The 235,383-nt window shown below is 42.5% G+C and overlaps 8 protein-coding genes, 3 long non-coding RNA genes and 1 other non-coding gene across 28 annotated transcripts; 8 read left to right on the top strand and 4 right to left on the bottom strand.

Annotated features, from left to right (window-relative positions):
- Positions 1–15,341: 15,341 nt before the first annotated feature.
- Positions 15,342–45,853, bottom strand: LOC125184427 (uncharacterized). 4 transcript variants are annotated; one of them, XR_010830347.1, is made up of 5 exons: positions 44,335–44,495; positions 41,625–41,684; positions 41,103–41,208; positions 40,390–40,474; positions 39,712–40,254 (listed from the first exon to the last, which is right to left on the bottom strand). It is a non-coding gene; the product is annotated as an uncharacterized lncRNA (long non-coding RNA). The 4 variants fall into 4 exon arrangements; XR_010830348.1 differs by lacking the exons at positions 39,712–40,254; positions 40,390–40,474; positions 41,103–41,208; positions 41,625–41,684; positions 44,335–44,495 and adding exons at positions 15,342–16,181; positions 18,843–18,948; positions 25,238–25,300; positions 45,670–45,853; XR_007168395.2 differs by lacking the exons at positions 39,712–40,254; positions 40,390–40,474; positions 41,103–41,208; positions 41,625–41,684 and adding exons at positions 15,342–16,181; positions 18,843–18,948; positions 25,238–25,300.
- LRP11 (LDL receptor related protein 11) lies at positions 44,576–62,963 on the top strand. The gene is made up of 7 exons (XM_066994188.1): positions 44,576–45,198; positions 50,386–50,549; positions 53,237–53,378; positions 55,479–55,604; positions 56,364–56,573; positions 61,067–61,168; positions 61,448–62,963. The coding sequence occupies exons 1-7, from the start codon at positions 44,682–44,684 to the stop codon at positions 61,600–61,602; spliced, it is 1,416 nt and encodes a 471-aa protein (XP_066850289.1). The 5' UTR covers positions 44,576–44,681; the 3' UTR covers positions 61,603–62,963.
- Positions 62,964–67,498: 4,535 nt separating this feature from the next.
- PCMT1 (protein-L-isoaspartate (D-aspartate) O-methyltransferase) lies at positions 67,499–102,052 on the bottom strand. Of its 2 annotated transcripts, none has more exons than XM_066994187.1 (8): positions 101,779–102,052; positions 90,325–90,429; positions 89,212–89,243; positions 87,048–87,152; positions 83,510–83,630; positions 78,187–78,272; positions 77,072–77,288; positions 67,499–69,719 (listed from the first exon to the last, which is right to left on the bottom strand). In XM_066994187.1, the coding sequence occupies exons 1-7, from the start codon at positions 102,035–102,037 to the stop codon at positions 77,109–77,111; spliced, it is 888 nt and encodes a 295-aa protein (XP_066850288.1). In that variant the 5' UTR covers positions 102,038–102,052; the 3' UTR covers positions 67,499–69,719; positions 77,072–77,108. The 2 variants fall into 2 exon arrangements, with proteins under 2 accessions (XP_066850288.1, XP_066850287.1); XM_066994186.1 differs by having other exon boundaries at positions 77,119–77,288.
- A 3,959-nt stretch (positions 102,053–106,011) lies between these two features.
- NUP43 (nucleoporin 43) lies at positions 106,012–114,767 on the top strand. The gene is made up of 8 exons (XM_048076980.2): positions 106,012–106,211; positions 106,354–106,464; positions 106,689–106,766; positions 107,674–107,851; positions 109,587–109,722; positions 110,562–110,713; positions 112,328–112,450; positions 113,680–114,767. The coding sequence occupies exons 1-8, from the start codon at positions 106,092–106,094 to the stop codon at positions 113,892–113,894; spliced, it is 1,113 nt and encodes a 370-aa protein (XP_047932937.1). The 5' UTR covers positions 106,012–106,091; the 3' UTR covers positions 113,895–114,767.
- Positions 114,678–115,450, bottom strand: LOC136790436 (uncharacterized). Its single transcript, XR_010830345.1, has 2 exons — positions 115,339–115,450; positions 114,678–115,173 (listed from the first exon to the last, which is right to left on the bottom strand). It is a non-coding gene; the product is annotated as an uncharacterized lncRNA (long non-coding RNA).
- An 84-nt stretch (positions 115,451–115,534) lies between these two features.
- Positions 115,535–137,306, top strand: LATS1 (large tumor suppressor kinase 1). 4 transcript variants are annotated; one of them, XM_048076970.2, is made up of 8 exons: positions 115,535–115,678; positions 119,043–119,552; positions 122,845–122,980; positions 124,789–126,314; positions 131,162–131,744; positions 132,873–133,055; positions 133,309–133,415; positions 134,416–137,306. In XM_048076970.2, the coding sequence occupies exons 2-8, from the start codon at positions 119,202–119,204 to the stop codon at positions 134,929–134,931; spliced, it is 3,402 nt and encodes a 1,133-aa protein (XP_047932927.1). In that variant the 5' UTR covers positions 115,535–115,678; positions 119,043–119,201; the 3' UTR covers positions 134,932–137,306. The 4 variants fall into 4 exon arrangements, with proteins under 4 accessions (XP_047932927.1, XP_047932926.1, XP_047932925.1 ...); XM_048076969.2 differs by having other exon boundaries at positions 124,786–126,314; XM_048076968.2 differs by having other exon boundaries at positions 122,845–122,995.
- A 1,818-nt stretch (positions 137,307–139,124) lies between these two features.
- KATNA1 (katanin catalytic subunit A1) lies at positions 139,125–160,927 on the top strand. Of its 3 annotated transcripts, none has more exons than XM_048076978.2 (11): positions 139,125–139,264; positions 146,124–146,298; positions 147,006–147,163; positions 150,293–150,476; positions 152,020–152,141; positions 153,388–153,493; positions 153,720–153,878; positions 155,002–155,128; positions 156,630–156,764; positions 157,036–157,162; positions 160,592–160,927. In XM_048076978.2, the coding sequence occupies exons 2-11, from the start codon at positions 146,128–146,130 to the stop codon at positions 160,788–160,790; spliced, it is 1,488 nt and encodes a 495-aa protein (XP_047932935.1). In that variant the 5' UTR covers positions 139,125–139,264; positions 146,124–146,127; the 3' UTR covers positions 160,791–160,927. The 3 variants fall into 3 exon arrangements, with proteins under 3 accessions (XP_047932935.1, XP_066850284.1, XP_047932934.1); XM_066994183.1 differs by lacking the exon at positions 139,125–139,264 and adding an exon at positions 140,621–140,750; XM_048076977.2 differs by lacking the exon at positions 139,125–139,264 and adding an exon at positions 141,458–141,653.
- On the top strand, positions 141,211–141,281 carry TRNAG-GCC (transfer RNA glycine (anticodon GCC)). The gene has a single exon. It is a non-coding gene; the product is annotated as a tRNA-Gly (tRNA).
- Positions 160,928–163,126: 2,199 nt separating the features above from the next.
- Positions 163,127–182,120, bottom strand: GINM1 (glycosylated integral membrane protein 1). 4 transcript variants are annotated; one of them, XM_066994184.1, is made up of 8 exons: positions 181,965–182,120; positions 173,522–173,581; positions 173,233–173,329; positions 170,041–170,192; positions 167,906–168,062; positions 167,017–167,147; positions 165,455–165,618; positions 163,127–164,042 (listed from the first exon to the last, which is right to left on the bottom strand). In XM_066994184.1, exons 1-8 carry the CDS (start codon positions 182,073–182,075, stop codon positions 163,934–163,936), a joined length of 981 nt encoding a protein of 326 aa, XP_066850285.1. In that variant the 5' UTR covers positions 182,076–182,120; the 3' UTR covers positions 163,127–163,933. The 4 variants fall into 4 exon arrangements, with proteins under 4 accessions (XP_066850285.1, XP_047932939.1, XP_047932940.1 ...); XM_048076982.2 differs by lacking the exon at positions 181,965–182,120 and adding an exon at positions 179,306–179,484; XM_048076983.2 differs by lacking the exon at positions 181,965–182,120 and adding an exon at positions 177,735–177,791.
- LOC125184429 (uncharacterized) lies at positions 178,234–183,918 on the top strand. 2 transcript variants are annotated; one of them, XR_010830344.1, is made up of 4 exons: positions 178,234–178,634; positions 179,927–182,100; positions 182,356–182,440; positions 183,486–183,918. It is a non-coding gene; the product is annotated as an uncharacterized lncRNA (long non-coding RNA). The 2 variants fall into 2 exon arrangements; XR_010830343.1 differs by lacking the exon at positions 183,486–183,918 and having other exon boundaries at positions 182,356–183,469.
- Positions 183,919–185,915: 1,997 nt separating this feature from the next.
- Positions 185,916–202,476, top strand: PPIL4 (peptidylprolyl isomerase like 4). Its single transcript, XM_048076979.2, has 13 exons — positions 185,916–186,071; positions 186,473–186,540; positions 186,631–186,695; positions 188,381–188,498; positions 189,546–189,688; positions 190,450–190,546; positions 190,786–190,902; positions 191,820–191,944; positions 194,037–194,103; positions 194,957–195,068; positions 196,143–196,239; positions 196,850–196,988; positions 202,043–202,476. Exons 1-13 carry the CDS (start codon positions 186,002–186,004, stop codon positions 202,265–202,267), a joined length of 1,443 nt encoding a protein of 480 aa, XP_047932936.1. The 5' UTR covers positions 185,916–186,001; the 3' UTR covers positions 202,268–202,476.
- A 151-nt stretch (positions 202,477–202,627) lies between these two features.
- On the top strand, positions 202,628–229,372 carry ZC3H12D (zinc finger CCCH-type containing 12D). 4 transcript variants are annotated; one of them, XM_048076976.2, is made up of 8 exons: positions 202,628–204,527; positions 205,752–205,893; positions 209,488–209,608; positions 212,927–213,361; positions 217,399–217,538; positions 218,545–218,779; positions 220,054–220,160; positions 220,657–229,372. In XM_048076976.2, the coding sequence occupies exons 4-8, from the start codon at positions 212,985–212,987 to the stop codon at positions 221,622–221,624; spliced, it is 1,827 nt and encodes a 608-aa protein (XP_047932933.2). In that variant the 5' UTR covers positions 202,628–204,527; positions 205,752–205,893; positions 209,488–209,608; positions 212,927–212,984; the 3' UTR covers positions 221,625–229,372. The 4 variants fall into 4 exon arrangements, with proteins under 4 accessions (XP_047932933.2, XP_047932930.2, XP_047932932.2 ...); XM_048076973.2 differs by having other exon boundaries at positions 210,791–213,361; XM_048076975.2 differs by having other exon boundaries at positions 209,488–210,922.
- The last annotated feature ends 6,011 nt before the right edge of the window (positions 229,373–235,383 follow it).

Below are 235,383 nucleotides of genomic sequence, written 5' to 3'. Positions count from 1 at the left end.
CACGACCACCACTTCTGCATCAGCCAGATCCCTGTAGCCACTTGGCCTGCCCGCGTGCTGCCTGCCGCGTTTCAGCCTCCTCAGCTCTCCACATCAGGCAACACCGCTGAGCACGAGGCTAGCGTGAGGCATCTGAGCCTCATCAGGCTGCTTAGGTGAAACCCAGCTTGCACTGCTAAAGAGATCATAATCTAATATGATCAAGAGATAAAATCTCATTATTGGGCTTAAATGCTATGATAGCTTTCAGATTGTCATCTAAAAAAAAGCCAGTTCTTCAAAGCAAAGCATATAAAGTTAAGCTCCTTACGTGTATTTAGGCAACACATGATTTTCAGGGATACTGAGCAACTGCAGCTGGGCATCAAGAGATGATGGTTGGAGCTTGGGCTGCAGGCAGAGCTTGAGAGAGTGCCACATCCCACAGGTCTGACTCGGTGCGGGATGTCTGCCCTGTCCTCTGCCATGACCCAAGCAAACCCAGACTTCAGCTGCGGCTGCGTGGTGCTGCCTGGCTTTTATAAATCTGGGCTTGGGTAAACACAGTAAGAAAATACCATTTTCAACAGCTTGTTCTTAGAGAAACCAAAAAGATGCAGAGGACTTTTTGAAAGAGGGGAGCGGCTGCCTTTTAAGCTTGTGTGTTTGGAGTGGCCTGTAATTTGGGCCTTCGGCTCTGCGTATCATCTTGGAAGCCTGGTCCTGAGGTTCTGAACCACAAAACTTGAAACTTTCCTCTTTAGAGCAGAAACTCTTTCATCTTTATGGACTGACTTTGTTCTCAGCTGCTGGAATTCACTATAGTTCAGTAGTTTTCTGAGAAAAAAACGGATTTGTGCAAAAGGTGGTAAAGACTGCATTTGAGATATTTTAAAGCCATAGTAAGGGTCCTATTTGCTTTTCCATGGGATATAAAGCAAGAATACCCAAATCGTTGCCATAATAGAGTATTTTCTGCAGCCAGAAGAACTCTGTGGTGTTCCACACTGGACCTAAATCTCCAGGCATTAGACCTGGTTGGAAAATACCGAGATTTTTTGTTCCCTGGTGCAGCAAATATCAGGTGTACAGGTGGTAGAGTCGTGAATACCGGGTGTATAGATGGCTAGCACACTCTTCTTGACTCTGAGCGTGAGAATCAGCTTAGCTGAAGGACTTTTTCAATACTATTATTAATAGGATATTATGATCACTGAAGACAGTTAAAAGCTGTCACCCGCTATTCAAATAGCACTTCCACAGCACTCTTAAAGTAGAAAATGAGGTAGTGGGGATGCAAAAGCATGTCCTTAGAGGTTATCATTTCAAAATTACAGTTCTAGCATAATGCGTAGTGGTTGGTAAATGTGGGTGGATGAGAAGCTGGTAGAACTGCCAGCATTGTCATAAGGCAGTTTTATGTGCCACTGGTTTTTCATTCAGTTTGTAAAGAAAGTGCATTCCTCAGGAAGCCAGGGCAAAAAGCACTGCCAAGAATCTTTCCTGAAACAATTTTGTTTCATTTGGAAAGAAAGATCTAGTTGTTTAAAAGTCAAAGTTGAACAAAAATGGTTAGATCTGTTAACATCCTGGGAATGAGCAATGCAACCCTGTGTGGGCACAATCTCTTCTGCTGAGTGTCTGGAGGTGTATGAGAGCATTTGTTGGAGTAAGAAGCTACGGAAGTTTCCTAGCAAATTCTTCTCAGTACCCTGATGGGACTGTAAGTGGTTATGCCCTTAAGAAAGACAAGAGTTAATGTGGCAGAGGAAGGAAGAATCCTTCCCAACCCTTCAGCCCCAGTTTCAGAGCTACCTCGAGAAATGGATTCAGGACATAAGAGATGAGGCTTCACAAATGAGCATCTTCCCGCAGCTAAATCATAATCGTGATGCTGCATTTCATCTGAAGCTAATGGTCAATCAATAAAACTGAAGGGAAGCTAAAATACAGTGCCACTGAAATACTGTGCTTTTTCAGTGTGATCACGTCCAGGTCTCTCACACAAGAACATTGCATCGGGTGAAATACGGTGAGTATTGCAGTGAGTGAGAGGCCCGAGGTCAGTAAAGCACAGACAACGTGAATTAGGAAACACCAAAGGCAGAGGAACAGTTGCCTCACCTGCACTTCCCTGTTTCTTTCCCAAATGGCGGATGTGGGAATCTCTGTAAAAACGTAAGCTGCGTGACGCTGTATCCACTTCCCAGTTGTGTGGTCCCAACCTGTTTACAGTCAAAGGAAATGTTTAAGAATAGCCAGATTAACCTTTCAGGAGGCTTATGCAGTGATCTTTCAGGGTTCAAGACTGTGACCATTAACTGTCTCTTCACCTACAGTAACCCTGTTCGATAGCAGGTGTGTTCCCTTCCTAACCAGTTGACACTTCTGTCAGCGCTGGCCACCAATGCCATTATTGACCCATTCCTGTGGCTAAAGGTTCTTCTCTAGGTAAGCTTGCTATTTAGGAAGCAAAATTTAGGCTTGCTATCCTCAGTGATATTGTGAATTCACATTTTTCCTATGCTGTCAAATACTACACCCCATCTTTCCTGTGCCTCTCTCCACAAGTTTTCCTTCCTGGGAGACTGCCCAAAGGAAGGACCCTTGCCCTTTGCCTCCTTTCTAAGAAAATTCGAAGAAACTAAAATTCTAGGAAATCAGAATTGAGCAAAAGACTCACAGTCTGGCCATTAGCTGGAGATTTTTAGCAACCCAGAACTGTTTATACTGCAAAATACAGACCAGTCGCTGATTCTATTTCCTTCTTGATATGCACATTAGCTTTTGTATGTTCTCAGAGCACGGGAATTGTTTCATGCTTGTACTCCTTGGCTTGCTAACAAAATATTTGAGTTAGGAGTTGCCAGGGAATCTCCTGCGTATGTAATGATAGACTCCGTTATCTGTGCAGTGCTAGACTGCCTTTGTCTACCAGGTACCCTACCATTTAAGAGCTCTATGTGCCATTTTTGCTGGTGAGCTCTGACACTTCGCTCCAGACACACTAGCCTTGTCCCAGGGCTTCTCTTTTTCATAATAATTGTAAATTTCCATCAAACAGATAGTCAGTCTTCTCCCCGCTGACTTCCTCTAAGTCTGAAGGTACTTTCCCAAGCTATTTGATGGTATTCCCATGCAAGAAAAATGTTGCCTCGATGATGAGCCTCGACACCCCACTTAGCTCAGAGGAGCCTTCACCCCTCAGGTGCAAGTACGGGGATCACACTCGTGCGTCACCCTTCGGGGACCTGTGTAGCCATCTTCCCCATCAATAAGCAAAACCGTTTTGGGGGAACCCTGAGTTGGTCACAAACAATGCAGAACTGAGCGCTGATTTCAGCGCAGTGGCAGCCCATCTATGTCCCTCAGTTTTATAACTACCATTTCTGTGTCTCCCACTTGAATTTAGCTTGGGGCTATGAGCTCTTAATGGGCTCTGTGTCTCTAAGTGATTTTCTACTTTCCATGTCCTAATTAATGCCCCTCCCTCTGACTGGTAACTTCCTCGGCTCCCCAGACAGGCTGTGATGTTGTTTTCATTTTCGATCGTTTTTCATCAGTTTGTGATGTTGCATACTCCAAAGACACGGTGTTTGCATTCATCTATCCTTCTCAGCACCGGACCTCTTGTTCTTGCAGCCGTCCTTTTATTGCTTTAAAACACTACTTTTTTAGTTTGTTTTGCCTTTATGAAAAAGCTCCTCAGAGTCTGCCTCTTACCAAAGCTGTCACAAAGGGCTGCCTTCTCCTCTTTATCTTTTCTTTCAAGGGAGAGATCACTGGCTCATTGCTCACCCCCCAGCTGCAATACCTGCGGTCAAAGCAGTAATTCTGACACTCGTTGCTGACAAGCAAATGACACACAGCAAACATTTGTTACATTGGGGTGTTTGCTGTGGTCCCCCTTGGTTATGATGTAATATGTTTATAGGCTGGGACTCTGAAATGAAACTTCGGAAGAGTGCTGTATTTCAGGAGGAGATGGGTGGGCACTCGCGAGATACATTCGCGAGATGGAGGTAAATGCTACATGAAGAGAGAGAAGGAAACACAAATTTTTACCCTTCCACACATTATTTCCTAGAAAGTAAGCGGGTGCAGTGACAACCTCTTCTTGTCTCAGAGGAGAGATCCAAGCAGGGCGTGTGAGTGCAGCCTCCCTTTTCCACTGCACCACTAGCACTCATCTCAGCAGTTTGCATGGGACCCACGTGCCATTCGGCTCCTGCTGCCCAAGCTGCCCTTGCACTGGTGGTGGGGAGACAGGATGCCCTGTAGAGCAGGAGGTCTCTCTGGAAGGGCTGCAGTTAGCAGAGGTAGGCAGTCTACTTACTGCTGGGACTCCAAAAGCAGCCAGAAATTCAGAGCACTCACAAGGATCAGGTGCAACATCTCTGGGCATCTCTGGTGCATGCTGTTCGGTCACATTAGGATACGCAGGCTGTGCTGTGTCAGTAGAAAGATGTATTTCATGCTGAGGATGGGTGGCAACTAAACAAGAAGTAGGTAACCTCTGTTTACTTTCACTTGCCCTCAATAATATCTGCAATTCCTGGTACAAATAATCCATGATTGTTCATCTGAGCGCTACCACCCAATCTGTCACTTTCATTTAGAACGATGTGGACAGCCTTCCTTTTTTCTGGAAGGGATTAGTGGGGAGCTAGGGGATCAATAAAGGAAAACGTTTCGAAAAAAAAAAAAAAAAAAAACCAACAGCAAAATAAGCCACGAAGCAGGGCTGGACAATTAACATCCCGTAGCCTCTAGTAATATTGATTGTTGTTCTGCCCTCGAGTCCTGCTGTGCTTACATGGAAGTATTAACCCTTTGGTAAAATACAAAGGGAGAAAATGAGTGACACAGATAAAGTGTTTGCATTAGTCCATGAAAAGAGACAACAAAAACATTAACAGAAAGCATGGGTTAGAGACCGAGACACTCACAATGTCTAGAGTAAAGTTATTCTGGATCAGCAGTCTCCCAGACCAGTACCTGTCACCTGTGCTCCACAGTCTGTTTCACTTGCACTCAAGAAATAGTGAGGAATGATGATAATTTACTCTGCATAACTTGACCAACCTGTAGAAGAGGGATGTAGCACGTCTTACCATTTTGTTTGTCAATTAGTGTTGAGCGATGGCACTTAGGTGGTTGGATCTGGAAAAAACATGACTGCAAGCTGAGCAGAAAGTAATTATTTAGAAATTTGGGTGCCAACAGTCCCACTCTGCCCAATGTCCCCTCATACATGCACCCCAAAGCATTCTGCAGAAGAACATATGCAGAGTGAGCCCCAAGACTGTCCAAAAACTGGGATGGATGTGTAGCTAAAACCTGGCACTGTTCTTGGTCGTTGTGCAAGAATGATATGCTGACCTTCACAAGTCCTTGGTTACCTCATTTGGGGAAGCAGGAATGATACTGGGCTGTTCAGCCTGGGAAGAGTCTGTGGTCTCTCTGGCTATAACGAGAGACATCGATAGCACAGAATTGTTAAAAGCAGTAAGTAATTGATGCCATCCTCGTGCATGCTCTTTCAAGCTAAAAGCTGTTTCGATGGAGGAAGCATAAACAATCAAGTGGGCTAGTTGGTGAAAGCTATCAGCTATAGTCTGAGCAGAGAGCAAAATGAAGAGCCAGGCAGAACAAGCCTTGCTGCTCACGTGTCTTTTTGGATGATTTTTACAAGAGGACTGAACGCACTTTTCTAACCTTGAGGGTATTCCAAGTCGCCACTCAGAATCCAGTAAATGAAGAACATGGGGGATGCAGGCATTAAAGAAAGGAGCTCAGCAGAATGTAGAGCAGCAACAGAACTAATAAATCTTTTTGGCAGTATATAGCATACAACAGGATGCAATTCAATAAAAGAAATCCAAACACTCCACATTTGTCTGGAGTAATCAGCTGTGGAAATGCATGATTGGAAAAGGCAAATTTGACAGCACTTCTACCAACAAGGACCAAGGGGATCTGGATCACAGACTGAACGTGAGTTAGAAACACGCTGTGGTGAAAAAAATCTACATCACATTGGGATGTATAAAGAGAAATGTAAGTTATATGAGCCATGAAGTAACTTTGCTGTGCTAGATTCTGTTGGTAAGGCCTCTGTTAAGGAGTGTTAGACTCCAGGTGAGATTGGACCAATGTGGCAGAAACTGGAGAAACGCATCTGGAATGGTAAGATATCTAAAACATATGTTCTTTCTTGAATAACCTACAGGGAAAAACTAACAGAACTAGAAATAAGTAGTTTAAAAAATGCAGAAGTGTCGATAAAGATGAGGGAAATACTGTGCTCTCGATCTCATGGGGTGAGCACAGGGAATAATGAGTTTAAACTGAAGCAAAGGAGATTTTGATTATACATGATGAACAATTTTCCAACAGCAATGATAGAGAAATGACAAAATACGCTGCCTAGGGAGGCTGTAGAATCCACATTTTCAGAGTTTTTCTCAGGAAGGAAAAGGCAAGTATTTGTTTTTTCTTTATTTCTCTGCAGGGAGAGTTTATCCAGCCCAGCAGCAGGGAGATGAACCAGGAGCCTTTCAGGCTACTCCTATCCTCACAAGCTCCGCAGGGCCAGGAGCAGGCTCGAGCGCTGGTACCCAGCCACTGCCCCAGCTGCCAGTGGTGTCCTCAACAGCTCAGCCACGTCCTGGGCACTGTCCCGGGGACCAAAGCTCCAAAGTTTGTCCCCAGCAGCCCCTATGGACAAGGCCATCATGTTCAGGGGAAAAACTATTCAACTGCACCGTCACACTGGCCCTCAGGGCCAAAGCACAGGCCAAGGCCCTGTTGCTTGTATAGACGTAGCCTAAAAGTGCCCACCGGTCCTAATTTCTGTGGGTATTTCTGTACCAAGCTATTTTTAACAAGGAGAATCCACAAGCTCTCTCAAAACATGTGCAATTTAAATGAATAAGCTTTTGTGTGTACAACAACCATCCAGCTCTGGGCCATTCATGCAATTTTGCTGCACTTAGCAGCTCTGTATAAATAACATATGAAAAGAAATATTCCACATGTAAGCAGAAGATGTTCATAACTACAAAACAGTTATAATAATTCATTGCAGTATTACCAAGGTGAAAGTCCCATTATCCTAAGTATTTTTTACAAATCAGCAGCAAGAGGCAGTCCCTGTCCCAAACATTGCACAGTGAGATCTGAGACAACTGAGCGGAGGGTGGAAAGACACGATTGTGTAAGCCATTTGGTTCCAAAAAAGATTTTTCTTAAATAGTAAAAATGAGATTGTCTGTAGCCATTTTCAATATGAGGCACAATTTAGCATTTCCTCCCCCACTTACTTTTAAGTCAATTTTCAGGAGGTTTAGCTCAGTAAGGTTTAAAAAATGGCATGACTGCTTCAGAATTGGATCTTGTTGTACAAATATACATATTGGTTAATCTGTTAAATGCTTGTCTAGGTTGTTTCCATTTATGAAGCTTCAAAGAACTGGGTAGTATGGAGATGATTTAGTAGCTTTTACCTACAGATAATGACTATATTTTTATTTCTCATTGTAATGGGAGGAGAGTGAAACACTGTCTGGTTCAACAAACACAAATTATCCTTTGTCAAGCTGTAGTTAAGTTCAAGTTCAAGTTCCAGCCTTCTGGCCTTGCACTTTTCTAAGCACCACTGCGACTTTGCGTATCAGCACTTCATAAAACTGTTTCCTAAAGCGACATTCAGAGAAGTGTTGCAAAATGGTCCCACATATTTCCTGCAATAGTGACAATACCATCTACATCAGTGTTAGTTTCTTTTACTTTCAAATCACCATAAGAAGAGCACCATAGGCATGAGCTAGTTAGTAACCTCTTAGTGCACTGACCTGTTTGCTATTCACAGGAGGGGTAATCAATGTATTAGCTTTAGATAGGGCACCATTAGTAATCTATATGTGAATTTTGTTGCATAGCTAATCTCCATCTGTCCCACAAACTGCAAATGCCCCTCCATCACACACTACTACATAAAAAGGTGAGTTATGGAAAAATAAAGACAACAATTCTATTTATATATCCCATGCGGTGTGAAAGGCGTGGTATTGAGGTATGTTTATAATATTGTACAATTAAAAACTAGCAGTACTGTGTTAATAGTTCCAAATATGGCATTCTAGCTAATGTCAAATTAACTGTTCTGTTTGTTTTTTTAGGGCATTTCTAATGATTCCTACCATATGATCCTAAACCCCTCTGTACAGAGTCTCAAAACTCAGTAAATTGACTTCAGAAAGAAGTCTTGGCATTTGAAGAAATCAAATCTAGATATATGCTAGCTTCTGTGTGTAAGTACTTTAGTAATTCATCTTTAAAGAACAGACAATGAAATGTCCCTGCTATGTTGTAAACGAGAAAAGATTGCAATCTGCCATGGATCATCTTGAGAACGGGAGAAGGAGCTTAATGAATCAACGAAAAACTGCAGAAATTGAATTTGATACAGTTTTCCTGCTAAATTATGTGCTTTCTGATGATGAGGCCAAATCTAAAGCAGCTGGTCTAGAAAATGTAAGGTGACTGAAAACAATAGAGAGAGGTCCCATGGAAAAGATTGAACCAAAGCTTGGTGCTACGTGAAATGGTCCTTCAAATCAGGCATACTACCTGTCTATCCCTATTTTTTGTTATATAAATGCACTTTGCACTCTCATTTTTCCTAGCAACCGTGTGTTTATATTCATCCTCTTATATTATTATTCCTGAAATGATACATAATGCAGCTGTATAGCACTAGGAAATGAGGCAATTATAGGTAGAGTTAATAAATCTCATTTGACTGCCTTCTCCTTTCAGAGCCGCATCCCAAGCCCATAGTTAGGAAGCTGCATTTTCTACAAAGTGCTGTAGGCACCTCAGAAGAGCAATCCAAAAAAACTCAGTTGCAGAAAGTGGTGGAAATGAGTGGGACGTGGTGAGCCTTTGCAGCATAACCCACTGCTCGAGCAGTGGTTTGGGTGCACCAGATGGCCTCCAGAGGTCCATCCCTACCTCAACCATTCTGCGATTCTGTGATAACGCAGTGCCGCACTGTTGCCTGGGCTGAGCCTGAGCAAGTGCTAGAAGCAGCGTAGCAGCATTACTGCAGCACTCAGTTTGGGTTTATTCATTCTGCTTCTCACAGCGGGACTTCAGCAGGGGCTGTGGAGGCTGGATTAGCAAACACTCTCCTGGGAGGAGGCATTTTTTAGGCTGACTCTGAAATGATCCTAGAACCAACCTCTCCTGTTTTCTAAGTGAATCTTCCAACTACGAGGTGCTATTTACATGGCAAAAATAAAAATTGTCTCATTACATCTCCTTAGCAGTTAGTCTCTCAGGAATCTGCCAACAATTGTCTTGAAAAATGTTAATATACAGCCTTCCTACAGACTTTTAAGTGAATAAAAGTATAGCATTCTTTCATGGTTGAAGATAGTGTCTCCAACCATATGGTCTGGTGGTGAAACAAATAACACTTCCTTGAAAAGATGCACGCGTGACTTCATCCCCAGTCTGACGTACCTGGTAGCAAAAGCACATCCCTGCATCATTCAGAAGAAGGCAGGAAAGTCCCTTCAAAAAAGGGCACCAAAAAAAAAAATATCTTGAAAGGAGGTAGAGAAATTCATTCTGAATTTATTCTGAACTGATAGTACTCTATATTGCACCACATCTGCGTTAATAGAATGCAGACATTAGATGCAGATAATAGAATGCAAATATTAGAATGTACAATATTATTATTATAACAGGATGTTAATGGCAGTAACTGTTTTACCTTAAAGTAACTCAGCAATAACCAACTGTTTAATAGTGCTTTTACCCAGCTGATCTCCATCTTTCCTACATTACTGTGGAATTTGTGAAACCTCTAGATTCACAGATAAACATGATATGAGAGAATGATAGTTTCTTCTTATGTGAAAGCATTTATAGTATTTTGATCAAAATTAACAGAAGGTATTAAATAAGCCCCTCTGCTCACAGCATGGTGAGATTGTTTATTTCTCATTTTCCTAGGAGTACTGTCATTAAATCTTGTTCCTCGTAACTGGGGTCCACTATATTATCAGTAAAGTCAGCTGAAGTGCTTTCTCCATTAGCCTTCCTATTAGCCGTGACAAATCTTTCTCTTGCTGCCCGTGCATGCTCTGACGGCCATTTCATCACTGACTCATGACTGAGAAGAGATTAAGACTTTGACTTGACAGGTTATAATCCTCTGCCTGCAATGGCAATGCCTGCTGCCTACAGAGCGAAGCAGCGCTCCGATACCTCACAACTGCCAGTCCGTGCCTAAGGAGGCATGATGGCCCCATCTGATGTAATTCAGCTTGTCCTGATTAGATATGGGAAAATATACACATATCTAACTGAAGCATGGGAATTAATTTATTGGATTACTAATGCACTTGGAAAATCCATGGCAGTATTTATTAAATAAGTGTTTGGTCACATGTGTAACTGGGCTTACTTCATTACACAGGATGAAGGTTGGAAACTGCATCTCGTGAAGTGGCTGGAGCTCTTCTTGGTTGCTGAACTTGCAGCATTTTCCATGCTCTTTCCAGATCATCCTTATGATTCACAACTATCTTCGCTCTCTTTCTGAAGCTGGCTTTATGTCATTACACAAATGCTGAGAATGACACCTGTTCTACTAAGCTTTGCCAGCACTTTAGTATGTGTTACAGTATATTGTATTCATTAAAAAAAAAAAAAAAACTTACCTTAAATAAAATGTAGCAATAGTTACACCAAACATGCCTGTTTTGTATTTTTTTGTGCTTAGCTTCCTACCATCTGCTTTGCACGCAGTACTCATGCTTGTGGGGTAGCTTCCAGGATTTTGGCATTTCTATTGCAGATGCTATGCTTCTTCTCTGATGCAATGCCAGGCTTTTCTTTAATTTGAAAAACAAGATACACAGGTTACACGCTGGCTGACAAAGTTGACATGGTATAAATGAAAAATAATGATTTCTACAGGAATCTGCCTAAAATATCTGCTAGAGCTACATCGGATCAAGTTGGCAGGTATTAATTCTCAATTTATACTTTGTCATTAATTGCCACACTGAGGTGATGTACCCATCCAATACAGAAAAATGCCAGATGAAGTTCACCTGGTGTCTAGAGCCACACAGTGGGACTCCTCTTTCTGAAAGCAGCGTCCCAGCCCTAACGCCTGTGCAAAAAAGACTACGCAAATACACAGCATTTTGAGCAGTCAACCAGAAGGCGAATGAGAAAAACATCTTTCTTTTTGATGTGATGTTTCATAGGGGGAACCAGATCTGTATGGTGATATCTTGGCAGTACCTAAGGTCCACTTTCACAATGGGTCGAAGCTAATCCAAATCTGTGCTGTCCAAAAAGGGCAATCACCCCCTACACCTCCCAGCCCTTGGCTGCATATTCCCGATGATGAAGATGGCAATGTGAGCACTCCTGCAGCTACACAGCCATCCAAACCAGGGAGCTGACCCACCATAAAACATCCCTTCTTTGGGTCAGGTAGGGAGGGAGAGAAGGATGTGACCCCAGTACTGGCTGCATGAATATCCAGCAGGCGGCAAAGTAAAAATATCTGGGGAGGAGGCAGGAGAAGGTGGGATAGCCCATTTTGGAAGAATCCAGTACTTAAGTCAGCTTAAATCAATGGTTAAGTCATATACGCAGATAGCTAAGTGTGCGTTTTCAGAGCATAGTGCTGAACCTCACCAAAACGCGGTTATAGATCAGACTGTGATGTATCATTAGCCAGCACAGTATCAGTTCCAGCATTACATACAAGATGCACTACGTAATTCATAAGGGTGATGAGGCACTCAAAGAGATTGCCCCAAGGAAGCGGGACATCTCCCTTTAAGGCTGCATAAGACTGGGACAAACATGGACCGGGTGCCTCCTCCCTGCAGCCTTCCCTTATCCCCTTTTCTGTGATTCCACAACAGGAAAAACACTGTCAAGGTAGTCAATTCCAAAAACAAAAGCATCTAAATATATCAACATGTGTCTCAGCCAAAGAAAGCCTCAAAACCATCCACACGCTCAGCCAGCCACTCGCACCACAACCTCTAACAACCAATGGAAACAGAAGTTTGGATTTTCACAACGCTTTTCCACTTCTCAGGTCCACCTCATCTGATCTCTTTAATAAAAAAACAGATTAAATTAGGAGCAAATTTGGCCTTTATAGCCAGCTAGGTCCTTCCCTTCTGCCAGCACAATGTATCGGGTCTTTATCTATCGTCCATTTCAGATTTTTTTCCCATTTATTCAGTTGGGAACCACGCACATGTGAGGGCTTTTCTTCCATTTACAGGGCACCAGAAAACAATCAGAGCACGGGAAACAAAAATCTTGATGGTTCATCAATATTTCAGGCCTCGCAAACAATGCATTCAAGTTTTTTCAGAAAGGGAGTGGAAACTTTGCTCCTTTTGTGGGTTTGGAGTGGAGCCAGTCCTGCCCTAAGACTTACCTTCTCTGCAAATTTTAATTTCCTAAAATTAAGCTCTCCAGTTTCACTCTGAATTTGCTGTGACTGTTTCCTTTGAGACTCAACAGTCTCCTGCCAGTGCAAAGTGCGCCGGATTGACTCACGGGATCAGCATCGTGACTCTGGGGCAGTATTTCCAAAGCGTGTATGTGCTTGCTCGGCTCGGCGCACAGCGCTCCTCGCAGAGGGAGAGTTACCACGCTTAGACAAACGTGGTATGTACCAGCTAGGCAGGTACCCTGGTGATTACATGTAGCTTTTTAAAGGAACACCATGCCTTTTTGTGCAGTTTTGACTTGCTTTTATGTACTTTTTTGGCAGCTTTCCCTTTCTACTTTTTTTTTTCCAAACTGTGCTGTTGTTTTCCAGAGTCTTAGAAAATTAGATATGGATGTTTTGATTTTGTTCTTCCTGTTCAATCATTATGCACTTCCCTCCCTATTTTCGCTTTCCTCCCATTCCTCTGTGATTCATGTTCGGCATCACAAAAACGAATCTTGCAATTACTGAAAACGCAGTTCAGGGCTACCGTTTCCTGAAATTAAAAAAACAAACAAACAAAAAAAAAAAACAGGAGTAACCCCGCAAAGACATGGAAGTCTGATTTTTCACATTCTGGCAGGCAAGGAAACATGCAGAGTCAAACATATAGTTAGGAGACAGCGAAGATGGTAAGCCACAGCCTTCAGTGGGCTCAGACCACGCAGCACAGCCCAGGCAGGGATGGTTCCTGAGATGGCCGCAGGGATGCTGCTGTGCTGCCGAGGGGAGGACACGCCACGTCCTTCCCCACTGGGTCTGCTTTACAGGGGTGGCCTCTGTCCCCCCATTTTCTGCATACCTCTTGTGGTTTCCTCCCTCTGCAGCTATCTGGGGACCCCTCTGCCAGTTGCAGGAGGTGCCCACCGTCCCCTCGCTCAGGCACAGCCTGGCCTCTGATGCCTGGGCAGCCGCGGATGTTAGAAAAGCCTTCTGCACTTCTCTGCCCTCCTTGGGTTAAACAGGGATCCTGAGCTGCGGGCAGGCTGCCCAGAAAGGGAGGCAGGCTTGGAAAGGCAGGCTAAGGCTTTGTTTTTAACACTTCCCAAGGAAAAAAAAAAAAAAAGATGTTTTCTTTTCTTTGGAGCAAATAATAGACGTGATAAATTTGCAGGAAAGATTGGGCTAGGCAGTTTTACTGCAAGAAAAACTCAGTGAGGTAAAGCACTAAACTCTGCCTCTTCCTCTTCTCTCCAAACATCCTTTCAGGCTAAACTCATTTATTTTATCCTAAACCCCACACACTGTGGTTTTTTCATTTGTTTGTTTACATCAGGAGACTTTATTGCTGGGAAGTAACTCAGGGTGCAAAAGACAGCAGTTTTAAGCAAAAAAAAGACAAGTCCCGTGTTGGACTGGATGTTATTCATTCTGAACTCTTTTATCACAGATTACTCGTGTTTTCTATGAGCCCAGACTGCCAAAAAGCAATCCTTTGGAGTAAGTGGTATACAGCTGCTGTGGATATAAGTCAGGGTAGGGGAAGAGAGAGCATTTAGCCAGGAACATCCCAGGACAAGAGTAGCAAGAAGATGCTGAAGGAGAGCTGGGGATTCCTGCTGGTCACAGCTTCTCAATGCCAGGGAAAAGCCTGGGGATGTGGAGAGCCTAAACTTCTCCATTTGTGATAGCATGGCGGAGAGCACTACTGGATCAAGGCAATTAAAGGAGAAGACAAAGATAAAGCCTTACCAGGGAACGCTGCATGTATTTTTACATGGCATATGTTACGTGACATATGCTGCTACTGACACAGACTTTTGAGGGTTAACTCCACACCCTGAAATTCCCTAATAATAACATTAAGTATCATACGCAGATAAAATCTGTTATGCTACATCATTCTTTCCATCTGCCTGGGAGGAGAGCAGGGAAGCTGTCAGGGCTGGCACCCACACAGTCCGAAGGCTGACTCCCCCTTCTGCATCCCCAGGCTCACCGAGCACACACCTTCCTAATAGACTACAATTGGCTTAATTTGATTTTTACAAAAGAAAATTAAGTAAGCGCAAAAAACACCGAAAGTATTGTAGAGAACGTCTCTCTGAATCACATTTAGCTTCGTGTCATGCCAGGAGATAATGTGTAGTAAAATCCAGCCTCAGCTGGAAGGAAAAATGGAGCTAATTCAGCTCCGTATATTTTAGATATCAGTGGCACAATTGCTACAACTACCAGTTGACTCAATACTTTTTAGGCTCCTCCTTTTCCAGGCCATTTTAGGAAGCTAATCTGGATGATGACCCTCAAAACTTCACCTTCCATGTGCAGTTGACTCATTAAATTTAAAAAAAAAAAAAAAAGTTTTTTCAGAGGTCTCTCACCTACCACAGGTTTAGACTGTCTAAACATGGCTATCTTGGGCTCAGTTTTATGATTGTTGCACAACAGCTGTATATAGGGACATTCAACTGACAGCAGTTGTGATTACATTGTGATTAAAATAAATTCACATAGTTGTGATTAAGCTGAGATTAAAATAAATTCATACTCAGATGTCAGATCAAATCCTGTGTAAGTGTAAAATCATTTAAACTTTGTTGAATTCATTGAATTCCTGCCCGTTTTCATCAGCTGAGGCTCTGACTGGAGCTGGACTCTCCTGAGTAATCTTCTATAACTAACAAGTGAGCTTGCCCAAGCACCTTGCAGTGTTTCTGTCCATTCATTTATGTAGAGGTCCTCTTCGATGTTTTTCATGGCTTGAACATGAAGCAGGGATCCTGCACCAATTCTTGCTGAATCAGGGCTCACTGCATATACTACCAATCACTTTTCTCACAAGGGTGCTTAAAATAGCAGCTTCAGCTCATCCTAGCGCACTGGGGAATCTGTCAGCGAATTTCATGTTTCTATTATTACAAGACCAATTTTAGAACCAGAAAAAAAAATAATCCTAGTAGCAATAAAGCTCCAGAGCGTCTTAAAAGAATCCAGGTGGAGATGGGTCAGCACTGCAAATATATTCACAACACAGCGCCAGAATTTCAGGATGACTTCGCTCTAACATGTTCATATCATCTTGAATTGGCTTTCCACAAACATTTGAGCAATTAAAATGTTGATTGACAGCAGTGTTTACACTTCATTTCTTATGCAGCTGCATATGGAGGTAATTCGTGGTAAATGAGTTTTGCATTAGCAATAGCAGTCACTCTTGTCAGAAAAACTTGCTCATTTCTGAGTTTAGGAGAGCAGGAAGGTGTCCAACAAGACTCATCCCTATTCTGGACAGTGTTGTAATGTGTGCTTATCTCCCAAAGACGTCCTTCAGGCCCGGTTCTAAATTCATCTATTGACATGAAGCTGCAAGGAGACTGGGGGAGGTGGGGACTGGGTACCGTATGACTTACCAACTAGTAACCTTAAATAGCTGACACCCTGCTGGTTACCCAGAAACTTTAAAATAAGCACGAGTGGTTGAAAATTTTCTAATAATACATCTTGATAGAAATCACAAATGCTTGAAGTTGTCCTATAATTAAGGAGCATCAATTCGTTAGTCATTTCTGATGAACATCACCTTAAAATCAGACCAGTCTAGCACTTCTGTTTTTGTGTCTTTCTTTTTTCATGTGATCAAGCCCTTATACACCAGACTGCAGGAACCCTGGTTAATACCAGAAGATAAAGGAGTTCCAACATGTTCCTAAAAGAGAAAAGCGGAGAAAATTCCTCAACATCCATGAGCCCTATGTAATAGTATAAAGCTGGGTAATTTTTAATGCCTTGGTTAGTTATTGAAGGGAAAATCTGATTTAAATGCATATCCTTGCCTCCTGGAATACGCTTCTGGGCTCTATAGTCCTATTTCAGCCATGTTCTGGAGGGTGTCTGAGTCCCTCCCAGCGCAGCACAACGCCGAGCAGGGCACAGTGCTGTTGCTGAGCAGGAAACCAGCCAGAGTCTGAAGAAATGTAAAATAATGTGGAGAAATGGCTGATTTCACTTGGGAACTGAAGCAAAAATAGAATTAAACTCCAATAACTTGTCATCTCTGTGAACTTTGAAGGCTGAGCCATGCCTCTCAGATATGCCGTATGAAATATGATTCATGGTTCTTCATGGATGTGTCCCTCGGGGTCCACATGCAGCTCTACACGGATTGTTTCACATTTGGTTGACTTTGAGCAAACCTATAAAATCTATTACTGATGCCATAGTCAGTGTAAGCAATACAGATCATGAAGGATGTATAAAAATCTTTATTATCACCCTCTTTTTTGGGGGGCTATCAAGGAGGAAGATGATAAAGAGCAGGGTGATTTACATTTACAGGCACGTGTTTGGTGCAATTTTGAGTTCCTATCCTAAAGACAGGCATCAGGACACAGATTCATACATCTTAATTTTGGAGCACTGCTAATAAAGTATGCATAAATTATTTTTAAAACGCAACAGTAATTAGAAACCTGAACACTGCATGATTTTAGAAAACAAACAGCCTGTCCTCGGCCATAAAAAAGTTCTCTTACCCATATGCTTGTTCAAAGAAAATAGAATTTATAGTCCCTGGGTATTGCTTTGAAAAATTGATGTCAGTAGAGGAGTAAGACCTGAAGACAGGAAGGATTCAGAAGAAAAGAAAAAAAACAGAACAACAAACAACCTAAGGATTTTGGCTGGAATCTGAATGTTCTGCGAGTAATCAAAAGCACTGCGAGCTGGTGCTGCTGACTTGTGCTGTTCCTGCCGCATCTGCCACCATATTACTACTATTTTGCCTCAAGCATTGCTGTGGAGCTCACTTTAGCTAATGATCATGCAACTAACAGTCTGTCAGCCTTAATATCTGTGGGAAACAAAATGGAATTTGTCCCTACACTATTAGCCATGCTTTCTAAACACACCTCCTTTGGCCATATGTATCGAACATTACATTTAATGGCTGCTGTGCTACATGTCTACTGGATATGTGCAATAAAGAATAATATTATAGGGCAGTAAATAGAAGCCTACACACTTTCCTTTGGCATAAACTTAAAACACAATACCACTTCGATCACTGTTCAGTTTGGGGAGTGCGTGCAAGAGATTAGAAGCGGCGAGTCAGTAGCCCAGTGGCCAGTAACTGTGCCAATTCAGGGAAAGACTCCACTTGTGCCTGAGGCCATCTACTTACGCGTGTGGTAACCACAATGAGATATAACACGAGGACAATTAACGCTTCCAGCCTGAGGAGGTGAAAAGGTCTAGTCACTCAAATGTGACTCAAAGGGGAGTACAGACGGGTTGGGGAGGGGGAAATCAGACAGGATTCTTGATCTGTGAGACATTTAAACACAGGGAGGGATTAATCTCTTCAGCAACAGCCACCCTAACCATCTCCATCCCCAAAGCGATGGGCACCAAGCCGTGTCAGATGAAAAGCCAGATGCTTGTTGGATGCAGCCGGAGAGGGCTGCGAAGACTCAGATGCCCGAGCCCTCTCTGATCTGGTATATATGCTACTGCGCTGCTGGGCTGACCCACTTCTCATGGCAGTGAGCTGATCTGTGAACTGTCAGGAAAGTGTGAGGGATGGGCACGGGTGAAAGCAAGCAGTGGATTCCTTTCAGTCAAGCTAGTGCTGTGGCAGAGTTGATCCCTGTAGACTGTGCTTCCCAGTCCCACAGATAGGTTTGCTTTAAAGAAATCAGGGAAAGCAAAATGAGTACATCTTGCTTTTAACGCTATTCTTCCCTCTGAGTGCACTCATCACTTTCCTTCTCTGGTCATTTTTTTCATTCTTCAAATTTCACTCCCTTGACTAAGAAGGGAAGTGCTTGTGATTTACTGGTTCCTTCCAAGTGTTCAGGGACAGAAACGGGAATCTGCCCTCCTGACTTGGACTCAGGAAAGCTTGAGTTTTCAGCCTCTCAGCATACATCCAAATGAAGTGCAAGGAAGCATTTCATCCTCTTTTTTCTAAATCAAGGAGCCAAGGAGTACATACTTGCTGCAAGGCAATGTAAGACTTATTCTCTGCACTGGAACTTGGTTATTTTCCGGAAACCAAGGTGGTGGTCCTGTGTCTTTATTCCTGCTTTGGAGAAGGGACTGAAAACACAACCAATGCACTAATATCTGCTTTAGTTTTGTTTAGAATTAAAGGATTTATTTCTTCATGCTATAGAGTGTAATCACCAGAAGTGCTCTGAAAGGGTACAGTACTAAATAGGTAGGTATACTAATTCTCCAAGTCCTTTAATTATTTTCCTTTCAGCTTCCACATCAAATTCTAGTTCCTAAATGCTTTTTAACTCTTCCCACGCACTGCCACATTTTGCTCAGAATCAGCTCTCTACCAAAGCCAGTTTGTAGCTCTCACCTTTTCTGTACATCTCATCCGTTCCCATACATCTCCTCAGTTCCTGACATTTTTGTTTAGTTGAGAGATCTCAGTTGTGTATCTACACTCCCTTAAAAGAAATCACCTAAAAAAAATAAAAAAAAGTTACTTTACCATCTGCATATTTTTGTTTTATATTCTATATTACGCCATGTAGTTATGTATTTTAATGATGATTTAGCTTCAGAGCTGAGCACCTCAGGAATAAAGACAGTCTTAAAGAGGCAGGGGTAGTGTATATAAGCACTCAAGCTGAGTACTCTATACAGCTGTGGATATCACACACTTTAGGAAAGATGGAGTGAGTCTAGGGGAAGAGGTGGAGTTATGAGAAAAATGAGGAAACGGAGTTGGTTAGACTAGAAAGGAGGATGTGAGAAGCCTTTCAATATGTAAAAACGTTATTGCAAAATTATCTGAAAGAATTCATTTCCATGTGACTGAGGATAGGGAGCAGGAGTGGGAATAATAGGTTTGTGCCGCAGCAGGACAGATTTAAGATGCCCTTTAGGAAAACCTTTCTAATGGTTAATGGCAGTTAAACACTGCAGTATCCACTGGGGAGGGAGTGCAGTACTTAACTGAAGTAATAGGGGATAGATCCATTGCTTTTGCAGTGGTCTTGACATAAGATTATTGCAAGTTTAAATGTGTTTCTCCAAAACATCCATCTCTTGCCACTCAAAAAGGCAACTGGTTGCAGACAGCAACTTCCAAGGGAGAAGCAGGAGAATATCTTCAGCACGGCAAAATGTTGCTGCTGCAGCCTGCTTTGCTGCAACACACGGGGCTTTCTTGTCATTTACTGGTTGCTGATAAATTCTGTGCAACAAAACCATGGACCCCTTGCACTTTCCCTTAAGTGGAAAAACAGTCATTGCAGTATTGAGGTGGCAAGTAACTTGTTCAGCTGGTTAGTAAACACTGCTAATTATGGTGTGGTTTTGAAGTCTTGAAACCATAAAATTGCACTGCTATGCTTGAGACACCACAACAGAGACTTGAGGAAATTAAAACAAAAATGAAAAGCAAGATTTTGCTTTATAAATCACACACAAAAATCATCAGAGCCTTCAGAAGTTCTTTAGGCTTTTCATAGAAGTTATCTCAAGCTAGATCTTCATCTTCAAGTGTTTCATAAAAATTGAAATGAGAAAAAAGTTTATTGTAATGAGGGATCTGGCAGAGCACCATGATGTACCCACCCAAGAGCTACGCTACCTGTACTCTCTCCTCGGTCCCAAACCACCTGCATCAACTTGACAGGTGCATGAAGTCTGATACACCATGACCTTGTATTCTTCGAGAAGGCCCTTTAGTTTAAGCAACACCTTAGGTTACAAGCGTTGCCTGGAGGTAAAAACATCCAGCTTCTCCATGTGAGAAATCTCAGAATAGCAAATGGCATAGGCCCCAGCCCTGCCACAGTGGGAACCAGGGGGAACATTTTGAGTCAAGGTCCTGGAGAAAGCCTAATTGTGTACAAGCTTTATGTAGCACGGAAGATACTCATTTTAAAGAGTAAATGGCAAACTACAACCAAAATTAAATATAAGACCTCATAAACAACTACATTTGCAACATTTTATTTAAAACACGGTATAAATAACATTATCGCTAAATTATGCCCATTTTTGTTACTCTGCGGATTTCAGTGAGGAATTTAATATCCTCATGGGTGGTTTGGCTCCTACACACACACCTTAATTCTAGCAAGAATTGTTGGTTTTCTTTCGAGCAATTGATAGGATTATAAATGTCCACGCTTATTGCATTCTTTTCTCCACAAAATTAGCTGGAAGTGGCAGACATACACATTCTGACACTGAATAAAATCTGCTTAAGCTTAGCAAGGCATCTCCATTGTACAGGAAACAATAATTATTTATGTAGGACTAATGTGGAAAATTCTATTTGCATTTTATAACAACTGTGTGTTTTGTTTAGGAAAAAGGGGAATTCTGAGTGTGGCCAATATTTTTGTTTTTATGGTAACTGCACTGTATGATTAGTTCTTACGAATGCAAAACAAATTGTGTTGGAACAGGGCACTTAGATCATGGAAGAGCATTGGAATCTTGTCCTCTATTTCAGATTTTAAAAATGAGGTATAAAGCAAAGAGTTCCTAGATGAAGTTTCAAATTTAAGGCAAAATGCACTTAAGAGTTAACCGTGGGTTACCTCTTAACCCTTGTGTTTGTATAAGAACATGGACTAATATTGCAAATGAAAGAGGTAAATCTTTTCCTGCTCAGACATAAGTAGGTGTATTCTCTCTGACATCCTCTAGCCATCTCACTGGTCTCTGCTATGCTCTGACTTACAATCAGTGTAGTTTATGAAGCAATCAATATTGCCATTTTTATGACAAAATGACATCTTGCGTCCAAATGAGAGATCTTGAAGCATCTGCATTAGCATGGCAGTAATCAAATTGCTTGGTTGCTCTGTATAACACAGCAGAGGACACACTGCAGAATAAAAGAGGGACGGTAGCTCACACAGGCATAGTCTACTAGCCAGGGAACAGCCATAGTAACAAGCCTGTACGAAATATATACTGATCAATTTTCAGCTTCCATGGAGCCAGTTAGTTTAGTATACTTAGATACTCGGCATCTCCACTTGTCAGTCAAGCTACCATCTGCTCTCACTCCCTGTAACCCCTTCCAGGTTGCCTATGTACTACAACGTACCTTCAAATCCCTTCTACTTCAAAGAATTTGAGACAACCTCTGATCCTTTCCCTCCTGCTTTCAGCATGCCCCAGCTCCATGTCACGCAGGCTGAGAAGTGCTGGCCTATTACACAGCTAAGCCTACATAATATTTGGAAGGCAGATGCAAGTTTGCTTCACGCTGGTAGGAAGCGAGCCAGTTGGGATGCAGGAGACACGTGACTGCATTATCAGCACAACGCTGAGCTTGATGCAATAAGCCTGACAGAGAAACAGAATACATTAACTGAGCTTCACTCAGCGCAGGGCATGGGCAAAGCGAGCTTACATCTGTCTGCAATCTGTCAGGCAGCTCCATATTGTGCCTGAATAGCACAATTCCCCCTTGAGTCTTATTAGCCCACACACAGACTGAAGCAGGGACAGAAAGCTATTCTGTTTGCTTCCTACAGACAAATTTGCTATACTGGACTTCCATCAAGGGCAGCACACCTGTGTGGGTGCAGTTTAGCTCTGCTCTGCTGTACTGCCGTTTCTAGCAGAGGTACCAGGTCTACATTTCCTAGAAACCCTTTATATTCCACTTCCACATTTACATTTGTTCAGTTTACCAAGAAGAGATAATTTTCTGCACTGCTACCTGCTTCTACCCACTGAGAACCAGCTTGCATATCCCTGACACTTTTATTTAAAAAAAAAAAAAAAATCATGCAATTCTCTTTTCATTTTTGGTCCATCCAAAAGAACAAGAGTGCTGATAATGCAAGACTTGCAAAAGAGCTCCTTGCTTTCTCTGGGATTCATGGTCTAGCATCACTTAGGATGAAACCCACAGTTAGTCATTTTGAAGCATGTAAACATTATTAGGCAATAAACAGGCTTGATTAATTCTTGGGACCATACACCCCTGGGAGTTTTTACATGCAAACTTTCTTTCCAAGGCCCATTTTCAATGCTACGTCTACTGAACATAAGGGTAGCATATCCCACATACACTATTTTTATGAGGCCAGTTGCCAGATGCCCTAGCCATTAAGGGCCTTTCTTTCATAAAACTTTGAGGACCCTTGGCTTGGAGTGCTCTGTCCACAGGAATTCTCCCCCTCCCAGTGATCCCTGATACACAAACGTGTTTTTCTCAAGGAGACACAGACTAAAGCACTGTGGATCAGCTCCCTGAAGCAGCTGCCTAATGCTCAGGCTGCAACACTGAGCACAACACAGCCTTGACCCCTTTTTGCGTGCGGTTCTCCAACAAAATTCGTCTCTCAAATCACACAGCTCATGCTAGAGAGATACTCACCACCCATGCTGCTTTCTTCTCCAGGAAGAGAAGGTGTTATTCAAGGTGCCCTAGCAGCTGCTTCACAACACCCTGCCCAGCCCCATGGGACTGCCCGCGGGTCCATCAGGGCAGGGCCCAGCAGCTCATCCTGTCCCACCGCCACCCCAGGGGCACTGGGGCAGCCCCAGCACCCTGATCCATGAGGACAGGCTGAGGCCAGGGACACGGGCCCACAGTGGGTCAGGGCTGTGGGCATCTGGAGCTTGGCCCTGCTGCAGCCTTGCTGGGGCTGGGGCTGGTGGCCCTGGTCTGACGTGGGGTCCTGGGGGCAGGCAGCGACAGGCAGGGCTGGCGGTGACCCCAGGGGCCCTGATGACAATTTTCTCTTTTCAAATTGCTCTCCTCAGATACGTTTCTCTTGTCTGAGTGTGTTGTTGGTCTTTTGCTGCATCTCCCTCAGGTAGGCTCCAATCACACTGGTTCTCTGTGGATCACGCTTGATCGGTACTAAAGCAGACACCTCTCTGAGATTTGCATATTTTGTTCCCTGATTTCCAAGTTACCCAGTCCTGCCTCGGGAGGTGCCAGTGTAGCAGTGAGAGGGTGCGCTGAGTCACGCCTACCTTCAGTTAGTCACAGGGATTCCCTGCCCCTCCCCACCTGGATTTCCAGGCTTCCTCTGACTAAATGCCCCGTCACCACAGCCTCCCTGAACCGAAAATCCCCTTTCCCTGGGCTCAGCAGGAGTCGTGTCTCTGTCTCCTAAAGCTGAACCCACGGGGCCATTTCCACGTTCACCTCCGCAGTCTCAGCTCTGGTTGCTCCCGTGCTGGCCCCAGCACTGGCAGTGTCCCCGCTCGAGGCTGCACCCTCCAGCAGCCCAGCTTTATGCGCAGCTTTCTACTAGAGGTGGCAAGGGCTCTTTGCCAGATGCTCACCATTAGAAAGCAATGGGTTAGTCTCCCCTGCCATATTCACTGTTAACCCTCACTGATTCATACCCCGGGTCAGAGAGTTCAGTCCTGTTGTGCTCCAGTGACATTTCGTTTTAATCACGTCGATATTTTGAGCAACCCTGGAACGAGTGGCCTACCTTAAGATAGGTGAAAGAGGGGTGGAACTGAGGTTCTTGGCTGCAAAAAGGCAAGCTTTAGCAAACCAAGGTAATGGGGAGGTGAAGTCAGTGGAACCGGGCACCTCAAATGACTCAATGCTCACAACACTGCACAGCTTTTCAAATAGAAGATGAAAACTTATCTAGAAGTGTTTTGTTTTTTGATTTTTTTTTCAAGAAAAGGAAAAAAAGCAGCAGGAAAGGCATACAGACTTTACCAAACGAACAGCTGTATCCAAAAGGATATAGCGAACAGGCAGGGAGACACCGGGGTCAGAAAGGAGCGATCACTAGAGAAAGCCATTTCGCAACGTCAGTAGCAGAGCTGTAAAGACAGACCTGTCACCAGGCAAGCTCATTTAGTCCACACTGCCTCTGAGCTCTGATGAAACCGTAGTTCCAGCAATCATTTCTAGCAATGAGTCCTGGGTGACAGTTACACGTTTACCCTTTGGTTTCGCAATTCAGTATTTTAAAATATCTTTTGTTGATATTAGTTTGACCGCCCCAACATTAAATCACTGCTTCTCTGACGTTCAGTGCAGAGCTGCCTTGTGCTTTGTCTCACTCTGTAATTGCCTCCACTGCCCTTCCTTCCCAGGGCAGCTGTTAGTGTTTTTCTCTCAGGTTCGCAAAGCTGCCAGTGGCACGCACAGTTGTCTCCCAGCCTCACATTGAGGTGACCTCCCCTCTACAGGCCACAGTCTTTCTCACTCAACATCAACTCAGATCAATAAATCCAGTCCCCAAAGCACAGCTAATTACACTCCTCCGCTGTCAGGTAGCTCCAGCATGTCCCAGTGACTCCCAAATTAAATGTGGACTAAACCTAGCTCTTTGCAAACAGTTACACTCTTCACTGCTGTAGGTGTCTGTGTGCATCTTCAGCGTGAGAATGGACATCCCTGGGGCATGCTTGCACAACAGCAGCTTGTCTCAGGCATCCCGTCATGTTCACTGGGAGAGAAAGCATTTTTTGAATTATAACAAAAGGGATTTAGTTTCTTCGCAAAGTCATGCCCAGGACTACATCTCATACACAACAGATGGACTACTAGTGCTTTGTTTTTCAGTAACGATCTCTGTTGGGTCCTATCTCCGTAGCGTTCTGCTCAGTTGCTTGCATATACAGACAGTGACCGAGCCCCTCACAAAGTCCTCAAGCTGTGTTTTCAGTGGGCTGAAGCCAAACTGATGCTAAAGAAGCCAAGCTGCAATGGCATAAAAAGAAGATACTCTCATGGAGAAATAAAAGGTTTAAAGATAGGACACAAAGGATAAAAGTCCATTTGCTCACCGGAGGAAGATCACCAATGGAGTCCCACAGGAATACATACTGATTGATCTTGTCCTAAGTGACCTGGAAAATAGGACACGATGAAGTAACAAAGTTTGCTGACAATATTGTTATTCAAAGAAGTACACTTGAAGCCAACTGCTAAGAGCTGCAGAAGGATGTCATAATACAGAATGACTTGCAAATAAAAAGGCAGCTGAATTCAATATTGATAAATGTGAAGTCATGCACAAGGGAGAAAAAAAAAAAAGCCCAATGCACAGGGGAGAAAAAAGCCCAACTATGCTTATGATAGCCTCCAAATATCTGCTACCTCTGTGGAAAGCAATCTTGAGGTTATTATAGATAGGTCTATGAAAATGTCAGCACAGTGCTCAGTAGCATTTAAAAAAGCAAATCAAACGTTAGGAAAGAAATGGAGACCAAAACAGAAAATATCATGATGCCACTGTAAAGATTCATAGCATGACTGCATCTGAATACTGTGTGCTATTCTGTCCCCATGCTCCCAGCTCAAAAATGTGGGTAAAAAAAAAGATGCTGAAAAGTCTGAAACTGTTTCTATGTCAGATATGATTAACCAGAGCAGAAGCCTTTGTCTGTGAGAACAGAATACCAGAGAGAGGACGCAATAAAAGTCTGAACAGTCTTAGGTGGCTAGAAAGATGCAAACAGTGAATAACTACTCGCCACCTTCCGATACAGGAATTTAAGATGAAATCAATAGTGAGAGGTTCAAAGAAAGCAAAATGAGGTAATTCTTCAATCAACTACGGTTCAGCTGTGTAACTCATTGTCACAAGAGGCTGAGGGCACAAAAGAAGTCTCTGTGGGCTTAGAAGGTTGATGGAAAGTGAACCCATTTGAGGGTTACTGGATAGAAAGACTCAGAGTTTCTGAAAAATGCAGATCTCAGACCTGTGGCAGATGCCCTCGCTCCATTCCTGCATCCTATTCATCCCATTTCCCACTGGGCATCCACTACTGCCCACTGCTGATGAGCTGCAGTGGGACCCACAACAATTCTGGTGAGGATCAGAGCCAACCCCAAAGCTTACCCTTTCCTCTCAGAAGTGAGGCAAACTTAGCTCTGATGTCTATTTTATGCTGGAATAAAATATAGTTTGGTCTAAGTCAGAAGGGAGGTGTAAGCTGTGTGACTTGGATTAATTTGGCATTCAGTGGGTGTGCGAAAGATGACATACCCATCAATGGAACAGATGGTCTGGGCAGCAGAAAAAATAACTAGATAGCTACAAAAGAAAGAAAGCTCTCCCCAGGCAAGTTCTGTTCTTCGCTTCATCGGGATAAACCTGAAGCAATTTCATTGAAGGGACTGAGCTGTTTACCTGTTTCACCTGAGGTGTAACGTAGGTCTTTGCCTCATTTGGCTTCTTGCTGGAATGTACTTGCTGGAAATTCTTCTCCTTCCTCCAGACTGAATTTGGCTCCTTATGATATTAACTCTGTCTTGTTGAATCTTTCATGTCTATGGAGCAACATTTAGACTGATCTACAGGAAGGGGAAATCAATCCCACACACAGCTCTCCTCGGCCCTGTGCATCCCTGGGAGGCAGCTGGGGTGAAGAGGTCCAGAGGCTGACAGGTAGCAGAGCAGCACAGCAGGAGTGATACACCCATCCTTGCAGGCTGCTCTCCATTGCTCAGCACCATGGGCATACAAAAACACCCTGAAATCTCCTTCACTTGGGCTAAAAGACAGCTTTGAAAGCTGTATCAATCCTTAAATAAAATCACAACCCCAGACTGCAGTAGACATACATCCCTATCAGATGCATTAACCATCTCTCCTTTTCTTCTCTTGCCCCTTCCACCCATCCCAGGTGGTTTTTTGTGCTGTGGCCACCTTGGCGTCAGGGACCTGACCCTCCTGCAGGACAGTGACACGGATCACACAGGTATCTCCCAGTGCTGCACAAGAAAAGTATCAGACAGGCCCCTAAGCAAAAAGCCTTCTACACGCCCTAAAGTGACATCAGGATAACAGATGACAATGTGCTAAATGAAAGTACTCAGATTTTAAACATAATATTAAATGGAGAGCTCAATGACTGAGCTTTATCCTAGCATAATGTTTTCTACATTGCAGAATGCAGTTTTCTCTATTTTTGTGTAATCTGTTAAACACAGTTTCTGTTATCCTAAGCATGAATGTTTGTCAATACCAACTTCAAATAATAAGAGGCTGATTTGCTTGCAGGAAAAAAAAAGAATGACTCATCTGGCTGCACAGAAAACACTGAATTCTTGTAAATGTATCCTGTGTATTCTGTGTACTTAAACAAGTCTATGATACGAGGATGCAATATTGTTTCCACGTAGAAACAGCATCCAGATCTCTGTGTGGGTGGATAGGCAGTGGGTGGATATAATAAAAACCTCTATGATGTATTGTACATATCCCTCTGTTGTTTTCAAATATAGTTCTGAATTATTAATACCTAAAAATGGAATTGTCCAGTTCTGCTCCTATGCATCATTGTTTACTTCAATAAACCTAAATTTAGCAGGAAATACTGAATATTTAATCGTGCAGCATAAGTAAAGAAGACTCCCAACCATTTTGTAAAAACTCTGTTTCAGAGATGGCTTGAAGTGCTTAATTTTTATTTTTTGTTGCTATATAATCTGCTGCTGAAGTCTGATGATATATGACTCAGTCACTTGACATTCTGTGATAAATTCCTCACTTTCACAAACCAGGGGGAGAAAACTGAGGGGTCTCTGTCTTCATCCTGCGCACCCAGGGCATCACTTACCAAGCAGATGTGAGCTAACACCCATCTACTTCAGGCATCTTAATTTAACTTTGGCTTAACTCTTCCTTTGGGACCCGCTAGTGGAAGATGCTGACTCTTCCGCTGTTTCCTCTGGTGGTTTTTGCAAACCCCCATCCCAAGTGTCCCTCCCCTTTTCCCCATGTGTAGGTTCTCTCCCAGCTGGGGGGCAGGTGGGGGCTCTCCCCACAGCACTTGGTGCCTCTTGTCACCCTGAGAGCCAGCCACAAAGTGCCTGAGGTGGTTTGCACAGCAGAATCTGCCCACTTCGTGGTGGCAGATCCAACACAAGGTGCACTGACAGAGGTGGGGTTGATCTACTTCAGTTTTTGTCCGTAATTCCTATGCAGGGTTTTTACCAGCTTAGTTTTGGTGCTGCCACATGTAGCAGCGCTGCCACCCCCTAATGGCAGGCTTTCTCCTTCTCTTCTGAGCGTGTTGGAGGCTTGAAGCCCATAAGCTCCTTGTGCTCCCCCCACGTCCACGGCACACCCCAAGGCAGCCCCTCTTGCTGCAGGTGCAGAGATGGCTGCACAGCCCCTGCCTGTCCCCGCGAGCACCCCCAAAACCATCAGGATCCCTCGCCACCTGCACACAGCCAAACACCCCTGCGCACACGCAGGACCTCTCCCCCTTCACAGACACATGGACGGAGTGACAGTGACACCCGGTCCCACAGTCACACGTTTAAATACAACGCAGGAGGTTCCCTCTGAGCATCAGGAAGCGCTCCCGTGCAGCCACTGACGGGGCACTGGCACAGGCTGCCCAGAGAGGCTGTGGGGTCTCACACCTTGGGGATCTCAGAAGCTGCCTGGACGTGGTGCTGGGCAGCCTCTGGGTGTCCCTGCTTGAGCAGGGGGTTGGACCCTCCAGAGGTCCCCGCCAACCTCAGCCAGCCTGTTGTTCTGTGACACAAGAGGAAGCTGAAATCATCCCAGGACCCCAGCCCATAATATTAAACAAAGTCTGAATGTTGAGGGCCTAAAGAGATTCATCCGTCTGTGTCGAAGGGCTTCAGAGCTCATCTGCTCCCTATTCTGTGCAAAACCTCACCTGGCTCCTTGGCTTTAGCCCTTCCTTATTCACTACCATACAGCAATGGATAGGTAGAGCCAAAGAAAACTGCACACTGAACAGTTTTTTACAAAATGACTGCTGTGTCATTTTAAGAGTTAGCTGGCAGGCTCTGGCTGCAACCTCCCCTGCCTAGAACTCACCAGAAAGGGATGAGCGCACGTTTTGGCAACACATTCGTGCGGAGCTTGTGAGTACAGCTTGGGGGTTCAGAGAGGTAGTTTCGAGAAAAGGCTTCTACAGAAGGATAAATAATGAGGCAAAGGCACACTGTGTGCTTCTTACGCACCAGATTGTATCTTAATTCCTACCAAGGCTGAGTATCTAGGCAATGGTAAAACTTCACCAAGTTAGCAGAGCTTTCTGCATATCATTTCTCTCCAGAACTTCAGAGATGTAGACGCTACCATTTAATATTCATTTACTTGTCCAAAACATGATATACACAATAGATTACCTAAAAATATATTCCTAAAATATAATTCTTAAGTATAAAGGAAAACCCCCTACTGGTCATTACTCATTATTCTTGCACCCACTTTATATGTTCCTCCAGCGTAATACAAATTAGGAATACTGTAATTTCATGTTTCCATTTGCAGATAATGAATGAGGTCAGAGGTTGGACTAGATGATCTTGGAGGTCTCTTTCAACCTAGATGATTCTGTGATTCTGTGATAAGCAATTTCATTTTTGTGCACGCAATCTGGGTCAGATCTTCAGCCCCATCTCCACTGAAGACGAGGTGCCAGATGTACATATCTGTATCACAGAATCATATGCACACAGTGTTAATTCCCAGAGGGAGTGGATGGAAAGCCGTGCCCACACCAGAAGTTGTGAAAAGGTCTCTGGGTGTGATTGTAAAGCTAGAGCCTGACAGAGAGAAAAATTGGGAATGAATAGGGCACATACATAATGCTGCAGAAATGGGGCCTACTGTACATTTTGGAAGGTGCTTTCTAGGACCTGTGCAGTCTTTTCATACAGGACAGGAGCAGGGAGCACTTGTTAACCTGGTAACAAGGCATATTACTGCCGTGAAGAAGTGTGAAGCAACAGTAAATGAAACTGGTCCGAATTATTCTTTTTGAGCCCACTGAGGAATGAGCAGTCACAAAGGCAATAGAGGGCACGGCAAAGATAGTTTAAGGCAGCACATTACAATTACTGACCTCGCAACCATTGTTTAAAAGGAAGGGCTTTAAAGTCTGTACTTGGAAATGCTGCACCAGGTGCCGCACGGCTGCTTGCAAAATAGATAGGGCCACAAATAGTTTGGATGCTTTCCACTCAGTTATATACACAGTTCTGGCTTCATACAGGCCAATTACAACGTCTGTGGGCAGACAAGAAACAATTCTTTTAACACACTGCAGCAACCTTTTCTTGCTATCAGGTAGCTTACATCTCATATACAAACCTGCTCTATTTTTCTTTAGGAACTCAACCAATACTGAAGTCAAAAGTCAGACTAGCAATGCAGCTAGCTGATAACACTTTGACCACTGCCAGCACCCAGATGATGATGGTTATCAAGGGCCCAGACTTTTTAACACAAACTTCAATTATTTTGTTGTTCTTTAACAGCAGTGGGGAGGGTTACCACAGTTTCTCATGCATTTGTACATGACACAAAGACTGTGGTTAACAGCACTATTCCTGAGACAAGGTGGCAACTTCCACTGCAAGGGTAAAGCCCACCAGCTTACACAATTTTCAGGGCAGAGCCTGAGGCTAAAGGATGATGAACTCTCACAGCCACCAAGAATCACCTTCAATAGTACCATCCTCCAAGACATTCATTTTGAGCCTTGCCTTCTCTGAAAAAAAATGTAAGTATATGTTTGTTTTATATAAATATAAAACAAAACCAATACCCTATTAAAGGAAAAACAAAACCCTATTAAAACAAAGCATTACTCCAAACACATAATATCCCCCAAGAGAGTGATGAGGATGAGCTGCTAATGGCAAACAGCAGATCCATTGCTTCCTATACTTGGCTTGTGCTTGGATATTACTGCAAAGAAAGTAAAATGAAAAGCCACATTGAGCATAATGGAGCATGCTCTGTGTGCCAGAACTACCGGCTGTGGAAGAGGACACCCTTGTACGAAGGAAAAGGTTGGCAAAGCTGTCAGTGAGACCTCCAGGCTGCCTGCAGGCAAGAGGAAACCATGCTTTGGAGTAACAGTTACGAGGCGCTTAACCCTCTCACAAAACACCGTTCCCCCATCCACCCTCTTCCACCTCCTCCCCCTGAGCAGCACAAAGGAACAGGGAACGGGGGCTGCGGCCAGTCCCTGATGATCTGCTCCCTGTGGGACCCATGGGCTGCAGGGGGACAGCCTGCTCCACCAGGGGCCTCTCCACAGCCCGCAGGGGAACTGCTGCTGCGTGCCTGGAGCACCTCCTGCCCTCCTCTGCACCTACCTTGGGGGCTGCAGGGCTGGTTCTCACTCCTCTCTCTCAGCTGCTGTTGTGCAGCAGGCTTTTTCCTCTTTCTTAAATCTGCTCTCACAGAGGCACAAACAACATCGCTTATTGGCTTGGCTCTGGGCAACAGCGGGTCTCTTTGGAGCCAGCAGAAACTGGCCCTTATCTAACATGGGGCAGCTGCTGGACTTTTCTCACAGAGGCCACCCCTGCAGCCCCCCTCTACCAAAACCTTGCCACAGAAACCCAGCACTGGGTGAACGTCAGGCACTTTTGTAGGGGACTGGTTTGTTCAGGCTAAGGGGCAGAGCTGGAGTTGCCTGTGTGGTATAAATGGGTTGGTGCAAAAAAAGTAAATGTGGAGCACAAGGGGGAGATTCAAGACCTGTATGGATGCTTCAGCTTCTTATCCCATTATTTTAATATAATTAAAGTCCAGAAAGACATAGGAACTTGTCTTAGCTAACAAGAAGTAGTACAAATCTCCTGGAACCCTGGAGGGAAATGAAGCTAAGAACATCCTTTTCATGACTTTGGTGAGTATGAAAAGGCACTCCCCTACCTAGCACTGTACTGTGTATAATAAAGGCTTTACATTCAGAAAGTCTCTCTCCTCTCTGCATAACCAGAAGAAATCAGGGAAGTTTTTGTTATTCTTTTAAATTGGAATAAAACCCAGATGGCGTTTACCTGGGAGAAAGGTATGGGCTTGAAAGCGTGTGCAGAGGCATTCAAGCATGGTGGTCAGTTTGGGAGAGATGATGCAAATGTACAGGGGCAGGCAGAGGAAAAGGGAGGCAAGGGCTCTGTCCTGTGTGGGAGAGGTGGGTCGTGCTGTGGGGGAGAGCAGAAAGAAGGGCAGGATGAAAAGGGAATAAAATGGTTGTGTCCTGTTTGGGAGAGGTGAGGTGTGATATTGCCTGGGGCAGGGAAGGAGAGAAGATGCAGAAGGGCTGTGTTCTGTTTAAGAGAGACAGGGTGTGCAGCTAGGCAGGGGTAGAAGAGCACAAGGATTGTGCAACATGTGGATTTGGGGCATGAGGATTGCGAATTTATTTCTAGCACAAATTAAAAGCCACGTTTCAAAGTGGAGGGCCAGATTCTTCCAACTGACCAGGCTCCACATACAGTGTCCTGATCTGGAACTGGGATGTCCTAGGAGAATATTGCAACAACTGTACCGAGGATTTGCCTCAAGATTTGTGAGGCAGCCAGGAATTCACTTAGAGAAAAAGTCACACCAATGCACTGTTGAACGTGGAACTCAGTTAAGCAGATGTTTCCTTTATGTTTGCTGCCTAATACATGCAAAATCCTGTAACTGCAGAGAAAAATAAATCAGATAGATAAACCACAACAAAAAATACGCTATTTCTCAAATTCTAAAGTGAAGGGGTTGTGCAGTTGTGTTCATGGCGTCTTGTGGTTTGGATTAGTGTGGCTGCATGGATGTTGAAAGGCCATGAGGTAGCTGGGGCCCTACAGGGTGATAGTTGGGCAATCGATTGCAAGGATTTGGTGGCTTTGTAACAGGAGAGAATTATACTGGATCTATCATGCACACTATTGCTAAGCTGTTCAGAGCAATAAATAGATTAATAAAAATTGAAATTAGCTTAAAGGAAAAGTGAAAATAAATTCACTGAAACCAAGAAACAAATGATGCGAAGTATGGCAGGATCCCAAACTCCATTAAGAATAGGTGTGTAACTAAGTGGTAACTTGACCAAATGCAACGCCAGCCTGTGAATAGGTGTGTTATTTTCACTGAGCAGCCTACAGATGCTTAAGCAATACTTAAACTTATGATACGTCTGCCATTCCTTATTTGACGGACCATGGGAGAGACGAAGGGCAAACATCTAGAAGCTCATAGGAGACTGTGGAAGACCCAGACACCATGGAAACAAATACAGGACTTTAAAATCTTTACCTTGAGACAATGTTCCACCTCAGGCCGTACTGAGTATCAACTAATACCAGTCAAATGATCCTCAGACTTAAAAGTTCAGCAACAGCTCATGAAGAATGAATAAGCAAAGCTGAAATGCCCTATTAATACCACAGCTAAAAAAACAACAGCAAAGTCCTTCTCTCTTTGTCATTTCTAAGGTGTAGTCGGGGCATATGCATGCTGTAACTAACACACGAAATGGTTAGTAGCATGGTTCTTTAAAAAACACGAATATAGATTTTCTTCAGGATGATATCCACTCATTAAGGTGGTATTTCCACAAAGGGGAGGATACTTTTGCTACAGGAGCTGAGATAATTTTTTGCCAAGTGTGGAAACTACCTTAAAGCATTATACATATTTTCTTCCTGGAAATCAGAGCTGAGTAACAGTTGTATAAATAAAATCTTGTTATAATATATATGAAATACTAATTCATATCAGCTTTAAATTACATGATTCTCCTGCCCCTTTTCCTGGAAAAAGAGAGGAAAAAACTCATTCTTTCCTCCTCTGGATTAAAAAAGTTGCTGGCAGAAACAAAAAATCTGAGGAATGAGAGGATGGGCTTTCTTAATGTTAAACAAAGCACATCAGCTTTACTGAGAGCTACTCAAAGACACCAGAAAACTCAACAGTACATAGCATTATCACTTTAATCTACCTCTCCACTGCCAATCCCACACACTATCCAAACTTTCCATACCATCTGGCAGGAAGTTTACACAGAAACTGAGAAAATTCCTCTGATTCCAGCCTGGATGGATGTAACAGTACAACTCGTGAGGTTAATCTAACCATGCAATACATCTAGACATTTGTCCTAAGCATAACTAAATCTCTTGACCCTCGAAGAAGACATTCAGTTTTTATTGAGAATGAAGGTGGAAAGAAAAAGAAAAAAAAGAAGAAAAAAAAAAAGCATGCATCCAAGTACTTACTTAAGTATAGAGAACCTAAACTTGTAGACTGCATATCAACAGAGAGCAAGAGGTTGAAGTCTGGCCCTGCTCAGAGATCCAGCAAGACCTCTTCTACATGACCTAATTTGATTAGAAGAACAAATTCAGTAGTTTCATCAAAATGAGCTATGAAGTGATCAGCCACACACATTTTACTCAGATTATTGCACCAGTGTTATGGTTTTGGGATTAGTGCTTTGGCTTCTGTGTAGCTGCTGGAGATAACTTTTAGCTCCAGAGTTTCCAAGTGTGTGGGTACTACACTCTACCCTGATCAGGCAGGGAAGTCTTTTAAAATGGTTTAATGCAAATAGAATAGTTTAATGCAAATAGAATACACATTCACTGTGAATTGCACTTCTTCTAGTCACAGTTTCCAAATTTCACATATAAATAACTTCTCTGCAATAGTAACAACAAGAAAACCTCCTGAATTAAAAGTATATTGCATAATGCATATAAACTGCATTCATTCACAATCCATATACTGACTGAAGCACAGTCTGGTTAAATAGGAGTATAGTATTTTGATCAAACATACAAAAGGTCAATGTTACTCAAATCCAATTATTTCCTTTTTCTCTCTCTCAAGAAATGCAAGAAGGGACAAACTGTTCTACCAAAATACAAACCTGCTGTAATCGTCATCTCTTTTGAGGACCGAATTCAGTTTATTCTGAGGATCTGAAATAATGTATTTTTCACTGCTGGATTCCAGATAAGCCCAGGTAAGAAGTGTAGAAACACCAGGAAAATGGTCATTATCACAGTATTTCCATGCCACATTTGAAGCAAAAAAGCAGTAATTCTCTTTTAAAAAGAATTCTTCAAAAATATTGCCAGTCATTTCTGAAAATTCAGAATAGGCAAATAGCACAGATATGTACTCAAGCTCTGGGTGCTTACTAAACGGTAACGCAACCCAGAGTGTTGGGAAAAGTTGGAAAATTACACTCTGTGTCTGTATCATATTTAGGACCTCTTTTTGGTTAATGCAACCAGTGCGTCTTCATTGCACAGTTACCCTGGGTAATCTGTATCGGAGTCTAACCAAAATTCAGGTATCTCCCACAGCGTATATACTGTGACAGTATTTAAATTATAGGTGACTGAGACACAACGGCTGTTTTTATTTTTTCATGCTGATAACCTCTATGGTATTTTTTTTTAGCCAAGTTAGTCACCTGTAATGAAACATATGCATTCCCCCAGGACACATACGGGAGAACGCTGGGAAGAACACTGGAGGATTATCTGCATTCAAGTCATTTTGCCTCTAGCTTCACTACAAAATGTGTGATTTGCAGCCCAATTTAAAGAAAATCCCACTCTCTCATCCATCGAAGTTAATTTAACAGCCCTCCTGCTTTGAAGTCCAGAAAGACTCTTAATGAGGACAGAAGTGAAATGCTTGGGATAAAACTCATATAAAAACTCCAATTAAGAGGCCAGTTACAACACAACTAAAATCCATTTCTCCACCATTACGAAATCAGGAACATTACTCAGTTATGCCACTGACTTCACCTGGAGAGATTTGTGTGTGTGACCTACAATGCAAAGTGAATAGAGACAGCAGTTCTAACATGACAGTGGTCAGAAATACAAGGGAACTGCTAGAATCGTAGTCAGAAAGCTTGGGGAAAAAAATAAAGCCAAATGCAAATATAGAGGGTAAACACAGTCAGTTCAATATTCAGAAGAAGAACTGGATTCTACTGAGTTAAAAAAAAAAAAAGGAAAAATATTTTTAATTGTATCCTTTAGTTATTCAATTGCAATGACCTCAAAGCGTGTTATTAACATGAATTAGTTTTTCGACTGCAGCTCTCCTTTTGTAGATACTTACTAATATTTCCAATTTGTAAATAAGAGATGCAGACTATGAATCTGGCCTGGAGCCTACTGAAGTCAGCAGAAGTCTGCTTAGAGCTGGGAGGGCAAGCTGTGTGATCTGCCTTGCAACAGAGAGAGAGGATCTCCTGACTTCAGACTAAGAAAAACATGTTGTCCTTCCAGCTTCCCTGAGCTCACTTTTTTTGCCTGTAACAGAAAAATACAGGCCCTACTTCTTTCACAAAATAATGGCCAGGCAAACAGATGTGGCAAGGCCACAAACTATCACTTTTATTATTAAAAATCAGAAGACCTAAAAATAGTCTTTGGCTATTTTTGAACATTAATGTTCAAAATTAAAACAATCCTTTACCTGAATTTGATTGTCTTACCATCTAATCATGGCTGCACTCCCTTAAGACAGTAGGATAACATGAAAACAGCAACTCAGGCTGTGGAACCGAACTGTTTACATTTTTACCATGCTAGATAACTTATTAAATCCTAGCTGATGCATTCTCAGCACTGAAGAGAATAAGCTTTTCCAAGAAATCGCTTGAGAAAAATTACTGGGAAAGCTATCAGCTGTAACACAGTGGGTTAAAATTATAAATAATGGTTGCAATACTCATTTCTGTTGTTTAACATCCACAGGGAAAAAAAAAAAAAAAAGGCAGAAGTGTTTGGGAAGAAAACTGAAGTAGATTTGAATTTAAAAATAGGGATTGTATTTTGTGATGGAGGTTAAAAGGAAGCCTTAATGGAGCAAGGAACACTGCCCTATTCCACAGCAGATCAAGCTGTCCAGTCAGCTTAGTACTTCTACTGCTGCTAGTAAGTTTAATGCTTTTGTAATTATATTTCTGTTTTTCTGTAGTATCAGTAAAGATGTGAAGGGTCTGCTGACCTTACAAACAGCCCTGAAGCCCTTTATTTTCTGAAGAGCTTGGAAACGGCCAAAAAGAAGCAAGAAGGGCTAAGAAGTTTAAAACTGTTCATTGCTCTATGCAACATTGCAGAGGCTGCACTCAGAGTACTGTGACCAGTTCTGGGCTTCCCAGTACAAGAGAGACATGGACATACTGGGAGAGTCCAACGGAGGGCTACTAAGATGATTAGGGGACTGGAGCACCTCTCCGAGCACTGGCACAGGTTGCCCAGAGTGAAGATCTCCCTCCTTGGAGATCTTCAAAAGCCACCTGGACGTGAAGGTGGGCAAGCTGCTCAGGGTGTCCCTGCTTAGACCAGGTGACCTCTAGAGGTCCCTTCCAACCTCACCCACTCTGTGGTTCTATGATTCTCTGAAGACAGCATGCTAAATTCAGAGTATAAACGAAAAACTCTTTATAAATCTGTCAACAAAGACCAACTAATTGGCTTCTTTTTGCCTTTTGTATGAAAAATCACAGGCGGTAACAAACAGAAAAAGGGGTGTTGGTGGTCATGTCCAGTTTATTTGCTATTTCAGCAACATCTGCAGAGCCTGCTATTGTTTTGTAAATGGTTAGAAAATCTTGTCATTATTGATCAACGTCAGAGCTGCCACCAGCTTCCATTGACTCACTATTCATGAGCTTATTACCCAATTGATTTTTATCAACACACCATACTGCACAGGAACGCATGGCTGAAATAGCAATGAGTCAATTTTTCAGCTAGGTATTTTCCTTCTGGGAAGTGATCTTTGTAGTTTTGTGCACAATATCAAAGCTTCGTATATTTCAAAAAAATCCGTGCATAAAGGACGTAGGCTGTCGGTTCTGTATGTTCAGCCAGTATATGAAATAGTTTTCTATGTTTTCAGTGTGCAGTGGGAAATTTTGCATTGACTGTTGGACACAGATTATACAAATCTTTGCTTAGCAAACAGCCTGGAGCACAAGTTGTTTTGCTTCAGCAAAATATAGGCAGTCTGTGTCTTCAAAGGTTAAAATACACTGACTGTAAAAATGCATAGTATTGACCCATCTTCATTCTCTCAGCCATTCCCATATTGATGGTGCTGTTTACAAGCAAAATGACTTCTTCCACTTACAGCTTAACCTGGTCTCTGGATGTTAAATTAGGTTTTTACTGTTTGTAAATCAGTGGTAACTTATCTCTCCAGAATTGGCTGAAATTCCAGGTACAGACCTACTGCTCACATCTCAGCTTTACCACAGAAATATTTTAAACATTTTTTTTAATAGAATCACAACTGTCCTTCACCTCTCAGACTGCAATTTTAAAGCCTTCTTGCCCAAAGAAACAGTTGTCAGTACCACTGCACTGACCATAAGGTTTCTAAAGGAATATTTGGCAGATTCCAAGTCGGAAAGAAATATTGCACTTTTCCAAGATGCAACCAAGAAATGTGGTAAATGCAGTTCCCAGCTGACTAGAAGCTCGCAAATGTTGTCCCAGTTTCCGAGAAGGGCAAGAAAGAAGACCCTGGTAATTACAGACCTGTCAGTCTCACTTCAGTGCCTGGTGATATTATGGAGAAGATTATTCTGGGAGTTACTGAAAAATACCTGAAAGACAATGCAGTCATAGGTCGCAGCCAACACAGGTTCACAAGGGGAAGGTCCTGTTTAATGAACTTAATTCCCTTTTACGATAAGGTCACCCCCCTAGTTGACCAAGGGAAGCCAGCTAATGTAATCTTTTCGGATTTCAGCAAAGCTTTTGATGCTGTTTCTCACAGTATCCTTCTGGACAAAATGTCCAGCATACAGCTAGATAAATACTTAATACTGTAAGTGAACAATTGGCTGAAGGTTTGGGCACAAAGGATTATAGTAAATGGGTTATATCGGGTTGGTGGGCAGATACTAGTGGGGTCTCCAAAGGCTCCACTTTAGGGCCAGTTCTCTTTAATGTTTTCATAAATGACTTGGATGCAGGACTAGAAGGTACGCTATTAAAGTTTGCAGGTGATACTAAATTAGGAGGAGCTGTCAACTACCTCAAGGGTAGAAAGGCATTGCCAAATCTTGACAAATTAAAGGGCTGGGCAATGACCAGCAATATGAAGCTTAACAAGAGCAAGTGCTGGATTCTGCACCTGGGACAAGGCAACCCTGGATGTATGTACAGAGTGGGGGCAAGAGATCCCCTGTGGAAAGGGATCTGAGGGTTCTTGATGGCAAGTTGAACATGAGCCAGCAGTGTGCCCTAGCAGCCAAAAGGGTCAACCATGTCCTGGGGTACATCAGACATGGCATTGCTAGCTGGCTGAGGGAAGCGACTGCCCTGCCCAGCTCTGTGCTGGCGTGGCCTCACCTCTGAGCATTGTATGCAGTTTTGGGCACCGCAGTACAAGAAGGCCGTGAAACTATTAGAGAGCGTCCAAAGGAGGGCTACAAAGATGGTGAAGGGTGTGGAGGCAAGACCTATAACGAGCAGCCAAGGTCACTTTGTTCAGCCCAGAGCAGAGCAGGCCGAGGGGAGGCCTCATGGCGGCCTGCAGCTCCCTCACGAGGGGAGCGGAGGGGCAGGCGCTGAGCTCTGCTCTCTGGGGACAGCGACAGGACCCGAGGGAACAGCATGGAGCTGGGACAGGGGAAGGTCAGGCTGGGTGTTAGGAAAAAGTGCTTCACCCAGAGGGTGGTCGGGCACTGGGACAGGCTCCCCAGTGGTCACTGCACTGAGCCTAACAGAGTTCAAGAAGTGTTTGGACAATGCTCTCAGATACAGTGTCCCATTTTGGGGTGGTCCTGTGTGGAGCCAGGAGTTGGATTTGATGATCCTTGTGTGTCCCTTCCAGCTCAAGATATCCTATGATTCTATGGTGCTATTCTGTCAGCAATATCAGGACTTGCTTGCTGGGCTTTACTCTGCCCCTTTTTTTACTCCTCACCTCCATGCTTGATTTTGTTGAAATAGTCCTTTCGCTACAGTAGTGCCCATACCTCAGCAGGGATGAGAACGATCTTTATGTGACCTCTCCTCCCACAGTGAATTTCACCTTAAAACAGGTAATAAATACAGTTAATAAATTCACTTTACAGAAATGGCTTCTCCTTTCTCTACCTCCCCCCCTTCTTTACAAGGAAGTGTGTGTGTTTTTTTTTTTAAAAAAAAAAAAGATCGATTTCAATACCAGAGCCTTGGTGCTTTTTCGTCAGAGTATGTGTTCCTACACCACGTGGTGCCTGGCTAATGCCGTGCAGTCAATTATGCAGTATCTGGGCAGAGAAGCAAGCACAGCACATAAGAATGTAATGTTAAACAAATCACCTGATGTCTCTTTCTTAGCCTAATCCTTACCACTGCTGCTACCGGGAAAGGTTCTCTAAGATAAGTCTCAAGCCTTTTTTTTTTCTGTCTCCTTCCCTGTTTTAGCAAAATACTTGCTTTATGTTAGGCACAATTATAGTCAGGCATAGAGAAAGGAGAGGTTTTTGCTAGTGCTACTCCACTTTATCAACTAGTAGAGCTCTCACTTTTTGTATGTTGATATTTAATATAGCAGTAAAAGGACAAGCAAAATTATACACACTCACACACACGGCCAGGATTGGGGTGGGTACTTTTTGGTTCTTAAAGAAGGTAAGGAAGATTATTTACCATACCCAGATTAAAATCGGCTTAGTTGTAACTGGACTTATCTTTTTAACTTGCATCACCATGGGATATACATATAGTCAATATGGTATGAAACATTTTCAAGATTACATTAATTTTTCAATTTAGGAGTTTGAAAAATGATTCCTCCTACTGTTTTCATAATAGCAGTACTCAGCATTACATGATTTTGCTTGTGAGGAATAGGAAAGATTAAAAATGACAAAACACAGAAGATGAGTTATATACCTGTAATTCCACTGCTCCCACTGCTAACATTTACCACCCTAGCCTCTGTAATTTCTGCTGAACGCCTCAGCTCTCACTCACACAGTCAGAAACCTGAACCTCCACGCTGCAAAGAAAAGGTTATCACGTCAATTCATTCGTGGGCAAATTGTTCAAATTCAGCTGTCAATCAGCAGTCCACTCCAGCATCCAAGCAGATTTGTATCTATCATGGATGTTTACCTGACAGATTCTCACAAGCAAGCTGAAATAGAGAAAATGTGTTTAATGGCAGCACCATGCCAATGACACATTTTCTGCAGATAACATTTGCATTAAGTGTTTTTTGTTTATGGCGCATCTGGAAGACATCACATAGAAATGAATACATATCTCATTTTTTTTTGAGCGCATATTCCAACAAAAGCGAAAAACCACCAGTCCATACAGAAGCAATTTAAATGGGGAAGCCTGGATGTAATTTTGCCTTTTCTTTTTGCACCCTCTCTACTTTCTCCATTTCTTTCTATCCTACTCCATTACCTTTCTGTCCCCTGACTTTTCTTCCTCCCTGTTCTTCTCTTACTTTGGAAAAAAATACATCTAAAGGAAGAAAAAAAAGAGATGCACTCGTATCTTACTCACATAGTTCCAGTGATTTATGAATTCTGAATATGAATAGAGATTAAAACTAATCAACAGATGGTTGGAAACATGAATATTCATGAATTATGAAATCCTGTATTACTCTATCAGGTATTGTTCAGATGTAAATAATATACGTGCTTATATCACCACTTTTGGAAAAGAAAGCTAGCATTCACTTTAATTATCCCGTGTTCTTATTATGTGCATGGACAATAAACTGTGGTTCAGGTGTGTACCCTTTGAAAAGGGAAAAAGAAATAAAACCTAACAAATATCCTCATAAATCTCTAATGCCCTCTGCTTGAAAACCAAATCACCCCAAATTTTCACTCCTGTGGTAGGCAGGAATAAAATACCTTAAGTACTACTAAATAAACTAAAAATTAATTTAGATTTGCAACCCCACAGCCTAATGAAAATGTAAGGCACTCGCAACAATGAACCAGTACAGAAATATGAAATTAAATGTAAGTATTTATTTACACTTAGGCAGACATTAAGGTCTAGAAGCAATCTGGTTTATATAAGTAATAAGCTGCTGCCACCTTCTGAAAAAAGCACAGAATAACTATGAATGTCATCTTTCTCACAAGGCAAAAGTAGTATCAGCCACACATTCTGATCCAAGAAAACTAGGCAACAAAACAAGTTCTGTTCTGGCATACCTACAGAAAACCTGATGCACTTGCACGTGGTTGTTCAAGGTTCTACTCTGAGGTTGGCCTCAACACTTCTAAGTACAAATTTGAGCATGCTATCCTTAGCCCAGCTACTAGAAGAGTCATAGAATCACAGAATCACAGAACATCCCGAGTTGGAAGGGACCCACAAGGATCATCGAGTCCAACTCCTGGCTCCACACAGGTCTACCCAAAAATTCAGACCACGTGACTAAGTGCACAGTCCAAACGCTTCTTGAAATCTGACAGGCTTGGTGCTGTGACTGCGTCCCTGGGGAGCCTGTTCCAGTGCACGACAGCCCTCTCAGTGTAGAACCTCTTCCTGATACCCAGCCTGAACCTCCCCTGTTGCAGCTTGACACCGTTCCCTCGGGTCCTATCGCTGCTCACTAAAGAGAATAGGTTGGTGCCTGCCCCTCCACTCCCCCTCGTGAGGAAGCTGTAGACCACGATGAGGTCTCCCCTCAGCCTCCTCTTTTCCAGGCTGAACAGGCCAAGAGTCCACTTGCTCCTTAGGGACACCTTCCAACCATGGCTTCCTCGTTATGAAGTGACAGAAAGCCAACATTTCCTTCAGTGTCTTCTGCAAGAAGGGTTGGCACACAGGAGCTCTGACCCCTCTGTAGAAGACAACCTGCCACTCCACAAGTGCTGCCACCATTGCTGACAGCTGGAAAGTACCTTTTTGGTACAACTGGACATGCTGAAGATGGTGGTATGAGCCACCTCCTATGCCCTGTAAACAGGTCCCTGCTAATCAACACCAGTTGTGTGCCAACGGAGAAGCAGGAGCTTCTGCTCCAACAGAGGAGCCCTTTGGTGACTACGAGAATGGGACAAGCAATGGCAACCTTGAGCATTTGGTTCTTTCTGCCAACTACAGACGTCATTTTGGTTGTACGAGTTTTAATTATGCTTTACATTCTGGCAGCACAAGCAGTATCGGAGAGTATAAGGACAGAGCAGTAGGAAAACAGTGCCACAGCTGGCAAACCAGTGTGTCACAGTCAGTATATCTGTTATGAACAGATTAATCGCCTCTCCAGAATTTTCCCATGCAAAAAATCATGATATTTTAGCCTCATTTTCAGATGAAATTATGTTATCATTATGTTATCAGATGCTATGGATTATGTTATCTTGTTGTCTAGCTGCTCCATCCTCCTTCCCCTGTAACCTTTGAATGCATTGACCAGTTTCAACTAAATCTGATAGGAAATTGAAGGTCTCAAAAATGTAATTTTTAGAAACTTGGAGAACCCACAGAGCTTATAGCTAGAGGAAAGCAATAGTGAAAAGCTGTGCTGTTGTCTGGCCAGCCTACTCCAGGTAATCGCTACGTTAAAATCTTGTGAATTGGGTGAAGGAGGGGGAAAATCATAATCAAAACCATACACTGCATATGAATTTCCTGGGCAACACCTAAGGGCCCATAATGGAAGAATATTAAAGAAGATTTGTCTTGGAGGTAATTCTGAATGATGCTGGGAACATGGCCTAGAACAACCTAAAAGTATGAAGGAGTAAAAAGATGTCTTAAAGTCATTCCTAATACACCTTTTTTTCCTCACCTCTCTCTCATACACTGCAAAAACGATCATTTGTAGCTGCAGCTATGAAGACTTTCCAAGACTTTTTCAGGAAACGTGTAAGTCTATGCTTAAAGATGGTATGAAAAACGAAAGAAATGAGTACGGAAACGCAGAGCTACCACTTGACCTGCTGTTACTACAGACAAACTACCTTTGCCACCCCCTTCTATGCGGTGCAAAGCCCATCACCACTGCGCATATGCCGGTGTTTGTACTCTAAATGCCAGCGGTGCTCACAGAGTGCCACCTCGCAGCTCTGCGACCCCATCCGCCTGACGAAGGCACGGCGAGGCAGCTGTTTTGGGGGGCCGCCGATTGTCAGGGCGCTCTTACCCGTTACTCGCTTTGGTCACACGCTCGGAGAAGCCGTCATTTGACGATAAAAGATTAAAAAAGAAAAAAAAAAAAAGAAAAGAAAACTCGTTTTTAACTCGAAGCACCTTCTTCCCCACCCAATGCCCTGGCTGGGTTTCAGCCACCCCCCGCCGCCCGGGGCTGGGGGCGGGCCGTGCTCCGTGCCGTGCCGTGCCGTGCCGAGCCGTGCTGCGGGCGGCCCCTCCCGGCGGAGCTGTTCGGGCCGGCGGGTGCTGAGCGCCGCCGCTCCGCGCCTGGCAGCCGGGCGGGGCCGGCGGGGGGAGCCGGGCCCTCCGCCGCTGCCGCCGCCGCCGCCGCCTGGGGCCATGTCGGCGCTGGTGCTGGTGCTGCTGGCGGCGCTGGGCGGGCGGGCCGTGCTGCCGGGCGGGCGGTGCGCGGCGCCGCTGGCCGACCTGCGCTCGCAGATCTCGGGCGTGGAGTCGCTGCTGGAGGAGTTCCGCCGGCAGCTGCAGCAGGAGGAGCCGGGCCCGCCGGCGGCGGCGGCGGCGGCGGTGGCAGGAGGCGGCGGCGAGCGGTGCGGCGGCAGCGGCGGCTTCTCCGCCAGGCCCGACTCCATCATCCGCACCAAGGACTCCATCGCGGCCGGCGCCACCTTCCTGCGGGCCCCCGGCGGGGCGGCGGGCTGGCGGCAGTGCCTGGACGCCTGCTGCGCCGAGCCGCGCTGCACGCTGGCCGTGGTGCAGGCGCCCGGGCGGCCGCGGGCTGCGGCGGCGGATCTGGGCTGCTACCTCTTCAACTGCACCCACCGCGGCCGGCCCGTCTGCCGCTTCGCCCCGCACCGCGGCTACAGCACCTACAGCCGCCGGCCCGCAGCCCCGACGGGTAAGGGGCGGCGGGGAGCCCGCCGGGGAGCCCGGGCCGCCCGGCCAAGATGGCTCCGCGCGGGGGGGAGCGGCCGCCATTTGCTGCCCCGCCGGGGGGGCGCCATTTGCTGCCCCGCCGCTGCGGCCGGGGGAAGCCCCGGAGAGGCCTCGGGGGAGAGGGGCGGCGGGGGGGGGGGTGAGGCGGCCCGGCAGGGACCGGGGGTATCGCGGAGCTGTCCGGCACGGAGCCGCACAGCAGCACAGGAGGCTCACGTCCTTCTGGAGCCGGGCCCGTGAAGAGAAGGGTGGCTCGCAGGTGGTCCTGAGGGAGCGTGGAGGCTCTGTAACCGCATCAAACGCTGCGGTTTGGTCAGCCCCCAGGCGTGTTTAAGTACAGCGTTGTCGAGGGCAAACAGCCATAAAGGTCTGTGCTTCAAAATATAGAGTCTGTTTCCTACAGATCCTACCAGATGTGATCCAACGAGCTTACCTCTCCCACCTCCTGCAAGTGCCTTCGGTTGTTAAACAATTGCATCCTAATTCGGGTCTCAGTTTCATTACTTCTGTTGACCATATGCCCTAGACGCCCATTTTTTTAAATGTCTTTGTCTTCAGCACTTCACGTTCTCCCCCAGTAAATTAATCTCCCGGCAACACAAGGAAAACCTGGTGGCGGTGAGAATGAGAACAGGGTGTCCAGGCGGCCTCTGCTGTTACTTGTTCCCTTGGCAGGGGAGAGAGACCTCAACCCTGATTCCCCTTCCAGTTCTGCCTAGGTTATGACAATGCCTGTGGGAAGCTCCTGGACATGAAAGAGAACAGGGGATCACTTTGTGGAAGAGTTTAGGTGCGTAACTATATTTTGCAAAGCGCCTGGATAGATGAACTAGAAAGTTAGAGGGAGGAATCTGTGGAAGTGAAGGTGAGGAAGGCTTAAGATGCCACAGAGACCCAAGGTACGACCTCAGCATTTGCAGCTGGGCGACTATTAGATCTGTCGTATTGTTAATGTACCAACTTCTGGGTAATTCTGTTTTATAACCCTTAATGTATGCACTTGCAAGATAGAAGGCATAAGACCAGCTTTTAAATCAAAGTCACAGAGAATTAGGGATCTTTGAAAACCTTTGAAAATATCTTTGGATGTCCTTCATTGTTTTGAACTGCCTCAGTTCCATTAAAATCTGATCCTCGCATAAGGTGCAGTTAGAGACACGATAAAGATCACACTATCGTTGAAGTGATAATCCACCTATTGAATATAATATATTCTTGAATTCCAAAGCTTTGCCTTTTTGGCAGCTTTCATGACTATCAGCACAGGGTTAGCAAGGCAATTTATGTTTCTAATCTGCAAATTGCTTTGTGTCCTGATGGGTTTATTTAAAAGTCTGCCTCGTGGGTAAGGGTGGTATCAGGAACAGGAGATTATGACTTCTTAATGCAATTAAACTGGAGATGAAGCAGAGCCACACAGGAGAATGAACTTTTATTCAAACATGTGTCAGCTTTGACATAAACCAGGAAAGATAAATCAGATTAAATTATTTTGCTGTCTGATGTCATGTTAGCTCTGCATTCTTGAATTACATTGAAAAATTAATCTGGACAACAATGCATAATAGGGCAGTGAGGATAGATCCTTTGTCCCTTATGTCGCCACATGATCAAATTTGGGAAATTTAGGAAATAGCTTTGCATTTCGAGATTTTATGTTATGAGGGCATCACATTTTGCCTGTTCTTTTGGTTTTTTTTTCAGAGGACTGTGGTGTTGTGTCTACTTGTGTTTACTCTTTGATAATCCCAAACCAACATCGACCCATAAAGATGGTGTCCTTGTAATTCCAAAATATTTCTGAGCATTAGTATACAGTGATCTCTAGGGCATTTTGTTTGTGTTTATGTTAAGGATCTTCAGTAAGCCAAAAACAATTACATACCTAGTTCTAGAAGCAGGTAATGAGAGAGACGTATTCTTTAGATCATGTTCATCTCTGTGTACTGGAAAAGTCAGTGGTGTGATGAATTTTTGAGGCTCACCTTTCCATGGTAAATCAGAGCCCTGATTTTTCCTTCTTTTTACACTCCATTTGTGTTGTCTCAACTGTTGATTCACTTCGCACGTTCAGGCAGTTTGTGCAGCTTTAACAGTGGAAACCCACGTGCCAGTACTGAAAGAAGAGGTAAATCCTTTTTGCCTTTGTTCAGCAAATTTTAAAATTCCTGACATAGAAAGAGAAAGGCTTTGAATGCCTCACGAGAGATGTGTAATGTCCCATCTGTGATACGCTCTACTGGTGAGCAGTGAGGATTCAACGTTAAGGTAAACTGATACCAAAGAAAATTAGGCATCGGTAGTGAAATAACCTTTCAGAACAAAGCCCTCATTCAAACAACTAGCTGGCAGCTTCATTGCTGGCGGGCCAGGTCTGTAGGAAGGAGGAAGTAGAACAAATGAAGCCTGTCGTGTTCCCCCCACTTAATAAGGAGTTGCTTATAAAGTTATGGCTCATTTTGTAGCAAGCAGCTGGCTCCAGCATCTCAGTGTTGCTCTGGTGTATCAGTTTCATATTACTTACATTCAGTCTAAATAAAAGCTAGGAACAGAAGTTAAAAGATGCTTTACGAGCTTGATTTTCCTACTAACCTGTGGCTGACAGCCCTTTATTCCTGTGAACTGTGGTTGTAGATTGCTCCCAAGTATGCTTCCTTTCTTTTTTACACTGACTTCTTTAGAAGCATGCATTGTCCAGACTTGGGGCTATTTCACCACGTGAAGATAATCCATTCCCTTGCTCAAAACTTTGCTGTGGAAAAAGTCTTTAGCTCGTTAGGCTGACTCTTCCCATGCCAGATGTCTCTCTCAGGCCAGTTTTTTCTTTACAAGAGTAAAAGACAAGTTGATTTGCCATCAATTTACCTTTCTGAAAACATTCTGGTAGGTTACAAAGACATCGTGCCTTCATCCTGCGTTTTGACAGGAAGGAATCTGTGCGTTGCCCCAGCACGAGCTGGCCCAGCACAGCTTCTGCCAGGATAGCTCCGGCTGCTGCAGCGTAACGTTAGTCCAGGAAGAGAAAGCATCTTTATCACTTGTGGTCCAGGGGAACTGGGGCTTGCCTCTGCCTTAGAGTTTGTGCAGGGAAGTGATCAAGTCATTTAAGGCAGATGGGTGACGTGCAACCACTTTCCAAGTTGGGAGGGGAAGAACGGGCTGTGTGGTTTCAGACCCAGGTCAGTGGAGTTCGTTAGCCTCTTTTTGACAGTGATGGGTAAAGTAAATGATCACGTAAAGACCGCACATAATTCATACCTACCCCGTAAGAGTTGTCCTGGCACCACAATGACAGTGTTTATTAACAGTATTTTTTTGCACCTAAATGGTGCTTTTTAAACATCCTGGGTTTTGAGAGCTGTGTATACACATTAGGCCAAGCTTCCTGTGCCAGCTGGATCAGTGGGAACTGTTTCATACTTTCTATTATTAGATGCTGTTTTCAGTTACTTGTATGTTTTCCTGCGTTAAGGCATTTGCGTTGGAATTTTCTGTGTTTGGTTTCATAGGAGTGTCTTAGAGAAAAGGAACAAAGAGCAGGTCTGTCCTTCAGTCAGTGGTGAAAATGTGTGCCACTGCTCTGTTGAGTTCTGTGCCTTCAAGCAGGCTCTGGAAATGGGACGGGAGTGCATGAAAGGAAGACTCCCTGTGCTGGTAGGAAGCACCTTGTCTTTCCTCATGAAGCTCTACCCAAACCAAGGGAAGTTACAGGCTGGGGCTGAGGAGATGCTTTTCAGAGCTGACAACCAATGCTCTGTGCATCTGCCATCTTGATTGAGCCTGCTGCATGCCCCGACCGCTGTGTGTGCTTCCTCCTGGAATAAGGAAGGAAGATGTCTCCTGCAAATACTTAAGCACAAAACCTGTATTTTCAGTACATCTCAGTGCAGTTTGGAGAAGAAGTAAGCTGTGTGGCATGTTTGCAGGGGGGCAGAAGGAAAGCAGAGATCAAGGAGCAGAAAGCACACTGCCACTTCAGAGTGCTAGGGATGTACCATGCCCAGAGAATGAATGATACCTGGGCGGGGAACTACAAAAAGATATATTCTTGTGGGTAAAACCGTCAGATGCTGACTTGCAGAACTGGATTTTATGCACTTCCTGAGTGATGCAGGGCAGATCATTTCTCACAGGTCATTTCACTTCAGCTACCATGCATTTTGTTAGCCTAACCTGAAAAACTTGTGCTCTGATAGGCAACAGTACTTAATACTCACAACGTTTTTCAATAAGAATTGTATTTTGAATAAAAGGAAATGCCACAAATCTTAAACAGTCTGAAAACAAAGTTTTGGATGTCTTAAATTAGGTACTTAGAATGGTACTTAAAAACTTGGTGCTCATTTCTCATCATTTATATCATGACATTGTTGAGCACCACTTCACCAGGACGTCAGCTTACGTTTAATAAGGTTTTCACTCCCATAAGGATGTATCATAACAAGAGACTAAGAGTGTGAAGTTATGCAGAGTGCTGCAAAAGGTGTGCAGTAACTGCCATATGAACATATATGTAATTTGTATTTAAATCAATTTTCCTTAATTCATATTAAAAAAAAAGAACACAACACTGATGCTAGCAGTCATGTTGCATTAGCGAAACATCCATGTACATAGGGAGGTTTCCTATGCAATAGGCTTGCAGTGTAGGAGTTATTTCCTGGAGACAGCTCTGAATATTGAACAGTTAACTGAGTTAAAACATAGGTAGATATTACTTCATTTAAATAATGCACTATTGAACATGGTGTTTCTGGCATTTTTGAGCCTTCAGACAAACAGAAACATTATATTCTTGTCTCCATTCATGTTGTAGTTAGTAACACAAGTTCTTTTGCCTAGTGGAAGCTTAACTTTTGAAGAGCTTTTGTTTTTCAGCATGTGGTATGAGTTTGGACAGCAGCAGCATCCCAGCAGCATCTGACAGCACGTTCAGTTAACAGCTACAGACATGCTAAAGTGGTTTAACTGAATGGTCCCTAACTGAGACTTAAGACTATAGCTACTGAGTGCTGAGTAGTGTTTGTTCTCTTTTTCAGGAAGTTGCCCAGCTGTGAATCAGTAACTTAACCAAGAAAAATGTGTTTTATATAAGTAACCACCCAATTCCCTCTGATAAATAACTGAGCCTCTCTTTTTTTTATTGAAGAAGAAGAATATGATGAGCCTCCCCTGTGCAAGGCAGGACAAGATGTTGTGCTGCAGTCACCTGTCGACTGGGTGCTTTTGGATGGTAGAGAAAGTTCAGATGACCACGGAATTGTGCAGTATGAATGGACGTTGCTCCAAGGTGACTCAGCTGTTGAAATGAAGGTACACATGGAACCCCACACGTAGCCAGTTATTTGCAGATTGTTGTATTCATTGTAGCATGGGTTTAAATGTAGAGCTAATAATATTAAATGTATTCAAGTGGCTAGGCTAGCAAGACCAAAATGAGGATGACTGTACCACCTGAGCTTTTATTTCTTGTGTTTTTTACAGTTCATATATATCCAGGATGGCGTGTAGCAGCCAGTAGCAAATACATAGATCCTAATATTCTACTGTATTTCAGCTCTGCTCTCTTTCCCTGTTGTTTGTGCTTACTGAACTCCGTTTTCAGCTTCTGTGATCCAGGCTAGAGACGCCTTAGTAATTCAATTACAGGAAATAATAATGTATTTTTACCAACAGCCTTCTGTCAATGCTTACAGAGAAACTCCAAAGAAATGCGTGATGTAGACCTTGTAAAACATCTCGAGATACTATTTTATTATACCTGTACAATTTCTGCTGTAGTTGGGTTTCAACTTAACCATCAAGAGATTCTCCATCATACCTTTCTTTGTGGCTGCTATAAGAGCAGCAGAAATGGAAAGGAAAAATGTCTCAAACCCATAGAGTCTGCTGACAGTCTGTTCGTAGCCCTGTATTCAGGGCACACTGGGGATTGTAACTAGAGCAGGAGGGACATGTTAAAGGGGAGAGAGTGTATACCATAGATCTTACTGTTGCTCAGATGCTGCCGATGGTTGGAAAGAGTTTAAGCAGGACAGGATAAGCAATAGGAACAGTTCCAAATCCAAAAGCCCTGGCATGCCATTGTCACCATGAGCAGTACCAGACAGTTGCTGCTTATGCCCACTCAGCTCAGTAACATCAAACACAAATTGGACAAACTGCCAGTATCAGCAAAGTTATTCAAAATTTGTAATGACGGAACAAACTAGAGTGCTGTGTAACACAGAGAGGTGGCTGAATGTGTTGCAACCTGAAATTCTTATCCAGGAGATGGAAAAAACTAGCTGAGCAACTGGTTATTCTTTAGCCACCTGCAGGGTATTGTAAGCGATGTTTTCTTACGGAAGATCACCATGTCATAGTTAGGAAACATGCTGCTGGATGAACTCTTAAGAAGACAGTTTGGTTTCTCTGGTGTACAGCTACTGAAATTGAGGCTCAAGTAGTTTTTATTAACATTCTCCTTGCAGAAAATACAACAGGGGTATTCAAAAATAGTATTTTAGCCAAATGCAGCATACTGTTCGTCTTCCACTGGAAGGTTCATGTCTTTGGAAGGCTTACTGCAGTCAGCCAACTCTGAATTACTTGAGATTGCATTGCAATTTGACACTGTTATATCAAAGACCACTGTGAGTTTATTCATTTAGTATTTTATCAACTTGAAAATCAGAAGGCCAAAAGGCTTTCATAAGGAGTGCGAACAGCATAATACATAGAAAAGTCTTGTGTGGTGCTTTAAGGATGGTCGCTAGATATTGTTAAAGTTCGTATGTTTACTTTTACTCAGATTCACTCAATAAGTTTGAGACCAGTTCTTAATTTAAACATGCAAAATTCACATTCGTGTTGGTGATATCTTTATATTTGATAAATGAAAACAATTTTGACACAGGCTTGTGCTTAAATAGATACTTTTTCCTTGTGTTCAAATGAGCAGGGATTTCTCCCACAAATATGTATGCTGATGGTTTTCCATGGTAGTTTAATTTTTAGTAGAGTTAATAATTATGATTATTTGTACAGTCTTCATTTGCTATCCTTAGTGCTTTTGTTGCTATCCTGAAGTTAGTGGATTTCTTGTAATCTATTCTTAATAAACTGTACATGAATCCATAGCTGCAAGGGAAAATGAGATTGTGTTTATTTAAGATAAAAGGCAGCTGTTGCATTGCACGTACGTATCAAAAATAAACAGAAAGCACAGGAGAGGAAAGACTGCTATAAAGATGTCTTATCATATCGTAGAGGGAAGCCAGTGGAAATTTTTTTTTCTGTTGTGACTGATTAGCTTAAGGATAATTTGCTTCTCGGATTTCTATCCACATGCTGTAGCTGCAAAGCTCTGGCCGTTGTAGGCAATTGTTGGTCTGGCTTGTTTATTTTTTTTTTAATGCTGATTATATGGAAAGTTACTATCTAGTCTGAGCCAAAGTTTGGAACAAAGGAGGTACACTAAGGGATCCTTAAGGGCAGAAGAGAGATAAAGAGGAAAGCACAGAGGTTGTCAGGAGGAATGCTGTGTTCTGAAGTCAGCAGTGCTTCTTTGGATGTGCACTGAGAAGAGAGTTGGACCCTGTGGTTCATGAGTTTTAAATTACATATTTGCTCTCCCAGTAGCCATGGTGAAGAAAGCACATGTTTCTTAGATCATATTTAGTTCTGTAATACAACAAAGAATAAAATTCTGAAGTGTCATAGTCGTTATCATGAGGTAATCAACAGAGTGATTAGATAACACTGCATTTGGGTAAATACAAAAGGAAAGAAATTTCAGGTTAGGAAATTAACTTCCTTCCCAGAAGAGAAAAATACAAGTGAATACGCTTAGTAATAAAGCTAGGTCTAGGACTCTAATTTATTGAAAATTCCAGTTCTCTTAAGAGAAGTATTTAATCTGTACAAAAAGCATTGTGCAGAAATGATCTACCTAGTCCTAGAAATTAGACAGATCCTTTATACCAGTCTGACTTTTTTCTCTCTTTTTCTTTTATCAGGTACCACAACCAGGAACGCTGAAGCTGTCTCACTTTCAGGAAGGCACATACGTTTTCCAGCTAACCGTGACCGACACTGCTGGTCAGCGGAGCTCGGATAACGTCTCTGTGACCGTTCTTCCTATGGCTCATTCTGCAGTAGGTGAGAAGCTGAGTGCAGTCGTTGGCCATGTCATGCCCAGGGTATGCTGCTCAGAGCAAGGGGCTCGATGGAGACAGAAGTCTTACTCCCATTTCTATCATATTATCTCGCTCATCTTCATTGTATAACAAAATCTCGTTCGGTTTTGATTTGCTGTTTCAAATTGAGGAAGCAAATATCATGTTTGTTAGGGCAATAATACCTAAAGTTTTTAAATGTTCATCCCTATGTTGCTAATAAGCAGGCAAGGTTGGGGAAATTAAATATTGCCATACGCATCAGACACGTCGTAATTGCTCATTGTATAGTCAGATGGCTCGTGGAACAGGACAGGGATTATGCTATAGGGAAGACCCAAGTAAAAGCAGTTAGTAGTATGTATGACTCACAGACTAATAAAATTATTGCCTGCATCTGCAGTCTGCAAGGTGGGATGGTTTCTTGTTTTCATGCATTTAAGCCTTTCTGTGTAACGTTTGTTAAACAGGGAAGCCTTATGTTACTGTGGCAACCAAAACTGGAACTGACCCATCATTTTTAAACTCTGAGCTTAAGAAACACGGAAAAAGCACAAAGGGTAGAAAGGAAGGTAGATGTCTGTGGCTGTTGGTTTGGGGCTCTTTAATGTAATAACTTTCAATTATGCTGTAATTAGCAAGCTGCTAATACAGGTCTGCTGTTTTGGCACAAAGTAAGGGGTAAACTGGCATCATTACTGTGTTCAGCAGACCCAGTGAAAACTTGCTCTGCAGCAGTGCAGTATCACTATGTGAAAGGTTTGTCCCAGTGGCAATAAATGGACATTATATAAATCCACTTATGAGTCTGTTAATAATATCTGTATTCTAGTGACAGATGGTAGAATTGTATTCATTAATGTTTAATTCAGCTAAAGCAGCCAGAGAGGTTTGTTTATTTGTTGCTGTGGGCATCTGTGGTATTTCTTGGGTGGAGCATGTAGAGGATTTGCTGCCTTTTTTCTTCTTCTCAATCCCCAAGTACCTTTGCAATTCAAGTGCTACTGCCATAGTTAAATGAGAGCACAGTGCCTTAATGCTTACAGGACCTGTGCTATTATTAGGACTGAAGTTAATGAGATATTTTCAAACTACAGTTTTGGGGGGGTTAAGCATACGCTTGTGTTCCTGACATACTTTCATTAGCGTTGTTCAGCTTTAAAAATTGTTGTTCTGGTGCTTAGCAGTGTGACAACCAAAGGCTGTGATTTGCTTATGGAAATCGATTTGCTTTTACAACTTTACCCAAACAGTGAATTTGATAGTGCCTTACAAGCAATGAAATACACTGCTGATGGAAGGAGAAAAGCGTGTATGTAAACACTTGGTAATTACATGGTCAGAATGGGTTTCAGGAAAGCTTTTAGAATATAACTGCAGTTGTGAAACATCCAGGGATATCCTCCATTTCCAGAGGAATCTCAGTACTAAAGCAGGCAGCAGTCAATTCTCTCTGGTGAAGGTCGCTTGTAGGACCTTGTGCTCAGTCCTGCCCTGGCAGGTGCTGTATCGGAGTCAATGGATTGTTCATGCAGACAAATGACAAGTACTCTTTTAGTATTTTAATTAGGTTACAGAAAACATGCGATAAGAGATTCCATATAGCCCATAGGTGTGTGTGTAAGATAACTTACTGTCAGAAACACAGAATGAGTATGTAGTAGGAATTACATGATGGAGAAAGGCAGTTCCAACTACAGAGATCTCATTGAAATATTTTTCAGGACTGTCCTAGGTCTTCTAACCCTGTAAAAATCTCTTTTCAGCGTAGGCTGGTGGAGATTAAAGCACTGCAGGGGTGCTGCATGGACTGTAGGGTGCTACAGCCTCCAGGTTGAGTGGTTTTGTAGTAAAGAGATTTCCAGAAGAGTGATAAGGGTGCAAGGAACAACGATTAGCTGTATTAGCTTCTCTGTCAATATAGCATCGTGTAGCTGGGCCTGGCCTTCCTTCAGCTTTGTCCATGGTCCTTCTTGCCATAGTGTGGTTTGGCATTTTCCCGGCTGCTGCAGATTTTAGTCATTGACTCAGTATTTACTGCTCCTATTTCTTTTTTGGTAATTTGGGAATTGTTTCTCAATAGCCTGTGTCGGGGTTTGCTCTCGCTACCAGTTTATCTGTGATGATGGCTGCTGCATCGACATCACATTTGCTTGCGATGGAGTGAAACAGTGCCCTGATGGCTCCGACGAAACTTTCTGCCAGAACCGTAAGTGCCCCGTGGGACAACATAGATTGTGACAGTAACTGCAGACTGTACAACCAGAGGGAAATGATGCCCCTTTTGTGGCCTCTCCTCCTGTCAACAAGCAGCTTGCTCCCGGCATAGAACCATTTGTTGGTGTGTGGGAATGTTTCATGTCAGCATTGAGGAGATGCTCAGAAATCAATTCCATTTTTTTCAAAGCGTATCGAAACTATCCAAAGTCCCTGAGTAACAGATTTTGAGTTACAGATCTCAACATCTACGAGATCAGTTCTTTACCTGCGTAGTGATTCTGGAGACAAGGACTCCTGTCTTGATCTGAAAGGGTGTCTCAGAGGTACACTTCAAAGTGCAGCTATGCACCTTACCGGAATCTGAAACACTGGAAATCTGGGGGTGTAGGGCAACCAGCTGATTCACCATTGCACTCTTAGTTTTCATTATTCGTCCTCAACGTGTGCCCATGCTCAGCAAAGTGAACAAAAATGATCAGAGGGTGAATTGGCATGGTGGCTAACCGCTCTGCCATTAACATTTCAGTTGCTGGATTTCATTTTAGGTATACTCTTGCTCAGTAGCTGAACAGTGGGCGATTGGTAACTTGCTATGTGTGTCGAACTCACATTTCATCATATGTCTGAACCGGGTAAACTTGGTCTCTACTTAGTCTACTTGAAGGCCCATGTTGCAGGGTTTTCTATCAGAATATTCTCATTCCTTTCAATCCTATATAAAAATTGATTTTTGTTTCTGTTAACATAGTCAGCCAAGGCCGGAAGACAGTGACTCATGCAGCCTTTGGCACTACTCAGCAAAGGACTGTAGGACTGACTGAAAATACAGATGAAAACTCTGCAGAAAACACCCTGAAAGCCACTGTCAGAAATCAGCCGCTCCTTCCACTGGATGCAGACATGTCTAACCAATCGCTTTCTCAGGGACCAAAGAAACAAAACAGCGGATTTGTGCCAGGTAAGAGCTGAAAAGCATCAGTTTGAGTAAGTCATCCTGTCTTAAGGAAGAAAAGGTCTTTCACCTTAAACTGTCTTTTGGTGTCTGGCTAAGAGTAAACTTTTGTAAATGTAAAAAAAACGCAAAAGAAGCTTGCAATAGGTAAGTTACAATTAGGTAACGCTTTATAATTGTCAAGTCTGGTTCTTAGCAGCTGCAAAGAGAAAGTTAAAATGTAAAAGCACTAGGAAAAAAATGCAGTCTAAGGAACAGAGCATGCAGTGAGCTAAATAGAAACAGGTTCATCTGTGTAAGCTGATACATGGAAATCTTTATATTTACAGGGTTTTACCTTCAGTAGAACATAACGTAGTGTTCAACTTGAGTGAAAGCAATTGCATCTCTTCTGGTGCTAATTGATGACTTTTTTTCTTCCTTGAAGTAGTATCTTGATTATTACGGGCACTTTTTTCTGAATTGTATATTCAGAGCAGGAGAAGTCTTACATTGCTATAGAGTAGGCTCAGTCTTTGGTAACAAACAATCCCGAGTCCCTAAGTCATGTTCTCTGTACTGGCTGCAAGCCTGTTGTGAGTCAGTGTGTAGGGATGTTACAGGCAGCAGTCACCAAACATTGCCTTGGTAGAACTCCAGAAGCTGCAGTGAAATTGGTGTGCCTTTTAAGGCAGCCAAAGGTGGTTCCTGCTAGTGAATTAAAATGACCTGAAATGGCAGTTGAATGGCAACTGAATGAAAGCAAAACTGTGTTCACAGAGCTTAAAATGAGTGCAAGACCTCCTACTTCTATTTCTTCAGAGTTCAGACTGATTCTTGCTCCCCAGGATGCAGCTAATTATAAACACAGTTTTGTTTTCTTCTTACAAGAAAGCAGTGCTCAGTGCCCACTATTGACTCTCATAAAGAATACTTCCCTAGTTCACACTTCGATGGTTCTTCAGATTCTTGTATGTCATCTGTGGAGACCGCAAAGGGAGTGAAACAATGATCTTCAAGAATTCCACTGCCTCGGTGAATAAGTGGAAACTTATGGTAAAATCTTGTCTCAAATGTTTCCCCCTTTTCTGTCAGTGTAAAAGAACTCAGTGCTCCTTATCGGAATGAGTTAGAACTCTGCAATCTGCCCCAAATCCACTCGGCTGTCATAGTTCTGAGTAACACCTGATACAGGGCTACCCAAACTACAGATCAGGTTGCCAAAAGCCATTGCAAACTCCAGTGGTAAGTCAGCTGCTGTGTCTTAAAAGCCATTGGGCTTGTGAATCCAGAAGTAAAACCAGAATTGAGGTCACCAAGCTTGGCCACCTATAATCAAAGATTATAATTGGAAGTGTAAGAGCGGCTCTTCTGTGTAGTCGTTTTCAGTGTTTACCCTTTTGCACAGTGACTTGCTTGCACAGTTTTTGCTCTTAAAGTAGGCTTTTACCCAGCAGGTAAACAATAAAAGAAAAAAATATTATGAAACTTAGAAAAAATGATGGGGCTTCAGTGATTAGTGCAGTACCAGAAGCAAAATACCAACAACTATAATTTTAAACAAGCAAGATTTCCAGCTGACCATGCCTGTCTTCAATGAGTTTGACAAGGCTCAGCCAGAATTTAATTTCAGTTGAATGATACGTAAGGATTTACTTGTAGAACAGAAGAAGCCAGTAGCCCAATAGTTTAACCAAAAAAGCAGCAAACAGTTCAAGTTTTTAAGTAGTCTATGGATCAGTTCCAAAGAGGTGCATGTGGTGGGACATGAAGAGACACTAGGTATCTGGGCCTGAAGGGCAACTGCCAAAATCTCCATGAGCTTCTGTCTTCTCATGGAGATATTTAAAATCCGTAGAGGTCACACACTGCACATTAATGATTCACAGAGATGCAAAGAAGTTCAAGTCCTGCCCCACTGGCAAGCATCACAGTTGTTAGGGACCTGAGCTGACAGACATCTAACCCATTCCTAAAAATGCACCCAGATGCAATGAATTAAGTTTCTGTCCATCAGTGTCATCTCAAGGAGATCACAGACCAAATTTAATAATTAGGTGTTACAAAAATGCAATGACTTTTACTCTGTAAAACCATGTGCACATGGTTTATCTTGGATAACTGGTCCAGACAAAGGGAGAAGTTGATGGAACTTGCCAGCTCCCTGCTAGGACGTTTGACTTGGTTTAGAACAATGAGAGGGGAAAGCAGAGGACAAAACCCTTTCTTAGTGGTGAGAACACTCCCCTGGGCATCCTGATTGCTGGTCCTTCCTCCAGGCATGTATGTGGGGTTTAGCCAGTGGTTACTGAAAGTAAGACAGCCACTGTGCTCACACACACTCTGAGGTTACCCTGCCTCACTTGGTAGCCTCGCCAGACCCATTGCTGGAAGGAGAATGACTTCGTTAGGAGAGACAGAAACAAGCAGCTCCGAGCAGTACACCCAGAAAAGTGTTCAGGAGAGCAGTAACTGCTGCACAAATTCCAGGGGCAGGTAAGCAGCACTGAACAGAAATCATAGCAGCAGCCTCAAAAGTTCAGCCATTCCAGTGGCTGAATCCTGTCCTGGGATGTATTCTTTCCTGTGACAGTACGCCAGACTTTGCACTGGTGCAGATTCAAAATAATAAGATACAAATTCAAGGTGCAGGCTGTTTGAAACTTCTACCTGGCCTAACAGGGAATCTATTAACAGTAAAGCAAAATAAAAAGTAACTGTTTGTGCACAATGGGTGAGCCTTGCTCTGCATGCACACCTTTCCAGTGGGGTTTCTCTACAGCAGCGTGACTCCAGGGGGACGCCAGGTCCAACTTACAGACTACCCTGGGGGCTCAGTGCACGGAGTCTTTCGTTACAGCCTCATGATTTGCTTTTGTCAAAGCTAGAAGACCAAACGTTTTCTTCCGTAGCTGGGAGTGGATGCAGGAAGAGGAATTCAATGTCAGTAAAGGAGTCCTTTCCCCTTGCAGACATAACGGCAGAGTGAGGTAACCCAGACTGCATCTCCTGCAAAGGCCAGCGCAGCAGCTCTGCGTGGCTGCCTCCAGTGTGCCCTGGCATCATTTCCAGGGGCGTTTGCCAGCCAAAATGCATACCCTGGCACTGCTGCCCTTGTAAATGAATACAACAAAAATACAGTGGCAGCAAAGCACACTGGAGTGAGCGATGGGCTAGTTCCTAAGCATCAGAAGCCATGTTAGCAACCACAGTGCTGTAGACAGGTGGCATTCATAAGCAGTCTGAAGATTTTCACTTCCCAGCGCAGCAAACTCGAATGTATAAATCACCGTAACAGCTTTGCATTCCCCTGGCACAGGGTCTGTGCCTCTCTCCGCACCAGCTGTTCTGCAGCACTGTTCGGGGATGGGATTACAACACTTGACTGAGTGCCCAAGCCTTAGTCATGTTCTCACTGTAGAGCCATCAACAGCAGTAGCTACTACTTAGAGCTGAAATCCAGGGTAACCGGAAAGGGCTATAAATTGCCATTTCCTAGGCACAGAATAGAAAATGAAGAGGGAGTCAAAATAAAACCAAGCCCACATAACATGCTTTAGTCTAATATTGTTAAAATTATTACCAGGCAGGCAAGAAGCCCAAATTTATCAAAGTTACATCTCCTCAGGGAAAAAGACCTCCTTTCTCCAACTTTCTAGAGTTACCTGACAAAATCTCACAGGTGAGCTTAGTACTCCGAGTCAAAGCAGCACCAGTGGGGTGAACTGATTTTTTGTGAAGGCATTGGATTAAGCTGTCAGTCTTGCATTAAGTGGCCCCATAGCTATCGGTGCAGGACTCCGGTGTGAGGGTAGGAGGAAGGAGTCCCAGCTGCATTACTCTTTGCTCTTGTGAAGCAAAACTGCAGTCGTCTGTGCTCACAGGGTGAACACTTCTGGGCAGCAAAGTGTGTGCGCTCTCCTCTTGTGTCATTACAAACAGTGCTCTGTTGCACCTTCTCTGCCACATGCAGCTAAAGTGCCTAAGTTACCTTTTTTCAAATGTTTTCCCCACGTACTTTCATGTCTTCCAAGTACTTAAGTTCTGCTCTTGTACGTGTCAGATAATGGGCAAAATTAAGGTAGCTTGGGCAGCCAACCTATGCATCTCCTGCTTTACAAACTATAAGGGTGTAGATAACATAACTTGAAATGGCCTCATTTTCAGCTATATATAACCACTTTAGTAATGTTTTAGCTCACATTGGTCTATATCCTGTCATGAAAGCTTTTAAGAGAGAAATTATATCAATTTTTTTTCAGTGGAAAGTGACCCCACGTGGGTTTAGTCCAGATGCACTGTGGTTTGTGATGCAAAAAATGAATTTACATTTTAGTATTGGTTTCATATTATTTAAAAAAAAAAATAAATTACACAATAAGAGTCAGCAGTTCTTAAACTGTTTTTTTTTTTTTTCTAAATTCAGGCGCTTTCATGTTATTTGATTTTAGTGTCCTGTGGATAAGACTTCCTGAGTTGCTGAACTGCAATATTCATTTGTCTTGCTTCATTTTATGCAGATAACAGTTCCTCAGGGAAAAAAACAGATGATAAAAATGGAAGTGGCGTAACTGTGCCGAAGAGAGATCAGCTTGGAGGTGGTCACCCAGTCCCAGAAACAGGTAAGACTGACTGTGTGAATTCATTTTGAATTATGCTGGAGTTTTTCAGTCAGGTAATACAGACCCAGATGCTGTCGTCGGGGATTGAACAGTGTGCTGCCGTATTCTGACCCGTTCGCAGCACATGTGATCACGCAGTTTAATTTCTCAGTGCGAGTTTCTCCAAATATGAGCACCTAGCTGATAGACCAGCTGTGTTTTTAAAGAAAATGTTGAGGTTTTCTCTACTGTTTTCCCACTGTATTAAATAAAGCATAACCTGTCTTAACCTCTCTGCAGGTGCTGTACTGCCTTTGGCCTTAGGCTTGGCCATCACTGCTCTACTGCTGCTTATGGTTGCTTGCAGACTGCGTTTAGTGAGACAGAAGCTTAAAAAAGCTCGACCCATTACATCTGAAGAGTCTGATTACCTCATCAACGGGATGTATCTCTGAAAATCAGATTTAGGTCTGTCGTTTTCTCCCCTGTCTCCTGTGTCCATGTACCTCTGCCTCTAAAAAAGGACCAAAGTCTTTAGTTAAGTTTCAAATGTAGAAGCCTCCAAGGTGAGGAACGCGTTCTCCCCCTTTGATGAAGAAGTAAAGATGTGGGTGGGTGCCCACGTTCACAAACTCAGAAGCCTTCAGGCTCCGGCGGGCGGCTCCGGCTGACCCTGTAGAAGACGCCGCCAGGTGGAGAACCCCCCGGGGACGTGGGGGTGCCCTCGCCCTCCCCGCAGCAGCTGGGCCCCAGGGCCCTGTGCCGGGGCAGCCAAGGCAGCAGGTCCCCGTGGCGCTGGCCGGGGTGTAGAGGGCAGCTCGTCACCGCCCTGCTGCCACCAGCGCGCTCCACGCTGGGTACGGGGACGCGCCAGACCAGCGTGACTGTGCTGTCCGGCAGAGACCGGTCTCTGCGCTTCCCACCCGACGCACAGGGAGCGTTTTCATGAAATAATTTTGTCTTGCTTTGTTAATTAAAAGCAATCGCCATCTAAGCACCAGCTTTTGTAACGGAATTTGGGATTTAAGGAACAGACCGTATTTTTCATTCGTAGTTTAAACCTCTGTGCAGCTAACAGAGCCACGCTTACTGAAGTGAAAACACAAGTAGAGGATGAGTTTGGACTTCAGTGTCCAGCGGCTGTTGTGTGAGATCCCAGAGCTGCATCTCCCCGGAGCTCGTGGCTTGTTCAGCCTTTTCCACCCCCAGCTCCACGCACTCCACCTTGCGAAACAGCAGCGGGCTGCAGCTTTTCTCTGACACCAGCCCCAGCTTAGCTAGCGGTGGCCGGATTTGTGGTGTTGGGAGTTCTGTCGGGGTGAAAACCAAAGTTAGTCGTAGCCAAACAGGCACGGTCAGCGTGACCGGTGCCTCTAGCGAGCGGTTGAACCCTGCCCCTGCTTCCCCGGAGCCTGGGAGCCGTGCTGGTTAAAACTCTTAGCTCCCTGCAAAGCTTGAAAGCTTCAGCGACGTGTCCCCACCCCAGCAAAATTCTCCTAGAATTAGAGCAAGTAATTGATATGTGTGAGTGAACTTCAGATGTGTTAACAGTAAACTGTGTACAGTACATGTTATATATACATACATATAGACGCCCTGCTGTCTATCTCGTTTGGCTGTCCGAGGATGTCGCATTCATCATGGGTCCCAATGAAGCCAGAGGCAGGTGAGGCATGCATCTTTTTGTATGTCGTCTTTTGTACTTCAGTAACTCCAAGTCAACAAGAATCTTGCCATGGTATACAGATAGCTCTTTGAGTTGCTTGGTCTTGTTTAATTTATGTAAAATAGCTCTAATAAACCTATTTTATTCTTACATCTCCTGCATTGCATTTATTTTCAGCTACCAGTGAAGTGCTGTGTAACATTCCTCTCAACAGGTAGGAAGGCCAGTGGCAGCGTATAAAACAGGCACCACAAAAGGGCCTTAGAAAAAGGTGGGATGTGTACGGTGGGGGGGAGTTGCAGAGACATTTATTTGCAGGAGGACTGAGAAGAAGAGGGCCAGAGCTCCCGTCTTCCGCCATCACCTGTCTCAAGAGCAGGACTCCAGCTGAGCACCAAGCAGGAGCGGAGGTGGCTGTGGCCCGGCTCCATGCTGGCAGTGCTGCTTGCCAGGGCCCTCCCGCCGCGTTGGGCAAAGCCTGGCTGGTTGTACTGCAGCGTTTCCTGGCGCACAGGAGCCTTCCCGCTGGTACTCGCCGGTTCCAACTCGAGAGCACAGCCTCTCGTCCGTCACAGCCTGCAGCAGGCGTGGCACGTAGCACAAGCCCCGAAAGACTGCTTCATAAAGCTACAGCTTCTACAGCCTTCTAGGGGGGATGCGCTGCCCATCTGCTAGGGGTATGTCCCCCATTATTGAAAAATCATTGCTTTTGCTTTATTTGGGGTTTAAACAGCTACTCCTTCACCATCTCCCCGTAGCAGCAAGACGAGCAGTTTTTCCTCGCCGTGCACGTACTGCTCCTGTTACCAAAATCCCCGAGAGCAGACATAGCGCAGGACAAAGCTATCAGTATGCTGCAGGTGTCGGTCTTCCCAGAGACTTTCCTTTCTACATGGTGACGTTTGCTGCCATGCAGACCAGCACACTAAAGGAACTGGGAACTCCACAGCTATAGACTGAAATTTAAACAAGGGTTGCACCTCGCCAGGAAGCGTGGGCACCCTCAGCTAGATTAAGAGCAAGACGAAGTTGGCAAAGCATGAGATTGCCTCAGCAGCTGCTGGAATTCATACGCACCTCAACAGCAATCACTTTCTACAAGCTGTGAGACTTCAAATGAGTGATGCTGAACCCCTGGGCTGGAGCATGCCCGAGCACCAGCAGAAAAAGCCGTGCCAAGACACCGCTGCCAAAGCACTGCAGGTGCTGCCCCTCTCCTGGGGCTGCTCCTGTAGCCCTTCCCCAGCAGCTCCCAGGGCTGAGTCTGTCCAGCTGTTTTAAATCACCAAAGTCCTTTAGCCAGAGGAGAAGATTGCTTTGATAGCATACACCTGTGGGCGTTACTCTGTGTGTTAGGAGAGGCCATTACAAGCTGTTTTGTCAGCGTGTTTTCATGTTGCTCAAGGTAGGTGCTTCAGTTAGAATGCTTTTTTTACATTTTAAATAGTTTCGCCTTTCAGACCAGCTTATATGCACTTAAGTGTACAAATGACTTCCAAGTCACAAGCAATACTTACCCGAGTTTTATTCATAATTAGGAACCCACTTTTTTTCACGCTGCTAGTTGCACGCTGCCCGGTTTTGCAGGGGTCTTAGTGTGAACACCCCCGAAACCTTTCCATAGCCCTGCAGGATCATGGCAGTTCCAGAAGCATATTTGCAGAACAAAAAGGCTGCAGCAGGTCAGCATGATGCTCCATTTACTGTTTTAAATCCTAAATAAAGCATAAAAGCTTCAGTCCCAAGCTGCAGCGCGAGTCAGAGGCGGTGACCAGCAGCAGCACAAACACGCTGCCCGAACAAAGCGGAGCCTTTCCAGTAGCCTCAGCGGGCTGACAGCCGCGCAGCACAAAGGTCCACACTAGTTGCTGCTGTCACGAGCATCAGGAACCCGATTTTTCAGTCTCTGTTGGCAAAAGCTAAAAGAGTAAAAAGCACAGGGGAAAAAAAAAAAAATTCAAAGAGCTGATGGATGTATGGGCCAAACACAGGCAATAAATACATTGCGATTACTATGGGGAAAAAAAAGCTCACAAAGCAATTAGCTTGACCAGGGTGGGGGAATGTGTAGAAGTACCTTTGCTAAATATTTTTCAACTAGTAGTTACTTAAATCAGGAAGGCTATGAATGTGCGTGCAATACAACAGAACCACTTGCAGAGCACTGACTGCTACACCGGACCTCTGAAACGCAAACACTGGGAGCACCGAACTGAATCAGCACAGAAAGCTAGCGCAGAAATGAGCTTTTTTATGTTTTAAAACACACAGTCCTATCGTAAAGATGACAGAACAAGAACTTTTATCATAGTTCTTCACAACCACCATCCCCTAACGCACAAAAGAGATACATTTATGGTATTTAAATTCAAAACAAATGCCTGAGCGATACAGATAGAGGGGGAGCAGGAGACCTGACTGTGCGTAGGACTGGAAAGAACAGGGAAGTAGGCAGTACAGTGGGAAATAGGGACCATGGGGAAAACATCCCCCCAAAGCTAACTTCAAGCCCAAGAAACTACTGTCCTTGGGGTGATGCCACGGCCGGGGTGATGAGCTTCTCCTGAGCTCTGCCAGGGCATTACAGCCACAAAGCAGATGCTCTGAACCACACATTTCCCTAACCAGAGGCCTTTGAGACCGCTCTTGTGGTCCATGAGGCACCTGAAACCAAAGTTACTAATTAACCTCAAGTGCCCTTTTTTCACTATAGAGAAAAAAAAAGGATTTGGCAGAACACACTAAACAAGTTACCTAATCTGTTAATAATAAAGAGGTAAGTTGCAAATATATGCCTAAACATGGCTGAAAATGGGACTTCAGCTTCTTGGAAACTTCAGGGAATGCTTTCAAGAATACGTAGCAGGTCAGTTCCTCAGAAGCGCGGGGTGAAAATGGTTGGACTACAAAGACACATTAAAAGATGAAAGTGAGATCTCAGAGAAACAGTCAACAATCTTCATGAAACTAATCTGTTGTTGCTAACACAGAGGGCTGTTTAAAAGGCAGGGGATTAAGTCATTCACGTTTCCACGCTTGGTGCGATGAGACAAGTGAGCTCCCTCCATTGCCCCCAGCAGAAGCTTTCAGGCAATTTGTAATGGGCACCTGGAGCTCCTCCGCACACATTTCAGCAGTAACCATGTCCTTTAGTTTCGTAACTTAAAGAAACGTGGTTTGTAACTCCTGAGCGCATTCTGAGGGGTGTCTCGGTAGCACCCTGCCAGGAGTGCGGGAGCACAACAGGAGCACCGCACAGGAGGACTCGGAGCGCAGGAGCTGCAGCGTTGGGCAGCGGTGCTGCACGGACAGCTTCCACCTGCCAGGGGTGAAATGCTGGAGGCAAACAGGACAGGGAGGAAAGGTTATAGTGTTTCTACCTATGTAGGGCCAAGTTTTAGCCCAGGCTGATTTCCTCACAGCTGGCTGAGGCATGGGAACCCAGAACTTGCTGGGGGCACTCAGGGCACAGAGGCGCGTGTCGGTAACAGAAAACGCAAAGGGGTGCAACAGGGCCTTACACCTGTCTGTGCACTTCCCACAGCTGTAAGGACATGGGTGAAGACTCAAACAGAGGTCACAAGGCAAATCATTGGAACCCACAAAACCACCTTAAATCCCACGTTTGAATCCATCCATTGCACGTCATGGTGTTTAAACTGGAATCGACGCTTTGTTGTGTAAAGCCTGGATGCTCTGAGGTCAGAACAGGTTAGCACCCCTCTTTCTGGAGTGAGGGTATTAGTTCAGAGAGTTCCTCTGGGCATTTTCATTTACCTCTTTGTGCTGATGTTTAATTCCACACTCGAAATCCCTGGAGCTTGTCACCCTGTCACAGGAACTGCTGCCAGCTTGCTCCGGAGCCTACCACACAGGGCCCGCTGCTGTCAGCCATCACGCCATTGTCTGCTTGAAACCCGCTGACCACAAAACATTTCAGGAACCATCCAGGTGGCCTCAGTCAGCAGGGCCGGCCCACACCCTGTGTGCATTAGCTTCCCTCCAAAAAATCATGCAGTGGTTTCTGTTCCCTAGTTAGCCAGCTGGTTTGAATGGAAGTCATACAGGCAGGTAATTCCCGACACTTAAACAGAAAACATCCCTAAGCCATGCTGCTCTTCTCCACCAAGCTCCCACAGCTGTTTGTGGGTTTAAGACAGGTGCCTGTGCTCCTGGTTCCCCTGCTTGGCCTCTGGAGGCTTTCTGCTGGTAAGTCCTGGATCCGGGACTGCCACCACCCCAGCCAAACTGTTCTCTCCCCAGTCCTTACACTCACCTCTAACCAAAAACAATCTAGTGAGGCATCCCTGCACCTCTAGAAGGGGAAAAAGGAAAAAACAAGAAGGCCTTTAACCCTACGACTGGCAGGCCCAGCTAGCTGTCCTCAGCCCCCGACGGCAGGCAGAATTAACACCACACACACGCACAGAACTCACTCAGGCTGCTCCCCAAAACACGCCGACATCCACCAGAGGAAACTCCAAAGAGCACAGTGAAACTCCACTTACATCCCAAACGGTATTACCAGGCTTGGTAATGGCTGTGATATGCTGACGTACATTAATTAACAGAAAATGGACACACAATTCTGATCATTCAGAATTTTTTTTTATACATGCTTGTTTTTTGGACATGTTAAGACCTGTAAAGGCAAAAAAATAGTAATAAATATCCAGACACCTAAATACAGCTTCCTCTCAATTCGTTTTATTTGGCAAAGTAGCAATTCAGACAGTTCACACAGCATTTATTCAAGCTCTTCAAATCTTCCGCATGTCAACTTGTCCTCCTCTCCAAGAAGCTTTTACTTCAGAACCATTGCTCCTTCACAGAGGGGTCTTCGTTTCCCGATTCCTAAATGCCCCTCCTGGATACTCCTCTCTGCCCGAGTACCTCGACCACCTCAACCCCTTCCGTGGAACGGGCGCCCCACTCCCGGCCACCTTGGTCCCTGAAGCCTTGCACCTCCTGAAGTGGTTCTCCCCGACAAAGTTGTTGCCAGGTCTCAGCTTTGTCACCTCTTCCAAGCTAGGCTAGCTTGTCACACTGTGCCCAGAGACGAGAATTTGGATACAGTTGAGCTCTTAATCTCTCGTTTGACTGATCAAATTAGTGAGAAGATGTAAATAAAGCTGAACTCAAACTGAATGAAACAGTGACCAAAAGGCTGAACATTAGCATGCATCGTTTAAGATATTTCACTTCAACACCAAGAACTAGATTCACAGTTGATTGTGGGTTAGTACAAATTTGTCAGACGCAGGTGGGTTTTTTTCTGAATCGTATTTCCTAGAATACACGCTATATTAATTCCTTTGTAAGATTAATCCTTGTGTGTGCGCTTCCAGGCTGCAGTCAGATCAGGAGGTGGTACGGTAACTTCCACACATCCAAATGAATCGATACGTAGCGTTCCCAGAGGAATGGGATTGAGCTGACCTTCAAAAGGAACTTATTTAAGATGTTTTATTTAGGATGTTACCTCTTTCATATTCAGAGGCCCTTGAATTTTAACCTTTCAGTGATTAAACCTGTCACAAAAATATTGCTGTTCCACCATGAACAGCCAAATGCATTTTGCAGGGATCACTATAGGTTGCTTTTATACAGTTATTTTATTTTCTAATCCTTTTTATCATTAAAAAAAATATCAACATGCTGTTTACCTTATTTTCTGGTTGTGCAGATCTGAGCAAGAAGGCTCAGACAGGCTTCCCCACTTTCCCAAAGCAGCTCAATTTACTGTACTGCTTTGCATTTGCCTGCTGTCATTTTACCATACCCAAACAGAAAACTTGGGGCAAAAAAAAAGTTTATAGCCTTCCAGCTATTCTTCTATATGAAAAAGGAAGAATTGCGTCTCTAGCTGTACTTTATAGTCCAGGATTCATTACTCCTCCTGCATGTACCACATTTGCATTGTATAACAGCAAAGAGTTCGCTTTCTAAGAACCCAGATTTCTTCCTGGGTGCCCACAGAAAAAGGAGAACGTAAATACAGCAGGTGGCTTTGTCAAAAGCAACTTCCACTTAGGACTAACTAAACATTCATTTTTTTATTTCCTATCTTTAAAGAACCTAAAGATCTGTATGTCTACCACATGCTGACCCTAATCCTCCACACAAGCACAACCTCCTTTCTGCTTTTACGTTAATTACCCCAGTGATTGGGATGGAGCTTGCATCATATTTATGGACTTGAATTTAGGTGTATTGTATCAGCAGCCAGCTACAAACCAAACCAGAGTTTCAAGACTCCATTAGTTAATGGAGAAGGGAAGGGAAAACAATGTCTTACGCCCAACAGCAATATTTAGTAAGAGTGGCCACCTCTGATGTCTTGAAGTTTAATATTTACAAATGCCTGGTTTTAAGGTAGTAAAGCAGCTGATTGTATCTACTACATGCTAGTCTATGACACCATGTCAAAAGCTTAAAAAGGAAGTTCATCTCCTTTTAGTAGCATCTAGCAGACATTGGAACACAGAAAACCTGATATTACCTATGTAGTGTCGTAAGGTGCACAGAAGCAGTTTTACCAAGGGACACAGGAGCCAAGAGAAGTGAGTGTTCAAGTACCCCCATCAAAATTAGAGTTCACAAGCTATACGTCTTCATCTGCAGCTCTGCAGAAATCCGCTTTCGACAGATGAAAGTAAAATAAAGGCATGTTAAATAAAACAGTGCCCACATAAAACTTTCCACCATGTCTTTTATCAGATTTGCCTTGAGCATCTAAGAAAATAAAACAAACACCACGCTTTTCCATGCTGATAACAACAGTATAACGAAGTCCAAAACAAGCTGCAATGCTGTTGGTTTTCAAAAAGCTTTTAGAACTGGAGATGAGCAGTCCACTGTAACACTATGTTTGGGTCAAGATGATGTAGCTTTTACAATTCATCCCTGCAGAAAGAAAACACATGCAGTTATGATTCTTCTCCCTCTGGAAAGCATATTTGATAAGCTTTGATACTGTATCAGAATATATTTAAGTGTTCAAACACATCAGCAAAACTTCAGAAATCTCATCAAGCATTTAATTAAAAAGGAAAAGCAACAGCAATCCCATATTGTCTCATACTATTATGTGATGCGTTGTGAAATATGGGTCCCTCCTCTCTTTCACATTTAATGGATCATTTACCTAAATGAACATCCCCACCACCACCAAAACCAGTAACTTTGTAAAGTTACACAGCTATTTGTCATCCAAACTCTGCCGGCTACCTGCTGGCAAGAAGCTGAGCCAGCTCACTAGACAGAGTATCGGCAAAAACACATGCTCGGTAGCTGTCAAAAAGGCAAGCTTAACCTCAGCTGCCGTCTCTCAAGAAAGCTAGGAACGCCTCACACCAACGCCATGAAGTCTGCACCAACTATTTCATTTATTTTGCAGAGGAACTCTATTAGCTCCTGAAGGACCTGTATGCTAAATCAGGGCTATGTTTTGGAAAGGGGGAGTGAGGGGCTGTTAGAGCCAAAGGAGGAGAAAGGATGCATCAAGAAGTCTCTAAATCACTGTGAGGACTCTAGAAAATGTAGGCTTTTTTTTCCTACACATCATCTAAAACACATTGAAACAGGAAATCTACAGAACCCATATTCCAACAGTGAAATCACCTTGTATTAGTGATTTGTTTAAATATTTCTAAAGTGTTAACTTTAACACCAAATGTCCATCAAATCTGAAAGCTGTGACACTATGAATGTTGGAAAACTCAAACAGAAGTGTTTGCTTTTTTTTCTCCCCCTTCCCCTCCTCCCGCAAGGCACAAGTGATCTATAAACCGACAAGGAGTTTGCTCCAATTTTTCTTTCGGTAGGTGCATCGCACTCATTAGCCAAAGCAAACACTGTCTGAATTAAGAAAAACTTCCTTAATGTGATTGCTGGCTCAATCCCCGCTAGTATTTCCAGCTGGTATATCATGCAAACTAACCACAAAGACACAGTGCCACATGCACACAGGCAAAAGCTTGAACTTTCCGAAGGCGTTATCCTTCCGGTTTCACGCAGCATGGGATGGCAGCATGCGCAAGGTTTTAAAAGCAACCAAAACGGTTGTTGCAAGTAGTGCTTGAATGACTAACTCTAGCTGCTACAGCTAGAACACAAACCTTAGGATTTGTTAGCCATAAATATTTGCATTCTTTGCACTTTGCACTGCCTTTTGGTAGAGAGGTACTAATAATAGAGATGCAGTGTTGCAGAAGTTAGAGAAAAAAGCAAAAGGGAAAAAAAATCTTGGCAAGGGTAAAGAAAAATCTGTTTGTAGCCAAACGTTTGGAAGTTCTCCGTATTTGCCTGGTTCAGGGAAGAGGTATTTGTTTACTTTAAACCGATGAAATTAAATTAATATCTGATACTCAGTTTAAAATGTAGTGCAGGTGAATTTGGCTACTTACTTCATTCTGCCTTAATGCTTCCAGGAGCTGCATCACCCGTTAGTGTATGTAAATAACAACTACTGTTACTGCTGGATCAGCCTCATATGCCTAATTGCTGATGTGGTTTGCATCCTGAATCCTACACCATATACTCTCACAGCTTTGTAAAAGCCTGGCCTTTTACTGTGACAAACAATTCTTAATCCTTTACACCCAAGCTAGACCCTTAATAAATTAAAAGCATAAGAAAAAAAAATCTATATTTACTCTGAAACTATTAAACATGGCAACTCTACCCATCAACAAATTTTGGCAAGGTTTTTACACATTGCTATCTCACTTAATGCATTTGAAGTTTTCCTTTTACAAAATGGTATTTGTACTTAGAACCCAAGTGAGTATACTAACACACCAGTGCTTTAACTGTTTGTATTTCGCATTGCTTAAGCTATTGCTGACAAAATAGTTAAGTATATCTCAGTTGTCACTTTCAAAATAGAGATTTTTTCACGTTGTTTATTCAAGCATCACTGCATTAGAGGGATCAGCTTCCCTCAAGAGACTTTTCACTCAGTCTTCACTGCTTCTGAATCTAACAGCATGTCAGCCCGAAACAATCCACGATGTGTGTGTTAAAATTATGTAGTGTTTATTTTCTACTGCCATGAGAAACTGCTCATATGTGTACTACTGAATTATATACATACATTTTAAGAAGTTTTAGATCTTCAGGCAGGTAACACATCTCAGCTTTCCACCTAATGTAAACAGCTAGCAGACTTGAATACACATTGCATCAATTGATCTTAACATCAGCTGTATGAATCAGAAGCTACCAAGGTACGAAATGTATCAGACTTCAGCAGCATTCTCACTGCTACAAGCCAAAATACTTCCTAGCCGACCCTCCCAGTGGCAAAAGACCTATGCTGCTATAAAACTTAGAGAGACTTAAAAGATAACTGCTGTTTCCTTGGTGGAAATAACCTGTTGTCTTCTAGAGCCATAGGAAAGATCTACTGATTAGTTTGTGGTTTTTCCTCCCCTCCCAATAGGCCAGGACTATTGGCTATGATTCTTACACAGCTCATGTAATTTCCCTCCACCTTCATTTATGCGCTCCCTCCAATCTGCTTACCAGCTCTTGCTTAGTAAGCTACATGTATATTTAGGTTTTAAGTCATCACAGTAGTCCTTCTTAGCCCCCTGGAACTCTAGCAAGAGAATCTCTCTCTTAGTACTGTAAATTCAGGCAAAGCTGTTTTCTAAACTCGATGCAAGATTTCAGAAGTCATCAGATCAAAAATGCTATTCTAAAAATAAATTTTAAAAAGCTTTAAAAAGTGACTTGCAGGTAGGGGGAAAATATACACAAGAGTATTTCAGGTTTCCCATTGGGAGTATCCAGTAGGAAACTAAGAAAGAGTCTCAGAAAAATCTAATATGTAGATATCAGGTAAATGCCAGAGTTCATTACGGAAAAAAAGATCAAAAATATCAACAATAAGTAGTAACAGAAGTTTTGGAAACGTGTAAATAGTTACATTTTGTGATACATCTCCAACCTCTGTGTTAGAAGGCATTCAAGCGTAGTATTTGAACAAATACATAAATTTACCTGAAGTCTGTAACTCATTCTCTTTGATCCACTTCATTTTTTCAATTGAACACCATCTGATTTTTTCCCTTTTTGACATATTTTTCATCTATTAAATATATGCTGTCATTAATACTATATTTCTAGTATCTATATTTGGCTACACTCTGAACCTCAGTATAGCACCAATGTTTCAGCAGCCAGTTATTTTTACATATTTAAATAGACCAATATTTACACCTGTAGCATTTTCATCTGGAAATATGCTGTTACAAAGTATTTATTATATGCTATGATCAATCTCAAACAGAGCAGGTTGAAATGACAACGAAAAGTAGTTTTCTCTGCAGCCTTTTATACCAGCGTCAACATACGCTTTTTTTTTTTGCATATCATTTTAAATAATCAGTTTTAAATGTATCCTATATTTATTTCAGGTTTCTCTTACAGAGATAAAATAAAAACTTTAGCCATAACCATTAGTCTACATAGTCTAAGGAACTACAGGCAATCAACTGCTTCTAATTTCAATTGAATTTAGAAAACTAGTTCATCAGGTTGAAACATTCAATAAGGGTTTCTAAGCAAAAACCTTTAAAAATATTTCCTATCAAATAACTTTTTCCAAAAAGGTGCTTAATGGTGTATGTGAAGAATGTGGCATTCAGTACCAGTCCCAATTTAGTCACTGTAGTTTTTGCTCAGAAAAGTTATCCTGTCATTTTGTATATGATTAAATATGAATTTAGCTTGACATTTCTAAATCATTTCTATTAATGAATATTTTAAGTTTAAAAAAATGTGAATAAAATTGCAATAAGTACTTCTTACTAAGCCTTTCCTACATTGTTATTCTCTATAAGATGTCTTTACATATAGGCAATAAGTTAACTCTCACAGAGAAGTAACACCAGAGAGATCCTAATTTAGGCAAGAACTGCCAATAAGGTAGCCAATAAGCTGTATTCTGAACTGTGAAGCCTGAGAGGTCGTCTCCATTTTATTTTATTTTTTTTTTAACTAACAATTAAGAATTGGGAAGTTCTATGTGAAAAGATAAACATCCTTACCTGCATAATCACATAAGCAGGCCCCTATTACCGTACCAGCAGTACAACAATGCATTTTCCGTTGTACCACACTCTAGAGATTGGGCTCCTGTGTGCAGTCCACTTCCACACGTCCCGTGGAGTCACATTTGAAAAGACTCCCACCTATATTTGGAGCTTAAAACTACTACTACAGTTGAATCAAAACCAGAGAACTATAGACTAAATTTAAAGAAACCCAACAATATTCACATAAAGTTATATATTAACACATGAATTACTCAAAATCCAGTGAGTCTTTTCCTTCCATCTAGTCCACATTTTCTTTTGCTATTAGCTCCATCTTTACATAATGAAGAACGATGCAAAGTATCTGAAGGTAGGTTTGACTTCAAATACCACTTAGAGATAAACACAGTATTATGAATATAGCAGGACTGAATAATTTGTTTATAGCTTCCTCAGAGTTAGAATTCTGTATTTTATTCCACTTACTAAACCAGATTCTGTTTTCGTATCATCTATATATAATTAACTTGAGTATAGTCCATTTGACCCAATTAATTGTTTTCAAAGGCTTTCAGAGAAAAGAAATGTAGAGTCTGAGAAATCATATTTAAGTTACCCTAAGCAGGAGAAAAAACACAAGAGTAATGACTTCTTATATCCCTGGTACTGGCTGGCAACAGTCTCAGATGCTGTTGTGCTGCTCTGTAAACAGCACCTGCAGACCTCTCTCCAAATTACTCCAATATGTGCACGGCCAGAGTTGCTTGCTTGCTTTAAGTGGTTTCTTTCTTGCCAAATGGAAGTTCTTCTAGCCTAGGAAAATGCTGGTCATTTTAGTGGCCAATTTTAGGCTATTTTGTGAAGGAACACCAAACATGATGTTCTGAACATGATGAAAGAGCTCCCCGTGTTAGGAGTGAGCTCACTTAATGTGATGTTAACTAAGAGAATGAAGATAAGCACAATGACCATTCAAATCCAATTAATTTTGTATTTACAGCCACTGAGCCTCTTGTATACTAACAGCTCTTTATTACAAAGAAACCTAAATAGGCTCTTTCAAAAGAGTCTCTCACTGAACTCCACTCACAGGTCTCCAACAGTTTAGGAAAGATAAAGTTAAATCTCAGAAGTCCAGAAAAGAATACCTCTATTACCTTTGATGGCAGCACACATAGCAAATGCTGAATGATAAATAGTTTCCTTAGCAGCTGTATGGCCAGCCAACTCTTTGGACACACCAATACAGAAAAATAACAAAAAAGAGACAGAGGTAACCACCTCCTGTAACGACCACAATACAGTGGCAGTTATCCTTAGGAAAGGAATGAGAGTTTTCTTCAGACAAAAGGACAATTTAACAACAAAACGACATTACAAGAAGTGGACTTCAGAGATGGCCTTTAACAGAGATTTCCAAGTCTGAAGCAAACTAAACGTATGTAGGAAGAAATGGTCTCTATGCCACCATAGTGATCAAGGTCATACTTCAGGCTAAGCTTATTCTTTCTGATAACACCAATATATATTCCTAATACTTAAAGAAAATAAAATTATAAAGTATTTCAGGACAGATCAGAAATTTGTAAGAAAATCTATGGGGAAGGAAAATGAAAGCCAACAACAAAAACAATACTCATGACTGAAGAAAGCCCGAAGAATATATTACCTCTTCCTCCACTGGTAGAGAAAAGAGTACAAAACTGCACAGGTGAAATGCAAAGACCTTAGAATTCTGCTCCCAAATACACTACACCACCATCACTAGCAGTATGGGATAATCACTCATTCCACTTCAATCAACACTATTTGTAAAAACACATATGGCTGCTATGGAAAAAACCTGCTACTATAATTAGGTCAGATAGAAAGGCAGAAAAACATTTTAGAACTCTAGAAAAAGAGAAGGCTCAAAAAGATTACTATTTTTTAAAGCATGGATTCTAGATCTGAATAAAGTCTACCACATTTGCCAGAGAACAAAAATGACCACAAAGCAAGACATCCAGAGCCTTACGCTGTGGCAGGAAGTCCCTGAGTAACCACGCTGAGAGAATACTGACAATATTCAAGGACAAAGTATTAATTTACATAACCTACAAAACATCTGAATAGCAAGCATGCTTCACAAGCTCTGAACTTAGCAGTAACTCAGTAAAGGTGTTCTAGAAGGAAATTGTACATGGTCACTATGCAGGAAGCCAACAACACTGAAGTGAGGTTTCAATAGGCAGCAGTAATATCAACTGCTTTATTTGTTCTTTTTATGGACTTTTTGATAACTTTAAGTGTTCACAGAACCAAATCACAAGCTACGCTCCAGAATACCAAGAAAAAGACAAGAAAAAAAATGTAAGGGATATAAAGCTCAAAAGCTGTTTTCAGAGCTCACCACAGATCTACGCACGCCATTAAAACAGCCAGTACATTCACAAGCATTTTCTGGCAGGAAGCAAAACAGGACTGCTGCTTTGTTCATTTCCATACCAATGCCTAGTATGGTTTAAGCTGACAGCTGTGCTACCTCTGTGTTAGTGGCCATTCAAGTCAGCAAACTGGATGGTTTACTACCTCTAGAAAGGCCTTCATAGTGTGCTGTGTTGTAGAACAGAAATATGTCCCCAAAGGCAGGCGACAGACTTGTTAACATGTTTGAGGAAATTTTCTAAACACTACTCAACCACATTTGTACTTTATGAAAGAAGGGATTAGCTTCTCCACTTTCTGCTACTTGGAGGCTGAAGGAAAAGTGCTAGGAAGATTATCTATATTGCCCCTTAAGGATTTTACACACAGTTTTCCTCATTTGTGACATCTCAGAAAAATAAAAAATGAACAGAAAATTAACACTAACTTATAGGACATGACAATACTTATTCTGAAGTAGTATTTTACACTTTAACCTAATTATTTGGCAAGCTACTTATACAAAGCTCACTAAAAGGGAAGTTTAAATTTAGAAAATACTGTGTTTAAAAAGAAAAAACACTTCAACACGCCAAGACTAAAGAAAACACGAGTCCAAAAGAGACAAAGTGCAACCCATGCAATATTTTCTTCTGCTTTTAATTTAACTCAAACTTAGCATAACCTCCTCTTGGTGATGTAGTAATGCAGACTGAGTCACTTGTCATGGTATGGAGGAGCAGAAAGCAATGACAGCAACAAAGGCAGGCCTTGCAGTCTATCTGCTTAAAATTCACACCCTTTCACCTTGCGTGTGTGTGGAAGAAGTAAGTGGAACAGAAAATCACTTCCACCTGGACCACTGCTTCTCTTTATCTGTTAAAGGCACATATATCACTCCCATCAGAGGCTTCATTTTGACACTGCCATCTTCTAGTTTGTCATACTGTTCAAGCATCTGGTTTCCCCCTGCAGGACCAACCGGTAATATCAATCTTCCGCCAGGTTTTAACTGATCTATAAGCTAGAACACAACACAGAAGTTAGAGTGTAATCATCTGCTTCAGAGAAACTGGATCCAAAGTTTGTTACATTACACGAACAGCTTTGCCGTGCTTTATCTATGTATTATTATGCAGTAGATAATTATTTCAATTAAGAAAAATAAAATACACACTGAAAATGAGAGTACCACAACAAGATAGTATAACAATTAGTATTACAGAAAAATTCACAATAATTTCATGTACTTCCAAAAGAAGGTAAAATAGCAGTTGGATTAACTGCGTTGGTTGCACTTTTAATTTCTACACCTCGAATCTCTAGTTCTTCACTATCCTCATTAAAATTACGATTTTTTAAAAATAGCTGGTACTTAGCATGCCAAGATCATGCCATATCAGATAGCATTTAAATATATTTCTTTTCCCATTCACTTGGTGAAAAAAAGAGAAAAAAAGCTTATCTGAAAGAATGGTAATTTACTTCATGCATACATACTCCAGAGTTCCTAGTTTCTCTTCAGTCTCTCTAGCAACAACTGCATTGCATTCACTCCGAAAGCTACAAAAATATAGCATTCTCTGCTTTTCCAGATGAGCACTTTTTTTTTTGTAATTCAATGTTCAATAAAAGCAAATGGATTTACTCAGGAAAATTCTCCAGCTCACAGTGGTAATACAAGTTGTACACAAGTCATTTTAAAGTATGTTTTCTGAAGTCATTAGAACAAGCAACTTTTGCAAGCCAACAGGAAGTCCAATACGGCAGAAACAAAAAGCCACACGCTATACTAACACCACCCTGCCCACTGACACTCCTAGCAGTGCAAGTCTGCAAAGTACCTTACACGTACATGCATATAAAATTTCTTTACAGCTAACAGATTACTGAATCACACACACAAAACATAAATTGCTTACTGCTTGGGGCACAACTGGTGCTGCAGCTCCTACATGAATCGCATCATAGGGAGCTTCTTCTGCATATCCCATTCTTCCATCTCCCACTGAAAAAAAAAACAGAAAACTTTTTAAACCTTTTCTAAGTGGAGAAAAAAAGATAACCTATCATAAATGAAAGGCTATGCTCAGATTTCAACTAAAATGTTGCTGAGCCTTAGTAACATGATAAAGTCAGTTCAAAAATATGAATGCAATTATAAAACAGATGCAACAAAAATATTTATACACACACACTTATAAAACACATAAAATATATCAGAAATACTACCAAAGCACCTGAAATCAGAAAGCATGGATTTATAATGAAAGTTGAGACACGTGGTCCACCCAGAAGAGATAACTAAGCATTTATGTGCCCTATCATTCCAATGCAGGTGAATTCCACCCATTCACCCTCCTAAAAAATTATGCCTTGCCTTGACTCACACCCTTCCTAAATATAATGCAAATCATAGGTCTATGGCATTAAATCTCAAAAGTACGTATCAGAACACTCCAAAGAAGTGAGGAAGAGAGGACACAGCAAGCATTCACACAGACTATACACTTAAAACTGCACAACAAGTTGGAATGAAGCCCACACTTCATTACCCTGATTTAGTATCAGTTGGTATTTGAAGATGACAGAAGCTTGCACCAACAAGAAGCAGAGAAAGGTGCATAGCTGCACTCTGCCTTAATATTAAAACCCCATTCTCTACCCAGAAGTCTCATGTAAATGGAAGAGGTAAAGTTATTGTGAGAGCTACTCATCATCTATGTTTTGAAATGGAACAAAGTAAGACTGGGGTGAGTCTGAAAGATGGCAGAGACCTTGGACTTCTCACTGGATGGTTTTAAAGGTAAAACCATTGAGATTATGCTATCAAGGATTTACACGGGTCAAGACACCAGGATAAGTAGAAAGGCAATCACACTGGCCGTTCTGACAAATGGAATTAAAAACAGAACAGAACAACTACACAAACATAACCTTTTGATTGATGGCAAAAAGTGAGGAAGACAAAAGTAATTTATTTCAGCAGGTACTGAGTGCCACAAAACCACTTCCAGAAAAGCGACCCAAGTTTTCTAGTCACAATCTGGGAAGGGCAAGACAACAACATAGCCATCAGCACGGAGGGTGAATGGGACACACATCACAGATTAAGTTGTTTTCAGTGCTAAAACCTTAAATATGTAGGACTACTTTCAACACGGGCCAAAGGAGTCATTCTCAATCTCTTTATTAGTCTGTAAACCAAAAATGGAAACAGGGAAGCTTTTTCACCCTATTTCAACTGCTTCAGCTGCCAACCTAATCAATCAAATGCAAAGATCTTCTGTATATGAAAACCGCAATTCTGAAAGTCGTGACATACAAACTTTTAGATTGTCTAGGTTAGAGTTGCACCTGAACTCAAACTGAAAAACTAAATGTTCAAAGTCCAGCATCCTCTTTTGGTCACATAAGTACCTGCCATAAAAATATAAAGCAGAAAACCATACAAATCTGCTCATGTGCTGCATGTCCTAAATCTCACAGTGAGCCTATTGCTTTTATTAGCATGTCCTCAGAAAAGGCCGACACGAGGAAAGAGATTGAGAGGCCTATTATGGGGTAGATGAAATATTAAACTCAATGGAACGAAACTAATCGTGACATTCAAAACTTAAATAAATTAAGTATCAGTAACTCATGCATGAGACAAATATTAGGACCTACATAAAGTAGCCAGTCTCATGCTCAACATTCCCAAAAAAAGCAGAATGGAGATTACACAAGGAAAAAAAATCCAGAACCCTGAGGTGTCCAAAACAATTGCAACCTCTGGCTACTCTTATGGAAATCTACTTGTCAAATACAAGCATGGGATAGATAGAATCAGGCAAAAGAAGTCACCTTGATTCTGCATCTGCAAATTTTTGACTGCAGAAACTGTAGGTTCCTTTGAAATACAGACAATAAAATTTCCAAAGATCTTAGTTTTGGTAACTTGGAATAAAACTGTGTATGGGGTTTATGTGGCAAGGTTTTGGTAGCAGATGTTGGGAGGGGAAAGGTGTTATAGTTTGTTTCCTACTGTCCTACCTTATTTTTAATTAGCAATAAATTAATTTTCCCCAAATACTTTGCCTTGCTTGTGACAGTAACTGATAAGTGATCTCCGTCTTTATCTTACCCCATGAGCTTTTCATCTTTTTTTCCCCTGTCCCGTTGAGGATGGGGAATGAAAGAGAGGCTGGGTGGGCGTCTGCCAGACAGCAACTGTGAACCCACCACAATCTGACACCCCAAACTATTACGGAATGCAAAGGAAAATAAAGTTTAATATTAAAATTCTCAACCACTGAAGTACATTACAAGAGAGACTAGACCCTGAGTTAAGTTTTGAAAGACTGTGATTGTGAATATGATGTCCACAGGATTTATAACAAACCAACAGGAAGCTCAGGACAAGTTAGGTTTTACACAAAGCTCTACCTAGAGTTCTTTAGGAACAAGAGATGTGCATGATATTAAGCCATCTATAAATTCATATTCAGTGAGTGCAGAAATCCCAGTTACCCGTCAGGAAGAAAGAGTAAAGAGGGTAATGAAGATACTCTTCTGCTCAACACACACAGTTGTTTGGGGTTTCCTGTCTTTGGACTGAGCTTTGACTTCTAAAGGGCAGCTGCTATTATTACAGATTAACTAAAAGGCTGAACAAGTCAAAAGAAATTCCGCACTCCTGCCAGAAGCGGAAACTTTATCAACTTTTTGCTTTCTATCAACTCACAAAGCAGAGAAAATACATGGTGTCCATGGCAGATTTAACTTTGACCTCAATGACAGGGAGGGCCACACTGACAGTAACAAGATATTTAAGTATCCAAGAGTATACAGGAAGATCTGGACAGATTTTTGAAATACTTTAAATCAGGGAGTTTGTTATCTTTCACAATAGGCCCTGAAAGAAGACCCCGCAAGGACCTTCTTACAGGCCTTAAGCTGGATGTGGAAGAGAACACATTTCCCCAGTAGGTGAGGAACCCCTTAAAGCACCTTCTTTCCTCACATTGCAAATTCTGACCAGCACAAGCTCCTCCTCCACAGCTTCGAGGCTGCCAAGCAAAAACCATCAATGATTCAAAAGAACCCATGGCTATGGGGCACCAACTCCACTAAGTCAATTTTTATTACTGTTGCCAGTAATGAAGATGGAGGTTCCAGTAATTTGAGGACCAAATCTCTCTGCCCCTGCCAAAGTGGGTTCCACTGGAACATCCACCTCGGTGCAGTCAAGTGTATCATTTATAGTCACTTACATCCTAGTCGCGCTGTATGCCTCCTCTAAAGAGTGAGTAGTGAGCGATGTGTTACCTTATTTCCCTCTGGCTATGTCAGCATCAGGAAAGTGCAGCACAACAGGAGCAGATCTGTACAATGGATGCACTGTTGTACAGACAAGTACAACATACATCTGCACAACATACACATTTCAGAATGATTTATGATCTAGCCCTAGTCTTACTGGCTTAATACCCATCAACACTTCAAACTTATTAGGTGGCTTCTCAGAGCACGTAACCCAGTCTAGTTTCATCCAGAAGGAATCAAACTGTGTACTCTCTAGAAATACTCTCACGGGAACCCAAGTGTGGCAAGTGGAAACATTTGAGAGATTTACCTCACAACCCTCTCGATCCAAAACAAAAACCAACCCACACGCCACAAACTAACATGGCCTAAGGATACCTATTGCCCAGTTCTGGGTGCAGTTGTGTTGCTCAGAAATTGAAAAAAAACACAACAAAATAAAAGCTGATGTTTCTGAAATGCGGTTATGACATATGCAAAGTCTAACAAAGCGAAGAAGAAAGCTTCAAGCATACTTGTCAAAAGCCAGCAACTAACTGACTTAGTCTTAATTTATACATTTCCCACCACCAAACAACCCTGGGTTTTCAAGGGTTTTATTTGTTTGTTTGAAACAGCTGTCTGAATTCTAATTCCACTTCAAAGAGCTCCCAGGAATCCAGCACAGTTGAAACATTATTCTACTCCATCTAGTTCACAGAACTGCTACTCCTCCCTCCATATTTTTTTTCAAATGTACCTCACAACAAAACTATTCAGAAGTCTTAGTCATCCTGCTACGCAGTCAAACATAATATAGATGATGACATTTGCTTAGAATACTAGACTACCAAGAGCAACAGAGTTTGTTTCAGGTGTAACCAGAAGTCCAAATTGCTCTTGTACAGTACCAACAGAATTCATTCCCCTATTTTTTCTCTCAATCCCCAACGGTCTCAGTTACGACTTCTTTTCCTAGAAATTTAAGGCACAAGTGTTCTTGATGACGGTCACTACACTTTATACATTTCTATAAGTACACATGTTAATCTGCTTATTTCAAAAGATTTAGAAAGTCCCTCCTTTAGGGGAAAAAAAAAAAAGACCAAGAACCAAAAAGGGAGTAACTAAAGTAAGAGCTGACTATCACAAACCATAATAGTATTTCCAAGTACATTTGTAAGAACAGCCCCAAAATAACCCAGACCTTCAACTTCTTTTTAAACTTAACCAAAGGAACGATAATGAAAGGAATGCTTTCCTCCTGCCAGCTCTGCATCTTCTGAAAAAAAAAGCCATCTTTTTTCCTTTAGTCATAGAGCAATATTTACAATTCACTGTCCTTGTATAATTTTAGCATTATTTCCTCCCAGTAATGCTGATTTAAACTAGTTTGATATCAATTAATCAATTGCCTAAAATACAAAGTGTTAATTTTAAAAAACAATTGAGAAACTTCAGAGATGCACATTGCCAATTAGTATTTTTTTCCACTTGACTTTTTGAGTGATGCTTTCTCAGTTACTATATCAGAAGTATGAAGGTATTGTTAAAGCGTTCAAATTTAGATGACAATACATTTACTCAAGAAACATTGTGCACTGAAGCCTAATTTTAAAAAGCAAACTTAACACGACAGAGCTTCAGCATGAGAAGTATTTTCACCAGAAAACACTTCCATGTTGAGCCTCCGTAATAGGAATGAGCACATATTCTTTAAGATTATCAGAAGCCATATTCTCAAAAGCGTGCAACGATAAAATTTTTCAAATGCTGAAGGAAGATTTGAATGTTTAGATTTTCAATTGGCTCTTCCTTCCTCGGTTAATTTACCCTTCTTTCTTTGGTTTAACTTCTTATATCAGAATTTTTACTCACATCCAAATTCCAGTCATTTTCAACAAGCTGCTAGAAAGAATATCAGTTTAACGAATAAGTATATCAGAGTCTGATGCTCACCAATCAGTTTCACTCTTCCTGAAGACAGCAATGTGGGATCATCTTTTTTGACATTATTTATTGAGTCATCTACTAGTTCTTTGATATGATCAATTCCTACAACTTGTCCTTTGGGACCAACCTGGAATAAAAATATACAGTTGAATAATTTCTGCTAGCTTTGCTTTGTTTATAGAATCAGTATTTCCATCTCCTGAGCCCGTTTCTCTAAAATAAAACAAAAGCAAAGAACTGGTAGTGTATCTTCCCAATGTAAATAAAACTAGTGCTTAGAATTACACATTCTGACTGCTAGAAGCAACCAGCAATTAAAGTTTGGCAGTACAGATTTATAAATGTTTGTTATACTCATCTTTTTTAAGAAGTGATTCAGTTAAGTTATACTGTTAGTAGAGACTTCTTGCTTTGAATTTTTAAAAATTAAATTCTATCATTTGCATTACCTCCAATAGGAAGCAAAAACTTCAAGGACAAACACTAGAACTAATCACCTTTCATTCTGAATAAACTTAAAAAGAAAAACAAAAGTTTAATCTTAAAGAGAAGACCTTACTTCAAAGAAAATAGTTAAGTCATGCATTTTGTTCAAAGATATGTCAAGATATTCTTTCAGAAGCATGTACTATAGTTAACAGTCAGCAACAAAATACCTTCCACCTCTCTCTCATATCAACGAATCTTTCAGATTTCACAGCTCTCTTCCACAGGAAGAATAGAACTTTTGAAAACTCATAACTCAAAAAAGGTCACAAAAGATTTGTGTATCTTGAGGAGAAAAAGGCCTACAAAACTGAATATACTTTTACAGACTATCACACTAACAGAAACTTCTCAATAATACATATTTCTTCTGGACTTGTCTCTTTTTTCCAGAAAAAAATAAAATCCAGTTTTTGAATGAGAAGAAAAAAGAACCTAGATGTTAAAATCTGACCATCTTTAGCAGGGTTCACTAAAAAGAAGAAAACAGTAAATGTCCTCCTGGCAATCCATGCTATCATATAACTCTGTCCTTTAATGGCCACATTTGAATGCATCAGTTATATTTCTGTATCTTACATTTTAATCTTGCTAAGACATGTAAAGTTAATAACTGGTTATTGGTATGATGGGGATTTTTTTCCATTTGATTATGGACAAGTCCTATGTTAAAAACATGGAAAAACCAGTACTACACCCTCCCCCACCCTCCCCAGTGGAACAAGACCGGCCTAGCTTTTGAAACAGAGCAAGACACAGGGCAAATTTTCACTACAACCACAGCTTTGCAGGAATGTCTGCCAGTCAACTGTACCAAAAGCTGGCAAAAAATCCAGTGCACTCCCTTCAGCCAAGGGCAATATCACAGAAATCAAAATTTAGCAAAATGATCAACAGCTTGAAGTAGCCTGATTTAAAATAACAGCACGTCCAGCAGCATGTCACAGTTTGTTATGCTCTTTCTGAATCCTCGTGGATCTAGATTACCCCTGTATATTGCCCTAGAACTTCAGAGTGTATGTCATCAAGGCAATAGCAAAGCAGCACAACTGTCGGGGTCTCCATGGTGTGTTTGGAATAGAAATATACCCCAACCTCCTCATAGTTCCAGTACTTACAATTTGTTTAGTTTGCCATCAACCTTTTAAAGCTAATAAAGTTTTCTACGAAGCATATAAACTTAAGTTTGTGACAGCAGTTTACCACAAAGAACAACCATGCTAGCGTAAGCAAATAAGGCCTTCCCAGAAGTACCACAAATGAGATTATCATCAGAGGAGTAAAGCTGCCACGGCATCAATGTGCAATCGAATACTTGTGCCACAAATCGAATACTTGTGCCACAAATGCCTGATGATCATTCTAGATCTCAAGTAGACTGAGAAGCATGTCCAGTAAGCATAGCCCCAGCTGGATTTTGGTAGCAAAGGACTAAAAAAAGCTTGAGAAAGGACATTATCTGGAATGATGGTACCGTTAGAAAGATCTTTACAGAGGAAGACAGTGTATATACTGCACTGACTCAGCTGTCTTATCCTCATTCAAGTGGATGCAGCAAGATCTGCATTATACAGTAATCATACTACCAAAGAGAACAAAAGCATTTATCCACCATGTTCCAGTAAACATGTGTCTGTAAGGCGTTTGGTGGCATACCACTAAGGAGGAAAATTGGGCAGGATTCAGAAGAGAAACTGGACATTCATACGGTGATAAAAGGACAGTGTGGTTAACCCTAGCAACAATAGAAAGAGGTTTCCTTTTTGTGATAATTCTGACTTCTCTGCACATTTTTTCAACTTTTCTTATATAATTTTAAAAGAAAAAAGCACACAACCACATCACACACCTTATCTAACATAGAAATTTTTCTATGCATTCGTAACTTTAATGACTTAACATGCAACTTTGACAAACATTTTATCACTTGTTTATCACTCCATAGATGGATGGAGTTCCTATGCATGCCACTAGCACTTGATCACTGACTACAAAGTTAGATCAAAAATATCAGGTGGAAAGTTCAAGAAGTAACTTTTAAGATTAACTCTGGACTGCAGTTCGGCGTACTTATTTCAACTTTTTTTTTTTTTTAAATATGGCAGTATTTTAAAATCCTTACAAGTGCATTGTCCTGTCAAAAACATTCTTATTTAAGTCTTAATACAGGAAATGCAGTCTCAATAGATCAATGCTTGAAAACAGTAAAATTTGAATAGCAAAAGAGAACATATGATAATTTATCATATGCACCACCATATTCCAAATTAACTTCTCAGAAAGAAAAAATCTAATATCAAGTTGGCAGTTTAATGAAGGCCTCTGCTAGTTATAAAGCAATGGTAAACACCTGGAACAGAGAAGGAAGAACTGATTATATTCCACTCCATAAACAAGTAGGAGAACACTGTAGTTAGAGCCATCACAGAACAATTTTAACCGTCTTTATTTCCTTGATGTAAGATGGGGTAGAACCACAGAATTCCTTATGCACAAACTGAACAACCCAAGATGAAGTTACTTGGAAAAGATGTAAAAGGAATATAAATTAATACTAACTTAGAAAAGATTAAATGGGTACTTGCACTGATACTGCCACAACATAGTAACAGGAAAAAAAACGCAATTTCAAAGACTATTTATATACATACAACTAACCTATGGAAATGGGATTCTTTTAGGTCTCATTAAGCACTCATCATAGAAGAAAAACAAGACAATTATCACAATGAGAACACTCAGCCACATAAGATAAGGTAAAAATTGCACTGGGAAGACAAACACATCCTTCCTTCAAGTTATACAGCAACCATTAAAACGTAATCAAGAAATACTTCCATCAAGTTTCGTCCCTACCAGATGATTTAGTGGACCCAAGCATCTAGTATTAACTATAATTAAAAATAGGTACTGGTCACACTCAGGAGAGTAGTTTATATTCTGTGTAATCTACTTCATCCCACTGTAAGAAGCCTGCATTCCTCTCCCCCCTCCTTAAAGCAATTATGTTGTAGTTCAAGCAGTTCTGATGGTTAAGTGGTTGAACTAAATTTCTCACCATTCGTGAAAAGCATGCTGTAAGGATTCCACTTCCAGAACCTACATCAAGTGCTTTGGCTCCTTCATGTAACTGATCAGACAGAAGTTCAAGAGCATATGCATGCTAAGGAAAGGAAAGAAAATGTCAAAATATTTTAAATATAACTTTACCCTACACATGTTCATTTCTTCAGTGGTTTTGGACAATGCACAGAAAAATGTAGTCTAAGAAACCTCAGAATTACTTTTTATTACCAAAAAAAGGCAGGGGAGAGTTAGCTATATAATTGCTGTTATTCCATTTACTTCAAGAAAGCATCTTTTTGTTTGTTATATATAGATACATGATCATCCGACCATTCAGGCTTCTAGCTCACGCTCAGTTTAGATACAATTACTGGGAGAGACACCATATATCAATTCAATTCTCTTCAAGTCTGGGGGTTCTCACTGTTCTGGTGGATGTGGGCCATAGAGAATTCAGCTTATCATCGTGCCATATACATTGGAATATGGTAGCTAGGAAGAAGACAGCTTTGGAGGACCAAGGAAAAAGGCTGTTGTAGTTAAACTACCTCTTGTACCACCTGCACGCTTGTTGGATCAAAGAGTAAGAAAAAAGTTGTGTATTAGAAAGGCAGAAGGACAAAAAGATTTGTATATGAAGATGTAGTAGCCTACAGAGACATCCTGAGCTGTTTTGTTTTCTTACGTGGCAGACCAGTATACAAACTAAGCTTACTTCGCATGCTAAAAAAAAAAACAACCTGTTATTGAGACTTGCCAGTTTAACCTCAATCCCTGGAGAAGTTATGGAGAAGACTATCCTGAGGGATATTTAATGGCAGTTAAAGAACAAAGTACTTATCAGGCACAGTCAACATGGATTTGGGAAGGGAAGATCCTGCCTCAGTAATTTAATTTCCTCCTATGATAAGGTCACCCTTACGTGTTGGATGAAGGGAAGACAGAGGACAATCTTTCTGGATTTCAGTAAGGCCTTTGATACCGTCCCTCACAGCATCCTTCTGGACGAATCATCCAACTGTGAGATAAACAGGATCACGCTGTGCTGGGTGCTGAACTGGCTCAATGGTGGAGCTCAGAGGGTCGTAGTAAATGGGGCTACAACTGGCAGGCAGCCAGTCACCAGCGGTATTCCCCAGGGCTCAGTTCTAGGGCCAGTCCTGTTCAACATTTCTAACAGTGAACTGGATGCAGGAGTGGAGTGCATCCTCAGAAAGTCTGCTAAACAAGGAGGTGCTGTTGACCCCCTGGAGGGGTGAGAGGCCTTGCAACTTATTTTCCTCACTTTGCCACAGTATTTCTCTCTTTATATCCTTGAATACAATTGTTAACATTTCTACAAAAAACATTGAGTTTTTAATATTGATGAGTAGGAACATTCTAGTCCACCTTGGTAGTTTTTAGTCAGGAGGAGCAAGCTTTTACTAACACTTTAAAACCATTCTTTACTCCGTATGTTTTGATACTCGCCAAACATTGCATGAACAAAATACACGCTTCTATTCATTCTTCTCAAACTGAAAAATTACATCTGTGCTGTATTTATGTACTCAAGTCCCCTCTTAATGTTCAGCCATGATTGCTCTGGTCTCCAATTACTTGGCCAAAAAAAATGACATCTCAGTCAATTGTATATTTTCTCCTGTCCAAAGAATTAAAGGCATTACAGCAACACCACACCATAGAAATCACTGTTATCCACTCCTGAACTCTTATTGTTCTTTAAGTTACAGAGTCAGAGTAATGTAGGTTGCAAAAGATCTCTGGCAATCCTGTGGTCCAACACTCAATTCAATGTTGAATTAGGCTGCCCAGGGCCCTGTCCAATCAGCTTGTTTGTATATCAAAGAGCAGAATTTCCACAATCTGGGAAACCTGTCCCAACATTTGATTACCCACAATGTGATTTTTCCCCCCTAAAATCTAATCAGAACTTCCCATGTCGCATTTTTCATCCACTACCCCTCATATCACAGTGCACCTCCAAGAAAAGAAAAGTCTGGCTCTATCTTCTCTACACCGTCCCATCAGGTAGTTCACAACCACATCACTGCAATCAACTGCTGGTTAAATTTGTTAGGATAAATATTTTACTTCAGGAGCATTTGGATCTTTATAAAATCATCTACCACCACTCACTTAAGTTTAAAGCTTACCATATGTGGAGCACTGATTGTTGCTTGGAAACCTGTAAAACAAGAAAATGGAAGAATTGATAATTGTTCAGACAGCAATCTCACTATCTTTATTGATCTTGACTGTGAAATGGCTGCGTAAGTACTTAACTCACTTCTGAAGTAGAGAACATCATCTGTAAGCTATGCCTTGTTAATTCTGGACAGGAAAATAAAAAAGGTTCTACGCTTGATCTCAGTTACAATCTCCACTTTGCCACTATAACTCTTTGATTTCATCAAGTAAGTTGAATTCAGAAGAGTTATGTTTCCCAGAATGACTTCTTTTTCCTCCCACTCTCTCTCTTGGACCCTATATAAAACCCAGGATTTGTAAGCGTGAGTTTGATGCGGTGGGGACCATAAAACCCCTGGAGACAATATTTCATCTGTTTTTCAAACAGCATATATACACCTAAGAAAAAACATGGAGGAACACTCACCTGTATTTATTTCTGTGCAGATATATAATTTTTGAGTATGTATCTTAAAAGATTTTTTTAAAGTTTCCTACAAAAATAATAAAATCCCATTACAATTCATAATGCTCACTGCCCACTACTAAAAGGGAATTGGGGAAAAAAGGAAATCAGTATATTCATTTCATTCATTCTTCTGCCTTGGAATGATAAAACCATGAACTGAATGGAAAATAAGTGTCCTAAACAACTATCCTTTAAGATCTTCCCATTTAATGCCTATTTTTCATATAAGAATATCTCATGTAGAAGTCTGAGAAACCCTGCAATGATCTCAGCTGAGCCATTTCTGTAAAGACAGACTGTTTCTGAAGTACATTGGATATGTGGTTTGGTTTTTTTTTCCAATATTTAAATATCAGCTGCACCTTCACAAATTGCTGTGGTTTAAGAAATACATTCATACCTACACATTACTATTGAAGAGCAATCTACTTGATGTATCCAAGTATGCCAATTGCATTCCGGAACAAGATGAAAACTTTGCAGTTAAAAGCTATTGAATGAACTGATCAAGATCTAAATTGCTTCCAAATATAAAAAAACACGTATATATCTGACAAAGGCAGTCACCGTTATACAAATTAGAATGATCATTTTTACAAAATGCTCTTACCTATAGACTGAGGAGAATCCATATACGGGTTGTATTTTGCATAATGGCAACGGTCCGTAGCCAGCATTACTTCAAATACCTTGTCTGATTTAATTATTCCATTTTCTATAAATAAAACAAATAAAATTCAAGGCATTGTTTCTCTTCTGCAGTCAAGACAACGTGAAATACACGAACATATTCCTAACACTGCGAGAGATCATGCTACTTCTAATAGGTCTCATCATACTAGAAATTAAACCATGATCAAATGCTGCTTAAGACAGTGAACGTGAAGCAAGACTCTCCCAGCAGTTACAGATGCTTTTCTGAAGCAACAGAGATCCTTTGCAAAGATCTATCCCCTAGAAAAGCTCAACTTCATGCATACCTTTGATAACCCTGAAAACATAGTTAGTAAGAAAATGATAGTACACTCTATAAAACAAACATGATATACTTCACATTTTTAGTTTAAGTAATTAATTATGGAAAAATCTACAAAAGCAGGTCAGAAGCATGAAGCTGCAGCTTCCTTGCTTGATATTTTATTTTCAAGCTCCATTTCTCTTTTGTGATGGCAAAAGGAAAAAAGTCCCTTTGTGAAGGAACTCCTACAGAATCAGAATTCTTATGCAGGGGCAGACCAAAGCCAAGGAGTTTTCACACCAAAACACTCTGAATCTTTGTTCATTCTTCAAAATAAAAGGGAAACGCAAAATGTCAGAAGCACTATGCAGTATTTTTTCTTTTAATTTTATAGATTTTTTTTTTTTAAAGATTTCTAGGTTTTGAAGCTCTGAAGAGGCATTTGTGAGTAAAAGAAACTGTTAGAAAACAAATGGAAGAAACTAATCACTTGCATTGAAAAATTCAGTATAAACTCAAAATAATAGAAAATGCAAAAATGTAATGCTTTACTAACTAGCTGGTAACTTTAACCAAGGGGGATTTATTTGGAAAGTTAAAAGAAAAAAAGATAACTTTAACACTTCCTAAAATCTAACCCCAAATGGAGTAGTATAAAAATCAGATTAGGGAGTTCTGAGATTGTCCTAATTGAAGTTACATCAGTTTTTTAAAGCCCCACCACCTGGAAAACCCCTGTGACCAGGCCTCAGCTAACTTCTGCAGTGGCGTTCTGACCGATTACAGTGTGCTCCCACAAACTACTCTTAGCAATCACAGTTGTGTTGGGATTTTTTCAATGCTCTCCCCCCCCCCCCCTTTCCAATCCGCTGCCTGTATCCAGGGTTTTGTGACCCTGTATAATAGAGGTTTTGATTCAGAGAGCAAATTACCACCACTGCCCCCCCCCAAAAAAAAAATTTTGCTTTTTGTTCTGAATGCAAAGTACCAACTAGAACTGTAATAGCAATATACAACCAAATTATTAAAGAAAACAGCGATGCTTTATATATATATATTTTTTTTTTTAAAAGAAGAATGATTTCTATATCTGGTAAGCCTCAGAAAAAGCACATGCTCCCCTCACAGATTACATAGGTTACACATATCTCATGCTTTGACTTCATAACTGTATAGTACAGTTTCAGTTAGAGAGAACTCCTTATTTCATATTTTTTCATCCAAGACACAGCAAGCATTTGCAGCAGTTCCTAAGTTAGCATACTGAGCAAAACAGTACCCCAAAACAAAATAAAAATCAAAAAAAATCAACCCATTAACACAATGGCATTGATAATGTAAAATAGTATAATAAAAAAAATAATTTTCCCCTAACCACTTTGAATTAGTTATGGATCCCTTCAGGGAACTAAGCATAAGAAAAAAATTCCCATTTTACTGTTAGCATCTCATTAGGTATCACCAAAAATTAATTTCTCTAAAATAATTGTACCTAAAAAAGAAAAAAGAGGGACAGGAGAATGTGCTAAGCTGATTAGGGGAGGAGTGAAAAGAAAAAGTTTCTGGGAGTTGAGAGGAATAAAAACAAGCAGCTGAGAAGCAGTCAGGAAAAATCCAAACTCGCGTTCATTTCTTTAGGCTCTATTGTTACCTATGCATCTATCTACACCATCTGCTCCTTCCTTTTGTGCCTTGGGGAAACAAACATGCAGAGAATAAACAGATCAAGCTTCCAGCTTGAAAGAGCAACCACTGAATGGCCAGAGCAAGGCTCTATGGTCAGGCAGACAGATTCCTCTAGTTTTCAGGGGACGGTCTCTATACTGCTGTGACTGCAGGCTTTTTCCACTCTACCCAATGATCTGTACCTTTAAAAAACAACAACAACCACCACCACCAACACACACACAGCCTCCGTGTCTGCTACTTCTCTCATCTACTCCTGTCATCTTTCTACTTGGAGTATCACTAAGTAAATTCTCAGCATTTACAAATCTTCCTCTGCCTCCATTACATTACATTACTTTGTTTATACATTTTACCCATTTTTCCCCTCTAATTTGATTACAAGAGCTCTACAGCAGAGCTCTGTGGATGTCTGTGCAAGACAAAACCTAAAATTCTGTTTCATTTTATTTCAGCCAAAGCAAGCGTAATTTCACCAACTGTGATGCTTACACCAACAGGAAAATGACCCAAAAAATTGGAAGTGGTAGTTACTTAAATTCTACAAATCCCCAGCGTTCAGGATGCTGTCATTCAGCAAATATTCCTGAGATTCGCTGACTGTAAGACTGCCTTTGATTAGTGCCATCTTTTTCATCAGTGAAGCAAGTTAACCAAACTTAGAGTCCCCAGCAGAACTGGGGAAGAACCTAGATCTCATGGCTCAGCCACTTACTTCGATTGTTAAATAATGCCCCTCTTCATAAAAAATAAACCCTCTTAGGCATGAACGTGGAATTACACAGCATCATATTATCCCCCATAGATAAATTCTGCTTTTCAGTTTTGTTTGGAGAACACCAGAATAGAAACAAACAAAACACAACCACCCTCTCAGAACACAAGTGCTATTTGGTCCTAGGCAGAAAAATAAAACAAAACAGTAAAATTTAGAAGGGAATTAAGAAAAGCAATCGAGACCTAAACAGTTTTTGTCCATGTTGACGACAAATAGACTTTTTCTTAGCCTCACGATTAAATATAGAGCAACACAGCAACTGGAAGGTACTGAACTCCAATGAATGTCTTCTTGCTGCAGAAGTCAGTCCCTAGACAACCAACTGTGAGTATCTTACTTCCATCTGGAATGAACCTCTTCCAGATTCTGAATTGCCAAGAAAACACATATACCCTCTAGAAAAGCCAATAATAGAAGTTTATATTGCAAAGGCAATATTTTAATTTCGTGCTCTCTCTAAATGTCAAGAAAGACAATCAGCAGTAAATTATTTATTAATAAAATGTCAATGCAAAACGTTTTCTATATCTTAAAAGGAAGTTATATCTCAGAGGAAAATCATTCCCAATTGAGCATATATAGGTTGATTTTGTTTCCAGCGATAACACGCACAGGAGACCTCTTCCTGCAAGTCGAGCAGACTGCTCGGTTCCAAGATTCTCGTAACCAGTACTGCAAACAAATCAGCTATTAAATTATACAGTGCTTATAAACAAAAGCTAATATGCAAACAAACTAGGTTAGAGCCTGAAATCAAATGTAAGCTCTGTTAGTTACATCGGCACAACCCCTAAGAGCGAAAGAGCTGGAGCCAAAAAGTAACCACTTAATAGTGAAGCACGGCCTGCAGAGTTCAAGAGTTATTCTGTGCGGAGGCTGCAGCACTGACAGCTTGACATAATTGGAGCATGTTTTGAGAACTCTGGTCTGCTTCTTTTCCACGAATAACACCGGGAAAACAGGAAAAGAGCTCACAGAAGAGCTCCCTGTGTTTGAAGGTGGAAATATACCACTGCTGAATGTAACCTGGGAAACCGGACGGCTGACTGTCAGAGAGCAAGGAAAGAGCTAAGCCTGACAAGACAGGATGGACTTGCACCAAGAAAACCACTTATCTCTTTATTGAGCAACAGATAAGTTGCAGAAGCGCCTATCTTTCAAAGAAACGCCTACTTCGCTGATGAGTCCTGACTGTTGATCAAGCAAGCTTCCAACCTACCCAGAAAATACCAGCAGTCAACACTTACGCTGATACTAGCTCCCGGATGACAAGAAGGATGTATACTGCTGCACAAGCTCACTACACAAGGCAGGGATGGTGCTGCTGCAATGGCCTGTCACAGCAGAGGAACACCTCAAACACCTCCTGTTGCTGGCTGTACATTAACAATATGCTCACGTAGATCCCCAAACCCTTTACCACGGGGCTATTTCAGCACACACCTAGTTCAGTTTCTCCCCAGATGACTTTCTCCATAACCACTGCAAAGTACTGCACTTACAGAGACAACCTGTCAATGAAGCAGTGACATTTCACAAACGTTCAGAGGTCTTAAAGCGTGATGCAAAGCACATACACTGCAGCGTGGCAAAAGATGAAATGAAGTAGATTACAGTTACTTCAGTGACAGCTAACAGTTTTCAGAGGGCTCCATCTGAACCATCCAAACCAGCCAGCAGTTTTCAAACGGAAAGCAGGCTGGGCTAGAACCACAGCTTGATTTTCAAGCAAGGTAAAGCTTGTTGGTTCTAAGCAGCTGTTCAACTGAGAGCTGCTTTTTAGGTTGGGGTCTTTTTGCTGGGGAGAAGAAAGAAAAAGATGAGAAAGAAACCACCTCAATTAACAGAGTTTTATTTAAGTATCAAGCATAATAAGCTTTCATCGTAAACCATGAACACAAAGAAAGCATTTTGAACAAGAAGTGATGGATCAGCACCCTGAGCTCCAATAAAGGACACTGGTCCCAAAACATGCAAAGATCTTTGTGCTAAAGAAACAAAGTAGGTGTTTGCAAAAGAGCATTTTTTAAACCACTCATACATACAAGTCTCTTGCGCTTTGCTTACACCTTACAGAGAAACTGCCTCAAATGTTCAGCTGCTGGTCTGTTATCACCGGGACAAGGCTCAGAAATAACACAATATTCAAACAGAATGCTGCATAGGGCTAATGGGACGGGATCGGATGAGACTGTGTAGTTCAGAAACAGAACGATGACAGAAAGGCTGAGGAAAGAAAGTAAGGGACCTTCACAGCTAACCTTGGAGTCCAGAAATTAAACTCAAAGACGGAATCTCAAGAAAATCCCAAAAAGGAAGTAATTAAGTAAATAAAGCTAAGCAGAACAGAGGTAAAACCACGTGGGAACCAACAGCTACAACATGCTAGTATAGATCTTCAATATCTAGTTAAAACTATACAAACTTACCCTCAAAAATTTCCCTTCTATTTTATGCGAATATTTGTTTTCTATTTAATAATGATTATCTTTGAAACCAACCCACCCATTTTGTTATCACAGACAACAGGTCTCTATCCAGGGATCTGAAAGTCTGCAAATGACTGACTAAGGCACATTTAACTACAGCTGTATCTTCCCCTCATACTTGAGGAAAATGTTGCAAAGTAGGTATTAAAATGTTTCTCCTGTGTGGATGGGGTGGAGGAAGGCAGGCTAGTTCTTGGCTTACACATCTACAGTGTATACCTCTACCACAAACACCATCTGTAATGCCATCGTGTTTATTGAAATGCTACGTCAGTCAATCTATATTGTCATCTATCCGAGTGAAGAAGCTTTTGAGAGCACATGAAAGAATGAAGTGCCGTTAAGTTTGGGTTCAGCCTGCAAGAACAGAACTGCATTTTCCAATAAACTGTAACAGACTGGGTGCAGATGGGGGAGACTTGACTTCTAGGCACATCTTGATCTCTCTGCATTTAAGAGGACTGCTCTCCACTTACAAGTCACATGGGTGTCAAAACTAAGTTCAACACAAAGCAGCAACAGCCATCGGTAGTAAAAAAAAATGTAAAAAACTGTTGCAGCAGTTAAGATAAACGTAGCTGGGTAGGACAAGCAGATAAGGAGCTCTCCTCACAGTAAGGCTGGAGGCAAGACTGCTTCAGGAGCTTTAGCAGGTCTTTAAAGAGCAGAGATGCTGCACGTCTCACACCTTCTGGAGCAGATTCCATGCAACAGATTTGCCTGCCTGTTTTCAGAAAAGGCAATGCTGTCAAAACCAGCAGCCAGACCACATCGGCTGTTGGTTACTTTGAAGGCGGTTTCATTAAATCTGGCACTAGTGCTATGCAATAGCTGAGGGAAGATCAAAAAAAGTAAAAACCATCAGCAAAACACGACCTGAACTCTCAGGGCATCCAAGCATGATTCCCTGTGCTGAACCAACTAGCTTCCCGGCAATGAAATCTGTCATAAATTTCTTGTGAAGGAACAGTAAAATGCAGTTCTGACTGCAGCCTGTTGCTCCACGGCCACTCCGTTAAAAAGGAGGACCACCGAGCTGAAGCACCTAAAAAGCATGAGAAAGACATGTCCCATAAATGTCCCACGCTAAATACAAAACTACATATATCAATATAACATTTACAAACTATAAAGTACTAAGATACTAAATGACACAGAGCTGTCATACTAGCAGAAACGAGGGAGAACTTCTGCAGTCCCATTTGTACACTCCTCTCTTCTAGTGTTTGACAGTGCAAGCATTTAAACCTATTTTGTGCCCAAGTCCAACATTGTAGTATTCAGGCTCTGAAGTCTCTAAACATAAGCCAACCAGTGCAGGAAAGATGTCATTAAAAAACAACACTGGTCTCAGTCTCTGAAAAAGTTTCCTCTGCTTTTGACAAAATTTGGTCATTCAAATCAAAAGCATAAGATGAACCTCAAGAAAAAATTTCACCTGAAGTGTTATTGTAACAAACATGACTTTGAGGTGTTTTATTCACAGAAACAATCAGTCAGAAGAATAAAAATGTTATACAGTTTCTTAGCAAGCTTACTAAAGCTCTTGGTGAGCTCTCTATACTACCTGGAGGTGAAATGAACAGTAGCATTGAAAGAAAAGCTTGGAGTTATATTGAAATTAAAACATACCAGATTCCTACTTCTAACATGCCTACAAGCAACAGTAATCACCTGCAAAGGACAGATTTGCAAGACTGATTTCCATTCTACTATGGGTTATTTGGCAGCTTCAGACTACCAGAAAAACAGTATTGTGCCATTAAACCCAACCGGAGGCAAAAATATACCTTCTATCAAGCAAAAGAACTACATATTTTTAAATTAAAATGACTGATTCTAAAATGTTATGATATAAAAAAGTAGCCAGAAACATACTTCTTTTTTTCCTTGTATGATTGAGGATTCAGACTTTGTTGCACTGAATTTTGGGGTTGTTGTGGAAAAGAATGAGGCATGTTTATAACGTTATATCAACACCTCATCTAACGTTTAGGGAAAAAAAAAAAGATATGCCAACACAGAACCAGTTAGGGACACAGTCCTAGTTCACACAAATAAAACAATGTTTTGTCAGTTATTTTCCCTTTCTGTTACCATTTCTTATTTTCTGTTTTTGTTTTGTTTTGCTTTTTACTTGAAGGCCTCCCTCTTAGAGCCACAGATTTCACACCTAAAACATTACCCAATTTGAAGATCTTTTTTTGCATCTTTGAAGTAGCGTATCAATGGATGCACTGAATTTTAATAAAAAAAATTTCCAACTGTTTCACTATCCTGCCATGAGTTACAATGCTTAGTCACTCAAGCCTCAACACTGCACGCATGTTGCGAGGAAGCCTGTTCACTGAATGCATACAACAGGCAACATAATTGCCCGTACAGTGTAGGTGTTAAATCTGGGGTAAGTGCTTTCTAATGGTTTTGTCTTCAATTGCTATTTCTCTTCTCCACATTCACCCAAGTTACTTTACTCTTCCACGACCAAAATTAGTCTGTTGTGGAAGAGCTTTGGCTGAACCAAGAGGAATGACACAGCAGGAAAGTAAAACCTTAAGAAGAACCATGGTCAGTTCTTGCAGAACCGGGCTTAGGCTTGGCAAGGCCACATGCAACACCTTCGTGTTCATGGCAGTTCACCCCGCTCTGCAAAGGAGGCTTGTTCTGAGCAGGCAGAAAACAAAATTCTGCAGCAAAGGCGTGGATTGTCTGTTGATAAGCCTTTACCATGATAAAGCTTGCTTTGAAAGATATGACTTTTAATTATTTAACGTATAAGAAAACACTCAGAAATATCTTTCACATGTCTAAGAATAGAAGTTTCAAAGCCCAACAATATTTGAATAAATGCTGCTTTGAAACATCATTCACGCTGCAAAATTAGGAATCTGTGCCTGAAGCCAGCCATCAAACTCTATGGAATCTGCAGTAGCTCGTAAATTACAGTTGCTAACTTTTGTGATCCAAGGCTATTAGATGAGGAAGAGAACAGAGCGTAGCAGGGAACAAGCACAGAGACGATTAACAACATCACACAGCACTTCGGTCACATTCAAGTTAATTCACCTTCACTTTCAAACCTGAAAATACGGATTCAAAAGTACATTTAACTGGTTGTAACACCAGTGGCACAACACGATCAGAGAAGCAAGAAAACAGATTGTCATATTGCAGCACACCGTGTTCATCGGAGGAGAGAAGGAAAGGTGTGATGAAGGAACCTAATTAACTCTGATGGACTGCAAGTTGGACAGGAACCAAATTTTTGGTTCTGCAGGTGGAAAAGACAAGCTGATTTCTGTGACGGTGCTGTGTAGAGCAACAGGACTTGGCAAGAGCCCAAATATGAGAAACAGAAGGAGATTAAAATGACCCAACAGTGACAGGAGAAAACAGTGGCTATCTGAAGATAAAGGGAGTGGGGGAGAGATACAGATTTAGGATCCAAAGATCCTCAGCCAAGCCATGTAATAGCAAGTAAGTCACCTGTTACTGAGTCTTTTCCTATTTTCTCAGCATCCACATATGCCAGGTTCACAACAGAAAGGAACTCCAGTCACAGCTATGTATTTAAACACAGCCAACTATTTCTGGATTTAGTACGATCTGTAACTCTCCAGCAATCTTCATTTAGATAGCTTCCTAGAAGTGCTGCTTCTTAAACGATTTTTGTTTCAATCTTTTTAGGAGTAAAGTCTGATCAATTTTGAAGATGTAGTCAGCTATTTCCAGTTGGGAAAAAGCAAAGGCTTAAATAATTATCCCATAAAGATGAAAAACATTTTTAACAATAACTCTCATGCTTGAAGCATCAAAACGTCAGGAATTATTTTTTTTTCCCCATGAGAAGTAGTTTGCAAACCACTTGAAAACAAAGTAGCTGAACACCTTGAGGAAGCAGCATACACAGGGACAGCACTCTGGTTGTGAAGAGCGCGTTTTAAGCAAGCTCATTTTGTATGTTGCACAAATTGTTCACCACGATGCCTCAAATTAATGGTGCAAGAAAACACAATAAACAGCTAAAAATCAAACAAACAAACCCAAAAGCCACACAAGATTCTTCAGTCACTTGTCTCCAAGTATGCACTGAAAAACATGCAGAGTTCCAGGGCCTTCTTCATTAGCTTACCCCTTTTAAGGCACGAAAACAAAGAGGAGGCTTGTAAAGAACGGTTGCCTGAATTTGCATGCAATATACACGGGCACTTAGCACTGCTCTCACACAACCCTTGTCACCATCAGAGAACAAGCCAATGCTATAATTAAGGCAACAGTGAAAGGAGGGTATGTTAATATAACTTCATGAAACTAGAGCTCTGTTGCCACAAAATAGACACACGAGGAGCTGTCAATAGCCCCCTGTAATAAAGCATAGTCTATACGGCTGCTTTAAAGGAGAAGAATGTGTAGCCTCCGGGAGTCTTCCATTGATGCCTTTGTACAGGAGCAGAACCAGTTTAAGAAGTTCCCATTCTCCCCAGCCCACTTACACCCACGGCCAAGTTCTCTGCCTCTCCAAACCTAACAGCACAGCAGCTTATGAATACCGAGGGGCTTACACCTCTGCTTTTTGCCAAGGGGACTGATAAGAAAGTGCCCCAGTCTCACAACATAGTCTCCCTCACGAGCATTTCTATAAGCCCACTGAAGAGAAAACGGGGCATAAAAGCAGGAGCAAGCACAACTCGACCAGCCTTTGCTGCAGAAGAAAACACGCTATGCCACTACAATGGCAGATATTGCCTTTATTTTAATTTATGCAAATTACATACTCAGTTACTAAGTTACACACACACAAGATACCTCACGCTCGGAGAACATCAAACTAACCCCTTCTGACTTGCGTTATTTCTAGTATAAAGATGCTAGAGATGCTATGCTGCTTAGCTGCTTTTAGAAGAAAAAGTTAAACACGTTGAGGCATCTACTATTCAAATGGAATCCTCCAGAACATTTCAGCCTTTCCGTAGCCAATGATTTTTTAAGTTTGTTGAAAAACACGTCTAAAAGAATTTTATGCCACACGAAACAGCACTTTCTACTAAACTCTTTCCAGCTTCAGCAACAAGTTATCCCCTTACCTGGAGAACTCCTATTTAAAATTTCTGGTCTTCACCCCGCAACTGCTCTGCCCTAGCAAAGCCCTACCCCGTCACTGCAGTCCTGCTCAAGTCAACAAAACAGCAGTCAGCAACACAACCTTGCTGCAAGATCAAAAGCATTTGTGCCTCTGCAATGTTTTACTCCCAATCCAATTTGACATCGCTCAAAATATTTTGGGATACGTATGCAAAACAAGAAGGGGGAAAAGTTACAGAATACGATTTTCCACGTAATTACATTCAATTAACGTTTTGAGATCATAATGTGAGAATTCCAGCTTACTTTCCTATTCCTTTAGGAATCGCTGTTGTGTTCTGACTATAGTGGGTCTTAACTTTTTTTTTTTTTAATTATTATTTGCAAAGCCCTAAACAGCTTCCATGTGTTGAAAAACACTGTCATTGTTTTCTCAGCAACCAAATCAGTTTAGCCTTCAGGTTCTCGGAGCTGTAAACAATCCTGGCAACAGCGCCTTCGGGATGCATTTTGGAGCCTGCCACCCCTTTTTACACGGGGAAGCCCTCCCCTGCTGCGCGAGGGCACCCCTGCCAGAATTTCACCACAGCAGCGTTTCCAGCCCTTGGAGCTGGGGCAGAAAGCAGGGAATCCACTATTTATTTTTAAGCAGACGCTCTTTACTATGAAAGCGAAAGTCGCTCCAGCTTTACGTTGCCGTGTGGAAGAGTTCTCAGCGGCGGCGAAAGAAAATGCTGGAAGAGCCCTGAGGACCGGAGGCAGCCCGGAGAGGACAGCGAGGCAGGTCCCCCTTTGTCTCCCCAGCGCCGAGGCGGGCAGCCAGGTGAAGCCGGCACCCTTTCATGACAGGGACTTCGGGGCGTGAGGAGAGGGGCAGACCGCGAGCACGGACAAGGGGCCCCCTCACGCCCCCCCGGGCCGGCTCCGCTCCCCCGGCGGCCTCCCCGGGGCTGGGCAGCGGCTGGGGCACGGACAACCACCGCCTCCTCCTCCTCCTCCTCCTCCTCCTCCTCCCGCCCCCCCCCCCGCCGCCAGCCGTTAACAGCCGTTAACGGCCGCCCGCCGACTCACTGCGGAGGTTGTGGATGAGCTCGGCGTGGCTGGCGCCGCCCGACTTCCAGGCCATGGCGAGGCACACCCTGCGGAGCAGGTAGAGGGCCGCCTTCAGCGCCGCGACTGCGCACAGCAGCTTGCCCAGGAAGGACACAACCTCCAGCGCCGACACAGGCGCCGCCTCCTCGCCTCCCCCTCCTCCGCCCCCTCCCGCCGCCGCCGCCGCGCGCCCGCCGGGGGGAGGGGCCACGCGCCCGCCGCCCCGCGCGCCCGCCATGCTCCGCACGCCGCCGCCGCTGCGCGCGCGGGGGGGGAACCGCGCATGCGCCGCCGGGGGTGCTTCGGGGGTGTACGGGGAGCGGGGGGGGGGGGGGGGGGAGGACGTGCTCCGGGACGCGGCCCCCGATCGCTACCGGCGGCGGCCCGCGCGCCCCGCCGCCCGTGCGGCGCAGCCAATCGGGGACGCGGAGCGGCGCCGCGCTGTGCGCGGGGAGCGCCTATTGGTCGCGGGGAGAGCGGGAGGGACAGGCCTACGTGTTGGCGGCTGCCATTGGTCGGGTGGGGAGGGCGGGCGGCGCGGTCCCTGAGGGCGTCTGCTGACGGGGCAGAGCCGCGCACGTTAAACCCCCCGAAAAGACGCCGGGGTCGCGACGCCCCGAGCTCAGAGCTTAATAAATTAATTCCACACCGGTTGCTTGTACGTGATATTATGGCTCTTCAGGCCGTATGTGCAAATGGCCCTGCCGCAGGCTGGCCCCGAGCACCCCGCCCGTGACAGGATTTTGCCTTCCCGCCCCTCCGGTCCCTGCCAGCGGGTGCGGTGCCGCCGGGGCTGCGGCTGGGCAGCGCTGCTTCCCCTAAACGGGTGCGCCGCCACGGCTGGGTCATCTGCCTGAGGCCAGGCTCCCTGCTTCCCCGTTATCTGCCTTTGGAACGCGAGAAGAGCGGCGAGTAACTGTGAACAGATAGGCCCTGTCGGTAGTGTGTGGTATAGAGAAAATACAGCGTCATCCACAGACATAAATTCAAACATCGCTGTTCTTTAAAAGCATTCCCAGTAGAAGGACGCACACAGCCTGTCATACACCGTGCGAGACGCAGATAACGTCTTCTGTGTGAGAACCCATCCTGGGAGGGACGAGACTGTGCCATCTCCGCACCACACACACTGTCCATCCCACAATTGTTAATTCAGGTAATGAGAATGTGGGAATTTGCTTTTCTGGCTAGCACTCCATTCAGAGCAAAGCTGGCAGTTGCCCAGTGTGAATACCAGGTCTCCAGACCCTTCCCATCTGGTTCTTTCAATCCTGGAGTGGGATTTGCTGCTTCATTCTGTATTCAGCATCTGTCTTCTCCCAGGCATGATCTGGGAGCTGCCCTACAGTCTGTCCCAGAATATAAAGGGTCTCGTTGTTATACCCAGTGGGCCACAAGAGAAGGAAAGAAGCCTTGGAGTTAGAAGAATTCCCAAAGGGCAGCAAGTACAGAGAACAAACAGACATTATAAAAATACACACAAAAATACTTCATTGTTTTAAATGCAAAAGACATTTTCTGTTGTGGGACATAAGCAAACTGCATTGCTCTCACACAGAGAGGCTGTTGGCAAGCAATTAGCTGGCCCATGCTTAAAAGCATTCCAGGGATATTTACCCCCTCAGGAGACTAGAAATACAAGAGAAACCATTTACACACAGTCTGACTGTTCCTACCAGGACCAGCTCGATTTAGGCTTAAGCTCGTCAGAGAGCACAGAGAAAGAGACCACCTTTATCTCCTAGGAGCGCACAGACCTGCCCAGAAGCTTTCAGGCTGAAGGTACCTACTGGCCACTTGCTAGCAATGTTCTTGGCATGACTCTTCAGAGAGCAGCAGAACAAAGTGATATCTGGGGTGTCTTGGGTGGTTACCAGGCATGTGCGAAGGAAACCGAGTTAGGCTCTGCAGGTTTCCAGGAATTGTAAGACAAGCCAATTTGCCTCAAACATCCCTGAGAAACTAAAATGCACCAATGGCAGCAAGATGCACCCATTTGTGCAGTAAACATGAGGGTCATTGGCTCTTTCTGCTCTCTAACTCCAGGCCATGAATCTGTTTTTTAAACTTCCTAAGTGCATGCCCATCAAGATAAGCCTGTAAAAAAACACAGAGATTCTATGCTAGAATAAAAGACAAGCCTTTTTTTTTTTTTTTTTTTTTTAACAAAAGTGTGTTTTCTGGCCATCAGCACTCCTGTGAAACATCTCCATCTGCTCTGCCACTCAGCGTTCCTTCATCCTCTTCCCCCTCGCTTGTCCAAGCCAGCACAAGCACCTTGGGCCCCAGATGCCCACAGTCAGTCCCAGGCTCCTCGGTCTTCCAGAGGGGCAGCCACCTCCCCAGCTCCTCCTGGGAGCTGCTGTGTGGACGGCCCTGCCAGGGAAGAGGCAGGGGAATGCCAGCAGCCAGAGGAGTCCATCATGTGAATGCTCTGAAATGGAGATCCCACTAATTTTAAGCACACAGCCCATCTTGGATCTCTCTCCTTTTCCGCACATTCACCCACATCTCAGTCCCTTATACATTTATATATAAACCCCTCCGTGCTACTATTTCAGTTTCATCCCTTCCCTCCCACCTCATGAACCCGTTAGAATTTTGAAATCCTTTGAATTTAAAAAGCATATAAAAAGTTGGTCATCACTGTCTGATCCCATCTGCTTCTGCATATACATACCAGAAGCAGAAGTTTCCTTATGAAATGTTCCTGCTGAACATTTCCGCAGCTATGTCCCACACCACACACTAATTGGCTCCTACACCTACACTTGCTCCTCTCCCTGCCTCTGTTCTGTTTTTAACTTAATCACTCTCCTTCATCTCATGTCTCTTCCTGTAGTCTCAAGCCAGCCTCGGCATGTGCCTTCATTTTGTATTTCCATTTCCAAAGTTTATATCTAGAGTTATTTTGCACTTTGTATCCCCTGGTCAGGGCAAGCAAGGGCTGGGGATGTGCTCAGGGCCCTGGCGCTCTGCTCTTACATCTGCTCTGCAGTGCCCTGCGTCGTCAACTGCGCTTGTTCAGGAGACTGAGCTGGGCACAGCTCCAGCAGCTATGACCAGCAGTAAAAACAGCGTCTCCAAATAACTCTCTTAAAATATTGCTGCATGATAATTGGAGGAAAGCAGACTATTGGCAAGTAGAAGTCAGCATTGGCTTCCCCCTGCCCCTTGCATGCCCACTGGCCAGGGGGTGCCTGCCTTCCCAGGCTCCAGCACCTCTGGCAGAGGGAGGCACACCTTTGGCTGTCATCACCCTCGCTCACACCCCTAACTTTAGCCACAGCTGAGGACAACCCATACAACCCCCTTTCTGTCTCCACTAGTGTGTCTGGACCTGATGCCCAGAGCCAGCTTTGTCCGGTCTTAAAGTCCTTGTTGGCAACCTCAGAAACACTCGATGAGACATTTTTTTCTTGTGGTCTTGTGTTCAGCTTTGTAATGTGTTCAGCTTTGTACTGTGTTCAGCTTTGGGCCCCTCACTACAAGAAGGACATCGAGGCCCTGGAACGTGTCCAGAGTAGGGATATGAAGCTGGTGAAGGGCCTGGCACACAAGTCCTGTGAGGAGCGGCTGAGGGAACTGGGGTTGTTTGGTCTGGAGAAGAGGAGGCTCAGGGGAGACCTTATCCCTCTCTACAGCTACCCAAAAGGAAGGTGTGGGGAGCTGGGGGTTGGCCCCTTCTCACAGGTATCTAGTGATAGGACCAGAGGGAATGGCCTCAAGTTGCGCCAGGGGAGGTTCAGGTTGGAAATGAGGAGACATTTCTTCTCAGAAAGAGCGGTCAGGCATTGGGACGGGTTGCCCAGGGAGGTGGTGGAGTCACCGTCCCTGGGGGTGTTCAAGGAAAGGTTGGACGTGGTGCTTAGGGACAGGGTTTAGTGGGTGATAGTGCTGGTAGGGGGATGGTTGGACCAGATGATCTTGGAGGGCTTTTCCAACCTTAATGATTCTACGATTCATTTTATTTATTTAAATGTTCTATTACAGCGAAAACGTGTACTAATACAGTACAGACAATGATCAAACGCAGAGGACATAAGATACGCGAAGGTTCACAGGGCAGCCCTCAACCCATCACAGGACCACACCCTCCCACTACGGCACAAGGCCGCGGCGGCCATTTTGGGACCACGGCGGCGGGCTCCACCTCAGTGCCCGCCCCCCCCATGGCCGCCCCCGCTCCGCCCTCCCGCTCCTCCCCCGTGTCCCTCCGCGCTCGCCGTCCCCCGGCAGCCAATGGGGGGCGGCGCGGCCGGCGGCGGGAGCGGGCGCGCGGCGGGGCGGCCATGGAGGAGGTGAGCGCCCGCTTCGTGGCGCAGAAGATCAGCAAGGCCCGATGGCGGCCCCTGCCCGCCGCCGCGCTGCAGCCGCCCGACGTCTTCGCCACCGGCTCCTGGGACAACGAGGTGAGCGGCCCCGGGCCCCCGGTGTCCCCCCCCCGGCGGTGTCCCCCGGGCGCGGGTGGCGCCTCGGGGCCGCCCCTGTGAGCGGGGCGGGCTCGTGGCTCGGCGGCTTTCGGGGGAGTGAGCCGGTGTGGTCTCCGTGCAGGATAACCGGCTGTCCGTGTGGGCCGTGGGGGAGCTCGGCAGCGGGGAATATCTAGGAGAGCCTCAGCTGCTGTGCGACATCGGGCACGATGGGGACGTGATGGACATGCAGGTAACTCGGCTGTTTGTTCCCTCTTGGCACGTAAATGGTAATTATCGTAACACCAAGATTCCCCCAAAAAACCCCAAACCCCAACTTATCCTTATGAAGAAGGGCAAAGCTGAGCAGTATCAGTCTTTGTTTTTTTTTTTTACCAATAAGTTAAGATACTCTGAAATCAAAGCAATCATCCTTTTATTGACATGAACTCATCAGATGTTCTTATCTCTCTTCAGTTTTTGGATCAAGAGAGAATTGTTGTTGCCTCTTCAACAGGAAGCGTAACTGTATTCCGTCATCATCAGAATAACCAGGTGGGTAACTCGCACTGGCTCAGTGCTGCCGTTCTGCATAATACAGGTCACTTTGATCTTGCTATAAGATTTCTCAAATCTGCCACAGCAAGAAACGTCTGGCAACAAAAATGATTTTTTTTGAAGGCTGTCAGATAAAAAGCTTTAGTCTTATACGTACAAGGAAAGAAAAACATTTAGCACACATACCACATCAATTAGGTTCTAGTGCCAGACAGACTGGGTTATACGCTAACGTATCTGCAGCCACATAATCTGTTCACTGAAAGCATACTTGAAGAGACTAGATTGTTAGCTATGGTTATATTTGAGAATGAATAATTTCAGGCAGTGGGAATTAATGAATTTGAGTTCTTGCATTATTTTTAAACTATTTGACTCAATAAAGATAATGTCTAAAATGTAGTCACAGAATCAGTCTTTTGCTTTGATTACAAGTCACTGAGAATAAATTATTTATTTGCAGTGACACAACAAAGACTAATATTTGTTAGTAGTTTGACACAGTACCTAAAATAAACTAAATTCCTTGGAATCAGGATGTAAATCTGACCTTACATTTTGTAATGGCCTCAGCACTTTTTCCTTGGCCTAGGGAGAGATTGGACGGATAAGTCTAGTGAGAGACATTCCACATTCATAAATAGATTCTGTTAGTTCTGATTTCTAGCTCTTGTTAGAAAGGTGGTTCAGAGAAAACAGTCTCATTGACAAGTTATGCGCTCAAGAGTTGAGGGAAATTCAGATCTCTGATTCTTACTTATGTAGAAGATTCTCATTCCTATGAGGTGGAATGGCTTTCCTGGAGCTTCTTTCTGGTTTTGTGAGTATGTGTGAGTATTCTGAAAGCTTTGCTCTATCAGGATCATTACTTATCAGCAGAATTTTGTGTCTGTTTGTTATTTAGACTTTATCGGTCAACCAGAGGTGGGAAAAAGCCCATTACCATGTGGATCAAGACACGTCTTGTGGTGGAGCAGCGTGTACGGGAGTCATCTGCAACAACCCAGAAATTGTCACTGTTGGAGAAGATGGTAGAATAAACCTCTTCAGAGCTGACCAAAAGGATGCAGTAAGGACTATAGGTATGCCAAGTAAATACTCAGGTTGTTTTGGCTTGGAACAGCTTGGCTGGTGTATATAATAGAATAGTTTAGTTGGAAGGGATCTTCAAAAATATCTAGTCCAACTGCAAAATATTTTTAGCCAAAACACTGGTGTGTTTTCAGCACTGTTCTAGTCACAAATCCAAAACCCATGTAGTTCATCAAATGATAACAATAGAAAGGAAGGCAGTTGAGAATTTAAATATGACAAGGTGGATGTACTTCCTCCAGATAATTCCTGTATTCCCCTAGACTTCATATATTTGAAGTGTATTTCAGATATATTTCTATATTCATTCAGATTTCAGATATTTGTGAGTCAATGATTAAACTGATGGAGACATTTTAAGCTTAACATTCATTCCCTGTAGGCTCCTGTTTCATCAGAATTGCTAAATACTCTAACAGAATGCATGAAATATGGTTAAATTTCAAGAACCAAATCATTCATAACTGAGTTACATAACTGAGTATATAAAATGCATACATAACTGTTACATTACATAACTGAGTAAACGACTGTGGTCGTTTCAAATCATTATTTGTAGTAAGATTAACCTTCCTGTACAAGAACATTTACTTCTGTGTGTCTAAATGAATCCCAAGAGCCAGAAACCACAATTTGTACCCTGTTCTTTTATCAGATAACATGGCTTACAGTGATCATCTCCCACTTAGTGAAAAAGGTTGATATTTCTTGGAGTAAGAGATGATGTGATAGAGTAACAGATGTTTTTTGTAGGGTGTCAAAACTGAATCTCAATTCTTCTGTCGTGCTAGTCTCATGGAAATAGTACATAGCGACCGTTAGAAATCAGACAAAGCAAAAATGATTTAAAGCACGCTAGCACTGTGCTTGATAATGTAACCTTCTCCCTGAAACCTCAGTTTGACACATCACCCGTGTTTCCTCTAAAGTGAAATCTTGCCTCAGATTGAGCAGATGAAGGAATTTACACAGTGGTAAGCCAATTAATGAATGAAGCGCTCTAGGATTTCTAGAGAGGGGTACCTGTGTGTGCATGGCTGTATGCACGCGCACACAAGGTAAATCCTATTAATTGCATACGGTCCTTTACTGAAGCTCCCTGAGTACTCCTGTAGGAAATCTTTTTTTTCAAGTGTAGGAGGAAATGTAGTGGGGCACAAGGCAGAGTTTTAGCACTAACCCACAAAACACAATAACTCCTTCCACTTTGAAGGGGAAAAATAATTACTTTAAAAGGATTATTATTTTTTTTTACGTTATAATTTATAAGTAAACTTATATTTATAAACATATTTTTATTTATGGCAGAGAGTGTCCTGATACAAGTTTAATAGAGTAGAATGTTTTGCTGACTCACAGGAAAAAGACGATCACCAAAAAAATACTGATTTTTTTTTTCTCCTGGCAATTGCTCAGATGGATGTAAGTCGTTAGTTTTCTTAGTGCTCACTTGATAGCACTATGTAAAAATGTTTGCTTTGTAGCGCTAGATCTAGAGCCAATTAAAACAGATTTGTTTTAGTAATGTGTGTTATGGGAAGCAAGGGCTCCTTTTTCACCAGGTATCCTTGCAACACTTAAAATTTTATGTGACACTGGACCGTCTCTGCCCCTGAAGAGGTGGTCTGCTTTTAGAAGAGTTGTTTTGTTGCAGTTAATTAGAGATGAGCGTTCGGTAGGTTTACCTGAATTTCTAGTTCAATGCTTTCCTGATCTCTCTTGCAGACAATGCAGACAGCAGTACGCTCCATGCAGTGACTTTCCTTCGCACAACCGAGATCTTGACAGTAAATTCAATTGGACAGTTGAAAATATGGGACTTCAGACAGCAAAGAAATGAGCCATCTCAAATATTTTCTTTGTAAGATCTTAATTTTTGACATATTTACTAAGAAGCATATGCTACTTTATATCTGATTCAAGTCTTTCCTGATACCACACCGTTCTTGACAATGGGATGATAAATGACTTTTTTTTTCCAAAGATTTTTAACCGCGTTGGAATCTTAAATACCAAAAGCAGACTCTGCTTGATGGCTGAATTACTCTTGAGACTGAGCATTGTAATTAGATGGTCTGTTTTGTGATTTAACTCTTGAAGGACTATTGCATCTCTACATTTGTTCTTTAAGAAAAAAGCAAAGCACCTCCTTTCTCTTTCCCGGATTAAAAATAGCTTTTTTCCCCACAGGCCTAGTATAAAGTTCTTCGCATTTGAAATGTTTTTGTGTGATAACATTGTGCCTTATAAGGTCCTGTGTGAAAACAGAGCTAGATTCAAATCCTGTTTTTTGTCTGTGGAATAATTCCCATTGCTGTTAATAGGCTGTGGGTTAGGAACCTGCTTTTGTTAGTGCTCAGTCTTCCTTTTTAACTGTTACTATATGTTATAACTGTAATTAGAACATAAATTTCAGAGTAACCCTCTTTTTGTAGGTATACTTAAAGTACACAACGCTTTCTCTCGTAAAGCTGTCAGATACGCTGCAGGTGCCAGCATACTGCAGGGCACAGAACCTGCTGCTTGTCCAGTCGTAGCTGCGTGTTACTGCTGTGCCTGTGAATTCCAGTAGGTGTCATGTGGCTTCAGCCTCTTGTGACTAGCTGCTGCAGGAACTGAAGTTGGTCAGCACTGCTAAGGAGGAGAAAATGTAAGTTGAATGAAGAATTCATATATATTTTTTTTCCTTCTCCTTTGCAGGACAGGTGAAAGAGTTCCACTGCACTGTGTGGACAGGCACCCCAATCAGCAGCACATTGTGGCCACAGGGGGCCAGGATGGGATGCTGAGTATATGGGACATCAGGCAGGGTACTATGCCAGTGTCCCTCCTAAGTGCTCATGAAGCAGAAAGTAAGTATCTGGATTGGAGCACGGAGAAGAAAGCGTGTTTGGAAAAGCTTCTCTAAATCCTGGATAAAAACTTGGATGCATTGTAGCTGCGATAGAAAACAATCACGTGCGCTATTTAATGTGTCTTTATCCAGTCCAGGTTGTTCCCTTTCTGTATGTGAGACTGTTCTCATCTAAAAGGCAACTCTATTTATATTAAAACTAGAACTCATAATAAGTTCTTTATTAGTCATTAGAGATACATAATCAGAAAGTCTGTTTCCATAAAGTATATATTAATAGTTTCTGCTCGTAGAAACCGATGCCGTGGTATGCAGCTGTAGTAAAGTGGGAATGCAGTATCTAACAATCTTGAAAATGTGAAGGAGGAGGACATGATAGTACAGAGCTAACTTTTCTGTTCATTTATGTGACCAAGATACCAATTCATTTTGAGCCGAACGTTTCTTGACTCAATGCCACAATTATGTTTAAGTAGTAAAAAAAAAAAACATTTGAGATAAGTTTTATCCACAAATATTTTTTCCCAGTTGTGGTATTTAGACACAAAATAATAACACGTGTGCTGGGAAGGAATGCATGTTGTGTGCAAATTTTAACTTAATAGTAGGGAAGATGGCATGAGAAAGTATTCGGAATACCTGAATTCAGATAAGATTGTAACCTCTAAGAACATTCTCAGTATTGAAAATGCAACAAAATAGTCTTTTCTTCCCCCCCCCCCCCCCCCCCCCCCCCAGGGGAGGGAATACTGCAGTAGAGAACTAAGGGTGGGGCTTGGGGCCTTTCTCCCCACCTGCCCCCACTTAAGAATGGAAGGTTTTGGTGGGGACCTGAGTTCCTGTAAGTGCACGTCCATATACTAACCAGATCGCACTGAGCTATGCGCTCGGTATTTGTTCTAGTTTTGTTCCTCTTCAGGCCCTGAAGGTCTAGTGAAGGGCAATCTAACCTTCGCTAGTCCAAAAAGTAAAGAGGAAAAGATGTTAACTTCTCAGAAAGCAGTAGTACTCTTCTGTTTCATGGAAGCTCTTTTTCTTTCTCCGAAGCTGTTCGGTCTTTCTCCCCACCCGTCTCCCAAGAGAAACAGTAGGAGTTGCTGTCTGGGTGATTCCAGTCTGCGTATGGCCAAGCTATATACATCAGTGGTACCAGCGTTATTTTACTGCTACGTACACTCCTTTTCATTTGTGCATGAGTTGTAGTTACAGATTATGTACCCTCCGCTTCTTTGGCAACACCAAGACCACACTGCCAACACTAACCACACTGCCACTGAGGCACATACTGTACTTGCAGTCTGGATAGATATGTGAAATACTTATATCTGAAACACCTGGAGGTGGCGGTGGCTTTGTTATCCATAATGCTGTCCACACTGAAAGAAGCCATCCTGGCTTATGGTTGCAAAATTATCTTCCTATTGTCATAAATAACACTACAATTATTTTAAGACAGAAGCGAGCTCTTAGAGTTTTATACTCGCTATTTGGATTTATGGAATGGAAGAACCAAACTGCTTTTAACATCATTGCAATGTAGAAATCTTCAGGAGCATGTTTTACACACTTTACATATGCTTTCTTCTTTGTTTGTTTGTTTTGATGCTTACAGTGTGGGAAGTTCACTTCCATCCCTCCAACCCAGATCACTTATTTACATGTTCTGAAGATGGATCTCTTTGGCATTGGGATACTTCCACAGACGTATCTGAAAAACCATCTTTTCTTCATCATGGTAAGGATGATTAAAGTTGATTTGCATTGAATTTGTCAGTTGGCAACATAATTAAAGCCCATGTGTTCACATGATCAAATTATGAATACAGTCATAACACAGAACATTTAAAGCTGATTTATTTCTTTAGAAAGAAAGCACTGATAGGTACTTCAGGAAACCTACTTACAAGGCAAACAGTTGTCTGTGGGTTTTTTGTGTTTTGATCTGTCCTTTCTGTACTTTATCTGGTGTGTGAAATCTGGTATTTCAGAGATAGAGTTCAATTAAAAATCATCTGTGTACAGAAGAGACACGAAGGCAGCCTAAATGACCGTACTACCTGAGTCTCTGAGGGAGATGGACACAATTTTGTAATAACATAAGTAATAATTATAAATTTATTCCTTATGCAATTTTTTGTGGTCATAATAGGAAGACTGTCAATTAATGAAACTGGATCCCTTTGTAACGTGCAGGATTTTAATTAAAAATATGATAATGGTTTAATATAAACATTTCACATGATAGTCATAAAGACTACTTAATTGTTTGCAATTTCAGATTGTAAACAGAGGGGAAACTTTCAGATGTGATCTGCTGCCTTTGATTTCAAAGTTGCCATTCAAAATCCAGTTCTGTATAGGGAAATAATAGGATAACTGATGACCAAGTTGTACTCTACATGTTTTGGGGCTATATTAAATATAAACCCTTCATAAACCGTGTGTTAATTTTATGCTGAATGCCAAAACTGCAAGACTTCAGTTTGAATTTAAAATTTTATGTGGAAAAAATTCCAAGTCAGCTATATTGTTTGCTGCAGAATTAGTAGGAAGAAGATACAGTAGGGAAAAAGTGTTGTTAAAGCAAAGCTGATGTAGCAAGACAATGTGTAAGCAGACTTTTTTTTTCTTAAATCTTTCCTTGCTTTAGTTTCTGGCTAGAAAAGCTTGTAGATACTTAAAGAGTTTGTTCAGCAAGATGGGGTCTTAGCTGTACTGACCTATTAGTCTTGACTGAGGACAGAGCTGGTAGCAGGCTTCTGTAATAGCTTCAAGAACTTAATTTTTTAAGCTATTTTTCCTCAGTTTACCACAGACAACTTCTGTTAACTAATCTAAAAACTGACTTGTCAGTTTAAAGTGGCATTCTAATTATGCCTGTCCCACACTTGCTATGTTTCTCTAAATTCTCACAATACTAAATGAAAACTTATTTCTCCATTTTCTCTCTTCCCTTTCTTTTAGGAGGAAGAAGTACTACCTACCTTTCCCACAGTACCATTAACCAGTCTGTTGTATGTGCCTGGCTAAACAACGATCCTACCAAAGACCGCATGGAAATTACCAACTTAATTCCAAATCAGACTTTGTCTGTGAATAGTTTAGATGTTTTGGGACCGTGTCTGGTGTATGGTACCGACGCAGAGGCTATTTACGTGAACAGACAACTTTTTGCATGAGACTACTCCAGTATTCCTTTGAAGTGCTGATGACCTTGAACTACTGGGCAGTGTTGGTTTCATTTAGGATAACTGTGCTCAGTCTGTTATCAGCACCTGGGGGAGAGGCCTGCAGCTCAGTCCTGGTATTGGAGCAGGAATGTGAGTTACCCCAGATTCTGAAAGCTCTCACTTGTTACTGGTGCTCCAGCACGGGTAACTAGGCAAGTTTACATGTATGCTTGCTCTCATTTCTTCTCTAATGCCTATTTGATTTTGATAAGCAGACAGGTAGTTGGTAGGGCGAGATATATGTTGTAAGGTTATTTCTGTAATACGCACAAGGCGAAGAAAAGATAACCTTTTTTTTTTAATGTAAATACTTTTTTCCAAGTATTAATTCAAGGCCAAACTATGGGGTTCTTTGACATTCTTTTTATGTCATATGAAAGAGATTGGGGTTTTTAATATGAGATTTTGGTATATATTTTGGGAAGATAACTTTTTATCCAAGCACATGAGAATTGGAGAGGTAAACTGTTAAAGATGTGAAATGTGAAAGGTCCTATAAGAATTTTAACGTTTTAGTGGTATTGTTTTGGATTATTTACAGCTTCATCACAGATGTCCCATGTTAAATGTTGACCATGATAATGTACCGGTTACTCTCTTGGCAGAAGACCGTTTTTATAGTTAAGTGGTCATAAATGAGAGACATGTTGGCTGTTTTCAAGTATGAGATTGAGACTTCCTAAATTCGAGACAGTCTTTGTCAATCAAAATTTCACATCTAGTCTGTTGCAGTCCTTGAAAGGTTGGTCTTATGATTAAAGTTGTGCTTACCTTTTGTTGCAGAGAACCCTTTCTCTTTTTAATAAATATTTTGCACAAGAATAGTGGTCTGATTTATTAAATTAGTTTGAATAGGCGTGCTTGTAGTTCTCTGTGCGGGAAGGTAAATAACTAGAGCTTATTTGGACTGTGTGGGGGTGAGATCAGAGGGATGGAGGGAGATGTCAGGATTTTGGGCAGCAGCAGAGAAAGTTATAGGGTTTTAAAAACCATTTTCCAGCACATGAGCTTTAGAATGCATTTTATTTTAAAGCTGGTGAGAAAAGCGTTCTTGATCTGCTGCCATGAGGATAAACTGAGGTGGATTTCTTACGTATCTGGCTGAAGAGCATGGCTTGTGTGGTGGTTACAGGGCTGTCCTTTCATGAAAGGATGCACTGAGTTGCCAGGAGGCTTGTTAAAGACTTGAATTTCGCTTCCCTAGTTAGTTGGAAGTGCAACGTTTTGCCTGAAAAGAAAACTGGCCGAGCTGCATCTCCTGGTGGTTCCCTCAGCGAGTCCCTCCATCCCCGAGGACCGACCAAACCCCCCCGGCACAAACCCACCGCTTCTCGCCTTCCCCCCGCCCCCGAAGCTCGGCAGCTAACCCTGGGCTACTCCCCGCCCTTTTAACCTCGGCAGCCCCTCGGCAGGGCTCGGTTTCCCCGGCCCCGAGGCAGCAGCCCTGCCCGCCGCCCGCGCTGCCCCCGGCCCCGTGAGGCGAGGCGAGGCGAGGCGGCGCCGCGCGCGGGGAGCGGCTGCGGCGCAGGGGCGGCCGGGAGGTGCCCATATCCGGGAAGCCCGCCGCGGCGGAGCCACCGACAAAATGGCGGCGCCGAACTGAGAGGCCCCTGGCGGCGGCGGGCGGAGGGAGGGCAGGAGGGCGGCAGAGCGGAGCCGCTGCCGGCAGCGCCGACGGCTCGGGGCCGAGCTCCGGGCCCCGGGGCGCTGCCGCCGCCGCCTTCTGGCCGCGGGTAGGTGCGGGGGCGGCGGGAGGCCGAGGCCCGGCTCCGTCCGGCCGCGGGGGCTGCGGCTGCGGGGAGAGGGCCCCGGGGTGCGGGCTGGGCGCGGGGGCAGCGCCGCGAGGCAGCCGGCGCCGTGCTCGGGCAGCCTCGGGCCGCCTCAGCGTGTGCCCGGCTTCCTGACACCCGCTGGAAGCTTTCCGCGCCGGGAAGGCAGCCCCTGGGCAGCGGCTTCACGGCCCGGCGGCTGCGGGTGAGCCAAAGGGTCGCCTCCTGGGGGTGGCTTGAGCCGAGCCCCTATGGACTTAACGTGTCCCGAGTCCTCGTCCGCTCTTTTGCTCTCTTGTTTCCTTTTTTTTTTCCCCTTAGCAGTAAAGGCTTCATTGAGATTATGTATAAAATAAGTTATTAGAATAGGGACAGGAAAGAGGGAACCAAACGTGGATTACAGTGTGATGCTCATAACTCGGCTGGACATAGGAATATTTATAATGGGTTCAAGATTCTCTTAGATATGAAATGTTCCAAATCTGCCAGAAAGCTGTGTAGTTTTCATTTTTTTCCCCAGAAGAGATTGGAAGGCATTGACAGTTGTATGCAACTAGTCTGTGTTTTCATTCAAGTCTAGTCTTTGTAATTATACTGTAAAAAGGCATCTTTTCTTTCCCCTAATAGTTTGACCTGTAGAAGAAAATACCCTCGATTCTTGAAAGGAAAAACGATTCTTTAATTAGTTTAGTGAAGTAGAGAACTTCATTAGTGGAAATAGCATTAACAAACGCGTATCATTTACATTTAGTGGCACACAACTACAGGGAGAATGCCTCGGCTGGAGTTAGTGCTTGCTAGTTAGAGGTACGCAACTGAGAAAGGTTTCTTAGTGATCATTTAGGATTTTCTCATTTTAAAATGAATGCAAATGTCTGTAAGAGTAGATGACCCGAATTTTGAGGTTCATATGTAAAGCAAGGTAAACTGTAGTCGGTGGTAATAAATACCTGCTTTCTCTTTCTTCATTAAACTGGAGGCCAGATTAATTGGTTTTCTGAGCCATTAAGGCTGTAGTTTCACGTACACGTCTAACTGTTGTTACCCAATACTGCTGCCAAAGAAACAACCCATCGAAAAAAAAGTTACCGTTTATCTGGGTGAGTTCCCCAGCCTGGCTGACACTGCGTGGCCTTACAGACAATTATGCTGGCTCAGGTAAGTGGTGGCAGATAAGCAGACTGGCCGCTTTACACTGGTGAACCTTTGCTTCTGCTACGTGAAAGTGCAGCTTTATTTTCCAGGACTGCTTAGCGCATATCCTGTTATGCTGCAGTTGCCAGCAAAATAATAGTTGTCAAACACAGAATCTCTTGTCTTAAAGTTCTCAAAGCACTGTAAAAAGAAATTCAGTTATCTCATTTTTGTACATAAAGTCATCAAAGCACAAGATGATCTACGCACTCTTCCTTGGTGGTAGAGTCTTGGTCTTTGGATTTATGGGTTAAGTGCCCTCTTAATTTAACCTTGAGATATTTTATGGGTGTTGCATTCGTTTATCTCAGCTACCGTTGGGGTAACCATAACGTACGTGATGAAATACCAAATGAAATTATGGTAAAATACATGGGTGCTAAACAAGTGTTTCCTCTGGAATTCCAGGCCTTTGGAGCTTGTTAAAAAGAATAACTTGTGCGTGGACATTTCTTTCTTCTCTCATTTGGAATTTGTCTGCCACAAGGTGGATACCAACTGTTTTATCTAGATAACCCTGCCAATGCTGAACTAATGATTATTCTTAATTTTGACTGAATTTGAACAAGGAATCTAAATTACTAAGCCTCTGAGCTGTTTTAGCTCTGTTGTATGTTGTGGGATGAGCTTATTCTAGAGGCTTCACTTTTCTGGAGGTGGTGATTCTTTTAAGCGTTAGTAGCATGTATCCCCACACTTGTGTATCCAACGCGTTTCTTTTTGAAGCAGGCCTATTGAAAGGAAAAGAGCATCCCAAGCAAAAAAATGTTTTTAGCCAAGTACTTTTCAATGTGGTCTTAAATATTGCATGTTTTGAAAACAATCTTGAAAGTGGCCAAAATTAAATTATGTTTCAGTTGCTCTCATGACATGCTTTCATCTGAATCTAGATTTCTTAAAGCTTTGAGCAAAAGTTTGCTGTTTATTACTAAAACTCACTTAGATGTCTGATAATTTCTTCCTTATTCAGTGAGCGCTGAAGAATTGCATGCTAGCAGACTGCAGGAAAAAGCTTTAGTATCAGTACCAAATTCCATTTAGTTAAAGTTTCAAACCCACCACAGGACAAAGAAAGTTTGTGGGTGCAGCTGGCTCCTTGAGAAGTATCATCAGAAAACTGGGAAAACAAAATTTTAACACATTAAGAAGTGGAAACAAGAAAATTAGAACACTTTTGTATTGCTTCTCTTGGACGTTACGTTATAGTAACAGAGCAGTGTGAGTTCAGCTTTACCATTCTAGTTGCCTGTGGAAAAAAGACAGTGTTAGACGATGTAATGTTTGTATCTTGTGCTGTCTTTAGTACGTGATCTGCCTCCGGAGCGGCAGAGGCTGTAAAAGGTTTATTCCATGATACTCTAAAGAAGCAAAAGCGCTGTAATTTCTTCAGAGTTGCACCTTGGTTGCCATACCCAGTTACAGTGCAGGCGAAAGCACGGCACAAATGCAGAGATTGTAGTTCACTACAGAGCACAGGGTTCTTTCCCTGATGAGTCAGTTCCTTCAAAATGCAAAAGTTATTTGGTTTTGGCAGAATTTTCCGTTTCCCTTACCAAATGTCACAGTTATGCTCTCAGTGAATTTAATGCTTGAGTTGTTAAACAATTACAGTAAGAAAGTTTGATGAACGTTTTTTAGTTTGCTTTTATCCGCCTGCTGCCATCTCCCTCCACATAAAAAAAAACATTACATAACTACTAACAAAGTGAGTAAGACTGGATCGAGAAGGCTCGAGCTAAGAGTCTGTGGCTGCCTTAGAAAACGGAGACCTTAAGTGGAGTTAAATGGAAGAGGGTACGAGAAATCATAACGTTGCCTGCAGTGAAACTGGCAACTTTTTACATTTGTGACTGACTGGTGAAGAATGGATACAATCGCTGCCATTATACTCTCACTGGCACTTTGTGCTTCTCGCTTCCATCTATTCGCGGAGCTCGATGTCAGAATGGTCGAGCAGCTAGCGTGCTTGCTCCACTCTTGATGTTCCAGGCTCCTTCAGCTCCCAAGAGTGCTGATGGAGAGAACGTGGGTGATGGTGGCCCTGCTGCGTGTGAACGTTTCACTGCCACCGGTGCTACACCGTGAACTTTCACCAGTGGGTGTATAACAGGAATTTGTTTTGTTTCCTTGACAGGATAGCTGTTCTGGGTTGTGACACACTTCAGCGCTAGGAGGATCCCGGTTTCAACAGTGAACGGTTGCTGCCTTCGCAAGTTCTGAGACTGCCATCCAGCCGTTCTGGAAGCTGTGTGCGCGCGAGTCCTTGGTGAAGGTTGCATATATACATGTTTTCATGAAGAGAAGTGAGAAACCAGAAGGTTATAGACAAATGAGGCCTAAGACTTTTCCTGCCAGTAACTATACTGGCAGCAGCCAGCAGATGCTACAGGAAATACGAGAGAGCCTCAGGAATTTACCTAAACCCTCAGATGCTGCTAAAGCTGATCACAGCATGGGGAAAATGTCATCTGAAGATCCTAGACAAGGCCGAAATCCCCCCAAATTTGTAACATATCATAAAGTTTTGCAGGAGATAAGAAACTCTCTTCTGCCTTTTGCAAACGAAACAACCTCAGCTGTCAAAGGAACATCAGAAGTTAATCGTCAAATGCTGCAAGACTTGCAAGCTGCTGGCTTTGATGAGGTGAAACATTTTATTTTCAAGATGTAGTGTTCTGCTAACTATAAACTACCAGTGCATATTGGGGGGTTGTTGATCATGGAATGTGTAAGCAGCATAGGAGAAGCAAAATAGCTTTTAGAAAATCTGGTAGGTTTTTAATCAGGATTTAGTAAAACTGTTAATAGGAAGTGAATTAGGACTAGGTGAATTAGTAATCAGGCCTTAATGAAACTGGGATGAAGGAGAGGAACAGAAGAATTTAAAGAAGTTTGGCTTTTTTGTAACACCTTGTGCAACGTGTTCTTACGTGGTAGGGATAGATTGTTTTAGTTATTCATATCATTTTAAGCAGAGAGAACTGGGCACCTTAGAACATGGATTTTGCCTCTGATACTCCACAGAGTTTTTAAATTGTGTGCAGTAAAAACTGATTAAATATGAACAAATATTTCAGAAATTAATTTTAATGAGCCTTTCACATCTGTAGTTAACTGAAGCTCCAATTTTGTAAAGAAAAAATGGCTATTGTCACTATATGCTTTGTCAGATACAGCTAAAATAACAAAACAGGTAACAAATACAGTAGCAGGGTGTCTTCTCTGCAGTATATTGTTGAAAAAAATGTAGAGATCGTTGCTCTTGAGAGTGTTGGACATAAGTAATTATTCTGCTATTACTGTTGTTATAAAAAAACAGGGAAGAAGGTAATTATTTAGTTTTTATTGACTAAATATTAGTAATATTTGTAATGTTAGTAATTATTGACTAAACTTACTTCCATTCATCCTAATAAGTGAAAGGAGTTTGAAATGTGGTTTCCAGTAATATAAAATGAATGTACTTATTGCTCCTGTGTTTTTACTGAGATTTACCCATCAACATAAATTATGCCCGTTTTCATTCCTTCTCTCTAGACCTGAGCACAAAAGTGGCTGGTTTGCATTTTTTTTTTTTTTAATCTGTCTTCCAAAGGAAAAAAGCCCAGTACCACAACAGGGTTTGCCTCTTCAGGAGTGCAGTGACTGCAGTAGGTTAGTTCTCAAACCCGTTTTTACAGGGTGATCCTGTAGTCACTGGCGAACTGCAGAATGGTACATGGCTGGATGAAAAGCACCTCAAGTTTGTATTTCTGTTGGATCCTTTGCTCCTACTCTTTGTTCTTGGATATAACTGAGAATTCACAGGACGCCTGCAATTGTACGGACCTTTTTTCAGACACCGTGAGCAGTTCCTGCCGTGACTTAACCCACAGTTATGTTGCCCCAGTAGTCCATGTGGCCTTTGGACACCACCAGGGAACAGACAGAGCTGAAAGCATTTTTTGGGGGTGTGGTGGGGGTGAGACAGAAAGTAGGAATGGAATGAGGGTATATTTTGAGCTGGGATAGTTTGCTGGAATGGATTGTAGCTGGGGTGTGTTAGCTGCTTACAGTTGGCTGATCTGGGCTGTTTCCGACTTAAATTAGGTGTGTTTGTGATTTAGCTGATTACATGTACACCTCTTACTTTAAGGATCTCTGGTGGGTTACCAGAGGCTTTCTGTAGAGACTAATCTATCTACTATGTTTATAGCAGAGGCTAACTATAACTAGTAGGTACCAAGTTCATTTTCCGTTTTAATTTGCTCTGATCTATGCCTATCTATATAAACTGTGTTTTCTCATCTCAGTTTTTAATGGGATTTTATTAGGGTGTTGAAAATGGATTTGAGGCAACAATGCAAACTTGTTTCAAGTGAGTGGAAGGTCTTTGCTGTATTGTAGGCTCAGTCACCACTTGAGGTTTGGAAACATAATGATTTTGTTACCTCCCCCCTTTTTTCTTCATATATTGAATATCATAGAAGTTTTGGTCATTCCCCCCCAGCCCTTCTATCTAATAGTAAGTAGCATTCAGGATTAAAGCTGAAATGATATATATAGTAATAAAGTTATGGGAAAATACAATTAATTGTGCATGTTTTTAACAAAACAGGACAAACCTTAAATTGCTTACGGGAAATCTTTCTGACATAGGGAGATTCAAGGTCAGTCCTCATATGTTTTATGCACTCTTCAAGACGTGAAATACTCCATGTCACATAGGTGACCAGCGTTGATTGTGTTCTTCGGCCAGAGCAGGGAGAGATCCCTTGGCTGGCTCTTCCTCTGGTTCTCTGGTTAGTGGAGGAGGGAACTTAAATTTCATCTTCTAAAATATTGCTGGTTGTGTACTTTTATTCAACAACATCAGCTGGTCTGTAAGCATTGAGGCAACCTTATTCTCTCTATGTGTTTGTTTTAAAATCCTTTTATGGGTTCTTACTTTTTTCTGAAGGCTGTGTGTATGTTTGCATTGTCAAAAATGTGCACAGGTGTGATGAAAATATAAACGTGGGTTTGAATTTGAAATCGATACTGACCATTTCCCTTCTGAGCCCTCCTGGGTTTCCCATTGATGTTGTTAGTAAGCAAATCCTGTTGGATGCTGCTGACCTGTTCAAATGTAACATGAACTGATGGCTTTCATATGAGAAAGTAAGACCACAGCAAGTCACTGACAGCAGTGTCTCTAAGTCTAGGGCATTATGCTGTAGATTTGTTTCAAATTCTGAGTCAGCTGCACAAACGGTGTTCCATGAAGTGGGATTCGAGTGTCTCACTCTTAACCACCTCTGAAGATCTGTATCTTTAGCTTGACCTTGATCTCATTCAAGTCAGTGGAAAAACTGCTGGTCCATGATACGTTTTCCATGGACAGAGCTGGGATTGGCTGGCTGTCCAAAACTTCTGTTTGGATCTCTGAGAACACAGAGCCTGAATCCACCACAACAATAACAGAATTTCTGCCAGTATTGTTGTCTTCACTAGTAAGAATTCTTGAGGAGATATGGATATTTGCTGACAAAATTAATTCTAAGTTGAAGGAAAATGAGCAAAAACTGAAGTTCTGAATTTCTCAGTAGGGTATCTCTCGTAATATAACTCAAGTCAGAAGGGACCTCTGGTCATCATGTAAACTAGATGTTACCTAGATAGAGCCTATCAGTAATAATAGTTACAGAGAGAAACTGTTTGCAAGAATAGCAAGGTGACACAATTTACATCAGAATATGGTACTTCAACAAGCTAACTTTTTCTTCCTGAAGATCCAGACTATTGATTTTTTTGGAGGATCTGTTGTGAAGAAAGCATTTTTAGTTTATTTTTAAATTGAGAGAAATCAGTAATGTACCTTGTTAAAATTACTGGAGGATATATGGTTAAATCCTCGTGATTTTTGGTCTTCTTGCCATTTTTAGTAACTTATTTTTTATATTTAATTCTCCTTTTAGGATATGGTTATACAAGCTCTTAGACAAACTAACAACCGTAGTATAGAAGCAGCCATTGAGTTTATTAGTAAAATGAGCTACCAGGATCCTCGTCGGGAACAGATGGTTGCAGCAGCAGCAAGACCTGTAAATGCAGGTATGAAACCACCAGGTAGGTATATCCGTTCAGTAATTCACTATCTGTATTATTACAGGTGAAAATAAATATAAAATAGCAAATTCCTCCTTCACGTGCCCCCAGTGGAAGAGAAGAGGTGCTGAGATACAGGTTTTCACTTTTAAAAATAGTATGTAAATTCTATAATATTTCTGGAAGATAGGTGTCTTTAGTGTGAATATGTTAACCTTTCTTTGTATAACTACATGCTTTTAGTGTTGTATCTAAGTACTCTATCCAAGGAATGACATTTAGATATCATTTTAGTCATTTTTGCCCCTAGTTTGTATGATGCTCATGTTTTTTCTTAGACATATCCCTTTTAGGAATCAGCGGTGAGCACTGAATTCTTACCTTAATGCACTTTCTCACGCAGCAGCACTATGTGTATGTATTTATAATAATGTATTTATATATCACTTGGTCCAATATTTGTGTTTTAGTATGTCCCATTTCAAGATCCCCCTCTCTGCTTAATTTTCTGTGTGGTTCCAGATTTTGCCTGTATGCTTTTTTTTGAGGCAGACTTTATGTTTGAATAGATGCTAAGGAACAGACTGGAGCTTTAGTAGCAACAGAGTCAGAATTTTGCCACTTGCTATTACTGCTTTCTTAATGTGCAAACACATTTTAATACATCTTGATGCCTTTCTTTTTTACAAGATTTTAGAAGAGTAAACCTAAACAAGCTGTGCTTTCCAGATGCAGTAGAAACACTGAACTTATATTTGACTTAAAAGTTGAATGACGAACAGCTGGCTCTGTAAAGTTACTCTTTAAATTGACGGTATAGGTGTGAGGAAAAATTGGTCGTCAAGAGTAGCAAAGTACAGCATTTACTTTCATTTAGCCTGTGAAGTAGGTTGGTGCTTGTATGAAGCAGCTAGCTAAATGCTATCATTTAGCTAGAATTTTCATTATTATTCACAAAGTTATCGTAATTAACATGTTCTTTTACTGAATATCCAGAGACTTCCAATGATTATATTGTTTACAAATGTCTAGATAATCACATGCTGAAAAGCACAATACGACTGCATGAGCTATCAGTTTCATATGTAGTATTTTGCATGACAAGTAAAATAACACCTGCAAAGTAAATATTTTGTAGTGCTTTATAAGTTTTGCTCTCAGTTTAAATTCTTGCCTCCACACAAAACTTTTACCAATATACACATTAACTTTAAAATTCAGTTACCTGACTATATTCCTCGCATGCAAAATTTGGTTAAGTTTGGATGAGCTGTATTGCAGACAAGGGTTTAAGTGGGCTGTTTGCTTCTTCAGAATTCAGTTAATTTTTAGTTGAGGAACACTTAATCTGTTATAGGCATCACTCTGGAATGACTAGCAACATGACTAGAAGTGTTTTTCCATGCTGTTGTTGTTTCACGTTTGTACTGAAGAGCTCTTCTGGGTGTTGTGTTCGTGATTAAAAATACATCATGTGCCTAATAGTATTACATATTACCATTTTTTCCTCAACGAGAAATTATGAATGCATCAGCATTTGCAGCAAAATGCATCTTCAGAAAAGTGATTCCTAATGTCTACAAAAATTTTACTGAATTTGTTTGCTCTTATACTGTATATTGGTCATATTACCATAGCATGCTATGTATTATTAGGTAGAAGTACATTTTTCATGAAATACATTGGGTTATGCAATGTCTGAGAATTCCCATCACGTTTCTGTAGCAATTAATGCGGAAGAATAAAATATTCAAACAGTAAATAGAAATAATTTCTAATAATACAAATGCTGTGTTCTCTTTTTGTGGAAGCAGGGACCGTGCAGCAATCGGTTAACCGCAAGCAGAGCTGGAAGGGTTCTAAGGAGTCCCTGGTCCCTCAGAGGCACGGCCCATCCCTGGGAGACGGTGTGGTTTATCGCTCAGAAAGTCCCAGCTCTCAGCCTGATGTAGGAAGGCCGTTGTCTGGATCTGGCATCGCAGCATTTGCTCAGGCTCATCCTGGCAACGGACAGAGAGTGAACCCCCCGCCTCTACCCCAGATAAGGAGTGTCACTCCTCCTCCTCCGCCTCCTCGAGGACAGACGCCCCCTCCAAGGGGGACTACTCCTCCGCCTCCCTCCTGGGAACCCAACTCTCAAACCAAGCGTTACTCTGGAAACATGGAGTATGTGATCACCCGCATCTCTCCGGTGCCACCCGGGGCATGGCAGGATAGTTACCCACCTCCACCAATGAATCCTCCAGCCATGAATTCTTCCGGGCAGGGTCAGAGAGGCATGAGTGCTGTCCCCATTGGCAGGCAACCGATAATCATGCAGAGTTCAGCCAACAGCAAATTTAGCTTCCCCTCAGGAAGGGCTGGAATGCAAAACGGTAATTGTCAGGCGGAATTCATGGTTCACCAGAACGTTGTGTCTGGGAACTCAGTGAGTCGCCAGCCACCCCCCTACCCTATAAACCCAACTAACAGGCAAAGTCCTACGGCACTACAGATGCAGGCAGGAGGATCTGCTCCTCCTTCAGCATACACTAATGGGAATATTCCTCAGACGATGATGGTGCCAAATAGAAACAGTCACAACATGGAACTTTATAACACAAATGTAGCTGGAATACCCGCGTCCTGGCCGCAGCCTCCTCCCGTGCAACCCCAGTCGTCACCTGGCAATGGGCACGAAATCCCCACGTGGCAGCCCAATGTTCCCGTGCGCTCAAATTCTTTCAACAACCATCACGGAAATAGGCAGAGCCACTCCAGCAGCTCTCAGCCTTCGGCTACAACGGTAACAGCTATAACACCAGCTCCCATTCAGCAGCCAGTGAAGAGTATGCGTGTGTTAAAGCCAGAGCTGCAGACTGCCTTAGCGCCGACTCACCCCTCCTGGATGCCGCAACCCGTGCAGACCGTTCAGACAATCCCGTTCTCCGAGAGTCCCTCTACAAACATGGCAGTTATGGCGCCTGTTGCAGAGGCTCCAAATTACCAGGGTCCCCCACCACCTTACCCAAAACACTTGCTACACCAGAGTCCATCTGTCCATCCGTACGAGGCAGGACCCAAGCTCAACAAGGAGGAGCCACCTATTTTATCTAAGGAGGAAGAGAATGAAAAGAGTTACGAATGTGTCGATTCAACAGACAAAGAAAAGAAACAAATTACAACATCACCTGTTCCCGTTAGGAAAAACAAGAAAGATGAAGAACGACGAGAGTCTCGCATTCAAAGTTATTCCCCTCAGGCCTTTAAATTCTTCATGGAGCAGCACGTGGAGAATATACTCAAGTCACACCAGCAGCGTTTACATCGGAAAAAACAACTAGAGAATGAAATGATGCGGGTAAACTCTTTCTCCTAAGTCTTTTCACTAGAATTGCTCCCGTATCAATTTTAAGAAATGTCTTAATGGTAGGGTATTTAAATAGTACAGATAAATAGAACATTCTGGCATAAGCATGGTGTTGAAGTCTCTTTTTAGTTTCTGTGTTTCAGATGTGGCAAGTTCTTCGTTGCTTTATTTACATGCTTCATTGTCTTATAAATTAATTTTTTAAAGTAAAATTTTTGTGTGTTTAAACATAGCTTGTATGGCTCATGTATAGTAAGGCAGAAGAAGCAAAATCATTTTTACATGAACTGAGATAACTATATGACTTATAGCTTTTTGTTATGGGTTCTACGTGATCCTAATTTTTGAGCAAGCAGTGTTTTAATGATACCTATTTAAATAAACATTGCAAGTACAAGTAGCACAGCAGGAACGAGTGGTGGGGGAGGTTAATGCCTTTATGCAGTCACCCAAACAATCATACCTCCTGCAGTTCTGCAGTTTGTTCCCCCTAGTGAGAGGGTTTTTTTAACTTCACATCCAACAAAACAGTAATCAGAAGTTACATTTTTAGAATGAGAGAGATGTGGTACATTTTACCTGAGTGTTTTGTAATGCAGACTGTAAGGGTGTCTGTTTGAACACGGTGTAATTGAATGGGGTAATAAAAACCAGGCATCAACATGTAAAATCAATTTCTTTATGCCCACATGAAGTCAGTGGTCCATTTCCTGAGATTTCATGTTCTATGAAAACAAATCAAAAAGGTAAAAACTGGAGCTGATATATACCTGTGTAATTTCAGAAGTGAAAACAGTGAGAAGTAGTGCAATTAAGACCTGCAGAAATGGAGATTTGAGATGTATTATTTTATATATTCATGACAATTGTAGCTGAAAATTTGACATAACTATGATGTACCTTTAAATTTATTTTATGAAAGAATGTATTTGCCTTATGCCACTCTCTTGAAATGCTGCTTTTTATCTGTGTTTTCTTACTCTGAAAATTCGTACTGTAAGCTGTAGTGTTTTGTAAGTGTTTGGTTAATCATGAGATATGTAAATGTTAGCAAGATTTCTTCCTGCAACTCTTTTTCTAGATCTTTACTCTTAGTTTTTTCTCTTTCCTTTTCACTTCCACTAACAGCTGATTTAAACTGGTAAGGTGTGGGAAGCTTTCCTGAACTCTGTAGCCTCCATCCCTGTGTAGGCAAGTAAGATTTTGGAGCAACAGTATTTATTGTTAAGAATAGCATGATCCCTTTTTAGAGGTCTTTGCATGCAATCCTGCATCAAAATTAAGCATGAATTTTATTTTGACTATTTTTGAGTACTTAAAAGTAAGATCATAATTAATGTTGACTTGCAGACTTCACTTTCCCTTCTTACTGTGTTGTTCCATAGTATCGGAAGCATAAGTCTTACTTAAATGAAGGCACTGGTTATAGATTTTCTTGTACGTTTAAAGCACCATAATGGATGTTTTTCATATAAGAAAAGATATTTTATAATATTTACACTAGATTTAAAGCTGGGATGTTTAATTGCAGACTGGAGGAGAGAGGAAGTGAGGTATTTTGCTGCAGCAGGCCTCTCCTATTCAGGATATAGGTGAAGATTCCTAAAATAATGAAGTATATTTCAGGTCTTCATGAGAAGGAGAAAGGGAAACTAACCCATTACATATTTTCAGGAAGTTTAAGAGGATTAAACAAGTATCTAATTTTTTCTTCCTACCAAAAGGGGAGAAAATTTTGAAAGGGAAAAACAAATCAAAACCAAACAGAATGCATCCCAACAGAAGTACCTGCTTTCACAGGATGCTGTATTTCTAGAATAAGTGATATATTTCTGTGCTGTCAGGTTTCCTGGGGAGTAGAGTGGATGTCTTTCAAAAATACTTGATTTAAATGTGCGAATTGATTTCCCTTACGCTCGTGCCCAAATATTATGCTAGATATCTCTGTCGCAAAGTGAAACTAAGTCAGTCATGATCCAAGGCATGGCAAGATGAGAAGGAAGTAAAATAATTGTGTGGCGTTATATAGCAATTCAGGAAGCTTTTGTGTCTGGCATCGATTAGAAATGTATGTGTATGTGCAGAAGCACTTACTCAGCTGACAAAACCGGTTCATTTTTGGTAAATGCTGTAGATGTGAAGAGTTCTAGGAAAATACTGCAGTGCAGGGAGTGATCAGCTTGAGATGAACATTTGTTTTAATGAATGGCGTAGGAAAATGTGAAGACGGGGGTTAGGGGAACAGATGACAAATTGGAGTACTTAGGCTGGTTTTCACAACAAAATTGGTTGGATGGAACAGCTAGAGAGCAGATATTAGACTGTAAATCTGCAGGGTTTAGACTGTAAATCTGCAGGGTTTTTGGAGACTGTATTTGTATGTCTTGCAGTGACTAATTCCTGTGTTGGATCTCCCTCCTTCTAGTGTTTTGTTGCCTCCTAGATCATGTTCTTTGCTAGTTTTCTAGCTGCTCAGTGGCATTCAGTCCGTGTGTGAGTAGGGCTGCCCTGAAGCAGACTTGAGAAGCTGACCCACCGTTGTCTGAACTTTAACAAGTCTCCAGATGTCATCTTGACATTTTGAACTCTTCAGGAATCCATTCTTCTGCATTGAAGTGTGCTTTAAGCGTGTTTATCCGCAGAAAACTTGAGATGTCTTTGAATGCATCTCTGCCCTGGGTATTCCTGCAGTAGTGGGTTGCAGAGGGCAGTTTCACAGGCCTGCTGTACTTGATTGGGAGTAGGGAGCTGAACCTATTTCCCATGTCTGGTCTGAAACTACTGCTACCCTATCCCAACTACTGCTTGTCTGATTTTGATGACAAGTTTTGTCTCAGGTTTGAGACAACCTTCCCCATTTAAATCTTTTTTGAGTAGATGAGCATTTCATCTGCATTTTCCTAATTGCACCTCTTTGGGATCTGTTAGAAATTTTCTGTGATCTAACAGTATGTTTGTGTTCTGAATGAACATTATATGGTATCCTGGAAGGATTTGTAAGATAAAAGACTAATTAGATATCATTCATTATCATTCCTTTTTTTCCTCAGTCATATAGAATCATTAAGGTTGGAAAAGACCTCCCAGATCATCTGGTCCAACCATCCCCCTACTACCAATGTCACCCACTAAACCATGTCCCTAAGCACTGAGTCCAACCTTTCCTTAAACACCCTATATGTAATACTTATATTTATAATATAAAATATATTTTGTCTCAAGTTAGGCTTTAAGTTAGGCAAAGTAGGAATCATCTGTTAACATACAGTTTATACAGGTCTCGACAAGTAGTTACCTAACTTAGTGCTTAGTGATTACCTACTTACTGCTCCTATGGACGTCTTGGCTTCCTTTTGCTCTGCATGAAGGATCGGGGAGGCAGTTATAACAGTGCAGTTATTGCACTGTTATTCAGACTAAAAAACAAAAAACACTGCAAGTAATACTACTTGCAGTATTTTGCTACTAAAAACTTGCAGTAGTTTGTAAGACACCTCACAAAGGAAATATCCTAATTTTATAGGAAGAGGAACTGAGGCCCAAAGAGATGAGTAAGGTAAAAAAGGATCTTCTTAGTCTCAGGTGTTATCTTGTCCTCTCAGCTACATGTTCGTAGTGATTATGAGATTAGTAAAGTTTGTAAAAAGCTGAAATGTTTAGCCAAGTATGATCAAAAAGATTTATTTAAAGGCTGCATCGTTATTCTGCAAAGAAAGGCTTGGAAAGCTAGTTGTTACTTTTTTATGGGTACTATGAAAAGCCTAGTTTCTTGAGACTTCTGGATGGCTTGTAAAGTTTGATTGTATATCTAAGAGAAGAGTTTATCTTCTTAAATCAGAAATATTTGTGACTTTTCTGTTGAACAAGCATTGAACAGTTGCAAGAATACAAATTGTTCAACTTGTACTACCTGAGGGTTTTTAATGTCCCTTTACTAGAGATGCAGGTTCAGTGTTGTCTTCCAAGATGGCTAAGATCTTAATTTTGACATAAAAGTAGTCAGAAAACTCTTTAGACTTTCTTTCACTCAAGAGGAAATAAAAGGCAGAAATTCTGGCAGGTCTTCTTCAGTGAGGAGAACCAGTAGAAATAATTTCTTAAAAAAAAAAAAAAAAACCAACCTTGCAGGGGAGCAGTTCTCAAATATGGCTGTAGAATCTTCAGACTAATACATTGAAACAATTATGTAAAGAATTAGCTCAGTAATGACACACTTAATCCAGAGAATCCATGAAAAATGGAGCGTGCAGAGCACTTTACGGACTGATGTAGTGATTCCCAAACCAGTACTTGTAGACCATTGGCTATCTGAGGCCATGACAACTAGTGCTCCATGGTGTGGAAATGAAAAATTCACGAACTCCTAAGCTGTGTAGTTGTGCTGGTGATCTGCCAGATGATCTGAGGGGTGGCTTTGTTCAGAAGTTTGAAAACCTTTTGGTTTATAAGTTTAGAGTACGAAAATGTAAGGAGAAGGAAGGGAATACTATCAGTCTTCTTCCTGTACCGTGGTCTTGTTGGCTAAAGTGAGGGCAGTTTTGTATTTTCTTATCCTTTCTCTCCTCAAGAACGTATTCCCTTCTCAAGAACCTGCTGGTGCATGGCACCTCATGCATTTTGCTGTCGAAAGTGTCCCATAGATCACGTTTTGTTTTTATCACTCCTTTGTGTTTTGATAGAATTCTAATCTGTAAACTTAAAAAAAAAAACTTGTAGTATTATTTCCCATGCTGTATATAAGTATTTTGTTTGCTTTGCTTAAGCCTTGTAATTATATGAAGATCACCAAGAACTAAGAGTACTGTTCATCTTCAGATTTAATTCTGTTTGCTGTACAGGTTGGATTGTCACCGGAAGCCCGGGATCAGATGAGGAAAATGTTGTGCCAGAAAGAGTCTAATTACATTCGGCTAAGAAGAGCTAAAATGGACAAGTCAATGTTTGTAAAAATTAAAACCCTGGGAGTTGGTGCGTTTGGGGAAGTTTGCCTAGCGAGAAAAGTGGATACTAAAGCTTTATATGCAACAAAAACTCTGAGAAAAAAAGATGTGCTGCTTAGAAATCAAGTCGCTCATGTTAAAGCTGAGCGGGATATCCTTGCAGAAGCTGATAATGAATGGGTGGTTCGCCTGTACTATTCATTCCAAGATAAGGACAATTTGTACTTTGTAATGGACTACATTCCTGGAGGTGATATGATGAGTCTCTTAATTAGAATGGGTGTCTTCCCAGAAAATCTGGCACGGTTCTACACAGCAGAACTGACCTGCGCAGTTGAGAGTGTTCATAAAATGGGCTTCATCCACAGAGATATTAAACCTGATAACATTTTGATAGACCGTGATGGTCATATTAAATTGACTGACTTCGGGCTCTGTACAGGCTTTCGATGGACCCATGACTCAAAATACTACCAGAGTGGTAAGAGAAATACAAAAGTGTTTTGTTTGTTTGTTTTTAATGTTGTCGACATGTTGTTCTCTGCAAGGAATTAAATAACTAGTAGAAAAATTACTGTGACATTTCCTTTGTGGACGATAAAGCATTAGCAATGCTTCTACATGCCATTCAAATTACAAAAAGCAACCTTTAGTTAGGGGGAGTTTGTAAGCATAGGTAGGCACTGATTCCTTCAGGGAGAAGGAATAAGCTATGCTGATCTAAGTTTGTCCAATGAGTAGTTTCTGGAATTTGGAGGGAGAAGATCACAGGTGTAGCAACAGTTATGGTTGTTATCTAAGTAATTCTGTTTTGAAGGTAGGACTGATGTTCTAAATTCATTGTTCGTGAAAATCTCGCCCCAAGTTCCAAGTGTCTAATGTACTTCTTTTAATGTAAACTATAGATTTCTGAGAAAGGTTTAAGTAGACTTTAAAAAAAACCCCTGCTTGATGACTTAAAACGATGGTTTACAAAGAAGAGCAAAAAAAAGTCTCAGTCCTGTGAGTTTATTGATCATGTAATAACCTAAATTTAACTTTTCAATTTCTGAAGGTATGTTTTTATTTTTAAAAACAATTCTTAAATTGCTTTTAACTTTTATTAAATCATCATGTTTCTTGGGCCAGACTATTGCAGTCTTTGGAGAGGAAGCAAAAGTGATTATATTATTCAAGATATGGGATTGAAACGGAATAATAGGAAAATGTTGAAGATTTAAAATACGATTGGTTTTATCTTTTGGTAATTAGCCTCAGTTGATGTTTTAAGTGTTGCATTTTCGTATAAGAGCAAGAATATTAGATGCCTTGTACAGTCAGAGTAGTTCTGTAAAGAAAAAAACTTAGAACAGATCAAATATGATACTTTCTCATTGTTATGCTAAAATTAACTTTAAAAAAGTGTCCTGAGAAATTGTAAGTGTACGTATCATAAGCAAAAAACCAAAATCCTGATGTTTTGAGACCTTTTAAAATCTTTTTCTCGAGTGTTGAAATTGAAGTAGATTCTGGTTTTATAATAAGAATGTTAATACAAGTATGAAATTTTCTTAATTTAAGTACTAAAATAATCTTCCTCAATTTTGTCATCTTTCTCATACGATTATAGGTGATCACGCGCGTCAGGACAGCATGGATTTCAGCAATGAGTGGGGTGACCCAGCAAACTGCAGATGTGGAGATCGGCTGAAGCCACTTGAACGCAGGGCTGCGCGTCAGCATCAGCGCTGTCTGGCCCATTCCCTTGTTGGCACACCTAATTATATTGCACCAGAAGTATTGCTACGAACCGGTAATGCATTTATTGGTATTTTTTTCACTGTAATTTCACTGCAGAGTAACTGGTGTTCAAGTGGTAGCTTCACCTTTCTTACAAGACCACTTCACCCAAGTACATATTTTGACAATAAATAGTTATTAATATGGAAATCTTAAGTATTTAATAGAATTTTCCTGCAAACCTTTTCTAAGTACAAGATTAAATTTAGACTAAGGCTCTGACTACCATTCTTTAAATATATCTTTATTTTTTAACTTCATTTCAGGTTACACACAGTTGTGTGACTGGTGGAGTGTTGGAGTAATTCTCTTTGAAATGTTAGTGGGGCAGCCTCCTTTTCTGGCACAAACACCTCTGGAAACACAAATGAAGGTAACTTTTAAAATCTCATGTTAACAGGCTGAAAAACAGCGTTGAAATTTAAATGATTTTTCTAATTTATAATGGAATCAAAGGTGAACTTTTTGAGTACTGCTCTATCCAAGCATGTTGTAAACTAAGAGGACTGTAAATGTTACGTTACTGTGGTGGTGCACTTACTTCACCAGGAGACTACAAGAATCACGTTCATATCTTTTGTCTGGTCATGCAGTAAATGTGCCAACTAAAAATCCAATTTCAGATCTCAGGTGTCCCCTTTTGCTTCCTGCACCTGCTTCCAGTTATTATTTTCACTTCGCATTTTCCAGCCTTTTCTCATTTTTCCATGTGGCCTCCATGCCCTCTTACCTACAGCAGATTTCTTTTGGTGAAGCATCTGTAGGTGCTCAGCCTGCAGAGGTGGAGGAACAGCAGGTGACCGTGGCTGCTTAGGGTTCTGGCAGCTCGGAGCTATCGATCCCTCCCTTCCTGAGCCTCAGCTGTTACAGTGAAGCCACCTGCAGTCTTGCGCAGTGCCATTTATACAGAACAGTGTTCAGCTTGCAAGATATTAGCTGGCCCAAACATAGTTTGGCCAACTGATTTTTTTCTTCAGATTTTTGAAGTAACTTTAAAATGTTTAACTTTAAATGTGTTAATCTTTCCAATACATCAAATAATTAAAAATTAATTTCCCACACCTTCTTTTAAGACTGTAAGCCGTGTGCCTAATTTTAGGTTCCAGGCACTGTTTTTTGTGATATCCTTGTTGGCTTATGGCAGGCATATTCCATGCCAGACTCTATTCAGATCTGGAACGTAAGTTTTGCCTGGATTTTGCCAAATTTCCACACAAAATATTGCTTGTGTTTCTGAAAAAGCAGCTTTACATTTGCCCTCTCTTATTTGAAAATACTTCCTCATGCTGAATGATTCTATTCTTTTAATTTTCACTGTGGTTTTTCTTTTTAATGAAATTGTAAATAGAAAATCACATCTCTTTGTTTTAAAGGTTATCAACTGGCAAACTTCGCTTCATATTCCACCTCAAGCTAAGCTGACTCCAGAGGCCTCCGACCTTATTATTAAACTCTGCCGAGGGCCAGAAGATCGTTTAGGCAAAAATGGTGCAGATGAAATAAAAGCTCATCCATTTTTCAAGACTATTGATTTTTCAAGTGATCTACGGCGGCAGTCTGCTTTCTACATTCCCAAAATTGCTCATCCTACGGACACATCAAACTTTGATCCAGTTGATCCAGATAAATTGTGGAGCGATGATGATAAGGAAGGGAATGTAAATGATACCCTGAACGGATGGTACAAAAACGGAAAACATCCTGAGCATGCTTTTTATGAGTTCACGTTCCGAAGGTTTTTTGATGACAATGGCTACCCGTACAACAATCCAAAGCCCATTGAGTATGAGTATGGTAGTTCCCAAAACTCAGAACAGCAGTCTGACGATGATGATGATGAAGAACAAGCAGGTAGAGGGGTTCAAAATCGTGACCTGGTTTATGTTTAGTAGAGGAATAAACACTAAACAAACAGTTTATTTTGCAGCTGGATTTTTGGAGAAGTCTCCTCTCTTAACAGGATTGAGAGAAGATTGCTAGGGTGAATATATGCACGCTCTTTATTTTGTTTTGAAACACTAAGAAAGTTATGTCTTCTCTTTCCCTCTCTGTACATTTTGTTTCCCCAAAATACAGGGAAATCTTTTTCAAATATTAATTTATTCCATCATTGTTAATTGTTTAATTTAGAAGAGATTCAATGTTAGGTGAAAAAATTATCACTTGAATTTTATTACCAGTTCTCTGTACTCTAAGTACTTAAAATAGGAAATAGTGATTTATTTTTTTTCCACCTGAAGATGATGCCTGGTATCTATTTGTACATATACTAAATAATTTTAAAAAACAAGTCTTTGTTCCAGAATTTTTTTAATGACAGTTCTTCCTTTGCATTGACCAAATATAAAATTTACTTTACACTAATAAAGCTTTCTGATACATTTGGGGGGGGGGAGTGGAACAAGGGTGGGGAAGAGGCTGCTGTACCCTCACTTCTCACTGTATTTAGCCTAATTATTCACAGTATAGGGAAAAACTGAGCCATCTATCTGGTGACGTGTTTCCAGCTGCTGCGGTAATGGTGTAGTTCTCAGCTTTGGAACGAGAAGGTGTCTTGGCTGTAGTATGATCATAAAGTGATTAACACATTAGAACTGGTCTTTCATTAAATACATAATCAAATTTGACATTAGTAACGCTGTAGTGTGTGTGTGGTACTCTCAAAGCAGGAGGAGTGCTCACTCAGAAAGAACGTGATTGTCTCCTGTCATCAGTTCTCTTACAGTTATAAGAGAAAACAAGCTTTAGGAAAAATACTTTCTGCAATTTAGTTTAATTTTCTGAATACAACCAAACTAGAAAGTCTGAAAAAAAATACTGCTTTAGTTAGAATCTTTAGTTTGAAAACTAAACTTTAGAATAGTTTATTGTATGATTGAAAAAGTAATGAGAAAAAAGTGTAAATTACAGCTTTTGAGACTGTTGTTGCGGAGACCGGTTTCCCTTGGTTTTAACAGGTTTCCTCCTAGTGACGCAGGCAGCGAGGAGAAATGTTGTGCACCCGTCTACCTGAGCTGCTTGTTTTCCTCAGCACAGTTTCAGTGGTCCGTCTTTCACAGCCCTGTTCAGAACAGAAGTAGGAGCGTAGGGCTGCCTGCTGCGTTCTGCATTACTCTTTTGGTAACTTTCCATGGCCGGTGAGCAGCCTTCCCCTTGGTCTCATTTTGGGAGGGTAATGAGCCTGCTGAGGTTACTGGGTACAGGGAGCGGGGCAGCCCTGTCAGTGAATTCCCTGAGACAAAACGGGGAGTTGCAGGTGAGAGGCAGAAAGAATTACACTTTTATTTCTCTTCGTCTCTCTCTCCCTCCCCTGAAGCTAACACATTAAAATGCACTACCTTTTTAAACACTTCATCCTTGGAATTGAATTCCAATGGATAGATGTAATGATGTACATGTAAAGCGTTAGTGCTTTCTTAAATTATTACTTTGTGCTGTTGCATTGTCATGATGACCATCATAGCTATTCTGGCAGCAGACACTAGCTTGCTAATTCAGGTTTCTTACCGAGCTGGTCTAAAGCATTCTTGTGCGCTTCCAGGCATTCATCTGCTTTCTGTGCTCCAGTTCAGTGTCTCTCTCTGTGCCAGTGCAGCCAGCTACGGTACTACACTGTTACTGGATCAGTGAAAAAACTGCTTGGTGTTCAGCATCTGGACGTTGTTTGTTGTTGCTGTGGGGCGTGCTCATTGAAATGATCCAGTTTCCAGTGTTGTCCAAAAAATGGTTTATGTTGACATAACTGAGGGAGTGAATTGCAGTTAAGACGTCTCCATGCTGCCAGCCCTCTTTATCAGACTTCATCGCAGGACAAAGCATTTTTTTTGAAGTTCACCCCTCTACTGTGAAGTGCTTAGGATTATGAGATGGTTACAAAACAAAACAAAATTTTAGCAGGTAGTTGCTTGCTACAGTGAAAATGGGCTTAATAAAACAATGTATGTTCTGTCTAGCTGTTCTACAGCTGTTGAAACAGAATAGCTTTTCAGATTAATTTCATTTAGCTTAAATATTATAAAATGGCTGCAGTGTATAGCTACTCCATTTTATATATTATGTAAAAAAGATTGTTTTCAATGTAAATAAACATTTAAAGATTATCCTCCTTCATAGTAAGTATCCCAGTAAAACTGGTCTACTTTGCTTGGAGTAAAGTATAATATATTACTGGTTAAAGGTAATTTAATGAAACCTACCTTGCCATTTGTGAAGTTTGCAGAGAAAATAATGTCAGTTCTTCATTAAATTGACTGTTAAAATTGCATTTTTATCTGAGTATATTTCTCCTTTGCCTGCTTTATATTATGTTGTATTCCAATTTAACATTATGACTGATCTCTAGCTAGCTTTAAAAAAAAAAAAAAAAAAACAAAAAAAAACACTACCACAAAAAAAAAAACACAGAAGGGTCCTGCAAAGGCACCACAGTTCTGTTTAAGCAAAGCCAATTGTTTTTATTGAAAAGGGATTATCTAGTGTTTCATGGACATGTGCAAGTACTGAAACATTAAATACTATTTTACCATTGTGAAACAAAGGAAGAGCTCCCTCCCATTTTTAGACTTGGGCTGATGCTTCTAGCATTTTCTGTTACCTTGTGTTAGAAGTTGTAATATTCCGGGTCTGAATTTTGCCATCTATATGCTAAAGCATTATATATTTCTTTGCAAAAATGCAGCGTGTTACGGTCCAAGTTCTTCTCCGAGAAGAGAAAGTTACTTATATAAATGTTGGCACAACTCGCCAACACACTTTGCCTTACCCATGTTTTGAAACTTCACGTTTCACACTCTCGAGTCTGTTGAGATTCTTCAGAGCTGCTGCTTAAAACATGGGTATTTCTCTTGTGATTCATCATGGGGATTGCTTTGTACTGGCAGTTGAGAAGAGAGGCTCCTAACCAGTAGCTGTGGAATTCTGCAGTAAGTTTTAGTTCGGATTACTTTGTAAAGCATGAAAATGAATCTCTCCTATGTGCCCTTGTATACATATAAATTGTATTTATAAAATGTTCTATAATCATGTTACTGTACTGTAAATACTATTTGATATTCAGTGGCATTCTATTCTAGGGCAGGCCCTCTTGCTGTATCTTTTCTATCCTCGATTTGTAATAGAATCTATAGAATATATGGCTAGAAAGTCACTTTGAGACTGACATCTTCTGCTGTTGCAAAGCTCCAAGCTGTGAGTGGGAGTGATTTATTTAGACTCCTTTTAATATTATTTAGCTAATAGTGCGGTGGGTGGGTTCTTAGATGCTGCTGCTGTCACCCAAGATACCTTTAGGCATTGGTCTTTGGCGTTTCAGATCAGACCTTTTAATCAGTTTGCTTTAACTCAGCCAAAGCAAAAAATACTGAGTTGGATCAATGTCACAGTAAGATGTTTGAATGCCTTAAGATGCTCTTGATAAAGACACTATTCAAGTTTACTGATTTATCTATATAAGCATATAGATATATTCTGTGTGTGTATATGTATATATAATGTCTTTTTTGTATCATAAACTTTCTTTTTGGATCCTCCAATTAAATACATAGACCACTGCACAATTCTGCTTAAGGAAATTGTTCATTTATTACGTGCCTAGTTAGTAAACTTAAAAATCTTGCATTATCTCCTGGCCATAGCAAGTTACTCACTAGCCTTTGAGTTTTCTCTACTTGTCTCTGTCATAACATGGGCATCCCCTTTTGCCAGGTCTGTGGTACGTGATGTCCAAATGCTTTCTGGTGTGTTTGGGTTTTATAGGAGTGTGTGGTGGTGGCTTGGACCATAATCCCTGAGTCCTTTGATGTTCACATGGAAAGAAAGTGCATCTTTTACGCTGTCTTTTCCAGTTGGTCCTTCCAAGACTGTCCTTCCCCTTTGTGCAAGATGCCAGCTTTACTGTTCCTTTGTCTATACCAGCTAGCTGAGAAACTGAGACTTGCTTGCCCCCACTGACTCCACTGTTAGTGCAGCAAGCATATTTCACCTGGGGGCTGTGAGCGGATGGTTGCACTGACAGAACACTACACTTACAGAAAAGTTACTTCAGAATAAGAGAGAATTCTAGAACTTGTGAACAGGATAACTGAATCATCTTTACGTATTTTTGAGTTACCAGCAGCTGGTAATCAATGACGCTCCTTCAGAGTTTTAGAAACTATTTCTGTTCTCAGCAGTTTCTGTAGTGTAACACCTGCTGGGGTAATGAAAAATACAAGAATCTTTACAGTAAGTGAAAATCAAATTCTTGTTTTGGCTAATGAAATGTGAAATTTAAACAGTAGTTGCTTAGATGTATTTTTTTGTTTTGTTTTCCTTCACATCCCTCTCTCCAGAGTTTCCTTTATACTGCAACAGCTCTACTGGTTAACAAAATAGTTGTGTATGCTTAAAAGCAGAAATGTTATTGTAGTTAGCTATTGCCTCGTGCTTGTAATGTATTCTCAAAAGTATACATTTTGATATTCAAGATTTGAATTTATTGGTGCTCTTTCCCTGTCTGCTGCCTTTTTCATCAAAATAATTAAAACTTTGCTTATTTATTATGCATACATTATGTAGCATAAAGCTATTCCTTCTCTTAAAAGAGATGCAACATATCCCAGCTTTCATGTTTATTAGGAAGAGGGAAAATTGTCTTTAACAAAGTCCACTTGTTTAAATGCACATATAAAACTACCCATACAGTAAACACAGTGTCTTAATGCGGAGACTATATATTATTATTTTTCTTCCTTTGATTTGTGGGGAGAATATAGAAATATACGTATATAAGCTATTTTTCATTCGTCATCAGCTTATGAGCTGGAGAGTTTTCCCTTCTTCAGTTTATATCAATCAAGTGGTATAATACAAAAACTCAATTGTAAAAAACTCATCAACAGCTTTATCTTGCAGGTAGACTAATATAGAAAGGGCTATTTTAAGGTCAGACATTTGTTAAACACAAACTAAATCAGTGGCAGCTTAACACTGTCAAACAGGTAAACATCCCAAGAGTAAAAGGGAAAGAATGGATGAGATAAACATAATTAAGACTACGTAGTACTGCAGGTCTTTCGAGTTCACCCTAATGGACTATCATAAACCTGCTCTATCGTGCCCAACCTTTAGATCCTATTTGTTGCTGAGCAACTGAGTCTATTTAGACAGGTGATAAGTTCCTGCTCCATCTGGGACACGGTACCCAAGGACATTGTTCTGTGGCCCCTGCCACGCTGAGCTTGGTATCTGGATTTCTTTGCCCTGTCGTACATAATGCTTTTTTTTTTTTTTTGCCCAGAACTTCACCCTTTATAGCAGTTTCAAGAGCTGGAGGTTGTCACAAAGCAGTAAATACGCATGCTCTGTGGAAGGAATGCATACATGCTCTTCACTAGGCAAAACCCATCTTAAATTACAGGAAGTAAATAGGTAAATAAAGCACCTCTTTGCAGGTTGCTCTTGCCTCTGAAACTGTACTGCAGCAGGCCCTGCTCGTATTGGTGGCGCTTGGTTCCTCGCTGTGTGAAATCCTTTCTCCTCAGGAGAACAAACTTGCTTTATGGCCATGGGGCCTTTCTCCTTCTTTCTCGTCATCTGTAGCCAGGGGAAGTTCACGTGCTTTAACACCTTGTCTCGGGAAGAGAAAGGACCGAAAAATTACCTGGGAGGCTGTTGGTGAGGGTCCCCTGCGTTCAGAGTCGTGCTAAGCAGAGCTCCTAAGATGGCCGAGGTATTTTTGTGTTACTGTAATTTGTTTAATGCCACCATATCTCTGGGAAGGAATTCACTCAGCTTTAAGAGTAAATAAGTAGAAAATAACTGAAACGAGGAAGCTGCGCAGCATTATGTGAGCTCAGTCCCTACCAACTACTGGGATCTGTTTGACTTCTGAGTGAATTTATAACAGGAAAATCAGACAAATAAGAAAAAGGGGACTTGCCCGCCCTCAGCTAAAACACTGTGTGTGCATACAGCGGGTCCATACGCTGTTAAACGAAGTGTACAAGGAAAAAAAAAAAAAAACACCTTGATAAAAACGACGTCCCCAGCCGTTGCCCTCAACGGCCGCCGCCAGGTTTCAAACGGCCGCGGCGGGGCGGGCCCGCCCCATTTAAAAGCTGGCGGCAGCACAGGCAGAGCCCGGCCGCGCGGCGTTTAACTGAGGTATCCCGAACGCGTTCTCCGCAGCAGCATTGGTGGTTCAGTGGTAGAATTCTCGCCTGCCACGCGGGAGGCCCGGGTTCGATTCCCGGCCAATGCAGTTACACTTTTCAACCTTTTTTTTTTTCCTCTTCTTTTCTTTTCCTTTTTTTTTTTTTTTAAAGTAATAATTATTGTTAAAGAAAACAGCCACAACCTCAATACCTGCGCCGAAACAGGAGCCTTAATCGGGCGGCGACGTGCCACCAGCGCTCACGGCCGCCGGGCTGGAAGTGACGCAGCCGGATTTGCCTTCAAACCGGCGGCGGCAGGAGGCGGGCGAGGCGGGGCCATCCCCTCCCGTCCCGTCCCGTCCCGCCGCCGAGGCAGGAGCGGCGGCCCCGGCGCTCCCGGCAGCCGCCACCGCGGTACCGAGCGCTCTCCGTGCCCCCGTCCCCCGGTCGCGGCAGGGCAGCGGCGCTGCCGCCCTGAGGTGAGGGGAGGTGGCGGTGGGGACCCCGCGGGGCTTCTCAGGGGGCGCGGGGTGCCGGGGTGCCGGTGCTCGGGGCGAGGAGCGGGGTCGGCGCCGCCGGAGGGGGCTCACCGGGGCTGGGGGCGCGGCCCCGGCCTCCCCGCCGCGGCCGGGGGATGCGGCGCCTCATGGGGCCCGCCGCCGGGCAGGCGCTGGCTCCGGCTTTGCGCTCCTCCCTGCTCTCCGCTTCTCTCTGTTCTCCTTCTTTTCCGACTTTTCTTAGTTCTTCCTCACACATTTGCGTTAGGTTTTTGCTGCAGGCCCTGCTAAACCCACCGAGCAGCTCGGTGGCTGTCTCACGGGGGGCCAGCGCCTGTGGAACGGGGTGTGAGCTCTGTGCTGTGGTGGTCTTTTGTTTGTCTGCGTATTTTAAGGTTTTTGACAAGCTCAGACTCAAAACCATAAAACTGGCTGCCAACAGCTCCACTATATACAGCAGTGTGATGATTCTTTGCATAAACAGCAGGCTAAGTGTGCTTATACTCGCGGGTGCTGGTGTTTCACCACCGTTGCTGTTAAATGCACTGAGCAGATGAGAAGCAGGTGGTTTAGTACCCCATAAGCCCAGCAACTGTAAGACTTCTTGGGTAATTGGCACAATCACACTCCTGGCAACATTTGGTATCAACAAGTATATTTCAGAGTAGGTTGCTAAAGCTGGAAGGGAACTCAGAGGTGATGTGGTCCCGCCACACAACGTTGTGAGCAAAAATTGACTCCTGAAAGCTCGTACTTTGGGTTTTTCTCTCCTCTGGTTTGCTGAGAGAGCTTTCTGAATTTCACGTGGCTGCTTTGATGTCGAAGCCTGCATAGCAGACTGAAATAATGGGAACATGAACACTTTGCCAAGACTCAGCTCTGGCGTAGTCCAAGCACCGAGGTCTGACGGAGGGACTCTGCAGAAATATTTTCCTTGTAGGGCTTGTGTTGCTCTCTGAGCCACATGAGGAGCTGACGGGTTCTACATAAAAACTGATAGACCCTGACTTTTTTCTTCCCTCCCAACATCTCAATATTATTATTTTTTTCTTTATGTGTGTTTGGGGGGTTTCTTAGTGTTCAGCTTCCCAAATTTAATGTGATCAACTTCAGATATTTCTTGATAATTCCTTAAAGTTGTTGTTGAAAACGCGACACATCCCCAGTGTTTTCATGATGATGGTCAGGCTGTTATCTTTAAAGTAAAAAAAAAAAAAAAAAAGTTCCCACACCTCATTCTCCAAAGCTGCAGGTACCTTGAACCTTGGTTAGTTCCAACCCATGCTGCTCCTGGCTGTTTCAAACTCTGGAAATATTTTGGGTGCTTGGGGCAAATGGTAAAATGTATTCTGTTACTGGAGATGGGTTAATTTGATGGGTTTCTTTTGTGTTGCTCTGTGGGAACCCGAAATACTCACAGCTAGTGTAAAGAGAGAGTATTGTGAAGTGTGTGTGTACACGTAGAATTAAACCACAAGACAAAGTACTGAGGTTATTTGTCTTCTGTCCTGCTCGTTGTCAACTTTACAAGCTTGTTGCTGTTGGGACGTAGATAATTTCACTGGGTATGATTCACGGGAAGGTCATAGCTGATAAGTGCAGCCTTGCTGCTTGGACATCCTGTTACGTGACAGTGTGAGGTATTTGAAAATACTTTAAAAATTAAGCGGTTTGGAATTAGATCCTTTTAAAAATTGTTTTCTAAATCTGTTCAGGTCCAGTTTAGCTCTGGATTTCTGTGCACTCGCACCTCTCCCGCAGGTGTTTTCCACGCCGCCCTGAGCTGCCACAGTGTGCTGCGGCCTTGTGCTGCAAGCCGTGCGCTGGCTTCAGGTCAGAGCGCTCAGCCCGCTGTCCTGGTGCGGGTTCTGCCCTCACAAACGCAGCCAGCACACTGCTGGAAGCCCCTGGGGGCTCTCCTGGCCTTACGAGGCAGTGCGGACCAACAAACGAATACATATGTATATATATAATAGTTTATATATAGTCTCTTGTGTTTTTAGTACCACCAATGAAACATAGATTCTTGCGATTTTGTCGTATGTTTGAATTACCACCTTTGGTTACATTATAAATTTAACCGAGCACCTTTCTCATTTTTTTCCTCGTTAGATGTTAGCTCATCTTTCTTCTGTGTCCGGTCCTTCTTTCTGTCCATCCTCCTCCTCTTACCTAAAAATCACATTTGCTTGTTTGTTATGTGCAATACTGTCATCAGGGTCCCAAGCTTTCATATCTTCCTAACCTAGCCTCATTACCTTTTCTTTTTTTTTTTGATTCCTGCTGTTAGTTCCTTTCCACTTGTAAAAGTTGGTCCCCTCCACTCCAATACTTAATCAGAATTGCTGTTCTGCTTGGATTTCTCTAATAATACTATGTGTTCCTTCAATGTTTCATTTTACTTTTCTTCTCTTTTCCTTTTTTTTTTTTTCTATATGACTTCTCACGGTGTTTGAAAGTCTGGCTTGGCTTTAGTAACTTGCTATTACTTGATTTTTAAAGCCTTCATTAGCATCTTGCTCAACGTGTGATTTCAGAAGCGTTAGTCATCAGTTTGGATTCACAGGACAGGCAAACAGGTGTATCTGGTAGGATGAGCATGAGTGGAAAAGCCTGCTCCTAAATATAGCAGTAAAAACTTCAGTAATATCTGCGTGATGATCCATGCGGCAGCTGGCAAACACCTTCAGGCTCTTTCTCCTGAGGTAAAAAACAAAACTCCCAAGTCAAGCTCTGTCTCCACAGCTTAATTAGCGCGGGATACGGCGGTGTGTGAAGTCGCTGGCCACGCTCTCTGTATCAGTTTGTACACATCCCCGTGGCTAGCTCGGCGAGCCTCTGGCCAGGGTGAGATTAGGGAGGGTACAGGTCCTGCGCGTGGCTGGGTGTGAGCTGTCGGGGGCCACCTTCAGCTGTCCTGTTGGCAAAGTTTTGCCATCTGGGCTGAAACTTTTCTCTGCGGCTTCGAGGGAAGCTGAGGAAGAAAGAGAAAGGAAGGAAAAAGCTATGCTGGCTCAAGAGCGGGTCAGCTGTGTATTCATGCATAAAGCTACTGGGGAAGGGAACAGAAAAAGGAGGAGTGGAAGCCTTAAACTATTTGATATGTACATAGCAGCTCATCTTCACGGTGGGGACTTCACATTTTAGCAGTGTGACTTCTGAAACCTCTGCTAATGTGTCCAGATTTGACCATGACCTGGTCTTGAAATATGTTCAGTCTTAAGTCTGTTTATTGCGTGAGTGAATTCAGTGCCTCTTACATTCTTTAAATAGTTGATCTGTATCAAGTATGCTTCATCCCAGGGCTTAGCACTAATTGCTTGCTTGCAATTGCTTCTTACTGGTGCTGGGTAAAGGTGCTGAAACGCGAGCAAGAAGACTCTCCTGCAGGCTTGTTTATTTGCTCATTTTGATGTTGTCTGTGCTTGGGTCTAGGAAACTTGGGAGGAGAGCAGGGCAATTCTCAGTGTGAAAGAAACAGGGAAAGTAGAGGTGGTGCAGGTATCTTGGAGAGAAAGGGGATAGGATGTGTAAATAATGAGTAAAATCTGAGGAGGACTGCTATGTGGATGAAGGCAGGACTGTAAAGAATAAATCTACTTGCTAGCTATTCTATGCTAGTCTAGCTATTGCAGTACTTGTGCAAATAATAATTCTGTGCTATTCTAATCTAAAAGTACAGATTCTGCTAATGCTACAAAGTAGAAGAGGTCACATTCCATAGTGTTTGCTCCCAGAAAGCACTTCTGGGAAAAACAGCATGGTTTGAACAATATGTTAAATAAAGTGGGCAGCCACACACCGAGTGTTTAATTCTGGCTTTTCTTTACATTTCAGTGGTATCTGACCTGCCTCAAAGCGGAGGCTCTGATGTTTAAAAATGAGGGTGATGGGAAGGGGCAAGGTGGGCATGGAAGGTGGATATTTGTTTCAAGGAAATATTTAATAAAACTGAAGATGTATTTACAAAAAAAATAAGGGAAAAATGTTTTCCACAATGCAGAATCAGGCTGTTAAGCTTATATATGGGGAATACTAAGGCAAAAAAAATAACAGAACTTAATGTATCTGGTGGAAAAACTTTATTTTTAACTGCAGATCATTGTAGTATGGGGGATGTTGTAGCACTAACAATAAAGTACCAAATGAAGAGGGAAGGAGATTATGCAGTTGCGGTTTGTAAAGGTGTGTTAAATCTGCATGTCTTGTACATAATTTTAAACAGAATCCTCATCGCATGAAGTGAAAAGTTTCACTTCTACCAACAGAGAAGCAATTTGCTTTTTGTATAGGTGACATTCATTCTGGAACCTTTTTCTAACCAATGTATTTTGCTGTTTCTGTGCTTTGATATGTCTAGTGGGGTAACAATCATGTGAAAATAGTTGCAAAATTTGCTCTGTTCCTGGCCTGTGGGATTTTTTTCCTTAATGTGTTCACTATCCTTTTCAGCTTCATGTTGAACATGAGCCTTGTTATGATCAGTGAGAACGTAAAGCTGGCTCGTGAATATGCCTTACTGGGAAACTATGACTCTGCAATGGTTTACTACCAGGGAGTTCTTGACCAGATGAATAAGTACCTCTACTCTGTCAGAGATACCTATCTGCAGCAGAAATGGCAACAGGTAAATAATCCTTTTCTGGGACATTGAGGATAAAGCATTAAGCTAGCAAAAATTGCCTTGTTTGGTGAACAGAAATCCGAAAATATTTGCACTGCTCTCTGATAAACTTTGGTGTTATTGTACAGACGTATGTAAGGCTTCATTAAGAATTCTGGCTCTGACACTGACAAACAGGCAGTGAAACTCAGCGGTGGGAGCTGGTGCAATGTCTGGCTTGTCAGCTTCTTTTTGATGAGTGCCCCTCTTATGCTGAAGCTTTTTTTCCAGCTGGTATTACTTTGAATAGTCATATTTCTCTATGTTTCAGTAGTGTGACTTACAGATACTTAATAGAAACTGAGTTGTGGCTGCCGTGTTAACTTATCCTTAACATGAGGCATCGTTTCTGCATTGACATTCAGTCGATAAGGTAAAAAGTCGATAACTCTTTTCTGTCATACTCTTTTCGTGTGTATTGTTTAACACAGAAAATTTGTCAGAAGTCTTTTCAGTGTTAAATTCAAAATCTTTGTTTATTCTTTAAGTGTGCTGGGAAAGGCAGAAGAACATTTTTAATATCTGATGTGCATTATTCTTGTCTCTTTAAGTAGGATCAGGTAACTTATGAAACCTTGTGGAACCCATCCAGGCATTACATAGGCTTAAACAGAAGATTACGACAAACTTACTTGCACTGAGTGTAATCTACCTTTTTTTCTATTTATCAGGTTTGGCAGGAGATAAGTGTGGAAGCTAAGCATGTGAAAGATATAATGAAAACACTGGAGAGTTTTAAACTAGACAGTACTCCTTTGAAAGCTTCACAACAAGAATTACCAGCTCATGATGCAGAAGTCTGGTCTTTGCCAGTACCTGCTGAACGGAGGTAAGAGGAAACCTGGAGACACTAACATTTATCAGTGTAAAATATGCTTTGACTCCAGCCTGCTCCTGTGCAATTTTTGTTCCAGAGCTTGTATGACTTATAATACGTCAGCCACATGCCGCTGTTTCTGGTGGTGGAGAAGCCATTTTGAGGCATCCTCCTTCAGAAAATTCTGAGGCTTTTGTCCTTTATGGGCTGACCAATGTCAAGGTTCTTTGTGCATGCATTTGTTCGGTTTTTCTGAGTTGAGTTAAACTTGTCATTCCATGGAAGCTCAACTCTATTCCTGAATTGCTTTTCATCAACTTTAAAATGATTCCGCATGTATCTGACACGACAAGGATGAAATGTTACCAGAGTAATGGGAAAACCTTGAAGTGTCCAAGTTCAGTTCATTTTGCATAGCAAGTTGGTGCCCTGATCTCCATGAACTGGTTAGTTATGCTACAATATGCTGCTGCTGTGTGTGTTTGTTTGAAACTTGGAGCAGTCTCATTTCAAATAACTGTAAGCCTCGCACCTACCAGGGGCTGGTATCTGCTAGAAAGACAACACAGCAGGGCTCAAGTGATCTAGGAAATTTCTTGAGTGCACTGATGGTAAATTCCTAGCACAGGTAATTAAGGAGCCAACAAGGAAGGATGCTTTGCACGTGATACTGAAAGGAGATACTGAAAGGAAGAACTGAGGACAAGGGCAACGTTGACTGCACTGACTAATATTACAGAGTGTGAGATCTAAAGAAGAGGTAGGAGAAATGTGACCACAACGTTGGATTTCAAGAGAGCTGACTTCAACCTCTTCAGAGAGATGCTTGGAAAAATGCCATGTTATGCAGCCCTGGAGAGGGGAAGGGTCTAGGAGATCTGGCTGGTACTCAAGGATCACTTCCTCCAAGCTCAAGAAAGGTCCAGTTTGACAAGCAAGAAATGAAGTAAAGGTGACAGGAGGCCTGCATGGGTGAGCTGAAGTGAACTTGGACCAAAAGTGTGCAGAGGTGACCCAGGAGAAGTACAGAATTGCTATCGGGTCTGGTGGGGACAGGATTAGAAAAGCGGCAGCCAGTCTGGAGTTGAATCTGATGAAGGGTTACAAGAAACAGTTCTATAAGTACATAAACGAACATGGGCCCACTGATGAATGGGGCAGGGGAACTGGCGATGGGTGTTGTGGAGAAGATCAAGGTACTTAATGCCTTCTTTGTCTCAGCTTTTACCAATAAAACTGGTGTTCAGGAATATCCAGGCCCCTGAGACCAAAGGGAAAGTCTGGAGCAAAGACACCTCTCCCTCATTGGGGGAGAACTAGGTTAGAGAGCACTTGAACAAACTGAAGGTACCGAAGTCCACGTGTCAGATGGCTTGCACATACAAGTGCTGAGGGAGCTGGTTGATGTCACTGCAATGCCACTCTCAGTTATCTTTGAATGGCCGTGGTGACCGGGAAAGGTGTCTGAAGACTGGGAAAGATCAAGTATCACTCCTGCCTCCAAGAGGGTAAGAAGAAATGTGGGGAACTACACATAAGTAATACTTGGGAAGATGGTAGAGAAAATCTTTCTGGAAAACATTTCCAACCACGTGAAGGACAAGCAGGTGATCAGGAGTTGTCGACATGGATTTACAAAGGGGAAGTGATGCTTGACCAGCTTCATTGCCATCTACAATGAGGTGACTGACTTGGTGGATGATCAGCAGATGTTATTTACCTCAACTTTAGTAGATATGGTCTCCCACAACGCTGTTGTAGGCAGGCTGACAAAGTACAGGTTAGGTAACTGGACAAGCTAGGTGGATTTAAAACCTTGCTGAATGACTGGGCTCAGAGGATTGTTATTGGTGATATGAAGTCTATTTGGAGACGAGTCATTATACCTGGAGTGCTCTGTCTATTTTGGGTTTTCCAGTATTGAGAGAGATCGACTTACTGGAGTGAGTCCAGCACAGGGCACCAAAGGTGGTTACTTGAGGAAGAGAAAGCTCAGGAGAATCTTGTCCATGTGCATAAATACCTGATGAGAGGGAATGAAGATGTAGGAGCCAGACTCCTCTCACTAGTAGCCACTGACAGGCCAGAAGGCAACAGGGTCAAATTAAAATGCATAAAGTTCCACCAGAACATAGGAAAATGCACTTTTACTGTGGGAATGGTCAGACACTGATGCAGATCTCCCAGAGAGGTTGTGGAGTCTCCATCGTTAGAGATACTCAGTATCTGACTGGACACAGCCCTAGGCAGCTCACTCTAACCCTGATGGAGCGGGGGGGCTGGACTAGATGATGTTAAGAGGTCCCTTCCAACCTAACCCAAATAATTATGTGATTATGTAAGTTATAACACGTGTGTCGAAAACATAGTATTTTAAGTGACTCCATTTTTGCAAGCTGGGGGTTCTGAGAGGAGAGCTTTGAGGGACAGGGGAAAAAAATAGCATGTGTTTTCCCTTTGAGAATCTTGATAAGACATCTTGATTGGTGTTCAGAAATGCTCTTTATAAGTTATTTTGTGTGTGTGTGTTTCTCTGCATTTCCCTTTAAAACAAAAATGATGCCTCTCTGAAGTTAAAATCTGATAGAAGCCAGCTCAAAATGTAACACGAAGCTGTTTTAGTTAGTCCTAGGTTATGCCAGCAATAGAATGATAGTCAGTGATGGGAGAGATCAGACTTTTTTTTTCTTTTTCCCATTGAGATGTAAAAATAATGTGTTGCCAAGAAACACTTGTGCTTATTTGAGTTGGAAGTGAGAACAATTGTGATAAGAATGAAATATATATACATTTTTTTTCTTTTTCTAAGCTTCAAAATACTAGAATTACTTTTATTTGTGAAATATGCAAAGCAAGAAGCTTGCTTTAAGCAAATAATGAGCCCCAAGCTTGTGGCAAAGGGAAAGTGAACGTCTAGTGCCTATCTAAAAACATCTGTCTTGTTTCTGACCTACATGTTCTGTATGGTGACTTGTAATGTTGTTGGTGCCTTTAATTTCACTGAGTGCAGCATCAATATATGCAGATAAATTTTTATCTTGAGCAAAATGGTTTTTATAGCTTGTAACCACTTGATGTGGTTATTTAGTGCTCACCAGCGACTTTGCACTGAGGCTTTTTGCATATATTACAACTAATTAGACCTTCGCCAGGACCCAGAAAACGTCAGTCTGCTCAGTGCAGCGATTGCAGAGGTCACAATAATCGCATAAGTGCAGCTGTCAGAGGCCCTCACCGCCCATCCTCTCGAAATCCCAATGATAAAGGGAAGGCAGTCCGTGGCCGGGAAAAAAAGGATCAGCAAAATAAAGGAAAAGAGGAAAAGGTAAGTTTGCAGACAGCTTCAGGATGTTTAGAAACTCAGTCTTGTTTTCTTGAATATTTTATAAAATTAGATGCCTATAAATTATTTCTTCTTTTCAAGTCAGTGTGCCAATTTTAATCTAACTTCATAAGGTATCTTTGCTTTATGGACAGTCTTGCTTACCAAAGGGTGCAAAATGGATTAATTTAAGCAAACAGAAACCTAGTAATAAAGCCATCCAGAGGAAGTAATCTGCCAAATGTGGGATTGTTCACTGCAATTTGGAGATAGTTGTTTAAGATTATACCATTTAATTACTGACAACAAGCTTGATGGAGCTCATTTAAATGTGATGTCCCTGTGGGTTTTTTATTGCTTTTGTATAGTTTAGACTGAGATTGACTTGCCTATTCCAAAGCATTTCAAGATTTATTTAGTCTTAAAGAGACACTTTTGCCTACTTTTTGTTCTTGTTGAGATGTGCTATTAGCTCCAGATTCTAGAGCAAACAAAAACCTGACATACTTCATGAAAGAGAATGATGTGGGATCTATTCTTTTCAACTGAAGTGCTTGAAATTTTGTTCCAGTCTCCATAAATTTAGCTAATGATCATAGTAAGGGATCATACTGAGGACACTGTATTCATGTCCATGTACTAAAGTTTCTCTTAGTTCCAGCAACCTTATGGTGTGGGCAAGGTGTTATGGCTTGTGCAAATAGTATAAACTACATGGGCAGAAATGTTTACCCATGAAGTTTGATACTTTTAGTTAGTAGGAATTAAATCACATTCTCTTTGAGTAATGGTCCTCGTTCAAAGGACATACATATGCTGAGGCAGGATAGTGTGGATTTCTTTTTCTTGTTTGTGGGTTTTTTTTCAGTTCTATCATACTTAGTGCTTACTAAGTGTATAAAAGAAGGGATATGTTTAGTGCTTTTATTCGCTCTCAGTTGCGTGATCTCTGCTGTTTGAGTCTACTCAACTGTGTAGCTTCTTTTCTTCTGACTAGTGCAAAGGTGCTTCTATGTTCTTGTATGCTTATATAAGTTATTTAGCTTTCCTATTACTTTTATGGACTTTATGCCGATCAGCTTTGCTCAAGCTACATATGGAAGTCCCGCTTCACTTTTTTTTTGTCTGCTTGACATATTTATGATACCTACGAGATGTGAGTTATAAGGTGCCACACTAGGCTAGGTTAATCCAGTTTCACAGAGAATTCCCCTGCCCAGCTAAGTACTGCAGATAGTTTTCAACTCCTCTGTGAAAAGAGGCAAACGCTGTTATACTGGGATAGGTGTGTGCAGTTTTGATTACCTACTGAAGCAAGAAACCGCATCGTTGCAATATGCTGGCTTTGGGGAGAAGGAAATGGGACCAGAGCAGTACAGAAGTGTGAGTGAACCAAATAAACACTGCAGTGCAGCAGTAATACAGATGCCTCATAACTTTTGTGCTGTTTTACATTGCCTTCTAGAAACTTGTGGTCTTGTTATGAAAACCCATTAGTAGCATAACCATTATAAAGTATTTACACTGCTATATCCCTTCTATGTAGAACAAATCCACATCTGAGATTTCAGAGTCTGAACCAAAGAAGTTTGATAGTACTGGATATGATAAAGACTTAGTAGAAGCTTTGGAAAGAGATATCATTTCTCAAAATCCCAACATTCGATGGTAAGTTTGAATACTGTTGCCAGATCTGAATTGTTGTTTGCTTTTTTTTCTTGTACATTATGATAAGAATTAAATATTTTAGCTTATGCTTATATATAAAAAGTACATAAAATCTTTCCTTAAATAGTCAGCTAAGCCTCTCGTGTAGTTGAATATTTTTAGAACTTGTTTACTCACCCGTACAAAACTCAGTCTCTTCTAAGAGTCCTGATGCCAATTTTTGAGACGCTATTTTGTAATGTGTAAGGTTCTATTGTCTGACAGCGTCTCTTCATTTAAAACCTGTTTTGTTACCCAGGGGTGTATCAACGTAGAAGACCAATTAACAAGGAAGTTATGTCAATATAGCAACGCTTTGAGTTCTTGCTGGACATGATATGACTGCCAGTATAAAATATAACCATGTGTCAGAGCCTTTACATAAACGTGTTAAATATTAAACCGTATACAAAGGAGGTTTTGTGTTCTGAATGTTTCCAAGCTTATGTGATTTTTGTGGGGATTAAATGAGCAAAAATCTGGCAAATGAAGTAGGCTTAAAAAAAAAAAAAAAAGAACAAACCCTAACAACTTTGTATGCATAGGACATCTATCATGTATCTCAGTTTAATATGTGAATATATGAATCAATTTTTATACTGAATCTTAAATTACAACTTCAGATTTGAAACTAATTTTTCCACCTCATATGTTTTGTAACTGAAATGTCACTTGGGCACACACTGTAAGTGGAATGCCCTGAGAGTTAACCTCAAGAAAATAAGGCAAGCCTATAAAATTTTTAAGAATTAATACACTTGTAGCTTTGAAAAAGAATTCTAAAAAATTATTCCAATTCATCTCCATTTACTGGTCTTCAGTAAATTGTTCTCGTAATGATGAAAGATGGTATTCAAATTTAAGAGGCAGCCAACTTCTTAGCAAAAGAGGAAACCATCATCTGTGACTAGCATAAGTTTACCCAGCTTGCCTTATTCTGCTTATTCTTGCTGTGAGTAAGAACAGCAGTACTTTAGTGAAATAGGTAATGCCTCTTTGCTTTAGCATGCAGCAGGAGTCTACAGGCTGGTTGGCAACTCTGGTTGTATGCCTTTGCCACTAGAACTTAATTAAATCCAACTCATTGGTCTGAATTATTGAAGAGCCAGTACATAACATTGAGTTCTGTTCCATATTGATTTCATCTGTGGACTGATTCTTTTGCAGCCTGCCTGAGTCTGTCAAACAACTTTCTCTTTCTTGTCAGGGATGATATTGCTGATTTAGTAGAAGCTAAAAAGCTGCTCAAGGAAGCTGTAGTTTTACCGATGTGGATGCCGGAGTTTTTTAAGGGAATTAGAAGACCATGGAAGGTATGAAAAAATCTGATCCTGTGATCATAAGTAGGATTCTGAGATTGGATCTTGGAGCAACAAGAAATTACAGGTGTCTTACAGTTTATATAAATTTTTTCCACTTTTTAATAACAATACTTATGGCAAATAGTACTAACAAAATAAAGGTATCAGACAGATAAATGCGGTCTTCAGCTGTATTTAACTGTGTTTTTTTTTTTATTATTTTATTTTATTTTAATAGGGTGTGCTGATGGTTGGTCCTCCTGGTACTGGAAAGACCCTCCTGGCAAAAGCTGTAGCAACTGAATGCAAGACTACTTTTTTCAATGTTTCTTCTTCCACACTTACCTCAAAATACAGAGGAGAGTCTGAGAAGCTTGTTCGTCTGCTATTTGAAATGGTGATTGAAGTTTCTTGACATAAATAATGAAGTAGAATTACTTCTGGAATAGTGAAACCTTGCCAAGTTTTAGAATTTAGAGCATATGTAAGAGCTAGCTTTCGAAGCTTCAAACACGTCAGGACCTTCTGATTTGGCTATGTACACTGAAGATGTGGTTATTAGTGAAAAGCTTCTAAACTAAAAAATGGGGTCATCTTTATTTTCAGGGTTAACTTGTTAGAGATAGCTAGCTATAGGCTGATGAGTGCTGTAGGACAAGCTTGTAGGTAGATCTGGAAGGAGAATAATTGCTTTCTGGATGGAAACCCTATTTAGGCTGTGTGTGTGTTTTGTTGTTGTGGATGGGTGCTTTTTTTGTTGTGGTTGACTTGTATTTAAGATAAGTGGACTTCCAAACAGTACCAAGTATGTAGGTGGCTTCATAGCATGTAATGCTTGAAAATGCCTCAGAACATTGTAGTATTATTTTTTGTCACCAGGCTTGCGTGCAGTGTTTGCCAGGGTGCCAAGTGCTGAAGGGGGCAGTAGAGTTGCAATTACAGTAGTCAGGAAATAGAAGATTTTTGCAATATAGTGTGATGATATTTAATAAGTTAATATCATTACCATCAATTAAAAGAATGCCTATACACAAAGGAGCACGTCATAAATGCTCTAGGGCAATCACTTTTATTATTGTAGACCCTTTTTGTTTGACTTCTTCCATTGTCAGAAGGGTTAGGGTTACCTTGCAGTTGACCTGTCTCTTGGACGGTCCTTATCACGGTGTCCTAGCCTGCTGTTAGTCCTAACTTCACCTGAGTTCTTATTCAAGTGTTCTGCGATGACTTTGACAAAGTTAAAAATGATGTTCCTAATGTTTTTTTTAATATTTAATAAGGTAATAGCCCTAGCAATTATGACTGCCATAAAATGTTCTGCTCAAATGTCGTTAATGGGTGCGCAGCTGCTCTGTAGCTCTGTGTGGTGGTCCCAGAGGCAGAAGGTTAGGTACTGTTTGATACTTATGGGCTGATTCATTGGGATAAGTGTGTCGTTACTCAACTCTGAACATGCTACCATTTCTTAAATGTGAGTAGACTGCCATTTCAGCTTCTGCTTTATCTTTTGCTTTCTTCAGGCTCGATTTTATGCCCCAACAACTATATTTATTGATGAGATAGACTCTATCTGTAGTCGCCGGGGAACCTCAGAGGAGCATGAAGCTAGCCGACGTGTGAAAGCAGAACTGCTAGTTCAAATGGATGGTAAATAACCTGATCACTCGGAGCTTCTGGGCTGGAGGAAACTTGAGGGGGGGGGAGAATCCAAATTTCATTCTTCAGATGTAATTTCCTTCAAAGACTTACATAAAATTGGGGCAAAAAACACACACATACGCTATTCCAACTGCCAGTGTGGAAGAAAAAAAGAAACCAATTATTTAACTGTCTTTCAGTATCTGAGCACTGACCTTGTATTACTAACCCACAATAATGAAGATTCAGTAGAGAATGCAAGACTTCAGAACTGCAGAAGGAGAAAAGTATAAATGTAGCAGCCAGCATGGCATTTAAGTTGTTACCTAGAGTACCATCTGCTTTTTACTTGTAGAGAAGTAGTTCAAAATAACTGTCACCTGTTCCAATTTAAACTTCAAAGGCAGTTCATATACTTAATGTCTTTGGGATTTTTTTTCCTCCTAAAGTTATAAATTAAAAATGAAGAAAATAGTTTTGTAGACGTGGTTGGGAGACTTCTCTTCCTAAAACACTGAGTTCATTACAGCTATTTGCTTGATATTCAGCAAATCAACGAAGCTTAAAAGTAGGTAACTGAAATATTGTTAGAAGCACCCTTTTTACCACCTTTTTGGCAAGAAGGGAGCAGAAAGGAGCAACCAGAAAGTGCTAATCTCTGCAGTAATTTGTGATAGAATTCCATGAGTCAGGAGACTTGTATATTCTATTTCTCTGATGTTGATACCCTTTTATGTCTGAGTTTAAAGAGCAGCAGAGCTGTAATGCTGTTCTCATAACTCAAGTATGTATAGAAGCTAATTTTATTAGTAACAACTATTTGAAGTCCTTTTACTTGAGAGTTCATAAATGGTGCTTTATATGCAAATTTTCAGGCAGACTAGGTACAATGGCTATTCCCCAGCCCGGTCCTATGATTATATGCCAAAACAGTAAGTGCAGATCCTAGCAAGTTTAATGAAATACAACTTCTTCATTTAGCAGCAGTTTCACAGTGCTTTGGAGACTGAGGTGGTTTCCCTGTCTAAAAATTATGTTTTAGTCCACCGAATTTGAACATTCACTTCAGCAGTTCATAAGAATCCACTTAAGTATGTGAAACATTTGGCCTGAATTCAGAAGTGAACAAACTTTTGTTAGGGAATAATGCTGCTTTGGCAAGGCTGTTAGTGTGTACTGCTCAGCCCCTGCGTGCTGTTACACGACATTGGTGTGAAAATTCAAAACGCTGTAGTGGCAGAGATGGAAATAGCTCTGCTGTAGAAGTGTTCCAGCCATGATGGGAGGAACTTCCTGATCTTGTACAGCCTGTGCCATTGCTCCCAGCTGTACTGAGTCTGCATTTCTGCTTGCAGTCTGCCAGATAGTTGAAAACATGAACTTTATTGCACTTTATTTTTATTATTGCACTTCGACAGCTGCTTTAATATTACAGAATTGTGGGTATTGTTCTTTCTGTATGTCAAACTTAATAAAACATATGTACATTTTACTCTTTTCTCCAATGCAGGTGTCGGAGGGGCCACTGAAAATGATGATCCGTCTAAGATGGTCATGGTACTTGCTGCTACTAATTTTCCTTGGGATATTGATGAAGCCCTAAGACGAAGACTAGAAAAGAGAATTTACATTCCTTTACCATCAGGTATAAAGACCTGGGGAGAGGAGGGGCTGAAAAGACTGAAATCAAAACTATATCAAAACTCATTTAGTTTTGATTGTCTGATCTTAAAAAACTTCTTGATACATATATGCAAACTTATTTACAAATTTAGGATCAGGTTAAATCAAAACATTGAGCACTTCCGTAGCAAGTGCAGTGTCCTTTTCCTTGTCCTTCCTCCTTATCCCTCTTCAATTCGTTATTTATCTTCAGAAAGCAGATTGTAAAGGTTAATTTTCTGTTCTTTAATTAGCAAAAGGTAGAGAGGAACTCCTAAGAATAAATCTGCGGGAGCTGGAACTGGCAGACGACGTTGACCTTGCAAATATAGCTGAGAAAATGGAGGGATATTCAGGTGCAGACATTACCAACGTATGCAGGTATGTTAAGTGTGCATTGGTCGTGTTATTACTGCTACAAACTCTGAGAAAGTTGTTTTTAAATCTAATTTATGTGATTAAAATTGTTGGATAAGAATACACTGTAACTTGTCCTTTATGTATGGCTAAAAGGTAAAATACGGCATTCATGTTTACCTATATTTCTATTTGATACTGTCATATGACAATGATGAAGAGCAGTTGCAACATATTAATGTAAATGAGCTGTGATTTAGGTAAAATTCCACATTGCTTTATGTACACCAAATTCCTTGTGTGAGGAATATCCACAGGATGGTAGACTTCAACCGGTAGAGTTGCTGTTATTCCACTGAGCTCATACAAATGGATGTTCTGTTGAGGGAGTAACAGGTGATAGTGACAGAGGCCTACTGAAAAGAGCCTGGCTCCATCTTCATCGCATCTTCCCTTTGGGTATCGAGATCCCCCTCCTGAGCCTCCTCTTCTCCAGGCTGAGCAGTCCCAGTTCTCCCTCAGCCTCTCTTCACAGGAGAGGTGCTGCAGTCACGTCATCTTTGTGGCCCTCCACTGGATTCTCCCCAGTACGTCTGTTTCTCCCTTGTACTGGGGGGCCCAGAGCTGGACACAGAGCTCCAGGTGTGGCCTCACCAACACTGAGTAGAGATAAGGATCACCTATCAATCTGCTGGCAATACTCTGCCTAGTGCAGCCAAGAATACTCTTAGTGTTCTTAGTACTGTTTGCATACAATCACTTAAATACCTTCTAAGCCTTCCCCCAGTTTTTTGTCCTTTCATTCCCTTTTCAATTGTTGATTGCTCTCTTAAGAGTCTAATATTAGATTTTACATCTAAAATTTGCATTGGCACAGTTGCAGAGGTGATAAATTACGGAACCAGCAGCAAGTGACAACTGAAACTTCTCAAGATGCTGCTGTCCTCTAATAAGCACCTGTGTAATCATGCTTTCAGGCTCTGGAGGTAGCATTAAAGAGTGGCAGTGCTAGGCTGGACCTCCAAGTTGTGCCAACACAACCGTTGTGGGGCTGTGCTTTGAGCAGGCTAAGAGAACTGCTCCAGTTTTAAAACACTTCACGGCTTTCCTCAAAAGCAGATCCGTTTCTTGCCTGATTTCTAGTGCAGCTCTGCAAACGTTTGTCAGCACAGCTGAGAGGACATCCCATGCTGCAGGGATGACTGAGTGGCCTGTAGGCAGAGCTGTCACCTAAGGCTGCAGAGGGACTTTGGAGGCTTGGTATCATTTAGGAACGAACTTGACTCAGTGTCTGGGAAAAGAATGTTAGATGCTCGCAGTCAGTGCTGCATGGATTTGTTTTGTTTGTGAAACGAATTTGTGGTGGTGTTCTGCTCAGTTTTGGTGTGGGTCGTGCTTTGAAAGGAGTTTGTGCTGATAAGTTCATGTTATAAAAAAAGTTTATTAGGCCTGCTAGTTTGTGCATTGTAGCTGCAGTTTGCCTCTTCCAGTCTGCTTTTCCAGATACAGTGTTTGGTATTTGTAATGAATACTGCACTGGATACTACAACACTTGTTTAAAAGTCAGAATAATTGTAATGTTTTTGAGTGAATTTCACTTGTATGTGCATGATGTGGATTTCACTGTATGTGCATGATTGGAAACTAGTAAGAAAGTACTTACATTAGCCTGTGTGTTTACAGTTTGTTAATGATGTGAGGGAAGACATTTTAGACACGATTGTTTCATCTACTTTGAGACAAAAAGACTTCTGGCTGATCTTAAAGTGCTTTTGTGTTTCAGACTTGGTATACAAACACAGGCCAAGCTCAGATTTGCTGAATTTAACAGTCCTTGCTAGTGATAAGTAAAACTTAACTGGGCCAAGAACTCTGCTTTGCTCAAATTTTCTCCTACCTTAAAGAACTCGAGGTAAAATCCAAAGTTTGCTGAGCCAAAGTGAAAAACAGTCAGAGATACCAGAGCAGCTCCTGACAGTAAGCATAAAACCATGAAAAATGAAGGTGAAATTTTATTTTAAAAAAGCATATTCAGGAAATGTAAAATCGCATCTAAGTTGCATATTAGATGTCAGTAGGAACTGACTTTGAATCATTGCTTGAGCAGAGCTTGAAGCTTGAAAGGTGCTGGGAACAGAAGAGACTGCAGCGTATGGTTTCTTATTATTTGAGCAAAGCTTGCCAGGCTCTCAGTGTGCATTTAAGAGAGCAGTCAGAGTTGGTGGTTGGTGTTGGAATATTGGCAAAATGACCTTACATAAGAAAGTGGTGGCAGCTGCACTTGATGATTTATGTATTTATTTATCTATTCCATGTAAACTGCTGACTAGAGGCAAATCAGATGCATGGCATACTTCTCTTTCTTTCCCCCTTTGCAGGCTGGGTAAAACTGGCTTTTAGATAACAAATGACGACGTAACAGCAAAGCATGGTGACATTTGACTAAGATGGAATTTAACAAAGCAACCCTTTCTTCATTGTTGCTGTTCTGAAGTTCTAGTTACTATTCATGAACTTGCTAAATAATTTGTTAGCAAATAGAACTCAGAAGTCTGTCAGTTACGGTTTCCTTTGGGGGAGAATCTGAAACAGAATGTGCTGAAACGATACTTCTAAATCCTCCTAGAAGACTATGTATAAGATTTTTCCCCTCTGGATCCTCACTTGCTATTATGATATGATATATACTTTTGTGATGTTGCCTGGATTACCTTTCCATTTTTACTGCTAGACAAAACAGCATTTTCTTTTTAAAGCAGACTTTATAACAGTGAAATAGCAGGAACTTCAGTCTCCGTGTTTTCCATCTATGAAAGCATTCAGCTCATCAGCTGCTACTTGTATTAATGTTGGAAATCCAAACGCAGTCAAACAATGCAGCAAGAAAATGTCTTCGTAAGTGCAACAGTTGATACTTAATGAGACCAGAAGTTTGAGGAGCCAAAGGTTGAACAGGTTTTGTAGTTTACTGTTTAGTTTTGAATGTACAGACTGGAGGTAGATAACGTAGACCGCTCTTTCTTTGAAGCAGACTTATTTGGACCAGGAAACATTCAAAACACTCCAGCTCCTTCTTCTATACATGGGAGTAGTGAACCATTACTTCACCTTGTTCCTGCTTAAAAATGCTAAATGCAGCAGCTGCATCATAGGCACGCATTAGCCTTAGATAAACGGGTTAATCTTTACCTCATTTGTTCAGCTTGTGTGCTTAGTATAACAGCTATTCAGAGATCCAGTGAGGATAAATCAATGTTTCAAAAATATGGGTGGCATGGTATTGCCGGCTCTCCATGCACTTAGGAATCTTCCTATAAAAGTTAAAAATTACTTTTTGTGTCTTTTTTGAATGTAACAGCTTAACTGGAATGTTCAAGCGACGGAACTTGCCATCCTCTATTGGGTAACTTCTTTTTTCTTCCTTCCCCATCCTTCCCACCCCGTACCTAACAGGGATGCATCGTTGATGGCTATGAGAAGGCGTATTGAAGGCTTGACACCCGAAGAAATAAGAAATCTTTCCCGAGATGAAATGCACATGCCAACAACTATGGAAGACTTTGAAATAGCTTTAAAGAAAGTTTCTAAATCTGTATCTGCTGCGGACATTGAGAAATACGAGAAATGGATAGTTGAATTTGGATCATGCTGAGTTGTCTTATCTTGAAGTCACCTTACGTCTTAAAAGAGCTTCAGAAGTAGTTAGTGTGTCAGTGCACTGCGTGCTCTTTTTAACTTTTGTAATTTAAGAGCAACAGATATCTAAATAAATATTTTTTAAAATGCAAATTCTCTCTAGCTGTCTCTGAACTAGCTCAATAGTTGCCTGTTTTTTTCTCAAAGGTGAAAGCTATTAGCGGGATCTGCTTTAATCTTCAAGGTTTTAAAATATGAGTTAAAATTAATACTGGAACATATGCATCCAAGGGTCTGCTTTTGAAAAAAACAATTATACAAAAAAAAAAAAGCACAGAAAACCCTGCTAAACAAGTAAGGGATGCTGAAAGCTGAAAAACAGGATGAGCACACAGTTAAATGGATGGTTTTGCTCACTGACCTTAGAGAATTTACCCTTAACCTTTGTACAGGTTCTGTGTTAATGGCTTAGAAATGGCTTGAGATTTAGGACAGAATGAGAATGGTTCTAAAGTGACCATGTAGGTTATAATTTTAGATTTTGCTTAACAGTTGTCATAGTAACCGAAATATCTACAATTTCTGTCCATCTCATTTAGGATACCTGTTATTTTGGAAACACTTCTTCCAGCCAGCTCCTCTCAGCTGCTGACTGCAGTTCTTGCAGCTAAGCATCGTGCTATCCCACGAGTCAAATACGCCGAGACTTGTTTCAGCTGGCAGGTGCATGCTGAGTGAAAGTGCTTATGTGCCTCTTCAGATGCTGCAAGGCAGGTGAAAAGGGCAAATGGTAACGAAAACTAGGGGTCAGAGTGGAAGGCAAAGGAGCCCCAAGCGCACAGGTCTGTAAATGCCATTATCATGAACATCTTGTTAATGTACTTAAAATTCACCACTAGGTCATGAGTGACAGCTCGCCACGATGAAAAAGGGGCTTCAAGCCGGCCCAGTGATAAGACACGGTAGTAAAACACGGAGATGCAGGTAGTGCTGAGAGTTCCTGAGTCCCATGGTGGACCTGGCGTGATGAACCCAGAAATGCCTTTCAAACAAACCAGCCCACCAACCAGAAAGAAGAAAACTACTACCTCCCTACACTGACTTTTTCTTTTTAAATCCCTTTCAACTCCTGTGCCTGGAAAATGTGATCTACCACAACTGGTGCACAGGACGCTTGCCCTTTCCTAACTTGTTGGCTGTGGTGAGGAGTTTTTTAACTGCTTTACAAAATGGTTCAGGCTTGTCCCAGCTCAAACTAGCACTCCTTGGGAAGGCAGGAAATGTTTTGACTTGGGAAAACCACGGACATACTAAAGCAGAACACTAGCACTAAAACTTAAGACTTGATAGCTCCGGCTCTGTAGCACAGCAATGTTGTGTGGTAACTGCCGTGCTTCTGTTCAAGTTTTACACTATTTTTTCACTTAATTTCTTGCAACTGATGGTGGTATTTCTTTCCTTGTGCTTTTTAACTTTGTAGATCACAATTCATAAAAAAAAGAGGACTATTTAGTCTGGAAATTGGCTAATTTGTGAAGCAGTACCAACACTTTATCAGGCTTATCCACTCATTTACATCGCAGCTGTTTAGAACAGTGTTAAATCATGTTGCTGTGCAGGTGCTTGGTTTATAGTTTCACAAGTAAGGATGCAACAAGCACACGCTAACAGCTGCTCAATTTCCATCTGCATTGCAATTCATACTATGTTTGTGCAATAAGGAAAAATTCTTCTATGCTGTCTGGCCACTCCCTCATTTTTTTCCTTAATTTTCAGCCTTATACATCACTTCTGTTTGAACTGTGGTAATGAAGTGGCTAGGTCTAGGTTTGCCAAGTGGCAGGAACACTTCCACGTACGTGGAAGAGGACTGTCTGTTGAAGACTTGCTTTGACAATTCTTGTCTGTGCAATCACCATCCCTGTGCTAGAGTCCTAACAGTTTCCTTATATTTCACCTGTCATGTTTTCTTTCACCGAATTTCCTTCTTAGTCTATATGACTCTAGCTCTAGCACCAGTTACGTTTTACACAGTCACGTTACCATTGTGGTGGCTCTTGCAGTAGAGCCCTGGGAAAGCGCTGCGTGTGACTCCAGGGCTGTCAGTCGCTGCTGCCCGTTCCAGGTGAGCAGAGCATCTGCCCTGCTTGGGCCTTTCATGCTCCGCACCTGCCTGAAGCACCCGGCCGGCAAGGGTCAGGATCCTACTCTGAGGGCACTGAGCCTGAGTGTCTCCTGTAAATTAGAACGATGAAAAACTTTAAAAAAAAAAAAAAAAAACAAACAAACAAGTAGTTCCATGTATCTAATACATTCTGCAAACTGAAAATAGGCATACACATAAACACAGTCTAATAAACAATTTAAATGTTTATTTGAAAAATGTTAACAGTACAAATCAGTATGGGAAGACTGAGCCTACTTAGTAAGCCAGTACTTTTGTACATTTTTGGGGGGGGTGTTGAGATGTCACGTAGTACTGCTGTCACTAATACAAAAAGCACGTTGTGAACAAGCCACGTTACAAGTTTACAAGTGCTGACGATTTTTATGAGCATAAGGGGCCATAAAAGTATAAAGTGCTTGAAATACAAATCTGCCTTTTTAAGCTTTGTTTTGCATATATGTCAGAGTACTTGAGCAACACAAACGCTTGGTAGTGATACTTCCCTTGCAAGGCATGCTCAACCCTATGAGATACGAACCCAGGTTGGGCAGCTTTGTTTCAGCTTGCAGGCACGTGTCATGTTTGTGATACTCCTCTGTCCTTTTCTGAAAAACGCTATCTGGGGACTTCAGGACACCCTGAATTTCATCATCTCACTACTGAGGACAGCTGAACTGGTTGATCTAGGGGTGTGAAGGCAGCCAGCATCCTGACTTGAGCCGCGAGAAGTGACTTCACAGAAGTTAAAACCAATGGTAACCCTCAGGGTAGAAAGCTGTTTTATTTTGAAGCTTCTGAAAAAGGCTGTACGTTTATGGAGAGGCACAGGGAAATCAGCTTTGGGCCTCAGCCTGTGTCCCTTTACCAAATAATCAACTGACTTAAGTTTTCTTTGTAGGAAAGAAGGGATTAAGATCAAGTGCCAAATTTCAAGTCAACTAAAAATTCATTAATTAAAACAAAACAAAACAAACTTCAAAGTCAACACAGCATTAAGTACATGCTTTCTCATCTAAATTGCTTTTCCTGTCTGGAACATCCGAAGGCGAGCTGATGGTTATCACAGGTACAAAGCTGACTTGATCCAGCAGAAGGATGCCTCTGAAAGGTAAGATTACCTGGCATTAGAAAATAGTATACAAAATAATTCTGCGTTCTAAAAATTAGAACTAGCTCTTGTTTCAGAGGGGTCCCGTGACCCAGTTTGTGCGTCTGAACTATCAGCAGGGAAGGCTCTCAGATCAGTTTCAAAGTAGCCTAAAACTGCCCAGCTTTTCAGCTTCTTGGACTGCTCTGACAAGCCACACACAAGCTGCACGTGCTCCAACTGCAGAAGAAAGTACTGCGCGCTGCTTCCTCTCTTCTCTACTTCCTCTGCCATGGCTAGACTGTCAGGCACTGGGCTGAACAGATCATGTTGGTTAGAACTTTATTTTCTAGTTCTGCTTAGTTCAAAGCCTCACACGTTGCAGTATTAAGCTATTTACTGCTGTGGTACAAACTTTCTTCGCTTTTTCTACCTCTAACAGGTTAGTTACAGGAAGTACTCTAACCTGGTGGCATGCTTTGTGAAGTGTCACGAGGAAGCAGGATATCTGTTGTCACTGCAGTTTCCCGCTTCCCCAACTTGCCAACCCTCCATTTTCCTAGCACTGTCAGAAGTACGGAGACCATTTTTATCCCTTGGTGGATATATAAATTAACCACGCTCAGGGCCTTTCAGAAGCACAGCTGGTCAGTATTATTTGAGAGTATCAGCTGTGCTTGCTCGGAGTGAGGAAGCATGCTTTGCTGTCAGTCATTTCTCCTGAAAGAACATATGGTTCCAAGGATTAGGGCTTGCTGAATTGACTTGGGTTGCTTAAAAATGTTCGTGCTTGCCCATTCCAGCACTAAACCTATACTGATTCTCAGCTACAGTTACCATTTTATCTTTCCATGCCTTGTTTGGGAAACTTGCTTCTCTGAAAAATACTTGTGTAGCTGGTAACATCCCAGCTGAGTGAATAAAGCCATTCACAGACGACCAGCCTGACTCATAACCTTTTGCCACGAACGATAACGCCACTTCCGAGGGTTTGTAAGCTGCCTATACAGACAGATACTACTTGGAGAAATTTGCAAAGCCAAATTTGAGGCCTTTCATAGCTACAGTAATGACCGTAACACTAGACAGTATGTCAGATTTAGGACTGTTGGAATGGCTTAGCTCTAGCTTCTACCTTCCTCTCTTGAAGCTATGTTAATGGTGTCTCAAAATGTAGTCCTTAGAAAACTTGACAAAAAATTGGCATTATGACAACCAAGCCTAAGACATTTCCAATGAAAGATTTGCCCATGTTCCTCTGAAATGTGTATGCATCAAAAGGCCGCTTGGAATGGAAAGTTACTGGCAGCCTTCTTAGTCAATTGTTGCCACAGTATTCCTAAAGAATAAGGCTGTTTCTAACTTAAAAGATTTTTTAGTAGTGCTTTGTCTTCATCAGAGAAAAAAAATCGCAGAAGTTACTTACTTGTTTTCACAGGAAGGGAAAATCACCTTTAAGACTTTCAGAATGAGAGCTGCTCCCACGACTCCAACCACAACGACTTCCATCAAATTAAAGAAGATGGGTAAAGATCGAAACCAGAATCTGCAGAGCCATTTTCTCAAGTCCTCCACCCACTGGCACATCACCTACAACCAAACGGGTAGATAGAAAAAGACGGGTTGCAAAATATAGCAGGTGCAGTTTTTGTGGCTACTCCTGCATCACATTACATGGTGATAACTTTACTTAAATAAACAGATAGATAGATAAATAAATAAATATGCTTCAGTATATGTAAAAGGAGGATGGAGTTGATTGGTGACTCAAACCTCTTTCTTTTACAAAGTTTGGAACCTTCCAACTGAATTATTCTATTTGGAGGTTTTATTTTTGAGGAAGTGACTCATCCTGGAAAGAGTTCCCTCAAAGGAAAGGGAAAATAAAGGGACACTTGAACAGAGGAGGTGAAGGATGGGTTATTTTGGCCTAGGCTTAGGGTAGCTGTGATTACATAACTATATGCAGCAGGCAAAGAGTTACTGAAGCCCACGAGAGGGGTAGCAGGTAACTTTCAGCATACTATTTTTGCCATCCTCTTTAATCAGCATGCTGTAATGTGTTTCTTTCAGCCACAAAGGAGGGTGTGGAGCCCACCTCTACCTAATCTGGAACTGAAATTTCTCAAGCTGCTACCGTGTTTCTTAGGAGTGAGACCCATGGCTCATCTCCCAGAGTGGCCAGCACTTGCCTCTAAGCAATGCCAGAAGAAAAATATTTTTTAAAAAAAAGTCATTTAAAGCTCAACAAGAGTCAAAATCATTATAAATAGTCTCATATAACGTAGATATCACAATCTACTTTCATGACATATCTGTGAGGTCACAACGTTTCAGGATTTAGACACTTATTTGATTTCAACTGCAGTAAAAAAACACATTTTGTCACTGCTAAGGGGTAATTTAGAAATGGTTTTGTTTTGTTTTTCTTCTTGGTTTTTAAAGTTTCCTAGAATATGTCTGTAACAGTCTATTGTTCTTAGTGTTTGGCTGCGGGGATTTCTTAGACTTCTGTGGAAATCAGTTAGTGTTAGACACCTCACACAACCAAAAATCCTGTTCTTCAACAACTACAAAGCAGCGAAACAGTCGTCTGAGAAGTCACCTACTAGGCTAAGTAGGAATGGCAATTCTTTACTTGATAAATCTGTTATTATATGCCATGTTGCTTTTTTTCAAATGAAAAATAGAGGACCAAAGACAAAGGTCTAGGAATGTTACACACCTTCTTAGTATCTTTAAACGGATGTTTTGGTTGGCCTTTACGCAAAGGAAAACCCCCCTATCTGAATCCTTACAATGCTGTGATTTGGTTTGTTCTGTAAATATCCAAGGAGGAGGAAAACCTAGTATTTGTACATGTTTCTGAAGACAATACTAAAAACAGCGAAGGAAGACTGTTCTGTAAAACTGTAATACTGATTAAGTCTGCTTTATCCATGCTATGTTGCTAGAATTAAACCACCACCACCACCACAAGAAACCTACCTTGTAAGAAGATGGCGGTTCTATCCTAAGAGGGGTCTCTGGTAACTTGCCAGGTAACGTCTCTTCATCCACTGTAGTTTCTGCTTGCCGGATGAGGTACTGACTGGTGGTTTGCAGTGGATCTTGAATATCTAAAGAAGAAAAGGCAGATTTAGTGGGAGGATTATTTTTTAATTTGACTCTAATCAAGAAAGCAAAGACATGCTGCATTTCTATCTTTATGGTACAACTATCCTAAGTTTACAGGAAGATCACAGAAGGAACTTTTTTTTTTTTAAAAAAACTTTTTTTTTTAAAACTTTAGCAGTGAACTTGGTAAGAAGCAGCAGTGTTACAACGCAGCCTTTAGATGTGCCCTTAGCTGCAAAATTTCAGCTGTCACCAGGTTTAAAAAGTAATGAACTAGACAAAAATATTCATCTCCTATGAAATCCTTGAGTTTTTGACTAAACTAAGGCAAAATAAGATTAAGGTATCCAGTAACTTCTCTTGCTTTAAAGTTATTCACATTTAATAACTTAACTAAACTATTCTCTGGTTTGGAAGTGACCCAGACAGGTATTTCCTTTGCAATTTTCTCTTTCAGTCTCAGGAAAAAGGGGGAGCTTTACAGAAATTTCCATAACAGCACAGAGATAAATTAATTCATGTGAATGTCTGGGTTGCAGGTTTACAAGCACCAAGTAATTCAGAGGAGAACAGATTTAAAAACAAAACAAAAGAAATAACCAGAGTGTAGAAGAGTGGAATTTAGGTGTAAAAAACACTTCCCTGTTAATCCAGAAACTATTTTACTATGCAAAACACGGGAATAATGTTGTTCTTTTGCCCCTGTAAAGCAGTATGTTAACTATGGTTAAAAATATTACGTAACAGCTAAGAGAGATACCTTTTCCTGAGAGGTTGGGAAGTGTAAATAGCATGTCATTGTCCCTTGGGATGGAATACAGCATGCTTTCTTTCAACGGGACAGTGTAGTTTGAATGTCTAAGTACTCTCAGGTCCTTCACTAAAATATCTATTTCTGTTACTTCTTCCTGCTGAACCTGCAAGAAAGGCAAACGTACAGAGTTTAAATTTACTGAGTTTAAAGTAAGGATGAAGTAGGCTGGCAAAGAAAACCAATATGTGATAGAAAACTCCAAGCCATTATGATTTAGACATACAGCTGCTGTAACATGAATCAGCATTCTTTGTTTTTACTTAACATGTTTCTACAGCCTATGCCACATTAAAACGCAGGCTAAACAGACTGGGTCTCCCTCTCCCTGCAGAAACGTGACAGTCAAGCCATGGGCTTTCAACCAAGTCTTACATAGCTCTTCTTGTCAGGGAGGCATTTGAAAGCACAGAAAACTGATATATGTAGTAAAAGGACACACGCAAACATTTAGTGTGCTGCTGAGACAAGACTGACACTTCTGCTTTTGCAGTCATGTTGCTTTTTTTCATACAAGTGAAAAAATCCCACTGAGATCACTCATTGCTGCTTTTATTCTTTTACCTTAAACTTACACTCCTTTTCCTTGAACTTGTATTATTCAGGGCAGGCAACAATGCAGTGTAGAGTAACTGTTTATTCACATATTCAGTTCTACTGCACATTGATGTAGAACAGAATAGTTTTCCTCCTCCTCCAGCACTGCACTGGACCTACTTCATTTAACAATCACTGCGGGCCTCATTTATATAGAAGACACTCAGCATAACTACTGCTAGCACTGGTAACTGCAGTGTAAGGCCAGGAACTGACAGAAATCCAGAGTGTGTGACTACAACAATAACTGCAGCAGAGATACATTTCTGCAAGAAAGGAATGTGGGTTACGATACAGTTTCACTTGTGTTTTCAGAGCCATAGGGGCCAACTGTCTCCTTTTGCTTCTAAGGTGCAGAACAATGCGATGAAAAAGATGATTGTTACTGTCAGCTCATAACTAATGAGAAAGATGGAAAGCTTCTGACTTAAAGGAAGAAAACAGCATGAGCTTTCTGGTCATTCTCACCAGGTGCCTGTGCAAACCTGATATGCATTTTGATATCCAGTTTGAGATCTGAAATACAGCACCGCTACTGTGTAACAGCTGAACCAAAACAAAACATATTAGCCAACTAACAGTGGGATAAGAATCTCATTAAAAAAACAAAACAAAGCCTTCTCAGTGGGATCATCATTTTCATTAACAGAGTAAAATTTTGGCATGATGCAGATCTGTGAAAAGTACTACACGCTGGGCATGCAATTAATTAAAAATCATTGTTATTATCATCCTCCTCCTATAAAAAAATGCAGCGGAATATAAGACAGCAGCTTTTCTTCTATCCAGAACCTTCCTAGTTAGAAAAATAACTACAGCTTATAAGTGATTTTGAGAACTTGGCTCTGTACATTTCAAGCTCAGCTGCAATTGTAGCCCCTCACATTCACCACCATTTGTGCAAATCAGTTAGCTATATATGTGTTTTTTTTTTCTGTTCATCTCAAAACCCATGTTCAACATCAAGTTTTTTATTCAAATCAATTAATTAGATCACATACACAGTAGCCTAAGGCTAAGCCCTCCGATGGTCCTTCACAACAAGCCCACCTGCTTAATTTGTTGCTGCTGCAAGCCACATGATTGAAATGCTTTGTTAGCTTGGGATAAATAATGGGGAAAAACTCAGAACTCAGAATGAACATATTCCCCTTTTATTAATTTTGTACATTACTTTGAAAATGAATTATTGCTTGTGAGTTTGACTTTCCTTGCATAAATGCACATTTTGAAAAAGCATGTGACAGTTAATGATATTCTGACAACCTTAATGGAAAATCATCCAAGTTTTAGCTACTAAAATAAGAATAGAAGCATTAAAACTTGAGTTCTCCTCAAGAAACACCTCTGCTACTACACAGGTTGGTATCATGTTCCTCAGTACTGTGCTAGCTACACGTAAACCTTTTAACTCCTGGTTAATATTTGCCTCTCCTAAATTCAAAACAAGCAAAGTGTTGTTGTTTTTTTGTATTATTTTTATTTACCTGTCTTCCATCAATTTCTGTCACTTCTTCCTGAATGACAATCAGCTGCAAGTCAGAACTGGATGCCAAAGGCCACTCGTGGACCATGATGCGAACGCTGACAGTTCCCAGGCGCTGCTGATCTGGTAGGTTATCCAAGCTTCCATTCTCCACTGTTACGACAGAATGTCATGGTTTTCAAAGAGAAACCAACCCAACCAGAAAGCACAACTCTCCAAGGGGCAAACAGATGCAACTCTAACATAGAGTACATGTGCCTTTGCACAGGTAGCATCTCAATGGGAAAGTCATTACAACTACAGAGGGCCACTAGAGCTGGGTTTTAATGAAGAAATAGCTAGCAAGGAAATACGTTCCCTTTCATTTCAGTTTTTTAGAGCTGGGGCTGGGAATTCACCATTTTATTTTGCAAGTGCTTCAAATGTTTTAAATGAATCAAATGCAGTTGGATTTGATGATCTTTGTACGTCCCTTCCAACTGAACTATTCTATTCTATGCTAAACCAGAGATGTCTTAGCGACTGTATCAAAGCCTATACTAGGCTGGTGTCCTTTACAATTCCAGTAACTGCTACTATAAGCAGTTGTAATCTGGAAAACAGATGCCAAGGTTTTTAGCAGTAGATCACCAAATCAAACTCAGAGCAGTCTCATGATACACACAGCAGACAACAGCAGCACTGTACGATCCCCGAAGTGAGGGGAGCTTGCAAACAATGTGGCCTTTGAGGTTTGCATCTAAGCACCCTAAGCTGCACCCTTTGGCTCCACTATTACTGCATTCTTATTTCAGTTGTCCAAAGGAGTTCATAAGAGTAATGCCACAGTCCAGACAGCCCCCTGCATAAACATCTCGATTCATATAACATTCTTCCTCTCAACACTGAAATAAATATGCTCTCCAAAATCATCCTGCTTGGAATATTTGCGTGACTTGCATCACCCTTTCCTTCAAGTGGCTGCCAGAGACCTGTTGTTCCTGGGTTCCAGCACTTCAGCTCTTTTCCACACACACAGCTTATGCTAGACAAGTGTTGGCTCCCTCATGCGTATTTTTCTGCACCTCCCTCACTCCCCACCATTTTCACGTGGGACTGTGACACCTCAAACTCTCTTCCTACTGAAAAGCCTTCTGCTGTTCAACAACCTAACACTCCACTCGTACACAGAGAACTGCCTTCCTACCCTCTGTGTTTCTCCATGAGCTTAATATCCTTCTCCCAGGTACCATGCCTCTCCTTCAGGTGAACTGAGACTCAGATGGCCCCTGTGTCTAAGCCACAAGTGCTACGTGTCACCTGCAGCGCTAGCTTACAAGGCACCCAGGGGGAACGCTTGGCTAGCGCCCTTCATTATGCAGGAACAACTCCATGTGCTCATTTGTTTTATGCTGTGACCCCTTTCCTCATAAAGCTATTTAGATTTTGTAAACATAGAAAAAGGCATTTTGGAACCAATTAGGAATATCTTACAATTAAAAATAAGTGGCAGAAGGAAAAAAAGTGGGGCTATTCCCAATAGGTGTAAGCTAGAGCATTAACCTGTTTGCTGAGTGTTTTCTGATTTGTAGCAGCAAGCAGGCATTAAAGGAGCAAAGCCATAAATATCCCAAGCAGCTGAGGCTCCCTGTGTTCAACCTTTCCTGTCTGTGTAGGGCTGCTCAATCCCCACTACAAGCAATAGGAGCTGAAGATGCTCACCCATCTAAACTTGACTCTGTCGGAACTTGAGGTGGGGACATTGGTGCCAGGCACAACATAACAAAAACACCAAAAGAATACTATTCAGGAGACTTGGTCTCTACTGTTCAAGGGCATGAATGTTTGGCTCAATTTTGATATTATATACAGCTAATAAGGAGCATTTTTTCTACTCTGTTAACAGGTTAACGAGTATCTCAAAATTCCTTCAACCTTTTACAAACATTACCTGAATCTGTCATTGATAATTTAGTTAGTAAATAGTATAACTGTCATTTTACAGGTAACAGACAGGAGAAGCACTGTGTTGAGGACCAGAGCCAAACATGGAGGTGAACAATTCCAGGTTCCTAGCTCCCAGGTCAAATCAGCAATTTTCTCATTGTTTCAGATTCACATTCGTAATTGTAGCCACTGCAAGCTATACAACTATGGTTTGAGAAATTAACAGGAACTACTACAGTAGGGTGTTCGGAGTCTCTCAGAATTAGTCCATAAAATCCTAACTGGTTTTTTGGGGTCAGTTATCTTGCAGGTAAACGACATGTTGCCGTGTTTTTCTGTCCTAGGACAGAAAACACAGAAGCAATAGGAATATATCTATCCCCGAAACAGACAAGTGAATTACTGCTCTCCCACTTCAGAAAAGAAATAGCGTCAAATTAATAATTGATGATATTTGGGAAGGAAGGGTTCAAGAGACAAGGTCATGGCTCAGAGAAGCAATTTAGAAAAGCATTAGTACCCTCTAACTAAACATCGGAATGTAAAGGGAGGATGACCTTAGAAACCAAGCTAGAGACTGCTGCACCTGATCCATCAAGAGATCATTCTGAATACAACAGAAGCTTAAATCAAGTAGTTTAATTGCTCTTGCTTAATTAATTATATAGTATGCTCTGTGTATCTCAAAAATCACAGTGCTTTCTGATCTTTTACAAAAGGTATAGAATTGAATCAGTGTTAAAAATAGCAGTTTCAAGATTATCTGAAGTCCTTAACCACTACAGGACACTAGCAAAACTGCAGTAATTTGTGCTATAATATCCTATCCAGGAGAAACTTCTTTGTCCACTAAAGTCAGACATGAGATAATTAAAAGATCTTCCCAACACTAATTCATATTTTTGCTATTAAATCCCTTTTTGGATATATGCCAACCAGCCTGGGGACACAGCCATTAGCAGGGTGGAGTTGCATCCTTCTGTTTACATTGTCTAGCTTGTAGTGCAAAACACTCTTCTGAAAAGAGAGGCAGTCTCAATTTCAAATGAAACCCTTTACATTTAAGCAAAGGAATGTGACTTGAGAACAAGGTAGTGAGATTATTTTTCCACCCACGTCAGGAGCAAAATTCTCCTAATTTGGGAAATGGTTTGCTTCTACAATGCTGAAGTTAGCAGAGTATGAGAACACGCAGACTTTGTATGGTTTGGTTACTAGATAACAGGGAATCAAAATACAGCAGGAAAAAAAAATTGAGAATACTCACGTATTACTGTTTGACATGTTATGTGGGCAACCCCGCTTTTCATAGGAAAATCATTTAGATATACCTGTCCATTAACATAGGTGATATTAAAAACAACCTGAAAGACAAACAGACAGAATGAGTGTGCGGTCCTGCCTCTATGCTACAATTCTGTTCCCAGAGGAACACAATTAATACTGACTGAAGTCAGACAAAACAATATATTTGCATCCACATGTGGACTATGTTTCACTGCATATTAATTCATCATTCTATTTATATAGCGAATAAATGAAAAAAACTGACGAACCTGTCCTTTGTGAAATTCTCCATTGCTTTTCAACATCCTAACATTGACTCTGATGGTTTCCTGGAAAACAATGGTGAAAAGAGATGTAAGTTTCTATGAGAAAACACATAAGCAGCTATAGGTCACAGGCAACTTTCACATGCTATCCTGACAGAATGGCAACGTAATAGTCCCAGAGCACGTTGCCAGGCTTTCTACCTGGCAAAAAGAAGAAAGATGAGTATGTTTACTTGTTCCATGTAAGGCTTTTTTTCCTCTTTTAAAATAAAAAGTACTGATGAGAAAAAATGACTGCTTCCCCTTTAAGTATAATTTTTAAAATAGAGATAATAATAATCAAACAAAATTCTCAGAAGAACTTGTTATGCATGGATACAATGGAAAAGAAGTCTCTCATATTAACTGAAACAGAATTGATTAAGCAAGATAAAATCAGATTCTCGGTCTCTGTAAAGATCATTAAACACTTCACTTACTCTTCAAGATGAAGTATAATTTGATACATGTTAGCCTGTACTAAAGAACACTCATTTTTGTCAGCATCAACAGCAATCCTGGTTTTTTTCTTTGGTTACCATTCCCAAATAATGCCACACAGGACTCCTCCAAACCCACAGCTAATAGGGATTTATTTCCTTCTTTCAAACCTCAATTGCTGTAATTTATTGTTTCCCTCATTCGGTCCCTCTCATCTCATCCCTTGTCATTTCAGGGGCTCTATTGCAGATGGGACCTCAAATCTCTCAAATGTGCCCCCTGACAAAGTCTACATCTGGAAACAAACCTCTCTTGAACATAGACAAATGTAATGAGTGCCACAGCACTCTCCTGAGTCATCTACACAGAAATAATGTTAAATTCTCTATTTGCCCTTTGGGAACCTTAATTGATTCTATCCGTGTTTAATTTTCCTCTGGAAAACTCTCCTCTGTACCTTCAGCACCTTTTTTTAGCACTGTGTTTAATTAAATTTCACACTAAACAACTAAAATTGAGCTGTGTCTCAAAAGCAAGTACAACTCATGAAAATTTAAAATGAGAGAATGAATTAATGGCTTTCAGTTTGGGATTTTTAGGCAGGAAATACTCGTATACAGCACAGAACAGAGTGAGCAGAGAGCTTCTGAAGTACAACTCCAATATAAAAATTTCCTTAAAACAGTGGGGGTTAATCAGTACACTGAGGTGGCCAGAACTACCACAAACTGAAAAACATCTAAATCCGAACCAGCAGAAATCTGGCTTCCTATGACAAGCATGGTTTTAAATCCAATACAGATTTAAATAAAAAAATAATAAGAAGAACAGATTTTTTAAAAATAAAGTAGTTTCCTTTGGTTCGAAATGACTTGCCATTGATGTTTCAGATACATTTGTAAAGTCAATAGGAAAATTCTCTGGCCACTGAGACCAAAAATAAAATTTCTTTCTCCATGCCCCTCCTAGGAAATGGGTGTTTATACTGACTTTTCTCCAAAACTCAAATCCAAGTTATTCATATTAAATGAAACTTATCCATTTACTTAGAAAACCAGCAGTCTATTAACGAATATGTAAACCACGTTAATGATATAACAGTAGGATGTAATCTATTCTGTCATCCTGCAACTTCCTCAAACCACTTTTTCCTCATGTTTTAAGAATGCTGTATATTTAAAACAAAAATCCCCTAAACTTTTAGCACTTTATTGAGCATCTGGAGCTGTGCTTCTTTCAGACTTCCTAGTATTTTCTGCCTTATAGAATTCAAAGGGCCCAGAGAAGGGACCTTCCCAGCAGTCTTAACAGTCCTTCAGTTTTTGAGCTTTAAATATGAGCTGCTTTACCCAGAAAGTATTTTGCAATCTTCTTTCACCGCCACCGATGTGACTCACGGAGATTACTAGAAAAAGGAAATGACTGGTAGATAGCTACTACTAAAAAGAAGGAAAATCCCCCTGCTCTTTGTTTTAGTCAAATGCTGTATTTGATAATGAAGGGCATAGGGCAAAGTAGATACACTCAGCAACTGAGCACCATATGCACCAGGTGAAATATGTGTGAGGATTAATCTTCTTCAAGGCAGCTGTCAGTTCTGCTGATTTAGTATCCAAAAGCACGGTCACAGGTGACGGTATATACTTAAAGCTTGCACTCAAAAAGCATATTGCATGTTTAAGAAATCAAAATATTTAGGCGGTACACATCCATGCTGTCAAATTTACAAAAAGTAGATCTTAGCATGCAGACACGACAGCTGAGCTGACCTAGAGGCCTCTGCCACAGAAAGGCTGCAAATCTCTCCTCTCCAGCACATCATCCTTCCCTCTCCTTTACCCCAACCCGGCAAGCCGTTTCAGCTCATTAAATGGGCAGGAGAACTTCCACATTTTTGCCTGTTTCTTCTGAAAAGAAGAACATTTCTTCTGACAAGAAGAAATGGACACGAAGAGGCACGGGACTGCTGACCCCGCAGGCCCGAGCTGCTGGACAGGCTCTGTGCTGGGGCTGCCCCTGCCCCTCAGTGGCACGGGTTTGTAAAGCCGCCCCGAAACTCTGGGCTACGATCAGCCCTCTGCCAAAGCTGTTACACCATGACCCTTCACAAGCGACGGAGAACTCATATTCTTGCCTTTTTGCCCACCAGTCGGTTCCCATCTGGAGCCAACAATTTCTTCTCCTGATGACTGCCTGTATTCTGTATACACATAGTGGCATATCTGATTTTTTCAGGCTAGAAGCACTTGTTCCTGAGCTGTCATTGTATTCTTGTTTTGCCCAAGCAGTCTGACAAGACTTGGTATGAAACATTTCAAGCAGATGTCCAAGTTTCGGTGCTAACAAATAACTAGTTTTCAACTGTTCCTGCCCCAAACGTTCGCAAACTGATACAGAAACATCTCCAGGACCAGAGGAAGACCACCTTTTCCAGATAAGAGCCAACTAAATGTCATTCCTGACGGACGCTAATTCAACTTATTCTTAAAGCTCTCCAGTGATGTCCAAAATTTTCACACTCTCCTCAACTACTTTAACGCTCAGCTATCTTTAACATTAAACGTTTTCCTTGCCTAACCTGAAGCTTCCTTGCTTTATGAACAGCTTGCTCACCACTCTGCACAATATCTTCCCACAGAAAATAACAGTTTTCCTGATTTTATGTTATTTCTCCCAGCTCACTTAATTCTTCCTTAGAGACCGGTTCCTCACCGCTGGCTTCCTACTGGTCTTTCCTGACCGTCTGCACCCAAAACGCAGCGGGGCCCACCTCCCCGACCCTACACACCCTATAACAGAGTCTACATGAGGACAAGAGCCACAAGACTGCCAAACATAGTGAAATGTGGGCCAGGGGGCTCACCCACTGCAGGGTCTGTGTGGTGCACAGCCTTCCTTCCCCCTGTTAACACAATCCCAGTGGGTGGCCCCTTGACATCTGCCTGAGGGTCCGTGCTCAAGAGCCATACGTAGTTAATGGCTGCTGAGGTGAGAGGAAGGCAGGCGGGGCCGCCAACAGCCCTTGTATCCTGCTTCCATGGTGAACTGCCCAACCAGGCAACCCCCACCCGTCACTAAGTGCTCCCAGATGGGGCCATCTCACCGTCTTTCCAGTTCCAGGCGTGAAGACTCACGGACTTATGAAACATCCTTTAATTTCAACAGAGTTTGATTATGTTAGCATAATACAATTCACTACTTGGAAAACAAAAAAAAGGCACTTTACAGCTTTACAGATAGGCCTTATAGCTACACACCTCACTGCTAAGAAAAGTAAGTAACTCCACATCATTTATTTTGTGTATCAAAAACAATGGAGCCAATCCTGCAATAACAAAGCTGCTGAGTGCAGGACATGGGCCCTATGCAGTAATCCACAATATTGCTCTTCTGAGTTCTGGAGAAGCCTGAACTATGAGTATAAACCTTGTTTGTATCACTTGCAACACATTTTTGAGTATTAACAATATCACAAATGTTCATATAAGTCTCAGATAGTCTTGTAATTTGAAACATTCATTGGAATACTTGAGAAAGCTGCTCTTTGAGAGTCAGAATCGAAGGACAGCCCAACAAAGCAATTCGGGTCCCCAAGAATCAGGCCGTGCTTTCAACTTACCACTGACAGCCATCCCATCACTCACAGCGCCTTACCCCTCGCTGTGCTGCCGAATACCTTCACACAAAACTCTGCAATTTACACTAGAAATTGCCCCGTTGTTCTTAATGCCCTTACAGGATGTAGAAGTGTCTCCTGAGTTTTCCTAAGACTTCTCATCGCTGTTTTAGTGCTCCAGCAGTGATATTTACAGAGGTAATGGCCACAGGACCTGTAAAGAAGACAGCACTTCCACCACAAATGCACGTCATTCTCTTCTTGGAAAGCTAGGCTATGGCAGTAATAATGTGGCAATGTACACTACAGGATTTTTGTGAACTAGTGAATTTTTGTAAATCCGAATCAATAGCGATGAGCAGGTAGTGATCATTTTCTAATCCTTTCTCTTCAGCCAAGTGCTGCAACAGAACCCAGGAAAGTTAAGTGGGGCAACACAGCAGTGGCAGAAGAGCAAGATGACAGAAAGAATACATACAGCATCTGACATTATTTTTAAAGGGAATATTCATTAGTTCTTAAAGACTCCCCACACCAATGCCACACAAATCTACAGAGAACGCTTCACTCAACCCCAGCCTTTCATGAAAAATGCTGCACAAGACAAAGCTGTTTGGTCTAATCATGCAGGAGCTTTAAACAGATCTGACTACAGAATCATGAAATAACCTCTGGCAGGCGGTAGGTACCTGCTGCAGCGCACTGTACAGTTTCCCCCAGCACAGGGTAACTGCTGAGTCCCGCACAAGCGCATCACTCCCACAAAGCCCATCTCCAGACCGAGCCAGGAGCAGCCAGCCCACTTCAGGGACAGCTGTTCTCTCTTGAGGCTCTGTCTGTGCTGGCAGGCAGGGAAGCGGAGCGGGCAGCACTAGGAGCAGATGGCACAGCGCCTGGCAAGATGGCCAGCTGCACGGCGAGCGGCGGACAGACCATCCCCTCGCGGCAGCTGCGCAGGCACAGCTGGGATAGCCTGCCTGCAAAACGAACAAGTGAAGTCGAAGGAAGGTTGCCGAACAGGTGAGAAATGGACAAAACTAAAATCTGAGCAGGCACTCAGGCATAGCTGAGTTGAGAAATAGGCACGGTGCTGTCCTTGACAAGTTTGCAGGACGATAATTAGCCCCTCACGTTTTACCAAATTTTGGTACAAAATCTTCTCAAAGGAGGTTTGGCGTTATTAAACTGCATGACAATATTTAGGATATGACAATGAAATTCAGTATTAAAGTAACCAAAGCTGAACTATCCTTGTTAGTAAACAAATCTAACACAATGATGCTTTTGCTTTTCTTTACTCTTCTGAACAAGCAGAAAAATAAGCTTCCTCGCTTTGCAATGATTCATAGTATAATACTGCTTATCCCTGCCTTAGCCCCGCGTATGTTCCTAGAACTAATTGCCTTTGCTTTCTCCCTATTATATCAACTAACACTATGAATATTTTAACAGGAGTTTTAAAGGCGAATGCTTAGTCTCACATCATCAGGACACAGTTGCATCATACTGCTTTAATTTAATCAAATATACATGGAAAGATGATGTGGTGCCTTTTAAGTATAAAGCTCAGAACATGTGCCAGGCTGGTAATAGAGAACCTGGGATAAAGCTAGGAAAGAAATACTTCAGAGTGTCACAATTAAAAAGTTTCTTTGATTAAAATACATTACACCCACCGAATCCGTACTCACATGGCTGATGGAGTGAAGACTACTTTTTTGTGTTGTGAAACAATCTATCCACATAGAGGTTTCCTACAGTCAACAAAAGCCTGAAAAAAAATGTTTTTCAAGCAACTGCACTAAAAAATTCTGGTAGGCAAATAAGCCTTTTCAAAAGTAAACAGTTAAATCTAAATTATCTAGAGACAAATGGAGTAAACAAACATCACAGCATTCAGCCCACTGTGCTTTTAGCCAGTTTTTATCAGCACGTTAAAAATAATCTAGAACACAAAATCTAATTCTCGACCTAGCATCAGAAAAGCACAGTCCTTTAATGCAAAGATCAGTTATCTTGTTGCATTATTCCATGCCTTTTTTATATAAGCTTATGTCTAATATCAATCACTCTGTAATCCAGATTTGCTTGTCCAAATTTCAGGAGGAGAAAGCAAAACTAAAGCACACATGCTAACATTTTTTAAAAAAGCCCAGATTTCAAAACAGCTTATTTAAGAAACGACAAGTATTGCACAACAATGGGGGCGTTCACATTCCGGAGCTCAACAGAAGTGTTTCAGACTTACAAAACGCAATTGCACACACGTTATTCCAAAATTCCAACGTCTTTCCTCAATCCTTCCATTACAGGTTTTGTAACATCATGGCCATCAACTTGGAGGTAAACTTTCACACAATGCACAAGAACTACAAAATGTGAAGCTATCCGAAGTATTCTGCCAGCGTACTCCCGGGATTATGGAGTGCACAGTCACGGTAGCCAAAGAAAAGCTTAAAAGACCACCTGCAGTCCCAAACCTTCCTGAGGAAAGATCCTTCTGCCCCCATGCCATGAGCTGTTAAGCTCGTGGCTTCTGAAGCCAGCCCATGAGTGCTGAATTCCCGCTCTGCCTGTTCCCTTCTTCTCCTACCACGCTACTTAATATAAATCAGCTCCTGCTCAGACAAGAGCAACTCTTCTACTCAAAACTCTTTCAAGACGTGTTCTTCCTTTTACATCAAACATGATCCTGTACGTACAAAAAGAAGCAGTGCAGAAGGAAACACGAGTTCTTATTTGTATACATATTTTAAAATCTCAAACTGAAAAAAAGTAATAGAAGTGCACGTTCCCTTTTTGACTCTTGAAAGAGCTTTCTGCACATACTTACACCACCACACCACTATAAAGCTGAAACGGTGCAGATGTTTCTAAACTGGCAAAAACTTTGTTGGCAAACCACCCGAATAGTACAGCATGAAAGGACAAACCTGTCCCCACAAGCAAACAGCACGGCTGTGCTCGCCAGGCGTTACACCCCGGTTACTCCATCAGGCTTTACTCTGAAACGTACCTACCCTGTTTCTGACCCCAAGCTGGCTTCCACGTAACCAGCTCAGGCATCCCTGTGCCACGCTCACTCACGCCTTCAGATCCTAAGACAGCATGAGCAGATGTGCCTCCGTGTCTCGTATAATTGCCCGCTGTGGGAAATAGCTTTAACACTACCAGGCTGAAGTTTTGGTGTGAAAGTGTGACAGTTTCTGGATGGAAGACGGTCAGCAAGAGCGCAGGTTTATATCCCTCTGCTGCTTCTGCTTGCCAAATCCCACTTAGCTCTCCTTTTCTCAGAGGGGGATCTGCGAAGTACCTAAACTTTCTCTGCCCTCTCGTACTTCCGTGCACCTGACTTCAAGCACAGGCACACTTTTATAGATCTCTGAAGATCTAGGTCCCCATTTTGAAGAGCTAAGCCCATCTCTCTTCAGAGGCTCACCAGGAGAAGCAGAGACCAGGAAGTCAGCCCAGGAATCCTGCTTTGCAGCACAGGATGTGCCAGCGCAGGGCCTGCGCCAGGCTGCCTTGGAATGGCTTTATTCAAACGAAGGAACTCTGGAGGAAAAGAAGCCATAATAAACTCACTCGCATGACAGCAATTTTGCTCTGGCTAGACAAGTGACTATGAACCTGACAGAGCTCTTCCTTCTTTGGGATCTCACACCTGGCAGGTCACGATTACTAGGGTTTGAGGAACATATTTAGCCACGACTTAACCACAGACACAAAAGCAGCTGGCTCTCTTCCGTAATTCTCCAGGTCACAGCTCACCCCTGTCACAGCGCATCACTTCATTCCCACTGAGAACGTCTCCGCACAGTACCAAAAGCCTTCTGTTCCTCGAAAAGCCACCACATTTAACTCCAAACGGAGCTTACCAAGACACAGCACGGCTTCTGGAAGGGGAAAGCAGATGGCACGACGCCCCGCGATATGCCGGTACCCTTTCGCTGGTTCAATTCACGGGCACAGACATGACGAGGAGGAGCAGTGGACCCAATGCACCGCGTCCCCCGGTAGCACCGAGCCGTCACGGCGCGGCCGGGCACACGGCACACCGCGCCGTACCGCACACAAGTAACCACCCCACCCCCCGACCTGCCGGCCGTTTTTTGGGCACATTAAATCCCATTTAACCCCCGCAGGGCGCACTGCGGGCACGGTCAGCGAGCCTCGCCCTTCCCTACCGCCCCGGGGGGCTCCCCCGGCGGCGGGGCGCTGCCTGCGGGCAGGGGTCGCGGCGCACAGCCCCCCTCCGCCCAGCCCCCCTCCGCCCAGCCGAGCCCCCCCGCAGCCCCGCCGGTCCCCGGAGGGCCCCGCGGAGCCTCCCGGCCCGGCCCGGCCCGGTACCTGGCCCAGCTGCGGAGCGGCGGCCGGGCCCAGCAGCGCGGCGGCCAGCGGCGGCAGCAGCAGCAGCAGCGGCGGCAGCAGCAGCCCGGGCCGGCCCCGCGCCGCCTCCATCTTGCGACCCGGGAACGAAAACAAAGTGAAACACCGCCGGCGGGGCGGGGACGGGGGGCGGGCGGGGAGACGGGGCGGTGTGGGGCGAGGGGAGGCGGCCGGAGCCGGGTATGCGGCGAGGGGAGGCGGCCGGAGCCGGGCATGGGGTGAGGGGAGCTGGCAGGAGCCGGGCATGAGGCGAGGGGAGGTGGCCGGAGCCGGCCCTCTGGTCAGGTCTCCCCTCAGAAGGGGCCTCCCGCGGCTCGGAAGTGATTGTTGTTGTTGTTATTTTTGATCCAAGAGTTCTTCAGGCTAGGCGAGAGGGAAACTTGACGAGCGCTCAAACCCACGGGCAAAGAGGAACGCACTGGGTCTCCGGGTCCTTGGTGGGTATATGGAGGCACACAGCGGCTTATTTGCGACGAGAAAGAGGGAGGGCGTCTCACTGGCAACCAAAAAGCTTTCTGATAATAACTTTATAACGGCAAGGGTGGCAAACAGCAGGTACCCCAGTAATGTTTTAATACAGCCGGGATACAGCAATAACGTCCCGTTGAAGGAATCTGTAGCCCCACTACATCTTGCACTGTGACTCACACAGTTGATGGTGAACATAAAGCATAAAAACCAGAAGCTTGTTATTTCATACGCACTTTGCAGTCGTGACACACTGGTATAAACATCCGGCGTGAGATACAAGGCATTGGAAAGGGAAATTTTCATATTGTGAAATGTGTATTACATGAAAACCTCAAATATTTCATCACTAAATACATTTATTATCAGTAGTTAGTACGATTTTAGATGTTAGAAAAAATAAAATTGATTTAACTGATTTCCCTGTAATCGTACAAGTCACTAATGGATGAGGAATAAAAGCAGATGTCTTAATTTCCAGTGTCTCTCTTTAACATCACACAGTTTCTCTTAAACCTGTCCTACAGCTGCCTTTGTGTGTGTGTGTGTGTGTGTAAATCTATTGTGTGCAGTAAATTAAAAAAAAATAATAGATAAAGGATCTGTTCACTGTGCAATCTAATGAGGCAAAAATCTACATGTCAGCTCCCCAACATGACATTTTGCCAAGTCTCTTAAGGGGCACGTAAGAGTCTCTGGGGACAGGATGGCAGCCACAAGAATGCGACTCTTGTTAGTACTTGCAGTCGTTTGCATGTGCTGGTGGGAGGAAGTTTAAGTTATGTACATTCCTAACTACGCGTTGCACTTCATGCGTAAATCAGATTGGAGGTTATGTCCCCACAAGGCTGGTGAGTCCTAGATGCACAAAAGCAAGCTACAATACTCCAGTTTTTCGTGTGTTAGGTTGATGATTAAAATGTTTACTGAATGTACCAAAGGCATAAAAATTAATGGTGTCAGAGCATATAAAAGTACAAGGAAACAAGGCTCGCTGACCTGTCGAATTTATAGATTCAGCAAAGTTCAAGCTGGGTTATCAGCTCACCTCAAGGAATTCAGCATCTCACTGAAATGGAATACAGGAATACCTGTTCCTTCCTGAATGTCTCTGAATGTCTCCTTCTGCAACTTTCTTGGTAAATTATCTATTAAGTAGTATTTTGCTTCTGTGTTTGTGTTTCCTTCATTCTTTCCTTTTTCTCCTAGTCTTTTGCACGTCCTTTTCTTCAGTCCTCTCACTCTTTCTTCCCTTCTTTTTATTCTCCTGGAACTTAGTTAAAAATAAAAAAAATGCATTAAAAATGTTTCAACTTTACTTCTCACTTTCTTTCCCCAAATTTTCCAAGCTTTCATTAGTTTCAGAGCACAGGGGATGTATAAATATATAATGTAAATGGTAAAATTCCTACCAATAGCTAAATAACTTTTGCAGTTGTTTATTTTATCCCATCTTTTCTCTTCAGTATTTCACAAGTTCAGCTGGAAGAGACCTTCAGACAACATTGAGTCCAACTGCCTGACCACTTCAGGGGTAACCAAAAGTTAAAGCGTATTATTGAGGGCTTTATCTGAACATCTCTCATTTGTTTTATGACTAAAAAGAGATATAATAGTCTGGCCGAAGCAAGTGGTATGCTTTCTTGCTGAAGGCCAAAGTATGAGCTCTCAAAATAGCAAGTAAATTGTTAAACTTCAATCAGCACCGGCTTGCATAAAACTGATGTGCTGTTTAAGTCCCTCTTAAAGTTTCAGAGTAAATAAATGAAACGCGCTATAGTGCTTTCTTCTTCAATAACTGCCACACAGGATGGTTTAAAAACAGTCTTAAATCAGTTCAGGATTGATGTGCAGACTGGGAATAAACTCACCAAAACATTGCAACACTGCAAAATGCTAGATAGCACTAACAGCTTTGAAAACTAGCACACTAAGGATGCAAATACAACATCCTACAGTGCAGATTTGGTCCCAGAACCAGCCCACTTAGTTTCTAGGACCATTATCCATCAGGATAATGATGAACAGAAAACCATGTAAATTCCCTGCTTGGCTATTTATTAAGGTGTTCTTTTATAACATGGTGATCTGATGCTATTTTTTGCTGGTACTTATCTTGCTCTTACCAACCTACACACATCTCTTTGTACTCCTAACTGCACATTTTTGCTCCCCCACCTTCACTGCTTCCCTTTTACTGTACTCAGGTCACTGTCAACTCAGGTCACTAATCTGGCAGATTCAGCAATAGGAAATAAATTGTTTTGCAACAGATCCGTGACTCAAATCGACTCATTGTGCAGTGAGTACCAGGGCTTGACCCAGAAAGAGATGAAAATTGTGCGGCCTGAAGTCATAGAACCACAGAATCGTTAAGGTTGCAAAAGACCTCCAAGATCCTCTGGTCCAACCATGCTCCTACCACCAATGTCACCCACTAAACTATGTCCCTGAGCACCACGTCCAACCTTAAACACCCCCAAGGACTGTGACTCCACCACCTCCCTGGGCAACCCATTCCAATGCCTGAGTATTTCTGAGAAGAAGTGTATCAATATTATGAAAATATGAAGCCATCGGTTCATACACTGCCTTATGATAATATTGCATATTGATTATAGCAGTATTATGATATTAATAAATATGAAATGTACTTCTATTATTGCATTAAATTTCTATTTTCAACATAGCATATCACAGTTTGATATTGTTATGAGAAATAAGGAAGGTCAAGGTCAAGTCGAAGTTCTTTGCATGGGATCCCGTACTTTGAAGGCAATTAAATTATTCCAGCTGTATCATGTAAGACCGAGCACATGCTATGGCATCAGTTAAAAGGGAGTAAATTCTGGTTGCCCGTCTGCTCTTTTGGTGTTGCCCATGGCACTACGAGCCGTGCCTAGCAGTGTGCTCCAGGCAGACACCGGACCTGATAACCCACTAATAACCTAACTGCGAGGTGACAGTGCTTGTGTCCAGGGCAGGGCTACGAAGCTGGTGAAGGGCCTGGCTCACAAGTCCTGTGAGGAGCGGCTGAGGGGGCTGGGGTTGTTTGGTCTGGGGAAGAGGAGGCTCAGGGGAGACCTCATTGCTCTCTACAGGTACCTGAAAGGAAGGTGTGGGGAGCTGGGGGTCAGCCTCTTCTCACAGATAACTAGTGATAGGACCAGAGGGAATGGCCTCAAGTTGTGCCGGGGGAGGTTCAGGCTGGAAATGAGGAGACATTTCTTCTCAGAAAGAGCGGTCAGGCACTGGGACGGGTTGCCCAGGGGGGTGGTGGAGTCACCGTGGGTGACACTGGTGGTAGGGGGATGGCTGGACCAGATGATCTTGAAGGTCTTTTCCAGCCTTAGTGATTCCGTGATCGCTGTGATCAGTGCCCCACAAACACGCCTTCCCAGAGCAGGGCGAGCTGTGGCGGCGCTGCTCGGCGCCGGCTTCTCCTCCTCCGCCCCGCCAGAGGGCGGCCCTGCGGCGGCGGGCAGGGCCGGGCCGGGCCGGGCCGTGCCGTGAGGGAGCGGGCGGCGGCCATGGCCGTGCTGCTGGAGACCACGGTGGGCGACCTGGTCATCGACCTCTACACGGAGGAGCGGCCCCGCGGTACGAGCGCGGCCGGGGGCGGCTTCGCGTCGGCGAACGGGCCCGGGGGGCGCCGGCTCCGTGGGCACGGCCCGGCCCGGCCCGGCCGCCTCAGGCCTCCGCGGGCGGCTCGGCGGTGTGCGCCTCCGGGGCTGCGGGACGGAGGTCTGCCTGGTAGCGGCATGTTCGTTACCCACGGGGGGCACAGAAACGGGGCCGTCCCGGGGCGTTGGAAATGGGGCAGCCGGGGTCTGCCTTCCCCGGGGGGGTGGGGGAAAGGTTGGCTGCCGAGAGCATCTCTGACAGCTGGTAGGTCCTAACAGGTCTGCCCCAAAAGCAGCTTCGTACGCGCTGAATCCGTTACACCCGTACTTATTATATCCACGATCCTCTTCAGTAAACGTCAGTATGATTTCTTACAGCTTGTCTGAATTTTCTGAAGCTCTGCAAAATCAAGTACTACAACTATTGTCTTATTTACAATGTACAGGTGAGTATTCTCAGTTCTCTCTCTATATTTTATCTTGGCTTAAGTTCACAAATACAACAACAACATCTTGTGTGTTCTGCTTTGTGACAGAGGGACTTTATTATACAAACTGGTGACCCCATGGGAACCGGCCGTGGAGGCGAGTCTGTATTTTGGTAAGTAAAACACGTTTGTGCTGCTTCACCAACAGAGAAGTCGTATGGGAGCAAAGGGTCCCGCTTAGGTTGTCTTCAGCTCTTTCGAGGCATAATCACTGATGGGAAGAAAAAATATTGGTGCATAGGCTTCTTCAGCTATTATAGCCAAATACTTTTTAAATTCTTACACTGTCCTCAACCACTGAGATGTTTTTTCTGGACAGTATTCTATCTCTGACCTTAGAAATAAAGCTATAATAGGTTGTATGTAAATTTCTGCTTATTTAAAAGTGAGCAAACAACTAGGTTTGGTTTTGTGGGATGAGTATCATAACTAACTGCCGCATAGAAGGCACAGTCATTAGCAGTTTGTTACTACTTTTATTTTTGTAACAAAATATATTTAATTGAGCAAGAGGGGAACACAGAGGCTATGCTTGATTTCCTGTGAGCAAGAAAGCAATAGTGTTGCCCTAAAAATTGACTTGTTGAAAATGTTAGCGGTCATAAACATAGAAGTTGAAGAAGTTCAAACAGTAAGGTGGAACTTAGCAAAGTGCGTATGTTCTGTACGTTTCCTTTAAAATTGATATTAAAAATAGAATTAAAATTGCATAGTAGAACTAAAAACCCGGGGTGCTGAGGAGCATGGTATACAGAGATAAATAGCTCAGTTTGAACAGAACCAGTGTTGCTAGACCAATGTTGATGTTTGTAAGTCTGGTCTGTCAGAGCCTTTAAAATAGAAAACCTTGATGTGGAACTGTTGTGATCCTGGAAGCGGTTTAATTGTGCTAAGCAAATGCAAATCTTACGTGCTTGCCAGACCTGACCTGTCTCTGCACATGAGTAGATCAAGTTCATTTTCACATTCTTTTCTATTATAGGGATTGTTTTGGTCTTCTGAGGCCCGGTAGTATGGCAGATACAGAAGGAGAGTGGGATAAGAGATTGGCAGATACTGCTCTGCTGCTAGCATGGGGAGTGGCAATATTTCATTTCCACCTGTTCATTACTGCTGAAATCCACAGAATTGGGCTTTCTGTTCTTGCTACCTAGGAAACTGATGCAGGCAAACTTTGACTTGAGTCTTCTCTTCATAAAGACCTACAACAGTTTATCAAAATAAGTTCAAACACAACATTGTTCCTTATATGTGGGCAAAACTGTGTATTGACCATGCCTCTGTCAATTATGGAGTAAGGTAAAAATCAGGGACAGACTTTAAAAATTAAAAATGTTTTGATGATTTGCTGTATTCTGTATATCTTAAATTACTGCGTACAGTCCTGTATATATGATGAACTTAGTTTACACACAGATATGGTGGCTTTCTGTTTGTCTTGAAGGAGAAACTGAAAGCATAAATTGCTACAATTTTAAAGTGTTGGCTTAATTTTTCTGATGGAACCTTCTTATCAAAATACGTACTCCCTTCAGGCCCTAGAAAAATACTGTATGCTGCACTAAAAAACACAAACAAGCTGTCACAAAAAAAAAAATCTCTGTGAAATGCTTCAGAGAAAAGTCTGTTATCTGTAATATAAAGTGAACTGTATAACTGTACTGGTACATAAAAATGTGCGCATTGCGCCAATGTAAAAAAAAAAAAGTTTCATTTACTGTTTTATGGCATTTTTAAATCTCACTTTTTAATATCTGTTTGCTTTATAACATATAACATATTTTCCATGTATTTTCAGTCAACTGTATGGTGATCAAGCCAGATTTTTTGAGGCAGAAAAAGTGCCGAGAATTAAGCACAAGAAAAAAGGAACCGTGTCAATGGTGAACAATGGCAGTGATCAGCACGGATCACAGGTCAGTATGCAGAGTTGGGAAGTCTTGGTGCACGTCTCAGTAAGAAAAATGAAAATTCCTTGAATTTGCAAAAAGGGCATAACAACAATGATGTCATCTCAAGAGCATCATCTTGTAATATGGTCAAAAGGCATGTACAAAAAGGGCCATAGATAAGTACTTTTCATGGTGTTCCAGGTGCAAATAGGCATTTGATTACGGAGAAGAAAGAGGTTGAGATGCTCTGATTCAAATCCTGTCCTAGCTCAAATTTATAAATTTTGTTAGAATTCAGTCCCCTTTATTTTTTTTTTTGTTTATTCATTTTTGTTGATACTTTTATGTAATTTTGCAAATCTTACAGAGTAAGATTAAGCAAGAACAAATCCTGTAGTTAGATGGACTTGTAAAGCGGAGAACTTGGTTTTCAGAATAATCTTAAAACTTTCCAATTATAACTTCATCTTAGTTTGGAAACTGAAATCACAGCTTTCTCTGTATGATTACATTAAAGTGTGCATTACGACAATGTAAATGTATAGCTTTATCTGAGTGCAAGTTTTATTTCTTCCCACACCAAAAAAATTATTATAAAACAGTTTCTGAAATTGATGTTGTTCCCTGTTCAAGTGCACAAAGCTTTTTCTATAGGTATATTTAAAGCTCTAATCTCATAGAACTATACTATTTCTGAATAATTATTTTAGATGCATTGTCACTTTTATGTATTAAAATGCCTTACTTGAAATATCCATACATTTGAATTAATTTTTTTTCATGAAGAAAGAGCAACTTAAAAAAAAACACCTATGGTTTTATTACAGCTAGAACTTGTTATAATATACGGAGTTAATTTTCCTGCTTTCTAAGTATAAAATTGTTGGTAGGTGTTTTTTTAGGAAGAAGCAATGGCATTTGTATTTACATTTAAGAATGAAGTCAGGAAGAGGCTTTTTTTTTTTTTTTTTCCACCTGGATTCCAGTGAGAGTTTTATCTCTCCTAAGGTAAAACTGAAGCCCTCATTTTTTTCCATTTACTGTTACTGATTTTGTATCTTTTTTTTGTAGTTTCTTATTACAACAGGGGAAAACCTGGATTACCTCGATGGTGTGCATACAGTATTTGGAGAAGTGACTGAAGGCATGGATGTATTGAAGACAATTAATGAAACCTTTGTGGATAAGGATTTTATCCCATATCAAGATATCAGGTGTGACTGCATTTAACTTCCCGTTTTGGAGGATTATACTATAATTAACACATCTATCTTTTTGGAAACTAAATCGATAGGGCAATGTTAGGTGACTTGTACATGGTATCTAAAATACTCTTTTATTGCAGTATTATTGGTAAAATGCTGTATGATTCTGCCTTTACAGGAATTTGAATTTCTTCTCAAAGTAACGTAGTATTTATTATGGAAGTCTGTCGTGAGTTGATATGAGCTGTAAGCCAGAAATCTGAGCGTTTGTGTAGGCATGTGTTTTCAGATGGACTCCATATCTTCATGGAGTCTTTAAGAGCTATGTGAACTTGCAGGAACAGGGATGGAATTGTTGTCCTGCCTGAACCGTAAGACAATTTGAGCAAAATAATTGGTGTAGTTGCTCTAAGGAGTTTTGTTCCATTTGTATGATTCTTTTAATAGTGATTTCTAGATTTAAGTAGTACAAGGAATTAGATGGCAGCAAAAAAGTGCAACATTACTTGATATTAGACTTTACTAGGCTATGTATTGGTCTGGAAAGAGTAAATGAGAAAATAAGCAGCTACTACAATAAGAAAAATTATAAGAAAATGTGCACCTACCTTGCCTTTATAAAAGCATTGATTCTAGTATTTACAGGTATGCAGGATGTTTGGCTTTTTATGGTGTAACTGAGAATCAGCAGGGCTGCTTTCCTATTACTGGGGTAAAGAGAGTTTTATTTGCTTGTGGCTGATTCTGGTCTTGATGTTGTTTTCTATTAGGATTAATCATACAGTAATTTTAGATGATCCCTTTGATGATCCACCTGGCTTGTCTATTCCTGATCGCTCACCAGAACCTACTAAGGAACAGCTAGATGTGAGTATTTGTGATAGCTTCTTGGGGAAAGTTGGAAGAAAGAATTTAGTAAATAGATCCCTGTTAGTCGCAGAGTTAGCAGAGACTGGTCAAAATAAGAACCTGTCCTTAATACTTTGTGAAAGTATTGGGGGGTGGCCAAGTGGAAGGCAGAAGGCATCCAAGTAAGATTCGGAAAATGAGAGTATGTTTTGGCCATGGATTGCTATTAACTAGTTTTTCCCTTCAATTTTTTTCAGAGTGGCAGAATAGGAGCAGATGAAGAAATTGATGACTTGAAAGGACGGTCTGCAGATGAAATAGAAGAAGTTCAGGCAGAAAAAGAAGCGAAAACTCGTGCCATTCTTCTGGAGATGGTGAACATCTTTTTGTATTTACCTTTACCTGAAGAGATGAAAAATTTAGTGTACTAACATCTCTGACAGCACATTGTGTGCTTAAGATCTTTTCTGGAATCTGTTTCTTACTTGTGTTACTTTGCTTCTTCCTGTTACGACACTAATGTACATTTACCTTTTTATTAGCATATTAAGTAAAAGGTGGAGATAAATTGTTTGTGTATCTATCACTAGTCTTTTATTCAGGTTTCGTAAAGAAGTGCTGCAATTCAACAGGAGGTGGTGTGTGTATTTGTGTTTTCCTCTGGAACTTAGGTTGCTGGCTCTAATGAGGGAATTTTGATCAGAGATTGCAAACATCAAGGTTGTGCATACTGTAAGCAAGTGTTGTCTCCTAGTAAGCATGAATGCTGCCTCCCTTCCATCTATCTGAACAAAGTTGTGTAATTGTCATCCTTATCAAGTAGGGCGAACTGAAATTTAGGATAGTTGTTGCCAGACTTCAAGGCAGTTTGAGTTTGTCTTAGGTACAGATAGAAACTGAAGAATGGATCCAGTCCATTCTATTTTTGAAACAGAGTGGCTCTAAAAGTACACTTTCACCATTTATTCTAAAAAGGAAAGAAAAGAGTGATGCTTTTCATCAATTAGAACTGAGTATTGTTAAGTTATGAACAGGGAAAGCAAGGTGGGAAATTATTTATGACTTTCCTGAAATCCCAGTGGTGGAATCGCAAATACATTAATTGTTTCTAGGTTCTTTAGAAAATACTCTTATTGTGACATTGAGTGAGAAAAACACTGTGTTCGTTTTTAATTTTGTGATAGGAATGTGTCTGAAATCATCCACAAGATGTGTTGCCAGTGTGCTTGTGGCAGTAAAATATAGAGAACTTCAGGCAGAAGTGATGAAGGTCTGTTTCTGTATCCCACAGGTGGGAGACTTACCAGATGCAGAAGTCAAGCCACCAGAAAACGTGCTGTTTGTTTGTAAACTGAATCCCGTGACCACGGATGAAGACCTAGAGATAATATTTTCACGATTTGGTCCAATTAAAAGGTAATTATTATAATGTTAAGAAGAGAACCTTCTTTGTTGAAACTGAACTTTACACCCATCAGTCTATTTAGGTTTGACTGTTAAGTAGTATTCTGGTGTCTCTGGAGATCAAAAAGACAGTGAAGTGAAACCTACTTTACTACAGCTCTCTATCGTATACCCTCAGATCATCTTTTTTCTGGCTAAGAGTACAAGCCAGCATAGTTTGTAGAGGAATTTGCCTTACCTCGTTTCTGTTTTCTCAGCTTTTTTCTGTTCTTTTGTTTTCACCTCAAGATGAGAGGAACAGAACTGCATACAGTATTAAAGAAGTTACAGAGTTAGAGTGGCACAGTAGTATTCCCCACTTTGCTCTCAACACCTTTTCTAATTATTCCTAGAGCTGTAAATGCTTTATAACCTGTACTTTTATCAAATAGGTCATTTCACAAAAAAAATTCTTACAGATTTTAGAATCTTACTCTTTAGTGCTAATTGCCAACTCAGAGCCTTTTTCACAGTGCAGTTAGGATCCCCCCACCCATGCTCATCCTCTTGCATTTATCTATGTTGAATATCATTTGCTCTTTTGTTATTCAGTTGAACTCCTAGGAACTTTGCATTTTTTTTTTCAGTCTTTATTTTTATCATCTTTAACAATTTAGTATCCTTAGCAAACTCCATGGGTGACCTCCTTGCTTCCTCAATGAGAACTGACTATTTACTTATTATTTTTTATTATTAAATTTAAATTAAATTTTATTAAATAAATAAATTATTATTATTATTAATATTATATTACCCTGCCTTGCACATTTTTATCAATACGAAGATCTTTCTTATGCCATTACTGCTTAATTTCACTAAAACCCTTTGGTGCAGGAGTTTCTTAGAATTTCCAGAGGGATTTCAAAGTGGCTCACTGTCTTGCATAGGCATGTTGACCCTTTCAAAGAACTTTAGTTAGGTTTATTCAGATGGTCTTGGGTAGGTCCTATTTATTCAGATGCCCACTAAGTCAGTTCTGTGCCAAGTTTCTACAAGTTTGTGCAGTAGTGGCAACAGGCACGCAGATCTGCAGTCTACCAGATCTTTCACTACACTCCGTAGTGTGTGTGCGTGTGTCTGATACTGTGTTCGCCATCCTTACAACTGGAGCAGATCTACTGGATATCGTAGAGATCTTTTACACCTTTTCTTTTCCTCTATCAGTTTGTTTAATAAACTCTTTTGCAGACCTTCCACTTTCAGATAGATCTGATGAATAATTCAACAAGAGAAGTGTTCTTGCATAAGACAGTCCTACCTTCCTCTTAATTAGTGGCTGCTGCAAAGAATTCACACAGCTTGTCTGAACACTCAGTTTCTCCCCCCCTTTTTTTTTGTCTTGATCATCTTTTGAATTGTGTATCAAATCCTAATATGTCAACTGCTCAGTGTGCTTAAAGGAGGTTCAAGTCTCACACGAATACCATGTTTACTGCACTTGTTGCCTGTTTGACTTCCTTCAACATATTGTAGTCAGAATTCTGATTCTGTATATGAGTATACTGTAATTATTCACATTTTACTTCTACTGATACAATACTTCAGGCTTTGTATTTTTCCCCAGTGAACTGCCTGATAAGATTGGCTGCTAGCAATGTGCCTGCTAAGAAGAGAAATTTGCCTGTTTAAACTTTCCTTAAATTATTGTAAAAGCAGAACGTGAGGTTTATTGTCTCTTACTGGTGAAAGGCAAAAACTCAGTCACAAGCAGTACTGTTGGAAAAGAATTTTGTTTCATTAATCCAATAGTTCTACAGTTCTGTCCCTAGTTCTACAATACAATCCCTAGTTCTACAGTTCATCCATAGCTTACAATTCAAGTTAAGGACTTGTGAACTAAGTGTAATAATTACTTACTTCAGTAATATCACATGCACTTTTCCTGTGCAGCAACACCCATGTCAGTAAGGGTCTCAGAATCAAGTGTTAAAATACCTTTGAGGTCTGTTTTTCTGTTTCTTTTATTTTTTTTAAAACTGTTACTCTCCCTTTTAAGCAATACTTACCTGTCCTATGGGTCTTGCTCTGAGAGCACTGACATGTTAATTTCATGCCAATTTTTCAGCTGTGAAGTGATTCGAGACTGGAAGACTGGTGAATCTCTTTGTTACGCTTTCATTGAATTTGAGAAGGTATGTTTTTTAGTTGTGTTGGATGTAGATTCTGCTTACCAAAGTGTATTTTCAGTATACTACCACTAAAGGAGAACAGTGAAATCTTCAAGTGTGGGGTAGGTAACGTTTTCTATTACTGACTAAGTTGCAGAAGTTGTAGGTCCTAAATCAGTCAAAAATCTTTATTCAGCCAAACGATACGAATATGTCCTTAGCTGGTCTTGAAACCAGTGGGTTTAGAGCAGGACCATGTTTTTCTGAGTACATTAGGACTTTCAAACAGTTAGGAAGAGTAAAAGAAGGGAATGCCAGCAGAAAATGGAGGAGTGCTGTATAGAGAGAGGAGGGAGTATGAAAGAAGGTGGATAGGTGTCTACACTACTGTGCTACAGTAATTCCTGGGGTTGTAAATGGTGTTACCTTTATCAACATGCTGCTCTTAACAGTGTGATTGCTAGTAAAAGTTCTCTTGATGGTGCATAGCTTCTTGCTAGAGACTTTCTGATAGCCTTGCTAATCTGTGAGGAAAACTGGAAAACACTGGAAAAGCAAGAACACGTTCCTTTAGCCTATTGTGTACTTAAAATGGAACTTCTGTGAGTTGCTGTTGTCCCTGGCAAATTTTTAAAGAGATGAAATGAAAAAAATGTAATTTAAAATGTTTACATTGGGACAAAGCATAACTATTTCTTTTGAAATAACACAATGCACAAACTGTTGTGGTTTACGCAATTCTAAAAAAAAAAAGCATATGAGACGTGTTCATTGGGAAATGTACACCACTGAGCAGTTGAGTTTGTGTTTGAGCTCTTTGGTGAATACTCCTTTGATATAATCATGACTCAAAAATTTCTGGAAACGTTAATATCAGGAGGAAGACTGTGAGAAAGCCTATTTCAAAATGGACAACGTGCTAATAGATGACAGACGGATACATGTGGATTTTAGCCAATCTGTTGCAAAGATTAAGTGGAAAGGAAAAGGTAAGTACACGTGATTTTTGACCCTCGCAATTGAATAAGCCATGACTTCTAAACTATAAGTATTTATGTAAAGAGAAGCAATTGTTAAGAGCTTAAATCATCTCATCTTCCAGGATGTAAATTTTCCTGGCAATATAGTGCGATAGAGCAACAAGGTTTCTAGCTCTTCTCTTCGCTACTGCTACATGTACTGGCTAGATCAGAAACAAAAAAATTGCATTACCATGGATTGCCTTTCAACAGATATGTTTTTGCAGGTAAATCATATGTTCCTATATCAAGCTTTAAAAGTGGTGCCTTTGAAGGTGCTTATCAGCAACATTAATATGGCAGTACCTTGTTGCTTTCTAGTTCCATTATTCACTGTATGACAGTTGGGTGTACGCAAGAAAAAGTGAACATTCAGGCCAGGGCTTTCCTCTCTTCATCTCCTCTATATCAAGCAGACTGTATAGCTTGTATGTTTAAAAAACAAAACAGTTTCAGATGTTTGAGGATATTTGGGGCTATTTCTGACCCGGCCAGTTAATCTTGCAGTTTCAAGCATGACCGGGCGATGGCAGCATGTTGCCATAGCATAGCACATCGGTCTGTGAGCTGCTGTTGCCAACTGAATGGGTGGAAAATGAGATTGGTGATGCCCCTCTTAAGACATAATGATTTTTTGATAGCTTAGGAATTCAGGTGGAGAGCTGTAGCTGTCTCAGAGGTTTCCCTTTGTGCATCCCAGAGCAAAAGGTCATTTAATAGTGAGAATAGTCATAGGCTTTTACAGTAACAGTAGTGTATCATAAGACCTGTAATCAAAGAGGGACTAAACCAGTTACTAAACCCTGCTTTGTGATCCTGTTCGTGCTTTGTCTCTACTGGATGTGATTGAGGAGAAAGCCATAATTTGTTTAATGAGATCTGCAAGCAAGAGAAGCACAGAATCATGACTTGCCCTACCCTTTTCTACTCTGTTATCCAGATGTTAATGTTGTTCTTGGAACTGTATGAATCCCTGTAGGGTTGGGAAGATCCCTTGATTGCTTTTTTAGTTGCAGTGAGTTGAATATATTTTTCTGTCGACAGGTGGGCAGTATACCAAGGATGATTTCAAAGAATATGAAAAGGAACGTGACAGGCCTTCAAAATTTGCTCTGAAAGAGAAGGTGAAACCAAAGCAGGAGTATCCTTTTCCGGTCAAATGTATTTTTTGCACCAAGTAGAGTTTATGAAAACAGTCTGGAAAAGACTTCTTGTTCTTAAAGCTTGCCAAATGTATATTTTTGCTGCAGCTTCACATAACCATCTGGTGTTTGAGATGGAATTAAACATTTTGCCTTTTTCATTTAATGACGAAGGTGAATTTAATCAAATCAGAATACGCTGTGTGCAGGTAAATAATGTTCCCAGTGTAAAGCCGTGGAGTGACATAAGGCATAACAGAGTTTTAAGGAGTTTCACTTGGGACCTGCTGCATCTGGAATGAGAAAATAGTAGTAAGTAAATCATGTTCTGCAATCCTACTTTGCTTGTGGTGAGCATGAGAGAACAGAAAGCTGTAACTTTTTCAGAGATCTGTAGGTAGGAGGAAAAAAAAGAGAGAAAACTGGGACCTGGCTGTACTGTTTGAATAGGGCAGAATTCAGTCATTTTAACACAGCTGATTATTTCAATACCTGTGTGCCTTCATAAACCACTGTCTGATAAACTGGGGTTTGTTTGCTTCATGAACTTCTGTGTTCTGATATTTATTGATATTAAGTAATAAATATGCCCTTAACCAATACTATCAGTGCCAAGTACGACCTTGTGCTAGAGGAGGAAGAAGAAGAGTCTCAAACAAGTCAGTCGTACCTGGCTAAAAAACAAAAGAAGAAAAAGCATCACCACTCTGAAGATGAAGAGGATGACAAGTGGACCAAAAAACACAAGGTGCTCACCTCTTCTTGCATGAATGATTTAACTTGATACCAGTTTATTTTCCTAGTAAGGGTAAGCCAGGAAAAAGAAGTCTGATTTTGAACTGAAGACCTGGTGTGCAAAGTCCCATAAAATACAGCAGTTGTAAATGTACAGAAGGCTGATGTCAGTGCCTGATTGTGAAAGAGGTTTCCCAAATCTTTCTGGACTTTCGAAGCTTGGCATGTCTGAATGGCTTTTTGCCAAAACGTCCTGAAGAGGCAGTGTAGCCTCTCATAAAGTAGGAGATCTTCAGCACTTTGAACCTGTTGTTCACATGTTCCCAGTCATAAACCAGAAGTTAATGATATTTCATGAATGCAATCTATTTTTTATTTTCTTGCCAGAAGTGCGTGTTGGCTTGCTCCCATGTGGAATCAGAAACACTGTCTCTTTGAATTGTCTGTTTATTTTTTTCTTAATTGTTTTGGAAATATTTGCGCGACATCTCTGTGCGGGTTTACTTGCATCTGTACAGCGCTGTAGGACTCGGGCTGTGAAGGAGATTGCCAGAAGACAGCAGTTCTGTCATTTGTTCATTCCACTGCAGCCTGTTCAGTCAGCACTTTCACGTTTCTGTGAACCTGAGGTAGTCAAGATGTTGATGTTTCATGGAAACTGAATGCCTGTAATATCAAGTGCAGAGGTAACTGCTGTTGAAATTTGAGCATTAAGGAGAAATGAGCTAAGTAGGAAAAAAAATATCAATATCTACTGAGTAGAATAGAACAGAATAGTTCAGTTGGAAGGGACCTTCAAAGGTCATCTAGTCCAACTGAGTATGTATTCAGTCCAATTTAGAAAATCAGTAAAGCGACTTGAGCACGGCCGTTTCCAGATGAAATTTGCAGGCAGCTTAGCTGACAAATCCCGCTTAGAACATACAAACTGCCTGTTGTTGTTGTTGTTGTTGTTTTTTCTTCAATTTATAATTTGGTCATAATCTGGGCAGCTCATAAAAGAACCAGGGAGGGGGGCATGTTCCTGAGGCGGAGACTGTTCAGTGTGAATACTGAGGCCAGCACAAAGCGTAACAGCACGGAAACTTTTCTGTTGAATGGTAGCATTTTTAGTACAGGCAAGCGAGGTGTTTTCCCTTAACCCCATTTTGGAAATAGGTGAAGCCTTTGAGGTAAAAACTTTAAAACAAAACAGCAGTTAACTTTCCACAATCAATTGCCAAAGACCACAGTGACCGTGTTTCATAGATAAGCTTCCATCCTGAGCCCTTAGTAAGTCAGAGATTTTAATTGAGAGAGAGCAGAGTCTTATAATAGGAAGTTCTGGCAACTGAAACTGCAGTTGGTGCTACCAGCTTCAGCTATGACTGAAGGGAAGGGGGTTTTATTTTCTGAATAGTTTCCATGATGTTGAGTTGTTTTTCTGTTCTCTTGCTTTTTCTTTTTCCTTTTTTTTTTTTTTTAGTGTAGTTTGACTCATCCCTTTTCTTAGTCTGACACCAATTTCCTGAATCTTCAGTCTCTGTGTTGAAGTTTTAAGAATATATTTTTGAACCTTGTGCTGTTGGCTTGATTCCAGAGGGCTGAAGAGGTAGGGTGCTGTGGCTTGCTTTCAGTAGGTAACAGGATGTGGGTCTGGAGCAAGAGGCTGCACCACTGTGTGGGTTTGTGGATAGGATTTGGCACAGCGTTTTGATTGCTTCTGCTTGAGATCTGTATTATGACTTATTATGACTGTGTTCCCTTCCCAGTTTTCTATGTGTCTTTTCTGGTTGCTTGGATTGTTTATTTTTTAAAATAACTGGTTCTGTGGAGGAGCATAGCCTAACCAGTGGGTTTTTGTTAGAATAGGGTCTTCCAGACTTTCAGATTTCTGCAGTTCATGGTTTTAGCAACAATATATTGATCTTTCCATTTTTAATCTTCTGCTCTTACTACTTATTGGACGTTGATTAGGTTTGATCAAAATCTCCCTGCTGAAATGGCTGTCTCTATTTGTTTGCTCCTTTTAACCTGTAATTAGTGTGCTTAATGTCTGTAGAGATGGCGTATCTTTATTCTGCTTTTGTGATCCTGGTATTTCAAGCTGATTTACGTTCAAGTGCTGCTTGGCAAGTAACTACTTTTGGCAGAGTCAGCAGTGAACTTCCAGAGCAGTTTCTTCCCCTCTTTTAATAATTCTTTCCTCGTGTGTTCACCAGCACAGTGCTGGATTAAGAAATGGGGTGATTGTCACTCATTTGTTGACTGGTAAGAGGCAGTGATCCTGGATTGAGAAATCTGGGCTTCAGCAGTAAGAAAGAGTCTGTTTTTAAATAGTAATGTTCTTCTGCTTCCAATGGGAAAACAGCATTTTTCTGACTTGGACAGAGCATAAAAGATTCAATTTCAAATACCGTTAGTATTTTTAGTAACTTAGCATTTTAAAAATGTGACCCTTCCCTGTGCCAAAGACTTCAAAAAGGTAGAATCTTGCATAAGGGGAAATATAACTAAATTTTTTTGAGAACAAAGATGCAATTTATCTTAATTACTATAAATGACTTAAATGACTGTATTGTTTGTCTCGACTGTGATCATATTAGCTACTATGACAACCTTTTTGTGGCACTCACAGCTTCAGACATGCCCCGTATACCTTTACATTAAATGCTTCTGCAAAGATCATTGTGCTTATCTGGTGCCATTCCCCTGTGGCTTTTTTTAATCCTTTCAGCAAGTCAGTCTTTTCTGTGACGTTCAGTGCAGGCAATTTGTCATTACTTTCAAGTCTTCACTAGCCTTTTCCCTGCCCTGACTTGCAAATGAGGATTTCTGCTTCTGGCTGGCCAATAGCCCGTCTCTGGTGTTGGCTTTGTAGATGTTCTTTGTAGATGTTCTGCTGAGCGCTGTTCTGGGTTTCTCCTGTTCCTCCTCGTGCTCTCTGTCAGCAGCAAACCCCCTGAAGGCAGCAGCACACCAAGCCCACCATCTGTTTTACTGGGCAATGTTTTTGTCTTGTTGTTCTGTTCTACTCCACTGCTGGAGTGTCCACACTCTGGCGGGTACTCAGTTCCTGCCACAGAGAGACCTGGAACCTGGCTTCTTCTCCAAACGTGGAGACCAAGGCTTTCAGGTTCACTAGTAATATATTGGGTAAGAGTTGCTCTTTAAAATAGGGAAATCTGCCCCTCATTCTGAAGATGAATGGACAAAGCTCTTATAAACAGCTTATAAATATTAAAAGCAACACTCCTTTTTGGTTGATTCAGATTTTAAAATCTGTACTGAAATAGAGTTCAACAGTAAAGATGTGGAATAATGTTGGCCATCAATGAGATTACTGTGCTCAGCAACAGCAGAAATTTTTGGTTACGTAGATAAAGATCAAATCTGTGATTATTTATGTACATGTTGCTTTCTGTAACTGATGTCTTTCAGTGTTATCTATGTAATTCTAAAGGCAGTGTTTGCTCTTGGGAGTTTGCTCTGGGAATCACCCTGGTCACTGCCTTTCTGGATAAAAGCTCTGCTTAGAGTAGGGTTTTCACTATTTTGAAAAATAAATAAAACTTGTGTGATCATAAATGTGGTTTGGGTTTTAGCCACACACTGGTGAACGTTACTGCCGTGAGCATTTAGAAAAGTTTAGAGTTTTGAAAAATGAAAATTGTATCTGAAACTAAGAAATACTATATGCAGACCTTTTCCATAGTTCATAAAGATCTGTGTTTACTAGTGTTGTTATTAAAGCCCCACTAAAAATGGTGTCAACCTACTAGAGCATACGTTGATACTAAACTTGTGATCATGCTTTCAAATCAAGTGTCCACCACTTTCTCAATAGCAAGTTGTATTTATATATTCCTGCAGGTTTCTGAGGCCCCCTCTTGTGTTTTGTGTCTCCCTGTATATCTTCGTTGAATAGTAAGAACAAAATAGTTCCTAGCAGTGCTTAAAAACGCCAGCAGGAGTTCACATGTTAAAATTCAGTGCTGTTTATTAAGAAAACCTTTTTGAGTGGACTGAGTGACTTTACAGGGGAAATGGCATCTTTCTAAAGGATCTTGGTTTTTTTGAAACTGCTCTGGCCTGACTGAGTGTTGGTGTCACCACCTAGTCGTTCTAGCCTGTACCGTGTCATCACCTACTAGTGTCACATTTCACAGTGTGAGTAATTCAGCCACCTTTCCTTCATTCACTAATACGCTGTCTCAGTGGTTTCGTACCATCCACCTATCCTGCAGCAAGCAAAGCAGGTGTCCTGCTGGCAGCCACGCTCCTTTGGTACATAACATTTATCTCCAGAGCAAATCCCTCCTGTGCTCTGAACCTGCTAGGCAGGGCCCTCTGTGACGCTATGCAGAAAGCCAGGGAAATCCAATATTTCCTCATTTCTGCCTACCTGGATTTGCAGTGGTTTTTCAGAGAGTATTTGGTGTCTGTGCTCAGACACCACGGCCACATGCAATACATACTTGGTCTCTCCTTTTTTAGGCCATTTAAAACTAAATAGACTCGTACCCCATAGAGTTTATTCTGTGTGTGTGTGTGTATGTAGTTTGGGTCTTCGAAGCAGTGGTGTTCATTGTTCTGAAGCCCATAACTTAGGCCATTAAGGCCATATTTCAGGCAGGTCTTAGAAAGTGGTTTGCATCTTCACGGCACTGGAATGCCTGCGGGGCTTGAACCAAAACTGATCAAACTCTTCAATTGCTTATGTAAGAAGTCAAATCCAAAACTGCCTCAGAAGCTGCTGTGATGCCTATGAACAGATTGAGAATATCCGTCTGAGTTGGATCCTTAGTATCACCAGCTTTTGCTCGAGACCCTTAGGAAATACAAGAAGTAGTAGTCTGGCAGGCAGGCTTTTTTCCCTACTGACAAAAGCTGTGGATGTGTCTTGATACAGTTACAGTTTTATTTATGGTGAGTTACCCTTTGCAAATAATCACAGATGTGAATGTTTCAGGTAGTGCCAGCCTTAGACAGCTGAGGAACCATGCTTGGCTCTTCCTAGTTCTCCTCGTGCCTTTGCAGTTTTCCTCTTCTGTCTGTAACTGTGTATGCATCTGATTCCTTTAACAGGATTCTGATCGGAAACATGAAGGAGAGCGCTACAGAGAGAAGACAAAGAGTGAGAAGAAAGACAGGCATCGGAGCCGCAGCCGATCTCAGGAAAGAGGCACCAGTTACAGCAAGCATAAAGACAAATACAGAGAAGATGTCCGACTAAGAGACTGGGATAAAAAGGCAGACAGAAGCAGAAGTCCAAAGAAATCAAAAGACAAAGAGAGGTCCAAGTACAGATGATAGAGGAGAAAAAGAGAAGGGAACTAAAAATGTTTTCTTCCTGCATTTCCACCATTGCTGCCATATGACTGTGCAGGTACTGGTTGAAAGCAGCTATGTTCTGTCGGTGGTTTGGCCTTATGATTCTGTGAATTCCCGGTGTATGACTTGGAGTAAGGCTGGATTCCCAAAAGCTTGTTTCAATAAAGTATTTCACATTAGTGGAATGATTTGAGTCTCCGATAAGGAATGTTGTCTAAAGCTTTTTGGAAATGTAAGCATGTGCTCTCAAGTGAATTGCCCACTGTGAAGAGATTTGCAGCACTTGCCTCCTTTCTGCAAGGAGGCTGTATTGCTCTTTCAGCACTTGCAGATCTTATAGGAAGGAGTGTGATAGAAGACCCGTGAGATAGAAATGTTCTGTGCACGCTCCCTCCAAAAAAGTGCTCTGATACCATTAGTACGTGAATACTCAAAGCTCTGTTTCCCTCCTTTATAATGAAATGCTGCAGGTTGCCTTCGTCCTGTCAGCTCTTATTCACTGAATCCTGTGCAACAGTGATTAAAGGCACTGAAGTACGGCTCTGCTGCTTGCAAGGGAGGTGGAAGTGCTGCACGACACTGCATCGACTGCACTCACTGCTCAGCTGTTTACGCAGCTCACGTGGCTGTGTGGCGTTGTTGGAGGATGCCTCTCAGAACTAAGATTCGCTTGATATTTGGCACGGCTGCGATCACTGTTAAACATCTGACCTCTGTAGTGTCGGGGTATCCAGCCGCTGTGATGTCAGGCCAGTTTTGCTGGGTGGATAAGGCAGAAGAAAGGAGGCATCAGCAGGAAGGCAGACTTTGTAAGTTGCGTTGTATTTGCCCAAGTGTACATGGGAATAATTTTCAGGTTTGGTGGCAGAAGTGGGTAAGTTAACAACTCTTCATCTGCAAAGGAATGCAGGTGATGTTATCAGAGCCTGGTCTTACTGAAAGTCAGCAGGTTCTGAAATGTCCAGCTTGCCCTGATAAACAAGATTTGGACATTTAAGCAGTGTTACTCAGTTTGCATATGTGTTAAGAACATCTTTGTCCTCTTTCTTTCCAGAGGAGGGAAAGAGAAGCTAAGGCAAGGTTTGTCTTTTCTTCTCTGTGGAATGTGTGGTGACTCGAAGGCAGTCTGGTCCGGTGAATTAACTTAACTTTCGTTGTGGTTTTGCTGTAATACCTGTTGTAGTGTCTGGTTCTGTTGTAGCAGTATAACAAGTTTTTACAGATTGATACCTCTCAACGGGACTTGATCTGAAGTACAAAACCAAAATAAAATAAATGGCAGCCATGAAGTCTCACAACCAATCACCCTGCCCTGGAGGGCCAGTAGCAGTTCTGCTCTGCCTGGCTGGTGCATTTGAATGGACCCTATGTGGAAAGCGAACTCCTCATTAACATACTCCTACGGGAGGGCTGGTGCTGAAGGAACAAAGAAGCTGCTTACCCCATGGCAGAAAATTCTGACTTAGCAGGCCAGGCCAGCTGCCTACAATATTCAGACCCAAACTGAGCGAGGATGCTGAAGGATACTGTGTACAGGAATGTGCTTTCCAGAGCCATCTAACCTCTCTTTGGTTCATTAAACATTAAGTATACTTGGCTGAGAAAGCACTTTTGCTACATCTTTCCTTTCTATCTTTTGTGTGCTCCAAAACATGGAACCAGAAGTCTAGTTTGCCGTAACTATTCCTAAGCCATTGGGGGCTTACAGGGACTTGTGCAGTCCTTACAGAGCCTGAGCTCGGGGCCCCTGTCCCGCAAGAGAAACAAACAAGAAGCCTGCTCTTGGGAGTATGTCGGGGGCCTGGCACTGAGGACTGCACGCTCTTCATGCTTTTAGCCTGCTTTGTTACAGAAATAAGGTTTGAACTGGTGCATTGTCCTCGGTTCTTTTCAGTGGCACAGTCTTAACACCAAAAACTACTGACAAAGTTTGACAAAGATGTGGAGGTGCTGAAGCAGTTAAGTTCTAGCTGGTTTTAGGAACAGGCAGTCATAGAAAGAAGAAAGTTTCCACTCTGAGGAAAAAGCTGGATTCTTGTAAGAATCCTTTTGTGGGAAGGAAGATAAAAATGACTCAACAGCATGAAACAGCATGAAAGTTGCCCTTCCTAGGCTTCAGCTAGACCCCAAGCACCTGTGGGAACATGAAACATCTTGGTGTATGACAACAAGCACACTATTCCTGGAAAACGTGCTCACTTCTCAGCAGCAGAAATAATGGCTTCTTCTCTCAAAACAGGTAAATTCTTTAAAACTAAATGTTGATATGAATAGTGTATGGCAGTGAACAGTTACTTTTGTGTTGATGGCCAAAGAGTCTTCAGAATAAGAAAATAAATAAGCACATTCAAAAGAACTCAGGTGTCTGGTTTTGAATATGCCTTAGTGCTTCTAAAAATGTAATGTCATTAGGTTGCTCAATCTCGTAGCTTCAGACTGCTGGCCTTAACTGTTTATCTTTTTAAGCAGAAATTTTCAAACATTAATGTTAAAAAAAATAAGTGACAGCAAGAAAGTTCGGTATCTGGAGGCAAGTACTTAATTTTAAGCACTGCTTAAGGAGACTGAATTTCTGGGCTGCTCTCCTAACACTGTGGCTGTTCACCTGGTGTACACGTGAAGTGCTGAGCGCTCCGCGTTAGATGGGATTTACTGCTGCAGTCATCGGAAGGGATGGCTGTGTACACGTGGTACTTCTGGGAATGGCACGCACGAGCTGTACCAGCAGCCGAAACCACGGACACAACCTGCTATTCCTGTCCTAGCAGAGCAGTTAGAACCGACAGGACTTGTTATCCAGTAGCTGGGGAGCTGACTTCTTGTATTCTAATGAGAGTTCACACTTCCCTACCCTCATTTCCTTTTCGTCAATGCTATCTCCAACCTCAGTTTCAGGGTTGACCTTTGGTGCTTGTGGTAACTAAAAGACAAAACAAAACCGCCTTCCTCTATGATATTGAGAATAATGCCAAAAATGGTACAGCAGAAATACCACTTCTTCACTTAAACTTAGCTGAAGCCTGTTCAAAGGGGAATTGTGCATGCTTTGGGCTTGCTGTTCAGAGGTTAGAGGCATAAATCAGCTCCCTAAAACAACCACATTATCAACGGCGTTTGATCTTAAAGCACTAAAAGCAAATGAAGAGGCTAGAGTTTCGCAAGAGAGGTCTCTTTTAACTCCCATGGGTGTCACAGAAGCCAGCAGAAATAACAGAAATTATATACACCAGTGGTTGGTGTTCCCAGTAGGGGTGACAATAAGCAGTTGCCCAAAATCATTCATGGTAACCCTGCGTTTGTTCATTTTTCCTGGAGTGCTCTGCCTGATGGCTCTTGGCATTCTTGCTGATGAATTCTTCCCCCCCCCTCCAAGTTCTTTAGTGTGTTTATAAAACTCCTTGAGCATAAGTTTGGTTTGTGCTTTGTGTGGGTGAGGGAGCTGACAATGTGAGCTTTCTTGCAGATTCCCATTTTGGCATGATGACAGTGTGGGATCTTCCTTCGGGACATGTGCCAGCAGAGTTATTCTGCACAGCCCCGTTCAGGGATGGAGAAGCATGCCGTGCGTCCTCAGTTCTGGGCTGCCAAGAATCTTTACTATGCAGGTACGCCTTGCCTGCTTTGCTCTTGTCCAAAAAAAAACCCAACAAAACCCAAAGAACTGTTAGTTGTTTGGACAAGCATTTTTAATTGCACTGTGAAGAAGTTATATTCAAAATTTTCAAGGATCTGTTGCTCTTCTCCTTATCTTTATTCATCTCATTCTCCTATAGCCTGATTTTGGATGGGATTTTTAACTCATGGGTTACTGTCTAGAGTGTTACATCTTTTGCTTGTAAGCTTCCTAGATAGACAGCTTCCTAGATGGATAATGTCCCTTCTGTTCTGTCCATCACCTGTTGCATACATACGGGTACGAGAAGCATTTTGAAAAATGTTAAATGCTTGCTAGAGGTTAGTATTTTTGTGTAGCTTTGGGTCTGGTTGCTGTCAGAATATGCTTTTTCTCAGTGAACAAGCCAGTATAATCTCGATTAAATGTGGTATGAGTGTTAAAAGGCATCGATAAGCCATATTAAGGTTTGGGTCTACCGAGCATGTGATAAATCACTGAAACCGAAAGACGGTTCCAAGAGCTTTCTGAAATCTGAAATCTTAAGCTGAACAGTGGTAAACTTTTGAACTCGAAACTTGTTTGGGGCTTTCTGGTTGTAAAAGGTACTTTTTATATAAGCTTAGTGGAAAACACTTGACTAATAGCAGTATCTTTTTGTAAGAAGGCAGAAGGAAAAATAGGTGTTTTAGACCGGCAAAAACAAGCTGGGTTCCTGCTGTGTCAGATCTGAAGATGGGATTGTAATTTTCCAAGAAGCAACAGAACTTACCCACTGGCCGTGCTGTTCAAATAAATGTGTCTCCTCTTCGCCTCTTCTGTGCTCAGATGCAGAGCTCACGACCGCCGCATATTTATGGGTGAGGGGAAGGTGGTCTTTTTGGCAAGCATGTAGAAACATCTCGTGTAAAGATACTGCCTCTTTACCAACCCGAATACCGGGTTGCCTGTCAACAACTGGTCCAGCACTCGGACGGGCCCTGCTGAGCTAGAGGTGTGAATTCAGGGGGCACACACCTGTCCCCGGCAAGTCAACATTTCCAGTGCCTCCAGCAGCGAGAATTTCACTGGCAGAAAACGTCTAGACTTTCCCTGATAGTGCATAAAGAAACACATTTAAAATCGGGAGCGTAGCTTGGACTGTATGATGAGGACTGCTTAGTGAGGGTTTACCAAGATATGGGTTGTAGCGTGGCGCGAGGGTCTGCCCCCATCTTTTCTGGAGGGACCAGGGAGATTCTTCTGCCTGAGGCAGGATGGTTGATGTGCTGGTTCCAGGAGCTATTTAAAACACTCCTGGCAATAGGACTGCGTTTGATTAAGCTCTTGCTGTGTCCTGACTGGTCGAGGACTAAAGAATTCTCTCTGTGGTGCTACAGCCACATCGGTTTGTTTTGTTTTCCCAGAAAGTGAACGAAGGTGACGAAGACAGGAATGCTGTGCCGCTCATGCAATGAGTGCATGTTCCCTTTTACAGAGCTAATAACTCACTGGGGCGTGCAGACCAAACCAGCTGTGACGTTGCCCGCTACCAGGTTCAAGAGGAGATTTTTCCATGCTCGGGATGACACCATGTCTGACAGCAGCGGGAGAGTGGTATCGCACAGGCAGCCTGCTTAGATGGCGTGCTCGGTCCTCCCTTGGCCTCCGGGAGCTGCCACAGCCAGGCTGTTTTGCCTGGAGGCCGGTAATAATTCTTGCTGGTGAGAGTCCAGTTGTTTCACAAGGCAGTAAATCCTCAGATGTCAGCTCGGCATAGGAGCATCCATGAATGGATCCTCCCTGCAGAAAGCCTCTCCCACTGTATCCGTTTCCCTATTGAACATAACAATACCATCAAGAAGCAATAAATCTTTGCACTGGGAGAATTTGGTGTGCTCGTCAGCACAAGGAAACAGCAGGGAGAGGAAATGTCTATGAAACCACAGCCTGGGGCTCTCAAATGTTTATCTGAGCTGGTGAGCAAAAGGGTTTTGAGACCATTTTAGAGTCAAAAACAGTCCTTTATTTTGCATAGTCGGCCGGCTCTTACTAGGGATTGCCTAGGTAAAACGCTCTTACCAGATTTCAGGAAGAGGGTAAAGGTCTTCCTGGCTGACTGCAGTTTGAATAACGTTGAAGTCTCGTGCTCATGGCTTTTTACAATCGCTAAGTTTGGTCATTTTCTTACAAAGGAAAGACGAGCGTAAAATTCTCTTACCAGACTTTCTTCTCATTTCTTTTTCTAAGCTCTGGCTTGTTCTTATTAAAAGAGCATTTTGCCGAGCAGCGGGAATTAAAATAGTACTAGGCAATGTCATGTGCTTTACTCCCGTGCCTTCCTTGGTAATAAACACCTGGGCAGCTTTCTCTTCCCTTCCAGCAGTGCTTCGTAGCGGTGGTCTTGCTGTGAGGCATCTGGAGCTCTGCAAGGCTTCTTTTCTGGGGAAGCTTCTTCTCTAGGGGCGTGGAGTCAGAGCCTCTGGACATCCTGCTGTTGGAGGTGCTCTGGGCAGCAGAAAGCTGACACGTTTGTGTAGTTTTGGCCTCACTTTCCCACTTCTGTAGCTGGTAACCTGCCCAGTCAGAGCTTTCCGGACCTGAGGAAAGGAAGGCAGCCCGCGAGTTCCTTACAGCCTGGGCACAATCTGAGGGTGTAACAAGCCGTGGGGACGTGGTGGGAAGCAGTGGTGAGGCTTGCTTACCCGCAGCCACCTACTCCTTGGGATTAACCACTGTGCCAGCGCAGAGGTTTTGGCCACCCTGCCTCCTGCCCCAAAGCGAGCCAGCAGGGAGCACTTCCCGGCTGCAGGGCAGGGCTGCTCCGGCCTCTCGGCGTGTGGCCGGGACGGAGGCGCTCTCCTCTCACAAGGGGTACCCCCGGCCTCGGGGGCCCTACAGAGCTGTCTGGGGCCGCTGAGGTGTCCCAGGGTTAACCCCACCTCGCCTCCTGCACCCTCCCTCTGCCTCCCTGCAGGTTTCGGCATGCCTGTTTGCAGTGAGGTGAGGAACCAGCGGAAGAAAAACTCAGGTTTCTATTGGGAAGTGCTGACAGTCCTTGCTGCGGACAGACTGCCTGCCACCAGAACAGGCTTTTAATTCAGGCACCAGCGAGCTGGGTTGGGTTGGAGGGGCTGCTTTATTTATTTATTTTTTTAAATCTATTTTACTGTAGTGTCACAACAAGCTCTCTCAGATGTGGATGTGTTTGAATGAGGCTTCGCGGTGCTAGGCGCTACTAAAAGCACTGATTTCTTTTCCCTTATGTCCCTGGAGGTCAGGGATTTGCCAGATGTTGGAGGAAGAGGTTGAGATAACTTGGTAAAGCATCCTTGATGGAAAACTGTCCAGAATTAATTCATGGGCCGTGTTCTGACTGCTGGGGCGCTCTGGATCCCTGCCAGCATGGGCTTGACTAATCTTTGCCTGTGACTCAGAACAGAGATATCTTGTTGGGAACCTCTTTTTTTTTTTTTTTCCTTTTGAAAAAATGAAGTGAAAGTTTATCAACCTGTACAGTTAAATGAAGGATCAGCTAGCCAAATGAGGAAGTAAACCTTCCTACAGAATGAGCTCCAACCTGCTCACTGCACTTGTTTGCTTTCAGTTGACATCAGCCTTGTCATAAAGGCTCTAAATACTGTCTGACTTCCTTGTGGGCTCAGTGCTACCCTGAATCCAGCTTCTGGCTCGCCAGTGGTGGGACGACATCGCTGGGACTCGGACAGGTAACATGCAGAGCGGTGGGACCACCCGTGAGTACAGCTCCCGGGGTGGCTGCTTCTGTTACTTCTGGCAAATCTGGCAGGGAGGGTGGGGAAGAAAAAGGCAAATCCTTTTGTAGTCATCTAGTCTTGTTGTTAAGAGTTTATGTGCATCTCCAATTTGTGAAAGTAAAAAAATGTTATTTATCTGAAAGTAGAGCAACACCCTTTGTTCAGAGAAGAAAAAGCTCAGGGGAGGGCCCCAAGGAGCTGGCTGGTGCAGGCGGTTTGCAGGGTGACTCTCGGGGACCGAGGGGGAAGAGGAGGCAGCCCGGCCCGCGTGTGTGTGCCTGTGAGCGGGGCACAACCCCACAGCAAGAGAGGAGCGCCTCTGGGTAAATTTAGCCTGGAAGTGAGAAGAGGTTATTAGCGGAGGGAAAAACACGAACAGCTTCCCAACAGGGTCTGCTGAGGGCTGGGGAAGGTGGCGGGAGGAAATCTAAGCAGTTTGAAAGTGAAGGTCGGAAAGTTCATAAATCGGATTTTACAACCTGTTTGTGTGTGATAGGAAAAGCTGGGCTCTGTGGTGCAGGGTTTCTTCTCATCGTATCTTTTTGCACTGGTTGTAGCAGCCAGCTGACCTCTTGGACTTGGGCACACTCCCGATCGCTTACCGAAGTGTAAGCTAGTGATTTTATTATCTGTCAGTTCTCCCTTTCTGGCTTTCATCTCAGGGTTTCAAGCGTGCTGATTCTGTGGTGAAAACCCTGCAGTCACGCTATTACTCACGTTTAGTATCTGGCCAGGCAGTAGCAGAAATGCGGTGGTTAACTTTGCAGAAAACCCGGTCCGGCCAGGAACGCCGTGCTGGTGAGCAGCCTTCCTTCAGCGAAGGCTCGCGCGCGGCGCGGGGGCTGCGCGGTGCGGTGCGTGCGTGGGACAGCCGTGGTCACTGCGCCCGCTGCAGCTGCAGACCTGCCCGGGGAGGTCGTGCCTCCTTTCTGATGGAGTCCAGGACCGACACGCAGAACACAACGTGATGCTAACGTGGGATGTTGCGCTGGTGCAAACCGTACCCGTCAGGATGCACGGAAACGCAGCTTTAGAAAATAACAGTGATGGCTATTAAAATATGCCTTGAATGTGTTCTTTTTGACCTGAGGACAGACAACAATTTCAGTTTTTCATTTATGATAAATTATTCAGATAATCCAGACATCAAAACAAACGAAGTAGCACGTGTCAACTTGACAGAGTGTTCAGAGCCCCTGGCTGCGCACCTGAAAGCAGGGTTTGCTGCACTGCCAACCCAGCCGTGACCGCTTGAGCTATTTTCAGGTATGCAGTTATATTTCTGTATTTCAGCTCAGTGAGCAGTTATTTCAAGGCTGAGAAATCATTTCAGTACTGAAAAAGCAGGGAAATTCATTTTCATTGTCAGACCAGGAATTGAAAACAAGGATTAGAGGTAAAGTGTGCCACATTTCTGAAGTGTACTGTAGGGAAAGCCTGTCAAGTCCACCAGCTAAAATAAACATCACTTCCTATTGTTTAGATGGAAAAGTACACGTGGTAACTGCTTTCCCCTTATGTATGTGACATAATCAAGGTATTTTCTGTTTTGCTGATGCTGCTCATCACTTTAATAGCTCAAGATTTCTTCTGCAGAAAAATACCTGACAGTTAAAATGCTATGTAGGGAAGTAAAGGTCAAAGTTGTACGAGGTATGGTTACTGACTAATTATCGGGTTTTCCTGTTTCTGGCTGAACAAATACTAATTGGTTTTAAATTAACTGAGCCCAGTGCAGATTTCTCTTCCACCACCCTGGGAAGGGCTTTCAATGCCTTGGGGAGGAGCTGCGGTCACGGTCCCCTCCCATCGGCTCCTTCCTGGTGGCTCCATCTCCTCCTCGAGAGGATTTCAGCTTCTGAGCTCCCCGAGGGGGCAGGAGGAGCGGCCAGGCGAGCGCAGATCGGGCTGGGAAGGGGAGCGGATGGGGGTGCTGCGTCTGGCCAGGAGGGTACTTGTTTGGTCGGATAATTCTGGGCCATTTGCTGGCCACGACGAGGCTGTTAACCTTGGCTTGTACCATCACAGAGCAAACTGCTGATGGACCGCAGTGGCCCCGGAGCCGCGTCCTTCCCAGGGCTGAACGCCTCGCTCTCACAGCTCCAGAGTTTGCTGCATTTTCTTCCCCGTGCACTCTGCAGCCTGCACTTGTTCTCCCATCAGTGACGGTGCTGAGAGAGCTGCAGGGAAGGGAAGGCGGCCACACTTGTGTCCTACACATGGATGGGGGAGCCGGCCATGGCTGTGATTCTGGTAGCGCCAATAGCCGCAGAGGTGGGGTGAGGGAAGCGTCAGTGCAAGCACGCCAAACGTAGCTGAGAGCGTTTGGCCTGGTGGATGAGTAGTCCCCATGTGTGTCCTTGTCTTGTTTTGCTCGCTAAGTTGAAGTCTTTCTGGGCATGGCTGCTTATGCTGCCCATCGCTTTCGTTTACGGGGCAGAGCAGAAATGTAAATAGTGAAGTTCTGGAGAAGCTCGAGGTAGCTTTCTGCTGCATCGGCACACTCATTTCTGAAGTAGCTGCTTCTCTCGACAATAAATCTAAGTGAAATTGAAACCACTTTTCAGATTGCTTCCAACCACTGCTGATGACAGCTTTCAAAAAACAAGCTGCTTCTCCGAATGTGAATACCCTCACTGAAATAGAAAACAACAGGAAAATATTAACTCAGGCATCACTGGAATGGATGAGTGATAGGATTTCAGAAGGGTTGCCTGTGCATGCACACAGACACATACTAGGAAACACTGCCCTATAGAGAAGTTCAGAGTTCCTGGTTACTTTGCAAATAATGTGTTTCCTTAAATCACTTGGTGAGGTTTGCTGGGCATGTTAAGTTGCTATGGCATCTGAGATCATCCAACAACATTTGTTAGATTTTTATCTGCGGCTCGTTAACCACACTGAGCAAATTGAAAATCCCCGGTTACACTGCGTTTTATATCATATCCTGTCAGATAAGTCTGAAGAACAAACTTCACGCATGCAGCGTGACTGCGTACGGCAGGCTTGCAGAGCTCATGAAGTAGGATGACACCTGTCTGACATAATGCCCGGGGACCGACAAACGTTGTGTGGAACACGCCGCTGCCGTATAAATAGGAGCGGGACAGCAAAATGCTTTAATGTTGAGAGAAGGCTGGGAGGGTTTCTTCAGAGAGAAGACAGCTGAGCAGATAGCCTCTGCTGCGTGCTAGACAACTTGCTGAGCTTGTACGTTCTTCCTTAACACTTGTGCTTTGTTATTTCTCATCTTTCCCCTGCCTGAAGCTGATGCCTGCTGGACGAGGCTGGGAGGACGGCAGCGCTGCGTCCGAGAGGAGCATCGATGCCCGCTGGGATGGCGCTGGCCGCTTCTAGCAAGCCAGCGCCGCCACGCTCCGGGAGAGTTTCTGCAGCAGGCATGGAAGTGCATCACAGCAAGCTGGACTTTTTCTGCAAGCTGGGCTACAGTAAGCAGGACATCTGCAAAGTGCTGGAGAACCTGGGCCAAGAGGCCCTGGAGGACGACGTGCTGAAAGAACTGATTCGGATGGGGAGCAAACCCCAGGCTCTGGAGAGCCAGGCTCAGCCCTCCCTGCCAAAGCTCGTTGCCCGGGGGTCCTGTAGCACTTCTCCAGTGCCACAGTGGCTTGGGGGAGACGAAAGTGATTCCTCCAGTCACTTGAGACCCATTGTGATCGACGGCAGCAATGTCGCAATGAGGTAAGCTGTGCTTCCCAAAAGGGATCTCCCTTCCTTGGTGGCTTTTGAATTGTAAAGCTGGTGGCTTGAAGCGTGCTTTTTCCAGGTGAGAGGTGCGTTGAAGTATTTGATGTATAATATATGAAGCACTGCGTATTCCTCTTCTTTGGCTGAGGCACAGCTTACAGGGACCTTCTGTCTCTAAGCCCACAAATACATACACCTAATGCAGTCACTAGCTTTCTCTGCATTTTGACCTTTTATAAGGTAATGTCAGTGTGATTCAGCAGCTCTTTCCCTTTTAGCTCACCACTGATGTTGCTCTGCCTTTTCAGATGGGTACCTAGGATTTTTAGGTGGACAGAACAGCCCCACTTACTTAGGAAGTAGAGGGAAAATTGAAGACAGGTGGCTGTGGTCCCTAACAAAATCACAGTTGTATTGTTTTCACTTGCAACTAAATCCCAACAAGGTTCCTGGCTTGCATTTTTTTTTTTTGTTGTTTGACCACATTTTATAGAAATATCAGGAAAATGATAATTGACTTTTGTATTAAATAGTCTTATTTCTTCCTTAATTCATTCTGTTTCTGGGAAATGTGAAAGCAACCCATCCCGGCCAGTTATATTTCCTAGGTAGCCTCCTGACGCCGTAGAAGCACTCTTAGTGATGCAGAGGCTGGCATTTCCATGTGGCTGGGAAGTCCAGAGGCAGCAGCGGGTTGGCCTCAGTTCATTCCTCTGAGCAGTGTGAGCTGACAGAGGCCCCAGCAGAGCGCCGATGCCCTGGCTACCCACCAGTCCTTCTATCGGCCTCCCTTTCCTCTCTGCAGGGCCAAGCCCGTCCATGCACTTTGGAACAGAGCAGAGGAGGGCTTCCTGCTTTGGTCATCTCGGTGTGAGGTGAGATGAGACCACATCCCCTCTGGTTAGAGGGCAAAAGGGACGCATCCAGAGCAGGTGATTCTGGAGGCTAAGGAAGTTGTGCCATCTTCTGGATGAAGGGAGAAATCCCTCCCGAAAGCAAGGGGATCCTCAGGGAAGCTCACAAGTAGTGAGAAATACACAACAGCTGTCCTAGGGTCTCCTGCCTGTTTGCATTTTCACCCTAGACCCACCTTAGGGTGTCCTGTTTCTGTGCGAAATAAATGAGCACCAGCTTTGACGGAGCAGCTCACCGGAGCATTCACTCTTTTGTCATTTTAGAGGCAGTGATACCTGTGGCTGGCTCGGTTCTGCCAGCACAGCCGTGTCCTTGCTGACTTCCTGGGGTTTTTAGAGCAGGCAGAGGGGGACAGAGCGGAGAACAGCGCTGTCTGTAATGCGGCAGCAGCTGCAGCCTTGCCATGTTGACCGCATGCCCACTAAAATGGTTTTCCAAAAGCCACCCGTGCTTCCAGCATGTGAAACTTAAATCTTTTTAAGGATAGTTTCCAAGATGCAAGGCAGAGAGATGTTTGCCTGCCTAGATTCTTGAACGCTGGTGTTTTGCCGTGGATTCCTTTTCTTTCACCTAAAAGGAATTAGAGGAATGTGCAGTAGTTTCCAGTTTCAGAAAGGCAAAGGTTTTCCAGCTCCTCTCAGACATCCCCAGGCTCTGCCTTGACAAAGACTACTTGGCAGAATGGAGAAGACTCCTGAGCTTGTCAGCTCATACTGAACTGATGCAGCCTGGAGGGAGCTGCTTTCCTGTCCTGGATGTCTTTCCAAAGTGGAGCTGGATGACATTTGCCTTTGGATAATGGGCTGGGCTTGGTGAGTGCTTTTGGTAGGCCCGTTTCAATTTTTCTGGTCTGCTGCTGTCAGAAGGAGAAGGGCTGTTTGCAGCATAGTCAGGAAAGGGGATGTTAGGTTTCCTGGCTGGAAAAACATCATCGCCAACACCATCACCAAAAAGCGCAGGAGAAGCAGCAGCTCAGGGATGGAGCTATTAAAATGTTGAGGCTTGGAGAGGGACTTGCCTCTGTGGAGAAAAACATCCCGAGCATTTTTATTCCCGTCTTGGGACTGCTGTTTCTGGAGCACTTCAGAGTTGGCTCCAAGGGCCCATTGCGGGGTGCAAGGTTTTCAAAAAGATTAACGTGCCCCAATGTAATAAAGCAATTGGATGATCTGACAGTCACCAGGCAGCCTATCCATACAGACTGAATGGAAAATAACCTTGCCTTCAGCCAGTCTCAGGGGTCAGACACTTCAGTACGCTTTGTATTTCCATCGGGTGCTCTTAGAGACTTAGGCACCTGCCCGCTGCTCCATGGGAGGTGCACGGGGTGGTTTAGCTAGGCTGGTGGGGGAAAATGAATTGAGTTGGGTTGGTATGAAAGGGGAACCAGTGTAACCCCGTTCACTGCACACTCAAGGGGCTACCTACCCCATGCTTGCACTAAAGTCTGGTTTTTAAGCTGCGATATGTACAAAGGCTTTCTCCTGGGCCAGCTGAGTCCTGCATTAGGCTCTTAAGTTCCCTTCCTTAGGCTGTACTTGGTCTTCAGAGGTAATCAGTGCTGGATCTTGATGCTTCAAGGCAGTAATTTGAAAAAGTCACCTGAACTTCCAATTCACCTGTCCAAGTTGACTTTCAGTCTGTTCTTGGTAGACCCTAACCATGAAAACCAAACAAAACTGTTGTTTCAGAATAGAGATTAGATGTGTTGAGCACTACAGCTCATTTAATATAGGCTTTTTTTTTTTTCTTTTGCTTCATAAGACTTCCTATTTCCTGGGTTTCTATTAATAGATAATCAGATCTTATCCTCCCAATTGTACCATTTTTCATTTGTGGTCACTATTTCAGCAATATAACTTTCATTAGGTGTAGAGTGCCGCTTTGGCTGTAAGGTTGATATAAGCAGAATCTGGACTTGAATTACTGGGGGCCAGTGGGGGAAAAAGGCTTTTAGGACTGTGGCATCTTCCTCAGCTGGTCAATCACTGCAGGTAGGTGTAGTAACTGAGTGTGAGAGTCATTTACGTCCACGTTTCACAGAGGGGAAAGCAGGAGTGAGATTGTGGTGATATTATCCAGAAAGCTCAAAGTACAAGGATGAGGTTTCTGTAGATACTGCTGGGGTGTTTATCCATTTCAGTACCTTTGTGAAGAGTTCATTTTTGTTTCCTTGTGCAGAAACAGTCAACAAATTGCCTTCCTTTACATGTGCACTGCACTATAGTCAAATTTTAGATAACAGACAGGTAGTACGAACTTCCCACAGGGGAAAGAGACTTAGGAAGGATATCACCCCTATCTATTTTCCTTGGGCACACTTTCTGTGTCTTGTTCTGAACACTGATAACTGTCCAGAACCCACTTTGCCTGCATCTGCTACAGTGCACATCCTGGGGGTTTCCTAGCCCTCTGTGCAATGAAGACAAAATCTACCAACTTGGGCATGATAAAGATGGGCCAGAGGCATCCTTGGCCATCCCATCTGAGGGCTTGTCCCTTTTTGGGTGTCCTGGGTAAGATTCCCAATATTTCTGATCCTCTCTCTTGCAGTTTTTCTTTCTCTGTATTTTGACTCCTGTTTCCAGAAGAGGCCAGCAGCAGAATGACCTGCAATCACACTTTAGCCACATAAAAGTCTGTATGTCACTGTTACCACAGAAGGAAATCCCCACATTTTGTTTCATACAAGAGAGTCTCATGCGTTTCTGCACGTGCTGGAAGAAACTCCATCCTCAAACCATCATCAGAGAAGGCATGTGAAGGGTCTGACACAACCTAAGGTCTTGCTGGTACTTTAGGAGCCAAGTCCATCTAGATACAGATGAAAGCAACAGACTTGATTAGCAGGCAGGTCACAGAAATCTGGGACAGAATATCTCTGTCTTAAAGCATCCAAACTTCGTCAGATAACAAGCAGTTCTGCTGCAGGAGGTATTTGGATCTGTCCAACGAGGATAGCCTGCTCAGGACTGGAGGGTTATTTTCTTGGAAATGGATGAATGACACAAAAGCTGTATGTCTTGCCTTTTCGTTACTGATTCAGTTAGAGACCTCTGTATGCTTCCTGAAAACTTTGCCTCACCATCCTCCTCCTATTTCTTTTTCTTTTAAAGCCATGGAAACAAAGAGGTCTTTTCCTGCTGGGGGATCCGTCTGGCGGTGGACTGGTTCCGAGAGAGGGGGCACACCTACATCAAGGTTTTTGTCCCGCTCTGGAGAAAGGAGCCCCCTCGACAAGACAGTCCCATTGCAGGTAGGCCACCATCCCGGGCATAATTTGGCAACCACTAGGTGCAGTTTGGAGGGAGAGGTGTGAAGAATCCAGCATGGTTTTGCCCCGTAAACACACAGTGCAAACAGTGTCTAAGGTCTCCATCACTTAAATGAGTCACTAATTTATTGCCACATGCTCTTGGCTAGCAAGTAAAACTGCAAACTGGGCTTTATTACAGTGCTTAGAAGCCTTCTGCTTCGAAAGCACCAGTTTCTGCCAGCTGAGTTAAAGAATAATGAATTAGTTAGCTCACAACAGGACTGCAGAACTTGTACGCCAGCCAGTAAACAGCGAGATCGTTTCTGAGTAGATATGTTTCACGCGTTATCCAGAAGTGTCAATGTCCAAAGCGTTCAGTATTGCACAACTGCTCTCAGTCTATCAGCTAGCCTGTTACCCTGATAGAGGGGCTGCACGGGTTCCTCTCCCAGGAGAAGAAAGTGCGTCGGCTGAGGTCTGCGGTGGAGATATAGACTGTATGGAAATAGATTGGCAAGATGTGTGCCTGCAGCTTGATGTCTACAGCTGAGAAGGCTAGCAATCCATCTCCCTGCGAGGCAGGCATGGCAAGAAGTCAGTGTCCTCCGTGGCAGAGAAATTAATTTATTGATTTTATCAGGCACATCTTATCTCCCAGTGATACTCATACCAGGGCAGGTTATGAGCTTTCTAGCATCTACTGGGGTAAAAAGGGAACTACAGGGGTTCACCATCTTTTAATGGTGAAGACATAGAAGTCAAGAAAAGGCACCTCAAATTTTATGAGTAGGTGCTTCTATAAAATACTTAATTTTGTAAGCTGCCAAACTACCACTAGGTACCACTGCACCTGAAAATCACACCACTTTAAGTTGCCTGAAGTGCTGAAACATTTCTAAATTCCTGTAGGTTTCTAGCATGACCGATATCAGGTCACCATTAATTGATTTATTTATTTTTTAATTAATTTTTCCCCCCCTTCTCTTTCTGCCAACCACTCCACCAGATCAGCACATTCTCGAAGAGCTTGAGAAGCAATCGATCCTTGTGTATACCCCATCTCGGAAGGTGAAAGGCAAGAGGGTGGTTTGCTACGATGATCGCTACATCGTGAAAGTTGCTTATGAGAAAGACGGAGTCATTGTCTCCAATGACCATTATCGGGATCTCCAGAATGAAAACCCTGAGTGGAAGTGGTTTATCGAGCAGCGGCTGCTCATGTACTCGTTTGTCAGTAACAGGTAAGGGAACATCGCTGTTTGTTGTTGAGCAATCTGTAATTTAAACATTATGGGCCAAGACAGCTCAAACATCACTGCACCTCTGGCTAGCACTGGTGTATGTGAACCCTGTTCAGAAAGGAATTTACCGCAACTTTTCTTATCTCATTTCTTCAGTTCCTGCTTCCTCGGCTTTGGTCGTAAAAGCCCATGTCACTCCTCAGTGAACTTCTCTAAATGGCAGTATTAGTGACCAGCTTTGCTGCTTGCCAGTCCAAATTGGGATGTTCACCCAACACCTAGAATGTGTTCGGTCCTATTTCATAGCAGTGTAACTGAATTAAATCAGAGAGGGGAGGCTGGCTAAGTGTTTTTAATTCCCCTACAGGGCACGAAAGCACTTCTTCCTGTGATTTTACAATCATAACTTTCTAATAGAAGAGAGAGGACAAACTGATCTCTGGCCCCTTGAGTATCCCCACTGGAGAAAGTCTTGGTTGACACACTTGTGCTCTGTTCATGAAGACTGAGCTGTGTGCTCTTTGGTTTGCACAGCGAGATCTTTGTACACAGTTTTGGGAGTTTCTTAAATAAAACAGTGGCCTGAAGGTGGAGGTTTCAGTCCCATCCTGTGGATAAACAATCTCCTTGCCTCCCCCTTACTTCCGACCCGCTTTGTGCAGTGGGAAATGTGGTGGGGTGAAGGTTCATTCTGATCAGAGATACATTAATTAGTTTTCTCCCTGAAGCATTGCATTCAGGTGCTGACATAGATGAGTAAACAGTTCATCTGAGCATTTTGCAGGCCTTGTAGCACGAAGCCTTTCCTGAACCCTTGAAAAGGCTGGGCTTGTTCATTGCACCAGATGTGTACAATGAACTGTAGCTCTGAATTAAGGAGTGGCTTCAGACCCCATTCTCCTTTTAAAAAAAAAAAAAGGTTAAAAAAAAAAAAGTGAATTTGGTGTGGAAGGGAGCTGATGGGTGGAGAGACTACAGAGACATTTGCTGCTGCTTCAGGGGAAAAAGGAAGCGATACTGTGACATCCTGGGGCTGCTGCCAGGCCAAGGCTGTGCCAAGCCTCAGTGTCTTTCCAGTTGTTTGAAGTTATTAGGAAATGAGAAGAGCAGCTAATGTGAAGGTGAGGCACTGTTGGCTTGGCAAACGAGGGATAATGCAGCTCCTGGAGGCCAGGCCGTGAAAGCATCACAAGCCTGTCCTGCCCTGAGCTTGCGCAGCAAGCTGTGGCAGCACTCAAGGTACTTCTGTTATTCCTGTGACTTCTCCTTTTCAGGTTTATGCCTCCTGATGACCCCCTAGGCCGGCACGGACCCACCCTTAATAATTTCCTCAGCAAAAAGCCAGCGCTTCCCGAACCAACGTGGCAACCTTGCCCCTATGGTGGGTTCCTTTACGCCCCTCCAGGGCCTTGCTTCCTCACTGTGGGGGACACATGCACTCCCTACTTCACCCTCAGTGTGGTAGAAGATGGGGATGAGGCTGCTCAAGTGTGTGGTGCTCCCACTGCGAAACAGCTCTCCTGAAATTTGGAGGTAGATCTCTGCACCATTTTTCAAAGCCACCCTCTGTAGCAGTAGGTTTCCCAGCCCCTCGAGTGCAGCAACCAGAACATACACGAACTTCAGACACTACCAAAATAGAGTTAAGTCTTTACGCAGAAACTTCCTTCCGCTGCTGCACCCTGCTATTTCGGTCAGCAACATGTAAATCTGGGGGTCAAAAGTGTTATGTGGGAAAGTGGCACTTCCCCTCTGTGCTGCTGGAGCTCACCCCAGCCTTGTGGCCACACAGTGCTGGGGAGAAGTCCTGGGTACACGAATTGATGCTGGCACTGATAACAGTCTCCTGTTGAACTATATTTTTTTGATTCTTTCAGGTAAAAAATGCACCTATGGCAATAAATGCAAGTTCTATCACCCAGAGAGGCCACATCAAGCTCAGCTGTCGGTCGCTGATGAGCTCAGAGCCAAAATAAAGGCATCCGTAAGCCTGGGGAAGGAGGAGGAGCCATGCAACCACTCTCCATGCCGGACTGGCCGAGATCCCGTGCCTCCTGACGCTGGCACAGAAACGCTGCAGGGAGCTGGCAGCGGTGTGGGGCCCTCCTGCTACACGGCCTGGTCCCCAGGCAGCTACTGCCCACGGCTGGCTGACGCCTGGGCCCTCGGCCCTGACCCTGCCCTGGAGCAGGACCAGAGGCTGCCAGACACCCTGAGGGACGGAGCCCTCGTGGAGGAGATGTCGGCGCTCTCCATCAGCGACAAGGTGTTATGTGGAGCCAGGCCAGCCCGCGCCCCCCGGGACCGAGAGGTGGCCGACAGCCCCCGGGGCTGCTGTAGCCTCAGGCACGGCCCCTTCCTGCTCCACCACCACCACCCCTCGGACTGCGCCTGGAGGCACGCGGAGCGCTGCTGGCCCCAGGAGCGCCCACAGGGGCCCAGGAGCCGCTGCCTCCCCACCGCGCCTCAGCACGGCCCAGCCCTACAAGCACAGCAGCAGCAGCACCTCCTGCCACCCTCCACCGTGCCTCCAGCTGGGCCGCTGCAGGGGTACGGCGAGCAGCCGGCACTACCCCGCCGCTGCTTCCCCAGCCAGCCCCTGCTGCTGGACACCAGCAGCGGGCTCGACTTCTTCCAGAAAGCCTACGCTTACCCCGATGCTGCTTACTGCAGTTACTGGCCGCCCCCTGCTGCAAGACCTCCTTGTGCCCAGCGGGCGAGCGTCCACAGGGAGCTGTGCGCCATGTTCTCCTGCGCTGAGGTGAACCGAGTCATGGCCTTGTACCCAGATATCAAGGACATCGCTAGTTTGACTTTACTCATTCAAAGACACAGGAACTTGTGAAAACTCCAGGGTAAGCTTCCCGGCAAATGAAGAGCTGCTGTTCTGAGGGTTATCTGAGTGTTATTAAAGGGCTTTGTGAGCAGGGTTAGGGCTGTTCAAGTAGCACGCATCTAAGCCTCAACCAGCTATGGTGCACGGGGTATCGAGTCAAGGCAACCGTTGTGGTTCACAGCAGTGGGGACCTCAGTCACCTTGCTTGGAAGTGAATAGGAGGGCTTGGGTGAACTAGCTGAGCTGTCAGCACATGAACCTCCCTGTGGCCTGTTTTTTAGGCTGAGGTAGCTCATTGTTAATGCCTTGAAACACTAGACGTGTTTTCAAAGTCTTAATGTCCTGGTCAACTACCCTGAAAGAGACATTCTCCATGGGTCTCGTTAAAGGGCGCCTCACAGACCTATCATGACTAGCAGAAAAAGTAATTTGGCATATTTCCCCTAACATGTGGCTGTGCTCTCTGCTACAAGGCGTCTTCGGGTCCATGTCAGTGCCTGATGGCTTTTATCACTAAAGCAACCCTGTCCTACAGGCGCAGCCCTGCATCTGTGAGCTTTAAAAGAAGCAGCTAGTGTTTACGAACCAATGCTGTGAACCCATAAGATTACTGGTAGAAGTTGTGGAGAGACTCCAAGCTCTTGGAAACAGCTGCAGGTATATTTCTCAGGGCTCACGCACAACATAAATCAAGTCAGGGAAGTCATTGTTAATATAAGTCCTGCTGTGGACTGAAGGCTCTGGACTGTTTCTTCTTATTTGAGTTAACACAGACAATAGCAAGGAGGAAAAAAAAACCTAACAACTTTAAAGGGCCTCTGTTCTAGTGAACAAGAAAACTGTTGTTGAATTAACCCTTAATTACCAAATGTGGTCCCATAATGCCATTATATAGATGATTTATGATTACAAACATTTAAACTGTGTTCTGCTGGGACGTTCGATTTTCAGTAAGCTGTAAAGCTGCTAATCTCTGCATTACTCCACTGACTTCTTTAGGGTATAATTCAAATGTTAAGGTTGATCCTGAAAGTTTTTGGCATTTTACCAAAGTTTGAGTATGTCAGTATGACATGTTTTAGAAATTATTTAGCACATTATAAAATGATCACCTAGAACAGTTCACTCTGAATATGTCTGTTTGTATGCCTTTTTTCGAAAATTTTTTTATTGAATTCCTTTTAGCACTGATGGATAATTAGGTCTAATACTCAGGTGGGATTTACAAAATCTCTGCACTCTATGTGGCCCTGCACTCTAGGTTAGGTTCTTCTCAGAAGTACAGTCAGGCCAGAATTAAACAGATCTTGCTGAATTCTCTTGTTTTTGAAAAGGTGACCAAGGAGAAGTAATTTATCCTTAGTATCACTATCAACTATCAAATGATTCATCTTGAATGTGGTGCTACTTTAACCTGTTTCCTTCTGGAAACCACCTGCACCTTTTTATTTTTTTATTTGTTAAAAGACTGATCAGCAAATTAGTACAGAAATAAGCAAACTGTATCAGCTGAATTGCTTGTGGTCACATGGTGGTTGACTCTGTCAAGAAATAATTATAGCTTTTTCCTCATGTTATTTTCCACAAGTTATAGTCATTATAATTGTGATTTTTTAAAATAAGTTGCCTCATTCAGATAAACAAGTTTTGGATCATCAGAACAGCTTATAAGTTATCCACTGGAAAATGCACACAGATTAGAACTGATGTTAAACCAAAACTATGGAAAAAGTGTCCTGTGAACTGCTTTGGAAAGTACTTAATTTCTACAGCCATTGTTAGTTGCCATAAAATATGCACACACTGCTTTTAACACATCAAAGTGACCAGGCAGGCTCACTGGATTGCCTCACGACCTGTACCAGAGCTTTCCAAGCTACCTGCTTGCACATCGGCACACTCAAAAAGTGCCATGCAGAGTGGAAAAATGCCTTCCAAATGCTCAAACAGCAAGTTCCAAATGCCAACATTCAGAAAATACACACACGACACGTATGGTTATAGCCTGCTGCAGTGCCAACATGTTTTTATGTCTGGAATGTAGGTAGGTTACCTATTTCAATACAGAAAGCATTTAAAACATAGAAAAAATGGCATGGTGCCTTTATATAGTGCCCTTGGCTTGCTGGCAACATGTGTGTAAGCTTTTCTCGTTTTCCTTCAAGAATGCACTGGAATTTGGTGCTTGTTCAGAACCTCTCTCTTAGGTTTAATAATTTATTTTGCGTTCATTTCTGCTATAGTTACTAAGAAATCTTTCAGTAAAATACTTAGAATGTGCATTCTACTGAGAAAGCGTCTGAGAAAATAAATCAGACTTTGGTGCTAAACAGAACTTGATTTCTCTTGGCTCATCCACTTAGAGGGATTTTTCTCATGAAGTTTGTGTTTCAAGGGCAGAGCAGCAGCAGCGTTATGTCATTGAGTGCTGCAGAGGAACTCTGCCCTTGGCGAAAAGCCCACGGCAAGCAAAAACCGTTTTGTTATTTTGCCACTGAGCAAGCATGTGGGACTCAGGACCTTCTGCTGCAGTTTTTTACACTCTCCAAGACAGTAGGATTGCTTTCTGGCTTGAGAGGTAAGGGAAGAAATTGCTAACAGAAAGGAATAGGTACCTCTTGTGCAGACACGATAGACGGCTGTTGCCATTTGGTGTCTCTGCTGAGATGCATTCGAGTCCAGCTCTTGCTGCCAAGTTGAAAATGAATCCATAAATCCCAACAGCCTGAGAGTCTCAGAAAGCCCTTGATGTTCTTTGCTCTTTGGTCATCAAGACTCTTTTAGAAGATTGAAGCAGTGGGAGCAATCCTCCAGGAGCCTGGCTGCTTTCCTAAGGGAGATTTGCAAAGTTGCCAAATTTATTTTAAGACTTAAAAAACAAAACAACAACAACAAAAATCATAGAAGAAGAGCCTCTTCCCTTCTCCAAGCTCACTCTTTCCCCAAAAGCTAGGAAGCCAAAGACACCCCAGTGTGTGAGTGGCTGGGGAAGTTGGAAACGGGTATTTCACTGCAGGGTTGTGGGCATTTCCCTGGCGTGAAAAGGGCACCAGGCACAGCCCTGCCCAGCGCTGCTGCTGGAGCCCGCTGCTCCTCCCTCGGCTTCCCTAGGGCAAATGCTTCTCCACGAGCCTACAAACAGTCTGGTGAGTCTAGATGCCGTGACAGTTCACACCATAGGAAGGGCTATGAAGTAGGTGATCTTGCTCTGTATTCAACACTTGGTGTACTTGCCAGTTATTCAGAGTTTTGTTACTATTTTAACTCCCTATGAAAACTGGCACAACTTATGAGCAAGTATTTAAACTGATCACAAATATTTAAGCAGGACAGGAGTCGTAGCCTCTCTCCTGCTTAAAAATGTTGGATTGCTAGGAAGGAAGGAGAAGGTAAGTACCTCAGGGAGTGCGACAGACCACCTCTGCAAGATATAAAAATATAACCAAAGGGTTATATTTTTATATACGGTTATATAAGCCTTTAACAAGCAGACGCCTCCCTTGGCCAAAGGTACTTTACGTTCTTTATCTCCGAGATAACAATTTAGATAGTTTTTTCTTCCACCTTTTGCACGGACTTTCCCCAAGCCAGGAGCCGGCCTGCCTCTGCTTCAGTCCCATGGCGCTGGTGGGACGGGCAGGCCTCGCGCAGGCCTCGCGCCCTGGAGCAGGGTGGCACGACCTGGCAGTGCCTTTTGTCACCAGCCTCAGTACAGTGTTCTGACCTGCTGCCGACCTTTAAGGGGGTTTGTGGCATTTTTGTCCCGTCTCCACTCTGGACTGCCATCGCCACCTCAACAAGGTGAGGCCCTGCAGCAGGCCGGGGGCACCGGCACCACACGAGGTCAGGCAGCGCCACCCTGCCCCTGAGCCATCGTGCCCTTCACTGGGCAGGGCCCAAATCACAAAAGTTTTTTTGAACCTGGCACGAACATCTTTGGCTTGGCAGAGTCCTGACGTCCTCAAGCTGTTTTCCCACCCTGCCTTATAGCAGTCCTCCCAACAAACACTCTGTGCGTGGAGACAGAGGCTGTGTTACACCTGCGTTTGCTTGTGCTGACTTCATACAGCTTTCTCTAAGGACCTAATGGGTTGCTAGCAGAACCTAGCAATCATATACTCTTAACTACATTAAATCCTAAAACTCATCTATCCTTCCACTGCCACCAAAACAGTGTGTTTGAGGGAGTTACTAACAGTACTGATTTCATACAGAAGACAAATGTGTTTTACAGCACTACGTGGCAGAATAAAACCATAAACTAGAAGCTGACAGCAAAGCATGGATGGCATAAAAACAGTCAATCCGGATAAATGGAAATAAATTTTCACGTAGAAGACCAAAGAGGTGTTAAATAAAATTATAGCAATGTCAAGCTGGTAGAAACAAGCACTGTATATTACACAGGGTATGATTTACCTCCAGAAGATACTGCTCTGCGAAGTAAGCCTCAAAAGGGTGGCTGACATCCATCGGCATACTTGCAGCACTCAGCAAAGTGGGCCCAGCTCTCTCCTGTGATCAACACCTTGCTGAATTTATCCACGCTGCAGACACTGCAAACAACTGAGGAGACCACTAAGTACAGAGTGGTACCAGCTACAGTAGCTGCTGACAATGAGAGTGAGCTGCAATGCTGACTGTGGAAAAAAGACAAGGATACCATTAGTACCCAGCAATTTAGTTTCCAGATTAATGGAATAATGCTGTCCTCCTACTGTCATCCAAGGAGCTGCAGGCAGACAAGAGCAGCCTAGGAGGACTGAAGGCCAACCAACATTTGCTAAATAGGCTAGCAAGAGAAATGCAGAGGAATGAGAAGGCTTTTACCACTTTAAGTTGTAAGTGGCAAAATGTACTTCATAACTAGTACCACATTCTGCAGCTTCATGGAACCCAAATACATAAATGCCATGAGAAGCTGGGCAAAAGCTGTGGTCCATCTGACCATTGCTCCAAAAGCAGCGCTGAAGAAATTTTTAGCAGGGAAGCAAACTTGAATGTGATTTGTTATTGCCAAAAAATACACAGCCATTGGCAGACAATTATAAATGGTACTCAAAACTATCATCAGAATGAGAAATACTAAGTTCTCCCCACAGGAGGTCCTGTTAGGAAGAGACTGAAGGGAATACAGAAGCTTGTAAAAATGTTATTTCCAGCAGGGAAACATTCTCGGATAAGAACTTCAGCATCTGAATATCCTTTTGCTCGTAATGACTAGCTCTGTAATATATGACATGGTGGATTTGGAGCCCTGTCTTCATTTAAAAGAGCATATGGAAGATCTTTAACCCTTTAGAGCATCTTTTTAAAGTTACAAAGAACATATTTAAGACTCGTAGAGGAGGAAGAAAAGATGCAGATATCTGTCTGAAGTGAAAATAACAAGAGTATGGAAAAAGGGGCAGAGAAACAAAGTTCTATATAAGTTTAAGAAAAAGAAGGAAATAATAGTCTGCAGTGATTATTTCTGTTCGTCTTCCATGCTATTGCAAACACAACTGGGGATGATATCTGGGAGATACTGCTTTAGGGCAGCATCTGCACTTAGATGTTCTGATGTTTTTATTTGTCCTGTGGAGCTTAAGCAGTGCTGTTTAAAGAAAAAGTACAAACAGAAGGGGGAAGCATCTGAGAAACGTCTAGCAACTAACATCTGAAACGTGTATACCAATCATCCCGCAGTAAGAAATATTTATAAAAATGTGATGGCCAGCTCCACCACAAGGTGTCAATGTGGTAGCACTAGAAACAGAGGAGTCAGTGCTCAGGGCTGACTTCCACAAGCTAGCACCTAAGTCCTGGCAGCAGCCCCATTCTTTACGGGCAAGAAGATTGCTAGCCCCAAAGGGGCACGATGCAGTCCGATTACCAACACTGTTGCTCTCAGCTCCAGGCGAGCATTAGAAATCACAGAAGGATCGCCGTGGGGATCCAACACATAGTTGGGTCAGGAGATGGCTCCCAAGCAGACCCCATGCTGCATCTTAACTTTACTGCGTGGTTTTTTTTTTTTTTTGTTTAAGCAGCCCTAAAACCGCATGCAGCAGCTCAGCCTTTGGAGCTGCTGCACCACCTCAGACCGCAGAGCGGGGAAACCCAAACGTGGGGTCATCCAGATAAAGGGTTTTGGGAACAGGGCAGGGTACACAACCCGCCCTTTGCTTCCCCTTTTACTCTCCCCTCACCTGTGGCTCCAGTCGCCGCTGTGCTGGCATCCGCCTGGCGTGTTTGTCTTGGCGGGCGCCCAGGCGCCGCTGCCAGGCTTCCCTCTTCGGGCAGCAGAGCTGGAAAAGTCACGCCGGGTTAAGTTTAGAGTTCCAGGTTGGCACATTCTTAACACAAGCCAAAAATAAGTGTGAATGGGGATCAATTCTATGAATTTGCTGAGCTGCCAATTGTATTTTAAAGCTGAAATTTGAGACTAGGTTTGCCAATTGGGTAAGTATCACTGCCAGACCTTAGACAGAAGTTAATTAGGGAAACACTTTCTATTTGAGTCCAGAGGGCACTGCCTTACAAACTATACCTCTACATTCTTTCTAGGTATACTTTGGATGTTATCAGTCTGGTTGAGCACAGGGGATTTTAACTAATTAAGTTTATCATCTTGCATAGACGTGAATCAAGAGTTAAACAGGGATTTCACAAGTATTCCAGGCATGCAACTGTAAGGCCCCATTGAAGAAAAAAAAAAAAAAGCTTTTTCCAAAGCAATTCCAAGTGCCACCGCTTTCTATTGCATTCCTTTTACACGTTTGGCCCTTGCATTTGGGGAGCAGGTTCACACAGCTCCTCCACGCCTGCCCGAAGCTGCCGGCCGCAGGCCGCCCCCTATGCCTCTCGCGCACGTCTGTCGAACGGGGAATTCTTATGCTTCGGTATTTTTAGTAAACTTCCTCTTGAGAGATCGCCGCAGGGCAAGCAGAAACCGCAAGAGGAATTCAAAAACAATGCCTCAATTATAACTGATTTCTTAAAAAAATTGGTTGAGGAACTGCTCGGCTATACAGGGTATGAAATCCCACGCCACACAGATCCACCAGGGAGCTCCCATAGCAAGTCTTTCGGAGTACCCAGGTGACGTTTGGATGTCTACATGCTCTGCACAAAGTCAAGCTGCATCGCACTGACGCAGACCCCAAGGGATGCCCAGCCCAGGCTGCACAGGGCCTTAGCTTCAACACCCCAAGGTTGCTGCTGCTGCCTGGTCTGGAAGCGCTGCTCTCCAGCAAGCAATGTCCAAAGTGGGTCATCCGCACGGGAGGCAGCACGCCAACCACAGCCACGGTCCCTGCAGGCTGGCCCTGAATGCAGGGATGGAGCTACTTCTGTAGCTAAGTGCGATGCAGCAGGGCTCGAGGGCAGGGAATGCCCCAGGAAACTAGCTCCTTTCAACATGAGCGATCACACAGGAGTTGCTGACAGATGACTGATGATGGCCAAAACAAGCCTCTGAGCAAGCAGATTAATGCCACCTACCTCAGGCTTTTATCCACAACTTCTTCCCTGGGGTGTTTTACTCCTTGGCCTTTTGTAGGTATGCAGAGAAATGCTTTTGCTCTCTAAAAAAAGAGAAGAAAAAAAAAGAATTAGGCTATGGAAGTAACAGCAGAATCCAACTGTGTTGTAAAATGAACTATGTCATCTTTCTGAGATCTGGCTGAAGACATACAATTAAAATTCAGAAAATAATATATATGTATATATATTTTAAATAAAATAAGATAAAAGTCATTTATATAATTTATAAATTTTTATTTTATATATGTTTGTATATATACATACATATACATATAAAATTCAACACTTGCTAACACCTTCCTTTTGGTCTGAGAATTAAAAGCCCTTCTGCACTAGTTAGAAAGCAGCAGCTGTGACCAAACTATAGAGAATCACTAATCTCAGCATTGCCTGTCACCCCTAGAGAGGGTGTGCCATTCCGATGCCAAAACACAGGATTAATAGCTCCGCAGAGAACAGAAGTATCACGAAGCACAACTCTGCAAGCTAGTAATGAGGACACTTCCAGCTGGGGTGATGCAATCCCTGCTCCAAAGCATTACTAATGCATTTTGTCTTAAAGCCTTATGAGTTTCACATGTGAAATTGAGAGATATTTAATAAGTTGAAATCATCGCATAGCAGCCTACCACCTACCGAGGCAGTTTGAGAACTAACAAAAATGTTTTCAATAAAAAGAAAAAAAGCACGGTCTCCCTGGGATGACAGACAGATGTTCAAGAGCAATCTGGATGCTGGTTCAAGTTTTAGCTAGAGCACTGAACGCGATTAGTGATCAACAGGTTCAATCCTGATAGCAGGATGCAGGTATTGGTCCAGGAAGAGAACAGGATGAAAAGGCAGGAGATTATCAGAAATAAATAAAAGACAGTGAACAACAACATGAAGTAATAAATCAGGAGGTGGATACGCGTTTCATTGAAACTGATGCAAGACGTACTTTTGCACGTTACTTACCTTACATCCGCATTGAACACAGCTGGGATCTCAAGGTGGGAAGGAGGTAACAGCACTGCGTCACCTGCGAGCACGTCACACGGCACAGCTATGCCTGGCAGCTATCTTGGCTGCAATTAGAAATCAAGTGAACGCACAGCTCCGCTTCTTGAAAACCTTAACGTTCAGGAACACGGATGACCCCCTTAAAGATCTGATGAACATAAAAGACATCGGAAGAGGTATCTGCCTCCAAGTGCTTCCCTGGTCGCAGGGCAATGGCTTCAGAAAGTCTGCACAATGAGGAAGGGAATCCTGCAGCCGCAGAACGGTCAGACGGGGAGCTGGGGCAGATAACCTGGGTAGCTCCCCCCAGAGCACCCTGCAGGTTTGCAGCACAGCACGGACCTGCATCCAGCCTTCAGGTTCTACCCTCGTTCCCTGAGGATGGCACCCAACAGCCGCCTTTCGGCAGGAATTGCAATTCGTAGAAATGGGCTACCAACAAATGACTCCTGCAGACAGAAGAGGTATCACATGACAATCGCTTCATAGTTGTGCCAGGTGCCTGTCAGAAGATAGTATTTTCTTCACTCAGGTCTTATATAAAGTTGACTTCTGATCCCGAAGGAGAGGGAAGGAAAAATCTTACGAGAGAAGGCAAGATGCTGCGTCACTTTAGCCCTGGTCTTCACTGTGGATACTGGGTAACTGCAGCAAAACACAGTGACCTTGTCTTGTGGGGCTGTTCAAGTCTCTCACTGAAGTGGGGAGAAAAGGAAGCTGAAAAGATGAGAGGCAAAGATAGGGACAGTGAAGAATGAGGGCATAGGGGGCAGCAAAGCCTCAGATTCGCATTTTGCACGCTGCTCAGGGCAAAGTCATCAAGTCACCAGAGGGGTATCTTCTAGAAAGGGGACCTATGACTCAATAATATGGCTGAGATAAATGCTTGGCCTCAGGCTGCTGTGGTGGAACTGGCACCTGAGGGATCTTTACAATTTTTGTTTTGTATCTTCTGTGCCCCTTTGACTATTTCTCCAAGTTTTGACTCTTTCTTTAGCCAGCAGCAAACACAGCCCCTGCATCATAAGGACTAGGAGAAAACAATGTTTTTAGGATGTCTTTGCAGGTTATTGTAGTGGGTTTCTGTGGCAAGGTTTTGGTAGCAGGGGGCTGCAGGGGTGGCCTCTGTGAGAAGAATCCAGAAGCTGCCCCATGTTAGATAAGGGCCAGCTCCAGCCAGCTCCAAAGGGATCCACTGCAGCCCAGAGCCAAACCAATAAATGATATTGTTTGTGCCTCTCTGAGAGCAGATTTAAGAGAGGGAAATAAACTGCACAACAGCAGCTTGGAGAGAGGAGCGAGAACATATGAGAAAACCAGCCCCGCAGGCACCAAGGTCAGTGCAGCAGGAGGGCAGGAGGTGCTCCAGGCACGCAGCAGCAGTTCCCCTGCGGGCTGTGGAGAGGCCCCTGGTGGAGCAGGCTGTCCCCCTGCAGCCCATGGGTCCCACACGGAGCAGATCTCCACGCTGCAGCCCGTGGAGGAGCCCCCGGTGGAGCAGGTGGAGGTGGCCTGGAGGAGGCTGCGGCCCATGGAGAGCCCCCGCAGGAGCAGGCCCCGGGCCGGAGCTGCAGCCCGTGGAGAGGAGCCCACGCAGGAGCAGGGGGTCTGGGGGGAGCTGCCGCCCGTGGGGGACCCGTGCTGGAGCAGCTTGCTCCTGGGGGATGGACCCCGTGGTACAGACCCGTGTGGGAGCAGTTCCTGAAGAGCTGCTGCCTGTGGGCAGCCCCCGCAGGCTCAGTTCGGGCAGGACGGCATCCCGTGGGAGGGACCCCACGGGGAGCAGGGGCAGGGAGGGACCGTGAAGGAGCGGCGGAGACAAAGCATCAGGGACTGACTGCACCCCCCTTCCCTTCCAGGAGCTGGGGAAGGTGAAAGGAAGCGGAAGAGGTGAAGGCTTTTTCGGTTTTTTCCTTTGTTTCTCATTTCTCTAGCTTGTTAGTAATAAGCAGTCAATTTTATGAATCTCTCTGCTCTGTCTTGCCCATCATAATTTTCATTGCATTTTTCCCCCATTTTCCTTTGAGGAGGTGGTGCTTTTTCACCTCAGTAAAACCACCATGGTTATACATGAGATAAAGCACACAAACCCTACAAATCCTAGAACGGTGTCAAATCTTCAGTGAAAATAAAGCTCTTGAAGCTCTGGATGCATGTTGCTGCTTCAGTTGCTGTGGAAGGTTCTTCACCCTAGAGGTTTCTCGATTTGCTACGCCCATCCTCTCCAAGGAACAAGTCCCTTTAAGCAAACTGTTTTGGCCAAAGGCCTTGCGCAGGGCACTTCACATTTTTTCTTGACTACCCAGTAGGGCACGCAGGCTCCTGGTCAGCTCCAGCCCCAAAGTGCGCTGAGGGGGTGGGAAGGGGTACAACACAGCCCAGTTGCTTCTGCATTTTTTTTTTTTCCAAACAGCAGCTTCCCAGACTGGGTGACAGTAAGTCTCTGCTGCAATACCAGAAGACTAAGCAAATCACTCTAGAAATGCAACTAAAACAAAAATAATCACACAAACCCTAAACAACAGAAGGAAAAAAATGAGAAATTGAATGTTGGAAAAGATGATAAGGAGAGTTGGTGGGTTTCTTTGTTGTTTTAAAATGTCCAATTACATTATACCCCAGATAGATATACCAAATATTAAAATAATGAAACCAGAGAAGTGCCACCCCAAGCGCCAGAGACTTACAGAAATGCAGAGTTGCTACCATGAGTGAAGCAACGTTTGTAAACAAAGTAGTATCTTTTTCTTCCTGGTTAGAGACATTCTGTCCACACAAGCTTTTCTTACCATCTTAGATTAATATAAGCATAAAATCATTATAAAGTTACTTATTTGAAGTTTTTAGTCTGGTAATTTTCCTGATCAAGTTTTTACCCCAAACAAGCATTAAACCTCTTATCCTTTAAGACACACATTTCCTGTCACATCAGGAAAAGGGATCAATAGTCACTAATCTCCATTTAGAGCTCACTTCTAGGCTTACTACCTTAATGAGAAACCAACACATTTGTAAGTTTGCTATTGTGGGAGGATCATAAAAAGCTAATCCAGGATTACTGACGCATCAGCCTTCCTTTTGTGACCATAAAGCATATACTTTAAGGAAGCATCCAACCTCTGAACCTGTAGGATCAGAGTACCCCATTTCGCCTGCAGGCCACTCTTCCTTACCAGCCCTACGAGGCGTTCTGGGGGCTCGCTGCCCACTAACCCGTTTTTAGGAGGATCTTGTGAACCTTTCCTTGGCACATCACCAAACATGGGGAACTTGAAACCCCAGTGTGTGATGGACACTTTACTGTCATAGCAGATGTGTAACAGGGACACCTGCACGTCTGTTTGGTAACAGTAAGGAGTTTTGTGTTAAACTGGTTTTGGGTACCTCCTACCTGGACAGGGCACAATGCTGCCTCACAAGTGGGTCTGACAAGCTGGCCATCCTTTCCTGTAAAATACACAGAAATAGAATATTCTGATGTTGCTGTTCCCTAACTTTACCATCCTCTCTTCTGCTGACCTTACTTAGCATTGTATTGTAGAAGTCTGCTAAGAAATAGAAATATTGTACATCTCTACCCGAAACGTATGTGGTCATTTTGCCCAGGAGCGTTAACACATCAATCGGCTCAATCAACCACCTTGAAAACAATGAATCCTCCTAAATGACTGGCTCCATGATGTGATAAATCCATTTACTGGTACCAACAGACTTCTGCAGTATCACCACTTCAGACCAAGCACACAAAATGACTTCACAGTCTGTGTTACATGTACATACATATGTATGCTATGTGCACTATATTCCCTGATTATTATTTACAGCCTTTTCAACTCTGAGGTTCTGGACTTACGCTTTCCACATCCGAGTTTGTGCTTTGCAGCAGGGTGCAAACACCACATATGTTTTCACATACGAAGAACAAAGGACACAAGATTCCTTATTCCTTTTCCTCCTTGTCTCCATCACCTCTTTTCTCAGCTCTGACTCTCGATTGTCATCGATTGTAAAAGAAAGTTGAATTTAGGCAAATCTTATCAGTCACAAGCTGAATATGGTTGCTGAGTGTCAATTAAGACAATATTAAGACAAACACACATTAAAATGCTCAATATACATTTCCTCCGTTTGTTACCAAATCAACTACATCAGAATTGTATTGGCACTATGCTCCTGTAAACAGTGTGGAAAAACAGCACACAGTCACAGAACATAAAACCATTAACAGAGTACACATCCATAAAAAAAACAGGACTAGGTTTATACAAGCATCTCAAATTGCTTATTTGTGTAGTACAGTTAGCATATGCAAATTGATACGCTACTTTTCTCCTGCAAAGTTTGCACTCACATGCAATATAGCAGTGTTTTATTATTATTTGTAATGAACCTGCACACAATATGCAGTTTGAACAGAATCACACAGAACCGCAGACTGGCTGAGGTTGGCAGGAACCTCTGGAGGCCACCTGGCCCAAACCCCTGCTTAAGCAGGGACACCCAGAACAGGCTGTCCAGCATTTTCTGAAGATCTCCAAGGGGAGAGACTCCACAACCTCTCTGGACAACCTGTTCCATCACTCCATCACCCACACGGTAAAGAAGTGCTTCCTGATGTTCAAAGGGAACCAACCTCTTGTGCTCCAGTTTGTGCCCATTGCCACGTCTCGGGTCTGGGCACCACAGAAAGAGCCTGACTCTGTCCTCTTTGCTTGCCCCCTTCAGGTGTTTACATACACTGAAGAGATCCCCCGAGCCTTCTCTTCTCCAGGCTGAGCAGTCCCAGCTCTCTCAGCCTTCCTCATAGGAGAGGTGCTCCAATCCCTTCATTACCCTTGTGGCCCTCTGCTGGACCCTTTCCAATATGCCCATATTTCAAACCCATGTATATAACTCAAACATTTTGGCTTAAAGTTCCAGGTGACTACAGGCAGATACTTGCAACTTAAGATCACAGAATGGTTGAGGTTGGATGGGACTTCTGGAGTCCATCTGGTCCAACCCCCCTGCCAAGTAGGATCACCTAGAGCACATTACACAGGATGGCATCCAGGTGGGTTTTGACTATCTCCAAAGAGGGAAATGTCACCTCTCTGGGCAGCCTGTTCCAGTGCTCTGTTGCCCCTACAGTAAAGAAATGTCTCCTCATATTCAGCCAGGACCTCCTGTGTTTCAGTTTGTGCCTGTTGACTCTTGTCCCGTCGCTGGGCGCCACTGAAAAGAATCTGTCCCCATCCTC

The sequence above is a fragment of the Anser cygnoides genome, chromosome 3 (assembly GCF_040182565.1).
Source record: "Anser cygnoides isolate HZ-2024a breed goose chromosome 3, Taihu_goose_T2T_genome, whole genome shotgun sequence".
In the NCBI taxonomy this organism is placed as follows: domain Eukaryota; kingdom Metazoa; phylum Chordata; class Aves; order Anseriformes; family Anatidae; genus Anser; species Anser cygnoides.
Note: the sequence above shows the minus strand (reverse complement) of the source record. Positions and strands in the feature narration are given on the sequence as shown.

Coding starts and splice junctions, on each gene's coding strand:
- PPIL4 (XM_048076979.2), top strand. CDS start 186,002: ATGGCCGTGCTGCTGGAGACCACGGTGGGCGACCTGGTCATCGACCTC. Junction 186,541..186,630: donor GTCTTATTTACAATGTACAG/GTGAGTATTCTC, acceptor GCTTTGTGACAG/AGGGACTTTATTATACAAAC. Junction 196,989..202,042: donor AGTGGACCAAAAAACACAAG/GTGCTCACCTCT, acceptor TTCCTTTAACAG/GATTCTGATCGGAAACATGA.
- GINM1 (XM_066994184.1), bottom strand. CDS start 182,075: ATGGAGGCGGCGCGGGGCCGGCCCGGGCTGCTGCTGCCGCCGCTGCTG. Junction 167,148..167,905: donor TCCCAACCTCTCAGGAAAAG/GTATCTCTCTTA, acceptor TTTCTTCTTTAG/ATATTCAAGATCCACTGCAA. Junction 164,043..165,454: donor TTCCCTTCCTGTGAAAACAA/GTAAGTAACTTC, acceptor CTTACCTTTCAG/AGGCATCCTTCTGCTGGATC.
- NUP43 (XM_048076980.2), top strand. CDS start 106,092: ATGGAGGAGGTGAGCGCCCGCTTCGTGGCGCAGAAGATCAGCAAGGCC. Junction 106,465..106,688: donor GGGACGTGATGGACATGCAG/GTAACTCGGCTG, acceptor ATCTCTCTTCAG/TTTTTGGATCAAGAGAGAAT. Junction 107,852..109,586: donor GGATGCAGTAAGGACTATAG/GTATGCCAAGTA, acceptor TCTCTCTTGCAG/ACAATGCAGACAGCAGTACG.
- ZC3H12D (XM_013178199.3), top strand. CDS start 212,985: ATGCCCGCTGGGATGGCGCTGGCCGCTTCTAGCAAGCCAGCGCCGCCA. Junction 213,362..217,398: donor GGCAGCAATGTCGCAATGAG/GTAAGCTGTGCT, acceptor TTTCTTTTAAAG/CCATGGAAACAAAGAGGTCT. Junction 220,161..220,656: donor GTGGCAACCTTGCCCCTATG/GTGGGTTCCTTT, acceptor TGATTCTTTCAG/GTAAAAAATGCACCTATGGC.
- KATNA1 (XM_048076978.2), top strand. CDS start 146,128: ATGTTGAACATGAGCCTTGTTATGATCAGTGAGAACGTAAAGCTGGCT. Junction 150,477..152,019: donor ATAAAGGAAAAGAGGAAAAG/GTAAGTTTGCAG, acceptor CCTTCTATGTAG/AACAAATCCACATCTGAGAT. Junction 156,765..157,035: donor TTACATTCCTTTACCATCAG/GTATAAAGACCT, acceptor TTCTTTAATTAG/CAAAAGGTAGAGAGGAACTC.
- LRP11 (XM_066994188.1), top strand. CDS start 44,682: ATGTCGGCGCTGGTGCTGGTGCTGCTGGCGGCGCTGGGCGGGCGGGCC. Junction 45,199..50,385: donor CCGGCCCGCAGCCCCGACGG/GTAAGGGGCGGC, acceptor TTTTTATTGAAG/AAGAAGAATATGATGAGCCT. Junction 55,605..56,363: donor CGAAACTTTCTGCCAGAACC/GTAAGTGCCCCG, acceptor CTGTTAACATAG/TCAGCCAAGGCCGGAAGACA.
- PCMT1 (XM_066994186.1), bottom strand. CDS start 102,037: ATGGCGGGCGCGCGGGGCGGCGGGCGCGTGGCCCCTCCCCCCGGCGGG. Junction 90,430..101,778: donor GCTCATCCACAACCTCCGCA/GTGAGTCGGCGG, acceptor TTTTATTTATAG/AAAATGGAATAATTAAATCA. Junction 77,289..78,186: donor CACCAGTTGTGCCCCAAGCA/GTAAGCAATTTA, acceptor GTTGTGTTCTAG/CTTATAGATCAGTTAAAACC.
- LATS1 (XM_048076967.2), top strand. CDS start 119,202: ATGAAGAGAAGTGAGAAACCAGAAGGTTATAGACAAATGAGGCCTAAG. Junction 131,745..132,872: donor CTCAAAATACTACCAGAGTG/GTAAGAGAAATA, acceptor ATACGATTATAG/GTGATCACGCGCGTCAGGAC. Junction 133,416..134,415: donor CTCTGGAAACACAAATGAAG/GTAACTTTTAAA, acceptor TTTGTTTTAAAG/GTTATCAACTGGCAAACTTC.